The sequence below is a fragment of the Salmo trutta genome, chromosome 3, assembly GCF_901001165.1.
Source record: "Salmo trutta chromosome 3, fSalTru1.1, whole genome shotgun sequence".
Taxonomy (NCBI): Eukaryota; Metazoa; Chordata; class Actinopteri; order Salmoniformes; family Salmonidae; genus Salmo; species Salmo trutta.
Genome location: NC_042959.1, coordinates 31,689,328 through 31,968,928, shown reverse-complemented (window position 1 = coordinate 31,968,928; position 279,601 = coordinate 31,689,328). Strand labels below are relative to the sequence as shown.

At 42.7% G+C, this 279,601-nt stretch overlaps 6 protein-coding genes and 1 long non-coding RNA gene across 19 annotated transcripts; 2 read left to right on the top strand and 5 right to left on the bottom strand.

Moving 5' to 3' along the window:
- Nucleotides 1-4,201: 4,201 nt before the first annotated feature.
- Nucleotides 4,202-32,418, bottom strand: LOC115172947 (rho guanine nucleotide exchange factor 6). 2 transcript variants are annotated; one of them, XM_029730846.1, is made up of 22 exons: nt 32,101-32,418; nt 30,788-30,871; nt 28,382-28,466; nt 22,945-23,057; nt 22,568-22,772; nt 22,401-22,453; nt 22,160-22,254; nt 21,860-21,955; nt 21,443-21,565; nt 20,067-20,205; nt 18,174-18,233; nt 16,248-16,394; nt 14,867-14,953; nt 14,677-14,758; nt 13,662-13,777; nt 13,173-13,361; nt 12,036-12,056; nt 10,819-10,912; nt 9,917-10,003; nt 5,475-5,574; nt 5,003-5,057; nt 4,202-4,800 (listed from the first exon to the last, which is right to left on the bottom strand). In XM_029730846.1, exons 1-22 carry the CDS (start codon nt 32,263-32,265, stop codon nt 4,678-4,680), a joined length of 2,319 nt encoding a protein of 772 aa, XP_029586706.1. In that variant the 5' UTR covers nt 32,266-32,418; the 3' UTR covers nt 4,202-4,677. The 2 variants fall into 2 exon arrangements, with proteins under 2 accessions (XP_029586706.1, XP_029586716.1); XM_029730856.1 differs by lacking the exon at nt 12,036-12,056 and having other exon boundaries at nt 32,101-32,265.
- Nucleotides 32,419-39,418: 7,000 nt separating this feature from the next.
- LOC115172919 (RNA-binding motif protein, X chromosome) lies at nt 39,419-45,821 on the bottom strand. Of its 6 annotated transcripts, none has more exons than XM_029730801.1 (9): nt 45,801-45,821; nt 42,223-42,348; nt 41,781-41,887; nt 41,530-41,683; nt 41,220-41,366; nt 41,011-41,125; nt 40,754-40,885; nt 40,584-40,669; nt 39,419-40,029 (listed from the first exon to the last, which is right to left on the bottom strand). In XM_029730801.1, exons 2-9 carry the CDS (start codon nt 42,329-42,331, stop codon nt 39,716-39,718), a joined length of 1,164 nt encoding a protein of 387 aa, XP_029586661.1. In that variant the 5' UTR covers nt 42,332-42,348; nt 45,801-45,821; the 3' UTR covers nt 39,419-39,715. The 6 variants fall into 6 exon arrangements, with proteins under 6 accessions (XP_029586661.1, XP_029586653.1, XP_029586676.1 ...); XM_029730793.1 differs by lacking the exon at nt 45,801-45,821 and adding an exon at nt 42,986-43,086; XM_029730816.1 differs by lacking the exon at nt 45,801-45,821 and adding an exon at nt 42,986-43,086 and having other exon boundaries at nt 41,226-41,366.
- Nucleotides 45,140-63,451, top strand: LOC115172903 (transmembrane 9 superfamily member 2). 2 transcript variants are annotated; one of them, XM_029730755.1, is made up of 18 exons: nt 45,140-45,458; nt 47,561-47,628; nt 47,722-47,815; nt 49,014-49,141; nt 49,415-49,544; nt 49,822-49,949; nt 52,028-52,139; nt 52,286-52,365; nt 52,946-53,051; nt 53,206-53,253; nt 53,678-53,810; nt 53,993-54,112; nt 54,357-54,414; nt 54,615-54,774; nt 54,988-55,139; nt 55,283-55,394; nt 55,684-55,855; nt 62,437-63,451. In XM_029730755.1, exons 1-18 carry the CDS (start codon nt 45,324-45,326, stop codon nt 62,502-62,504), a joined length of 2,004 nt encoding a protein of 667 aa, XP_029586615.1. In that variant the 5' UTR covers nt 45,140-45,323; the 3' UTR covers nt 62,505-63,451. The 2 variants fall into 2 exon arrangements, with proteins under 2 accessions (XP_029586615.1, XP_029586624.1); XM_029730764.1 differs by lacking the exon at nt 53,206-53,253.
- A 206-nt stretch (nt 63,452-63,657) lies between these two features.
- On the bottom strand, nt 63,658-69,874 carry LOC115172911 (probable G-protein coupled receptor 101). Its single transcript, XM_029730779.1, has 2 exons — nt 69,367-69,874; nt 63,658-68,673 (listed from the first exon to the last, which is right to left on the bottom strand). Exon 2 carries the CDS (start codon nt 68,559-68,561, stop codon nt 67,218-67,220), a length of 1,344 nt encoding a protein of 447 aa, XP_029586639.1. The 5' UTR covers nt 68,562-68,673; nt 69,367-69,874; the 3' UTR covers nt 63,658-67,217.
- A 6,719-nt stretch (nt 69,875-76,593) lies between these two features.
- LOC115172874 (zinc finger protein ZIC 4) lies at nt 76,594-227,108 on the top strand. Of its 6 annotated transcripts, none has more exons than XM_029730710.1 (4): nt 76,594-76,779; nt 122,302-122,422; nt 181,833-182,570; nt 184,836-186,155. In XM_029730710.1, the coding sequence occupies exons 3-4, from the start codon at nt 181,910-181,912 to the stop codon at nt 185,474-185,476; spliced, it is 1,302 nt and encodes a 433-aa protein (XP_029586570.1). In that variant the 5' UTR covers nt 76,594-76,779; nt 122,302-122,422; nt 181,833-181,909; the 3' UTR covers nt 185,477-186,155. The 6 variants fall into 6 exon arrangements, with proteins under 6 accessions (XP_029586570.1, XP_029586560.1, XP_029586585.1 ...); XM_029730700.1 differs by lacking the exon at nt 76,594-76,779 and adding an exon at nt 101,636-101,785; XM_029730725.1 differs by lacking the exons at nt 76,594-76,779; nt 122,302-122,422; nt 184,836-186,155 and adding exons at nt 220,761-220,898; nt 226,029-227,108 and having other exon boundaries at nt 181,087-182,570.
- LOC115172896 (zinc finger protein ZIC 3) lies at nt 167,187-172,214 on the bottom strand. The gene is made up of 3 exons (XM_029730743.1): nt 170,905-172,214; nt 169,841-170,004; nt 167,187-169,470 (listed from the first exon to the last, which is right to left on the bottom strand). Exons 1-3 carry the CDS (start codon nt 171,893-171,895, stop codon nt 169,285-169,287), a joined length of 1,341 nt encoding a protein of 446 aa, XP_029586603.1. The 5' UTR covers nt 171,896-172,214; the 3' UTR covers nt 167,187-169,284.
- Nucleotides 227,109-231,102: 3,994 nt separating the features above from the next.
- On the bottom strand, nt 231,103-262,556 carry LOC115172866 (uncharacterized). Its single transcript, XR_003871509.1, has 5 exons — nt 262,381-262,556; nt 246,910-246,978; nt 233,678-233,815; nt 233,491-233,572; nt 231,103-231,534 (listed from the first exon to the last, which is right to left on the bottom strand). It is a non-coding gene; the product is annotated as an uncharacterized LOC115172866 (long non-coding RNA).
- Nucleotides 262,557-279,601: the final 17,045 nt, after the last annotated feature.

The following is a 279,601-nucleotide window of genomic DNA, read 5'->3' as shown; positions in this document are numbered from 1 at the left end:
GACGGTGGGGATGGTGTTCTTGGGGTCATAGGCAGCATTCCTCCTCCTCCAAACACGGTGAGTTGAGTTGATGCCAAAGAGTTCCATTTTGGTGTATGTATGTATGTATGCATGCATGCATGCATGTATGTATGGGATAAACTCTCCAAATACAGGTGAGAAATGTCCTCTGGTCTGATGAAATAAAAATAGAACTGTTTGGCCATAATGACCATCGTTATGTTTGGAAGAAAAAAGGGGGAGGCTTGCAAGCCGAAGAACACCATCCCAACTGTGAAGCACGGGGGTGGCAGCATCATGTTGTGGGGGTGCTTTGCTGCAGGAGGGTCTGGTGCACTTCACAAAATAGATGGCATTATGAGGTAGGAAAATTATGTGGATATATTGAAGCAACATTTCAAGACATCAGTCAGGAAGTTAAAGCTTGGTCGCAAATGGGTCTCCAAATGGACAATGACCCCAAGCATACTTCCAAAGTTGTGGCAAAATGGCTTAAGGACAACAAAGTCAAGGTATTGGAGTGGCCATCTCAAAGCCCTGACCTCAATCCTATAGAAAATTGGTGGGCAGAACTGAAAAAGCATGTGCGAGCCAGGAGGCCTACAATCCTGACTCAGTTACACCAGCTCTGTCAGGGGGAATGGGCCAAAATCTTATTGTGGAAAGCTTGTGGAAGCGTTTCACTCAAGTTAAACAATTTAAAGGCAATGCTACCAAATACTAATTGAGTGTATGTAAATTTCTGACCCACTTGGAATGTGAAATAAAATAAAAACTGAAATAAATTATTCTCTCTATTATTCTGACATTTCACATTCTTAAAATAAAGTGGTGATCCTAACTGACCTAAGACAGGGAATTTTTACTAGGATTAAATGTCAGGAATTGTGGAAAGACTGAGTTAAAAAATATTTGGCTTAGGTGTTTGTAAACTTCAACTGTATGCATGTCTGTATATGTATATGTATATGTATATGTATATGTATATATATATATATATACATACACACAGTTTTGAAAAAAAATAAAAAAGTTATCGGCAAACTTTAGGTGGCCAAATAAAAATCAGCCACTGGTCACCAGTTGATGATCCCTGTTGTAGTGGAATAGGCTTAACAATGGACTTTCACAACATGAATGAATACTGTTAATAAAACTATGGTTTGCGTTACATTTTTATTAAAAGAATGAGCATACTGAAAGCATAACATGAAAGTATGCAGCCGCTACAACAAAAAAAAAGACTTACAATAACTTCTAACAGTCATATTTTGCATAGAATAACTTTTTTTAAACAATACATGTGGAGCAGTCTGACAAGTCTGGATGAGCAGGATGGGATAGGTTATATCCCTCCAAGTGCTCACTTAGGCTTTCAGGCATTAAACATTATAAGACACTGTATGAAAACTATTCAATACAAATATTGATGTAATAATAATAATAATAATAAACAATAATAATCATCTTAGCAATAAAACATGAACAAATGATACTGAAGGACATTTGTGACAAAACATGCAGGTGACAGGTGACAAAACATGCAGAACTGAGCTGACATTGACAGTGGGACCTGAACACAACAGTGTTCCAGTATGCTGCTGTCCATCCTGACTAGAGAGAACACACTGCTGAGATGGGCCCATTTTGGTTAAGGGGCAAAGGAGGAGTCATCACTGCACAGTATTTCTTTATACATCCTGGGCCTACTTTGCCCAACTGACCGTTTCAGAGTGACACTGTAAAGCAGGGATCATCGACTAGATTCAGCCAGGGGCTGATTTTTTCTTGAGTGTCTGGTTGGGGGGGGCCTGAACTTACTTACAAATAATGTTTAGACTGCAAATTGACTGCAAGAAGCCCAAACAGATAATATTTGACCAAAACATAATTTAAAACCTTACATTTGTATACGATCACAGGTCTCTATTATACGTGAGAATACTTGGGAACAGATATCTAAAATATTTTATCAATTGGTGCTGATTTCATGGTGTTTTTACAGTCTTATATCCAACAATGAAAATTCGAATAATAAAAAATAAAAAAAATACTTGGGGGGCCAAAATAACTGTCAGTTGGGGAACCCTGCTGTAAAGTAAAACAGTCAAACTGAAGCAGTCACTTAATGGCAACTTTTTTACTGTTACTATTGCTCTGCAGTGCAGTAGGAGGTTGGCATCAGGTGTTACAGTGTATGCACTACATATAATCCTGGGATGAAGTGCTGTGATTGCAATGAATCATTTCTCACCTAAGGCCTTGACACAAGGCAGGGATTCCCAAACTCGGTCCTGGGGCTCCCCCTGGGTGCACGTTTTGTTTTTTTTGCCCCCTAGCACTACACAGCGGATTCAAATAATCAAATGGTTAAAAAAACTAAATGTGCACCAAGGGGGGGCCCTATGACAGATTTTGGGAAACCCTGCCATAAGGCACCAAAGTCCAAATCCACATTGAATTGTTATAATACCCTTACCTGTCCCCATGAACATCTAACCAGTGCCATCAGACGCATTGAAATGTGAAAACATGACATAAAAACCAACCTGGGAAATTTGCTAGAAAACCCATTTAATCCCTGTCACTTAATTTATCCCTTCATCGTAAAGAGGATCAGGAGGCACTTGATCACTTTCTCTCCTACACTACTCACACTGTCTCACTTTATACACTCTCCAACAACACAATCAAAGTAGGGACATCTTTCCGTCTGCCTGGATTAGCTCCAATATGGGAAGGAAGCATGATAATGACTATGAGACCAGACCGGTATTCCTAAAGCGTCTGAGAATAGAAGTGCTGGTCTAGGATCATTTTTTCCCCCTTTTAGATCATAATTAAATGTGATCATATGGACAGGAGGGGCTTGATTATAGATCAGCACTCCTACTCTATGATGCTTTGTGAATACGGGCCCAGAACACTGATGTTTAAATGTAATGAGACTTGGAAATTTCTACCAAACTCACAATGTGGGAAATAGCCTACTACATACAAATAAGAATGTTCCTGTAGTACCAAATTCTGAAAAATCAAACTGGGTTGTTTTGTCTTCCCCCAGTGGACAAAGGACAATGTCCAATAAATAAGATCACTTAAAAACTTTTTTTCCCCCTTAGCACCAGAACAAGGTTAACATTCTGTAGAGGTGGTTTCTGCAGTGCGGGTTGGATTGAATTCCAGCCCAGTTTAAAAAAAAGGCAGAAACCCATAACGACCACCCCAAGTGGGTTCCCAGTACCATATACATACACTTTTCTACACAATTAAATGTTTTAATGGAAAATAAATAAGCAATATATATTATTTAACCCCCGAACAAAGCACAGCTATGAATTATTAGTACATGTATTGAATTGTTATTTGTATTTTGTTTCGGTAAGAAAGTATGTGTGTATTCTATACACAATACACTTTTAAGAAATAAGGCACGAGGGGGTGGGGTGTATGGCCAATATACCACGGTTAATGGCTGTTCTTAGCACGACGCAATGCCTGGATACAGCCCTTAGCCTTGGTATATTGGCCATATACCACAAACCCCGAATGTGCCTTATTGCTATTATAAACTGCCTACCAATGTAATTAGAGCAGTAAAAATAAAACTCATACCCGTGATATTCGGTCTGATATACCACGGCTGTCAGCCAATCAGCACTTCAGGGCTCGGACCACCCAGTTTATAAATATCTATATCCCTGATAGCTTGGACTATATATTGATTAGCATGTCTAATGCGTAATACTATCTTAGAAACACTGTACATCCATGCAGATTGTAAGGTACACAGTCAAGGACCTTATTCGATAAAATGAATACCAGCTTGGAGCAGTTTTGAAATCCACTCTCCATGAGCTAGAAGACCGTTTTGATAGTCTATGGAAAGGTCTCGCCTATCTGAAATGAAAAGCTAAAGCCTACAAAATATCTTGGAGATGCAGAGTCTCACGTCTAGAATGTGCAATCGCAAAATGCCAATCGTGTTCACTAAAGCTCGATGCAAGCTTCTCTCTTTCCCCACAAGGCTGCGGGGGTGTCCTCAACACCAAACTAAACAAACAAACGACAAACAATGCTGTAACAGATGTAGAGTGGGACAGATGAGCCCTAGTTATGGTGGAGGGAGTCGCTCTCCCGCTGAAACAAGTGCATGCAAGAAAATACCCATTGTACCTAAAGGCTTCTCGCACCCATTAGATTTCCTATTGAAATGTAGACACAGCAGTCCAGAGTGGCAACGCAGCTGGTGACACTGCAGTACTAGTTATTTTTCCTTTGTCCAAAATGGTTCCATCAGAGTTGACCAATTACAGTGGCAGCAGAAGGGATGCAACCAATCAGAATGTTCGATTGTGGTTATTTCCCTCCCATTGGTCTCAGTTAGCTTTTCCGGGTGCTTGAGTAAGACCCATGGTCATGACTTTAAAATCCTCCAACAGGGTTGGATCAGGAAGACAGATAATGAATAGTTCAGCATGTGAGGCCAAATATCAGAACAGAGAGTTGTTCCAACCAGAGTCCAGCTAAATTAATCCAACCCTTCTGTGTTGTAGAGATGGAAGCATGGACACACTGCACACAGTCACACACTGCTCACTCACTCACACACGCACGCATACATACTCACACACACACATATGCGGTATAGGTAAATGGATAGGTGTGTGGTGTTGTTCAGTGGTCTCCATCCTCCCAGGCACAGTCGTTCTTCTGCTTGGCCAACTTCCTGACCACTCTCTCCAGCTCCTTACGAGACTTCTGCTCATCCTCCAGACATTGCTTGATCCACTTGCTCTCCTGGCGAGACACATACACAAATATCCATTGAACCTCAGCAAAGACGTGAAAACACACGCATTCACACACACCTACAAGCAGGAACCCACAATCACAAAACATGTACCTGCAGATAGACAAGCACGCACCCACAAACCACAACACCAACACTACTGAACAAAATGGCTTGTCAGAGTGAGTTTTAAATCAACAGTTATTTTACCTTCTTTAATTCATGGACCTCATCCTTTAAAGCGTACACCGCATCAACCAGACTCCTGCAAGTCAAGAAACAAAAGGTTATCAGAAAGCCGGACAATAGCATATTATTTTCATGTTACAATATGATAAAGGCTTTGGAATTTGAGTGTTCGAGGTAGTTGAACAACAATTCCACAAATATTAACGTCCCAATTTCATGCTTTTCAATGTTGACCACAATTTCTTGCTATTCAACGTTCAAGACAAAACCCCTGTTTCGCCAACACTTCAAGGTCATCACGTAAAGACATTAAATTCTCAATTTTAACTGAGAAATAAAATACTAGTGTCCTACAGTATCCTTGAAAAAGCTTCGGATTAGATGTTTTGAAACGACCGGCTGAACGATAACTAACTGCAGATCCATGTGCATACACAGTAATGGAATGGCCTAATAAGAAAGAGTCTATTCTCCTGAGTGATGGCAGTCTTACTTTTCCTCTATGATGGTCTGACCGTTGTTCTTCATCTCTTCCACCATCATCTTCTCTTCCTCCGGCAGCAGGACCTGAGGGACAGAATCTTTCCTCACCGCTGCACACACACACACACACACACACACACACACACGTATTACGCGAGCCTACCAGACTAGCTAAATGCCCTTTATGCTCGCTTCAAGGTAAGTTACTGCAACACTGAAGTATGCATGAGTGCACCAGCTGTTCTGGACGACTGTGTGATCATGCTCTACGTAGCCGATGTGAGCAAGACCTTTAAACAGGTCAACATTCACAAGGCCGCGGGGCCAGACGGATTACCAGGATGTGTAATCAGAGCATGCGCAGACCAACTGGGAAGTGTCTTCACTGACATTTTCAACCTCTCCCTGACCGAGCCTGTAATACCTACATGTTTCAAGCAGACCACCATAGTCCATGTGCCCAAGAAAGCGAAGGTAACCTGCCTAAATGACTACCGCCCCATAGCACTCACGTCGGTAGCCATGAAGTGCTTTGAAAGGCTGGTCATGGCTCACATTAACACCATCATCCCGGAAACCCTAGACCCACTCCAATTCGCATACCACCCCAACAGATCCACAGATGAAGCAATCTCAATCGCACTCCACACTGCCCTTTCCCACCTGGACAAAAGGAACACCAGGATTGAGGAGTAACTGATTACACAATCTGTTACATGTAAGGGATTACAAAAAAAACAGTAACCATTACGTTACCAGCAAAAAAGCTGTAATCAGATTACAGATACTTTTGAAAAACTAGAATACTTCGAGGATTACTTTGAAATTCAGAAAGGATGTTTGAAAAAAATCTTTGACACTTCTGTTTTCTCAATGACATTCCAATCAACATTGAAAAAAGGCACAAGTATAAGTTTGTTCCACCTGAGCGTGTCTGACCACAAGTCAGAGACCACTATGATGACACACCAAATGTGTTTGATGAATCAAACTCCTTATTGTTTTACCTCAGCATAACCCAAAAACTTTGGGTAATCTATACTTCCATATTTCCAAGTCCTATTCTTGAAGATCAAGGGATATAACATTTATTGGAATGACTGGAATTCTGATAGATCTTTACATTAAAAACCAAAGTCTAACTTAATCGTATTACTATATGTAGTAGAAGGCGATGGGTTAGAAGAAGCCTACATAACCAACCCATAAAGTAAAATTTAACATCCATATATAGCCAGCTATGTAAACTTTAACATTGTTTTATCCTGCAATAGATGTTGTTCAATTGGTAACATACATTGTCTTCTTCTAATGCCTCAAGGGGAAAGTAAAGTAACTGAACATAATCAGATTACGTTACTGAGTTTGGGTAATCCAAATGTTACTGATTACAATTTGACAGGTAACTAGTAACTGTAACTGATTACATTTAGAAAGTAACCTACCTAAACCTGAGGAACACCTATGTGAGAATGCTGTTCATTGACTACAGCTCAGTGTCCAACACCATAGTGCCCACAAAGCTCATCACTAAACTAAGGACGCTGGGACTAAACACCTCCCTCTGCAACTGGATCCTGGACTTCCATGATGGGCCGCCCCCAGGTGGCAAGGGTAGGCAACAACACATCTGCCACGCTGATCTTTAACACGGGGGCCCCTTAGGCGTGCGTGCTTAGTCCCCCCCTGTACTCCCTGTTCATCTATGACTGCGTGGCCATGCACAACTCCAACACCATCAGTAAGTTTGCTGACGACAACAGTTGTTGGCCTGATCACCGACAACGATAAGACAGCCTATAGGGAGGAGGTCAGAGACCTGGCAGTGTGGTGCCAGGACAACAACCTCTCCCTCAACACGAGCAAGACAAAGGAGCTGATCGTGGAACACAGGAAAAGGAGGGCTGAACACGCCCCCATTCACATCGACGGGGCTGTAGTGGAGCGGGTCCTGTAGTGTAGCAGGTCCTTGGTGTCCATATTACCAACAAACTATCACGGTCCAAACACATCAAGACAGTCGTGAAGAGGGCACGACAACGCCTTTTCTCCCTCAGGAGAGATTTGGCATGGGTCCCCAGATCCTCAAAAAATTATACAGCTGCACCATCGAGAGCATTCTGACTGGTTGTATCACCGCCTGGTATGGCAACTGCTCGGCATCCAACCGTAATGTGCTAGAGAGGGTAGTTCGTACGGCCCAATACATCACTGGGGCCAAGCTTCCTGCCATCCAGGACCTATAAACTATTGTCAAAGACTCCAGTCAACCAGGTCATAGACTTATCGCTGCTACTTTACGGCAAGCGATACCGGAGCACCAAGTCTATGTCCAAAAGGCTCCTTAATAGCTTCTACCCCCAAGCCATAATCAAATGGCCACCCAGATTATTTACATTAACACCCCCTCCCCTTTGTTTTTACACAGCTGCTGCTCACTGTTTATTATCTATGCATAGTCACTTTACCCCTACCTACATGTACAAATTACCTCGACTAACCTGTACCCCCGCACATTGACTCGATACCAGCACCCCCTGTACATAGCTTCGTTAATTTTATTGTGTTACTTTTTAAATTACATTTTTTTGCTTAAATGTATTTAGTAAATATTTTCTTAACCAACAATGCAGTTCAATAAATAAATAGAGTTAAGGGCTTGTAAGTCAGCATTTCACGGTAATGTCTACACCGGTTGTATTCGGCGCATGTGACAAATATATATACAGTTGAAGTCGGAAGTTTACATACACCTTAGCCAAATACATTTAAACTCAGTTTTTCACAAATCCTGACATTTAATCGAAGTAAAAATTCCCTGTCTTAGGTCAGTTAGGATCACCACTTTATTTTAAGAATGTGAAATGTCAGAATAACAGTAGAGAGAATGATTTATTTCAGCTTTTATTTCTTTCATCACATTCCCAGTGGGTCAGAAGTTTACATACACTCAATTAGTACTTGGTAGCACTGTCTTTAAATTGTTTAACTTGGGTCAAACGTTTCGGGTAGCCTTCCACAAGCTTCCCACAATAAGTTGGGTGAATTTTGTCCCATTCCTCCTGACAGAGCTGGTGTAACTGAGTCAGGTTTGTAGGCCTCCTTGCTCACACACGCTTTTTCAGTTCTGCCCACCAATTTTCTATAGGATTGAGGTCAGGGCTTTGTGATGTCCACTCCAATACCTTGACTTTGTTGTCCTTAAGCCATTTTGCCACAACTTTGGAAGTATGCTTGGGGTCATTGTCCATTTGGAAGACCCATTTGCGACCAAGCTTTAACTTCCTGACTGATGTCTTGAAATGTTGCTTCAATATATCCACATAATTGTCCCACCTATTTTGTGAAGTGCACCAGTTCCTCCTGCAGCAAAGCACCCCCACAACATGATGCTGCCACCCCCGTGCTTCACGGTTGGGTTGGTGTTCTTTGGCTTGCAAGCATCCCCCTTTTTCCTCCAAACATAACAATGGTCATTATGGCCAAAGACTTTATTTTTGTTTCATCAGACCAGAGGACATTTCTCCAATAAGTACGATTTTTGTCCCCATGTGCAGTTGCAAACCGTAGTCTGGCTTTTTTATGGTGGCTTTGGAGCAGTGGCTTCTTCCATTCTGAGCGGCCTTTCAGGTTATGTCGATATAGGACTCGTTTTACTGTGGATATAGATACTTTTGTACCCGTTTCCTCCAGCATCTTCACAAGGTCCTTTGCTGTTGTTCTGGGATTGATTTGTACTTCTCGCACCAAAGTACGTTCATCTCTAGGAGACAGAATGCATCTCCTTCCTGAGTGGTATGAAGGCTGCGTGGTCCCATGGTGTTTATACTTGCGTACTTTTTTGTACAGATGAATGTTTGTACCTTCATTCTTGGGAGCAATTTCCAAATGCCTGAACCAAACTTGTGGAGGTCTACAATTTCTTTTCTGAGGTCTTGGCTGATTTCTTTTGATTTTCCCATGATGTCAAGCCAAGAGACACTGAGTTTGAAGGTAGGCCTTGAAATACATCCACAGGTACACTTCCAATTGACTCAAATTATGTCAATTAGCCTATTAGAAGCTTCTAAAGCCATGACATCATTTTCTGGAATTTTCCAAGCTGTTTAAAGGCACAGTCAACATAGTGTATTTAAACTTCGGACCTACTGGAATTATGATACAGTGAATTATAAGTGAAATAATCTCTGTAAACAAATGTTCGAAAAATTACTTGTCATGCACAAAGTATATGTCCTAACCGACTTGCCAAAACTATAGTTTGTTAAACAAGAAATTTGTGGAGTGGTTGAAAAACTAGTTTTAATGACTCCAACCTAAGTGTATGTAAACTTCTGACTTCAGCTATAAATTTTTTTGATTGACAGGTTGAAAAAAGACATCAATCACACAGACACATACAAACGCGGTGGCGTGTGCTCGAACACACACACACAGTATCCTTCGTCTCACCTGTGTTGTTCTGATGCAGGCTGGCCCCTGTGCAGTAGGACTCGATCACCTTCAGAATCTGTGCATCCTCCTCCAGAGCAGCTGTACCTGTCAATCAAAGGCACGCAGGGGAAACAATGGGTCAGGTGCGTTCTGAACCACAACAACTGACTTTATATTCAAACCTTCAACATTCCACTGACAGTCAGGTCCAACAGATTTAGCTGCAGCATCGCTATGGGTTTATGCTACCAATGGTCCATTTCCCTCTCGTCGTTCCATGCAATTTAAAGTTACTGTCCAGTGTTTCCAGAGCAAAACCGTTTTCCTTCCAAGAAATGGCAATTAAGCATATTAAAAAGCAGCTTTTCTGTGTTGGAACGGTGTGGGCGTACCCCAACAACAGAATTGTGTGGGTGTATGCCGGTCATAAAAAATATATTAATGACAACAAGTAAACAGCTAATTGGCCAGCTCAGCCAACGACCCAACGTTACGTCATGTTAAACCAGGAAACAGAAAGCATTTTTGAAACAGTGTGTTTGAGATACAAGGTGGTGTCCCCCCCCCCCCTCTAATTTACACTTTGGCCACAAATACGAGTTTAGGACGAGTCAACAACATTATTTGGGAACGAGTTCAACTTTAAACACTAATAAGAAGAAGCTGGATGTGTTTGATGAGTAACTGACTTTCACTCTCATCTTGAGAAGGCGCACCGACTGCGAGTTACCATCAACCACGAGATACACGTTTGAGCTACTATGCAGAGAATGACATCGTGTTGATTCACAGAGCTAGAAATTGGTCATCGGTTAGGCGGCGGGTGGAATTTGTCACAGTGTGAATCTGTGCTTTCCTAGGTGGCAACACATTTGGACACTAGGAAATTATACATAATAGTGTGTAATGATCAAACCTACTTTTCCGCAGGAGGAACTCATCGTCGGAAGGTTTTCGGTCCGTTTTGCGTTTCGGGAGGAACTTCTTAATGGGCCTCGGACTTTTACCGGAGTCCTGTAGGAGTCGGGGAGAAGTGTTAGCAGGGTAGAGTACGCAGTGACAAACGTCGTCAAGCCAGGGGAAAAAGACCACGGTAACTGCAAGCATACAGTAACACACATTGCCACCATGGACAAAAACAAACAAGGTCGACAAAGTCTTACATATTGCATAAGCATGGGACGGTAACCAAAGAAACCTGGGTCGTGTTCAGTAGGACACGCAACATGAAAAGAAAATGTGTGTTTCTTATTGGACAAGTCTAAGTAATCACTCCCTCTTTCAGTCAGGTTTCTTCCATTTGGTGGCTAATGAACATGACCCTGGTGTCATTTTAAACAGTTTACTTTTAAAAACAAAAAAAATGGTCCTCTCTGAGTCATTAATTAACATGTGATTTCCAGCACAGGCGTCACACACTTGGAACAAACCGTGTGGCCTATGATGTCATCGCGGCAGCTAAAATGGATCCCCTTCATCCGTAACGAGCCAAAGATGAAGATCCTCATTGAAACGATGAATAGTTCAATGTAATCCTTTCATTTGTAAACAATTCTATTTTAAAACCTGGAAATTTGCTTTCTTGGCGTTATATTTAAATAATGGCATTTATTCATGCTTATTTCATCACATACCTGGCAAAGTGCAACAAGAAGCTGCCATATTGAAAATAAAGCATGCACCCAACAGTAAATAGCATGTACAGTAAATCAATGAATTTATGCATGTGTCCAGTTCAATACAGCCCCTAACAGACTTTAAAAAAACACGACTATATTGTTCACATTTTCAAATGAAAGCCTATGACAAATTCACCATGATTATTTTTTAAAAGCTAAGGGAATGAGTGTTTCTGCGTCAAATTCCACTTGTACAAGTATGGCTTTCTGTTACCTAGAAATCAGGCTTTGTTGTTACCTAGAAAACAGATAAGAGATCTCAGGTAGACCGTCTGCCAGAGGTTTTGGGTGACTACGGGGGATAAAAGACAGACAAGGCAGCAGAGAACACAGGAAACCAACAGCTTACAGCAGAGGAAGAGGAAAACAGAGCAATGTGTTGCCACTTCAGCACAAGGGCGCACACACACACACACATATCCACACAGTAAGAGAGAGATAGATAGATCTAGCCTTACCTTCAATATATAAGACATTCTCTATAGAAGCCAGTTTGGAGAGAGAGAGAGGGAGAGAGAGAGAGAGGTGCATAAGAATTTTCTTTGAGAATTTTGATAGAAGTAGATGAAGTGAACATTTCAGTACCCCCCCCATCCTGTAGTGTGAAGAAAACAGATGAAAATATAACAGGGTAGAGGAGAAAGTTAAAGGGGAGATGGATGCATTCTCCAAAAGGGTTGAGGAGGACACCCAGTTATTAGCTGCTTTAACCCCGGGGGCAGAGAGCATGGTGGGTAATTTTCAGTGATGAACTGTCGCACTCAAGCGCACCACACATAACCAATTTTTGGTTATTGCATGTATGTAACGTCTTTTGTCCGTTTTTTTTTTTTATGGATGTCAGGACTCGCAAAACTATAACCATTTTTAAAAAGGACTATTCTGGCTAAATAAATGGAAATGGAATGAACTAGAGAGAACTTTAACACCTGATCATTCTAGCTCACCCTCATCTCACAATGACCACAGTTGTATCCGGTGTAGCCGACCACCAGGTCAAACACCACTCAAAGACAAGTCTTTACCAGAACTAATGTGGTTACCGTGTGGCTGGGTCCCGTGTGGCTCAGTTGGTAGAGCATGGTGTTTGCAACGCCAGGGTTGTGGGTTTGATTCCCACGGGTGACCAGTACGGAGAATATTTTTTTTAATGAAATGTATGCATTCACTACTGTAAGTCGCTCTGGATAAGAGCGTCTGCTAAATGACTAAAATGTAAACGCTACTTAACACGAATACACTCCCCACTACACAGTCATCCTATAGCTTCCAGGAGCTACTCATCCGCTAAGCGCTCTGTCCACACAAACAAAGCTATATCCCAGAGGGTTTTTCCATAGTCCTATTAGAGTCAAGTTACTGTGAGACATAAAGCAGTGTTCTGTACCCCAGCTCCTGAAGAAACCTAGTGTATGCAGGCGTTTGTCCTAGCCCAGCACAACATCCCGATTCAAGTAACCAACTATTCATCCAGACCTCGATAAGAACAATCTGGAGGGTTAGTGCTGGGCTAGAGAGCTGCACACACTGCAGCTCTCCAGAATCAAGAGTGAAGAACCCAGAGATAAATGGACTATAAATCTGGGTTGGCCTACCTCCTTGTAGCCCAGTGCAGCAGAGGGCTTGAGGGGCGGGGCAGGACGCAGGCAGCTCAGGGACCAGGGTTTGGTGGTCTTGGGGGGCTCCAGTGGTCCCCGGTTGGCCTGGCTGGGGGTGCTGAAGATGGGCAGGTGGGACTGGTGCGTGGGAGTCCCCACCATACTGACCGGTTTCCCCCCCTCGTTCTATATCATCCATACACAGAGATAAGCCACAGTCAGGAAGAGGGGATGTGTGAGGTTCAATGGAAGTTTAATGCAAGTGCCAGCCATGTGTGAAGTGCAGTGGTAGTTCATAGTTCAGTGCAATGCGAGTTCTAGCTACGTGTGGACTGATGTGCATGTTGTCACACCACTGGCCATGTCTAAAGGGAAATACACCATTTTGTTTAGTGTACATTGTGTACACACAACAGCACTTCCTGTATCTTTGAAACAATAAATAATGCAGTGTGCTCTCCTTGCGTGTGTGAGTCATGCATTTACCCTGATTATGGTGCCCACAGGGCTTCCGCCTTTGGTGTAGGCATTGAGATGGTCCAGCCAGTCCTGCAGTTCCTGGGGGTTACTGCAGAACACTGTGACACGATCAAACATGCTCCCTGCAACACACACACACACACACACACACACACACACACACACACACACACACGTTGCTGGGAAGTTCCAGGCTAAACTACCTAAAGTTAGGTACGGGTAACACTTTGTTAGCGAGATGTTTCGTTAAAGCCCACAAGTCTGACATGAATCATAAACGCCCACCACGGCACAGTGTCGTGGCTGGATGACAAACTGGATCATGGTGTCATGGTTACAAAAAAAAGTAAGCCTCAGTACAAAACCACTGGCAACTCTGGAAAAATACGAGGTCAAATCATGACGTCAGCGATCTTCAGGTCGGAAAGTCGGAGCTCTTAGAAAGAGGCCCGAGTCCCAGAGTTGGAATTCCGAGTTGGATGACCGTTCAAATCAAATTTTCCCCCAGTCTGAGCTTGTTTATTTCAGAGTTCCCAGTTGTTTTGAACTCGGCATATATCATATCATGCGTCAAGTGGCAAGTAAATAAGACAACTCTGATGAGTGGTCCTCCCAGCAGTCTTGTCATGTTAAATGATAGCATTACATAAACACTATGATTCATAGTTCACATAACTCACTTAGTATCGTTTCCTTTCCCCCTCAGTGAATGTCATAAGTCTTAAAATCGTTTAACCAGACATTAAATCAAGGTTTACACAGCCATAGTTTGTACTGAAGGGACTGGAATAAGAATGACTGCCAAAGCAGCTTGATGTTATTTTTATCAAAGGAATGCTTAAATGAGGCGCAAACGACCATTAACAGCCTACAACCCACTGATGTAATAGGAATATGATAATGGACCCGTGACCTCAAATCTACTCAACAGGACCTGTGTGTTATGATACGGCCCTTTCAATAATTGTGCCGCAGAGTATTCCGGTCTTTCTCCATCTCCTCTGAGATGAATTTACTGTACCTGTGATATCAAAGGCATAGTGGCCGTTCTCTGTGTCGTCTGTCTGTCTGGAGACCGTGGAGCCCGTCAGTGGCAGCCTTCCCTGTTGGGAAAGAGAGAGGAGGAGGAGAGGGGGTGACACACTGCCACAGATACTCGGGAAACACTTGGGACACATTCAGAGGGCGCACATCTGGTGCTTGTAGGTTACCTGGTATATGAAGCCGCTCATCCGCGGACTAGCAGACAGCATGACCAGCACACTGGGAAACATCATGAGATAGCGCTCCTCTTTCTCCTATGGAGAACACACATTTAACACAGATACGGCATGAAAGAATCAGACATGGCTGTGTGTCAAATACACACACTGACACCCACAGACAGAGATGAGTGTCTGAGAACTCTGGCAACGGGACGTGAAAATCAGTTGCGTCGATGATATTTGGGGAGAAATATCGTAGTTTGAATCCACAAATCATAATATTTCAGCTAACTTAAAGATGCACTTTGCAGAAAATGCTCTGCCATTTCCCGGTTGCTAAAATTCTAAATCATTCGCCAAATTTCAGTTTGTGTGACAGAGAAAGCGAATATACCGTAGAAAATCATTGTACCATCTAAACCGCTGTGAAATAAAGTATTTTTTTCACACAATCAAAAATATTGTATTTTCAGCTGTTTGAAGCTAGTTTACAAAACCGAAAGTAAGACGCAAAAACTAAACATAAAAAAAAGGGAAGCATAGAAAAAGCGCACATAGAACAGATCTAGCACTTCTTATAATTGCCTTCAATGAGAATGAAAGATTTGTAACTCACATTTCTATGTGAATATTGTCAGGTCGCCCAAAAAGTTACATATTGCAGCTTTAAAAAAGGTAAAGAAAACAGGTTATCTGTTTGAAAGATGTTAGATAGATGTTGGTTGGTGCTTCAATAAGACCAAAACAAAGCCAGACATTTGTTCCCCTCAGCCCTCAGATCCTCATATTCGACCCCCTACACAGAAACCACACTACAGGGGGGGATGACTTTTCACTCTACAGTCTGTGGTTTCTGATTCATAATGAATTCAAATATTTGAATAACATTGGCTTAATGTGGGAGAGGCGGTGGCGATCACAATATAGCACTCTTCTCCAGAACGTGTTGGACGGAAACAAACTTATCTGCTCCGAATAAAGTCGTCAGGTGCCGAAATATTACAATTCTGAAAGGGGAAATAAGTCCTTGGATCGATTCTAAGCCTGTGAGTGAACAAACAAGCAACAATTTTACTTCCTGTTTGTCAAGCATAAAAAGTACCTGGTCCACCTCACGTTTCCCGTTATTTGCTTTGCCCAAGCACACATTCAATGCTGCTCAAAACATTAATATCCATTCAACCACATGGCTGTGAAAGGAGCCATTGGAGTCGTTCATTTGAACTTTGACCTTCTCGGAGGTTGCCTGTAGCGCTCCGTCTGGATAGTTACCGTTACACACAGATCTATGATCAGCTTACCGCCCCCAATCCTAAAACCGATCTTAGTTCAGCATATCTTAGTTCTTAGTTCAGCATATAAAGACACCTGTATCTGTTGCTCTCACCTCATTGGTCCCGTTCTGCATGTGCACCTGGGACATGTAGGCCACGTGACCCAGAGACTTCATGCCGTCTCCCTCCCAGCCTCTCACTGGCTCTGACAGGATCTGTAGTTCCAGGTTCTTACGCTTCCGCAGGTCCTGACACTGGGTCTGAAATGAGAGAGAGAGGTGTGGCTTCCCTGTGGCTCAGTTGGTAGAGCATGGTGTTTGCAACGCCAGCATGGTGTGTGCAACGCCAGGGTTGTGGGTTCGATTCCCACGGGGGGCCAGTACCAATTTTTTTTTTACAAAAAAGTTTTTTTTTTTAAATGCATGAAATGAAATGTATGCATTCACTACTGTAAGTCGCTCTGGATAAGAGCGTCTGTAAATGACTAAAATGTAAATGTAATGTGCCAATTAATGTATAGTGCATATGAGACACTGTTAGTGTGTGGTGGAAACAGACAGACAATAAGATAGCCATTTTAAGCCTGGGTTAGTAAGCATTTGCACTAGTGCAAAGCTAGTAACTCTGTAATATAAAATGTCCATGATACGGCATTACTGCAACAGGTATAACTGTGCCTCACGCAAAGGCGAGTTACAGAGAACAGTTTACGCGACCAGAAGGGGGATTCCCCCTCTCACAAAGACAAAATGACAAAGCAACATCCACCAAGTTCTGACTCAGACATAAAGAGCAGGAGCGTATGCAAATAGGCCTGGCGGACCCAAAAGAACAAGTTAACCTTTGGGAAGCACAAACACACGCCCCAGCACACCTCACACACAGACACCTCAAGGGACTACAGTACTCTCAGCCACAGTGGAAACTGCCTCTCAAACTATTTCTCCAACAGACACCTTGTATAGACTCTCATCTAACACTCGTCTTCAAAATCTGTGCTGCTATTTCAGTAACAACCCACCTTAGGAAAAAACTTTTCACTGAGGACATATTACACAGGAAGCAATATATTTTCTTCATTAAAACCGCCGAGATGGGCGCATCATAAGCACCCCCTATTTGACCTTTTTTTATGCAAGGCTGTCTCGTGTGATGCTCCTCCCCCTCAGTTTGGCAACATAAGAACTTGATCCAAAAAACATTGACCCATCTTCAGATAAGCATTTTTAATTTCATGCACTGAAAATGTGCTTTCATGAAGACACCGAGCGCGGTTATATGCACACAATAATGCGATTATTGTGGATAGTAAGGTTAATATAATAGTTTGTTTAAAACGTTTACATGCTTTGCAAGAAGAACGATTTCCATAATATTCCTGTTTACACGGACACATCTGAAATCAGGCTACACGATGGGACTTTTGAGAAATGCAGAAAATCGGCAGGCAATCAATCAAAATAAAACCTGCCACAGTGACCATGTTATTTTGGCGAAAGCTTTTTGATTCGGAGTTCCAGACATTCTACATTTGTATGTGAAAACTATTTCTAAGATGCATATTTTCAGTTTTTCTGAACTCGCTTCACTCGCGCGTTAGAGGAAGGCTCTGCGCTACTGGTCCTGGCACATGCACAGATCAAATACACCGCTGGAATGCTGATGAAGCTGTTTACATGTCCTCATCATTCAAAAGACTGCAACAACCAACAAATAAATTGTATTTTAATCGGCGTATGCTTACTTCGATTTTGACCTTACGCCGATTAGGATAAACACCTTACCGTGTTAACATGACTATTTCATAATTTGCCTACAGCCATAATCAGTTTAATATTCAATTATTATTGTATATGTATATGTACTCACTGATCATTTTCAGTGACTTGTCTCTCTCCCTCTCTCTCTGTAGTGTGTTAGTAATATAGAATAGATGATGCTACTATAGACTAGTAAGATTCTACAATGCGCGTGGATCATCTCTATGGACCATGCCAACATTAACATTGCACGAGGAACCACAGGGGATCTGTACCTACCACCAAGCTCTTAAAGGCCACCGTTGCCTTCAAGATGTCACTGTAGTCCGGGTGGGCCTCCTGCAAGACAGTCAACAACAACAAAAACTGTTAAATAACTTAGATTTTATACACAACACCTTATAAAAAAAGGCAGGGGTGAAAGTAAGCCGGTACGGAGTCAATGGAAAAGAATAAGGGGGTTACATAGTGGTTCGACGAGAACACTTCCATTTTGCCAAGGCGGAGACGAGTGGCCGAGACAGAGATGTGCGCAGACAGCAGTGGACGCATCCATCGTGTAGTCTAATGACCATCGCAGGATGTAATTACAATACACGTTTATGTGTTTTGTAACAGAAGGCCCTTTCCATTCATCAAATGGCGGGCGCACAGTGCAATGTTTCGGATGCTGGAATTATTTTGTGAGTGGACGAACGTGCACGGGTAGCCTACAGGAGAACCTTTTTCAAGTGATTGTTCGACAAGCAGATGAAGACATCATGGCTGGTTGTGTTAATGCCACATTAAAATGTAATACATGCCAAAAGTTATGACAATTCATTACTACCGTAATTTCCGGACTATTAAGCGCACCTGAATATAAGCCGCACCCACTGAATTTGAAAAAAAATATTATTTTTAACATAAATAAGCCGCACATGTCTATAAGCCGCAGGTGCCTACCGGTACATTGAAACAAATGAACTTCACACAGGCTTTAATGAAACATGGCTTGTAACAAAAATAAATAGGCTTTAACAAAACACGGCTTGTAACAAAAATAAATAGGCTTTAATGAAACACGGCTTGTAACAAAAATAAAAAATTAGCAGTAAACAGTAGCCTACCAAGAAAGTCATTGGTCACTATCTTCCTGCTCCTGTGCACTGAAACCACTGAAGTCATCTCCTTCGGTGTCGGAGTTGAATAGCCTCAGAATTGCTTCAGCCGATATTGGATCGTTTTCATTGTCGCTCTCGTCACTTTCATCCGGAGGCAAATCCCCCGCTGAGCCCTCTTCAACATGCAGCAGTCCAGCCTTTCGAAACCCGTTGATGATAGTGGATTTTTTGACAATGCTTCACGCTGTCAAGACCCACTGGCAGACTTGACCATAAGTTGCTCTTCTCATGCGGCCCGTTTTAGTGAAGGATTTCTCCCCACTTGTCATCCAAGCCTCCCGCTGAACACGGAGCGCCACCTTAAATGCACGACTTACACTGATGTCGAGTGGCTGCAAATACTTAGTTGTACCCCCAGGAATCAGGGTGACAAAATGACTACCGTAATCAGAATGATGGGAAGTTTGAGAGCGCTCGATTTAATCTAAACAGTAAACAAAAAAGATGTTTGACCTTAACCTGTTCGGCAATTTCATTGGTCTAATGAAAGCTTCATGCCGCCCAAAAAAACTGAGCACGTCACAGAATGTTTTTTTGGAGAAAAAAATTTGAAAGCGGGAAAAATCCATATATTAGCCGCGTCATTGTTTAAGCCGCGACGTTCAAAGCCTGGGAAAAAAGTTGCGGCTTATAGTCCGGAAATTACGGTAAGCCTACTAGGCCCACAGAGATCATATGAAATAAATAGGGATTCTATATGTAATTCTATGATTACACCTAAGCTATTACACACACACAGGGAGTACCGTACCAGTTAAGAAATTAAATGTACTTTCACCCCTGAATAAAGGTGGATGTAAAAAAATAAATTAAAAGAAATCCAACTACATTAAGACGTTTGGGAGGGATATCAAAACATGGTATATCAATGGTATTTGAGCATTGAAGAGGAGTGCCATCTGGGACAGTGGAGGTGAGTTAAATGTCAGTTGCATATGGTTCCATAGATGGGCCTATAGAGAGTTAAGCAACTGCCCTCCATGTTGGCTCTAGATGAGGCCTACTGTACCTCCACGTGTCTCTCCAGCTCCTGCAGCAGGACGGGGTACTTGTCCAGCCTCATGAAGGGTTTACTCAGGCTGGTGGTCAGGGTCAGGATGCCCGGCGTACTGGCCCCCTGGCTCTCCATAAACGTACCCAGCTCCTCACTACAACACACACACACACAGTTATACTGCTGGCTGACGATGTAAAGAGATAAAGGGAAAAGATTCTACCAAGATTTTTTTTAAAAGACATTGATTTTGGAGTGAACAATCAATTAAGTCAATGTTGAATTTGTTTGATAGTGAAAGGACAAAACTTAAAACAGATCCCACAGTATGAAAGATGCTAATTAGTTTAGTGTGAAATCGAAAGTGCCTCATCTGCCTCAAACAACAACCACAACTATAGATATCCTGTGTGCAGCTTCCTGTACGTGTGTGTTCTTTTCTCTGCAGTGCATCTTTTCACATTAACAACTGTGCAGCAAGAGACAAGGGAGGGAAATAAACAATAGTTGCAAAATAGCATACATGATTAAATTTGCTAAACTAACATAATAATTACACAACCGCTTGATTCATTTCTTGGTTTGAATTACCCCTACCGTGTGTGAAGGACAGCAGACGAACCATTAAGAGGTGCTCAGAGGCTCCGGGCTGATTGTAGTGAATGACACAGTGAGGATATGACGAGGGTTGGCTACACACTGAAGGTCACTCACTCATAGTTACAACTGATAAGTGAGAAACCCCTCTGTCGCGCCCAATGATGTATATAAACCCTGGATTTGTGACGATATGCATTGGCCATTGAGAGGCATTGAAGCCACTGGTCGGCCATTTTGGCACTCCCAAGTAGGAGGAGTCCTCCATAGGAATGAATGAAATTCTACAGTATTTCAATTAAAATGTTTCAAGGACAAATACAAGTATTTTTTGTTGTTGTAGCGAGCACAAAAAAAAAATACTTTCAAAGGAAAATGTTAATAGATATATATTTTTATTTTATTTTTATGTTTAGCTCAGATAATATAATTTAACACTATGCATTAAAGAGTCTGTAATAGAAAAACAAATGCAGATATTAATAAATGCATCTCCATAGCTTCCAAAATCTTTTTTACAACGCCGGAGGAGTACCAAGATGGCAGCGAGGTGAATTCAACACAAGCCCCCTGTCAGTCATCCAGGGTTTATACACATCATTGGTTACACCTCTACATTTACAGAGAGAAAGTATGACACCTAGTGGGTGACAGAGAAACTCCAACTAATCCCAAAGTTATCCACAAAAACATGCCATTTTACTTGCATTATTATACTGACTGTTAAATGCAATGAAATATGAATCAAATTTAGATTCATGTCATGCAGAACTGAGATGCCCATAAGGCCTGACCTGTGGTCAGTGAGTACGCAGACAGCCGAGGGGTGACTGGAGCAGTAGGACAGGTACAGCATCCTGATCTGACCAATCAGGTTGAGGTAGCAGGCAGCCACTCGCTGCTGGCTCTCTGGAACCCTGCAACACGCACAGAGAGAAGTGGGTGAGTTAGTTGGTAGGACAACAGTTGGGTTGTTCCTGTATCTTTGGTTTCAGATATCGCTCACTAGAGGGTGCACGTCGTCCGAGGCCATCCAATCTAGATCTACATCGCGACAAATCTATTTCTCTCCAGAATATCTGATAGAAACAGTCCGGCATGTAAAAAGTCTAGTGGCAGATTTGACGTGGGGTTAGGGTAATGTGATTTGATTCAGTTGCCTCAAATTAGCAGTGCCTCCACCACAGCCATTAACACTCTCACACACTTACTTGGTACACTCCTCCAGAGCCAGAACCAGGCCCTGCTGGAAGGTGAGGATCTCCTCCAGGTTAGCGCCCAGAATGCCACTGTCTGTAATGCTCAGCCTGGACACCACATAACAGAGAACATAGAATTATAATGAGTAGAATGAATATACTCATAAAAAAAAAAGTTTTAAAACAAGGTGCATGGGTCATTCTAAGAGAGATTCACAATGACACAAAGTTCTTTAGCAATTGGTATCTTAAGATGAATTAAAACATCTGAATGAATCCTCCATGTCCCCCATCCTTGTTCTTGGAGCTTACTTGTCGCTTGCCAGTAGGGGTCGTAGGTAAGAGCTCAAGACTGTCTGCAGCTCCTTGACAAACTCCCGCTCGTGCTCCTGGATGTCTTGCACCACCTGAGAAAGATCATTGAAATAAGCCACATCCCATTAGAAACAGGCATGGTGTTACAGCCTATACAGTTCCCCTAAGCAAAGCTGTCGTGGGTCAGCGCATACGGAGCTGTAGAAAAGGGAGATCCAATGGGAGAGGGCCCACTCACCACACTGTAGTAGTTCTTGGTAAGTTGAGTGGCTTTAGGAGACACAGGCTTATCTGCAGGACATAAAGGAATTAGAACCAGAGTTTTGGAGCGGCAAGTGACATGCAAAATGATCTAGTCTAAATCCATTCCAGGTAATACATAAACTATTTCCCAACCCTACCCACCGCAGGGCTTGACCTCGCGGACATAGTTGCTGGGGAACCATCCCGTCTTGCCGTTGAGCGAGCCCTCCCACCAGCCGCCCTCCTCCTGGCGCGACACACCGATCAGGTCTCCCTTGTTGAAGGACAGCTCATCCTCGTTGTTCTGCTTGAATTGGAAGCGCGCCTTCACCAGCAGCAGCCCGCCCCCGCCGTTCTCCGACATCTCCTGGTTGGATAGAACGGTTGTCAGTTTACTGAGTGGTAAACAACCGCAGCCGTTAAGACCAGTGTCGGGGTCCATTCCATTTCAATGCAGCCAATTCAGGACATAAACAGACATTCTTGAGATGGGATTGACATGAACTCGGTGTGCTGTGCATGTGTTTGTGTGACCCTACCACTGGTTTGGATTGTCTGCGCAGGGACTTGGATGAGGATAGTGTGTGGGAAGAGGCAGACTGACTAGGGGCGGATGAGCCGGACTGGGGACATGACCTCTCAGTGCCACAGTCTGTGGAGCAAAAACACAGACCGAGACTTTTGAATATTTCATTATTGATCCACAAAAAAAAAGACACATTGCGAGTGCAAGGACTCAAATAACTTAGGAGGTTATATAGATGTTTGTCAGTCAGTCGTGAATACAACAACTTACATCATTCTTATAATCATGTACAAAAATCCCTGTCACATTTATACAATTACACATTACTCATAAGAGATGACACAAATATCTGTCTCTCTCATACACGTCTGTGTTGCTTCAGTAGTTAGGTTAAACAGCATTGGGCTGTGTACTGCACAGTGCTAGCAGCTTGTTGATGAGAAGGTGTTTGAGAGCAGGCTGTTGGCTCTGGAGCGCTTGACAGAATCACCTCAACTCTGCTAGCTAGCATTGATCCCTGGCCAGCTCAGAGCAGCCATCTAACACAGACAAGCCGAGAGACCTTGTTGTACATTATCAATGACCAACATCAAAGAGGGCAAAGGCCTAATGATTCATACCGCTAATGTGCTTACACTCGTATTTATTGGATGGTGAAGCTAAAACATTTAATTCGGTTCTAGAACATTTTGGATTAGTTGCGTTTTATATGAAGCGACAGTACAGAATGTCACATTTTATTTGAGGGTATTTTCATACATACAGTACCAGTCAAAGGTTTGGACACACCTACTCAATCAAGGGTTTTTCTTTATTGTTACCATTTTCTACATTGTAGAATAATAGTGAAGACAACAAAACTATGAAATAACATACGGAATCATGTAGTACCCCCCAAAAAAGTGTTAAACAAATCTAAATATATTTTATATTTGAGATTCTTTAAAGTAGCCACCCTTTGCCTTGATGAGAGCTTTGCACACCCTTGGCATTCTCTCAACCAGCTTGATGAGGTACCTGGAATGCATTTCAATTAACAGGTGTGCCTTGCTAAAAGTTAATTTGTGGAATTTATTTTCTTCTTCGTGTGCTTGTGCCAATCACTTGTGTTGTGACAAGGTAGGGGTGGTATACAGAAGATAGCCCTATTTGGTAAAAGACCAAGTCCATATTATGGCAAGAACAGCTCAAATAAGCAAAGAGAAACGACAGTCCATCATTACTTTAAGACAAGCAGGTCAGTCAATGCAAAAAAATTCAAGAACTTTGAAAGCTTCTTCAAGTGCTGTAGCAAAAACCATCAAGCGCTATGACGAAACTGGCTCTCATGAGAACTGTCACAGGAAAGGAAGACCCAGAGTTACCTCTGCTGCAGAGGATAAGTTCATTAGAGTTAACGGCACCTCAGATTGCAGCCCAAATAAATGCTTCACAGAGTTCAAGTAACAAACGCATCAATATCAACTGTTCAGAGGAGACTGCATGAATCAGGCCTTCATGGTCAAATTGCTGCAAAGAAACCACTACTAAAGGACACAAACAAGAAGAAGAGACTTGCTTGGGCCAAGAAACACAAGCAATGGACAATAGACTGGCAGAAATCTGTCCTTTGGTCTGATGAGTCCAAATTTGAAATTTTTGGTTCCAATCGGCATGTCTTTGTGAGACTCAGAGTAGGTGAACGGATTATCTCTCTGCATGTGTGGTTCCCACCGAGAAGCATGGAGTAGGTGTGATGGTGTGGGGGTGCTTTGCTGGTGACACTAAGTGATTTATTTAGAATTCAAAGCACACTTAACTAACATGGCTACCACAGCATTCTGCAGCAATACGCCATCCCATCTGGTTTGCGTTTAGTAGGACTATCAGTTGCACTGAACCCAAGAGAAGTGACACAATTTCCCTAGTTAAAAGAAATTCATGTTATCAGGGAATTTTAACTAAATATGCAGGTTTAAAAATATATACATGTGTATTGATTTTAAGAAAGGCATTGATGTTTATGGTTAGGTACATTGGTGCAACGACAGTGCTTTTTTCGCGAAAGCGCTTGTTAAATCATCACCCGTTTGGCGAAGTAGGCTGTGATTCGGTGATAAATTAACAGGCACCGCATTGATTATATGCAATGCAGGACAAGCTATATAAACTAGTAATATCATCAACCATGTGTAGTTAACTAGTGATTATGTTAAGATTGATTGTTTTTCATAAGATAAGTTTAATGCTAGCTAGCAACTTATCTTGGCTCCTTGCTGCACTCACGTAACAGGTAGTCAGCCTGCCACGCAGTCTCTTCGTGGAGTGCAATGTAATGTAATCAGCCATAATCGGTGTCCAAAAATGCCGATTACCGATTGTTATGAAAACTTGAAGTCGGCCCTAATTAATCGGCCATTCCGATTAATCGGTCGACCTCTACTCAGTATATGTGGGAACTCATTCAAGACTGTTGGAAAAGCATTCCAGGTGACTACCTCATGAAGCTGGTTGAGAAAATGCAAAGCTGTCATCAAGGCAAAGGGTGGCTACTTTGAAGAATCTCAAATAAAATATATTTTGATTTGTTTAGCACTTTTTTGGTTACTAAATGATACCATATGTGTTATTTCATCATTTCGATGTCGTCACTATTATTCTACAATGTAGAGAAATAGTAAAAATAAACTTCACTGGTACTGTATCTGTTTTACTGTTTAGAAATGAAAGCACTTTATGCATCTAGTACCTCCATTTGAAGGCATCATAATTACTTGAACAAATTCACTTATAGTGTATTAAAGTAGTCAAAAGTTTCATATTTAGTCCCCTGTTCCTAGCACACAATAACTACATCAAGCTTGTGACTCTACAAACTTGTTGGATGCATTTGCAGTTTGTTTTGGTTGCGTTTCAGATTTTGTTGTGCCCAATAGAAATGAATGGTAAATAATGTATTGTAGGTTGATTTGGACAATAACAAAATCGTCTTCAAAGAGCTGACTAACAAACTCTCCTTAGCATTCTCAGACAGGAGGAAAGCCTTGTAGGACTACCAGACTAATACTGGAAAACACCTGGCAGCCATCATGTGAGAGGATTCCCTTGAAGGTGATGTGATGCATCAGCTCCTTATGATTCACATAGAGATAAAACAAACAGCCATCCAGCCACAGCAGTACCAACAGACCTGGGCATGTCTCTGCCACAGCCACACTCTTTCCCAATGCAAGCTGCTAAAACTAAGCCAAATATGGACCCATAGCCATCCTTTACAACTGAGCCAACACAGTATTAGATCAATACTTGTATCGGTGTCGGGAAGTGACAGCGAATCCTCTTTTAAGGAGCTAACGCATGACTTTACATGATACATGTGCATCCTTGTTGGCTGGTGCGGAGTCTAAATCCACTTTCCAAGGAGGGACAGTGTCCCGGAGTAACACCTTTGTCTAATCTCCTTTCATTAAAGGAATGGATCATCGCTAAGCTATTCAGACATGTTTTGATAGAGAGCCAACCAACTGGAAGACAGGATTAGCTAGATATCCTCTTAGTTATACAGACTGAGACCATTGTAATGAGGATTGATAAAGAGAGATTGGCAGAGGCGGTATCTCTGACACTGTTCAGTGAGTCATGTTATTTACCATATTGCTACAGTCTGGAAATTACTCTGGAGGAAAAGACACCAGTATCATGTCTTTATTCAACCTTTTAGACCTGAGAAAAACAAATCCACGGGAGACCTGGCCATGTATGCTACAAGAAAGACACATCCAGATATCAAATTACAAAAAGTGCCTCTGGGGTTCTGAGTTCCTCTTTAACAATTAGGCTTACGTACTGTATATCCATGTTAGTTCAGCCAACAATTTCTAGGGCACTGCCAAGAGTCAAAGCCAATCTTGACCTCACTCCCATTGCCCATCACTTTGCAGCTGCTGATGGGCCAAAAGAGCAAAAACGACAGGCCAGGATAGTAGAAGTGGTTGTGTTTCTCTTAGGGCTGTGGGGGGGTTATCACGGATTCCACATGTTTCTGCACGTGCAGCGAGACGCCCAAACAAGCCCTGTAGTCAGCAGCTCCCTCCTTGTGGCCTGGCCACCACTGCTTCTTGCAGCTGCACTGTCAGATCGTGCACACAAGCACACAGAGACGAGAGAGAGAGAGAGAGAGAGAGAGAGAGAGAGAGAGAGACAGAGAGAGGACACTCAGTGCCGAGGCCTGCCAGAAAATCACGGGCAGCAGAGACACAGAGATGCCTCTTCTTGATCACGTTAAAGCGCGTGTGACTAATTCAGCCCAAATCAACTGCACTAGATGTTTTGAAGATTGGCAAATAGCTTCTGGCCCTCAGACTCCATTAGATGATTTGCATATCAAACTGATCACATCATTGAGAGGAGAGAGGGCAGAGCGAGAGCTTTTGGTCCAGTTTTCCTGCTGTGGCCTGTACTATCCATGCTCTCTGATGAGGACTGGCGCTAAGACAACTTCAAACTGATAACGAGACTGCAGATACAGTGAACTGATGGCTTTGAAGACATTGAAAGCTTTTAGACTTAGCCGCAAAAGCTTCGCACTAGCAAAAAGACAAACACTGGTTTGATTGGTGTGACAGTATCGGGTTGCCATTTAGCACGTGCACATCTTAGAGCCTAGCTGCACCGTTGCTTTGACTTAAAATACAATTTCCTCATATTGACAATGAGACACTGTACCCGCCAAGTAAATTCCACTCATACCACTGAACTTGCCGCAACGAATAAAGCCTTATTCAAGCTCAGCCAGGTGTCTTTCGAATGCAATGTGACAGAAAAGAGCCAGGCGTTTTCAGTAGGACATGAGAGCCAAAGCCACGGTAGTCATCATAGTAAATATGGTACTCCGCAGGAGGCCCATAGAAACAGCGAGACACAGCCATGCTAGCTGCCTGTGAACAAGACACCGTTCATGATTCACAAGGCCTTCTGGGACCAATCCAGGCAACAAAACAAAAACAAACAAAATGACACACAAGCATATTTACACCCTCACAGACACGGCAGTGCGCGTTATAAACGACAACGCTACACGTGGTCATTAGGAGTCTCAGTAGTGCAGAGCACACGCTAACAAGTAGCTGTAAAATGATTCACTCCACTTGGCTCCTCTTTTAGAGAGGGCAGATTAGTCATGTGGCATACATGTGTATTATCTTTAGTGGCATACACATCAATGATTACAATATTACATTGCATGATAATGAAGGCGAGTAAATATTATTTCAGTCTCGACCTTAAAAAAAAACATTATGGTCTTATTCAGTAGGTTGCAACGTTTACAACCTTGATGATAGAAGTATAAGCTAGTTGTATAGAGTGAGAGTCATGTCCGTTTTACACAGTGCATTTCGATCTGAACGTTTTGTAGCTTTGCATCCTCCTGAATAAGGCCCAGAGCAGATCAATACAGTCATCAGACTGACCTTGGGTGGCAAAGTTGACTCCCAGCAGAGTGGTCAGCACTTTGTTAAAGTTCTCCCCAGTGTACAGGCACTCCGGTTCAAATCCCTGGCAGGAGAGGAGAAAAGACACAAAGAAGACACTTTCAATTCAAAAGCAAAATGCCTAGCTGCTCATATGACTGACTAAAAACAGCAGAGGAAGAGAAATAGGTCAAAAATCATTAGCAGCAGAGAGGCTTTTCACTGATAACAAAGAAGTAGGAGATGCTGACTTGCTAACTATCACACTGAGAAGCCCGACTGCAGCCCAGCAACAACACACAATGGGATACGACTTGCACACAACAAGACAGAGGCATGTTGAATGTGAACCATATTTTTCGTGGCATAGCGGTTTTGGTAACGAAACAGACGGTTCCCTCCTCATTTGCCATTCGATGCACACTGAGCACTCGCTCGCTCTCGGCCTCCCGGCCTCACAGACAGCCAGCTATCCATTTTCCTCTAGCAGCTATAGTTTCACATTTTAAATAAAACATCTTAGATGTGGAGTTTGGGTAGCAGGGCATGAGGAATCTGTTGACTATCTAGCCCTTCAGAGTCAAAGCTACTGTGACTCAGGGGTAGTGCATAAGCCACGCTTCAGCTTTGGTAAGGCTATCACGACACATTTGGCTCTCTTGTTAACCATGTCAAGATGAAAGACTCCTGGGGCAGCTTGTAATATTGACATGTGTCAATCTGTTGCTTGTTCATTTTTTGACAACATCCACAGAGAACTGAAGCATGGATCAAAAACAACGCAGTTACATGAAAGCTAAACAATCTGACATCTGAGGCTAAAATATGACATATGAAACTCACTTGTCCGTCTTTGTCAAAGAGCCTTGAGCAGGGGCTGGGCAGTATGTGACTCACATATGTTATAACTGTATATTAATGTAGATGTCTATGAAAAAAATACTGCAGGCTCAGGCTCTATAAATTCAACTATACTGTAGTCGACTAGAACTGGTCAAGTTAGCCCTCTATCCGTTGCTGCTGCTGCTTCCCCTTTCTGCATCTCTGCGCAGAAGGAAAAGTTGTGAGAGTGACTGCTCTCTTTCTCTAGTCACATGACAGCCCCACGTGCCTATTTTGTCTGTGGTTAAGAAAAAGAGAGAGGGTTTCAGCATCACATCACTGACCAGAGCATGGGAAGGGCCGAACTGCAATGGTCCGGAAAAAAAAAGTCAAGATGACATTTTACTGGGCCTCTCCAAATCCTTACGGCCGTGAGCTACTGCACTGCCGCAAAGGCTCTAATTATGGAGGAGAAGTGGGATCGCTGCATGAAAGCAGAAGGGACCTCCCAAAACAAAAAACAGGCCAGCCAGCGTTTCTCTTCCTCAACCACTTGACTTGCAGCAGCGAGCCTGGCTGATTCAATTACTCTTTTTTTAACAAACCAACTTATGTGGTTCAAGACCAGAAAGGACTATTTATAAAAGGTTGGGGAGTGAGAGGCACGACTGTCCAGCACGGCAGTCACTATACTGCATAGGGAAGGCAAGGACTTCCATCACCCTCTTATTATCTGCATCACCACTCACTGTGCTGGAAATATGTTAGGCCTGAGGGAGAGACTAGTTTAGTGCGGATTCTGCTGAATATGCTACATGCAGACATAAATGTCAATGTAACTTCTTATTGTGGCTGAAGGGGGGGATCATTTTCACTTGAAAGGTAGAGAGTACAGCTAGATTTCCAATTTCTGTTTAATTGCATTGCTGCCCAATGCACACTGCTCAAACAGTGGACAGTGGAGCCTTATTCAAGACAGAAGCAGTCTCAGTTGAGACCCATCAACAAGCCGCTGTCTGTCTGCGTGCTCTGTGGGAGTGACTGAAAGCATGCCTACTTAAGAGGGTAGCCCATTCCACAAGGCAATCAAGAGACATGTGACAAAAACATTCTATATGCAGAAGAAAACAACCTGTGCTGAAATAACAGCAAACCAGTTCTAGGCAAGTTAAGACTAACCTGTGTTGAATATATTGCCACAGTCATGCAGTATTATTTTCTAACCATGGCTTCACATTTCTCAGCTATGACACCAGTCCTCAAATAAGTTTGTAGTTAACTATTTGCTGGAGCCTAGAAACAAGAATTCGGCAACCAACTCAAGTCAAAATGTCCAACAACAACAAACACATGAACATATAAGGACTCTTGGAAGATTAGTCCAAATGGGTACTAAAAGAGATCCAAATAAAATAAAATCAAACATAAGATGTGTTAGAAAAGCATTTCGCTACACCCCCAATAACGTCTGCGAAATATGTGTATGCGACCATTAAAACGTGATATGATATAAGAAAGCAAAACATTGCAACATAAAATAGATTAAACAACCACCACAAACAAAAGATCTTTGAAATGACTTGCCTCTACTTTCAAGGATGTGCATCCTCTCAAAAACTCCTTGATATTGGCGATGCAGTCGGGTTCGTTTCTCGGATCCTGACAGTACTAAAACCAGACATGAAACAAATATATAATGACATAGCATACCTTGGAGATAAAGATAACGGGTTAATTTAGTTTAATGATAGGCGTTGACGCAAATGACAACTCAAGATGGGAAAAGAAACAAAGTAACAATCCACTGTATCCTTTAGAATGTTGGTATATCTTACAGTTTACAAAGCAACTGTGGATTCTTCCTACGACTGTCTCATTCATGTATACATAAACCCACCAGGTCATAAACCCACCTCTCGCTCAAGGGGGCAGTCGCATCAGGAAGCGAGCCTTTGAGGAGGAAGTGACGTGCAGATGACCTCTCGCTTCTCCGCTGCGTTGCGTCTTATTTTTTTTGTCCAGTCAGTGACAGTCATCAGTTTTAAATTGGATTCAATTAATATAGAAGAGTGCCTACAGCCGATGTATGCTAAATGAATCATGTATGTTTTCCTTTGTTTTACGGACTGCATTCAGTTGGCCTGTACAAAATACAGTGAATGTCTGGTGCCCCAAATAAATCAACCTGCTAAAAGTGCAACGCTGCATATCGATATGCGTGCATGTTGATTGTTTGTCATTCTGTCTCGGAGCCTACTTTTTGTATCACAAAATGCACGTGGAACTACTATACATTAATAAGACCACAATTACGAAAAGTGATATCTTCTAAAAGTTTAACTTGTAGCCATCATATCGTTCTAAAATTGTACCCTAGATATTCTTTCAACAATAGATGCAAATGCATCTAGCACAGGTGAGAAAAAGCATTGGATAGCAGAATGTGCAACAGTTTGAATATATATGGATATTTGGTTACATAATGTGTTTTGGAACGTTATAGTTACTTTTAAGACTAAACCAAAGAACAATAACAACTCTTTCCGAGTCGTTAGTGAACTTCAGAATGCGGAACACTTTTTTCACTTCACAGGAAGTCAGCAAGTTATCCTATACAAATTTAACAATATTTTACATTATTGATAAATGGCTCATCGTAAAGTTGCATGTGGCACATTCATTTATTCCAAATGTTTTAACTAAGACATGTTACATTACATGTCTCGAATGGAGATGTGCAATTTGATCAAACTACCCCTCCCTTCCTCTCCAGAGACGCTGCCAGTGTTTTTTCCCCCTTGCAGTTGAAAAGCGTTATGGCTTTGTAAATGACTTTTTCCGTTATCACTTACTGTTATGTTGCACTTATAACAGTGCAGTTACAATGCTGCGCTTACCTTTGGAACCGAGCCGGGCACGAGCCGCTCCATAAGTTTGCACAGGACGACCCCATCTTTCAGAGATGTTTTCAGAAATTCCTCTGGGTCAGCTATGTTCTTCTTGGGTGAATTAAGCACCCCTAATGATATCAGCCACGTAACCGTCTGCTCCTCTGGGTTCATAGCTCCAATTAACCCTCCTTATTATGCATCCCCAACGAATGCGCGAAGTTACAGAACTCTGTATCAAAATGTTGTTACCCACATCCGTATCACACTTCTGCTTGTAAAAACTCCGTTAGCACTAGTATGGGGGTAGCCCTACTGGTTAATAACAAGCACTGTACAAAGACATATAGCCATTAACCCTTGTGTGGCGTTCGGGTGTAAGGGACCCATTTTCAATGTTTTCCTTTAAAAAAAATGATACAAATAAATAAAAAAATCTACTTTTTTAAAACTTATTGGCCTTGGCTCATTTTCTGTGAAAAACATGTAAAAGAACACATTTTCATTTATATTATGTACAGTACCAGTCAAAAGTTTGGACACACCTACTCAATCAAGGGGTTTTCTTTATTTTTGTATACTAATTTCTACATTGTAGAATAATAGTGAAGACATCAAAACTATGAAATGACACATGTAGTAACCAAAAAAGTGTTTTGTATTTTATATTTGAGATTCTTCAAAGTAGCCACCCTTTGCCTTGATGACAGCTTTGCACACTCTTGGCATTCTTTCAACCAGATTCATGAGGTAGTCACCTGGAATGCATTTCAATTAACAGGTGTGCCTTGTTAAAAGTTTATTTTTGGAATTTCTTTCCCTCTTAACACGTTTGAGCCAATCAGTTGTGTTGTGACAAGGTGTGTGTGTGTGTGTGGGGGGGGAGGGGGTTAATCTGGAAAATGTCTAGAACTTTGAAAGTTTCTTCATGTTCAGTTGCACAAACCATATCTATATATGCGTGAATCAGGCCTTCATGGTCGAATTGCTGCAAAGAAACCACCACTAAAGGACACCAACAAGAAGAAGAGACTTGCTTGGGCCAAGAAACACGAGCAATGGACATTAGACCAGTGGAAATCTGTTCTTTGGTTTGATGAGTCCAAATTTCTGATTTTTGGTTCCAACCGCCGTGTCTTTGTGAGACGCAGAGCAGGTGAACGGATGATCTCTGCATGTGTGGTTCCCACCGTGAAGCATGGAGTAGGAGGTATGATGGTGTTTTGCTCGTGACGCTGTCTATGATTTATTTTGAATTCAAGGCACACTTAACCAGCATGGCTACCACATCATTCTGCAGCGATAGACCATCCCATCTGGTTTGCGCTTAGTGAGACTATCACTTGTTTTTCCACAGGACAATGACCCAACACACCTCCAGGCTGTGTAAGGGCTATTTGACCAAGAAGGACAGTGTTGGAGTGCTGCATCAAATTAAATGGCCTCCACAATCACCCGACCTCAACCCAATTGAAATGGTTTGGAATGAGTTGGACCGCAGAGTGAAGGAAAAGCAGCCGACAAGTGCTCAGCAAATGTGGGAACTCCTTCAAGACTGTTGGAAAAGCATGCCAAGTGAAGCTGGTTGAGATAATGTCAAGAGTGTGCAAAACTGTCATCAAGGCAAAGGGTAGCTACTTTGAAGAATTTCAAATATAAAATATATTTTGATTGAACACTTTTTTCGTTACTACATGATTCCATATATGTTATTTAATAGTTTAAGTCTTCACTATTATTCTACAATGTAGAAAATAGTAAAAAAATTAAGAAAAACCCTTGAATGAGTAGGTGTGTCCAAACTTTTGACTGGTACTGTATGTGCTGTTTGGGTCCTGCTGTTTCAACATAGCACCAAGAACCTCCCTGTTTCCCTGTTTTCTTGCACTCTTTACCCTTTATATTGTGTGAAACTACATAATGTCTTGTGGGAACCTGCACAATGTTATTACAATACATTATTTTGATACATCAGTATTTTCTCACACTCTACTCCAGCCAGGTGCAAATTGGGGGAGGGACACAACAAATAAATAGCTTTGCATGTGTGGCTCCTTACCACAATCAATCAATATGACAAAAATAATCTCTGCTCAGAGGGCCTTAGAAATCATTTTTGCAGAGAGAGAAGCTAGTGTAAGAGCGTCTTCCACTTTGGAAGATGAATTTTCCAAATATTATCATGTCTCTGTCAATTCTGAGTCTGACAGTGAGTTGGAAGAAGAGGATAAGATTGACCCTCAGCCAGCCACAGGACCAGCACGTCAGCAACCAGCTCATCAGCAACCTGCAGGAGGAGAAATATGGATGTCAAATTTTTGTTGGGATTGAATGGTCTTCTTACCCAAGGAATGAGCCACCTCGCCATGGCTGCCAATGTGATAAGGATGCAACCAGGGCCGACGTGGATGGCGGTTACTCATGTGCAGGACATAGTCTTCTTTTGAACTGTTCATCCCAGACACCATCCAGAAAATCATTCTGGACTGCACTAATTTGGAGGGTATTTTTGGAGATGGACCAAACTCATTTACATGTATACTTTGGTGTTCTTATCCTTGCTGGTGTTTTCAGATCCAATGGGGAGTCCATAGAATCCCTGTAGCATACAGAAACTGGCAGAGAACTTCTGTGTAACAATGTCTCTGGAAATCTTCCAAAATCCTTCCAGTATTATCCGCTTCGATAACCGAGACACCAGACCAGCTCAGCAGCAGAGACAAGCTAGCCGCAATCAGGTCAGTGTGGGACAAATGGGTGGACCGCCTTTCCGTTTTCCAGCCCTGGGCCCAACGTTACTGATGACGAGCAGCTTATGCCATTTAGGGGCCGCTGCCCCTTCAGGCAGTACATACCGTCTAAACCCGCAAAATATGGAATCAAGATCTGGGCTGCCTGTGATGCTGCTTCACCATATGCGTGGAACTTACAAGTGTATACGAGGAAGCCAGAAGAAGCCCCTGAGAAGAACCAAGGGATGCCGGTTGTCCTAGACAAGACACAGGGATTCCGTGGTCACAATATCACATGCAATAACTTTCTTTGGACAAGCTCATCAAGACAAAGCTGACAACGGTAGGAACAGTATGAAAAAAAACAAGCCAGAGCTCCCACCTCAGCTGTTGAATACACGGAACAGACCAATAAATTCCTCTAAGTTTGTGTTCATGGCCAACACATCCCTAGTCTCCTAAGTACCAAAGAAAGGCAAACATGTGGTACTCATGAGAACACTGCATAGGGATGGAAGAATCTGTGGCCAGGAACATCAAAAAATGAATTATAATGGATTACAATGCCACAAAAGGAGGGGTGGACAATTTAGACAAGCTCGTGCCCGGCTACAGCTGTAAAATAACCCTACACTGGCCACGTGTGATATTCTTCAACATCTTGGCGTACAACCAGGGGCGGAAATCCCGGGGGGGACACGACCCCCCCATCCTGGGAAAAATATGATTTGTCCCCCCAAGATATCACTGAAACATAACTATGTAATTTAAATAATATTAATAATACGCAATGAAAGCAATTGTGCTGATTATAGACACTTAATAGCGCGTTTTTAAGTTTCAAAAGATTGCGACCCCCCCACCCTTTTCCTCACAATGGTTTGATCCACTGGCAAGGTAACAGAGGGGTCGTGTCTATTGTCTGAAAGGCACTCAATGAACGTAACTGACGTGAGGTTAATCCAGTCAATTGCGCACACACACTAGCTGAATATGCAGAGCTAGCGCTCAAATATTAACTATTAAGCTAGCTAGTACCTATTCCATTTATGTGGCCTCGTCAAAGATGGAATCTTTGCTATCGTCAATTTATTCCGAGATCAGCATGCAGATGATGTAAGTTAGTGCTTCAAAGTCCCTGTGATAAGGTTAGCGATAAAGTGAAGTCCAAACTGAACAGAACTACACTCTCTTCTACCATTGTCTTAAATATATTTAATGGTCTCGTTGCAAAAGCTAAATTGTCGCAAGGGAACTTTTATTTATTTATTTAATTTAACCTGGGTAGCAAAGATTATAGCAAACACCACTGAAACGGAATTGGTGCTCGCTTGCTTTGCAAAATCAGCTATTGTGGAAGCCAGCCAATATGAAACAAACTATTAAAATTACAAAAGGTTGCAGCATATGTTGTGTAAATGGTGAACTCATACAGCTGTCAACTCGTCATTTTAATCCATTTCACATAGCTACCTTTTAGATCAAAGCTCAAATAGAATGATAAAAGATAAGATGATAGAAGCCCATCTCCTACTGTAAATAACCTACACACTGTGTGTGTGTGTAGCCAGCCAGCCAGGTATAAAAATGGCAGAAAAATAAAAGACGGACACGAGAGTATTTTTCAGTGCACCAAAACGCAAAGTAAGAACCCTAGTAGCCTAATATCTCAAAGACTAGTTGATAAAATGTTCATAAGAAAGAAATGAAATTCTAATGGAAATGTTTCACAATGATGTCATTAGGCAGAGCAGGCAACAGATGGCACACAGACAGCAGAGTTGGGGACAGATATACAGGGACAGACTGGCAGAGACGGAGTCTCAGGTAAGTTTGTTGAGTCTTTGTTTGGCAACATTATGAAAGGTTCTAAAAATGTTTGACTTGTAAAATAGGAACATAATTGGAAAATGCCATGGATACCCCCACTCTCAACTTAAACTGGTGACTGAACTAAGATTTGTTAAAGGCAATGGTATTGCTGCTGTATTGTGTAGTTTTGGGTACCGGTAGTTAGGAGTACGGCAAACACCTTATTTCTTTGGTTCCTCAATATACATGTACCATATTACAATGTAGGCTATGTGTTACAGCACTACTTTTGGTGTCCCCCCCAGGAATTGCTCTTGAGAAAATTTCATGTAATTGTCCCCCCCAAAGTTGATATCAGATTTTCGCCCCTGCGTACAACGCATTTGTCATCTGGATGGCGTAGCACCCAGATTGGAGCAGAGGGACGCTCCAGAAGAGATGGCTCTTTCTCAAGGAGCTGGGCAAGGCATGGGTAAGACCTCAAATCCAGAGAAGGCAACATATCCCAAGGTCCCCAGGTTCGGCAGCCATCATGAGCATTCAGGATGCTGGTGCCACCATCTGCCCAACAACTCCAATCCCAGACGTGTGAGTGATATTGCATGTGTGTGCCTGACTCTCCTACCATGGCCTGCTATAACTATATGTTATAACTAGAGCACCAAGAAGCGGCCCTGCGATGTGTGTGGACTCAAGGACAGGAAGACCCAGTACACATGCATCATGTGCAAGAAATACATTTGCAACACACACACAGTTAAATTGTCCCTCTTTGTATGTAGACCGGCTTTAATTATTTATGTTCAGTGGGGCTCATTTATCGTTCCCATAAAATACTGTATGTAAAATGGGTCCTTCCAATTTGTTCAGTTCAAAGCAACAAACATCAATAGTAAATACTTAATTTATATTTGTTCAAGATAAACATGATTTATTCCACCAATGTCTCGATTATAAATAGATTTTTGGTTTGAAAAATCACAAAAAACAAATAGCGGTTTTATTGATAAATGTGATCTAGCAGAGGTAAATGTCAATTAAACATGTATGCTGTCTATATTACTTGTAATTGATAAGTCAACATCTAAGTATATTGTTATGGCTATATTGTTTTAAACTAATAATGTGGGTCCATCAGACCTGTACACACCTGGGAGACACTGGAGAATTCTGAGCTATGGTTGTGTGCTCATGTGCTTCCAATTCCACTGCAATAACATCAGGAAACATTCCATAATCTAGATTTCTGTAAGAGATGCCTACCACAAATGTGGCTCAGCAAAACAAACGGAATATGCCTTCCAATTCTAGTGTACCATCTTAATGAAGTTGCTTAACTCCAGCAATGAATGGTTATTGTGCTTTTGGGAAAGGTATAATTCTTAACTGTCGCTGTCCCAAATGTTTTTATTTTATTTTTGAAACCAGGCATTAGAATGACCTTCCTTTTGAGTCTCATTTCTCTGCCTGGCTTGTGTCCAATGATGTTGGTTGTTTCCATGCAGGCACCTGCCACTCTTAGTTGTAATTGGGAGCGGTGCCAGCTCAGGTACCTGAAACAGTTAAGAAAAGATACATAGTCTATCACAAAGTTAACAAGGGACATGTAGCTGTCCACAGGTGTTTTTCAAATGCGTTTTAGTTATTAAAACGCTGTTCTTTTGATCACTGAATTGGTGCTGGACATACCTGTTCGGTTCTCTGTGCGATGATCCAACATCAACATGGTCAAACAGGAAGGCTTGAATCAGCAACAGTTCCAGAAGACTGCTCCATTAGAGCTCATCCTGAAACAAGAAAATATAAATTAATGTCCTGCCATCTCTTTGATTTTGTATTACAGAAAGTTGATAACCCAACCCGCCAGTTTCCCTTGAAAATAAGTCAATGGTCCGATTTGATTTTCTCGCTCCCATTCACTTTCCAGTTTGGTTGTTAGGACGTGGCTGGCCTTCCGAGTTGTCTCCATTTGTGAGAGTCGGCATGCTTGTGACAAGATGAGCTTTGACTACACCTCTTACTAAAAATAGAAAGTTAAATCCATGGTACACAAAAACAAAGATAGCTTATGAATATCGCACCTTAGTAAAATAAAAAATAAACTAATTTGCCATACTTTTAAGTTGAAGAAAAAAAAAGTTATTGTCTCCGGCAAAGGTGATCTCCTCTTGCGATTCTGCACATTGTTGACAAGTTACCTGTTGACCCTTAACCTAGGTTTAGTGGCAAAGTCATAATTTATCAAGCGAAATATAACTCCTTAAGTTGCTGATTTCAATTTGGTTGACGAATAAGACAATTTAAATTGAACGCCATTGTTTCATTTCCTGGGGCACCCAGTAGCTCGCACACCAACCATTTGGGCAGACTAATTTACGGGCATGAAATTAATTTCACAGACGAGAAACAAAAAGGTTTGCTTTGCTTACCAGCTGTTGACACTATCAGTCGTGTTGAAAAGACTCTTGCGTTTGGTTGTTGGGGTCTTTCTTTGGTTAGGTCGTTGCAAGCCACCATTGTTTGGCTCTATGGTGAAGGATCCATATCCACAGAGAAATCTACACCGATGAAGAGTTTGGAAAGTGACATTTGCTTTGTCCTCAGACAACCGGTTGGTCGACTGAAAGTACAGGACTGTTAAGTGTTATCTACAAGCTTCACAGTTAACTGCATCTCAACTGATCTCTAGTGGACAGAACTTGTAGATGTGCGCTGGGATATGGGTGTACATTCATGTCAGTTTCTGGTCTCTTTCTGAACATCCATTAGCGTTGCGAAAGGTCTTTGGTTAAAAACTTTATTAGTGTATGAAAGCCATATCCAAGACTATAGCAGGACATAACAGCACTAAATGTACAAAAACTAAACACTCATCACTTGGCAATGGTATCACATGGGCCCGGGAAATATAAAACAAGTAATTTTAACACTTAAAACGAAAAATAAATTGACAGGCTGAGGATAAACAGCTCAAAACCTAAGCTTGTCCACGGAATTTGACACCCCTAGTTTTTCCCCTCACTATACAAGTAGTGAATGCATTGTGTAACGATCGCTCTGATGTCATATCCAAGTCCATCTCAGTATCTGCTGCGGGCAATTCCTCTATCGACTCTGCTGCCTCCGCGGCCACCACGGGGCGCCCCGCGACTTGAGCCACTGTACGCTTCACGGGGGTAGCCTCTCTCGATTGGGGGTGCTGGCCCCCGCTCCTGCTTGCCCATTCGCTCACCACGGCTAGGAGGGTATGGTTCACTCCGACTGCTGGGGTAACTTTCACGACTGCCATAGCCATCCCGGGAACTGCTTCCATAGTCGTCATAACGACTGCTTCCGCCACTGCCATTGTAGGATGGTTGGGGGCCCCTTGAGGGTGGGGCGCTGCGCGAGTTACCTGCAGGGTCAATGGGTCAGGTAATTGGCAAGTTTCACTTCACACACTTTGCTGAATTGTTATGAGCCAATCTTTTCCGTGAGTATTTCTTAATGACAATCAATAGCAACTATATGTTTAAATTTCCAATATGCTAGGGATCTGAACAAAAATTTACACTGAACATTTAGATGCTTTGGCAGATTATTTATCCAAGCTTGGGGGAACATAAAATACGCAATGAAACCCCTTTCAGCATGCCATGTTTTGTTGAGTAGCTGTTTTTTTCCTTTTAGAATTCCAGTTGTTTGAGTCGCACATTGGTCACACGTTTTCAGTGAGGTCTTGATGGTTTTGTGAGGGTCGTTTTACCCCCCAAAAACAGACTTATGTGCATGATTCCTTGAGGGATTACTTTGTGACACTGTCGAACGAACAACGACTGGTCAAGAAGCTTTGTTGGGCGTTTCCATCGACTCGTGATGCATATACGATCACAAAATCCCAGGGCCACATTGAGCAGGTTGCGAGACTAGAGCAACTTGTTGCCATTACACTTAAGTGGTCAATCTTACCGTAACCATCGTAGGGCTCTCGATAAGAGGCTCCACTAGGGCGCTCCATATAGCTTTTGGGTTCCCGGCCTCCACCATAACCATCACTGGTGAAAGAAATGGTGTAACATTACTTCACATTGATGCCAACGGAAACCTACCCAATCTTTAGATTCACAAGTCAACTATACCTGTAGCCCCTTGACATTGACCCATATTCATCGCGGGAACTGGATTGGGGATAATCCCTTGGCGGATAGTCCCGGGGTGTTGGTGCGTAGTCCCTGGTATCCCTGGAACTCACATATTCCCGGCTAGAATAGCTGTCAAATGGGAAAACATGTCACATGTGTAAACAAGCAATGTGACATTTCTAAAGAAGTTTTATTCAGAATGTGTAACCAACCACAAATGGGTAGTGAGTGATTTGTTGCACGGGAACACCCACCTGTCCTTTGTGCTGTAATATTCATCTCTTGGTGATGGGTAATCATCCCTTCTGGACATTGAGTCTCTGCGGGGAGGGGGTGGGCCATAGGGGTCCCTGTCCCTAGACATGGAAGCTAAAGAAAACAAGATGCCATGTAATCATCATAAGTCTTTGTGGCACTACATGCTTAGTCAGTCCTCATAGCGATAAAGTCGAGAGGTCCTCACACTTACGTCTGCCCATCGGAGAAGGAGCATGTCTCTTGGGTGGGGGGCCTCCATTACGAATCGGAGGTCCCCTTTTCAGTGGTGGGGGACCTCTGGACGAAATCCCTTTGAAAAAGGGTTCTACAATCCCTACGTTATCATAGTAGTCTTTCGGCAGACAAGAAATGCAAATATTAATGGCAAGCTCAGAACTCACAAAACAAATCCAGTTTCATAGCCTACATACTTAATCCAATTTAGGTGGCTTTACAATAAGACTTTGCATAAATGCCCAATACCACAACCCCTGTGAGTACTTCTGTAAAGGTACCTCTGGATGGTGGACCCCTCATTGGTGCTCCTCTAGATCCTCTAGGACCTCTAGGGGGGCCGCGGCCACGCATGGGGGGTGGGCCGCGTCTGCCTGCTGACTCAAACTGAGGTTTTGTTGCTTGTTCAACCTTAATTGGCTTACCATCAAGTGACTGAGAAGTAAATAGATTAAAGTTAATATTAGAAATGTATACAATCTACATAAATTAGGGTAATTTGAGGGGAAAAAAACAAAGCACAACTGTTTACCTTCCCATTCATTTCACGCGCAGCATCCTTTGCATCAGCCGGACTCTCAAAGGTCACAAAAGCAAAACCTCTTGATTTGTTCGTTTCACGGTCTTTCATCAACAGAACTGGAAATGAAAAAGTATCTACTTAGTGCTCACACAGGAACTGAACTAGGTTACAAAATATTCATCTGAACTGATACTCAGAACTTTTTAGAGGTATTGTGCGTTTTTCGAGCCCATTGCTGATCAAAACCATTTGGTTATTAACTTACTTGCTCACACTTTACTTAACCATAAGTTTATTCACTAAAATAATCAAGACATTGCAGCTTGGTAAAATGTACTCCTGAATCTGTCCTCCTACAATAGCAAGAGTATTGGTCTTCACTGGGACATAACTATTACCATGCATGGGCAATCCATTTAGAATGATTAAGTTAACCAACGTATTTTTTTACCTTCTACTATTCTGCCATATTTGCTGAAATACTTCTCAAGGGCCTTCTCGTTAGTTTCAGTGTCCAGGCCACCAATGAAGAGCTTCCCTGGTCGGTCAGCCTCTGCCATATTTGGGTCGGTTTAAGCTATTAAGAGAATAGTCGTTATTTCATGGAGACACCAGATCGACGTTTGTGAAACAAATTAGCATGTTTGGACTAGGGCATATTTCAGAAAACAACTTGTCCTGACCTCGGTTTCAAAACATGCAGTTAGCCATCCTGGCTAGCATAATATTACATTCAGATATACGCGGTGGCTATCTGTTGGAAGTATGCCACATTTACCAACAACGGCATTGTACACTAGAAATGTACGTTTTAACAGCACAAAATGGCGTCGAAAGGGGAATGAATGACAAGCTAACTAGCATTTCCAAACATTTGTGGCTACTCCTTCCAGTTATGATAGCTTCCAAACAAGCAAGCCACGTTACAAACTAGCTAGTTAGTTTACAATAAAATAACCACGTGGGGGCCATTGTCAGTTCATGTGCATTATTAGTAAATTAACAAGAAAATAAAAAGAGGACGAAACTGTGGATTCATTCAACAAAGCTCAAAATGGCGACTGGTTGGCTAGCTGTTGGTCGATAAAACAAACGTGCGTGTATAAATGTATCGTTCAACGGATTTTTATAAAACATTAAAGTGTGTTGGCTGTTTAATATCTGCAAAACAAACAAGCCATTGTGCACAAATGTGAGCAGTGTCTAACACCTACCTTTGAAGATTTCACGACACGCTCGAAGCTTCCTACAGGAAAATACGAAACGACGAAGGTTAACGTATACTGATCACGTGGTATCACGCATCCGGAAATAGCTGCCAACCTTTTTATTTATTTGTTAAATTTATTCAAACATTTTCACAATCAAATGAGCACCTTTTACGTACAAAAAAACACTTGCTCCAATTAACAGACCGAGCAACTAGAAAAATCACGAATAAATAATACAAAATAAAGTTAAACAAAGAAGTAAACAAAACAAAGACAAAGTTTTCTAATCAAGGATGAAATTAAATTGTATTTGTCACATGCGCCGAATACAACAGATGTAGACCTTACAGTGAAATGCTTACTTAAGCCCTTACCAACAATGCTTTAATACGTTTAAGAAAAAAAATTGTTAAGTAAAAAATAGATGACTAAAAAATAGAAAATAAAAGAAACAAATAATGAAACAGCAGCAGTAAAATAACAACCGCGAGGCTATATATATACAGAGTCAATGTGCGGGAGCACCGGTTAGTTGAGGTAAGTGAGGTAATTATGTGCATGTAGGTAGAGTTAAAGTGACTATGCGTATCGTATAAACAGGGAGTAGCAGCAGCGTAAAAGAGGGGTCTGGGTAGCCCTTTGATTAGCTGCTCATGAGTTTTATGGCTTGGGGTTAGAGCTGTTAAGATGGCTTGGGGACCTCGACTTGGCACTCTGTCACCGCTTTCCGTGCGGTAGCATCAGAGTACACAAGTTATTGTAAAGACATAGGGCTTGTTTAGAATTAACTAATTTCAAAGACTTCATGTACAATGTAACCTCATTCAAAAAGACTACAAACTGAGGGGTAGATTTTAAGAAACAACATTTGTGTTTGAAATATGTTTCCATAATAATACAATTATTGTAAATAAATGCACAATTTCTACCCTACATTAGGAAACCAAATCTGGCATTGTTATAAATTAAAGTGGGTTTAATAAGATTATTATATGTAAACCATATTGAAATGCATCCCAACAGGTTTTAGTGAGTTGACATGTGAAGAAAACATGTTCTGATGTTTTTCGTGTGGCTCAGCAACGCCAGAATTGTGGGCTCGAGTCCCACAGGGGTCTACTACAGAGAAGAAGAAAAAAGTATGACATGTATGCGCTCACTACTGCAAATCACTCTGGATTAGAATGTCTGCTGAATGACGACAATGTAGAATAGCGGAGTTAAAAAAAGACAGTGGTTAAATATGTGTCTTAAGAAATCATTACATGGGTAAATGTCATTCACTGTTTTGAGATGAACAGAATTTATTTAGCTTTAGGTGATAGAGGAAAAGAAAGGTATCTGGTTCTTATTATGACTATATAAATCCTAGTGAAATCTTGTCATATATATTTCCGTTTCAAAGTTGAAGAGAATCACTCAGAAGTAAGAGTAGTTCTTAAGAATTTGCTATTGCATTTTATCTAAGAATTGACATCCATCTAATTTGTGGAATTGCCTTAACTTCACGCCACTTCGATAAAGTTCAGACCGGAAGTGATTTTCGTAGCAGGTTAGGATAGCATTTTCGATAACCCCCTAGCCCTTCAACTTCAATGTGGTAGGGACGCCCCAAGGACCCCAGATAGTAAGGATCCAGAAACAACCATGGCCTGCTGTTTTTTTATGTGCATGTCATGTTTTCCTAATCTGATGGGATATTCAGCATACTTTCTAAATTAGACAAACAAATATAGAACATTGAAAGCATGGAGAAGAATAATTTAGGTAGTTTGATACATTTCAAATTACATGATGTTACCGAGAAGACCAATGATGTATAAAATAACAGAGAAGACAAGAGCCTGGAAGAACATGCACTGAGGCCTGAGTGTCATCAGCAGGATGCAGGCATGCTACATGTGAAGAAAGTGGACTGTGTTGCTTTTACAGCAATGATGGTAAACAGCACAGCTACATGGATTAATGACTCGGGCGGTCCCACCCTCTCAGGTCCAACCCTGTACATTTTCTCTTCCCTGTAGTGGAATTAACTTTTCTAGTGATTTTTTTTATTCACCGCCGTCCAGTTGGTGACGATAATACACATTTTGCGTGTAGTTCGCCAATAAAACCAAAGAAGAAGAGTCTGAAAGACCGACCAATCAAACGTATCGCCCCTCCCTCTTCCTCACGACAATCACACAAACGACGTGTTGGACGCTAACTAGCTAGCTATCTAGACTCAACTAGCCGCCTTCGTAGTGGCTGACAAGTTGGCTAGCTAACGTTACTTCTCCTTGCAGAATTAAAAACGGAACTACACACCGGGTGAATATAAATTTGCAACAAAACCGGGACAATGAAGACGCGGATAGACATGGATTTTGTACTTGTGTTCACGTTAGTTGCCTTCAGTACTTGTTCAGGATTCTACCTTCCGGGTTTAGCCCCAGTGAGCTTTTGTGAAGAAGGCAAAGGAGGTGATGATTGTCAGGTAAATTAACACGGATGGTGGTGTTCTTTTAAATATGAATGTTTTCAGATTTAAGTTTATAAATGTTCCATTTGTACTTTTATTTCCTTCCTACTGGCTAGCCTGCTAGGTGGTTAGTTAGTTGCTAACGTTAGCTACATGCTAACTAGTCAAGTGACACCAGGAGTAAGTTATTATTGTAACTAACGTTAGCTGGGAATTCTCAACTCCACGATAAAATGGAGTTAAGTGGTGATGAGTTGGAAATACTACGGATTGCAGTAGCCCCAAAAATAACGCATTTGCACAGGACAAACATAGTTAGGTACAACAAGGTATGCATTAAAGAATTAACATTTTTACCGTCTCGATGTAAGTTAGTCGGAGGTACACTCGGCCAAAACGTATCTATTATTATTGCTGGTCACAAGCTAAACTATCAAAACGTTAGCGTAACAAGTGGGGGTACGTGCTCAGCCCCTTCTGTACTCCCTGTTCACCCATGACTGCGTGGCCACGCACGTCGCCAACTCGATCATCAAGTTTGCGGATGACACGGTGCTAGGCCTGATTACCACCACCAGAGTGGTGCAAGGACAATAACCTCTCCCTAAACATCAACCAAATGAAGGTGCTGATAGTGGACTGCAGTAGACAGCAAAGAGAGCACGCACCCATGGAGAGGGTCAAACGCCTCAAGTTCCTCAGCGTGCACATCACTTACAACCTGAAATGTTCCCTTCACACAGACAGCGTGGTGAAGGTGCAACAGCTCCTCTTCAACCTCAGAAGGCTGAAGAAATATGGCTTGGCCCTTAAGACCCTCATGAACTTCTACAGATGCACCATTGAGGGCATCCTGTCGGACTGTATCACCGCCTGGCATGGCAATTGCACCGCCCACAACTGCAGGGCTCTCCAGAGGGTGGTGCGGTCACACATCACCGGGGGCACACTGCCTGCCCTTTAGGACATCTACAGCACCCCGTGTCACAGGAAGGTCAAGAAGATCATCAAGGACCTCAGCCATCCGAGCCACGGCCTGTTCATCCTGCTACCATCTAGGAGGCGGAGACGGTACAGTTGCATCAAAGCTGGGACCGAGAGACTGAGAAACAGCTTCAATCTCCAGGCCATCAGACGGTCACCACTAGCCGGCCTCAGCCCAGTAGCCTGCCCTGAACCTCAGTCACTGTTCTAGCCGGCTAACACCCGGTACTCTACCCTGCTGCCCTATGTGCATAGTAATAACACTGGTCACTTTAATAGTTTTTACATGCCGGTTTAACCACTTTATATGTATATACTGTATTCTAGTCATGGCTCATCCTATATAACTACTGCTGTACACGCCTTTTCTATTAATATATCTTTACACAACATTTGTGTGTGTGTGTGTGTATATATATATATGTATGTATGTATGTATGTATGTATGTATGTATGTATGTATGTATGTATGTATGTATAAATAAATAAATAAATAAATAAATAAAATAAAAAATCCGGTCCCTGACGTTACGCGTTCTGACATTTTGTTGTTTTTATGGATTGTGTTTTTATTGCTAGGTATTACTGCCCCGTTGGAGCTAGAAACACAAGCATTTCACTTCACCTGCAGTAACATCTGTGTACGCGACCAATATACTTTGATTTCATTATTTGAAGTGGGCTATACGATATTTGACTATGTCCCAATTATTGTTCACTAGTTCAAGAACTAGACTTGATTTTTAGTTTGCCAAGATCATTAACTTGTTAGCTAGCAGCTTATGCCCCATGGCTGACTGCTCAGTGGCTGGCTAGCTAGCTAGAAAAACATGAGTCATGCAATGCTTTTCTTTTCATAAGGTTGACGAACAAGTCTGTTCAGATTGGTAATCTGTGCCTGGTTGTAAGTAAGTTACGCTATAGCTAACTAGCAGAGTTTGTAGCTACAATAATGATTGGAAAACATATTATAATTTCTTTAAGTAGAAATGTTAGGCCCCTGTGTGTGTAATAATACAGATTGAAATGGCTAGAAACAATACCAATACTGACAACCCAATAATTATGCATGTTTTCCCTTGTCATTGTTCTGTCGCGTGCCTATATACAAAACCCTCTCTCCTTCCTTACAGACTCTCATCCAGCTATTTGTGAATCGCTTGGACTCAGTGGAATCAGTTCTACCCTATGAATATGATGTGTAAGTAGTTGCTCTGACTGGCACGTACATCTTTACTTTATCTTACTTATGTTGGATCATTGTGCATTCATTGTCATCTCTTTTTTTTCACAGCTTTGATTTCTGCAAAGATGATAACGAGAGGAGACCGTCTGAGAACCTGGGCCAGGTGCTATTTGGCGAGAGAATTGAGACGTCGCCATACAAGGTGGAACTCAATCCTCATATATCTTCATTGGGGGGGGGGGGGTAGTAGATCACCTTTAAATATTGCAGATATATTTTGTGTTCTATTAATTGTTTGAATAATTTCTAATCCCCGCTTGATTTGAAGTCAACTAAAAGCACCTCCCGAGTGGCGCAGCGGTCTAAGGCACTGCATCGCTGTGCTTGAGGCTTCACTACATACCTGGGTTCGATCCTGAGCTGTGTCACAGCCGGCTGTGACTGGGAGACGCATGAGGCAGTGCACAATTGCCCCAGCGCCGTACGGGTTAGGGGAGGGTTTAGCCGACCGGGATTTCATTTCCCATCGCTCTCTGTCAACTCCTTGTGGAGGGCCGGGTGCCTGCAAGCTGCCTCTGTCACATTAGTGCGGTTGGCTTCTGGGTTATTTGAGCAGTGTGTCAAGAAGCAGTGCGGCTTGGCAGGGTCGTGCTTCGGAGGACGCATGGCTCTCAACCTTCGCTTCTCCCGAGTCCGTAGGGGAGTTGCAGCAATGGGGAGAAAATGTGGTTAAAATAATACTTACAGCAATACTGCTACTTGGAGCTATTTTCGCTCACATGTATGGTACGTGTAGTTAACTAATTAGGCTACACATATATTCCTAATTTCCTCTTTCTGCAATTGCTGGATTTTCACCCACAAGCAGCCAATCAACCATTTCGTTCTAATCTTATCTCCGTTGTGCCGATGTCCACAGATTAACCCATCTTTCCCAGTATTATACCATTTTGCTATTTCCTTTTGCAATACAAAGGATGTATTGCAAAATGGTATAATACTTTGACAGTGAGGTCATAGGAGGGCCTTGAACCTCCCTATTTGTAACATTCCTGCTGATAGTGCCCTAAAAATAAACAATTTACCCAAGAGGATAATGATATTTCCCATCATTGATTTGTGGTTTTTCAGATCCCCTAACAATGCAGTTTGCAGGTCCATCTGCAAACAGCGACTCTCCCTTGCAGGTTTCATTCATAGTCTGATCTACCACTGGGCTTTATTTACCCTAAAGGTCCTCTGGGCTCAGCTTTCAGGTATTGGATTGCATTGTTTTGTTGCTAAATCACTCCTGGAAAGACCGGCTATTCACGCTATCTTGTCTGTCCTGTTCTTCCTGTTATACCCAGTAGGTCTTACAGTTTTCTTTCTTCTTTTTTTTCTTCTCAATTTTCCCTCAGTTCTCATTCAAAAAAGATGTGAAATGCCAGGAATTGTGCACCAAAGTCTATGTGAAGGGCAAACCCGAGGATAAGAACATGCTGGACTTCCTCAAGAGAGGAATGCAGTTGAACTACCAGCACCATTGGTGAGCTAATCTTTCTCATGAATAGGTTGAGATAATTGTACGTAATTTTACAGAAACCGTTCCACTTACCCCCCCCCAAGCATAGTAGGGCCTCTTAGCATGACACTAATCCTATACAACGGGTTAACACTGTTGTTTTTGCGCAGCTTTTGGTTAGACAGAGATGGATGAACAGGAGACAGATTTGTTTCAACTAAAAAAATCACAAAGTGATTTTCCCCCAGTGTATTTAGAGTATTTTAATTGGATTTAACAAAATGTGTGTGTTTTCAGGATTGTTGACAACATGCCAGTCACCTGGTGCTATGATGTGGAAGACGGTCAGAAATACTGCAATCCTGGATTCCCCATTGGCTGCCTCGTCACTATCGATGGCCGGGCTAAAGATGCCTGTGTCATCAATGTGAGCCATACTGTTACGTTGTCTCACATACAGGATCGTTGCCCAATATCTATCTGACAACGCCAGAGATTTGAAGCTATGGCAATTGTAGTTCAAGCCAGGCTGTGTTGTGTTTATAGTAATATAATAACACCATCATACGTTTGGACCTTGACTGAGACATGCTGTTTTTTTTGAATAGCTCTAATGATAACCTGTTTTGTACGTGGTTGTGTTTAGTATAACTATGCACTATGGAATCTGGGGGATAATTGACTGGCATCTTTATCGCTTTCAGTCGGAGTTCAACAAGAAGAATACGTTTTACGTCTTCAACCACGTGGCCATCAAAATCACCTACCACAATGGGGAGGGGGAGGGGTGGAGAGGAGCTCGTCTGGTGGCTGCCACACTGGAGCCCAAGAGGTAAGAACTTCAGAAAGACTCAGACAGAGGAAATCAGGTGTGTGTGTGTAAGCAGATGTATTCATTTGTCAATAGCAGCTCTTGAACATATTGTCTCCGACGCTTCCGTAGGTGTCTATGAATGTGCACTGCCTATCCTCATTGAAAAACTGTTTGCCACACGTTTGTTCTATTTGATCGTTGATCAGTGTCATTTCCACATTTCACAAGAGGAGGCCGAAACACCAACTTGTATTTAAAAAAATATATTTTTAATTTCTCTGCTATATCTGGCAGACGTAAATACGCCATGCATCATTAGGTAAATTAATTGGCAGTTCTATTGTTATGGCGTGATTTCCAAATGTCCAAACCTAATTATACAATCCATTAAACCATATTTATGAATGTTTGATTGAATTAACAGTTTTAGCGATCGCCTGTAAACACAAGCAGTTTCACATGAAGCACTGAAAGCACCCTCCTTTTCTAATACTTTTTAAAGTTTTTTGTGTTATAGCTGGTTATAAATACAACGCATTAGGTTACAACAGTGCCGGACCCAAATCATTGGAATGCCCCCACCCCACAGCCCAGTTAGAAATTTATACCAGTCCGAATGGTGGTCCCACCAGTGTGAAGAGAGGGGAAAAAAAGGGTCAGGGCCAGGGGGCTGGACTCTTAAATATATGGTATTCATGATTCGGCTATGCATACTGTAGGCCTGTCGTATGGACTGGAATTATGTGCCTCTTTCAAACCATGAAGCTGGGAGAGAACACACAACAATGATGGTTCCTTGATTTGCGTAGGACATGGATTTTAATAGGCTAAGTATAGTAACCGTACTAAAATAGATGAATGCTGCTGTCAACTGAGCCACAAAATTCACATGCAAATATTGGCCTCTAAAAAGGAAACCGCTATCATGTGCAGTGCGCATTAGAATGACGTTTTCCGCTTGGCCTACTTGCATTATGGAACATTTGCGCGTATTGCCATGTGTGCATTGCTGCGCTTAGCCTATAATGGGAAGAAAAAAATAATGTATCAACATTTTAACAAGCACAATGTTTTGATCTGTTCCATCAGTCTTGTCGTTTTTAAACGTTTGGGATTTGCAGTGGTTGTATGAACTTTGGATCTATCATCCCAGAACTGTCCTAGAGTCTGTTTTTGACATTAAAAAAATTGTGAAGCCCTTATTTTCGAGCCCTGGCTAAGCATACTTGTCATAAAAGCAACTGCGATGTTGCATATCTCAGAACAACAGAACACTTTTATATAGGCCTAAGGAAAACATTTTACAGATGTTGTAAGCCTATTCAAATTATTTAAAATAAAATATGCAGTATAACAACTTGGATATGGCACCAATCTGTCAAGTATGCCAGGTTATAACAGTAGGCTATAACCACTTGATCAATCGATTTAAATTGGTATTTCAGGAAAATGGACTGGTGCCCACAAAGGTAGGACATCTAGGCCATTTAAATATCAACCTTGAACAAGATGATGTATTTTAATGGAATTGATAGACCGTGTGCAACAATTTTTTTTAAAGCGACGATATTCGAATGATAGGCCGTTTTTAAAACGCTGAAGCTGCAATAAAAAAAACTATATATTATTTAGTCTACATTATAAAAAAATAGGTGACCCCCGGAACTACCTGCTGTAGAACTACCATAATATGCAGTGACCGATGGAGATTAATATACATTTATCATTCAGATATATTAGGCCTATTACTGTAACATATAAAGGCTATGCTACAGAAAATGTACCTGTCACTGAGCTGATAAGATGATTTCATGCTTTATGAACTACGCTCCATCCATACTGAGATGTGCTGTTTTTCCCCCACGTGGGATTAAGGATATGCTTTGGGAACACCCGTGCGCTCTGGTGATTTGGTTCGTGATTTTCTAGTGTCAACGTAGGGCAAACTGACGAGAATATCAGATTCTTCAGGAGAATTCCAACCTACGGCCTCAAACACACACCCGACATGCTCTGAATTTAATTCAAATATAAGCGACTGCACTTAACTCTTCCGCTTGCCCAGGTATAAGTGGATTTTTATGTTTGTTTGACAGTATCAAAAATGTTGATGCTGAAAAACCGACATGTGAAGGCCTTCCTATGGAGGTTCCTGCAGAGTTTGACAGTGACTTGAAGATCACATACACCTACTCTGTCACCTTCGAGGTATGTTAGACCAATAGAACGATTAACCACAAATGATTTGTTTTGCACATATAAGTACACCATTTTTGAATTTGTGTGGTCCTCAGCATAGTTCATAGAAGCATTGAAGTATTCTCTTTTGCGAATAATACTTTCTTCATTCACAGGAAAACAATGACATCAAGTGGGCCTCCAGATGGGATTACATTTTGGTCTCAATGCCTCACACCAACATCCAGTGGTTCAGGTCCGTTAGGTCTCAAGACAGCCCTCATAAGACTTTTTATTATCATGTTTAATTGGGCAAGTCAGTTAAGAACACATTTTTATTTTACAATGACGGCCAAATCTTACAGTAGAGAAAATGTCTAACAGGCCTTCTCTGAGAAAGCCCTTATATCCTAATAGGCAGACCCATGTTCTGTAAACACCAGCCCGAGAAGCTTGTAGGAAGTCAAAACAAAAGGTAGTGCTGCTACAAAGTCAGTGTTTCACAAAATACAATAATAATCAGTAAGTCCTCTGTCCTTGTACCTCCAGTCTGACGTCAGTCACTATCAATAGATATCGGTTTAATCCATAACATACAGCATCAAGTTTAGTGACCATCAACCCACATCTTAAATGTCACAAACAGAACACTGGAACTCATGTGTCTAACAGAAACTCCAAATATGCTAAACATTGTGTTGATCGCTCTAAATGTGATAGGAACTTTAGTCATGTTAAATATTCCCATTCCAGTGCTGTTATGCAGTAGATTAGAATATGGTGCTCCTCCGCTGCTGTTAGTCATGTTTATGGTGTATGTCTTATGTTCTTTCCAGCATCATGAACTCTCTGGTCATCGTGCTCTTCCTGTCTGGCATGGTGGCTATGATAATGCTGAGGACCCTGCACAAGGACATCGCCAGGTATAACCAGGTGGACCAGGTAAACCAGATTATTCTATTGTACGCAAATGAATCCATCGAGAGTGAATGGGTGAGACGGACATAGCAGAGGATTTGTCTGCCAAACGTTCATGTGTGTTCTGTTTCTTACCGACCCACAAGAATGAAACCCTTGTAACATTTCACATTCACAGGGAGACTTGATAAAGGTTCCATCAACACAAGGAAAATCCATATCCTATGTAAGCTTATCGAAAGCCATTTGAGCACAAACTGGGGATTGGTGGTGTGATTTCTGGGAGCCGTCTCTTGAGGCGTCATAAAACTTAAATATTTTAAAATATGGTGTAGTGCAGGCTATCATTTTACAGCTGCCAAGTCATTTGAGTAAAAAAAAAAAAAAGATTCCATCAATGTTTGTCTGCTTTTCGGCTAAGCTGAGAGTTCATGTCTACACCATATTTTACAGCCATTGGCTAATGTGGTAACGTCATGTGTCTTAATGTTTTTTTTTTTTGCTGCACTGGCATGTGTTAGACAAGCTGGAAGATAGGCTAATGACTCACTCTTGGTGATTTGGCTGATCTGTAACAAAGCAATTTAAATGTGCATAACTTTGACCGTTCTCTTGGTTCTGATTGGTTGTGATTCACTCTAACCCAATAGGAGGATGCCCAGGAGGAGTCTGGGTGGAAGCAGGTGCACGGGGATGTGTTCCGGCCTCCCAGGAAGGGCATGCTTCTTTCTGTGTTCCTCGGCCAGGGAACCCAGATCTTCATCATGACCTTCATCACCCTCTGTAAGTAACTCTTCCTCAGATACTTTAATAAGCAATGTAAACTCGCAATGCATTACAGCGTCTTCAGAATAGTTTTTATTTCGTGTACTAGTTATTACCGTCTCTTATTTTACTTGAGTAATAGTGGTAGTACAACTGTAGTATGGGTATTCTGTGTAGTGATGTAGGTTTGCCTCCTCTAGTCCTGGCCTGCCTGGGGTTCCTGTCTCCAGCTAACCGAGGGGCTCTGATGACCTGTTCTGTGGTGCTGTGGGTTCTGCTCGGGACCCCTGCAGGATACGTGTCCGCCCGCCTCTACAAGAGTAAGCCTCGTTTACAGACACACACACACATCAGCGTACCACACGTGAATGAACAAAATGAGATTAGAGTTTTAGAAAGGTACGATATAAATGGAGAGCCAGATCGTTGTCACTTCAGGACCATGACATTCCATCCAACCATTCAGTTAGATATGTATTTGTGTTCTGCCTGAACAGTCTCTCTAATCTGTATGCCCTGTTTACAGCTTATAATTTGAACCCTTATTTTCCTGTGTGTCCTCAGCTTTCGGTGGTGAGAAATGGAAGACCAATGTCCTGTTGACAGCACTGTTGTGTCCAGGGTAGGTCGGCTGTTCTCATTTAAAAAAAAAAAAGTCATTTAACTAGGCAAGTCATTTAAGAACAAATTCTTATTTACAATGACGCCTCATACTGTAGCATCCAAAGCCGCATTCATTTGACACACTCTCCTCCTTAACAGGGAGATGTGTACAGAGGCTTCACATCTCTCCTTTCTTTCTTTCTCTCGCTCCCCCTCCAGGATTGTATTTGCAGACTTCTTCCTGATGAACTTGATCCTGTGGGTGGAGGGATCGTCGGCTGCCATCCCCTTCGGCACGCTAGTAGCGATCTTAGCTCTGTGGTTTGGCATCTCCGTGCCCCTCACCTTCGTCGGCGCCTACTTCGGCTTCAAGAAACCTGTGAGTCCAAAATCAGAGCCCCCCCCCTCTGTCCATGTAATCTCAATTACAAAACGGATCCTAGACCAGCAGTCCTACTTTAAGATGGATTATTACTACGGACCCTGATATTTTGTCCACGTTAATACCCAGACTTTTATTTTTTTGTTATATTGCGTACAACTTTCCATGTCTTGGTGAGTTATCACCCCTCTGTCTTGCTCCATTTTACAGGCCATTGAGCAGCCAGTGAGAACCAACCAGATCCCCAGACAGATCCCAGAACAGTCCTTCTTCACCAAGCCTGTCCCCGGCATCGTCATGGGGGGCATCCTGCCCTTCGGCTGCATCTTCATCCAGCTCTTCTTCATCCTCAACAGCATCTGGTAGGGGGGGGGGGGGGGGGGGGGGGAACAGTAATACAATTGTGTGTCTGTCATCTGTCCGACCATCTGTCGGTGTCTTATCTTTCTGGTTGATGATTGATGTAATAAAGTTAACATGTATATTTTTTTATCTTCTGTTCCAGGTCTCACCAGATGTACTACATGTTTGGTTTCCTCTTCCTGGTCTTCATCATCCTCCTCATCACCTGCTCTGAGGCCACCATCCTGCTGTGCTACTTCCACTTGTGTGCAGAGGTGAGAGGAAACTACTGTTCACGGGTCTTTCTCTCAGTGTAATGGCCTACTGAAACGTTTAGGTGTAAAGTTACTCAAATGTGGATTGTGGTGTACTACGAAGGAACATTACAAACATTTTCCAGGGTAGAGTTTCCTGGGACTTCCCAGTGGGCGAAATGGGTGGAAATGACATCACAATGACTTAATTTCGACTGCTGGCTTACTACTTACGTAATGATAATGTATTCGACTGTTTACAGTCAGACTGTCACTGTCTGTAGCCTAACCTAAGCCCTGTTTCCTGTAGGACTACCACTGGTGGTGGCGCTCCTTCCTGACCAGCGGCTTCACGGCCGTCTACCTGTTTGTCTACGCCGTCCACTACTTCTTCTCCAAGCTGCAGATCGTAGGAGCCGCCAGCACCATCCTCTACTTTGGCTACACCTCCATCATGGTGCTCATCTTCTTCCTCTTCACAGGTGAGTGGACTGGGAACACTGCGTAAGCCAGGTTTTGATCGTGATACTAAAACAGGTTGGCGTCACCTCAATATAACATTTACCTTGTGTAATTTGCAAAGACCCGTCCTATTGTTTGTCCACGGATTATGGTTAAGAGGCATTAACTTGCCCATCCTTCAACACCAAGTGCTTAGGTGTCAGAGTGCTGCTGCTTGGAGTTTTATGAATGACAGTCCTCTGTAGTAGCTATCTGTGTGTTCACAGAATTCAATAGTAATCGGCGTGTTCTCTGTCCTGGTACCTCCAGTCTGGCATCATTCACTATCAACAGATGAGAACAGTCCATCCAACAGTCAGCTCCAAGTTTAGTGACCATCAACCTGCATCTTGAGGGGTCACAAACAGAACACTGAAAAACACGTGTATAACAGAAAGGGTAAAATTTATAAACATGCTAAATGTGTTAATTACTCTAAACTGAATATGAACTTTATTGATCTTACGTTTCTGCATGAGGAATGGGAATTGGTTAGTTTCAGAAGAATCCCTGTAGGTTAACGTCAGAGGGACAGCTCGGCCCATTCCTGTACACATTTACTAGGATGCGGGAACTCGTATCCTGTTCCATTAACGGCATAAACCTAGGAAGGCACTAGTGTTGAGCCACTTTTGTTCGCTCAACACGCCCCCCCCCCCTCCCCCGTGACAGGTGTCACACTTCTGGTTTTACTGGCAGTACAGCTCAGTGGAGGCTCCTCAGAGGAAGAAGGAGGGAACATCCTCAGTGAATTTCAGAAACATTTTAAAATATGAGACATTAAAGTTATCCTTTTTAGAGAACTATACTAAACTTTCAGCATGAACTGACATGTTGTCCACCCAATCAAAGGATCAGAGAATGAATCTAGTACTGAAAGCATAAGCTACAGCTAGCATGTGGTGATTTAGTTGACAGTTTTTAACATTCATTTCTTAAATGGAGGAGCTAGCTATATATTTTTTTTCTTCAGTTACTTAGCTAATGAATGCAGCTTGTTTAGCCTACTCAAAGAGGGATGCTATCTATGTTAGCTAGCTGGCTATGGCTATCAAACACTGGAACTCTTCCAAGTCATGGTAAGCTTTTGGTTTTATTAATTTATTGCCACTGGGGCCCCTTGGTGTAACTGCTCTAGTAGTTATGTTGACTATGACATTGGCTAATATGGTGAAAACAATGTAGGCTGTGTGTAGAGGCTAGCAGTTATGATATGAAGGTTTGGCTTTGAAGTTGTTTTTTGCCTGGTCAGACAGCTGATGTGTTGTGTCCACCATTGTTCCTGTGCCCAAGAAAGCATAGGTAACATAACTAAATTTAGCATTCACTTCTGTCATCATGAAGTGCTTTGAGAGACTAGTCAAGGCTAATATCAACTCTACCTTACCTGACACCCTAGACCCACTTCAATTTGCTTACCACCACCCAATAGATCCACAGACGATGCAATCGCCATCGCACTGCACTCCGCCCTATCCCATCTGGACAAGAGGAATACCTATGTAAGAATGCTGTTCATTGACTATAGCTCAGCATTCAACACGGTAGTACCCTCCAAGCTCATCATTAAGCTCGGGGCCCAGGGTCTGAACCTCGCCCTGTGCAACTGGGTCCTGGACTTTCTGACGGGCCATCCCCAAGTGGTGAAGGTAGGAAACAACACCGCCGCTTCGCTGATCCTCAACACGGGGGCCCCACAAGGGTGCATGCTCAGCCCCCTCCTGTACTCCCTTTTCACCCCTGACAGAGTGGCCACGCACGCATCCAACTCAATCATCAAGTTTGCAGACGACTCAACAGTAGTAGGCCTGATTACCAATAATGACGAGACAGCCTCCAGGGAGGAGGTGAGGGCCATGGGAGAGTGGTGGCAGGAAAATAACCTCTCGCTCAACGTCAACAGAACAAAGGAGCTGATCATGGATTTCAGAAAACAGCAGAGGGAGCACCCCCTATCCACATCAACGGGACCGCAGTGGAGAAGGTGGAAAGCTTCAAGTTCCTCGACGTACACATCACTGACGATCTGAAATGGTCCACCCACACAGACAGTGCAACAGCATTTCTTCAACCTCAAGAGGCTGAAGAAATTTGGCTTGGCCCCTTAAACCCTCAAACTTTTACAGATGCACAATTGAGAGCATCCTGTCGGGCTGTATCACCACCTGGTATGGCAACTGCACCGCCCGCAACCGCAGGGCTCTCCAGAGGGTGGTGCGGTCTGCCCAACGCATCACCGGGGGCAAACTACCTGCTCTCCAGGACACCTACAGCACCCAATGTCACAGGAAGGCCAAAAAGATCATCAAGGACATCAACCACCCGAGCCACGGCCTGTTCACCCCGCTATCGTCCAGAAGGCGAGGTCAGTACAGGTGCATCAAAGCTGGGACTGAAGCTGTTTTTCAGCCTCTATCTCAAGGCCTTCAGACTGTTAAATAGCCATCGCTAGTCAGCTTCCACCCGGTTTACGTAACCCTGCACCTCAGAGGCTGCTGCCCTATATACGTAGACTTGGAATCACTGGCCACTTTAGTAATGTAATATATATTTCTTAATTCCATTATTTTACTTTTAGATGTGTGTATTGTTGTGAACTGTTAAATACTACTGCACTGTTGGCGCTAGGAACACAAGCATTTCGCTACACCCGCAATAACATCTGCTGAATATGTGTATGTGATCAATACGATTTGATTTGTGCACTGAAGTCCACAAATGATGGGAAAAGGTGACAGGAGGAGAGCGCGTAGATGTGGGAAGGAATTATACCACGATCAAAGGGATCATGCTGTTTGTATGTGGCTGCTATGAAAGTGAACTGTGATCAGGGGTGTATTAAATACGCCGATTCTGTTAAACATTTATTAAATGGAAGCAAACTGAATGAGACGGGGATAATCATACCTGAATTTGTGCAATAGAAACTCTCTTGTTTGCAACTGTTAGACAAATTATTACACCAGAGATCAGCTAGATGCAGGCAATAATGTGCAAGGCGGTATTGTCACTGTAACCTTGATTACTAAACATTTTTTTCTATCGACCTGTGCACCGACGTTGTAAACTTTCATTCATAGGCTAGGTTGTAACAACCTCATGATGGGTATAGGGAAAATTAGAGTATCATGTAGTAGCCTAAGTCTATCAATGCTACATTGAACTGGGTGAATGGAATATGAATGATAGTCATCCAATATGCTGTAATAGAAATGAGGCCGTGGTACAGCTACACTGTGTTAAATGTAAACTTTTTAGACTTTTACTGCAGATGGCAACGTCTTAAAGATGTCTTTGTTGATGCTGGAGTGGATCCTTCAAACACACAAAATAAAGGCAATTTTTTATGCTTGATCATAATGTTAAAGGAATAGTGTGCAGTTAGCTTGTAGTATAAATGTGGTCATTTATACTGCAGAGAAACAGACCAGTGTTATGAATCGGTTATATTTAGTGACTTTGCCTCTTCCTGGTTCCTGTGCCAAGTCTGGCACTGAGCAGCTCATTCATATGCTGAGAGAAGGGAGGTGACATGACAAGGCTGCCCTCTGTCAGGTCTAGAAAGGCCAGACTGACTGTTCTACACAGTAAACCCCTCTCACTCAACTGTATGGGGGGAAAAAACTGGTCAGAGGAGCTGTGGCGTAACAGCACTCAGCCTTGCTCTCTGGCCACCTCTCCATGTTCCTGCTCATGCATTATACAGTGCATTCGGAAAGTATTCAGTTCCCTTGACTTTTTCCCCCTCATCACACTACCCCATAATGACAAAGCAAAAACAGGTTTTTAGAAATGTTTGCAAATGTATTAAAAATAAAAGAACAAATCCAATTTATTTAAGTATTCAGACCCTACTCTGAATTACCTTAGGCAGCGATTACAGCCTCGTCGTCTTGGGTTTGAAGCTTGGCACATCTGTATTTGGGGAGTTTCTCCCATTCTTCTCTGCAGATCCTCTCAAGCTCTGTCAGGTTGGATGGGGAGCGTCGCTGCACAGCTATTTTCAGGTCTCTCCAGAGATGTTCGATCAGGTTCAAGTGACTTGTCCCGAAGCCACTCCTGCGTTGTCTTGGCTGTATGCTTAGGGTCGTTGGAATGTGAACCTTTGCCCCAGTCTGAGGTCCTGAGCGCTCTGGAGCAGGTTTTCGTCAACGATCTCTCAGTACTTTAATCCGTTCATTTTTCCCTCAATCCTGACTAGTCTCCCAGTCCATGCCGCTGAAAAACATCCCCACAGCATGATGCTGCCACCACCATGCTTCACCGTAGGGATGGTGCCAGGTTTCCTCCAGATGTGACGCTTGGCATTCAGGCCATAGAGTTCAATCTTGGTTTCATCAGACCAGAGAATCTTGTTTCTCATGGTCTGAGAGTCCTTTAGGTGCCTTTTTGGCAAACTCCAATCGGGCTGTCATGTGGCTTTTTAATGAGGAGTGGCTTCTGTCTGGCCACTCTACCATAAAGGCCTGATTTGGTGGAGTGCTGCAGAGATGGTTGTCCATCTGGAATGTCTCTGAATGTCCTTGAGTTGCCCAGACTTGAACCCGATCTAACATCTCTGGAGAGACCTGAAAATTGCTGTGCAGCGACACTCCCCATCCAATTTTTGTAAATGTGATAATATATATATTTTTTTATATATAGATTTGTAATATTTTCTAAAAACCCTGTTTTTGCTTTGTTATTATGGGGTATTTTGTGTAGATTGGGGTGGGGGGGGGGGAGAAACAATTTAATCAATTTAAGAATAAGGCTGTAACAAAATGTGGAAAAATTAAAGGGGTCTGAATACTTTCCGAACGCACTGTATGTGTACGTACAGTGTTCATAAGACCTGATTCAATACATGTTAGCCAAGATCAACAGGCCCTCCCCTGGTCTCCTCAGTGAGACATTTGACTAGACTTTAGCTATTATCAGCACTGTTAAAATGGAGCACACGTCTCTTTTTTTTTTTAGGTCATCAGCAAACAAGTAACAGACGTATTAAGAACTGCTGCTTGTAGTACTTGGTCTGTGGTTAACCATCCTAAAAGTATTCGTTGTAGAGATGGCGACTTTCGTCTCCTAGAAAACCAATGTGAGGCAGCGCCCAATTTACCAGTTGCCATGGATTCTATTAGATGCACCAGCATCCCTGACTACGGCTGTTATGGCAACTTCCCCGCACTGGCACTCAAAATATATAGCTGTGTACCATGAGGAGGGCAATGTGGGCGTTTACTTCGTATCCAAACACAACAATGCTGTGATGAACAGAGCTGTCTCCCTCTGTCCTTTACTGTGGTGTGGAACAGTTAGAAATGGACAAAGGGTTGACATGGTAACGGCGCTCTTTGGCGCCTTCTGGCCTTGTCTTACACACCCACACACACAATACGTGACATAGGACACCATGTAAGGAAAGCCGATACAAAACTACTACTGAAGCCATTCGTTTTTTTTTTTTTTCCATAGTTGGCCTGTGGTTTTATGATGACATCCTCATAGGAACTTGACATTTTAAGGCCAAATGAGTAGCCTGTATTGCTGGAGCAGTGTCAGACCCTATCTTAAGACTGGGATAATCAGTATTGGAAAGGGCTGGCAGAAGATCATCGCTACCGAAAATAAATCCAATAAAAAGATCTTCATTCTCCCGGTCGCTCAGGCTCTTCATCTGAATAATCCTAATCTGCCCTATTTCTAATTGCCTTTTTAAGAAAAGACGTTTCTTATTTCTTTCCTTTTCACTTCCTCTAAACTTTGATCAAAACTAAAGTCGGGAGTTTCTTGTACGTCCCCCATTGAGCCGTCAGATACAGGCTTTGAATTTGACGAATTCTTCATCTCCTGGGATTTTGCCCAATTAACATTTTATCTACTGAGTTCTCTCCAGAGAGGAGCTCAAACAAACGGAGCTATCTCTTGATTTCTTTCTGCCAAACGGAATGCCGGTTGGTGTCTACTGCCTTGGCAGACTTGTGGCTTCATCTTCTTTTTTTCCAGCCACCTCTTTCAATCGGAATTGATCAGCCTTTTAAAAGGAGGATAATTTGGTGGCGCTGAGTGGGCTAGCGAGCCGGGCGGCTATAAGATGTGACACCAGGGTTATTTTGGGAGCGTATGCTCCTGAAGTGCCACGCCCTGAGCTCTTTCATTAGTTTTGTGTTTTTATTCATTCGTTTCTGGTCCCCTCCTCCCCGCGCTGCACGGGGCCCGCGTCTCACTGCTAAAATCATCCCTGTGTAGATGAAACCGCATCCCGTTCTAAAGCCACACGCACCTTACCTCTCTGCCTTACCCAGGTGTTTTCAATAAGCTGATGTGGGTTCTTGCAAGATTACAAATTCACAATGTTTTTCAAGTTCAGTGTCCTAACGTGACCCTTTTCTTGCGAGGGCAGCTGTGCAAATATGTAGTAGGTATGAGATGTGTACAATGCGTCGGACATGGGTAATGTGCAATGTATGTATTATGTTGCGTGTAATATACACTGTGTAATTTGTATACAGCAGTACTGTGTATCTAAAGACAATTTTCCCCTGTGGAAATTCATCCCTGTCCTATCCTTTCTTCTCAGGTACCATTGGCTTCTTTGCCTGCTTCTGGTTTGTAAATAAAATCTACAGTGTGGTCAAGGTGGACTAAAGGAAGGAGGCCCGGACTCCCGGCTCTCCCAGTGCAACGCTTTTACAGTGGACCGTTATGAGGAAAGGAAGCCCCTTTGAATACACTCTGACTTGAAACCATCACATATCTCAGAAAAGACCTGAAGAGGACCTTCCTTTGTTTAAGCTCGGGAAACTTGATATGTTGCCGTCATTGTTTTTGCTTTTACCGTCTGCCTAAGATTAAGTGACGTTTGATTTGACTTGCACCGTGATCCTCCAGGTTAGTTCCAAATATCTAATTGAACGGGCGACTACATAGTGGGTGGTGAAGGATGAGCCGAAATGCTTTTATTTTCCGTTTCTAATGTAAATCAAATGCGTACTTCATTTTGCTTTTATATTCTCAGAACCCCAAACGTCTATTTACGTGTTTGTTTTTCACCTACTCTGCTGTAATGAGAATATATAAATGTTGATACTTTAAAAATGTGACCTATATGGAACAGTCCTTTTTAAAAAGAAAAGTTGTTGAATGTTTGTTGGTTTTATATCTGTTTGGACAGGTGAAGATGGGGGCTATAGAATCCTAACCATTAATGGCCTGTATTATATTTACTGTATAAATGACCATGCCATGTTAGAATCTGTTCTCTTATTTTTATGGCTATATTTTGGTTTATATGAAAATAAGAGTAAATAGCAACCGTGGTAATGAAGCACGTGGTAGATTCATTTGCTATAACAGTAAGCCCAAGCTTATGACTCATCGACATTATATATATATATTTTTTGGTTTGTAATGTCTCACACGGCACAGGAGAAAGCAAGTTGGTAGTTGACGCAAATGCATTGCAGTATTACAGTAACTTACTGTAACTAATATGTCTAAAACTACTGCCGCTTTTTCTTTTTAGCAGTGTGGAGTCATCACCTAAGGTGATAATGTTTTTACAAATAATAAATACATTTGATTCATTGGAAAGAGCTACTGCATTTTCACTTTCTCTATACTCTCAGATGGAACTTGGTGACTTCATTTCTAACATTTTCCCACCTTTTTAAAGAGGCAACCTGGGATTGGTGCATACATTTTTTTTTTTTTGACTTGAATGATATACAGCTATTGATTCTGGAAGAATATAACACTTTACCAAAACAAGTGACTGGGTTGCCTCTTGTTTTTCAAATTCCGGATTGCCCCTTTTTAAAGGAAAATCATCACTCTTACTGACATTGCATTGAAAGAGTTCTGTTCAGCGTTGTTGAAACTCGCATTTTTATTAATTTTTATAAATGAAACACATCCTCGGACCATGTTGAAAATTATGAACAATAAAAAAAGCACAATAGAAATCCTCACATCTCTAGTTTTTAAAATAAGGACTGCATATAAAACATGTTATTTACTTTAGTTTCACTATGACATATTCAACAGGAAACGTATCACACAGTACTTTTTACAATAGTGTCTATTGTCAACTATCTCTCCAAGTCAACTACCTTTTAAACAAAATAGCTGAAAAATGTAGATTCTCAGCACTCAAGTCTATTTCACTCATAGGTAACACTTCACTCAAGACCATGGTCAGAGTCTGATCTCTACATATACTGTACATTCATCATGGCTTTGAGCAATGCGTTTCCGAATCGATATGCACACATTTCTATGAGTTATGTACATTTTACTGTATTGAATATTTTAACCAATATTTTGAGGTCTCAACATGAATAAAATCCCTAGTAATGGTTTACAGTACATTGCAACCTGTTTCATATTGACGGATACTTAATGTACTATGCTCTGATAAAGATAAAGTAACACCAATACTAATATGGTATACTAATACTATCTACGCTTTACAGAAGCTGCAAAGTGGACAAATATGGAGTCAGTGGAGCCCTACCATGACGCATGGCCGCATTCAGGCAAGATGGGGATTTTGTTCGAGCTCTCAGCCGGCCTCCTTTGAACCTCTGAGATGAGAGAGCCGAACTGGCTAAGGCAAACATGAACAGTGTACCTCTCAGAAGGCTGCCTAGAGCAGTTCACTTGGTAGTGGAGGGGAACAGTCAATGAGACACTGCACAGCTCAGTAACAAGAGGTGCTTTGAAAGGGAACCAGACGGTACAGGGGCAGAGAGAGTGGTGTTCACAGGCTCAAGAGGCTTCAAGGACATGCATGGGCACTCCACAGTCCCCATACACACTCCACAGTCCCCATACACCCTGAGTTTATTGGCAACACTGGCAGGCTGCTTAATCTTACTGAGTAATGGGGCACAGAGATAATCTTACTGAGTAATGGGGCACAGGGATAATCTTACTGAGTAATGGGGCACAGAGATAATCTTACTGAGTAATGTGGCACAGGGATAATCTTACTGAGTAATGGGGCACAGGGATAATCTTACTGAGTAATGGGGCACAGGGATAATCTTACTGAGTAATGGGGCACAGGGATAATCTTACTGAGTAATGGGGCACAGAGATAATCTTACTGAGTAATGGGGCACAGGGATAATCTTACTGAGTAATGGGGCACAGAGATAATCTTACTGAGTAATGGGGCACAGGGATAATCTTACTGAGTAATGGGGCACAGAGATAATCTTACTGAGTAATGGGGCACAGGGATAATCTTACTGAGTAATGGGGCACAGAGATAATCTTACTGAGTAATGGGGCACAGGGATAATCTTACTGAGTAATGGGGCACAGAGATAATCTTACTGAGTAATGGGGCACAGGGATAATCTTACTGAGTAATGGGGCACAGGGATAATCTTACTGAGTAATGGGGCACAGGGATAATCTTACTGAGTAATGGGGCACAGGGATAATCTTACTGAGTAATGGGGCACAGAGATAATCTTACTGAGTAATGGGGCACAGGGATAATCTTACTGAGTAATGGGGCACAGAGATAATCTTACTGAGTAATGGGGCACAGGGATAATCTTACTGAGTAATGGGGCACAGAGATAATCTTACTGAGTAATGGGGCACAGAGATAATCTTACTGAGTAATGGGGCACAGGGATAATCTTACTGAGTAATGGGGCACAGGGATAATCTTACTGAGTAATGGGGCACAGGGATAATCTTACTGAGTAATGGGGCACAGAGATAATCTTACTGAGTAATGGGGCACAGGGATAATCTTACTGAGTAATGGGGCACAGAGATAATCTTACTGAGTAATGGGGCACAGGGATAATCTTACTGAGTAATGGGGCACAGAGATAATCTTACTGAGTAATGGGGCACAGAGATAATCTTACTGAGTAATGGGGCACAGGGATAATCTTACTGAGTAATGGGGCACAGGGATAATCTTACTGAGTAATGGGGCACAGAGATAATCTTACTGAGTAATGGGGCACAGAGATAATCTTACTGAGTAATAGGGCACAGGGATAATCTTACTGAGTAATGAGGCACAGAGATAATCTTACTGCTGAGTAATGGGGCACAAAGATAAATGTGTATAGTAGATGAGATTCTGGAAATGCAGAAGGACAGCTGTGCATATGATAGGTAGCTAGTTGTGATAACTCTGGTGCTAAACTAGTGAACCAGATTCATGAATTACATGAATCACTGGTCATTTTGGTCCCTCTCGGCCATCTCTTCCTTGACATCATGTGTTATATTATACAGTACAGTTACAACATTATTGCACTACAGGCAGGGTGAGTAGTAATACTCCTCACAGGAGACAAACATAACAAGCTGTCACCATGAGGAGTTTGTGTTCTGTAACAACGGTTAGAACAGTCAAATACATTTGCGGCAGGTTTTTTCAAGTTGATATGATAATACTGATCTGTTTCGTGGATGTTAGACAGAGATTTCTCTCTGAGGGTAGAAAACACTCAAATTTAAGCGTCAACCATAACTGAACAATAGGAGAACTGACAATGGCTTTTCAAGGAAAACACTGCAGGACAGGTCTCATTGTGACGTGTAATGGAAACGGCAGATATAGGAGACATTTTCTTAAGATCGACAACATTTTTATAAATTCAACAGGGGTGGAGTTTTCTTTTGTCAAACTTTCTTTATTGCAACAAATGATGATAGAAACGGTGTTTTTTGAAAAAATGTATTGCCGAACAATTTTGAAGTTACGTGGGGCACGTGATGTCAACACGTACTATGAAGCTCCACTCCACATTTTAATTATAAATGCCTACTGCCTGCTAAATCAATGTTTTAACTATAAAAATGATGTTTCTTTGCAGGATCCTTGTCCTGACTTTCAAGAATGGCTGAATTGCTTCACATAGAGTTTCTGGTTGGCTGGATTCAAGTTTCACCACCCAATTATTCTTGGCAGTCGACAATTTATTAATGCGCAATTTGCCTAAACGGGCAATGGAAACACTTCAACCACTTAATTTTTATTCGACACTATAGGTTTTTCCGAAAACGTGTTTCATTAGGTGTGACGTCATTACGTAAAGCTATTTTTATCGACATAAGTTTGTCCTAAATGGAAACTCACTGTAGCAGGTAATAGTCGAATCTATTATCTATGCGAACTTTCTAAACGTCAAAAAAAAAAAAAATTACTGGACAAGTTCATGGAAACATAGCTATTGTCAGAATGGAAAACCCTGTAGACCAGAAGGAAAATCTGCTCAAGTTTAGCCATGCTGAATAACCATGTCTTCACTGGAGGGGAAAACTGCCACACGAAAACCAGTTCAACCCATCTCCCAGGCTGTTTCGCTGTAGACTTGTCTACTAGGTAGTGGTGTGGACAGTCAGCTCTCTCTCAGAGCTCAGGCTGGTGGAGGTGGTGTCTTTGCGACTGTCCCTGGACCTCCTATCCATGGTGGAGGAGGTAGCCTCCGTGGTGGTGCCCTCCTCCCAGGTGCGGAGGGGGCAGACGCGGGCAGCCAGGCTGGGCAGATGGGGCTGCGTGGATCGTCCGTCGGTCACGGTGAAGCAGCTGTCCTGTGCGGAGGTGTGGCAGAGAAGGCCCTGCCTGCAGAGCGGACCACACAGTAGGGCCAGGAACTCCTTCCTCACGCTGCGGTGCATGTAGCCGTAGATGTAGGGGTGGAGGCAGCACTGCAAAAAGAAGAGGACCAGGGCTAAGGAGGCCAGCCATGGAGGCACAGCAGCACTGGAGCGAATGGACATCGTGTTGAGAACACTGTAAGGTCCCATGCTCAGGATGTACGAGGCCATGATGACAAACACCACCCGGGCTGCCTTGCAGTGGTAGTGGAAACGTCTGTGCCTGCCCCGGATGGGGTACCCCCCGGCCGAGAAGGAGTCCAAGGGTGGGGGTGGCTGTTGGGGCTGGCGCTGGGGGCTGCCGGTGCAGGGGGCCTGGGGGTCCGGAGGCTGGTTAGGCTGGGACTTAGAGTGGGTCTGGATGGGGTGCACCAGGGCGTTCTGCCTCCTCGCTGCCCTGAACACCATCCAGTAACAGCCCAGCATGATGAGCACAGGCAGCCAGAAGGAGAACGTGGCAACCAGGGCTGAGTAGGACAGGCTAGAGGACCACACCACAGAACACACGTTATGCCTGCGGTCGAAGTCTATGGCCCCCCAGCCGTAGAGGGGTGGCGTGCTCTGGAGCAGGCTGAGCACCCAGGTGCAGGCAATGAGGTTGGTGCCCAGATGAGGGGTCATACGGGTGGGGTAGGACAGTGGGTGGATGATAGCCAGATAACGGTCCACCGACACCACGATGATGGTGTTGACCCCGGCAAAGGCAAACAGGTGCATGAGCACCACCAGGGCCTGGCAGAGGCGGGCATCCAGGGGCCACACGCCGGGCATGGTGGCAGCGATGGCGAAGGGCATGACCAGCACAGTCTGGAGCAGGTCTGCCAGGAGGAGGTTGAGCACGAAGCGGTTGGCCACGTGGAGGAGCTGAGGCTTCCTCTGGAACACCAACAACACCACCACGTTACCAAACAGAGACACACACACGATGGCTGAGATCAGCACCATCTTCACCACGCTGTTGGCCAACGACGGCCAGTCTGTGGGGCCAGGAGGACCAGAGGAACCAGGGTCCCAGGGCACGGTGCTGGAGTTACTGCCCACACTGGGCGCCTCGGAAGAGGGCATGCTGAAGCTGGCGGGGTGGGGGAGACAGCATGTGTGGCTGTAGCTCCGACAGGGTCAACAGTTTCCACCCGACGTCTCACAGGTCCTTTTAATCTGTCAGTCGAATTTCCATCTTGAAGGAGAGGATGACAGAGAAGAGAAAAGCACAAGCTCAAAACGGGGGTTTGTCTGCTTTCAGACATCATAACATGTCACACTCTAATTCTAAAGGATTACACTGTTGAGGCGGATTCATTTCAATCTGAATTCATTCATTTAGCTGCAAGACCATTGCACACATACAGTGGCTTGTGAAAGTATTCACCCCCCTTGGCATTTTTCCTATTTTGTTGCCTTACAACCTGGAATTAAAATTGATTTTTTTGGGGGGTTTGTATCATTTGTTTTATGGCAAGTGTTCATAGTAACAGCTGCATTAGACACGTAAAGAGATTATCACAATGAGTTTGTCCATGCATTTCATTATCTGTCAACAGAAGCCTGTGCCAATTCGAGACCCAATCACCAGACACATTAGGCTACTGTTCTCACAGACCAAAATCCACAATTTCACGAGACACAGTATTTTAACATACCCCACTTTAAATGCAAATAAATATATATTTTAAACATAGGAGAATTGAAATGAAGAAGGAAAAGGATTCCAACAACCCCCTCCGAATTTCCATTGTTCATCCTTGCTCACTGACGTTCCCATACAATCAATTGTAGACATACAATTTTGTATCTTCTGTGTCATTTGTATCTTCTCCTCTTCATTGTTTCCAAACAGCAACAAATGTATCACTGAGAATATACGTTTTACCTTGAAATGGCCATCTTTACTTTGTTATGTGGCGGGTTCTGTTGAGATGCTGAAGGCTGCGGTGTTTTGGTCGGCGATGATGCTCCGTTCTCCTCAGCACCAGATCGCTGGTTCCCCCATTGATACCGTTCGATTGTCATTGCTTCGCCGCGCTCCCATTTTAGTCAGTCACCGCTGTATCGTCAATGTCAGCAGCCTCCCCACGGCTTGTCATCACTCACTCAGCGGGGGCATCTTATTTTCACAAGCATATAACCTCCACTGCTCTTTACTGTCAATTGTCATGACAGATCAAACATAACGGACTAGAAATACTGCGCTTACCCATTGATAGTGGGTTAGCCCTATCCACAGTCGATTCGAGCTTGTCATAAAACAACGACACCTGCCTTGTGAGACTGATAGCTGCTCATCTGTAATCAGCAACATTAGCCCCTTTTCTCTTTGGGCAAAATGCAAAGGCTTTTTGGTTAACCCTCGCATGGTTAACTTCCATTCATATTTCAATCCTGATTTAGATCAATGTACACTACATTACCAAAAGTATGTGGACACCTGCTCATCAAACCTCTCATTCCAAAATCATGGGAATTAATATGGAGTTGGTTATCCCTTTGCTGCTATAACAGCCTCCACTCTTCTGGGAAGGCTTTCCAATACATGTTGAAAAATTGCTGCAGGGACTGGCTTCCATTCAGCCACAAGAGCATTAGTTAGGCCTGGCACGCAGTCGCCGTTCCAATTCATCTCAAAGATGTTCAAGAGGGTGTTGAGGTCAGGGCTCTGTGCAGGCCAGTCAAGTTCTTCCACACTGATCTCGACAAACCATTTCTGTATGGACCTCGCTTTGTGCACGGGGGCATTGTCACACTAAAACAGGAAAGGGCCTTCCACAAACTGTTGCCACAAAGCTAGAAGCACAAAATCGTCTAGAATATCATTGTATGCTGTAGCGTTAAGATTTCCCTTCACTGGAACTAAGGGGCCTAGCCCGAACCATGAAAACCAGCCCCAGACCATTACGGCACTACCAAACGGCGCTATGCATTGAGGCAGGTAGCGTTCCCCTGGCAACCGCCAAACCCAGAATCATACATCAGACTGCCAGATGGTGAATTGTGATTCATCACTCCAGAGAACACATTCCTACTGCTCCAGAGTCCAATGGCAGCAAGCTTTACACCACTCCAGATGACGCTTGGCATTGCGCATGGTGATCTTAGGCTTGTGTGCGGCTGCTCGGCCATGGAAACTCATTTCATGAAGCTCCTGACGAACAGTTGTTGTGCTGACGTTGCTTCCAGAGGCAGTTTGGAACTTGGTAGTGAGTGTTGCAACCGAGGACAGACGATTTTTATGCGTTACGCGCTTCAGCACTCGCTGGTCCAGTTATGTGAGCTTGTGTGGCCTACCACTTCGCAGCTGAGCTGTTGTTGCTCCTAGGTGTTTCCTCTTCACAATAACAGCTCTAGCAGGGCAGACATTTTACAAACTGACTTGTTGAAAAGGTGGCATCCTATGACGGTGCCACGTTGAAAATCACTGAGCTCTTCAGAAAAGCCATTCTACTGCCAATGTTTGTCTATGGAGATTGCATGGTGGTGTGCTCGAGTTTATACACCTGTCAGCAACGGGTGTGGCTGAAATAGCCAAATCCACTAATTTGAATGGGTGTCCACATACTTTTGTGTATATAGTGTATCATCAAATGGGATTTTCCATTGTTTCGCATTATCAAATCAAATGTTATTTGTCACATGTGCTGTATACAACAAACAGGTGTAGACTTTACCATGAAATGCTTACTTAGGAGCCATTTCCCAATAAAATCAATGGAAAAAAAATTAACTCTAAATGTATATTTGTGACCAAACTAGACCAAAGTAATTTACTGGAGTAAAGGCCTACACCTCAGAAATATCCACAGGTGCATTTTGTATGGATGGTAGGCGCACACTTGAATCCATGTTGAATCATTTGAATCATTGTGAAATGATTCGATAGTAAAATCCCAAAGCTATATATATAGCTACATGACAATGTGTGGAGTTTCATGTGTAGGCCTTCTATCCCAGTTTGTTTTATTGGATCTTCAGGAGCTGGCACAGCAACTGGACACAACCTGCAGTGAGTGACAAAGAGCTTTTCCTGATCCTGACCACATGATCTGAGACTGACCAGTAAGAACTCTGGGTGTTTGGTTCTATAAACCAGGCTATAACAGGGTCTGGATTTGTTTCTTGGTCAGATCATATGATCAGGAAATATGTAAAACCATGTATGGAATAATTCATCATTAATATAAATAGACCAATCGTCTTGCAGAAGAAGAACGAGGTTTGTTTTGACTTGAAACAATCCTAGATTGAATGTGTTAATTACATCATCATCCGGAAGTCTTTGCAGTTGAAAGCGTGGAGAAACAAAAGCATCTAGGATACTCTGCCCAATCCAATTAAACTGTAGCATCCGCAGCCTCGTCCTATTCATCATCTGTATTGAAGCCTCTTGTTACCAGTCTGCAGAATCTAAGGCATCAAAAAGTCCTTTGAAGTGCTGAATAAGCACTCCCTGTTAGATTTGACTGCATATTAAATGCTTGGTGGCTCTAGGAAGACGTTCCTCTTCTTCCTCCTTATTGCACCATGGCCCCTGGTTCAAAGGGAGCCCCGCGGGCCCAGCAGCCTGCAGTGCCCTGTGGGATTACACTCTGTTCCTGTGGCTCTGTCAGGGACACCCTCAGGGGCCACACACACACTGGGCAGGAAGGGCCCTCTTGTCTCTGGAGCCCCCAAGTCAATACTACCCAGGTGTGAGGCCCCTATAACTCCCGCTGTCTCTCTTTCTCTCTCACACACGGGCTGTTAACTAGTGCTCATTATAACCTTTGGCAGAGATGAGACGGATCAAAAGAGAAAGTCACAGTGTTGAAAAGAACCACAGAGAGGAGAGAGATGAAACATATTTAGTCCCCAGACTGTTGATCTGGAAGAACTAACGTTCCCAATGATCAGCAATGGAAATTGATTTCTTGATGAGTTCAAATCAAGTTGTAATATGAACCGGTCTGATGAGGTAGAGCTATATTTGGGAGAGACATTGCACTTTGCGTTTGGGCACTCATGATACTTCAGACCAGGCTCAGCTGCTACTGCCTTTGGAGGTGTAAAGTACAAATAGGTGAGTGGGAAAAAAATGAACTTCTATGTGTGACGTGGCTAAAGGTCTGTGTTAGCTCTCTGAGGGGCTTTTTCCCAACACCCAGGTAAGCAGGCCAAGGTCACAGAGCCCTGTTCTTTTGTCAGATGAAGATTGAGCCATCAAATGTTATGTGTCGTAGTGGCTTGTCAAACATTACAACAATGTGAGTGGGTAGTATGTGAGGAAATCTCTTATTACAGTTGTAAATGAGGAAGATTTTAAATGCACCATTTATTTAGTGACGCCATTGGTTTTCAACTGTCATAACAGAGTGGTTTTATACCGCCATCTAGTGTTGAAATTAAGACTTTTAATCTGATTTTTTTTTTGGGGGGGGCTGGAAGGGCCTCACTGATTCATAGTTATCGTAATTATTTCACCATACATCACTACATTCATCTTAATTGAATGGATTCATGCAAATAATTACAAAAATCAAAAGATTTCATATAACCATGAATATTAACTTAGCACTTACCAAAAATGTATGCAGAGTGAAGTGTGCGGCAATGTTAAGCAACACCTTAGCCCACGTCATTCTGTTTCTAAACCACTGATATCCAAATCTTCATGATTAGCATTCCCTTCACATTGCCCATCCACATGCTTAATACATCAAACTACATTACATTATTCAACAATTGCCTCAAATCTACTGCTGCGCTGCCTCATCATAAATGTATTAGGCATATTAAGTATTATATAGCCTAGCTTAGAGAGCTCTTTGATGTACATGCATAAAACATATATGTAAAGTTACATTTTACATTGACAATTCATTAGGGCAACTAGAAATTAAATTGCTAAAAGGCAATTCAGACACTGCTCTTGTAACTGAGCCAAAATGAAAAAGTTATATGGATGAACTTACTGAGTTAAAACACTCTGGTAGCAGCTGAGTCAAATGTATTTAGAGACTACCAAGTCTACCTTCCAATACATTTTTTGCTTTATTCTTCTTGGAAAATTCCATAACTTCTGTTCATTAGGGGTCAGGGAATGTTCACACACACACGCACACGCACACGCACACGCACACACACTTTAATAGGAGGATCCAGGTGAAACAAAAAGGAGAGCAGTCATTGGTAAAGTCAATCAAACATCCATCCGGTTTATTACGAGTCTAGCTGGCCCTTTCTGAGCAGGCCTTTTATATCCTAATCAGACAGCACCAACTGTTCTGTAAACACCAGCCTCTTGGAGACAGGCCCTTTATATCCTAATCAGACAGCACCAACTGTTCTGTAAACACCAGCCTCTTGGAGACAGGCCCTTTATATCCTAATCAGACAGCACCAGCTGTTCTATAAACACCAGCCTCTTGGAGACAGGCCCTTTATATCCTAATCAGACAGCACCAACTGTTCTGTAAACACCAGCCTCTTGGAGACAGGCCCTTTATATCCTAATCAGACAGCACCAACTGTTCTATAAACACCAGCCTCTTGGAGACAGGCCCTTTATATCCTAATCAGACAGCACCAACTGTTCTGTAAACACCAGCCTCTTGGAGACAGGCCCTTTATATAATAATCAGACAGCACCAACTGTTCTATAAACACCAGCCTCTTGGAGACAGGCCCTTAATATCCTAATCAGACAGCACCAACTGTTCTGTAAACACCAGCCTCTTGGAGACAGGCCCTTTATATCCTAATCAGACAGCACCAACTGTTCTATAAACACCAGCCTCTTGGAGACAGGCCCTTTATATCCTAATCAGACAGCACCAACTCTTCTGTAAACACCAGCCTCTTGGAGACAGGCCCTTTATATCCTAATCAGACAGCACCAACTGTTCTGTAAACACCAGCCTCTTGGAGACAGGCCCTTTATATCCTAATCAGACAGCACCAACTGTTCTGTAAACACCAGCCTCTTGGAGACAGGCCCTTTATATCCTAATCAGACAGCACCAACTGTTCTGTAAACACCAGCCGGAGAGGCTGGTAGGATTTCAAAACAAAACGGCAGTGACTTTGTCAGCTGCTACAGAATCCCACAACGTTCACAGAATGTCATCAATACCATACAACAGTGAATAATCAGTGTGTTCTCGGTCCTTGTACCTCCAGTCTCACCTCAAACACTATCAATAGATATGAGAATAACATTTAGCTTGAATCTAGTGACCAACAACCCGCAACTTGATTGTCACGAACAGAACATTGGAAATGGTGTTTTACTGAAACTCCAAATATGCTCAATATTGTGCTGATCACTCTAAACTAAATATGAACTTTACAAATGACTCCATTACACACACACACGCACACACGCACGCACGCACACACACACACACACACACACACACACACACACACACACACACACATCCAGCATGTCCCCTATTACTGTGGTTGTGAGGGGCAGTGGCTAAAGAGAGCTGTATCCATAAACAAACAGATAAACAGGAGGTTCACAGAGCGAGCGTCACACCACTGCCCCTGAAAAGGACCCATTCACTTCTTCTGCTCACCACAATGCCGTTTGTCTCCAGAGCCCAAACAGTTTAGAAGTAATTACTTGTGTTTTCCCCAGAAGGTGATTACTTCGCCACACTTGGCAGCCATTGTCACCGGCCATGCTTCACATTCACGCAAGTGGGCCCGGCCCACAAAGGAGAGAAGTGCCCGATTGATGACAGCCCTCAGTGGCCAAGGGAGAATTTAAAAGTACTTGTATGGGGCTCTTTCAGGAGATTAACTTGCTATAAGGGCTACCTGCCATGGACACATTCGCCGTATTCATGGAGGAAGCACAAAGAGTTTTTTAGAGGGGCCACAGCTGCATGAAAGTGAATGGGATAATGGTCACAAAAGGCAACAAACCTCAAGTGTAGAAAAATAAAGTGTCCTCTCAGATGGGAGGCCTCCATTCACGGACAGACGATTCCTCCCATTGACCATTGAGGATCTGCCCGCTCCACCACCAAAGGCCCCAAGCTAATTAATTTTAGACAAGCAGTGTTGTGGGGAAGGGCTCCAAAGAGAGGGCACCACTCTGGAGCAAAGTGCTCTTTAATTAAATCTTTCTATCTGACAGAGTTCCCCTGGAAATGGACGTCACAGACCAACACACCAGTATAACGAGGAGTCTCCTGGCTGGGCCCCTGGCCCCCCGCCTTGAGCAAGAAGCACACAAGAAACACACACAGAGACTTTGCAAGAACACAGATATATACTGCTGTCTGTGTGAGTCTTTCATAAATACCAACACACACAAACAGCGCACTGAAGGATACGCGTTACACTTTATGCTTCCTGACTTCAGGAAGTCTCTTAGACTACGAGCGGCAACAAATTGAGGATAGAGGGAAAAGTCTGTTTTTCCCCCGTACTCTGCATCTAGAGACCCAGGGTTGAGCTTTGAACTGCCGGTGCTAATAAGATGGGTCGGGGACTGTGGCCACATGGGTCAGATTCAGGCTCCTGCCTTTTCACATTCTGTGTATGCATGAGCAAGAGAAAGAAAGAGAGGGAGAAAGAAGGAAAGAGAGAGAAGAGAAGAAGGAAAAAAAGAAGAAGCGTGAAACAGAGAAATATAAAGGAGAGACAGAGAAACAATCCATGTGTGTCCAAACGCATTGCGTAAATGTGAAATTGCTCATGCAATTATTTCCGGGTTATAGATGAGAAAGGGGGGATTGATCTTCTTATATAAAACAGACATGGACTACCACATACAGAGAGGCCGAGGGAGGGCCAGGCTTCTTTGCTCGTGCTCATGCAGTGGAAAGGCACTGACAGGTGTGCCTTTGTATGTGCATGTGTGTTCATGCGGCGTGTATGTGTGAGAGAGAGAGCGGTGTGTGTGTGTGTGTGTGTGTTGTGTAAGCGTGGGCATGGGCGGATGTGTGTCCCCAGTTAAGCTTCTCTAAGTTGTGTGTTTAATGCCTCTCCCTGGCTACCTCCTCATTCCCCTCATCATGGTTTGGAAATGAGGGGCCATCTTCTCACACTCTGTTGGACTCCAGTCTTAACAGACCAGACGGCCAACACCGGCCAGCAGTTCAGCTCATAGGGACATAGGGGATGCAGTGGATAGAGCAGACAGACAGACACCGGTTCAATGCTAATAGATGGAAAGAAAGGCCTTGGTGCATGAATATCGAGAACTTTTCCAAATGGTCCACTGGCAGTTCATCTAAGACCCGTGGAAGTCTTCAAACGCAAAACCTCAAAACCAAGCGGATATTTTGGAGACCTGGTAAGAATACTTTTAAAAACAATCAGTAGAAACTCTGGATTTAAGTATAACATTACTGTACTTAAAAATACATATAATTTGATTGAATTCATTGACTTAAGCTATATCCTAAAAAAGACAGATTTGCTAAAGTGTATAAGTCATATGTACTAGCAATGTTATGATAGCGCCAGGCTCACCACATAGCACCCCTGGTGTGTACAGAGACATCATGTGTCAGGTCGTCCCAGTCTGACAGTAATAATGCATCACTGTCGGGGTGAGTGGCACTTCCAGGTCAAAGGTCACCAACTCCTCATGTTTACTGCCTGAGTGTAGCAAGCCTCTTTACACCAGGGATTAGTCCAGCGGGTGCATCTGTGTCTCTCTTGCTGTTGTATTGTAGTGTCATTTTTCACGTCTACAAACGTCTATGTAATAGGAAAAAGGGAGTACCGTGTATTGAATCCGATTACCCTGCTATGTGTATGAGAGCTGGTAGAAACGGGTGTACTGTAGTATTTGGCCACTAGATGTCAGAGTGTGCCTTGTTAACAGAGCTCTGCTCCCGGCGCTGCTCGAGGGAAGCTTGCAGAGTAGTACATGTGGTGTGACAGCTTCCCCAGGAAGCTAGGGTGACATTTGCCTCACTTAATGACACAAGCTAATTAATCATTAGCGATCCCAGAGGTATTCCTGTTAGAGAGGCTTTGTCGTGCCTGGCCCTGGCAGGGGGTCCCCAGCCCCAACATGTTGTATGCATATGTTTAACTGCCGCAGCCCACACTAAAACGTCTTAATATTCTGCCTTAGACTGGATTGCAGTTTGCTGTTTTTCCCTATTCCTTCCGCTTGAAACAAGTACAAGGGTAAAAGCCCTTTTAAGATACGTGTAACTGTGTTCCTTAATCTTGTGCGCGCAACCTTATGGAGGGCCGTGCAGTAGGCTTCATTGTGTAGGACTAGTGCCCAGCTCTATGTGTATCTAGAGAAGGGCCAGGGAGAGAGGGAAGAGAGACGTTATCAATGGTTGATTGGGCGGACAAGGGGAAGGAGGTTTTTGGATTTCCTGCATCAATGGTTTTAACCCCATCGCTTTGTCTTTATCAAGCAAAAATAAGCACATTCGCAGACAGATCAATTCAGGCCAAGAGTAGCAGAAGATAGACTAATCCAGTCTACCTTGCATTCATTGCCGTTGTGCTGTGCTTTGTTGTTGTGCTCGATGAAGTAGCGCCTGAGTATTTCTCCTCTCAAAGTGTTGAAATGCAAGGTAGACTGATGGTCAAAACTCATGGATGAAAGTGTGGAGAACTTTTTTCTTTTTTTTATCTCAAAACAAACAGGCGGTTTATCCTATTGGGGCTTGTCTTCCTGTTCTGTTAAGCCGAGTGATGAGGGGGATAGGATGGACTGTTTTTGACTGTGTATGTACATGAACTGTGGTAGCAGGGTCATTGGGTTATGGCTAATTGTCTCTCATGGGGTAAACCCCTCTCTCACTCATATTTGAATTGCACCAATATGTGAGAACAGATTTTTATGAAATACTGAAGAAGTGGAAGCTACCCCCCCCTGGATGTGTTCTCCCCTTATGCATCATTACTGCCCCCCCCCACTGTGTCCCTGACTGGGTCTGGGAAAGAACCAGTCTGGCTATTATGTACCGGGGGCTCCAAGTGACCCACCCTGATGCCCCCTCCACCCCTGCACCCCGGCTGCCCGACAGAGAAGGGCATGGGGTCGCATGGGAGCATCGGGGGGAACTTGGAGACGAGTGGTTGAGCAGGGTTGGTTGGTAGGGGGGCTGAGTTCGTTTTGGAGATGAGGGGTGAGTGAGATGCGTTACCCTTGGGATAGGCTGACCCCTGACCCCTAAGACCTGCTAGCCAACCCTAATGCTTTGTACTGTGACCTCAGTGGATCAGGGCTGGGTGTTTTTGATGATATACAGCTCTGAAGCCGGGAGGAAATATTCCTCTGGACATGTGCTGTAGCAGTGGGGCTACGAGCTACGAACCCACCCACTGAGTTTGACACTGCTCTGATCTACCAGTTTCTACTGGACTCTGTGTTCCTCTCTGACCAATAGCCAACTTGGATAACGGAAGCTCAAAATGTACGCCGTACATATCGTTCTTTATACTTCTAGTGTAATGTCGTCCTCATTCTTAGCCACCTTTATTAACGGGTGGCCGATGCTATTATGAAACACGACGTGGGCGTTCTCTTCTGTCTCGTTCCACCGCGGCAGTGACGGCCCACTGTGCTTCTGTGTATCAGCTCTGCTCCTCCATCTTGTTTCCCGCGTGGGTCAGCGCGGCAGGTTGCGACTCCCCCATTGAAAGTGACGTTAGTACGGTGATACAGAGGGATGAATTATTCTGTTTCATAGGGCCACTGTACGGCTCATTGATATGCAAAGGAGAGCCTGGCAGGGCTTTACTGCCCTGGGCCCTGCCAGGTATCCATTTAATATCACTTGGAAATACACAGGATCCTTCATTTCTACTCTAATCAAGGGGGATGATTTCACTCCAAACAGAGCCATTGTAATTCCACCGGCCTATAGAGGAGGAAGGTACCGCCGAGTTCTTTCCCATGGCTGAGTAGGAGTTGTAAACCTGAGATGGGATCTGAGGTACTAAGGGCAGGATCCTCTAAGGCTAGGCCCTGGCCCTTCTACATAATCCCCCCCACCTATTAGGCTACAAGCTGCCAAACTCTTTCCCGAGAAGTAACACCTAGGGTGCCCGGTCACAATAGAACGGCACGCATCTTAACATCATTATTTCACCATAGCATTAGAGATAAGGGTCAAAGGGGACAGTATCCTGTCAGAGATTTGGCTCTTGACCCATCAAGTGTGTGGACTGGACACCTTCCGAGTGGGAGTTACCATGTCTCCAGTAGACCTGTGGAGAGACAATAGGCGAACAGCGTAGGACCGTAGTGCTCTAAAGTCAGGTCGGGGCGAGGAAGACGAAGTCGGCGCCATTTTTGTTTGTGCGCAAAGTGCTCATCATCTCTGTCTTTTCGGAGACAGACAGGGGCGTGTCTGTCCTGTGGGAACCCCATCTGCAGGCCCATGGTGGTGATGGTGGAACCTCCCCTTCCTCCACACCCATCAGCGTTCACCCCCAATTACACACAAATAGATAGACTACCACAAAGGCACAGCATGCGCAAACTTACCTGCCCCCCCCCCAACCCCACGCCAATTGTTTGTGCCCAGGAACATATTTAAAGATGCACGCTTCCACACCCTTATATCTCCGCAGGAGGCCACAGGAAACAGATGAAGATGCAGGCAGGTTGATCAGGACCTAGTGCGGCCTACATGTCCCTGAGTGACGTGTCGCAACGTTGCACCGCCAAACCACTGCCATTATCAACAATGAATCGACATCATTTTCTGTAGAAAGCCCAATTTGGACTTGAAAGAGGCTGCCATGGAAGCCGATCGCTCAGATAGGAGAGGGAGGGGAATCACTTGTCGCCCGGCGGAGCTTCCACCCCTCCTGTCGTGACGGAGGCAGCCATTCACACCGAGCATCTATCAAGCTGCATGAAATTGCTTTTTTGCGTCAGCAAGTGGTGGATTTGTAACAAGGCCTTAAGGATAGCTTATTTACTCAGTTGTTTATGGCGAATCAAAGTGAGCCAAACTTTTCTCATCTTTTTCTTCTCACTTGGCGTCGAAGCCTCTTAGCCGCGGCCCTTTCATGGTGTCAGGGGCGGGGCCAAGGCGTTGCATGTGATTCCCTATCTCCGGGAACCCCGCAATTACATCTGGCACAACTCTGCATGAACTAGCGCTTTATAGTCCTTTGTGCATCTCAGCTTTGAAGCGCCGGGTCCCTCTATAAGTTGCCTTTTTGTCCGTCCCCCCCCCCCCCAATCGTCCTACACTCCGCACCCAACCCCCAACCAACCCCCGCTAGAGACAGAAGACAGAATGCGATGTGTCGTCTTCCTCCCCAACACAAAGCCCCAGTGCATTGGACACACCTTGGACAGCACAAAGGATGAAAAGCGCGGCGAGGTTTGGACACGCAGGACCACGCTGCCAGGCCCGATAAAGACGCTTCAAAAGTCGAGCCGTGAGCAGCGGCCCTCCTCTGCCGCTCCTTCTCTTTCTTCCCAGGGTCCCGGAGTGACAGAAAAAGAAAGAAAAGAGAAAGAGAGGGAATGAAAGAGAAAAATATAATATTTTTGTTTTCCGCTTATTGTATTTGTGACAGTGCGTTCGAGGTCTGTGCATATAAATAGCAATGTGTTGCCGAGGAGACTAGACAGACAGAGAGTAGGGTAAATGTGTACATAAGCGTATAGATTAGTGTGTGTACGCTTGTTTTGAGGAAGAGTAAAGGATTATCCAAAAACATCCCCAGCTTTGAGGCTGGCGACCTATTAATGAACTCTGGAACCCCATCAACAATCTCCCTCTCTCATCTCTCTTCTCACAGAGACAGACTACCCACAGCTTGACAGTATCCTTCCAAAACACCGTTACTGAAAAAACAGGCTTCTGGCAAACAGCTGTGGCAAATCTTTGGCCAAATAGGTTATATTTTCACACGCAAATGTGTTTTGTGGCAAACTGTTGCTGCAAATTTGCAAACTTCTGGCAAACAATTCTGGGAAACTTGTGGCGATCATTCTACTGTTTGCTTTAAATTTGCTGCAAACTCATTACGAATACGCAAATTAGATCCGTTTTTTTGGTTACTTTGTGTATTAACAACATTGAAATGTCATATCTACATAAACCAAATCACATATGAACTTGCTCCTCACAGAGAAAACTAAACTAAACATACTAAATGTACTAAATATACTAAACAACATGCATTCAATGTCTTAACAGATACAAATAATAAATAAATCCAATACAACTTGAAATCATCAGCATGCTAAATATTTCCCTAAATATAAATGGTTTATTTAATATTTTTATGTAGCTACATTTACATGAGAGAATTGCCTGCCATCCAGGACATCTACAGCATCCGGTGTCACAGGAAGGCCAAGAAGATATGTGTGTGGCTCAGTTGGTAGAGCATGGTGTTTGCAACGCCAGGGTTGTGGGTTCGATTCCTATGGGGGACCAGTATGGAAAAAAATATTAATAAATGTATGAAATGTATGCACTCACTACTGTAAGTCGCTCTGGATAAGAGCGTCTGCTAAATGACTAAAATGTAAAATGACCTCAGCCACCCGAGCCACTGCCTGTTCACCCCGCTAGAAGGTGGAGACAGTACAGGTGCAAACAGCTTTGCTTGGACCAAGAGACTGAGTAAGCAGCTTTTATCTCCAGACTGTTAAACAGTCACCACTAGCCGGCCTTGTATGAGCCTTAGTCACTGTTCTAGCCGGCTACCAGCCGGTACTCTACCCTGCACCTTAGAGACTGCTGCCCTATGTACATAGTCATTGAACACTGGTCACGTTAATGTTTACATACTGTTTCACCCACTTTATATGTATATACTGCATTCAATATAACACATTATATACTGCATCCAATATAACACATTATTTTTTGTTGTTGTTATGGATTATGTGTGTATCATTTTTACTATTGCAGTGTTGGAGCTAGAAACCAAAGTATTTCGCTGCACCTGCCATAACATTTGCAAATCTGTGTACACAACCAATAAACTTTGATTTGATTTTAGGATTAGGTTTGAAGGGGCAACTACAGAATTTACACGTGCCAAGTGATAACTGAACAATGAGCTTTCAACCAATGGATGTTAAAAAGAGAACGAACAAAACTGAAATAATGAAAACAAAAACAAAATCAAACCCAGTTCAGAACTGCTGTCTTTGGAGACAGCGGACCTGTGGAAGTCCTTCGTCCAAAGCTTGTTGAATGCATGAACTGAAACAATCAGAAAACACAAAACAAAATCAACATTAGGATACTGAAAACAATCACTGAAAACATTTTCTATTTTGGCATCTTAAAAGGTAGACTCAGAAGCCAATGGATGGGTTTGGTTTTGGAAAAACAGGGTCAGCTGTTACAAAGTTGCCTTGATGTTGTTTTCCTTCTCCCTGAAACTGGCGTTCTATATGTTTTACAGCAAGGAAACATTGTTTCTGCCTTGTATAAAAGCTGTATAAACAAAACATGTAGCTAGCATAAACTGGGACTTAGGCCGACCAAATCTACCTTTAAATATGTGACCTACTGTTCCTAGAGATCCACAGTACACAAATGTTTTTCTCCAGCCAAGCCTCAACACAACTGATTCAAACTATTGAACCAATTAGGATCTTCAATCTAGACTGGGGACTTCATCCCTAAGAGACAGTTGTCTACTAGTTGTCTCTTCTTCCTGACTCAGGTGTATAAGGCTTGGATGGTAGAAAAGCGACATAAAATTGAGTTATGCCTAATATGGCAATCGATATTATTTTTCCAAAATGAATTAGTGTTCATTTACATCTCAAAGTCATGCATGCAAGAAACACTGACCTGGTGCACACATATTTCTCTGTCCTCAGCTTGATTGAAGGCCTCAATCTGTATTTTTTTACTTGTAACTGATTGCTTATGAAAGAGAGAAGGTGTAACACATGGTCAAGATGAGCTAGGTACTAGTTTAAAGCAATTGTTACAAAGAATTCACGTATAGGCTACATTTATGAGAATACTACATGCATTTGCTTATCTACCTTATTAAGCTTGAAGACGATTTATCGCTTAAAAAAGTGTAATGAGTGAGTGCACCACAAACATCGTTCCAGGGTATTTATTGATGCATCCTCCTTCCAATACATCCTCTTCAAACACCATGGTTAGGTGCTTTTGCTTTGAGGTCAAGACAGTTCATACTGTTGCCACAGATAGAACAATGAGCTAGATATTTCACCGGATGTAAAAATGTGAAGCATCCGGTTGGCATTTCCACTCACTACCAAATATGGTGATGAAAGGAAGCCCTGTGGCCGTTAGTGGGAGAAGATAGATTTTGGTCAACATTCTGCTAATTTTATCAATACAGTTTTCTGTTTTCAAAATTAGAATCTGTCACTAACAGAGTGAACAAATTTTTGTAGACTAAAAAATGGCATTCTTTAGGAGTGCAAGGGCGAATTGAGGTATTGCACACACACACACACGTCATAGAGTAGGCGTTCCCTAACGGAAATATGCAAATACATGCTAGAACGTGCCAATAGGATCTCGCTAGCTCGTGCTTGGCTCTGACAACACCCTTGCTTGTTCTGCCCACTATGGTTAATTTTCTCCCATTGGAAATGACAGGCTGTGGCCTACCTTGGGTTAGTTATAAAAATCTTTGCTGTTGCTACCATGTTGTGCTAACTAGCTAACACGTAACTGAACAGTGAAGCTAACATATTGACATGAATATTATTGGTATTAGCTAAAAGACAGCAAAGTATTCACCTAAAAATATACATGTTTAGGCAAATCATTAGTTAGCTAGCTAGCTATCACATCAATTGTGCAAAATATGATAGCTAATGTTAGCCAGCTAACTAAGCGCTAGCCACTAGCTGACAGACTGAAACTGATACAGCAACAAAATATGTTTCACTCTTTCCCATAAAACATGACATTGCTAACCAGTCATCAATTATCTAACACAATTTTAAAGTTGATTAGGAAGTTTCATTAATAAGCTAGACACTCACTTGACAACTTCGGTAGGTAGCTAGATAACTTTGTTTCCATTTTCCAACAGATTTTTCTTCTCCCCTTGACTGGTCATCTACGGTTACTGGTCTTGGAACTCATGTGTTCACCAAAAACAACTTCTGTTTGTCACTACTAGTGGCAATAAATATTGTTGCCACAGATTAAAATAGAATCTTGAGGGAATTGTTTGCCAGAAAAAAACCTCTGGCGAACTTGCCACTATTGTTGCCAAAGGTTTTCCACAGATACATCACTAGTGGCAAACATTTGCAAACTTCTGGCACTATTTTGTGGCACACTATAGATGGGTTAGCTGACAACATCACGAAAACGGTGTGCACGCTTCCATGGGTGATTCTGGATGGCCAAATAGCTATCAACCATTACAAAAAGCTGCCATGTGGGGAATTGAAGGTGGCTCATTTCAGCCAATTTCATCTTGATACCATTCTTGATACCATGTCTTGTTTTGAGGTGTTTTGACTGATATCATGTCTATCCTAATATGGCTAAAATTCACTAGCTAGCTAACCAACAACTGTACCGATGTATTTGAGACAAAAAGTGCTCATTGTGCCAATTTATTTATCTGTTTTCAATAAACATTGGAGACAAAATACATTTACATTTAAGTCATTTAGCAGACGCTCTTATCCAGAGTGACTTACAAATTGGTGCATTCACCCTATGATATCCAGATACAGTTTACATGTTGTCAACAATCTAAGCCAACCCTGTCTGTTTTGCCCCATAGTTGCGCACGTGTTGGTTTTGTTCCTAAACAACCAACCCGTCTATTTAGTTTGCTGCAAATTTGCCACAAACCTGCAGGAAGTTTGCCGCAACAAATAGTTTTTTGTAAGGGCAATCAAACTCCTTCGGCTGAAATTGCCGGTCAGTGGTTTACAAGAGATAGGGGGATGAGTTTTGTGTGACAGTCACTGACAATTGGGGCCTTGATTTATAGGCATATTTTTTTTTGTTCGATTACATTTTGTATCACTCAATTCATAAATAGGAACAATACATGGATCAGAAACACAATTAGTACATCACTCCCTCCCTCTTCCCCTCTCTCTTCTTCTTTCTGTATCTTCCTCATTCTCCAACCCCCACCGGGGGTCGTCCAAAATGGAGACGAAAAAGAGCAGAGTTTTTCCCCGGTAGTAGCCCCCCCCTCCATCCCCCGCACCTCTCCTCTCTCCCCAACCAAAACAGATGGCGTTTTATGCTGAGCACAATAAGGACTATTCAGCATAAGCCGGGCGAGCCCTCCCCACCTGCGCTCGGCTCCCAATCACAACCTAATGAACACATTGGAAGCAGTCTGCTCCAAATTACGCCCAGTAGGCTACAGGCCCACAGGTAACCCCCCTGCCCCATCTCCTAGTCCTCCCTCTCCCCCCTCGCCGGTCTCCCTGAACACCCACCCCAAACCTCTGCCCCGTGCGGCACCCAGCCCCTACACACTGGTGCTTAATCAAATCAAGATTTCTTTATCTCCCCGTCAGCATTCCAACACAACACTGGGAGCTGGAAAGTGTGGAGTGCAGCGACAAGCGTATATGTTACATGTGGGGAGATGCAGACTGACAGGCTCTTGTGTTTATGTGTTCATACAGAACTGAAGGGACTCTAGCTTTCATACCAGGTTTAGGGTGTTAGGATGTTTCTTCGTTGTGGTAGAGAGTTATATGTATAGTTTATGTTACTATCTATAATAAATTCTGTTTTATTTGAGTTGCTCTCTCACCTGTGCACAAACTCCTATACACACACCCCTGAGTGGGCATCTGAGGCCTTTACTAAGGACTAGGATGTGAGATTGGGAGATAACAACATCAGGCATATCCATTTCCCCTATTTGCCTGTTTTCTTTACTTCTGAGGACATCACTAATGGGTTGCAGTAGGCTCTTTAGCACATTCAACTGCATGTACAGTTACTGTACTTGTGTTTGTGTGCGCAGTATCTGTGAGCAAAGGGAGGGGGTAGTTATATATTCTCAGTGCTCGACAACAGAAGTGTGCTGTGGACCAAAAAACCCTGACATACCGAAACACCCTCCAACAGCCCCAAAAGTCCCCTGTGACAAAAGGGTGAGTTCAGGGCACCCACAATTCCCTTCCTCACCTTGTCCCATCAATCGCCCCTGGTTCTCAGGGACCTCGGGCCAACAACCACCCCCATCCGCCCCCGTGTCTGTCCATCACAGGGCCTGACAGGTCCCCATGTCCCCCTGGCCAAATCTACACCTCAATCGGCCCGGGGCTGGTGGACCAAGCCTGGTCAAAGCCTGGTCCTTCTGCCGCATGTCAAAAAGCAGCCAGGAGCCACAGAGGAAGTGCAAATATCCTCTCTCCATCCTAATGGCCTTGCTTCAGATGGATGCGCCCATGACAATAGGACCCCGTGCCTGTGGTTTTTGTCAGCGGGCAACAGAGGCCACCTCAATGACTCTGCATAATTATGCATGTAGCCAGAGGACCATTGACATGTTAAAAAGCAACCGACAGTTGCTATGATAATTGATTTGGGCCCATTCCGAAACAGAGGGCCTTCTTGTCTTAACATGTCTTAAGGGCCACTTTGAGGGGCATCCGGCAGGATTTAGAATAAGATTCAGGAGGGTATCTTTTCTCTGCCTGCTCATCCTTTAACATAGGGTCGTATATATATCTCTCCAGTAAGAGAGCTTTGATGGAGTTGTTATTGAGGAGATGTGCTGTGGGTTTTTGGTGACACCTCTTGTAGATTGACAAGCAGCTTGTAGGTAGTTTTACGCCAGTGGAGGGAAATGGGCTTGAGGTAGATGAGACTGTAGTAGACTATTCAGAAACATTTCCAAAACCTTTTATTATCATCCGATCTCTATGAAACCAGACCTTTTCCAGAAGACAGTCAGAGAGAGGTTTGACGTTTGAACTCATCACCCCCAACAAGACCATAGACAAGCAGCCTGCCTCCACCGCTGGGCTGTCTGAGTAATATCACACCTGCCATCAGGGACCACTGTGACTTGTTTAACCAAACATCCGCATCAATGGCATTCCTCTGGATCCTGCAGGCCTTTTGATTGGGATGTTTGGTTACATCACGGGACGTCTCTGCTCCCACTACTCCCTCTCTGCTCCTTCTGCTTCCATAGTGTCTCAATGAGACTGGTCACTTCTTGTGTCCAGCTGCACTGTGTTTGGTCAGTAATGTAAAACCAGGAAGCCTTTGAAACCTAATGAAAGCCTCTTCGGGAGGAGGTTGGAGGTTCATCATTATTAGGAGACTCAAAGGGTATCCCCCCTGACTTCCTGGGGCAGGTCACTGACATCCTGGTCTCTTCTCTACAGCTGGAGGTTGTGCTGAGTGTGTTTAAGAGAGTGTGTGTGTCAGTGAGTGTGTGTCAGTTCTAGTGTGTATGTCGGTTAGATTGTGTGTCAGTTCTAGTCTGTGTGTCGGTTAGATTGTGTGTCAGTTCTAGTCTGTGTGTCGGTTAGATTGTGTGTCAGTTCTAGTGTGTATGTCGGTTAGATTGTGTGTCACAGAGTATCAGCGAGTGTGTCTCAGTTTTAGTGTTTGCTGGTTAAAGTGTGTGTCATCAGAGCGTATGTCGGTTAAGAGTGTGTCTGAGTTTAAAGTGCGTCGGACTCGGTTGCGGTAGGTGTCATTAGGGCGGCAGGCAGCCTAGTGGGTTAAGAGCGTCGGGCCAGTAACTGAATGGTCACTGGTTCGAATCCTCAAGCTGACTAGGTGACAAATCTGTCCATGTGCACTTGAGCAAGGCACTTAACCTCAATTACTACTGTAAGTCGCTCTGGATAAGAGTGTCTGCTAAATGACTAAAATGTGAATGATTAGAGTGTGTGCGTTAGCGAAAAGTTAAGAGAATGTGTCAGTGATGTCTGTCATCAGTATACCCATCCGTGGCCTACTGAGCTCCCCTCTCCTACACGGGCTCATTCAAACCAGCCCGAACACGAGGTGTGTGCTCTGTCACATGAATGTTTATATTTCCTTTAGAACTGTGCCAAGCAGCAGACAGACGAGAGGAAGGATTACATAGACCACTCTAGCAGAGCGTTTACGCAGTGTTTGCACGTATAATTACGATGCTGTTGTATGTGTCATAAAAATCGTGGGGGGGGGTCGGTGTTGCAGGAAATGTAGCAGGAGCCAATGTAGCCATTTTCACTATGAACAGTGGGAAATTAAATCTTGTCGAAACCTCACAATGTTGTCTTGACATCATTTAAACGTTTATGGATTTTCCTATGTGTGGTGAGATGGTTGTGTAAAAGCTGTAAGTGGTTCACCTGGTGTTCGTATGGGGAAGAAAGGTTGCAATGTATGCACAATGCAGATTACCTTCAGGGAGGTCTAGCTTCCAGTGCTAATTCATGAGAACCATCTTGTGTGACTACCTACCGTAAAATAAACCTAGCTACTAACGAGTCCTTATCTGATGGAAATTACCTGTTTAAGAGTCAATATTTCATCCATTCATCAAACTGTATTTCTATAACTGTTTTGGAAGAGGTTTTGTTTTACTATAACCTGTTCATCAAATGTTCTGTCCTTTAACAATAGACTATTTAGACAATGACTGACTTATCAGCAGTACTTCCTAGGAGAGAACAGCCGAGTGGCCTATCTGTCTGTCTAACTATCTGTCTGTCTAACTATCTGTCTGTCTAACTATCTGTCTGACTAACTATCTGTCTGTCTAACTATCTGTCTGTCTAACTATCTGTCTGACAATCTGTCTGACTAACTATCTGTCTGTCTAACTATCTGTCTGATTAACTGTCTGACTAACTATCTGTCTGACTAACTATCTGTCTGTCTAACTATCTGTCTGACGATCTGCCTGACTAACTATCTGTCTGACTAACTATCTGTCTGACTAACTATCTGTCTATCTGTCTGTCTAACTATCTGTCTGACTAACTATCTGTCTGACTAACTATCTGTCTGTCTAACTATCTGTCTGACAATCTGCCTGACTAACTATCTGTCTGACTAACTATCTGTCTGACTAACTATCTGTCTATCTGTCTGTCTAACTATCTGGCTATCTGTCTGTCTGTCTAACTATCTGTCTGTCTAACTATTTGTCTGACTAACTATCTGTCTGACTAACTATCTGTCTGACTAACTATCTGTCTGTCTAACTATCTGTCTGACTAACTATCTGTCTGTCTAACTATCTGTCTGACTAACTATCAGTCTGACTAACTATCTGTCTGACTAACTATCTGTCTGTCTAACTATCTGTCTGACAATCTGCCTGACTAACTATCTGTCTGACTAACTATCTGTCTATCTGTCTGTCTAACTATCTGTCTATCTGTCTGTCTGTCTAACTATCTGTCTGTCTAACTATCTGTCTGACTAACTATCTGTCTGACTAACTATCTGTCTGACTAACTATCTGTCTGTCTAACTACCTGTCTGTCTAACTATCTGTCTGACTAACTATCTGTCTAACTGTCTGTCTAACTATCTGTCTATCTGTCTGTCTGTCTAACTATCTGTCTGTCTAACTATCTGTCTGACTAACTATCTGTCTGACTAACTATCTGTCTGTCTAACTATCTGTCTGACAATCTGCCTGACTAACTATCTGTCTGACTAACTATCTGTCTATCTGTCTGTCTAACTATCTGTCTATCTGTCTGTCTGTCTAACTATCTGTCTGTCTAACTATCTGTCTGACTAACTATCTGTCTGACTAACTATCTGTCTGTCTAACTATCTGTCTGACAATCTGCCTGACTAACTATCTGTCTGACTAACTATCTGTCTATCTGTCTGTCTAACTATCTGTCTATCTGTCTGTCTGTCTAACTATCTGTCTGTCTAACTATCTGTCTGACTAACTATCTGTCTGACTAACTATCTGTCTGTCTAACTACCTGTCTGTCTAACTATCTGTCTGACTAACTATCTGTCTAACTATGTCTGTCTAACTAACTATCTGTCTGACTAACTATCTGTCTGTCTAACTATCTGTCTGACAATCTGCCTGACTAACTATCTGTCTGACTAACTATCTGTCTGACTAACTATCTGTCTATCTGTCTGTCTAACTATCTGTCTATCTGTCTGTCTGTCTGACTAACTATCTGTCTGACTAACTATCTGTCTGACTAACTATCTGTCTATCTGTCTGTCTAACTATCTGTCTATCTGTCTGTCTGTCTAACTATCTGTCTGTCTAACTATCTGTCTGACTAACTATCTGTCTTTCTAACTATCTGTCTGTCTAACTATCTGTCTGACTATCTGTCTGATTATCTGTCTGACTAACTATCTGTCTGACTAACTATCTGTCTGACTATCTATCTGTCTGACTAACTAACTATCTGTCTGACTAACTATCTGTCTGTCTAACTATCTGTCTGTCTGACTAACTATCTGTCTGACTAACTATCTGTCTATCTGTCTGTCTAACTATCTGTCTGACTAACTATCTGTCTGTCTAACTATCTGTCTGACTAACTATCTGTCTGACTAACTATCTGTCTGACTAACTATCTGTCTGTCTGTCTAATTATCTGTCTGGCTAACTATCTGTCTGACGAACTATCTGTCTAACTATCTGTCTGACTAACTATCTGTCTAACTATCTGTCTGTCTAACTATCTGACTAACTATCTGTCTGACTAACTATCTGTCTGTCTAACTATCTGTCTGTCTGACTAACTATCTGTCTGTCTGTCTGTCTAACTATCTGTCTATCTGTCTGTCTGTCTGACTAACTATCTGTCTGACTAACTATCTGTCTGACTAACTATCTGTCTATCTGTCTGTCTAACTATCTGTCTATCTGTCTGTCTGTCTGACTAACTATCTGTCTAACTATCTGTCTGACTAACTATCTGTCTGACTAACTATCTGTCTGTCTAACTATCTGTCTGACTAACTATCTGTCTGACTAACTATCTGTCTGACTAACTATCTATCTGTCTGACTAACTATCTGTCTGTCTAACTATCTGTCTGACTAACTATCTGTCTGTCTAACTATCTGTCTGACTAACTATCTGTCTGTCTAACTATCTATCTGTCTGACTAACTATCTGTCTGACTAACTATCTGTCTGACTAACTATCTATCTGTCTGACTAACTATCTGTCTGTCTAACTATCTGTCTGACTAACTATCTGTCTGTCTAACTATCTGTCTGACTAACTATCTGTCTGTCTAACTATCTATCTGTCTGACTAACTATCTGTCTGTCTAACTATCCGTCTGACTAACTATCTGTCTGACTAACTATCTGTCTGTCTAACTATCTGTCTGACTAACTATATGTCTATCTGTCTGTCTATCTGTCTGTCTAACTATCTGTCTGACTAACTATATGTCTGTCTAACTATATATCTGTCTGTCTAACTATCTGTCTGACTAACTATCTGTCTGACAATCTGTCTTTCTAACTATCTGTCTGTCTAACTATCTGTCTGACTATCTGTCTGATTATCTGTCTGACTAACTGTCTGTCTGACTAACTATCTGTCTGACTAACTATCTGACTAACTATCTGTCTGTCTATCTGTCTGACTAACTATCTGTCTATCTGTCTGTCTAACTATCTGTCTGTCTAACTATCTGTCTGACTAACTATCTGTCTGACTAACTATCTGTCTGTCTAACTATCTGTCTGACTAACTATCTGTCTATCTGTCTGTCTAACTATCTGTCTGACTAACTATCTGTCTGACTAACTATCTGTCTGACTAACTATCTGTATGTCTAACTATCTGTCTAACTATCTATCTGTCTGTCTAACTATCTGACTAACTATCTATCTATCTGTCTGTCTAACTATCTGTCTGACTAACTATCTGTCTGTCTAACTATCTGACTAACTATCTGTCTGACTAACTATCTGTCTGTCTAACTATCTGTCTGACTATCTGTCTGACTAACTATCTGTCTGACTAACTATCTGTCTGACTAACTATCTATCTGTCTGACTAACTATCTGTCTGTCTAACTATCTGTCTGACTAACTATCTGTCTGTCTAACTATCTGTCTGACTAACTATCTGTCTGACTAACTATCTGTCTGTCTGACTATCTATCTGTCTGACTAACTATCTGTCTGACTAACTATCTGTCTGACTAACTATCTATCTGTCTGACTAACTATCTGTCTGTCTAACTATCTGTCTGACTAACTATCTGTCTGTCTAACTATCTGTCTGACTAACTATCTGTCTGTCTAACTATCTATCTGTCTGTCTAACTATCTGTCTGACTAACTATCTGTCTGTCTAACTATCTGTCTGACTAACTATCTGTCTGACTAACTATCTGTCTGACTAACTATCTGTCTGTCTAACTATCTGTCTGACTAACTATATGTCTATCTGTCTGTCTAACTATCTGTCTGTCTAACTATCTGTCTGACTAACTATCTGTCTGTCTAACTATCTATCTGTCTGTCTAACTATCTGTCTGACTAACTATCTGTCTGACAATCTGTCTTTCTAACTATCTGTCTGTCTAACTATCTGTCTGACTATCTGTCTGATTATCTGTCTGACTAACTATCTGTCTGACTAACTATCTGTCTGTCTATCTGTCTGACTAACTATCTGTCTAACTATCTGTCTGTCTAACTATCTGTCTGTCTAACTATCTGTCTGTCTAACTATCTGTCTGACTAACTATCTGTCTATCTGTCTGTCTAACTATCTGTCTGACTAACTATCTGTCTGTCTAACTATCTGTCTGACTAACTATCTGTCTGTCTAACTATCTGTCTAACTATCTATCTGTCTGTCTAACTATCTGTCTAACTATCTATCTGTCTGTCTAACTATCTGTCTGACTAACTATCTGTCTGACTAACTATCTGTCTGACTAACTATCTGTCTGTCTGTCTAACTATCTGTCTGTCTAACTATCTGTCTGTCTGTCTAACTAGCTGTCTGTCTAACTATCTGTCTGACTAACTATCTGTCTAACTATCTGTCTGTCTGACTAACTATCTGTCTGTCTAATTATCTGTCTGTCTATCTATCTGTCTGACTAACTATCTGTCTAACTATCTGTCTGACTAACTATCTGTCTGACTAACTATCTGTCTGTCTAACTATCTGTCTGACTAACTATCTGTCTGTCTGTCTATCTGTCTATCTGTCTGTCTAACTATCTGTCTGACTAACTATCTGTCTGTCTAACTATCTGTCTGACTAACTATATGTCTATCTGTCTGTCTAACTATCTGTCTGACTAACTATCTGTCTAACTATCTGTCTGTCTAACTAACTATCTGTCTGACTATCTGTCTGTCTAACTATCTGTCTGACTATCTGTCTGTCTAACTATCTGTCTGACTATCTGTCTGATTATCTGTCTGACTAACTATCTGTCTGACTAACTATCTGTCTGACTATCTATCTATCTGTCTGACTAACTATCTGTCTGACTAACTATCTGTCTGACTAACTATCTGACTAACTATCTGTCTATCTGTCTGTCTAACTATCTGTCTGTCTAACTATCTGTCTGACTAACTATCTGTCTCACTAACTATCTGTCTGTCTAACTATCTGTCTGACTAACTATCTGTCTAACTATCTATCTGTCTGTCTAACTATCTGTCTAACTATCTATCTGTCTGTCTAACTATCTGTCTGACTAACTATCTGTCTGACTAACTATCTGTCTGTCTGTCTAACTATCTGTCTGTCTAACTACCTGTCTGACTAACTATCTGTCTAACTATCTGTCTGTTTGACTAACTATCTGTCTGTCTAATTATCTGTCTGTCTAACTATCTGTCTGACTAACTATCTGTCTAACTATCTGTCTGACTAACTATCTGTCTGACTAACTATCTGTCTGACTAACTATCTGTCTGTCTAACTATCTGACTGACTAACTATCTGTCTGACTAACTATCTGTATGTCTGTCTATCTGTCTGACTAACTATCTGTCTATCTGTCTGTCTAACTATCTGTCTGACTAACTATCTGTCTGTCTAACTATCTGTCTGACTAACTATCTGTCTGACTAACTATCTGTCTGTCTGTCTAACTATCTGTCTGACTAACTATCTGTCTGACTAACTATCTGTCTGTCTGTCTAACTATCTGTCTGTCTAACTATCTGTCTGACTAACTATCTATCTGACTAACTATCTGTCTGTCTGTCTAACTATCTGTCTGACTAACTATCTGTCTGACTAACTATCTGTCTGTCTGTCTAACTATCTGTCTGTCTAACTATATGTCTGTCTGTCTAACTATCTGTCTGTCTAACTATCTGTCTGACTAACTATCTGTCTGACTATTTATCTGTCTAACTATCTGTCTAACTATCTGTCTGTCTGTCTGTCTGTCTGTCTGTCTGTCTGTCTGTCTGTCTAACTATCTGTCTGACTAACTAACTGTCTGTCTGTCTGTCTGTCTGTCTGTCTGTCTGTCTGTCTGTCTGTCTGTCTGTCTGTCTGTCTGTCTGTCTGTCTGTCTGACTGACTGACTGACTGACTGACTATCTGTCTGACTAACTATCTGTCTATCTCTCTGTCTGACTAACTATCTGTCTAACTATCTGTCTATCTGTCTGTCTGTCTGTCTAACTATCTGTCTGACTAACTATCTGTCTGACTAACTATCTGTCTAAATATCTAACTATACATCCATCCATCCCATGGTACACTTTTGACAAAGCCACACTGACCCAGATATCACAGAGAGAGAGAGAGAGAGAGAGAGAAGAGAGAGAGAGAGAGAGAGAGGAGAGAGAGAGAGAGAGAGAGGAGAGAGAGAGAGAGAGAGAGAGAGAGAGAGAGAGAGAGAGAGAGAGAGAGAGCCTGCGTGTGAGTGTCATTAGTACTACTCTGTTAACAGCCTCTATGTAGAGAATTAACTCACAGACATTCATTGGTTTCTGATTGACCACCCGTTTTTTTTGGATGTCCCCCACTTCACCATTTTAGGTCAATCAGCATTGTATTTGGGACGAACTTGATTTAACATCTGAGAGACCGCGAAGGATACCAAATGTTACAAGATATTGTTGCTCAGATAAGTCAGCTATGCCAGTGACATCCCTGGTCCTTACGGAGCCCCCCTTTTATCTATGGAGATGAGAGTGGGGTGCCCTGGGCGGTGGTGGCCACCCCTCCTGTCACCTTCGTCCCACCGGGTGGCAGCCTGATGCCTATGTTTCTATGCTAATGGATATGCCTGGTGGTCTCAGCACTCTCCTTTATCTTATCGCTCTCTCTCTTTATCTTATCTCTTTCCTCCGCCTCTGTCCTCTGCCTCAGTCACAGGAGGCTGCTGAGGGGAGGACGGCTCATAATAATGTCTGGAACGGAGTCAATGGAATGGCATCAAACACATGGAAACCATGTGTTTGATGAGTTCGATACCATTCCATTCATTCCGTTCCAGCCGTTACTGAGAGCCCGTCCTCCCCAATTAAGGTGCCACCAACCCCCTGTGGCCTCAGTGCATACCTGGCATGCCTTATGCTCTGTCTGCTCTAGCCCTCTCACCTGACTCTCTGTCTCTCACCTTCACGTGCTGCCATCACACTAGCTCTGTGAATGCCTTGCATATTTTCTCTGTAATTCTGGCACACATTTATTTCCGATTTTCTGTGAATCTCTAAATCTGTGGTTAAAACTGTACCATGGTTTGAATGTCTATGGCCAGCAGCCACAGATAGTGCTAAACATGGCCCGATCATTAAAACCCTAATTCAGAGATATCTATTTACACTCTTTCTATAGATGAAGAGATGGCCTTGTTGCTACGGATCACCACCGGTTAACTCTATCCCCAGAGCCTGATTGTGTGAGTGTGAATTAACCCAAACCCAGCAGAGGAATTAAAGGGATAAAAAGTTGTTGTGACCCCAACATTATTTCAGTCCAGAATGGGACCGATCAGACAGTATAAATCCATGCAGACTTAACCCCCCCCCCCCCCGACACCCCGCTCTCCCCCTTAGCCTCTTTGTCTCCATTGAGCCCTACCTCCCCAGGGTGATTATTTCTTATCATGTACTTATTTGTTTAATCCACCCCTCCCCCTACAGCACTTGGCGGGCCCACTCCCCATACACTGGCTGTCTGGTGGTAGGAGCCCCTCTCTCTCCCCCTCCTCGTCCTTATACAGTCCCCATCCTGTCCCCAGCCCTAGCCTCAGCCTTAGTCCCAGGCCGAACCACAGCCCCAGCCCTAATCCCAGCCTTAACCCCAACAATAGAACCAACCATAGCCCCAGCCCTAACCCTAGCCTTAACCCCAACAATAGCCCCAACCACAGCCCCAGCCCTAACCCTAGCCTTAACCCCAACAATAGCCCCAACCACAGCCCCAGCCCTAACCCTAGCCTTAACCCCAACAATAGCCCCAACCACAGCCCCAGCCCTAACCCTAGCCTTAACCCCAACAATAGCCCCAACCACAGCCCCAGCCCTAACCCTAGCCTTAACCCCAACAATAGCCCCAACCATAGCCCCAGCCCTAACCCTAGCCTTAACCCCAACAATAGCCCCAACCACAGCCCCAGCCCTAACCCTAGCCCCAGCGACAATAGGTGGATGTTCACTCCGCAGCCTCTGAACCCCATCGGGGGGGATTCCTTCTCCCCCTCTCCACCCCCAGTACCCCATATTCATGCGTGCAGCCACCACTAGTGAGCCTGTATGCACACCATAAATAATGGATGCATTAGCATGCATGAATATCTTTTTAGAAGGGGGGGATGCCTTAATTCATTATTAATCCCCTCAGAGGAAAACGGGGCTGTAGCAGCCTGGACTTGGCTGGGCTAGGCCCCTACTAAACCCTGATTTAGGGTCTCTGTCTATGGCTCGTCTGTACACTATCATACTCCCCCACCCCTCCCGAAATCACTGTCCCTCCCCACCCAGATCAAGTCCCCCTCCACCCCCCTTCATCAAGCCTCCTCAATCTTTCTCAAAACACATCTGGAAGGGGGGGATAATCTGCTATCATTTTTGAGGGGGGCGAGGGGCTGATCCTGGGGGGGCACAGTGGGGTGACCACTCCCTGACAGTATCAAGGCTGGAGCTCTGACGGTCAACGGTTGTATTTCTTTGTATTTGTATTTAAACAAAACAGGTATGGTCCATTACGTCCCTTAAATAACGTCCCTTGGCGGAGGCAAACCAAACCATGTCTCTGTATTTTCTGGTTGTGGTTTTTTTTTGAAGGTTGAACAGCCACAGAGCTATTGACTTTGAAGTTGCCATTAGCACCATTTGGCGGGGGGCGGGGGGCGGGGTAGGATCGTGGGGGGGGGGGGGGGGGGTTAGGAGGAGAGGAGGGGGAGGGGGGCGGATGACAAATACAATTCTGATCGCAGAGCGTAAAGTAATTTATGGTGGGGGGTTGTCGAGGGGTTATGTGGTTTCGTGTTATTTTTAGAACTGGAACAGTGGGCATTGAGGAAAGCTGTTGCAATTTCATCAAGCACATTGTAAATCCAGGGTTGAGTATTTAGTTGGTTTAGTGCTGTAAAGAGCATGTGTTACAGGAAGATAAAGATGCTCTACGCTGGCAATTTACAAATGTGTTTGTACAGGATGTTTGCATGCGTGTGGGTTGTGTGTGTGTGTGTGTGTGGGGGGGGGGGGGTTGCATGGTTCGGTGCTACTGGCTCTAGTCTAGACGTGTGTGTGTGTGTCAGAGTGTGTGTGTGTGTACGTGCTACACCCCGTCCCTCTCTCCCACCACTAGGTCGCACTGCCTGCCTCACAGCATTCGCTCCTGCCTGACTCCAGCCTCCTGGCTCACAGCAGCCAATCACCGCCCTCAAAAGCATTGCCACGCTGCAGCCTCCACCAGTCACAAATCCCTACAGAACGCACACAGACACACATGCAGTGCCTAGTGAACGTCTACACACCACTTTGCTGCCTTAAAATGAAATCTACAGATCTACACAACCTACTCCACATTTTAAACGTTAAAGAAAATGATGGAACATTTTCCAAATGAATAAAATAAAATGAAGATGTCTTGATTGCGTGTCTTCACACCCCAGAGTTAAACTTGGTGGAAGAACCTTTGGCACCGATTACAGCTTTGAATCGTTTTGAATACGATTCTACAAACGTTGCACGACTCTTAGGGCAACATATATCCACTGAGTTTGTCAAAATTGCTCAAGCTATATACATTTGGTTGGGAGTCATTGATGGACAGCAATATTCAAATCTTGCCTCTGATTTCAAGAACGTTTAATTCAGGACTGAGACTGGACCACCCAGGAACACTTAACACCTATTGGAAAGCCATTCTGGTGTGTCTTTGGCTTTAAAATGTGTGTAACTGTCCTGCTCAAAAATTTAACTATCCCAGGGTTTTCCTCTAGATTTTTATCTGGGCTTTGCTCTTTTCATATTTATTTTGATCCTGACAAACTCCCCATTCCCTGTTGGTGACAAGCATACACATAACATAATGCTGCCACCACAATATTTGAAAACACAGAGAGTTTCACTTTGTATTGTGTTGTATTAGACTTGACCCAAACCTAGCATTCTTAATTTAGGCCAAAAAGTTTATTTATTTGCCGTGTTATCTTGCAGTATAACTTAGCGGCCTTGTTGCAAACAGAATGGATGATTTGAAGTCGTTTATTTGAACACAGGCTTCCTTCTTTTTTTGACTTTGTCATACAGGCTAGTAATGTGGAGTGAATGCAATGTTGTTGATCCTCTGTATTTTCAAGCATTGTGATGGCAACATCATGTTATGGGTATTCTTGTCACTGGCAGGGACTGGGGAGTTTGTCATGATCAAAATAAATATGAAAGGAGCAAAGCCCAAGTAAGAAGTTAGAGGGAAACCCGCCGTAGCCTTCCTAACCCTGGGATAGAGTTTTATTTTACAGCGGGACAGTTCTATACATTTTAATGCCAAAGACACACGAGAATGGCTTTCCAATAGGTGTTGAGTGTTCCTGAATGATCCCGTCTCAGTCCGGACTTTAATCTGCTTGAAACTTTAGAGACAAGGTTGAAATATTGCTGTCCATCAATGTCTCCCAACCAAATGTATTGATCTTAAGCAATTTTGATAAAAAAACCATTGATATGTTGCCCTAAGAGTGTAAGGTTGGTAGACTCTTACTCAAAATGATTCACAGATTTAATGGCTGCCAAAGGCACTCCCACCAATCGTTAACTCTGCGGTGTGAAGATATACGCAATCAATACATCTTCATTTCTTTATTCGTTTGGAAATGTTTCTATTTTTTTCTTTAACTTTCAAAATGGGGAGTAGGTTGTGTACATCGGTAGGGGGGAAAAAAATGTTAAAATTAGATAGAATTTTGTGGCAGCTTAATGTGACGACTGTGTAAAGGGTTTGTTGACTTTCACTAGAGACTCTACTTACACACACAGATGCACACACACGGGATATTTGCTTGCTTTAGTCACATAGATATTAATGTACATAATCCTGTTTGCTTGAACCACCATGTAACATAAATATAACTGACCCAGATAATAATGTCAAACTTGATCCATGGCTTCATTCCTGCTTGTGTTTCTAACAATCCTTTTCTTTGTCCTTGCAAAAATATTTGGCATAGGTTCCCAGTAGCAGAGATAAAAGTCAAATATTTGCCAGGTATTCGCCAGATAAAAGTTAAATTTTTTCCTCTCTGTCTGTCAAGATATTAATACAGAAAAAGACACATAAGAATATGTATCATTTAGGGTAGGAGAATGTTAACAGATGTAAACCAACTGTAAAAGTAACAGAAGCCAGTTGAAACCAAATTAACCGGAGAGTTCTTATCATAAAAAGGCAAGTTTATTTTTTGCTTATTACTGTATTATACCAAGCTTTATCTTCTATACTCACCAAGGTTGTAGTGAGCCCCAGTTGTAAGCTGTGCTGTTGTCTGTTGGCTGGGGTACAACGGGACAGCGGGCGTAGGGGGCTGTTTTGTGACACACAGAGACAGAGAGAGAGAGAGAGAGAGACAGAGAGACAGAGAGACAGAGAGACAGAGAGAGAGAGAGAGAGAGAGAGAGAGAGAGCCTAGGTTCTGGAATGTTCCCAGCCAAATGTTTGGGTCCTGGGTCTCCATGCTACAGCGCAGGGCCAGTGGGCCTGGTGGCAGGCGGCTGCAGGTACCACACTGTGCAGCTGAACTCCAGTCAACCCCACCGAATACCTCTGCCTGGGCAGGAAATGGAAATATTGTGCAGTATTGGCATGCCAATGGCCAATCTATCACAGGGCCGGCAAGGGGACGGCCCATAAGGGGAGGCGCTCGGTAGATCAGAGATGGGCCGCTGGGATAGGGTTCAAAGGTAAACAGGAGAAACTTGAGCTAAAGAAAGAGGATCTGGCTCCTTGCAGGGGGCCGTGCCCAAACCAACCACCGTCACCCAGACCTGGCTCACCCCTGCCACCCAACAGGGGCTCCCCTCTACCCCCCTAAAAGTGTCCATTCTCCTGTTTCTACAAGCCAGCCCTGTCTCCAACATGTTAGCTATGAAAAATGGCTCTTTTTAAAGGCATACTTCGGCTGAGAGGGTCTAAGTTCTAAAACCGTGTTGCTCTAGTCTGTTGAAGGCTGAATTCAAGTGTGCCTCTTAACAATTATCACACTGTGTAACACTTTGCAACTCTACAAGGGTGAAATAGGTCAGGGATTTGTAAGGGAATTTAATTAGACACTATGGACAAGACTTGGTCTGTATGATGTAACAAGTGTCTCTTTTTCTCCATCAACTGCTGCTTTCCGTTTCTCAGTAAACTATTCCTTTAAAGCCACCCAGCTGCTCACTAGCCTATATTCTCTGGATAAAAACTGTACGTTAAAACAGTATCTGACGATGCAGCAGCACATATTGCATAATAGCTTACGCCTCAACGTAAATGCGCACACCGTACCAGGAAATGAAAAGTCGACTGCGGATCTGCAAGGGATAGGATGGTAGTGGATCAGATGATTATATAAAAGTATAATGTGCCCGTGTCACCAACGGATGATCGAGATGGTATGTCCAGTATCACTTTAAATGTTCACAACTCTCAGGGTGGCGTATTGTTCCGCCTGCCGCTTATTTCCTGCTTGACCTTGTGAACTCGTCCGTGTGACCCGGAAAAATCACTACCAATTCTCATCTTTTATTTTGATATGCCTGGGCTTGTTATGTATTACCCAGACAGGATGTGACATCACCGGGTCCAAACGGCAGGACGGGCTGTCTAGGATGTCCAGAACCCGTGCTGCTGGAGGATGCTTCCACGCAGCGGGGTCCAGACAAGTGATGCTCGCTGGAGGATGCAGGAGTGAACCAGGCAGGCGAGACAGAGGCACAGGAGACTGAGTGAGTCGCGTGCTGACTGAGCGCTTTTTAAAACCGGTCTACTTTCATCCACGCACAAGTTCAGATGCTATGCCACACTTTCCCCCTCTGTCACACGCCTGTGATGCAGTAAACGAGAGGTTTTATGGAGACAGATAACGTACATGGACGCCGCACTCTTTTGAGCCACGGACAGGGCTGTAATGTAAAGGGCGACAATATATGTACTGTAATTAGATCGAAAGGGAACATTGTCTATGTAACGACCTCAGCTTGAATGGCAGGTGCAATCGGCAGAGAATAGAGGGGGGGAGACGAGACTCAGAACAGCTGAACAGCGTACCTAACTGTTCCGATTGTGCTATAAATGTTATCGCGCATGTTGGAACGATATTATGTGTTTTAAAAACGGAAATGTTTTCATATACGAGATTGTCTTGAAACCCTAAGGTTTGCCAGATGCATTTACGAACTAGTGATAGGAAAATAAACACCCCGTGTTGGGATGAGTTGGTGCATCTCCTCCTCCGCGGGACAGCAGGACGCTCTGAGCCCGAATCTTTCGTGCGTCTCGGCTCAAATTACTGCAGTCAGTCACGTGGTGTTTGTTATTGTCCGCCCTCTTTTATCTGAGGGAGGCTTCTGTAGTGTGTGCGGGGGGAGCTGTTTATTTCATAACACTATAGTGGAATATTCGGATGCACTGCTGCACAAATCTATTAGGACACGAATTTGATTGGATATTGAAGTGACATGCAGATCATATTCATACATTTTCTCCAAATAGGCCTAAATATTTCATAATTTGAAAGTATTTTGATTATTTACACGAATGTACCACTGGGCACAGACGTCAATTCAGCATCTTGAATTGAAATGAAATGACGCGGAAACAACGTTCATTCAACCAGTGTGTGCCCAGTGGGTAGGCTATCCTATAAGAATTCCCTCATGATTTGCATGCATGGTATGGTATCCATTATTTAATTGAATACCTGGTATTTTATGGAGTATTTTAACTAGGCTACTGATGCTGTGCGAATGGAGTAAACATTTCCATAACTGTACAATAATGCGCATTGCCTCCTGCGTACCACTGTATATGAATGTAGCCTATGTGTGTGATGCGTTCGTGCAGCGACCTATGGGATTAAGAGTGTGTATGACTCAAGCTGCTGTTGCCTGCTCGTCTGGAGTGACAGCTCTATTGTTCATGGCTTGCGTGTAGACAGGGTGCTTAATCTCCAAGTCGACTGTGGCAACTCGTGGCTCAGTTTGCCTATGTAGCTAGGAGCCCAGGCTGCCTGCTATGGAGTAGAGTGGGGGGGGGGGGGGCAGCCGGGCCAGGCCGGGCTAAGAGAGGCTAAGGGTAGCAGTAGTAACTAAGCGCCTGGCCCTAGCATGGCCTACGGGCCCAGCAGTAATTAGCCAGGCAGGGCCAGCGAGCAGGGCCATATATTCAGGCTGCTGAAAGGTCCCGGGGGGGGGTCTATTGCCGGCCGACAGGTGCAAGAGGGAGGTAGGCGTCAGGAGCCAGGGGAATCGAAACTAGAGATGGGGCGAAGAGGGTAGCGTCTGCGTCCCTGGGGTCAGATAGCTCCACATACCCTCCCCCCCTCCCCCGTCCCTTGGGGGTCCGAAGCGAAAGCAAGTTCAAGAGCTTCTTCCTGCCCCAGCCACTGGGGGGGGGGGGGGGGGGGGGGGGTCAGGAGGATGTGTTATTGTGTGTTATAATCATCATCTGTCTTACTATATCTAGCTCAGTCGGGGGGGGGAATCAGGGTAGATCCACCATGTATTCATTCATAGCATTCCATTACTCCCCCAAAAAAATGCTCCAGTCCTAAGGATTACAATCATTTGACATGATTTCACACATGCGATGATCTCACACTTTGTTCCTCCAGTTCCATACATGATCAGGTTATTTTGTTCTTTGTTATAATCCCCATTGAGTCCATAACTTGAAGTTTGATGGTGAAGTTGAAAGGATTATTAAGGCTACTCGTCTTGCTGGGAAAAAAAGGTACTGTATTGTTGCTGTGCCGTTTTTTTTTCCTTCTCCCTGGCTGTTCTGCTTGAACTCCCTAATCCTGGTTACAGCCATTACAAATCCTGCTGTCTTGACGTGAGACTCCAGACAGGAGACTGGCTCTGTAACTTGGTTTCATTTAGCATTCCTTAGGGGTTTATGGGCAGGTGTTTAAAATTACGGGCAGGATATTTATTGGGAACTTTAAAGGCATTTTCTTGCTTACCTCTCAATTAGACAAACACACACGCTTTACACAAGTCGCGCGCATACTCACACACGTGCATGAGCGCACACGCACATGCACACACAAACACACACATAAGCACTTTTATTTTTTACTGTCTCTCAAGTAAAGAGATACAAATCCCCTGGCCCGCTGTCCCTCTCTTCTTCTCTCTCTTCTCTTCTCTCTCTCTCTCTCTCTCTCTCTCTCTCTCTCTCTCCAGTCCCCCTATTAGGCCAGGTCAGTATGTGATGTGGGTGGAAGGCAGGAAGGGATCTGTGACCTGTAATTATGGGGGCTTAGCAGGAGCAGTGGCTCTTTGGCGCTTGGCTCAAATCAAGGTGCAGCCTGGAGTCTGGGGAGGCTGGGCGGCCACTGCCCCTCTGCAGCCCTCCATTCAGCAGCCTGGCTTGATTGCTGGCAGCTGGGTGAGCCATGTCAAGTGGCAGCCTGGGAAATGTGAAATCCCCTGATAAAGTGCAGAGCCCCTAAAAAGCCATGAAGCTCTTGTAATGAGGAAAGTGATGGGGTTTGGGTGTGCTGAGCACGCAGGCAGCAGGGACTCACCACGCATGTGTGTCTGTGTGTGTGTGCCTACGCATGCGTGGGTGTGTGTGAGAGAGAGAGGAAGTCAGAGTGTGTGTTCTTACTTAAACTTCCCTTTGCTCCCTGTGGAGCATAAGGCCGCTACAAGTCCATACCATGTGTGTTTGTGTACGGGTGTGTTTGTGTGCGTGTGTGTTTGTGTGCGTGTGGAGGAGGAGAAAGAGAGTGGAAGTCAGAGTGCACACGCTTGACTCCTCTAATCCTGGATTTGGAAGGATCCACACATTTCCAACAATGTAAATCCGGTAGTTAGGTCAGCACCGCCACTGAGGTAGAGCTCAAATCTTCTCGGCTCACCCTCCAAGCCATGGAGACATAATCATACTACACTAAATACCGGTTATGCCTCTCACGCACTACCATGCCCCTTTCCTTTCTAAACGACGTTAATACCCATGTATACCCTAGTTTCAAGACCCACATTACAGTAAATACGCTAAATACAATAAGTAAATTCCTTCCTGAGAATAGTGGTAAAATTCCTGATATTAATGCCGGCGTTCCGCTTTAGAATGATTCCAGAGCTGCTGTAGCAGTTAAACGCATTCCTGGTTTTATGGAGGTCATTATTCCTGTTTCTTAATCACCACCTCAGCTTTTATAACCTCCCTCAGCCTCAGTGTGTGGCTGGAGGGAAGGAACCACATGTGGGCACAAACCAGGAAACACAGGCCCACAAGAATAGGCCCTCTCTCCCCGCCTCCCGGATCAAACAGTCTGGGCTTTGTGAGCTCAGTGGGCTGAACACAATAGGCAAATGGCACAGCGAGAAGTGCTCTGCCGCATTTGATTGATGCCTATGAGAAGGTAAAGGGTACATTATTTTATATGATCCTGCTGGGGGTTGTCAAAGAGAGATTGCGAGGGTATTATCGATGGATTTATGTGTAGAGAGCTGAATTCCCCACATACTGAAGGCTTCACAAGTCACCTTACTGAACATGTACCCTGGTCGTATTAGTTACATCTACAGGCTAATAATATACACTACATGTCACATATAAGCGGTGAACATATGATTGGCCGTTAAGATGTAAGCGTAGGATGGAGTGATGGTGACCGGACTGTAGTTTGATGGATGAGTGGAAGGAAAGAGAGCAGCAGCTCCACAGCGACAATGGCAGACTTGTGGTAGGCCGGCTCCATGCATCACCCTCTGCTGAGCGGATGTTGGTGGGAGCGGTGACGGACGTGGTGATTCCTCCATAAATCCCAGCTAGCCAGACTCCAACAGTCTATTTAAAGAGCATTAGCCTGGCCCTGGTTGAATAGGATCTATAATGTGCGAAGAGGCTTGTCTGCTCTGACCTGGTAGTAGGGGCTGATAGGGGCTCTTCTAGCAAACAGCTCTGCACTCTTAGCGACTAAATAAACCTTGCAGCCGGTTCGATGGGCGTCATGGGCGACATACGCTGTCAGGGGCCGACGTGCTTGACGCCATAATTCACCGGGCAACAGCCGTACTTGACGTTGAGGAGTGGGAATGTGGAGGTAGCGGGGGCCAGTGTTTGTAGGGGAGAGGGGTAGAGATACACCCCTCTGCTTGTTTACCCTGCTCATGAGGGTCCCCTGCCTGCTGCCAGGGCAATTATCACCTTGGAGGAATGTGGGACCTGCGTGTTAAATTCCCCTTGACCCCCCTGTGGGAGGAGGTAAGGGTGTTGGACCCGTGTCGGGGGAGTGGGGTGGCTGGGTGGGAGAGGAGGACCAGGGATGGTGGTCCAGATCCAGGGGGGGATTCCTAGATCTGTTAGTGCTTCTCTCCATCCTCCAGCTCCACATCAGCCCTCCAACCGACAAGGCAAACAGGATTTGCATCCATGGTGTATTTGCAATGCAAATGGTTTCCCTCCCTCCTCATTTGATTTGGAGATTCATCCCAGGGCAGGCCTCACACCTTGTACATAGACAGGACCAGGGTTTAGAGTGTACACAAGACCCAGACAAGAGAAAAGTCGAGAAGACATCTTGTTTAGTTGCCTCAGGTACCTAACTACCAGACTGATGCGTTTGCTTGCTCTCCTCAGATATTAGTTAGCTAATTTTATGAAAAGTTGTATTTTTATTTATTTATTTTTATTTCACCTTTATTTAACAAGGTAGGGTAGTTGAGAACAAGTTCTCATTTACAATTGCGACCTGGCCAAGATAAAGCAAAGCAGTGCTACACAAGCAACAACACAGAGTTACACATGGAATAACAAACATACAGTCAATAATACAATACAAAAAGTCTATATACAGTGTGTGCAAATGAGGTAGGATAAGGGAGGTAAGGCAATAAATAGGCCATAGTGGCAAAATAATTACAATATAGCAATTAAACACTGGAGTGATAAATGTGCAGAAGATGAGTCTGCAAGTAGAGATACTGGGGTGAAAAGGAGCAAAATAAATAACAGTATGGGATGAGGTAGTTGGATGGGGTATTTACAGATGGGCTATGTACAGGTGCAGTGATCTGTGAGCTGCTCTGACAGCTGGTGCTTAAAGCTAGTGAGGGAGATATGAGTCTCCAGCTTCAGTGATTTTTGCAGTTTGTTCCAGTCATTGGCAGCAGAGACCTGGAAGGAAAGGCGGCCAAAGGAGGAATTGGCTTTGGGGGTGACCATTGAAATATACCTGCTGGAGCGCGTGCAACGGGTGGGTTCTGCTATGGTGACCAGTGAGCTGAGGTAAGGCGGGGCTTTACCTAGCAAAGACTTATAGATGACCTGGAGCCAGTGGGTTTGGCGACCAATATGAAGCGAGGGCCAGCCAAGGGCCAGCCAACGAGAGTATTCAGGTCGCAGTGGTGGGTAGTATATGGGGCTTTGGTGACAGAACGGATGGCACTCTCACTGAGAGAATGCCAAGATTGTGCAAAGCTGTCATTAAGGCAAATGGTGGCTACTTTGAAGAATCTGAAATATAAAATATATTTTGATTTGTTTAAAAAGATTCTTGGTTACTACATGATTCCATATTTGTTATTTCATAGTTTTGATGTCTTCACTGTTATTCTACAACGTAGAAAATAGTAAAAATAAAGAAAAACCCTGGAATGAGTAGGTGTGTCCAAACGTTTGACTGGTACTGTATGTTTGGGGGTAGTCTAACGGTGAGTGGGCATTCCCCCTTTCTCTTTTTATTGGATTTTTTTCCAGCTCCTGTAAAAAGTTTGGACGTGTATAAAACCCTCCATAGTCTGTTGTTGTAGGTCTAATATTATGTGCCCACAGGGAGCAATTATGGTACCTGTAACTGTATTTAGACGTTTAAAACAAGTTTATTTGTATTTTATTAGACTTTGATTGGAATTATTCACATTTGTTTTAGGTCTTATCAATAGTGAATTTAATCTTGCTTATTGACAGTGTTTTGCATGTCCATGGCTCAGACATAATGCATTTTATAGACATAGTAGGCCTTTTTCAGTGTGAATGCTGTGTTTAACAATATCTTTTCATATTGAAGCCATTAAATTACTCAGAACAATGTGGATTGCAAACATGTTCAACAAAGTCACCTGATATGAAAATGGGGTCGCGGGAGAATATCGTCTTTGTCTCTCAAAATCATTGTAATGTGGTTAACCTTAAAAATATGAATGAAAATGATTCAAATCTAAAAGTTATAATTCAACCAGAGAGCGCCCTTAGATTGTGGGAAAAGACGCACTTGACCGCTGCACTTGAATCATTTCCATGGTGAATGACTAAACCCTCTATGTTATGAAACCACACACTATTACAGACTGATATTACCGGCCACAATTGAAATGGTGAAAACAATGTGTGGGGAGGCAGAACCTCACATCAGTACCTTTGTCAGATAACACTGTGAAACAAAGAATTTATGTGATAGCTCTAACTGAACGACTCAAAAATCCCCCACCTTATGCTCTCTAAATAGTTGTTAGCTGAAGGCAGAGATGCTCATGCATTGACTTTTGTTTGCTACATGTTGGGGGATGCTATTCACGATGACATATTGTTCTGCCTCTCGATTCCCGAGCATGAAACGACACAGGGGATGTTCAGTGTGCTGTGTGGCTATTTTGACAAAAAATGGATTATATGGGATTGAATGATGGGCTTTTGCACAGATGGGGCTCAATCTATCACGGGACGGCAGGCAGGCCCCTGCACTCTCGTTGTGAATGTGTCTCCCTCTGTCATATAAACGCATTGTATGATACACCCACTGAGCTATAATGGATACACCGAGAGCAACTGGAGGCAGAAGAGCTGATCACAGAATTCGGAGATATGCAGCAGGTAACTTTGATTGTAAACCACACTACATGACCAAAGGTATGTGGACACCTGCTCGTCAAACATCTCATTCCAAAATCATGGGCATTAATATGGAGTTGGTTTTCCCTTTGCTGCTATAACAGCCTCCACTCTTCTAGGAAGGCTTTCCATTAGATGTTGGAACATTGCTGTGGGGACTTGCTTCCATTCAGCAACAAGAGCATTAGTGAGGTCGGGCACTGATGTTGGGCGATTAGGCCTGGCTCACAGTCACCGTTCCAATTCATCCTGAAGGTGTTCAATGGGGTTGTGAGGTCAGGGCTCTGTGCAGGCCAGTCAAGTTCTTCCACACCGATGTCGACAAACCATTTCTCTATGGACCTCGCTTTGTGCACGGGGGCATTGTCATGCTGAAACAAGAAAGGGCCTTTCCCAAACTGTTGCCACAAAGTTGGAAGCACAGAATCGTCTAGAATATCATTGTATGCTGTAGCGTTAAGATTTCCCTTCACTGGAACTAAGGGGCCTAGCCCGAACCATGAAAAACAGCTCCAGACCAATATTCCTCCTCCACCACACTTTACAGTTGGCACTATGCATTGGGGCAGGAAGCGTTCTACTGGTATCCAATGGTGAATTGTGATTTATCACTCCATTGTCCAATGGCGGCGAGCTTTACGCCACTTCAGCCGAAGCTTGGCATTGCGCATGGTGATCTTAGGCTTGTGTGCGGCTGCTCGGCCATGGAAACCCATTTCATGAAGCTCCCAACGAACAGTTCTTGTGCTGATGTTGCTTCCAGAGGCAGTTTGGAACTCAGTAGTGAATGTTGCAACCGAGGACAGATGATTTTTATGCACTACACGCTTCAGCACTCGGTGGTCCTGTTCTGTCCTGTTCTTTTGTGGCCTACCACTTTGCAGCTGAGCCGTTGTTGCTCCTAGACATTTCCACTTCACAATAACAGCACATACAGTTGACTGGGGAACCTCTAGCAGGCCAGAAATTTGATGAACTGACTTGTTGGAAAGGTGGCATCCTATGACGGCAGGTAGCCTAGTGGTTAGAGCGTTGGACTAGTAACCGAAAGGTTTCAAGATCGAATCCCCGAGCTGACAAGGTAAAAATCTGGCATTCTGCTGCTGAACAAGGCAGTTAACCTGTTAACCTGTTCTTAGACCGTCATTGAAATTAAGAATTTGTTCTTTTAACTGACTTGCCTAGTAAAATAAATGACCTTACCACGTTGAAAGTCACTGAGTTCTTCAGTAAGGCCATTCTACTGTCAATGTTTGTCTATGGAGATTGCATGGCTGTGTGCTTGGTTTCATACACCTGTCAGCAATGGGTGTGGCAGAACTAGCCAAATCCATCAATTTGAAGGGGTGTCCACATACTTTTCTATATATAGTGTATGTGGCGATATGGGATCAGAGCATGACAATGATCTATTTCACACCAAGGCTTAGTGGTTATTGAGAGGGAGTGTTGGAAAGATTTTTCGAATTGAGAGAGGATCTGTTGTCATTCGCAATTAATGTCAAAAACAGACTTTGTTGACTTTGTGTGTAGTGAAAATAAAATGTATCTCCTTGCCTATGAACAGTGCATTCGGAAAGTATTCAGTCCCCCTCCCTTTGTCCATATTTTGTTACGTTACAGCCTTATTCTAAAATTGATTAAATAAAACATTTCCCTCATCAATCTACAGACAATACTCTTTAATGACAAAGCGAAAACAGGTTTTTGGAAATGTTTGCAAATGCATAAAAGAAAAAAAAAAAAAACATATTTACATAAGTATTCAGACCCTTTGCTATGAGACTCGAAATTGAGCTCAGGTGCATCCTGTTTCCATTGATCATCCTTGAGATGATACTACAACTTGATTGAGTCCACCTGTGGTAAATTCAATTGATTGGATATGATTTGGAAAGGCACACACCTGTCTATATAAAGTCCCACAATTGTCAGTGCATGTCAGAGCAAAAACCAAGCCATGAGATCGAAGGAATTGTCCGTAAAGCTCTGAAACAGATCTGGGGAAGGGTAAAAAAATGTTTTTGTAGCATTGAAGTTCCCCAAGAACACAGTGGAACCACCAAGGCTCTTCCTAGAGCTGGCTTCCCGGCCAAACTGAGTAATCGGGGGAGAGGTGCTTTGGTCAGGGAGGCGACCAAGAACCCAATGGTCATTCTGACAGAGCTCCAGAGTTCCTCTGTGGAGATGAGAGAACCATCCAGAAGGACAACCATCTCTGCAGCGCTCCTCCAATCAGGCCTTTATGGTAGTGGCCAGACGAAAGCCACTCCTCAGTAAAAGGCACATGACAGCCCGCTTGGAGGTTGCCAAAAAGCACCTAAAGGACTCTCAGACCATGAGAAACAAGATTATCTGGTCTGATGAAACCAAGATTAATCTCTTTGACCTGAATGCCATGAGTCACGTCTGGAGGAAACCAGGCACCATCCCTACGGTGAAGCAGGTGGTGGCAGCATGTGGGGATGTTTTCAGCAGCATGGACTGGGAGACTAGTCAGGATCGATGGAAAGATGAACGGAGCAAAGTACAGAGAGACCTTGATGAGAACTTGCTCCAGAGCATTCATGACCTCAGACTGGGGGTGAAGGTTCACCTTCCAACAGGACAACGACCCTAAGCACACAGCCAAGACAACGTAGAAGTGGCTTCGGGACAAGTCTCTGAATGTCCTTGAGCGGCCCAGCCAGAGCCTGGACTTGGACCTGATCGAACATCTCTGGAGAGACCTGAAAATAGCTGTGCAGCGACGCTCCCCATCCAACCTGACTGAGCTTGAGAGTATCTGCAGTGAGGAATGGGAGAAACTCCCAAAATACAGTTGTGCCAAGCCTGTAGCATCATACCCAAGAAGACTAGAGACTTTAATTGCTGCCAAAGGTGCTTCAACAAAGTACTGAGTAAAGGGTCTGAATACTTATGTAAATGTGATATTTTATTTTTAATACATTTCCAAAAATATTGGGTATTGTGTGTAGATTGATGAGGTTAAAAAACAATTTAATCAATATTAGAATAAGGCTGTAATGTAACAAAATGTGGAAAAAGTCAAGGGATCTGAATACTTTACGAATTCACTGTAACAGACAGCATGCAGGGAAAATACCAAAATATTCTACAGATGAGTGACTGAATCAGCGAAATCTATTTAACTGTTATCCTGGCTCAGTTGACATGCCGGTAAGTGAAATCTAACAGCTGATCGAGCCGTCATGTGACCGAATGCTGCAGACAACGCATTCACGGGTCACTATGGAGGAGTTTTGATTCCTGACTCAAAGGGAATACTGTGCCGTCTCCCTCCGAGCATTAAAACTCATGGAACACTGATTCAGTGCTGTCGTTTGCGTTGAAAAACAAATATCAATCCAGGTTGGATGTGGCAGGAAAGATGAGGTGCGCACTGTCAAGCACGCCCCCACTTTGAGAAGCTCTGACGCTACATGCATCATGGACACCTATCTCATTATTGGTGGTGAGATAAGAAAAAATATGTCAGTCTAATTACTGTCCTAGCCCCACATAAAAAAATATATGATAGTGAGTTGAGAATACTGTTAGAATGTTTTGCAATTGACTGCCATAGCCCCAATTAAAAAAGTAAACATTGGCTGTGGGGTCTAGCCTCGACACACCTGCAACTTGTTTATTAATCAAAACCCAGCCCTTTCGTGCCACCACCAGCTACTGTACCCACAATTCTGTTTGTGAAGGTAGCAAAAATCTTACTGACACCCTCCAACCGTGTGCTACCAGGGTTAACCAGAGTGCTACCAGGGTTAAGATTTCAATTTTTATATTCTCTTCGACAGCTATTAAGTGGTCTGCTCAAGATGCTGTGCAGCTAAAAAATAAGGTACAATTATGAGAAAAACATTTCTTTCAAGTCATGATGATAGACAGTGTTGACCGATAGCTAGGTTAGCTTGTTGCTCAGTTTGAGGCCAGTGAAAGTGGTCATACTAAAGTCTCTCTCCTCATCTAACCTCAGTTCTCCTCTAGACCAGCCACAGCGCTCCGCTGTGCTGTGTCCTGAGCACTCTGTGTTAAGCTGGCTCATTCATTAACTCTGCTATGTGGGCAGCCACCCTTGAACACGAAGCCTAAACACATTGTGACAAACCAGAGTATCCCCGCAGTGTCATCAGATCACCTCGCCACTTTCAATTAGTGCCAGTCCAACACCACCTCTCCTTTAAGACCACAGAGGGTCCTCACATAGTAGACCTGGTCTCCGCCCACCGACCTGTCCCTGTGCAGTAGGGTGAAGTTAACTCTAGGCACTGATCTAAGGTCACTTTTGTGTGTCTCTCTCTAATGGTTAAGGTTAGGATTTGGGCATAGTAAGCTGATCCTACTACCAGAAGCTGTCCCGGAGACCCTCTGTTTTCATTATTTATTTACAGGCAGGCAGCCAACACCCGCCCTGTCTTATGAGGACCCCAGTCCATAAACATAGGAGTGACAGTCGAGTATGGGACCTTCCTGGATTCAGTCAAGCCCCCCTACCCCACCTACTCACCAGGAGGTGAACTTCGCCATTGTCATGGAAACGCACTTTCCCCCTTCCCTAAGGCCCCTCCCACCGTTGTGGCTCTTTCTGCTCTCCCCAAACTGCACAGTAATGGCCGTGGGCTGAGGGGCTTTTTAGTAGCTCTGCATGTAGTGTACAGTACAGTACAGTACCCTATAGTGGCTCACTAACCAGGAATAAATTAGTCCCAAGGACGTTATATAATGAATGATTTCTTTATGTGCTTTCTGCCTTTAAAATCAGGTCAGATGTGGATTTGATTAAATCTGTTTACTGTATATTCAGTTTTGCTACCCTTTGCATGTTTTTCTTTTGGTTTAGAATAGCAGAAGTTACAGTAGCAAAATGATTCTGGTTATTTTGCTGTAGTTGAAGATTAATAGAAGCAAACATACTACTTCTAAAGTGAACTCCTCATACTGATCTCTAACTGGTCTGTTTGACTGGAGAGATCGGCTTCGCACACTTCTGTCTGCCTGTGTGTGCACACTGCACACTCACTAGACTAGAGCACTCATCCAGACTCACACACACCCATTCACACGAGCTCACACATGACTACACACACACACTCACAACACACCCAGGCAGTCTGACCAGCCACACTCGCATGCACACTCACGAGAGAATAATAGAGCGAGAGGGATTGCATGGAAGATGACTAACAGGGAAATGTTAAGGTTACTTGCATAACCCCAGTTCTCTGATGTAAGGATTGAGATACGGAAGTTTACATAAACTTAGGTTTGAGTCATTAAAACTCGTTTTTCAACCACTCCACAAATTTCTTGTTAACAAACTATAGTTTTGGCAAGTCGGTTAGGACATCTACTTTGTGCATGACACAAGTAATTTTTCCAGCAATTGTTTACAGACAGATTATTTCACTTATAATTCACTGTATCACAATTCCAGTGGGTCAGAAGTTTACATACACTAAGTTGACTGTGCCTTTAAACAGCTTGGAAAATTCCAGAAAATTATGTCATGGATTTAGAAGCTTCTGATAGGCTAATTGACATAATTTGAGTCAATTGGAGGTGTACCTATGGATGTATTTCAAGGCCTACCTTCAATCTCAGTGCTTCTTTGCTTGACATTACGGGAAAATCAAAAGAAATCAGCCAAGACCTCCAAAAAAAAGTGTAGACCTCCACAAGTCTGGTTCATTCTTTGAGCAATTTCCAAATGCCTGAAGGTATCACATTCATCTGTACAAACAATAGTACGCAAGTGTAAACACTATGAGGCAATGCAGCCTTAATACCGCTCAGGAAGGAGACTCGTTCTGTCTCCTAGAGATGAACGTACTTTGGTGCGAAAAGTGCAAATCAATCCCAGAACAACAGCAAAGGACCTTGTGAAGATAATGGAGGAAACAGGTACAAAAGTATCTTTATCCACAGTAAAACGAGTCCTATATCGATATAACCTGAAAGGCCACTCAGCAAGGAAGAAGCCACTGCTCCAAAACCGCCATAAAAAAGCCAGACTACGGTTTGCAACTGCACATGGGGACAAAGATCGTACTTTTTGGAGAAATGTCCTCTGGTCTGATGAAACAAAAATAAAACTGTTTGGCCATAATGACCATCGTTATGTTTGGAGGAAAAAGGGGGAGGCATGCAAGCCGAAGAACATCATCCCAACCGTGAAGCACAGGGGTGGCAGCATCATGTTGTGTTAGTGCTTTGCTGCAGGAGGGACTGGTGTACTTCACAAAATAGATGGCATCATGAGGCAGGAGAATTATGTGGATATATTGAAGCAACATCTCAAGACATCAGTCAGGAAGTTAAAGCTTGGTTGCAAATGGGTCTTCTAAATGGAAAATGACCCCAAGCATACTTCCAAAGTTGTGGCAAAATGGCTTGAAAACAACAAAGTCAAGGTATTGGAGTGGCCATCACAAAGCCCTGACCTCAATCCTATAGAAAAGTTGTGGGCAGAACTGAAAAAGCGTGTGCAAGCAACCTGACTCCGTTACACCAGCTCTGTCAGGAGGAATGGGCCAAAATTCACCCACCTTATTGTGGGAAGCTTGTGGAAGGCTACCTGAAACGTTTGAGCCAAGTTAAACAATTTAAAGGCAATGCTACCAAATACTAATTGAGTGTATGTAAACTTCTGACCCACTGGGAATGTGATGAAAGAAATAAAAGCTGAAATAAATCATTCTCTCTACTATTATTCTAACATTTCACATTCTTAAAATAAAGTGATGATCCTAACTGACCAAAGACAGGGAATTTTTACTAGGATTAAATGTCAGGAATTGTGAAAAACTGAGTTTTTAAATGTATTTGGCTAAGGGGTATGTAAACTTTTGACTTCAACTGTATGTCACATGTGGGGGTCCGCTAGGACCTCCTGCTCTCTCTGAAGTACCTATCAAAAGTGTCTGTTGGAGACAGACAGGTAGAGTGACAAATGAGGTGAGACCATCAATTCCATAAAAGGAGCCACTCTCCCGCCATCTGGTTATCAGATATCAGAGAACTGGGTTTACACAAGTTACCTTAAAGTCTCTTTAAATGTTTTGTTTCGATATCTCACATGTGGGGATGTGGACAACTCATATAAAGAGAAATTGGCATGCTCAGGTCAAATGTTTCTAGTGACAACAGGTATTTGGGTACCGGGTTCAAAAGGCAAATACGTAAAGAAAGGATAAACCTGCACTCACTGAAATATTCTTTAAGTTTTAATGTATTTTGTTTAGCAGCAGAGGTCAGAACAAACGGATGCATTTCAGTGGCAGCCTTCGTTAGCGTTTCATATCAGCCAACTCCCATTTTGCAAATGCTCTTCGAAGCCAGGCAAGTCCCAACATCAGTCCCAGCATTAGTCCTGAGACTAAGTATGCACCGAAAGGTGCAGAGACAACCCAACGGGGAAAAGCCTCATAACAAAGTGAGGGGAAGCTCAATACAAGGCGCATACAAGCTCAGTATAATGAGATATGCCCCAAAAACAATGCCCAAAAGATATACTCCTCTGTAGTAGAATGCCCGGTCAGGCCCCTCCGAAGGCTGTCACCGTCGCCATTATAAATCAGTATAATGGTTCCCAGGATCCAGCAGGATATCTTCGAAGAGAGAAGGGTCCACCATTTTCCGAGGGTGGTTGCCCAATGAGCGAAGAGCATGACACCCTTGCCCGAGCTCTCCTATAATCCAAGTAGATGAGGACCGCACGTATTGGACAAGGACGGGGACACCTTTCTAGGGAAGGCGACAGGCGAAATGCCATAGGTTCCAATTTACGGGTTAAAGTCGACCCAGGCCAAGGATGAGGTTAGGTACATTAACCTGAAAAACCCCCTGGGCGTACCACGGTGCAAACCATGGCTGGTAGAGCACAGTCCACTTAGGAACTCCAAGGGCAGTAGTAAAGTGAAAGATGGAGGAATCTCCACGCTTTTCAGCGGCTAGTAGATGCTGCGAAAGGATCTTAAGAACAATAGACATGTCCCAGGATGAGCTAACGGCTTAGAGACTGGGTGTAAGCGACGTGCCCCCCTTAGAGATGACACAACAATTATGGTAAACTGTATAGTTGTTGGGGCCTTGGCAGACCGAGAAAGAGGCTAAAGGACCTTAACAGCGATGAACCTTCTGTCCGTACAAAAGATCCTGTAAGGAGCATGGGACCACGGAAAACAGAGTGTAGGAAGGAACTGTATAGTCACATCACTTCTCCACTGTAAAACAGAGAGCATGCATTGGGGTTGGCACACTTTTCCAAGAGTGTATAAGCCCTGTATGATGACTGACTGCCGACTGGAGAATCACTGGTCATCGAGGGGCTCTAAGATGAAGAGGGAAACCATACGGCATTACCCAATTTTCCTGGGACTGTCAGATCTTCCACCCCAAACGCCGTGGTCACAATGTTTTGGGATGGGAGCTCCCCGGGCCTTCATAGGATCGTTGCTTCTAACAGGCTTTAGCAAGTCAGTCTGGATAGATGCCGGAATTGGGCTCTCTCGGGACATAGCAGCCAGCGACACGATGTAAAACATCAGGCAAAAGGCCATAGGCATGGGGAAAAAGGGCCACAGTGGATGGCGAAAGACCAATTGCTGTCCTGCTCTGTGTGTTGGTGAGATCGGAGGGATGGCTGACATGCTGACTTCTGCCACTGGCTGAAAACCTGAGAAGGCACCGGGGGGAGAGCCTGAGGGAGGGAGGCACGTGGGTGGAACAAAAAGTCTGACTCCTCCATTTTCTCATGTGAGCTCGGTCACAAAAGTGAGCTGCTGCACAGAGAATAGGGTTTTGTCTTAACCCAGCGCTGCCTTCCCACTGCTGCGAATCTCGGAGGGGGGAAGGAGGAGCAGCCATTAAAACCATAGAGAGAGGTTAGGGGAGAGAGCCGTAGGCCCTGCACACTGTCCTCCTCAGCCGCAAGGACCGCGCCCTAGGTTGGCCCTACTTACCTCCCTTAGTGTAAGACTGCTTCCCTACAGGTTTGGCCTGGTTCAGGGGCCTAGCCTGAGTTTTGTCAGACTGCTGCGTCGCCGGGATCTTCAGTCCACCAAGGCCAGCTTGTTGCCCCCTCCCAGCTGTGAGGCTGGGGCAGGATGTAGAAACCAACGGGCTGCCACGGGGCCCGGATCTGCGGGGAAGGGAAGTTGAAGGCTTCGCCTTGTTTTTTGCGCATGTGACACTTCTTTTGTCGAGTTGCCATTTACTATTTGAAAATAACACCCAGTGAAAAATGGGTGATTTCATAAGCAAACTGAAGCTTGTTTCCCCTCGTAATAGTAGACAGCCCTTAGGGAGTAACTGCGCATACACCTCAATTTTTCGCAATGAGAAAGCGCTGTCCACAAGCCTGATGACTCGCGCTCTCCAGAGGTAGTGTGGTGGCACCCCCAGGTGGCGTCAAAGAGAGATACTTTTCTCGAAATAACACGGCCCTGTGACCCTGTTACGAGCTAGCTCATTAGATGCCTCATGGCTAATAGCTAGGTGAAGTGAGCACTGTGTATGAACGCAATTGCCGTGTGTCTAGTGTAGGCGTTAGCTAGCTAGCAACCATCTCGTGAGGCTAAGGGTAAGCTATAGCTAACACAGTGATAACCAAACGGAACAGAGTGGGTGTGTTGTTCAAATTCAGGCTGAAAATCCCCCAACGGTAATGCTGTGAGGCTAAACCGGTCAGTCTAGTCAACACAAACGAGTGAACATACAAACGATTGTATTAAACGAGAGATGGGAACTAGCAATACTACGATCTGGGCAGGTGGAGAACTGGTTTCCGAGTTATCTAGCCATGCTAATGCAACCATATGTGCAGGTAGGAATGCTAGTGTGGTTAGCTTGCTTTCCAGAGAGCTAGCCACTGTAAGCTAGCTAGTAGAAGCCTCACCGCTTTGCTAGCTTCGGTGAGCATAGTAATGCGTAAGCTAGCTAGCAGCTACTTTGTGGCTAAGGTATGCTGTAGCTAGCTTAGTGCTAGCCGAAGGGAACCGCGTGGGGGCAGTTCAACTTTGGGTAGGTATTCTTCCACAACCGCAGAGCCGGTGGGCTACCCAGTTGGCCTAGTTGACACGAATAAACGTAGGTTAAACTAGACAAGAGAAGGGCGCTAGCAATGTTACTGTGTTGCAGGTAGTAATGCTTGTTTGGTTAGCTTACCTGAGGTGTTAGCTAGCTAGCAGCTACCTTGTGGTGAAGGTGTGCCATGGCTAGCTCAGTGATGGCTGAAGGAAACTGCATGGGGGCAGAGTTAGCCTTCGATGGAGTGCTCCCGCGAATGACGGAGCCGTGAGGCTGAGATGGTTGGTCTAGTTAACACAAATTGTGAACGTAGGTTAAACTAGACGAGAGAAGGGAGCTAGCAATGTTGTAGGTAGGGTGTGCTAGTGAGTTTATCTCTCAGTGAGCAATTAGCCTGGCCATGGCAAAGGAAAAGTCATGGCTCCTAGTTGCGTATAAGACACATGCTAAGGAGAGATACTTTGGTGTGCTGTATTTATTTGTGTTGCTAGATAGGCTATTTATTACAACAGTAAGGAGTGTTTTCCTGTTAGGAGGCAGGGTCCCTCTCTTCCTTCGTTCCCCCTCTCCATCCATCCCTCCTTCAGAATGTCTATGTGGTGTGTCGTCTCTGGTCCGCTGCCCAGGCACAAAGGGAAGACCAGGCCTGACCCATTCATTGTGCTGCTCTTAAAGGAAACCACCAGTCAATGTAGGCTCAATGAGGCGTCGCCGTTTTGTAAGGTCTGATAAAGTGCGGACTAAACCGTCTGGGATCTGGGCTGGTCCACCCGGTGTTGTGTCCTCCATTATGAAGGGGAGCAGTTGTGTGTGTTGTGAATGTAGGTCTGTGTAATGCTTGGTTAGTGCTGAATACAGGGGGGGGGACTAGGGAGGGCCTGGGCGTTGGGGCCATTGAGGACTGGTTTAAGATGTCACCCCAGTGTTTGGAGCTGCTGTCCGCTGTCGTTAATTGTGACGAGGGATGATTGGGCGGCTCCTTAAGACTGGAGGACTGGAGGAGGAGAGGGACGTTTTTTCTGGAGTTTATTGAGGGACCGGATTGGTGTCTTTTGTGTTGAAGATTTTCAGATAATGTCAAGATAAGAGGAATGTCAAGATAATCAGAATCTTGAGGGTGTGTAGAATCTCCCAGGGACTGTTTTGTCCTCTTTTTTTGAGTTACTTCCACGTGCAAAATGTTGCAGTATTAAGAAGGCATAACTTTGCAATCCGAATTTTCCCTGCCGTTAAAGGAAAATGACCAGTTACGCCTAGTTTTCCGCGTTTTTCAAGTGACACTTCAAAAGATGCTTCCTGGCCCAACTTAGCATTTCCCAGACACCTCTTGGGATAAGATGGAACAAATGGGACGATGATCCGGAGATCAAATTCATTAAGCTAAGCATGGCCAGTGAGAAAGAGACAAAGAGGGAGGGTCTTGGGAGTGCCGTGGCCCTTGTCTAAAGTGGTTAGGGGCCCCGTGTAGGCGTTGGGGTCTCCAGAGGCTGCTTGGGTAATTATCAGCCCGGGCTGCACGTGTGGGAGGACGAGTGTGTGTAGTCTGGCTGGCTGGCTAGTACTGAATGTTTGCATTCTCACAGCACCATGTCAATGGACTGCCCAAAGCGAAGTGAGGAGGGCTCTCCTGTAAACTGGATCCTATATCCTCCTATGTATGTACCTACCCCCCTCCTAATACCGCCCTCTTCCCTATACCCTAAACAGGGAGAGAGGGGGATTCTGAGGAGGAGAGGAGACATCTTTGACATGTCTACTGGGGCCCGTCAGGACAAAAGACCATTTCCTGCTCCTCCATGTGGAAAATGTCTGGGAGAGGAGGAGGAGGGAGGAGGAGACAATTAGTGAGATTTGCTAATCACCAGAGCAACACTCATTTAATTGACATGTGAAATGTTGTTTAATCTAACAAGTCGATAGGCAATATGACAATGGGCTGGCAATCAGAACAGGAAAGCCAGGGGACTTCGACAGCTGATTGCTGAGGGAAATGTCTTTGTCTTTAGAGCTGGTGTGTGTGTGTGTGTGTGTGTGTGTGTGTGTGTGTGTGTGTGTGTGTGTGTGTGTGTGTGTGTTTGGCGGGGGGCGGGGGGCGGGGGGAGACCCAGGGGGATTAAACACCATTATGCCTTTAACCCTTTTAGACAAATAAACACAGAGCAGCACACTCTCAGCTTTAGTAAGAGAGTTGTTTGTGTGTTTGTGTATGCGCCTGTTTCCCCCTCCGCTAAACCATTGAAAACCATCTATTTGTCATTGTATTAACACAATAAAGATGACCCTGACAATTCCAGACAAGAAAAGGAGTACTCCAGGAACAAACAAAAAACACAAATGAAAAAAAGTAAGCCCCCTTCGCTTTGACAGATATCAATAAGTATTTATGTTATAGAAAAAGCAGCCGCACCATATTGTAAAGCCTTAGTCTGGAGTGAAAGCATGGAGTGGTGGCTTAGAGACCCAGACAATCCAATAATTTTATTTACCAGTCATTCATTCAAAAAATACATTGAACAGGTTCTATACAAACTCAGTACACTAAAATACCAACCCCTAACACTGGAATAATCCATAATGCTAATAAACAGTTATTTCATCAATAAAGATGATGTCACTCTATAATAAATCATTCCCAATAGTTTTCATATCAATGGCCTCAACATAGAACTTTCTAACTGGGCGTGGGTGTACATGCTGGATAACTTGTGGACATGGCCGGCGCATGCTTTCCTAATAAGTCCCCAAGCAATCCAAGGTGGTGAGTAGGTCGGCGATACAATGTAACTTAACTTCTAAATAAAAAAGATGAAACGTTGTTCTCACGTCTGATCTTGTGCTTACCGTGGGACATTTTTTTGCTATGGGAATATGCTTGTACACCAGTGGAGGCGGCTGAGGGGAGGACGGCTCATAATAATGGCTGGAACGTAGCGAATGGAATGGCATCAAACACCTGGAAACCATGTGTTTGATGTACTTGATACCTTTCCACCTATTCCGCTCCAGCCATTACCACGAGCCCGTCCTCCCCAATTAAGGTGTCACCAACCTCCTGTGTTGTACACACTAGCAAGGTGTACAAACATTTGCAATATGTGTTTGGCACCAAATGAGGGGATAGAAATGGAGTGAAATGTCCGACATGACAAAAAACAATCAGAAAAAAGGGGAAAGTACTTATTCACACTCAGCCATGACCTTTCTTCACAAATTTAAAGGAGAGAGTACTGTTAACAGAATACATGAAAAACCTATGGTGCCAATATACGTAAGGAAGTAAGGAGAGGTATATTTGTTTAGAAATAAAACTAATGCAGGTATTATGTGTTAAGTATATGCTTTGTTTCTATTTCAGAAAATCTCTATTTCCTCTACTTCCTGGTTTGAGTATGACCCCTCACCTGGCTTGTGACCCTTCAACTGGATATCACTCCTAAGAGTTGGCTCTGGGGCAGACTACTCCTGTTGAACCACAGGTAAGTCCCCACTCATACATCAGCCTCATCTTAGAAGTGTGTGTCCATGTTTGTGTACGTGTACATCTATGTGTGTTATATTGGAGCAGGGCAATCCTCCATCTATCCCACGTATAATCAAACTGCCATTGTCAGAGGTGACCTCCTAGTACTCAAACCTAGAATCTGAGATCAAAGTGGATGTATTCCAGTCTGAGTATTACAGAGTGTAAGTCTGCCTTTCTATTTTATCCATCTCTGTGATCTGGGCCAAGAGAGGTTTGTGAGCTGCGGATGATTCATCAGCTGGCTGCTCCTCTTCTAATCTCCAGAGTCACGCTCACTCACTCTCTCTCACACACACTGGCATAGTAACCCCGTCTCTCTCCGTGCCTCCTCCTCTCTCTGTCTGTCTCGCGTGCTGCCGAGGCACTATCTACTACCAGAGTTCAGATGTTGCTCTATTTGTACCAGAGAACGCCATCCCACCCCCTGCCACACACACAGACACACACACACAGACACACAGACACACAGACACACACACACACACACACACACACACACACACACACACACACACACACACACACACACACACACACACACACACACACACACACACACACACACACACACTCTTCCCTGCCATGCATGCCACACCCCGGCCAGACAGACAGCTTGGCTCCTGGCCAATAATCACAGCTGGATCGGATGCTTTAAATGTGTGTGTGTGGCGATGGGGGGTTGGGATGGGGCCGTGTCTGGCGCACCGGATTGGTCCACTAGTACGGGTTGGGCCAGGGAGGACTGGGATTGGATAGAAGGTAGCGTGCAGGATTAACTGCGCTGTCTAGCATGGCCTCCCCGAGCGCTGCCTGACAGTTCTGCATATTGGATGGGTTACAGCTTATGAGCCGTGTGTGTGTGTGCGTGCGTGCGTCTGCGAGTGTGTGTGTGTGTGTCTGTGCAGCTTATCTGTGCGAGATAACTCCATCCTCTATGAGCAAATCTGCACGGTGTTGATTCCCTGACGTGATCACGGAATGCATTTGCCTGGCCCAGACGAATCGTTACATTTTTAATGGCGGTTCCGAGTTGGAATCACCAATCGATTCAATGGCTTCAGCACATTAGATTTGTGTCACTGTCCAGTGGTATCACAGCTGCAATACAAACAATGATTAGCAATATTATTGATGAGAGCAGGGTTCTAGGGTAGGCTAAAGAGGAACTTGTGATTATGTTTTGCCATTAAGATGATAGAAGGTGCTGACAATGAAATCCGTTTGCATGTTCTTCATGTTTACTAGAGGCAGGATAAAACACTACATAAGAGGTTTGGTTCAATTTCCCCCAATCGTCCGTTATTATGACTATAATAACACTGGTGCTTGATGCAGCTACCTTTATCAGAGTGCAGCAGGAGTGTGTGTGTGTGTGTGTGTGTGTGTGTCTCTAATGTATGGACACTTACCTGTGTGTATGGTGGTGGCCCGATTTACCCCCCTCCACCCCCCTTGCCCTTGCCTATCCTTCCCCCTCTGACTCTCACCTCAGCCTCCCTCCTGGCCACTTTGCCCTGACAGCAGGCTGCCGAGGTACAGTCAGAGTGCTGCTGAACCTGGAATAGGTGGCGTGCTGGTTTCCATGACAGAGCCATGGGGTAATCACAGTTACAGCACTGTGATTACAGCTGTCACCGCCATCCACTGTAATTGATGCAAGTGCAGGGCTGCGCCGCCACAAGAGAGGGCTTAACCTACATGCAACACGCTATGACACACACACACACACACAAGCAAAGAGGCACGCAGGTAGCCTACACACACCACACCAGACCTGTCCTGCCAAAACACACACACACACAGTAGCACCAGAGCGGACCCCGAAGGCCGTCTTCATCCCGCCTGCCTGAAGGACAAAAAAATTCCCTGCCTGGCTGGCATCGCAATCTTTAGCACTTAGGACAACCATCTGGCTCAGCAACTCTCCCTCCTTCCCTCCTTCCCTCCTTCCCTCCTTTCTCTCTCTCTCTCTCTCTCTCTCTCTCTCTCTCTCTCTCTCTCTCTCTCTCTCTCTCTCTCTCTCTCTCTCTCTCTCTCTCTCTCTCTCTCTCTCATACTCGCCACTTAGTTTTAATGTGTGTCAGCAGTCAGCAGCGTTACGGTCTTAGCCATGATGCTAACGTGGCTCCCTGTCTCTTGGCCTCTGCTGGTTGGTGGGTGCTGGTAGTGCTGTGTGTGTTCACAGATGGCAGAGGGAGGGTGTGTGTGTGTGTGTGGTGATGGAGAGCGCTTTCGGAAGCCCCAGACAGCTCGGGCAATTTCTCTCAGGCAAGGTGGTCCGTCTGCGGGCATCTGGACTGGCTCAGCCCCCCATCGCTGCTTCTCCATGAGAGCGCCACTTCTTGACACTATTGCCAAGATGGTGTACAGTGAACACCGTAGCAGCTCTCTCTCTCTTCGAAAACAATGACTACTTCCTTACCCTCGGTTGTGTTTTTCAACACCCAATTCAGTGTTTTGTTCTGATAGATGATTAGGAGGAAGTGACCACTAAATGGTTTTATAAATGAAAGGAACCAGAGCAATGTTGAGCTATGGTAAAAGCACAGTCATGTCCACAAGCTATTGTATGTGTTTGATATCAACTTTGATATGAGTTGAACTTTAGGCTTGTAGAATAACTTTGAAGATGATTAGAACTAAACAGACAACTTTGTTTTCGAAGCCAGTCTGAACGGTTGCTTGGTTCTCTTTGTTGGTTGGTTATTGATCTGAGACTGGAGATCGGCTATGATTGGCTAGAGCCCTTTAGAAGGATCTGTGGTATTTAATGCTGTATGGTTGTCAGGGTTATGGAGGTCAATATAAAGAAGCTCTGCCATGCCATATACTGTAAACTCATACATATTTTCCAGAATTTCCACCCCCATGTCTCTCTTATCTCTGGCTATGTTTTTGTTCTTGTGGTTTCCCACCACCATTAATATGAGATTGTACACTCTTAGAAAAAAGTTTCTGTATAGAACTTTAAAGGGTTCTTCGGCTGACCCCAAAGAAGAACCCTTTGAATAACCATTTTTGGTTTCAAGTAGAACCCTTTTGGGTCCCATGTAGAAACCTCTGTAGAAAGGGTTCTACATGGGACCCAAAAGGGTTGTCTTATGGGGACAGGCGAAGAACCCTTTTGGAAGAGTGTAGACAGTTATATGAGAATTCATCATGTCTGCTACAAACTTCCAAACGTAGGAAAAAACCTATCAGAAAGAGTATTGATGGTCTTCTGTTTTAGTGACGGGTAGAAGGACATGGATTTTGACATGGGCACTGATGAGAACAATAAAGTTGTGTGTGAATCGTCCTTCGTTGTGCCTTACACACACACACACACACACACACACACACACACACACACACACACACACACACACACACACACACACACACACATTTGTTTTACTATCCTTGTGGGGACCAAAACAATTGATTCCCATTCAAAATCCTATTTTCCCTAACCCTAACCCAAACCCTAACCTAAACCATAACCCTAAACTTAACCCCAACACTAAACCTAACCCTAAAATGTTGACCACACTGTGCGCGAGCGTTGCAAAATAAATGTACACACACAGTTGAAGTCGGAAGTTTACATACATCTTAGCCAAATACATTTAAACTCAGTTTTTCACAATTCCTGAAATTTAATAATAGTAAAAATTCCCTGTCTTGGGTCAGTTAGGATCACCACTTTATTTTAATGATGTGAAATGTCAGAATAATAGCAGAGAGAATGATTTATTTCAGCTTTTATTTCTTTCATCACATTCCCAGTGGTTCAGAAGTTTACATACACTCAATTAGTATTTGCTAGCATTGCCTTTAAATTGTTTAACTTGGGTCAAATGTTTCGGGTAGCCTTCCACAAGCTTCCCACAATAAGTTGGGTGAATTTTGGCCCATTCCTCCTGACAGAGCTGGTGTAACTGAGTTAGGTTTGTAAGCCTCCTTGCTCGCACACGCTTTTTCAGTTCTGCCCACAAATTTTCTATAGGATTGAGGTCAGGGCTTTGTGATGGCCACTCCAATACATTGACTTTGTTGTCCTTAAGCCATTTTGCCACAATTTTGGAAGAACTCTTGGGGTCATTGTCCCTTTGGAAGACCCATTTGCAACCAAGCTTTAACTTCCTGACTGATGGCTTGAGATGTTGCTTCAATATATCCACATAATTCTCCTGCCTCATGATGCGATCTATTTTGTGAAGTACACCAGTCCCTCCTGCAGCAAAGCACCAACACAACATGATGCTGCCACCCCTGTGCTTCACGGTTGGGATGGTGTTCTTCGGCTTGCAAGCCTCCCCCTTTTTCCTCCAAACGTAATGATGGTCATTATGGCCAAACAGTTCTATTTTTGTTTCATCAGACCAGAGGACATTTCCCCAAAAAGTACGATCTTTGTCCCCATGTGCAGTTGCAAACCATAGTCTGGCTTTTTTATGGCGATTTTGGAGCAGTGGCTTCTTCCTTGCTGAGCGGCCTTTCAGGTTATGTCGATATAGGACTTGTTTTACTGTGGATATAGAAACTTTTGTACCTGTTTCCTCCAGCATCTTCACACGGTCCTTTGCTGTTGTTCTGGGATTGATTTGCACTTTTAGCATCAAAGTACGTTCATCTCTAGGAGACATAACACGTCTTCTTCCTGAGCGGTATGACGGCTGCGTGGTCTCATGGTGTTTATACTTGCGTACTATTGTTTGTACAGATGAACATGGTACCTTCAGGCGTTTGGAAATTGCTCCCGAGGATGAACCAGACTTGTGGAGGTCTACACTTTTTTTTCGGTGGTCTTGGCTGATTCCTTTTGATTTTCCCATGATGTCAAGCAAAGAGGCATTGAGTTTGAAGGTAGGCCTTGAAATACATCCACAGGTACACCTCCAATTGACTCAAATTATGTCAATTAGCCTATCAGAAGCTTCTAAAGCCATGACATCATTTTCTGGAATTTTCAAAGCTGTTTAAAGGCACAATCAACTTAGTGTATGTAAACTTCTGACCCACTGGAATTGTAATACAGTGAATTATAAGTGAAATAATCTGTCTGTAAACAATTGTTGGAAAAATTACTTATGTCATGCACAAAGTAGATGTCCTAACCGACTTGCCAAAACTATAGTTTGTTAACAAGAAACTTGTGGAGTGGTTGAAAAACAAGTTTTATGACTCAACTTCCGACTTCAACTGTACATGTTATTCAATCATTGCACCCACACTGCTCGCACACATCAGCGAGAGTCTGCGTGGCCAGGCGCTAAAGTAGAAATTCGTTCTATTTGTGAATCTTAACACGCTGCAAGTCCGGCCTTTCCCATCTCCTCATTGCTTTTTAGGAGCATATGCCAACTTGCCATCTCCTCATTGGTTTTTAGGAACATATACCCACATGGGTGATTGAAAGATGAACTTAGGTCCACATTCCAGTCAGTTGTAGTAATGCTGGAAAGTTGGTTGCCAGCCTGCCATATAAAGTCCAATGAAGAAAAAGAAGCCTGAAGGAAGGAGGAGAGATGACGAGAAAGTAATTTGGTTTACCGTTTTATGTGTGGATTAATTGTTGGAGTAGAGGACCTTGTCCATTTCAGGTCAAATTAACAACCCAATGTTTATATCCCAGGACAAATTAGCTAGCAACAGCAAGCTAGCTAGCTAAATTGCCATAAATGTTTAATGCTTTTTGACCTGTCCCCAAATTAATATAATCGGTTCAGAGTTTGTTTTGATATTTCAACCTGCGTGTCCTGATCGCCTCGGGCGTGCGGTTTGGTCAGCATGTAACTCCTAACCTTAAACCTTACCCTAATTGTAACCCTATCCCTAAACCTAACCCATAAACCTAAAAAAAACGTTTTCCTTGTGGGGACCGGCAATATGTCTCCACTTGTCAAAATTGTCCTTGTTTTACTATCCTTGTGAGGACTTCTGGTCCCCACAAGGATAGTAAAACCAAACCACACACACACGGAGAGAGACTTGAAGTATCCCTTGGACTACTCCAGTGAGTGGTAGTGATTTGGCCAGTGGGCACACAGGGTTGGCAGCAGACCCAGCTGTTTGGGTTCTGTGACAGGCATGACACAGTTTTTAGAGAACCATGAAGTCCAAACTCCACAGAGTTGACAAACACATCTGTTCCAGAGCATCATATGGAGCTTGTTGCGGAGGTGTTGGTAAGTTCTGTTTATATTAGTGGGAGGCTGACATACCAAACCACTTAAGTTCCTACTGTGCTTCAGGCCTCAATAAACTATTTAGGAAAAGAGGCTGTTGCCATGGTTATCAGCCATTTTCGAATCAGTGTATTTAGGCCATTCAGCCTTATTTATTCCTATTAAACCCATGCCTTCTGTAGGAACCAACTGTTACAGAACACGGACCAATTGTTCTCCAAACAGAATGCTCATTAATTTCCCCCTTTTTTGTAACCTGTTGGACAAAAATCATTACAACCAGCGATCTCGGGCTCCCTGTTTTTTTGCAAAGTTAAGGCTTTGGGGTGATTCCTCACGAAACCAGGACAAAAAATTACCGTGATTTGGGGGATTTTCACAACATTTAATCCATAGAAAGGTCACTTGGAGGAAGAACTGTTGACACACTGTATATTTGACATTTGTATCTAAAAGCAGAATTGAGAATTAATTCATCAAAGTTGGCATATTTATGACATTTTGGACTTACCCAGGCCTCCTTTAAGACTAATGTTATTTTGGTTCTCCGTAATGGTGTTTTTTTTGTTGTCCTGATTTCGTGAGGAATCACCCTTTGATGAAGGTCGACCAGATCTCTATCGTAATAACCTAACAATATTTGTGTTGTTTTGCAGTTAAAAACACGTTAGTCACACTTTCTTGATCTTCCTTGAAAATGTGACTTCTAAAAACACACCTTAATAGCATCTCCAGGCTAAGATAAGAAAAAAGTCAGATAAGAAGCTTTTATGTCAAAATGAGCTGAACTTTGCTCCCAAACCGTGCTCGCTCTCTCCCTCCCTCTCCCTCCCTCTCCCTCCCTCCATTTCTTTGATGATATTATTAAGACCAAACTCTTTTAGATCACTCCTAGACTGCGGTGGAGCTGCAACCAAAACATATTACCTACCAGACATTCAGTTTACAGTGTAGCAGGGGACACACACTTTGACAGTGCTGTTGTTGTTGGTGGTGGAATGGGCTGAAGTGGTCTGTAGACTAACTAGTGTTTCATTGTCCTGTAACCTGTTTATTTAGGCCCTTTGCACCTCGCTTAACAGGAAGCCATCTTCCTCGGTTGGATTACAGCTAATAAAATATCTAGACGTGTAGAGTCAACACACACAGGTGTGATACGGCCCTCTCTTCCCCCCAGCACCAAGGTCCGCTCCTCCTTCCCCTAGCTCAAACTAGAAGGCTCTGTACTACAGATCTAGGATCAGATTACACTACCTCAGATCATAACACAAACCATCAGAGGATGATACAACATCTGAGCTGGGATCAGGGGTGACCTTATACCTACTCCCTTCTCCCTATGCTGGTGCCTTTCCCAGTATGCTGTCAGCCAGCAGGACACAAGGCAACGTGTGACTGTTTGAAGAATGTAAAGATAATCATTGGGCAATTAATTGGCACCAAAAGGGCACCGTTAGTGAAGTGCAAACGGGTGATTGGGGAGCTGGGGATAAAGGGCGGAGACTGAGGGCCTGGGGTGTAGCGTGGGGGCTCTAAAATAACAAACTTGAAATTGAAATGCGATGCGTTACCATACCTGGTCTTATATGATAATGTGTGTCATTATGCCTGAGGAACGGATTGAGATATAAAGTGCATGTGGTCTCACAGGAGTGTTTATTTTCATAACAGTATTTACTCGGCAGATGCCTAGATAGAGAGAGAGCAGCTGCAGCAGTTGCTGTATTCTTATGTAAATTGTAGTGCCAGCTGTTGTGTTCCACTGACTACGCAAAGTTTTAGAGATCAAAAGGATCCTTTACAGGATTTTTTGTTGTTGCGTGTGTGTGTCTACTATTCTACTAACTTTGCTCAACTTGGAGGACAGATATAGATAGTACTGTATGATTATGTTGTGGGACTGCATCCCAAGGCTGAATTGAGTAGTTTTGAGTTAGTCTCTAAAAAAGAGAGAGAGGTGACAGAAAAGGGGGCAGGTAAGATAAATCTGCTTTCCCTAGCAACAGGCAGCTGCCACTCCTTGATCATGTGCCTCCCAGGAAGTGACTGATATTTTTGTTGTTGTTGTTTTTTTTGTTGTTTTTTTTTACATATTCTTGATTCAAGAGCACATCTAAGTTGAATCGCAGCGAGCCCCCGTCTCTCTGGCTGACAGCAGGTTACTATGATCATCAAGAGGTAGCAATGGGAATACGTTCCTCGAACAACAAAGAGAGAAGGAGTTTATCGAGCCCCCCCAAGCCCCTCCGTCAGAGTGAAGCTCATCTAGAACCCATCCCTCATCATGGGATCTGAGACAACACACACTCTCACTCTCTCTGCTTTTCACTGCTCCAAGGAGAGTAGCTGTTTTCTTAGCTGTAAGTGTGTGTGTGTGTGTGTGTGTGTGTGTGTGTGTGTGTGTGTGTGTGTGTGTGTGTGTGCGTGTGAATGTCTGTGTGTTACTGTGTGCTACTATCTCTCTCCAGAATCACAAGCAGACTGGAGTGCCTCTTCCCACTATGGCCCTATATCTGTTGGCTGGGGTTGGGACCTATCAAGGAGAACATGCTAATTTAACTTCTGCCACCTCCACTGACAGCTCCATTTAACTGACTCTCTCCCTTTAAGTTGGACACCATTAGCACTAAAGCATGAACACTGTAGGAAATATTATTTCCACATGAATAACACAGGATCTGTAACAATGCATTGAAGCACAGTCATTGGGGAGCTAAGACAATAATCCACAGAGCGACAGGAGAGACAGACAATCAGTCAGGTTGGCAGGATGCAAAAATGCACACAGATGGGTAGACAGACGGATAGATAAATAGACAGACAAACGAAGAATGGAGAGACTGGCAGGTAGAGTGGCAGAGAGAAAGAGGCAGGCAGGAACACACACACACGTGCCCCCGCACCCCCTCACTCATCCACACACGCCCACACCCACAGGCAGGGGGGGGGGGGGGGGGGGCTAACAGGGTTTGCCAAGCACTGTGTCAGTTTCAAGGGTTCAGGGCCGGCTGGGCATGCTGGTGCCTTTGCCTCCTGCACTAGTTGAGTGATCCCAGTGACCCTCAGGTCCCTGCAGAGGTCCCTGCATGGGGACATGTCATCAGGAGGAGGGTTATTAGCTTACCGCCCTTAGCACAAAGTGACACCAGGCCTCTGGGCCATGTCCACGGTATGGGAGGGAAATGCTTGTAGCAGGCCGTCAGGAAGCACTGCCTCTAAAATATGACAGATGTTTTGTCAAAGACAACGGTTGCTGTGGTTGCACAGTCAATTCAGTAAGATTGAGCAATAGTTTAAAAACTCCCAGAATTTATGCAAATACTTCTTCTTTCAATTGTGTTTTTGATTAGACTCATAATTTATACATATTAATATATGCCAGACAGTCTTTTTGATTAGACTCATAATTTATACAAATTAATATATGCCAGACAGTCAAGTGTTTTTGTGTTAACAAAATGGAAATCTTAATTTTTGTGTCGCTAACAATAAGTCATGGCACATTGCTAGGCAACATAATGACACAGAGCAGCGGGATGTCAAAAATCAACCCTTTGGCTAGAATTAGTGACTAATCAGATTGCAGAAAGTGTCACGACTAGGGTTGCAAAGCTACTGGTAATTTATCAAAGTTCCAGTCATTTAGGAAATGTATTGTTGGATAACTATAAAAAATATATATATATAATGAATGTTTTTATTTATTTATACAGTTGAAGTTGGAAGTTTACATACCCCTTAGCCAAATACATTTAAACTCAGTTTTTCACAATTCCTGACATTTAATCCTAGTAAAAATTCCCTGTCTTAGGTCAGTTAGGATCACCACTTTATTTTGAGAATGTGAAATGTCAGAATAATAGTACAGAGAATGATTGACTCAAATGATGTCAATTAGCCTATCAGAAGCTTCTAAAGCCATGACACAATTTTCTGGAATTTCCCAAGCTGTTTAAAGGCACAGTCAACTTAGTGTATGTAAACTTCTGACCCACTGGAATTGTGATACAGTGAATTATAAGTGAAATAATCTGTCTGTAAACAATTGTTGGAGAAATGACTTGTCATGCACAAAGTAGATGTCCTAACCGACTTGCCAAAACTTTAGTTTGTTAACAAGAAACTTGTGGAGTGGTTGAAAAACGAGTTTTAATGACTCCAACCTAAGTGTATGTAAACTTTCGACTTCAGCTGTATTACCAAATTATTTCCTATATTTGATAACTACAGACACCTGTGATAATCTGGCGTACTCAAACGGGCCACTTGATGTCTTGTGATTGATTAAATCCTTGAAAGATTCTGGTTTACTGGTAAACTTAGAAAGTTTGCAACCCTAATCTTGCAAAAATTTCAATTTACATAGTATGTACATAAGCTTTTCTATTTACATTAGCAACAGAATGTCATGTGCTGAGAGAGTGTTCATGGGCTTTGCGACTCAACAATATGCGCCGCAGCTCAAATTTACCGTAAATATCCCAGTAGCCACTACACAGGTAGTGTGCTTTTAACAATCTATTCAACTATGCAAGCAATTTTTCTTCTTAACCAAATTACCCTCTTGAATAATGCAACCAAACCACAATACGCTCTTGAATAATGCAACAATTCACAAGCATGTGCAGAGATATCATAACCGCCATCGATAAGAGACAATACATCGACCTGGCCAAGGCTTTCGACTCTGTCAATCACCACATTCTTATCGGCAGACTCAACAGCCTTGGTTTCTCAAATGACTGCCTCGCCTGGTTCACCAACTACTTCTCAGACAGAGTTCAGTGTGTCAAATCGGAGGGCCTATTGTCCGGACCTCTGGCAGTCTCTATGGGGATGCCACAGGGTTCAAACCTTGGGCCTACTCTTTTCCCTGTATACATCAATGATGTCGCTCTTGCTGCTGGTGATTCTCTAATCCACCTCTACGCAGACGACACCATTCTGTATACTTCTGGCCCTTCTTTGGACACTGTGTTAATTAACCTCCAGACGAGCTTCAATGCCATACAACTCTCCTTCCGTGGCTTCCAACTTCTCTTAAATGCAAGTAAAACTAAATGCATGCTCTTCAACCGATCGCTGCCCACACATGCCCGCCCGTCCAGCATCAATACTCTGGACGGTTCTGACTTAGAATATGTGGACAACTACAAATACCTAGGTTTCTGGTTAGACTGTAAACTCTCCTTTCAGACTCACATTAAGCATCTCCAATCCAAAATTAAATCTAGAATCGGCTTCCTATTTCGCAACAAAGCATCCTTCACTCATGCTGCCAAACATACCCTCTTAAACTGACTATCCTACCGATCCTTGGCTTCGGTGATGTCATTTACAAAATAGCCTCCAACACTCTACTCAGCAAATTGGATGCAGTCTATCACAGTGCCATCCATTCTGTCCCCAAAGCCCCATATACTACCCACCACTGTGAACTGTATGCTCTCATTGGCTGGCCCTCGCTTCATATTGGTCGCGAAACCCACTAGCTCCAGGTCATCTATAAGTCTTTGCTAGGTAAAGCACCGCATTATCTCAGCTCACTGGTCACCATAGCAGCACCCACCCGTAGCACGCGCTCCAGCAGGTATATTTCGCTGGTCACCCCCAAAGCCAATTCCTCCTTTGGCCGCCTTTCCCTTTAGTTCTCTGCTGCCAATGACTGGAACGAACTGCAAAAATCACTGAAGCTGGAGACTCATATCTCCCTCACTAACTTTAAGCACCAGCTGTCAGAGCAGCTCACAGATCACTGCACCTGTACATAGCCCATCTGTAAATACCCCATCCAACTACCTCATCCCCATACTGTTATTTATTTTATTTATTTTGCTCCTTTGCACTCCAGTATCTCTACTTGCTCACTCATCTTCTGAACATCTATCACTCCAGTGTTTAATTGCTATATTGTAATTATTTCGCCACTATGGCCTATTTATTGCCTTTCCTCCCTTACCCTAGCTCAGTTGCAAACACTGTATATAGACTTTTTCTATTGTATTATTGACTGTATGTTTGTTTATTCCATGTGTAACTCTGTGTTGTTGTTTGTGTCGCACTGCTTTCCTTTATCTTGGCCAGGTCGCAGTTGTAAATGAGAACTTGTTCTCAACTAGCCTTCCTGGTTAAATAAAGGTGAAATAAATAATTACAAATAAAAATTAAAGGGTTTATTTTCTCGTCCGTACACTCATTACATTTTAGCTGCAAGACAAAAGCTACTGCTAGCTAGCTAGCTATAGCTAACAACATATGCTTCATCAAGTAACGTTAGCCTATGAAAAGTGAATCATTACTTCTCTAATACAAATATACAAGTACAGTAGGCCTATATTACAACTTTAGCATATCAAAGTTAACAAACCAGGCTTAATTTTGATCAATTTCATGCAAATCATAATGTAGTAAAATAAAATTGCGACTGAAAACGTGGGTAATTCACTTGGGAGTTGATCAGCTTCTTGCTGGCCAAATGTACAGTGGCTCAGTGCAGCCTAGCACTCAGCAAAAACTGTATTTTTTTTAAGCTACAGCAACAATTTCAGAATGTAACAGGCTGTAAAACTCAATAAAACAAGTAAAAAATATAAGGAATACATTTCATCTGTTTCATAAACCTTTTCCCAAAAAAATGTATTGGCCTTACCCAAAATTGCATTCTAATGGTGCAGCCTTCTTATTGGTTTACAGAAGACAGACCTGGCTCTTGTTGTCAAATTGACTAGGACCAGCCAATCTCTTGTTGTCGATTCAACAAACGACCAGTCAATTTGACAACAAGAGATTTGCTGGCCCCAGTCAATTTGACAACAAGAGATTTGCTGGCCCTAGTCAATTTGACAACAAGAGATTTGCTGGCACCAGTTAATTTGACAAGAGACGGTTCATTGTTGAATTGTTACATGTAGTACCTTTAAGATTTTTTACTGTACAAGCATATTGCTTGAAGAGATGATTCTGTTTACATCCAACTGCTCGGAGGGGTCTTTAAAGGTGGCGGAGGAGACGGGAGAAATTCGCAAGTTGACACTACATTAATAGGTCTAGCCGCGGGTATTCTTTCAAAACCTCTTGAGAATCTATCATAGTGTAAAAACGGTCTTAGTCAAAAGGTGACAATTGAGTCCCGTTCCCATTGGAACATGACATTGTACATGATGTGCTTTTACCGCATTTACCAAGCCACGTGCTAGTGGTGCACGGAAAGCAGACTGTTCCAAGACAGCACGTGCAATCAACAGCAGCCATGGTTACCGCTCTTGTTCAGTGATTGGCTTTGGCAATCCAATGCCGTGTATGTTTTTATGAGTCAAAAAATACCAAAAAACAGAATCACCAAAATGTACAGTATGTTACATGGACTTAGACTGCCCACTTCCACTTGAACAGAACCCTTCAACAGAGGACACAGAAGCAAATCTATTTAGTTTGGATGGATGTATAAATTCTGTTTTAACGCTTTTAAAAATCCTCAATGAAATCTATTGACTAACTTCCGTCCACAGCGGTCGGCAGACCAGCTCCAAAGTAGTTTTGAAGTGTCTGTGAAAAGACTCCCTTAATCCTTTTTATTTGCTCAGCTACCTCTGAAACCATTTGTCCACAGAGCTCCCCCTCCCCTCCTCTACTCTCCTACCCCCTCCCTCCCCTCCTCTACCCACAAGCCCATCCCAGAGCCCAGGGATTTAGTATGGAGGTGCAAGAGCCCACAGACGGTTAAAAAAGAGCCATCTGGCCGAGTGGTGGGGGTGTGGTGGGGGAGCCGTGCTGGGCAATCAAAATGACGGACAGCAGTGAAAAGTGTTTTGCAGGCTCCCACATACATGTGAAGTAGCCCGACTTGTGAGCTTTCACAGCTCCCCCTGGTCTTCAGGTAAACACTAGGCCTGGCATGATATGGCCTCACAGCCTCAATCTGTGTGTGTGTGTATATAGTGTTAGAACAACTGCTCACTTTATTTGTGTGAGTGTGTGTGTGTGTATAGTGTTAGAATGACTGCCCACTTTATTCGTGTGTGTGTGTGTGTGTGTGAGAGAGGGTGAGTGAGAAGAGGTAGGCGTCCGGCGATGAGCCAGGTTAGCAGGTGAAGTAACACCGCATCCATATTTCATAAAAAAACGTTTAAAAAACCTGCCATTCGACGACTTCTAAGCTCCAATGCAAAATGTGGCTCACAATCGTCGCTCTCCCCTCTCTGAACAAATATTATAATCCCATTCTCTTATGCTTCCATCTCTCCCCTCCAACCCCCGTCCCCCCCAGCGACGGCCCCTTTCTCCTCCCTGCTCTAACCCCTCCTAACGTAGGGAGCTGGGCTTCATTTTTCAATCTCCCTTTGGGGCTCTGTTGTCAGAGAGCAGCCCTTAGGAAGTCTTTATTTCTGCCAGGCAGGGCCTCTTGTGTTCCTCCACCATCCTCCCTCCGTTCTCATGGCTGTCCCCCCCACCTGCTGAGAGCCTGATCCCAGACAGGGCATCACTTAAGCAGGGGACAATTACCAACGCTCCCAGGCTTTGATCATCTGACCACATGGAAGCACAACAGCTGACCACATGTTTCAACAGACAAGAAGAAGGAGATGGAGAAAAGAGGAAGAGGTAGTATAGAGGAAAGAGGGGGGAGAAGGAGAAGAAGAAGAAGAAGAAGAAGAAGAAGAAGAAGAAGAAGAAGAAGAAGAAGAAGGAGAAGAAGAAGAAGGGGACAAAAGAGTTCCCTTTGAATTCATTCAGCCCCGTTCCAATCCAGGAGCTGTGCATAGAGAGATAGAGTTAGCTGTCTAGTATAATTGTTTAATTTGTGTTGTAAACAGTTTTGTTTTATGATCATGATTATGGATTTGGAGCCCAGCAACCTCTACTTATTACCGACAACGTCTTAAAACGTTTGGTTTCAATTTGCTTTTTTTTTTCTCTTTTGTGAGTGTGGCAGAGAAAGAGAGAGAAGTAATTTGAGCCTGCGCTTGTAAAAGTGAGTGCTAATTCTGATGCCATTGTCGGCCAAATTGTCACTAGCCCAGCTGGGCAGCTGGGCTGCTACTGCTCAGGATCTCTCCTCCAAGCCGCAGCCTCAGCCTCTGCCTGTTTAAGAAAGATTGAAAGGCCTCTGCTCCACAAAATCACCACGGCCCCATGTGGACCCACAGAGGTCACCCCGGTGAACCCCAGTGAACCAGCTCACAGTATGAAACGGGAACACTAGGCCTTTTCAAAGAGAGAAGGGCGAAAACACTCTTCTAACTTACACAGAGTTTATGTTGTTCCCTGACTGTAGAGGTTAGAGTGAAAGGTGGATGGATAAGTTAGATGTTGATTTTAGACCATAGCCAAGAATATGCAATGTGTAGTTGTAATAGCAATGGTATAGTGGTGAAAGTGAATGTTGACACTGGGAAGATCTGTATGAATTCAGAGGGGTGCCGTTTTGGACCAGATGATAATGCATTTTATCTCCTATAAACCACACCACACACAGAGCCCATGCTAACTTCCATAATCATGTAGCTAACATTTCCAGGCACTGTCAAATGGATCATGCGGCTTCATAGTGTTATCAGTAAATCTCTCATAGCAGTTGAATGTGTTGCGAAGTTGTGAGGATACAGTGTTTCATGATGGATCACCTGGGTCCGTCTGCCTGTGGCTGGGCCCCCAGTGGTGCACACTGGGATATGAGGTCTTAATTAGGGGGCTGGAGGAGGGTTGGTGTGTGTGTGTGTGTGTGTGTGGGGGGGGCTGTTTGCCAGGGATGGCCTCTTGGAGTGTCCCAATTGTGCAGGAGATCACTTTACCACATTAAGGGCGCCTGAAAAGAGCCTCTTCACCAGCACTTGGGTCCAGGCTGGAATAACAGGCTCTGTTTTGACTGGCTGACATCTCCTGGCACCTTTTATTGTGACCCAACGCTCTGCTCTGGTCTGCTCCGTCAAGCAACAACCTGCTCCTGCCTGTACACAGCCCAGGATGAGATATGCATGCGTACACACACATGGGCGCAAGCATGTATGTGCACACACAAGGACACACACACATGCACGCACAAATATAAATTAACTCAATTGTAATGATATCTTTTTATATATTTATATACCAGTGAACATTGAAATTAGATTAATCAGTTTGTGTCTGTGTGATGAGAAAATAATTTAAAATCTCTACATTTTGAAGTTGTTATAATTCAGAAATAATTTTCCTCTGCGCATACAAATTACTTTTTATTTATGTAATATCACAATAGAACTATTATTATTACTATAACAGTATAGATTCCCATTACCATTGCCATTATCTTCATTATATAATATCTAGTGTTGTTGAATTTGAAGTGCCTTAATTGAAAGAATTGTGTTTTACATTATTATGCTCATCTTAAATGAAATGATGCCTCATAAATCAATGTTGGATCGTAATTGGACTTAATTTGTTCTTTCATTTGTTTTATAAAGTAAGGTGGAATACATGAGAACTTTGGAGAAAAAAATCTGCAACAAGCAAACTTCTCCCTTGCAAAAACAATTGCGTACTATATTGGCTTATGTACAGGTTTAATTTGTATTGTTTCGAAAAAGACAGTTATACACTCTTAGAAAAAAAGGGTTCCAAAGGGGTTCTTCGGCTGTCGCCATAGGAGAACCCATTTGGGCTCCAGGTAGATCCCTTTCTGGTTCCAAGTATAACTTTTTGGGGTTCCATGTAGAACTCTCTGTGGAAAGGGTTCTACTTGGAACCAGAAAGGGTTCTTCAAAGGGTTCTCCTATGGGGACAACCAAAGAACCCTTTTAGGTTTTTTCTAAGAGTGTAGTCTCAACACACACATTCTTCCTCCAAGACATCATGTTATTTTCCCAAAGAGGAAGTAATTTTATTATGTAACATTTCTGGTACTGGTCATTTGTGTATCCTACCTAGTTCGTAATCATTTTATCCGGCTGTTAAAAATAATTAACAAGTCATGCTCTTTTGTCGTCCACCATTTTAAGTCCTCGGTCCAGCAATGAAAGGCTTTTCCATAAGCACGGTCACATAATAGTGTCAGAATCCATTTTAAAGTGCCGTAATTCAGGGGTTTACAAGGCCCATAAAACCCCAACATGCCCCGATAATGAGAAGCATGAATGGAAACTTGGAGTTCCTTGTGGCCCCTGAGGGAGAGAGCACATGAGAAAGAGAGAGACAGAGAGAGAGAGAGACAGACAGAGAGGAAGATAGGGATAAGGGTATGAGAGACACATGCACAAAGGGTGTTGCTAACAAAAGCAGACTAGGGGCTTCTTTAAACTACTTTACGACACAAGCTAGGTCCAGGAGAGATACTTGTGTAGTGTAAAGAAACAGAGCTAGATTCAAATCTCTCTTTAAGAGATGTCTCCCACAATACGTCCAGCAGTAGCGTTGCAGACATCTACACCACATACCCCTCTCTGAATTGTACCGTGTACTGTACTGTGTAAAGACAACAGCTCTCCAACACCACATGTCCCTGCAGGAATAACCTTAATACCAGTAGACAGCATTTTAGCTCTGTTAGCCAAATTGAAAATGAAAGGTTTTTTAAATATCCACACTTTTGTGAATCATTGCATGAATCAAGTGTGCAACACTATGTGCAATCTGGTTTAGATGAGAAGCTCCTGTGTAGTTTGAGTTGCTATCCTCATTTTGTTTGTCTATATTCGACTGTAGTTACGGCAAGATAATAGCTGTCCTCACTCATGAAGCAGGAATGTGGCTTTGGTCACATCACACCCAAGGCTAGGGTAAACAGAAAAGTTGAAAATCTTATGTTGAAGAGAGATAGATCTCGCTAGACTACCTTTTCTCATGTAAATCCACCCCTATGATAGTCTGGGCTCTCATAACGGCTTAGCAGCGATAACTAGAGTGAGAGGGAGGGAGCGAGAGATAGAGAGGGAAAGGCGTGAGAGAAAGAGAGAGAGAGGGAATGGGAGGAGAAGGGGAGATTGTATTAGATATTGTGTTATACACCAGGCAGCTGAAAGGACTGCTGTGATTGGGATTCGCTGTGATTGTAATCCACTGGGATTGGGATCCACTGTGATTGGTATCCAGGTTTACAGTGGAATGGGCAGGAATGAACAGCCCCATAGGGTTTGTCCAGTCTGAGTAATATCACATGGACTAGTGTCAAAGGTCACAGACAACTTAAGCGCATAACTCATCTTTAGTTTTCTCTGACAGGCTCTTTATGGCGTCCTGTGCTGTGCTGTGTGCGTGCGTGCGTGCGTGAGTGTGTGCGTGTGTGTGTGTGTGTGTGTGTGTGTGTGTGTGTGTGTGTGTGTGTGTGTGTGCGTGTGTGCGTGTGTGTCTTTTTCTAAAATGTTTTATGAGAGATGTGAGACCATTCCTCCAGACATGATCCTTCCAGAACCTTGAAATCCTTCAATTCAAACCACAAGTTTTCAATGGGTTTCAAATCCGGAGACTGAGATGGCCATTGCAAAATGTTAATTTTGTGGCCAATTAACCATTTCTTTGTGGATTTTGTTGTGTGTTTTAGGGTTATTGTCTTGGTGGAAGAGCCACTTGCGGCCAAGTTTCAGCCTTATGGCAGAGGCAACAAGGTTTTTGGCAAAAATATTCTGGTACTGGGTAAAGTTCATGATGCCGATGACCTTAACAAGGGCCTCAGGACCAGTGGAATCAAAATAGCCCCATAACATCAGAGATCCACCAGCATATTTTATGGTAGGGATGGAGTTATTTTCTGCCCGTGCATTCTCAGTTCGACACCTAACCCACATCTGGTGTGCGTGGCAAAGAGCTTTATTTTCATGTCATCTGACCAATGCACCAGTTCCAATCCAACTGCCAATGCTGTTTAGCGAACTTCATGCATTTACAATATGTCAAGCTACTTGAGACTCAGTGACACCAGTTAAAACCAAGACGAAACTGTCTGCCAGAGTCTCACCTTGGTTAAATGAACACACTCTTTCCTTAGAACTTAGAAAGGCTGAACATACATGGAAGGCCTGCTAACTTCAAGTATTCTGTGAGATAATGAGGGGATCTGATAAGAAATTACAATGTTGCTATTAAAGATGCAATAGCAAACTATTTCTCTACCCTGATCTCTGAGAACATCCACAACTTGAATATTCTGTTTTAGACAATTGAGCGTGTTGTTGGTGTAAACCCTAACAGCGACATGCTCGCATCCCATGATCTCTGCGAACAGTTTTTACGATTCTTTCCAGAAAACATGTAAAATATTCAATCCAAGATTGACGGTAGCCGACACTTTACCAGAATTTCTGATAAAGGAGACTGTCGTGGAAACACCTGAAGTCAATATTAAATGATTCATTCTTATCAGCAAGCTGGAGAGGTTCCAACAAACTTAAAGCACCTTGTAGGACCCGTCTTTCAGCAGCTCCCTTAACACTAATAATATCTCTTATTATCCACGTTTCAATCAGCTTAACACGTCCTCTCCACACTCACACAACTCTCACATCCACATTCACTTAGTACTATTCCCAAACACATGTAACCTTTATTTAACTAGGCAAGTCAGTGAAGAACAAATTCTTATTTGCAATGACGGCCTACACCGGCCAAACCCGGACGACGGTGGGCCAATTGTGCTCCGCCCTATGGGACTCCCAATCACGGCCGGTTGTCACACAATCTCCCTTATTACTCCATGTTAATCTTCAACGATACTCTTCTTGTTACTTCCTATGCACCAAATGCATCTTCCTGTACATATAAAATAAACCTTGTGCGATTACCTGTGGCTGCAGACCACGTAGACACTACAAATAAATGCCTACAGACAGCTGTTAGCGGGGCATGGTACCGTTACCTGCCCTCGCTCTTAGTCTTCTCTATTAGACTAGCTTTAGCCTTCTTCTACGTCATATGTATCTTCAAACGTAGTCTCTATAATCCGTATCTACAGTATCTACAGTCCCTAAGCATCTATAGCCCCTATAGCATCGATATTCCCTATAGTCTCACTCTGTAGCATCTATAGTCCCTACAGCATCGATATTCCCTATAGTCTCACTCTGTAGCATCTATAGTCCCTACAGCATCTATAGTCCCTATAGCATCGATATTCCCTATAGTCTCACTCTGTAGCATCTATAGTCCCTACAGCATCTATAGTCCCTACAGCATCTAGCGTCCCTCAGCATCTATGGTCTCAATAGTTTATGTAGTCACAAATGCTATAGTTGCTATAGGCTCTATAGTCTTGCCGCCTCCCATACATATAGAATAACACCTCGTGCTATTACTTAAGACTAGTTGTACCCTCCTTCATTTTTATGTTTAGTTTTATTGGTTTATATATATTTATTTTTTAAATTATACAAAATCATATGTTACATTGACTTACAGAAATTCAGAAGACATGTCCCTCAGAGGTTCACGGATCAGGTATCTTCCCCCAGGCAGCGCTCAGTTAAAGCCTGGTCTGGGCCGATCCACGTCGTCTTTGGTCAGACGGGAAATTCCCTTACGCTTCCCCACTACGGAATGCGGCACCGGTGTCTCCCTCGCAGACCTTCACTGGGATGCTCCACAGGTAGAATCACTGATCCTGTTCGTTGACGCCAAATTGTAGTGGAACTTACCTCCATGTACTTTATGCAATCTAAGTTTGACTGTGAGCTCTCCAGCTTGCTGATAATAAATAATAATTCTTTTAAGATTGACTTCAGGTGTCCCTGGTGGTAATTTCCACACAAGACACTTGAGGCAACTACTCTGAGACTGTCTACTGCTTCCTGTCTACTGCTTCCTTTGAGCAAATAGGAGTCCCTCCTTGATACTGTAGCTCACATGAAGACCTCCTCCTGCCCCTTGGACATGATCCCCACTAGACTACTTAAAGAGGTTATGCCTACTATTGGCCCCAACATTCTGTCTGTTGTAAATAGCTCCCTGACTTCGGTCTCCTTTCCAGCCAATTGTAAAACTGCTCTTGTCCAAACTCTCCTTAAAATTCCCAATCTAGACACCACTGAGCTATTATAGACCTCTCTAAACTTCCTTTTTTTTATCTAAGATTTTTGAAAAGGATGTTTTCAAGCAATTGGTGGCTTATTTGAGTATGAACAACTTGAACAATTACAGTCGGGCTTCCGCTCACTTCACAGCACGGAAACTGCTTTACAGAAAGTCAGAAAATGACCTTCTGTTTGCTGTCGACGCCATTGAATGCTCAATTCTAGTTCTTTTAGATGACACGCAGCTTTATTTACCAATCAGACCGAGTAACCAAGGTAACGTAGTTACCCTTCACACGTGTCTTGTTGACATCAAATGTTGGATGTCTGACCATTTTCTCCACCTCAATGGTAAGAAATCAGAGGTTGTTTTATTTTGGCCCCACCTTGCTAGAACCCAGATTGTACACAACCTTTGTCATCTGTCCACCAATGTGAAGCCTACTGCCAGAAACCTTGGTGTCTTCTTTGACCCTGACCTAAACCATGAGCTGCTTGTAAAGAAAGTTGTCCAGTCCTGCTTTTATCATGTAAGAAATATAGCTAAAGTCGTATTTTATTTCAGTCACTGATCTGGAGAAAGTTATATATGCTTTTATTTCCTCAAGCCTAGATTACTGTAACTCGTTGTACACGTCTGTCAGAAATCACTCCATTGTCTACAGTTAGTTCAAAATGCTGTAATTCGGCTTTTAACAGGCACCAGGAAATGTAACCATATCACACCTATGTTGCTCGGTTGGTAGAGAATGGTGCTTGCAACACCATAGTTGTGGGTTCGCTTCCCACAGGGGACCAGTTTGAAAAAGTCAGAAAATGTATGCACTCACTACTGTAAGTCGCTCTGGATAAGAGCATCTGCTAAATGACTAAAATGTCAAATTTGAGCTTCTCTACACTGGCTACCAGTAACTTTTAGAATACATTTACAAAATGTATTAATCACATTTAAGGCTTGGTTTAGCCCCATCATATCTATGATCTTTATTCTCCTTATGAGCCAGGACACAGCCTGAGATCCTCTGGCAAGGCACTGTTGACCATTCCAAAGTCTAGGTTGAAAACGAAAGGAGACCAGGCATTTGCCATTAGGGCCCCTAGACTTTGGAGTGGTCTGCCAGAGGAGATCAGACATGCAGATTCGGTGCCTCTTTTTATTCCTCCTGTCTGTTTCTTTGTAATACTTTTATTTTATTATGTGAAGAACCTTGCTACTTGTATTGAAAAGCAGTATACAAATAAAGTTATTATTATTATTATTAATTGACCCCAAAATCAACATTTTGCAATGGCCATATCAGTCTCCGGACTTGAAACTCATTGAAAATGTGTGGTTTGAATTGAAAAGGGCAGTCCATAAGCACAGACAAAGGATATCATGGATCTGGATGGAGGTGTACGCTGTCTGTCACACAGCTCACTGAAAATATTTGAGTCGTCTTTCCAGAATTCCTTCTGTTTTCGATGAAATAAATCCTGGATATAGTAATGTGATGGCAGGCCTGAAGTCAGTTAAGCTTCCTCGCTGAGTTCAAACTAGCTGGAGATCTTGTAACTCCACAGGCAGTCATGGAGCACATTAAAAATAACTGTCATTCTCTGGAACTGCTACAACTGCTACACTCTTAGAAAAAAAGGTGCTATCTACAACCTAAAGGGTTCTTCGGCTGTCCCCATAAGAGAACCCTTTGAAGAACCCTTTTTGGTTGCAGGTAGAACCCTTTTGGTTCCAGGTAGAACCCTTTTGGGTTCCATGTAGAATCCTCTGTGGAAAGGGTTCTACATGCAACCCAAAAGGGTTTTACCTGGAACCAAAAGGGTTCTTCGGCTGTCCCCATAAGAGAACCCTTTGAAGAACCCTTTTTGGTTGCAGGTAGAACCCTTTTGGTCCCAGGTAGAACCGTTTTGGGTTGCATGTAGAACCCTTTCTACAGAGGGTTCTACATGGAACCCAAAAGGGTTCTACCTGCAACCAAAAAAGGGTTCTCTTCTGGGGATAGTCGAAGAACCCTTTTGGAACGTCAACTGTCTAGTGAAAAGGCCATGATGTTACAACAACACTTCTGTGTGTTAGAAGGTTATGGTGTGGGTTATCCTCACTAAGTCATGTCAGTAAATCCTGTCACCAGCCTCTGACACTGCCATTGGGTCCAACACATTAGGTTGCCCTGCATCTGCATGCCTCTAGTGTTTGCGTGAGAGGTCTAGAGATTTACCTGCAGCAGGGTTACTATACTCAGTCCCTCTCCTGAACTCAGGGCCGGCCAGAGGCCATACCAGGAGACTTAGATAAAGTAGTAACTTCTCAACAAAGATTTGATAGTTTTATCAAAGTTAGGAAAAAGTTAGGAAGTTATGAAGTTCAAGACAGACGTATAGCAGGCAGCTGTTGGGTTCTTTGGCAGCCAGTGTAGTGTGTGTGTGAATTATGTCCATGTATAAAGCTGGGCTTGTGTACTCCTGGCAAAGAGCTTCAGGAAAGCTGGAAACGACTATAAATCACCTAGCACTCGGGTGAAGAATTCATATGAAATCTGGGATTGCAAGCAACATTTCTAATTATTACTGGAAATCATAAATGTTACTCTCATAAAGAAGCTTGGCCCAGAGTAGTGGAGCGCAGTGGTCCCTGGGTTCTGTATTCTGAGCTTTAAAGCAGAATGGTGCCGGGTTATAGGAGGTAGGATAAAGTTCGAATTTGGGAAAGGTAAGCTGATCCTAGATCTGTATCCAACGGAGTGAGCTGGAGAGGACTGGAGAGTGGAGTGAGGTGATGTAAGAGTGTATGCAGACTCTCTCTCTCTCTCTCTCTCTCTCTCTCTCTCTCTCTCTCTCTCTCTCTCTCTCTGTCCATCCCAACTCAGCACTAATAAACAGTGGACACAGCTGATGCCAGCCACTGAAAATGAATTATTCATTAACATGTCAAATCAATAATGACACAGGCTTCCCCAGCCCACTCTCCTCATGGCCTACTTATCACGTTGGGGAGAGGACAGATCATTTTGATGAAGACTCGTCAAATCCAGGAGGGTTTTAGTGGGAGTGTATTCTCACTACGAGAGATTCTCTAGAGGTTTCAAGAAAATACCCTTGGCTAGACCTTTGACTGTGATGCAAACTTGCGAACTTGTCGCGTCTCCTGTGTCACCTCCAGAGGTCGCAGGCGAGCATTTCTCAAGAGTCACCCCCTCACCGAGTCTTCGGATGTAAACAGAATTGTCTCATGTAGCCAAATGCTCCTACAGCAAAAATCTTAATAGTAGAGATTTTTTTTAAACAGCTAAATCTTAATAGCAGATACATTTTTTTGAAACAGCTAAAATGTTTAGAATTATTTTTATTGAGCTTCAAATGCCTTACCTGTTGCATGGTTGCTGTGGCTTTAAGAAAACAGCTGGCAAAAGTGCATCCGAGTGAGACAGTGTTGGCAGGCAAGACAACAAGAACTCCCTACACTGTGAATTAGCTAGCTAACATTTTCAGGCAGAATTTGCTTAGCCATATCCCATGTAGTGATTGTAAGGATTTGCATTATAGGATAAAAACGAATCCTGGTTTGTTTTGAGGTAATTAGCTATCTTAAATTGTAATATAATCTAGATGGCTTGTTTAGCTAACTAGCTAGCTAGCAATGTTAATCAATTATGTGATGCATAGCCTACATTATTTGTTTAGCTTGCTACCTAGCTCTGTATAATGCGCTCACTGAGGTATAATGGCACCGACAGAGATGTTCGCCTCACTTCGCGTTCTTAGGAAACGATGCAGTATTTTGTTTTTATATGTATTATTTCTTACACTGTTACCCCAGGAAATCTTAAGTCTTATTACATACAGCCGGGAAGAACTATTGGATATAAGAGCAACGTCAACTTACCAACATTACGACCAGGAATACGACTTTCCCGAAGTGGATCCTCTGTTTGGACCACCACCCAGGACAATGGATCGGATCCCAGAAGGCGACCCAAAACAACGGCGCCTCAGAAGGGGCAGACGGAGTGGTCTTCTGGTGAGGCTCCGTAGATGGGCACATCGCTCACCACTCCCGAGTATACTACTTGCCAATGTCCAGTCTCTTGACAACAAGGTAGATAAAATTCGAGCAAGGGTTGCCTTACAGAGAGACATCAGAGATTGTAACATTCTCTGTTTCACGGAAACATGGCTCACTCGGGATATGTTATCAGAGTCGGTACAGCCATCCGGTTTCTTCACGCATCGCGCCGACAGAAACAAACATCTCTCTGGTAAGAAGAAGGGTGGGGTGTATGTCTTATGATTAACAAGTCGTGGTGTGATCATAACAACATACAGGAACTCAAGTCCTTTTGTTCACCTGACCTAGAATTCCTTACAATCAAATGCCGACCGCATTATCTACCAAGAGAATTGTCTTTGATTATATTCACAGCCGTGTATATCCCCCCGAAAGCAGACACCTCGACGGCCCTGAAAGAACTTAATTGGACTCTATGTAAACTGGAAACCACATATCCTGAGGCTGCATTTATTGTAGCTGGGGATTTTAACAAAGCTAATTTGAAAACAAGGCTCCCTAAATTGTATCAGCATATCGAATGAGCGACCCGGGCTGGCAGCACTCTGGATCATTGCTACTCTAACTTCCGCAACGCATACAAAGCTCTCCCTCGCCTTCCTTTCGGCAAATCTGACCACGACTCCATTTTGTTGCTCCCAGCCTATAGACAGAAACTAAAACAGGAAACGCCCATGCTCAGGTCTGTTCAATGCTGGTCCGACCAATCTGATTCCATGCTTCAAGATTGCTTCGATCCCGTGGACTGGGATATGTTCCGGATAGCCTCAGACAACAACATTGATGTATATGCTGATTCGGTGAGCGAGTTTATTAGCAAGTGCATCGGTGATGTTGTACCCACAGTGACTATTAAAACCTTCCCCAACCAGAAACCATGGATCGATGGCAGCAATCACGCAAAACTAAAAGGGCGAACCACTGCTTTTAATCATGGCAGGGCGACCGGAAACATGAACGAATATAAACAGTGCAGCTATTCCCTCCGCAAGGCAATCAAACAAGCTAAGCGTCAGTATAGAGACAAAGTAGAGTTGCAATTTAACGGCTCAGACACGAGACGTATGTGGCAGGGTCTACAGTCAATCACAGATTACAAAACGAAATCCAGCTCCGTCGCGGACACCGATGTCTTGCTCCCAGACAAACTAAACAACTTCTTTGCTTGTTTTGAGGACAATACAGTGCCACTGACACGGCCCGCTACCGAAACCTGCGGGTTCTCCTTCACCGCAGCCAGCGTGAGTAAAACATTTAAACGTGTTAACCCTCGCAAGGCTGCCGGGCCAGACGGCATCCCTAGCCGCGTCCTCAGAGCATGCACAGACCAGTTGGCTGGTGTGTTCACGGACATATTCAATCAATCTCTATCCCAGTCTGCTGTTCCCACATGCTTCAAGAGGGCCACCATTGTTCCTGTTCCCAAGAAAGCTAAGGTAACTGAGCTAAACGACTATTGCCCAGTAGCAATCACTTCCGTCATCATGAAGTGCTTTGAGAGACTAGTCAAGGATCATATCACCTCCACCCTACCTGACACCCTAGACCCACTCCAATTTGCTTACCACCCCAATAGGTCCACAGATGACGCAATCGCAATCACACTGCACACTGCCCTAACTCTTCTGGACAAGAGGAATACCTATGTAAGAATGCTGTTCATCAATTACAGCTCAACATTTAACACCATAGTACCCTCCAAACTCGTCATTAAGCTCGAGACCCCGCCCTGTGCAACTGGGTCCTGGAATTTCTGATGGGCCACCCCCAGTGAGTGTAGGAAACAACATCTCCACCCTGCCGATCCTCAACACTGGGGCCCCACAAGGGTGCATTCTCAGCCCTCTCCTGTACTCCCTGTTCACCCATGACTGCGTGGCCATGCACGCCTCCAACTCAATCATCAAGTTTGCACACGACACTACAGTGGTAGGCTTGATTACCAACAATGACGAGACGGCCTACAGGGAGAGGGTGAGGGCCCTCGGAGTGTGGTGTCAGGAAAATAACCTCACACTCAACGTCAACAAAACAAAGGAGATGATCGTGGACTTCAGGAAACAGCAGCGGGAGCACCCCCCTATCCACATCGACGTGACAGTAGTGGAGAAGGTGGAAAGATTTAAGTTCCTCGGCGTACACATCACGGATGTGAAATGGTCCACCCACACAGACAGAGTGGTGAAGAAGGCGCAACAGCACCTCTTCAACCTCAGGAGGCTGAAGAAATTTGGCTTGTTAACTTTTACAGATGCACAATTGAGAGCATCTTGTCGGGCTGTATCACCGCCTGGTACGGCAACTGCTCCGCCCACAACCGTAAGGCTCTCCAGAGGGTAGTGAGGTCTGCACAACGCATCACCGGGAGCAAACTACCTGCCCTCCAGTACACCTACACCACCCGATGTCACAGGATGGCCAAAAGATCATCAAGGACAACAACCACCCGAGCCACTGGCTGTTCACCCCGCTCTCATCCAGAAGGCGAGATCAGTACAGGTGCATCAACAGCTTCTATCTCAAGGTCATCAGACTGTTAAACAGCCACCACTAACATTGAGTGGCTGCTGCCAAGATACTGACTCAAATCTCTAGCCACTTTAATAATAAAAAATTTGATGTAATAAATGTGTCACTAGTCACTTTAAACAATGCCACTTTATATAATGTTTACATACCCTACATTACTCATCTCATATGTATATACTGTACTCTATACCATCTACTGCATCTTGCCTATGCCGCACTGCCATCGCTCATCCAGATATTTATATGTACATATTCTTATTAATTCCTTTACACTTGTGTGTATAAGGTAGTTGTTGTGAAATTGTTAGATTACTTGTTAGATATTACTGCACGGTCGGAACTAGAAGCACAAGCATTTCACTACACTCGCATTAACATCTGCTAACCATGTGTATGTGACCAATAGAATTTGATTTGATTTGATTTGCATATGATAATGTATGATCATGTTTATGCAGTTCTGTATTTGAGAGCTGTAGCTAGATATTTGCATTTTTATAGGCTTGGTGGTAGCCTAGCTAGTCATTATGTTTGTTAGCTAGCTGTGTCTGACTCTTTCTGTAATTCGAGTTTGCAAATGGGAAAATAAACCCTGTTAAAATGTCCGCACATGCTTGTGTATTGGTGTTATCTGTTGCATGTTGTATTATTGAAGTGTGTGATGGTTTAGAGCGGAAGCTACTCTTATATCTAGAGTTCTTCTAAACCAGCTATTGTGAGATTTGCGGTACTAGATATGTGCAGGGAGAACAAAGCATCAGCAAAGCCACGGTAAGTGTAGCTAGGTAATATAAGGTGACCAGATTTAGCAAATGAAAATCTTGAAAATGTAATGCTGCGCCAGATTTAGTATTTTTTTATTATAATGAACTATACATTTTCACTATTGTCTTTTCATAACCTTTTATGAATGTTTTTTAAACATTAATTTATTTACAACACATACAACACGACACAGAAATGTATTACCCCTCCAACGTTTTCGTAATCTTGGCCTATTTAGTCATTTTAGAATCACCCAAGTTTGGTAGCCTATGCTGTTTGATGCAACACTTTCTGGACCTGGACATGGTTATTCATGCCGTGGTTACAATGTATCACTGATAAAATGTTCTCATAAAGTCCACGGCGAAGTCGCGGGGGCAAGCGAGTATTTTTACCATGTACTGTACCAGTCAAAAGTTTGGACACACCTACTCATTCAAGGGTTTTTCTTAATTTTTTACTTTTTCCCACATTGTAGAATAATAATGAAGACATCAAAACTATGAAATAACACATATAGAATCATGTAGTAACCAAAAAAGGGTTAAACAAATCTAAATGTATTTGAGATTCTTCTTGCCTTGATGACAGCTTTGCACACGCTTGACATTCTCTCAACCAGCTTCATGAGGTAGTTACCTGGAATGTTTTTCAATTGAACTGGCTAGCTGCAGTGCCTTCAGAAAGTATTCACATCCCATTGTCTTGAGTCAATAAGTATTTAACCCCTTTGTTATGGCAAGCCTAAATAAGTTCAGCAGTAAAAGGTTGCTTAACAAGTCAGGTAATAAGTTGCATGGACTCACTCTGTGTGCAATAATAGTGTTTAACCTTAAGAGTCTATTGACTCAACCGTGTAACATTAAAAAAAAAGTTTTTATTTGCATGGACTGCGTCTCAATCCACCGCATCCGCCTATGTCGGCCTTCCGCATCTGTGGTGGACATCCCGAAAATTGGTCTTCTCACGAAGACTTCGGTAGTGTCCGAACGGTTTGGCCTATAAACAATTATCTTTAAGGTCCCTTAGTCGAGCAGTACATTTCAAACACAGATTCAACCACAAGCATTTCACTGTAAGGTCTACACCTGTTGTATTCGGCGCATGTGACAAATACAATTTGATTTGAAAGACCAGGGTGGTTTTCCAATGCCTCGCAAAGAAGGGCACCTATTGGTAGATAGGTAAAAAAAAGAGAGAAAAAAAGTTGACATTGAATATCCCTTTGAGCATGGTGAAGTCATTAATTACACTTATGATGGTATGTCAATAAACCCGGTAACTACAAAGATACAGGCGTCCTTCATAACTTAGTTGCCAGAGAGGAAGGAAACCGCTCAGGGATTTCGTCATGAGGCCAATGGTGACTTTAAGACAGTTACAGAGTTTAATGGCTGTGATAGGAGAAAACTGAGGATGGATCATCAACATTGTACTTACTCCATAATACTAACCTAATTGACAGAGTGACAAGAAGGAAGCCTGTACAGAATAAAAATATTCCAAACATGCATCCTGTTTGCAAGAAGGCATTCAAGTAATAATGCTAAGAAATGTGGCATAGCAAGTAGTTTTATGTCCTGAATACAAAGTGTTATGTTTGGGGCAAATCCAATAAAACACATTAGTGAGTACCACTTTCCATATTTTCAAGCATAGTGGTGGCTGCATCATGTTATGTGCTTTTAATTGTTAAGGACTGGGGAGTTTTTCAGAATAAAAAAGAAATGGAATGGATCTAAGCACAGGCAAAATACTAGAGGAAAACCTTGTTCAGTCTGCTTTCCACCAGACACTTGGAGATTAATTCACTTTTTAGCAGGACAATAACCTAAAACACAAGGCCAAATCTACACTGGAGTTGCTTACCAAGAAGACAGTGAATGTTCCTGAGTGACCGAGTTGACTCAGGGGGTTAAATACTTATCTAATCAAGATATATTAGTGTTTTATTTTTCATAACTTTTTTACAAATGCTAGAATTTTTTCTTCCACTTTGACATTACAGCGCATTTTTACATTTCATCCAATTTAATCCCACTTTGTAACACAACAAAATGTGGAAAAAGTAAAGTGGTGTGAATAGGCCTATGTTTACAGTTGTGGCTGTTTCTGGGCTCCTGCTGAGGTAAATTGATTGTGGTTTTTAGCCGAGAAGCCGTGAAGATAAAGGTTGACTATTAGGATGGCAACAATAACAGAGTGAGAGGTGGAGGGAAAAGGGTGCCCATGATTAATTTGACACTTTTGTACAGGGTAAATGTTTGGAAATAGAAGCAGAGGCCTGGTTTGGTAGGTGTTGTTGCCATGGCATTAAGGGCATGGGCACGTTTGGATGGTTCAGTGGGCATTACCCACCCCCTGGCCCGAAACTTCTGTTCAGATGTCACTCACTGTCGCACCAGCCTGTAATTTTCCATCTACTGTAACAGTTTGGCACGTTCACCACTTTGAAAATAAATAATGTATTAAATAATTAGTATCTCCACAACAATCTATTTTGTTCTGTCAATCTTGCAGCACTCAAACATCATTATATGAGAGGGATGGATGGGGATAGAATGGTAAAGAAAGAGAGAGACATTTTTTTTAAGAATGCAAAATAAAAATAAAATCATTGGATTTTTACTTTGCCGCCTTCGATTACTTTTAATTGGGCCCAATTTTCTGTCAGAGTAGCAGTGGTGGGTGGATTTGTGTGTGTATGCATACATGTGTGTCTGTGTGGGACGTGGCTTATGTTTGATGGCTGAGTGCATGGTAAATGGCCAAGCGGTGGGTGCAGAGAGAGAGATAAGAAAGGCCGTCAGGCTGACACGGACAGCCATAATGAGCAGCTGATATTGGGAGCAATGTTGGGACGCAAGGAGGCATGGCCGTAACTACATATGAGGACACCAAGGTATTGACCTCTGTAATTTCTTATAATAAAGGAATACAAATATATATTTTGTACACAATAAAGAAAATAAATAATCTTAATATTGCTTCCAGCATTGATCAAAGCTCAGAACGCAACGCTTATATTTATCAAGGCACAAGGCGGGACCCAGATGCAGACACAGGAGGCAGATGAGAGTCCAATAGGTGCCGAAGGGCAGTCAGAATCAAGGTCAGGGCAGGCAGGATGATCAGGCAGGCAGGAAAGTAGTCCAGAGTCAGGCAGGGGTCAGAACCGGGAGGACTATTAAAAAGAGAATAGAAAAGGAGTGAGGGGGAAAACACCCTGGTTGACTTGACTAAACATACAAGATGAACTGGCACAGAGAGACAGGAAACACAGGGATAAATACACTGGGGAAAATAAGTGCCACCTGGAGGGGGTGGAGACAATCACAGGAACAGGTGAAACAGATCAGGGCGTGACAATATTCTTGATCTGACAGAGTTCTAATTGCGCTTGCCTCTTTGCGAACGAGTGGAATCATGAACAGTGGTTTGTTCGTTATGTTCACCTTCATCCCCCAGATTTGCCTCCCTGGATTTGCCTTTTTATCATCACATTCAACACTCTCACAAACTGATAAATCCTCCCTCTCGCGCCACAGGCCGAGTGAAATGAACTACCCCAGCTCGCAGTCAGCTCAAGTAGGCAACTAGAGACGCTGCTGACAGTGTGTTTGTGAGATGCCGGACAAAAGGCCATTTTAAAACCATCCCGCTACTCCTGCCATGTCAACCAGGCTTCAGAGCAAGTCGTATTATTCTGCACGTAACCCCGAAACACTCCATTTAGTATGATATGTTACCTTTGGTATGGTTATATAAGTGTGTATAACGCAAATGTCTTGCAACCCAAAGGTTGCGAGTTCGAATCTCATCACGGACAACTTTAACATTTTAGCAACTTTTCAACTACTTAGCATGTTAGCTAACCCTTCCCCAACCCTAATATTTACCCTTTTAGCTAACCTTTCACCTAACCCTAACCTTATCCCTTCCCCAACCCTAACCTTAACCCTTTAACTTAACTCCTAAACTTAACCCTATCCCGAACCCCTAGCTGACGTTAGTCGCCTCGCTAGAATTCATAACATGTCAAACGTTTAACGAATTTGTGACATTGTAAGTTTTGCAAATTCGTACCATATAATACAAATTATAATACGTAGCATATCATACGAAATGAGGGATGGACATCCACAAATGAATACATACCATACTAAATGGAGTGTCTCGGATTTACGTATAGAATAATACGAAATGCTCTGAGACAAGGTTGGCCATGTCTACAGACATGCCCCAAACAAACAAAAACTGAGAATGAGTGCACAACTGTTAAATAGTCGCTTATATAAATGTCAGTCAGGCTAGCTGCCGGCAGAGGTCAGTTGCAGTAATGTTGAAGGGCTCTGGCTAGTATTACTTAGCCAGCTAGGAGGATGAAGTAAGAAGCTAATGTTAAATGGAGCCTACCTCAGCAGCAGCAAAAAATAGGCTACTAAATTCTCAGATTAACTTTGATTTACAGAGAGTAGGCTACTGAGACAGACAGTGATGTGGCACTCAGTAGTTAGGCTGAGGCAGGCTGCAATGCATGCAGGAGGAAGCAGAGGAGACTGAGAGAGGAAGCAAAGAGAGAGGTTAGTACAGTGGTTCCAAAACTTTGGGTTAGGCCTCTGACAAAAGGTTCCCCCATCCGAACCTCACTAAAACTCAAACCCTGATTATGGCCCTGGAAATGGGTGGTGCAGGGAGGAATGATACAGGATCCGCCATGTTCCCCTCCAAACTGTTCCATGTAACATGAACCCCCACCCTCCAGCTCGTCACCATCCATACCTGCCCTTTCTTGGCCCGAAGGGGACAGAATGACAGAGGTACCATGGCGGGTTTCTTCAGTCTTCATTAATTACTGTATGTATTGTGTCATGTTTATATCGGAAGTAACAGTGTGGGACCCCCTCAGAGGTTAGCTGTAGTTCCCTCAGAATGGGGGGGTGGCAGGCTTTATAAAGGCTGCATGTCGGTTGTAGCTGCCTGTAGTTAGGTTGTGGCTGTGTTGGGTTGGTGGCATGAAGGAACTGACTGACTGCTCACAGGCAGAGGTGTCTTTATCATTGCCAGATGCAGGAAGCTTGTAAAAGATGCTTGTATCAGTCTGCAGCTTCTTACAAATTCTCTTCTACTGTGCCCTTACAGTATTTTGACTCGCACAATCAGATGAGATATCACTTCCAATCAGCTAGATTAACAACGCCGATGCATACCTGACATTGATGGCTTCAATTGTACTAAAGACCGCAATTCTTTCTGGGATACAGAAATACTAGTTGTCGCTTCGTGCTTGTCGTTTCTGTATCATTCTCTTCTTCACGGCTCTTGGCTGAGTTGGTATTTCTTTTCTTTAGGAAATTAATTGAGAATGTATCATTTTGTTACTTCCCCCGTTGAGCAAAGGTTTGGGCTTCTTTTTTTAATCGCTGGACCTCTACAAACTGATTGGAGCAGAAAAAATACGCCCAGTCCTCCCCTTCTGCCTGACCTCACAATTAATGGGCAGATATTTTTTTTTTGTTGAGGGGTCCCACTCTCAGGGGGCCAGCTGGAATTAGAAGTGGATTAATACATTTAAACAAGGCTAAACCGCTTGGGATGTCTGTCTGTCTACTATCCTCCCATACTTAGCCAAAAGTCTGTCTACAGCTGCCGCCAATGAGAACCTTCATCAAAACAATATTTAACCCGAATGTCTCACGATCAGTAACGTTGTTTTAACTCCAAAATGTTTCACTATCAAGATTTGATCTGCTTTGTAACTTTCGGAAAACCCAAAAGTGGGCCTCTCATTGGGTTAAAGAACTCTGCGACTTTAGTTTTTGGGGCGTAGTTTGGATGCATATCATATTTGTCTTGCAACATCTTTACACCAGAAAACATTCTCTATGATTCTGTATAGTTTATACAAACAATGGATTTGTTTCTGCACCAGAGGTTACGATCTCTGCTCTACGACCGTGTGGTTTGGATTAATCTAGTCCAGATCACAGTTGGACTCTTCAGCTCGTCTAGTTTTTTTCGTGGCTGACATTAAACTCTTTCCTAAAAAGGCAAATACATCTGATTGGGCCGTGAAACATGCCAATCAATCACGGGCGGTATTTTACCCTTCAACATGTTTCCAGCATCAAAAAGACCCCCCAAAACCCCATCTTACTCTGAACCATAAAGGCCTTTGATGTTGACTATAGAGACGATAGAGTCCAAGCTCTTAGGGAGTTGTGTTGGTAGGAGGAGCTGGTCCAGTGACTGGGGAGTCCAGACCACCAAAACAGTGACCTCCGCTCTGAGAGAGGTTACGTTCTGCACCAGAGGGAGTGTTAAGTGGAGAGTTGAGGGATTTGGTGGCACTTTGGTGTGTAATGATACCAGAAGGATCTGAAATAAGTGATACCACCTAGAATGAACTTGGGAATGGCCTAGGCCAACAAAACAAACGCTTCTGTTGATTTTTCTCTCAGAATGTAAACTTGGTTCCTCCTACGCCCAAGTGTATGTGTGTGTGTGTGTGTGTGTGTGCACTGACTGCACTCATATGCATACATGTTTGTGCGTGTGTGCATATGCCACATGCGTGTGTGTAGTGTGTGATTGAGTGTCTGCGTGCGTGTGTGTGTGTGCAGTGTGTGATTGAGTGTGTTAACTAGGTGGGATGGAGCGGAAACAGAGCAGCTCACAGTTATTAATTTGAATTCTTCTGTCTCTTCCTCCTGTGACACGTCAGGCTGCTGGTGGCTGATTGGTGGGGGGGGGGTAAAGGGGCTCAAATGATCAGCCCAGAATGCTGGGTCTGATACCCAATCATCACCCCCCCTCTCGCTCTCTTTCTCTTTCTTTCCACTACTCATATTGTTTCCCTCGAACATTGAGAACTAAGGGTAATCATCTCGTTAGTGAATCTTAATGAGAGAACAAAATGGACATATAGAATCACCAACACTGAGAAAGACTGACATAAAATGGGGGAAAACAATGTCAAAACTGACGAGAGTATAAATCTATAGTTTTTTCTTTTAATTTAGCCATTATAAAAATGTTCTGTGAATGTAGCAGGGACATTAGCCCCCTTCTGTGCTATTATGCCGGCTGTCTGGTGTTGCAATTTCACACTTCACTGACTCCAAAAACCAGTCTACAAGCGTCTGCATGCCCCAGATTTCACCTTATTTAGGTAATACACGAAAAATCATTATCTAGACAAGGTAAATTAAACGGAGTATTTGGCAGACACACTATCGGAAATTTGGACAGACACACAGACACTTATTAATGGCTAGGGAGCTTTTTTCCATATAACAGGGTTCCCCAACTGGTGGCCGGGGGCCCGAATTTGGCCTGCTGGTGATTTTATTTGGCCCCCCCAAGTATTTTTTTATTGTTAGACATAAAATACTGACAAGACACCAGCAAATCAGCTCCAAGTGATTTTAATTTTGGAAATCTGTTCAAAAGTATTCCCACACATAATAGAGAGATATATGTGATTGTATACAAATGTATGCAAGGTTTCAAATTATTATGTTTTAGTCAAATGGTTATATCTGTTTGGGCTTCTTGCGGTCAAATTGCAGTCTACAAATGATTTGAAAATTATGTTCTGGCCCCGTGACCGTCTGCTCAAGAAAAAATCTGACCCCAGTTTTATCGCAATGCAAGGTGAACCATAGGCTTGTGTTGTTTTCGCTGGTGTAAATTTGGATTATGTCATTCATTCAAGTACTGTACAAACAAATCATTGGATTTGTTTGATTTGGTTGTTGTAGAGATTCGTTTTGATTTTTCATAACCATGCTCTTAAATTCAACTGTCCTAATCTGGATAGGTGTGAATGTTTAGGACAGTAGGGCCTTGTAAGCCAAAGTAATGTCTTACAATATCACTTTTATGCCAACAGCAGTTTGCCCCCCCCTTCATCTCCGTCAATGTATTATTTCAAATGCATGAACGACAGCATATTACATGGAACAGACAGACGGGAGAGACGATACTCTATTGATATCAGGCAAAAATGAAAACAAACTGTGCAGATGGCATAATACTTAGGGTCATATGAATTTGGCTGAGATGGAATATGGTGCATTCTGTTTATGTTTTTGAGAAATGCATGAACAACAACCCTCGTTGCATCATTCCACTTATTTAGGTCTACTGAAACACTTAATAAGCCATAGCGTTATGACTATAAATAACACATAGGCTACGTGAGAGTTTCATGTGATATATGTATGATTTGTAGTAACGGGATTCATGGATCTTATCGTCAACATGTGGCCATGTTTCTGTCATATAAAATAAGTGCCCAAATTCTTGAAGCATAGCAACTTAAAATGTCTGGAGTTTTATTCAATTCGCTCGCAGCTGCACACTACCATGCGGCACATTAATAGTTTTTAACGGGAAATTGGCACAATTTTACCCATTGTGCATGATTGAAGTTTCCTTGACATTCATTTCGCCTGAGCCTTTCAAGGACATGTCAAGTGAATCGTTAATAACGCAAACCACTGGCTGCACAGTTTCTTTTCGTCAGAAACAGGCTGAATTAGGGAGACTATATCACATCTAAAACATTGACACATATAGTTTGACTTTAAACTTTCCTGCTGCTTTTATTGTAGCCTTCATTATTAAAAACATTTACGACCAATAATTTTGTTTTTAAATGATTTTGTTCCGGAAGAACAGTAAACCCCATTTGTTTGATTTATTATAGGCCTTTCCAGCTTTGATTGATATAGAGCTAATTAAGACAATAATAATACATTCCCTTCATTTAATGAGAATATATTTTAAACTCGATGTTGTTGTGATAAAATAACACCCCATAACGTATGTAAATAATAAAACCACAAAGGGGGAAAAAAACTAAAACAAACTTGAACCATTTCAGACTGTCAAATGGGCTATTATTGTTATGAGGTACTTTCAAGGCAAGAAGTGGAACATTTGGAGAGAGAAGCTTGGGTTTCAATTGGCGCACAGAGGTAAACTCCCTCCATCCCAAAATAAAAATATGTCAAAGTTCATCATACCGGTGTATGGATAGAATTTCTCAAATAGCATATGAAAATATTTGCAAATATTTATTTTTAACTGAGGGAATATAATTGACATATTTCAAAGGTGTCCGCTTATCTCATAATTAGTGAACAGGCAAGTGGGTAATAAGACATGCGAAATGTTGCCGATCACAAAGCAATTTTTAAGTACAAAATTGCACTTTCAGTCACACCTATTGAGTAGCCTAGGCTAGTAGGCTATCTGAATAAAACATAAACTTTATAATGTTGTTGGTTATTTTATCATAATGCTTCACAATCAAATGTATGATATATTCCAGGTTTACATTTAACCTCACACTTTTTAGCTGCACTACAACAACAAAAACACTCTCAATGTTTGTGACCAATAATCCAAGTGAGAGACACAATTTGCACTTTCAAATAAATAAGAAATGCTAAAACATGACACATAAATAATGGTTGTGCACTTTTGCAAAGCTGAAAACAAAATATTTCCTCTTTTGTCTCTCCTAGGCCTTGTCCAGAGGAGAATTGAAACAGGAAAAAGCAATTACGGGAGAGATTGTCCCACAGGCATTGAAAGACTATCAGCATGAGGGTTTGGATTGACTCAGGGACACCTATGGCCCTTGCATTATCCTGGCATGAGGTCGCTTTAGCAATAGTCTGGCAATTTCCGCCAGCACCTGGCTCCCCAGCCCCCACATCCCCCTCTCACCAGGCCCTACCTGTCCCCCCCCTCCCTCCCTCCCTCTCCAAGCCTAACACACACCTTTCTCATTGTGCTGCCATAGTGGCAACTAAGACGAAAACATGCAAGGACAATAGTGTCCAGTAGACATGGTAGACGTTATTAGCAATAGCACAGATGTTTTTCCATCATAGCGTGGGGGAAGTAGGCGGCTCCCAGGTGAAAATGGATGTTGAATACTGTGGGCTCGGTTGTAGCGAAGGGAACGTGTGAAGTCTGGAACGAGATGGGAACAGTGATAATTCACTAAGAAACAAAACCTACAGACAATGAAATAATAGCTGCTACTTCTTCACAGGGAAAATGTAACCCTGGCCTTATTGTTTGGGCCTAAGGCGCAGTGGGAGAATCAAATATGGAGATGTGGAGAGCAGAGAGTGGATTGGAGAGGAATGTTCCAGTGTTGTGTCAGCTGCAGACATGAGGAGCAGAATATCTCACTACCCTATCCATTGAACATATGTTTTGGCCCTGTCGTCTAGTGCAAGCATTAACACTTGTGTAAACTTACCCCTCCTTCTACTCCTCACCTACAGTCCTTATACAGGTGCTCTGTTGGCTGTAGAGGCCATGCACCCTAAGACCTCTCTCATCCCATGTTCTGACTCCCTGGGATGTGTGGAGCTGAGGCACTGTTTTCTCATTGAGGTATTTCCCTTCTTATTTACTGGTGCAAGGGGTCCGTTGCCCAGGGCAAGACTTTAGCCCCAACTGTGATCATATGATGTTGCCACTTTGTCTTGCTCTCTCTGGTCCACTGTCACCACCCATGACCACCCATGGCCCTGGAAGAGAAGAGGTGACCGAGCAGTCTGTCTGTTCACCTTTCCCTTCTCAATCAGCCACGACTCACAGTGTTGTCCCTTTTGGCTAGACCTCTCTCTCTCTCTCTCTCTCTCTCTCTCTGTGGCCTTAATGTATTTGCTTATGGTCATACGGTATGGTGTGTTACTTATGTTTTCCTGGACATTTAAAGTTCAAGTGGAACCTTTCTTGGTTGTGCAATAGCATTCTGTTATTTTGAACATTTCACTAACATAATATGGTATTATAGAGGGGGGAAATGAAATCCATGTGTATCATGAGTCTGAAAAGTTGACATTATCATAATGTCCCCTGATAAGAGTCTCGGTGGTCATACAATTAATTTGATTTTAAGGATATAATGAAAACACCCCTAAATTGATTATCCAAGTGTGATGTACAGTAATTGGACTCATAACTGATTTGTGTAGGTGAAATGGATAGCATTGTTTTCCCTATGACATTATATGAGTTATGGACACGTGTTTTTATTTTCTCACATTAAACATATAAACATATTACCGCCTTGGATGGAAACTGAAAACTGCACGAGAGCAGAAATGGGGGATAATTTGACCAAAGTCCGACATGATTCTTATATTTTGGATTTGTAGACATTTGACGTAGGCTACCCTGTGTTAGACACATTGGAGAGGTTTCACGATCTTAAAAGATGTTTGTTTTCATAGAAGACGCCATTTTATTGCATGTTGAACGAATAGCTCATCTGATAATGAATGATAACAGCAGACTGATGTAGTTCATCCTTTGTTCATCACTTGCCAGTGGGGTATTGGGGAGATAACTATCCAAGCCATCCCACAAATATTTTATGGTGATTAGATATGCCGCAACAACCAGAGTAAGCCTATATGACAAAATAAATTCATATCATAATAATTTGTTTGTGATGTGTTATGTGATAGAAATTGTACAGGGGGGATATGCAATGGAGCAGAGCAGACGCATCTATTGGATTAACCGGATGGAGATGCAGGGGGCAACTCTGTATGGAATGCGCAAAAACGATTGGGTATATAACGCGCAACTGTTATGCAACGATAGTTCCAGCTGTCTTCAAACAGTTTTGCTCTGATTGACAGCTCCATGACAAAATTGTAAATTGTATTAGATCTTCGATTTTTTTTTCTCACTTTCCTTGATATTCTGTGTCAACGTTTGGATAAATCTTCTGGATAAAGACTTGTGAAAAGGTTATTATGTTAGCACATTGATATAGGCCCATACATTTTTTTTTGTGCGAATTGAATTTGAGTTAACTCATTAGTCAGTTCGTGGAGAGTGAATTGATCTGCCTCGTCATGTTCGTAACCATTAAAACCCCGCGGGAAATTGTGGATCATGTGGCGAGCCACATTGCGTAACTGGAGCGGTGGTGGGCGCGCTTAGTAGGCATGTTGACAGCTCTGCTACACATTTTCAGTGCCCACATTGTTAAACTCTTATCTTCCCATTCAAACATCCTCTAACTCGCGTGAAAGTTACTTTGGGCCGTTAGCAGTATTTTCAGGTCTTAATGGAAAGACTTTGGAACCCCCCTCTTCTAATTCACCTTTTCAAATGAGAGACATTAACACGCATTGTCCTAGATATTCATTTTGAAAGGCTAAGGTAGGCGGGAGGGCAGCGATCTGCTGTTACCCATTCCCCCGGGCGAGACACTGCCACAGTGGGGTGTCCTCGCGGCCCAATAACAAAAGACTGGGCGGCTTTCAGGTGCAAACTTTGTTGAAGCAAGCGTTGGCCCATGTGGGTAGAGACAACAACTGAAAACTATAATGTTACAACCTGAGGTAAACTAAATCAAATACGCGAGATTAATTGAAGAAAACATGGCAAGGTCCGACACATGCGTATAAACATATGGTTGGGAGAGTGATGAGAAGCGGGTATGGATGGCATTTTCAACAGGGCACAATGGTTAGGACTACCAATAGCTTTTTGTATACCATCTTCAATAATCAGGTGTAATTACCCTTGTCTATTTGAAATCATATGAGAGTCCAGACAGAAAGTTGGTCTCTCTCTCTCCAGAGACTTCTTTAAGTGATGAGTTAAAGGGCACGGGGGTAATTCGTCTTGGAGTTGTTTTCGGGAATGGCAAGTATAAAAAATATGTAAATTCCCAATTTAGCACCTCTGAAAAGTGTTGGAAATATATCTGTCAAAAGACAAATGGACTTCGCTATAGCTGAACATCTGCTTTGCAGGGTAGAGCGTTTGCTTCAACTTCCACTCTGGGGATATTAGCGGCGACTCCCAGGCCTGCGCTGATGAGGAATTCATCAAGACTCTGACACCCTCCCAGATGTTAGGGGATTCAATCAAATCAAATCTAATCAAGACTGTCTTGTTGGACGCCTAATTGATATTCTTACGTTTTGCGCCCGTTTTGCAATGGAAACATTATTTTGGGGCGTAATTGGCGGGGGGAGGCGGGGATCCCAATATTGAATTAATGACACTATGATGACACCATGAGCTGGAAACTTGAGGAGCAGACAGTGTTAATAGGCTATTGAGTTGATATCTTTGTGTGCCATTGTATCGTGTTCTTTCCAGTAGGCCTAACATGAGAGACCAGAGAGGGTCAACAGAAAGTTTGACAAGGTTTTCGTTCATCTGTTTTTATAGGAAGCTGGTCAGGCTAAATTAGCTGGAAATGTGCAAAGAAAATATTATCTGCATAAACTTCCAGCATTTATGTGTCTGATTGTAAATGTGTGTGTATGTGCGTGTGAAAGTAGGCCTACTGTTGGTGTGCTGAATAGTTTATGAATGATTTCAAGCGACAGAGTTGTTTTCAAATAATACCTGTACAGATTGAATTAATGATTTGTAACTTGTATAAATAGTTTCCCATTAGCAAAGGCACAGACTTAACATTGCAAATGAAATGTTTTCCGATAACTTGCTAAATAAATTGGAAATGTAAATATTTCTAAATAGTCAATTTAGGAATCATTGAAGTAAATAACAATGCCATTGTACCACCTCGTTACCATCACAAAAGCCATGTAACACGTCCGAGAAAAAAAGAAAAGGCACACATCCTGGATTAGTTCTCAGTGAATACCTATGCATAATCAACAGGCCTCGATCTGCAGGTGAAATAAGCATCAGTAATTGATAAGCAGGTTATAATGATGGTCGTGCAAATCGATGGTGATCGGCCATAGCTAGGTAATACTCTGATGACTGTTAGTCTGTATGCAAATGCTAATGATATTATTAAGTGTTACTTTGATTGTTGCAATGCGTGGCATTTAACGCGAATACTAAATCCATCTGAGGTTATAAGGAGCTAATTACACATATGCTAATAGTGTCCCAACGTAGCATTGTTTTCACTGATTTGAGAACTTTAAGAAACTTTAAATGAAAATTATTTTTTTAAATGGCAGGCTTTTCAAGGCTCTAACACTACATTTTGTTGTATTATTGTAAAGGCGCATTTGTTTTTTTTCTTCATGCACAACAGCATCACTCAATAAAAAACGTAGTAGGCCTAATAAATTATTTACAACTAAGTAGCCATTTACATGTTCTGACGAATCTGATTATTATTGTATTTTTATTTATTTCAGAACAAAAACAGATGTTGGACCTTGATTGTCTTGTGCAGAAGTTTAGAAAGAGACCAGTTCAAGATTTGGCCCAACTGCATATAGGCCTAGATATTTTGACCACTTGAACTTTATTGTATCACTGAGAACCCAACACCATTATGATTAAAATAATTTTCATAATATTAAACAGCCGTGCTGTGCCTTCCAAATTCCACATACCTCTATGGCACTGCGTGCCAGAACCAAACTCTGATACACGTTCACTCAGCATGCCTTGCGCGAGATCTTTTAGCCAGCGAGTTTATTAAGATCACAAACTCGGTTGCGTGACAAAAAGCGTTTGCAACCTGCTTGTATCGGTTTATCCTCTTATAGACGGTGCTTCCGCGTTTAGCCAGCACATGCTATGAGATTGAGATTGGTGGAGGAAGGGTAAGGGGTGGGTTGGTTTAGTTTTCAATGAATAATATCGTAACAGTTTATGCAGACGTTTGCCAGTTTGTTGTTTCCCCATTATGGCCAGAATAGTTCTTCAAAATGACTAGGCTACTCCCAATATAATGTGAGCTCATCTGTGACTGTGAGCGCTAGAGTCGTGGAGAGATGGTGTGCGCCGCCCGGTGCCAAAGCTGTTCTATAGTTCCAAATATATCCCCGTCCATATGTCGAGATGAATGAACGCTTCATATTATTGCTATCCGCATACATAGAGCCTACTACTGTATTCACAAACAACACTGTCAGACAAACGCTTCACATCTCCTACCACGTGACTGCCAGTGCTTTCTAATCCCATTGAGAATCCTCATAAAGGAGCCTTTCATGTTTTTCTTTTGGTTACACCCCGTTTTCTCATCATCTCAAAACACGATTATGTTTGGAGTTATCGGGTTCTATTCGGTTATATTTGCCTGCATAAGGTGTGAGTTAGCCTATTCTTCCGTTATGCCATCATCGTCGTCATAAATGCGTGGTTCAGCTTTCGTGAGCGTTCTGTTTCACAGAGCTACTTGCAGGGAAAGCCTGTCCCATTTTTTGACGTCATGGGGTCCGCTAGAAAGAACTTGAACTGCACGGGTAAGGGAAAAACATGTCCCTGTGAAATACAAAAGTGCGCTTGCGCAAGAGGGGGGAAAACGGAATTTGAATAAATTGTTAAATCTGTTTATATTTGAAGATGGGGGTTGGGCAGGCCCCGAATTGGGGGTAGATTCTGTGGGGGTTGGGCCCAAAATACTGCTCACTAAATACGTCTTATAGCAAACAACATTAATTTACAATTATAGCCTACAATCATCACAAGTTAAATCATGATTCAAACACAATAGGCCTCCCGCATTATTACTGAAGATGAAAATGCAGACGTTAGCCTACCAGTTGGTAAACAAATCTTGTTTCAAGGGTTTTTGGTTAATGCAAATACAGTTGTTTAGCATGCTTACTTATTTTCATTCATTTGAGTTTGATAGCCTATATGATTTAATATTTGCGAAGTAGCCAACATACAATTAATCTTTCATGAGACTCCTCAGCTTATAAACTACTACAACGTTTTTCAAACTATTTCTCGCTGTAGTGGGCCATACATACATTGTCAACGGTCAGCAGCACTCAGCAAATGCATGCTTAAACCGACTGATATGGTGCTCAGTGGTTACATTTGGCAGCCTGACTAGCATGCTGTATGACGATACTTTCGCGCCAGCTTATGTCCTCATTTGACTCACTCTCTTGGTTTACTTTTTAGTAGTTGTTAGTTTGATAGTTCTCACGTTGTGATCCCATTTAAGTGGCACTTTCATTCCCACAGGCGAATGTTTCCCCCAATCGCACCTCCTTTTTAAAAAGCACCAAGAAGGCTACAGTCGATAACTTTTCCTGTCCTTCTCTCGCCCCAGAAACAAGATGCTAAGATGGCGCCTTCCTCAGTGTCAAGTTCAAGTAAAGTGCCGAGTCTCACAGACTCGAAGACAAATAAAATGTATATATGATCTTAGCAGAGAGTAATACAACAATGACAAAGAATGTTAAACGTCGCAGTCTGTTACTTTTTCATTTATTTTATTTCAGTCAAAATGTATGTTCACATTTCTTCATAAATAGTTGGTAAAACAAACAAACCAACAAACAATAGCCTACTTTAAAAAGTATAAGGAACCTTTGCCTCTTTCCGCTAAATAACAAATAGGCTCGCTGTTGTATCATCGTTTGCCTCGATTGTGGCACAGTGACACAGTTCATCAGTAAAACATTTTGCTTTTCAGGAATAACTTGGAGCGTGACCCATTTCTCCCAGAAAGTGTTACAACATCACATTCTAGCTGCGTTTATACATCAAAAAATTTGCTTTGACAGGACATGGGGCATACGGGTTGTGGGAATAAGAAAAAAAGTTTTTCTTTTAAATTGATGTATAGAAAATAGTATATAAAACATATATTCCTTAAATTATTTAAATAAACGTATTTTATTTATCACTGTCACTTACGAGGTACTGTTTTTACATTTTGTAGTGCTGGTGGTCTGAAATCGTTCTCATAAGCACAATATATTTTGTGGTATGCATAAGATTCAATTCTTGAAAATAGGTTACAATGCAATGCTGTAACTCTTTGTGCCACTGAACATATTTTCCCCAACCCACATATATCTATTAGTGTTCCCAGACTAAATTTTGTTCACACAAAAATGTTTTCTCGACAGCTTATTCACACAAAACAAGCAAATGTGTAATCAAACTTCTCTATATGCAACACCACAGTACTTATAACAAATAACACGCTTAGTTTCACAGAAGAATTACATTTAAAACAATGCAAGCTGACAGACAAAAACACTTTTATTTTGAAGATACTGTGTTGTGACAGTTCCATTGTTGCCGATGCACACATTTTAACATAGGCCTACTTGCACAAAGACCTTTTTGGAACTATGAAGGACTGCCATACTGGCTCATATGTTTGGGTATTTGACCCGAATTTGAAATACTCTAAATACTGTCACCTTGGTTTGGAATTCATGAATGAACTAGCTATAACGTCTGTAAATGCGACGGGTGCAATAGCTGATGGATCGTTCGAATGTGTACTGACATTATGCTACAATTGAGCTCTATTCTCTGATTCTATCGAAGTAAAATACACAAAAAAAAGTGAATTTGACCATAGGGATATGGACAGAACCGTTTTATATAGTTTGCCAACTCACTTGATAACAATTCAGATTTACAGAATTGATTATTCACATGTCAATGGCCTCACAAGCTAAACAATAAGTGATGGAAAAATGGGCATCATATAGACAAATTCATCATATTTATATAGATGATATCTTGGATCCAAATAAGACACATTTATTGCTTAAAAAAAGATACAATCGCAATATTGGCGCTTTAGAGTTGATCACTTTGTTGAATGTTAAGTTGGTTATGACCCAAATCTGTACAGTCTTGTTAGAAAACATTTCCATAAATATCTTTAAGTTTCAGAACTTATACCCATAATTAAATTACAAATTGATAAATATGGCAGCATGGATATGTATTTACAACGTTATTAACAAAAGGCAACGTTATATTCAACGGTAACAATCGTAACCTAATACCACATTTCTCCACCTGAAAACAGACATTGACAACAGATTCGACCCCATCAAACAAGGAAATACATTCACGAGTATATATTTATTTATGATTTATTTTTTGTTCAAGTTCAAGACAAAGACTTTGGCACGTTTCTTAAGACTGTCTGAAGTTTTAACAATCAATTGAAAGGCGACTGTAGTGTGTCACCATTATATAAAACACCGTGAAATATTATTCCTTTTTCTTTATTTTTAAATACAATTTTGAGAAAATACATAAAATGAAAAATAAAAGAATCATTTGAAATCTGTAAACTAAAAAAGGGAGAAAAAAAACTTTTATTTATTCTTAGAAAGTATTATTTCATTATTTATGATTTATTTGTTTTCTTCGAACTCGGAATAAAAGTCAAACCCCAATCCTGAGAAAGGATGAGGCCTGCTACTGCTGGCTTGCTCTCATCTCCTCGTGTTGTTCCAATCCAATTTTGTGTGTTTAAGTTTTTAAGGTTTTTAAGGTTTCCTTAATCTTGATCCACATTGAGAGCATGGTTATGACTTCAAACATACCATTCATTAAAGTTGGGTGGCAGTCCTGCATCGCTGTGCCCCGACGTGTTTTGCACGGCTGACGGTGGTGTTTTTGTTGGGTCTTCAGTGTTCGCTGATACCAGAACTGGTGGTGTGGACGACTCATATCCAGAACTTGCTGCTGGAGATGACTCAGAACCTTGAGACTCGTGTACCTGTAATAATAATACAATAAAACAAGAGGAGTTGCTATGATATATGCGTATGTCTATAGGCCCTATAGCATGAAGAATAACGTTGAATATGTTGCACACACTCAATACGAGTCAACTCAGCTTAAGTAAATACACCTTACCCTTTGATCTATCAAATTGCTAATGCATTGCTGCGCTATTTCCTTCTCTAACTTATCCTACAAGTAGTAGCCTAATGTTTGGGAAATAAATATGCTATTCTATTACATTCCAAACCAGTGAGACAGCAGAGAAAACGTGATGCTGTTTGGGCGCTGATCCTTTGATTAGCCCTTGGTCAAGGGAGAGTATTGTGTTTGTGTGTTTAAGGTGAAATGAACACGTTAATTACCTTCATGTGTTTCCTGAGAGAGCTGGGGTGCGTGTAGGACTTGTCGCACACTTTGCAGATGTAAGGCTTATCCGAAGTGTGCACGTGCATGTGCTTTTTCCTGTCACTGCTGTTGGCGAAGCGTCTGTCGCAGCCGTCGAATTCACACTTGAACGGCTTCTCACCTGCAAGATGGAATAAGCACAATTCATTAACCCCTATACACAGTGGATTGATAAGCCTACCATCCCGACATAGGCCTGCCTATGCAAGATATAATAGGGATGCTGGCTTGATTCACCATCGATGAAGTCTGCCCTGTGAATAACAATAGTGCACTGTGAATAGCAACAGCATGCATGATATGTTCAATACAGGCCTAGATTTGTTAGGCTACACATCGACGTGCACAAATAGTGACCAGTGAATGCTCTTATGTTTGATGTAGTATATAGACTTTGATATTTCTGTTGTGTGCTTTGTCGTAGTGTGTTTAAATAGGCGACAATGTTACAACCCCACTGCTGCACTGATTTGAATAGGATGGAGTAGCACATAGCCTAGCCTAGTAAACAAGGACTAACGGGCCAGACTCACAAAACCCCACTGAGGGGTGTCCGTCTAAATGTGGGCCTAGTTAAGCTAATTCTCTCACACTTTAGTTTGGGGGAAGTATGTGTCTGTCTCTCCCTTAATACACACAATGTAACTTGATCAACACCTTCGATAGCGTGCAGAATAGCTTCTCCAATCGAGAAATATGTCCACACAATACAACATCAACATATGCACGTTTGATATTGAGATGTGAATTAGGTTATCCCGAGCGTTCAACAAATGCAATATTCAGTGCGTAAAATCACATTTTATTTTCGTTCCAACATATTTCTTAGCCCAGCCTAAAATACAAACCAAATTGCGGCCTTCACTCGTTCTTGCATTACTCTATAAAATGCAACAACCTCTCAACAATATTCGCCTCGGTCTATTATTTTCCCCATGCACAATGAAAACAACAGGCCTATGGATAGGCAACTGTAAACGTGTGGCTGTTGTTTGTCAGCAAACTTGACGATAGTAATTACCTGTGTGTGTTCGTTTGTGAATTTTCAAATTTTCCGACCTGGCGAAAATTTTCCCACAACCAGGGAATGGGCAGGGGAATGGTTTCTCTCCAGTGTGCACTCGAATGTGGTTCACAAGTTTGTACTTGGCCTTAAACGATTTCCCCTCTCTCGGGCAATCCTCCCAGAAGCAAATGTGGTTACTTTGCTCGGGGCCGCCAACGTGTTCCATGGAGACATGCGTCACCATCTCGTGCATTGTGCTGAAAGTCCTTTCGCAAGTCTTTTTGGGTCGGTTCATCTGGTTCTCATCTATCCATTTACAGGACATTTCTTGCTTTATGGGTTGCCTCATGTATCTAAAGAAGGCCCCAGGACCGTGGTGTGTCGGCACATTCATCCCCATATTCATCCCCATTGGATGGTTGTAGTTGTGGAGCTGAGCGCCGTAGGGGTCCGTCCGAGGGCTGGAGACCGGACGGTACGGATCGGGTCTTCCAAAAATGTCCCCGCGTAAACCAAGATGCATTTGACTGTTGACTACATGTCCGCTTGGCGAAGTGTGGCTCACGCCCTGGTCGTGGAGCCCTGAAAACAACAGATGTCCAGGGTTATCGGAGATTCCAGGAGGTCCATGCAGGCTCCCAGCAGAAGCGGCAAAGATCCCATGCTGGGCACTCGATGCAGCAGACTCTCCAACGCCACGGTTTCTGAATAGAAAGTCCCGGGTTGAATTGAAAGGTCCCCCGCCGTACGAACCCACCTGTCCGCTGTGATGGTGTCCCAGGGCAGCAGCATATCCACTGGCTTGCGGGGTAAAAGCTGAAGTCTGGCTGGAGGTTATATCGTGAGCCACTGGGCTGAGTTTGAAAGCTGCGGAGTGGGATGAATCAGCGAAGGGATTGAGTCCCAAACCGGGGTCTCTGTTCCCTATCTCATGGTGCCGCGGTGTTCCGAAACCCCCCACTCCTAGCGATGGGAACTGCGGACCGCTGTCAAGGAGCATAGTCATTGGGCTCAAATGAACTTAGAAAACGAAATAAAAGAAAAAATGAACTGAAACCCCAGGTTAGTGGAGCTCACTCTAACCGCGGATAACGGGAACCCGATTTCAGTGCGTTGAAACGTAGAATAAGATTTGTTTTACTGTAAAAACACCAAAACAACGAAAAAAACAATCCTTCGCTTACAGAGCGAGGAGAAAAACTCCCGTAACTGGGATCCGTGAGAAAGAGGATCAAACTTCCCCCCCTTTCCAGACGAATGATGTCCTTGGACTGATAAAGTCAATCACTCACTCCCTGCACATAAATGAACTCGGGAGGCAGTGCTACGACGCCCAATGAGAGCCCAGCTACCCATTTGGCACGTGACGCCAAAGAAGAGAGTTAATTGGCTAGATGTCTGTTGATTGGCACGGTTTGCTATTGAAAATGGCAGTTCGTCTCAATGGTTTAATTTGATTGGTTAGTGCAGGCATTATTTTTCAGGTAAGGCATCGGAGCACTCTCGCTTCAATAGCATGAGCCTTATTTATTTTCGGTCTTATAACGCAGAAACTGTTGCAGAAGTTGGATAAACACCATTATAAGCAGTAAATATTAAACCAGAGGCCAATAGTCATTGCAAATGTTTGTTGTAGATAGGTCTGTAGGCAATGAAATGAAACAAAGTTACTGAAAATGGGGTTCTCGCAACATTAGGAAAAAGTATACCCTTATCCAAACTTCAGATAATGACCAAGGCCTTTCTTTTTTATTAATGTCGTAGAATTCAGGCATACCACAAGCATGCTGTTTAACCAACAAACACAATTCAGCTTCTATGCAAAAACATAACACTTTATTTGGTGCATTTTGGTGGGAACATCATTTTGTAAACGTTTGGTTATAGCCTGCCTGCATGTCTGAATAGTTTATTTTTTAAATACACGTGTAACACGAAATAATTCATGTTTACTCCATCTATCTATCTATCTTTTTATCTGAGCATTTTGTCTCTTATTAACTGAGAACATGAAAGTAGTTGGCAGAGATCCGAAATGTGGCTTTCTTGAAGCCGCTTGAGAAAGGAGGGGGTCGGTTTTTTGCAAAGCTCTATTGGGTGTAAGACGCAGGAATAAAAGACAGAAAGAAAGATGGCAGTAATTGTAATATCCCGAGATTTTTTGCTTATCCAAAAAATCGTGCCATTGAGCGAGTTTCACAGGGTTGCCGCTGACTCGCTGCAGGACACATAAAATCTGATCAAGTTCAGAGACGCGTTGAGTGCTTCAAGCGGCGCTTTATAACTCCAATCCTTTCACATCCCTTACCCCTCAATCTGTCCCAGGAAGGAGCTCACATTCTTTATTTTAGACATCTGAAAAAAGAAAAAGAGAAAAATCTTCAAATCAGTCCTTCAGTCTGCTTTCGCCCTCCACCCCGCAATCATTCCCACAACATATTCCTCTTCGAGAAAAAGTATTTTAAATTGTAAGGTGAGTTTTCTTATTTATGCAATATTTAAATTGTTAAGTTTAATTTTCTTTTGAAGGAAAGCAACCGTGGAGAATTGTACGGATGCTGTGGGGGTGTGTGAATCTGTGCTTTCGTTGAAAGTCAGCTCGGGACACTTGTTTATGATATTCAGAACTTTTGTTGTTTCTTGTGGTAACTTTTTTAAGCTACATGTTCTTCATTTACTCCTATCAGTCATGTTGTTTCATCAAAGTTAAACGTGTGTGCTTCTTCTAGAGCAGATAGATCTCAGCTGCGTTCCTAAACTCAACAACAATTTTTTTTTACGGAAAATGGCATGATTCCCTCTCTATCGTGCGCTCTCTCCCTCCCTCCCTCCCTCCCTCCCTCCCTCCCTCCCTCCATCCCTCCCCACTCTCTCTCTCTCTCTCTCTCTCTCTCTCTCCCTCTCTCACACACACATACATACATACACGCCACACACACACAAACCCTCTTTTACTCTCTCATCACTCTCTTCTCTCTCTCTCTCTCTCTCTCTCTCTCTCTCACACACACACACACACACACACACACACACACACACACACACACACACACACACACACACACACACACACACACACACACACACAGTGTGAGAGAGGGAGCACATGAGTTAAATGTGAATAGCCTTGAAGCTTTAGAACATGAGATTTATGGAGACCTTTCTGATCTTTCACAAGTGACAGGCAGTTAAGTTTTCTTAACTTTTCCTCTTCGATATTTTATTGACTTGTTGAAACGAAAGGACTCTGTAAGGTTATTATATGTGGTATGTTCACAGTGAGGGTGTTACTATAAAATGATTAACGATGAGAAGCACGTGCACACTTGTCTCTGCAACGGAACACACAATTCAATTCTATTAGCAACCAACTTTTCTGCAGTATTAGGAGTCTTGGAGTTTAGACTATGGCAAGAGAGGTTCGCCGACCTTTGCCCTCCTAAGGCCTCGTGTGTTGTTACAGGTTACTGTCTTCACCAAATAATCAAAAGCAACTGTTGCTCGCCGAGGAGAGCCAAACACAGAATGTGATGCAAAAAAAAACACCTACAGGTACGCCTACACTCGAATGTTCTTGAATTTCAGACGAGTACATTGATTCAGATGCGAGCATTATCTACAACTTTCCACAGCACCACATCAAACGTTCGTTTATTTATATTACATTTACTCATTAGAAAATACTATAGCCTAGTTGAGTGTCCAACAACACCTTTCATGACCTATCTGGTTGTAACATAAACAAGAAAAACAAAGCTAAGTAAGTTATCCAATTTTGCGATGTTGATGTAACAAACTGAAGATCACATACTGGACTTACTATCACGATATTTAAAAAAATATATAAATAACAATCCAATCACTTCCGATGCTCCTTTTAGAATGATCAAAGCGTTGGTCTCTCAGACGTCACCAAGATTATACAATATAATGAATTGTTTTGGTATACACAAATATTTCGAGAATTGTTGAATAAGACTGCAAAGGTAACCTACCACTTTTGCCTATCTACAAATGAAATCAGGAGGATCATTTTTAAGAATACCTAAAGTTGTTTCTGTTGCAATTATAACGGAGTAGGTCCTGATACTGAAAACTAGGCCTGTGTATTTTGCCCTAGATATATTGTTTCTCAACACTGTCGGTCTGTATTGCCAGTATAGGCTTAACATTTTCATTTGGATGAACGTATTAACGTCTTGTTTTTTGTTGTTGTTGACTAAATGTATCCTCGTCTCCTCGTTTGCATTGATGGTGCAGCCAAACACTCCTTTTTTACATTGAGAAACTGTCATGCATGGAGTTCTTTTGCTTTCGTTTGATTGCTTGCGTAAAAACTGATATGCTATCTTTTCATGATTGTACACGATACTTTTTCAACGATCAACCGCAGACAGTGGATTGTCCCAATCTGAATTGTAAATAACTTATGCCTATTTATTGCTTGCTATGCCTTACTGAAGTGTTATATTTGCCAAGGTATTTCATGTAGTTTTAGCGAGGAAATAATTTTTGGTAGATGGTTGCGAGCTCATATTTCTCCTGAGCATGCGCACGAGCTTATCAGAAACACTATTCTGGTAGTGTAATATTTATAAAGAATATTGCTTAGCTATACAAATCGCTCTCTGAGTTGATAATGAACACCATTGCCTTGATAATGAACAATTCATTAGTCTTGCGATTCAAAGTTCCTGCAGAAAATATACCTATATTATCAAATTTACCTGGACTCATGTGCAATTTATATTGATGTTTACGACACAAACTGTGAGATAGGCCTAATGCATTTTTCTTTTCAACATTATTAATGAAAACTATACTGGACATGGTAAACAAATGATTTGATAGCTCACATTTGAAATATTTGACAAACTATTCAAATTCCAGGTTAATGTAGATGTCTGTGTGCAATGCCTGTCCATTATTAGCATGGCTGGGCCTCTCTCAGAGGTGTAGCGGTGCCTGAGCTGTAGCCGCGCGTGCAGTAGCCCACGACAAGTTTATTTGAGGAAACTTTCCTGCTCAACAGTTAACCCAATAGTCACCAAACAAAAATATTGTATTTCATTCACCATCAATGTTAACAAATTCAAACCTAATCGAATATATACATATATGTGTGTGCGTGTGCACATTTGTAAAACTACTGAATCTCTTGCTGAATTGAATCACAGGATAAAGATGATTTATTGCATGATCAGCAGTAATTGAGTTAGTATTTTATTATCTACATTAAGAAGTTCAAATGAAATGGGTAAATGGTGTTTAATACACTAGTACTAATGGGCTACTGATATGTCGGGTTGATGTATTGTTTTTTTTGTAATGGATTGCAATATTTGTAGGATTTTTAGGTGCACTGATGTTTCAACCACTCTTGTTTTAGGTATGCACGTGGGTATGAATTAGCTGTTGCAAGTTTTGACACAGGGTGTTATTGGAAAATATTGTCGAAAATATTCTTTGTGAATAGATTTTTGCTCAGCTTCTGGGAAAGGCTTATCTTTTCACCTCTAAAATCAGCAGAGCGTAAAACCAAGAGAGAGGGTCATATTTCACTTGTCAAAGTTGAACTGATCCCTATATCTTTTCTTAAGAACAGATTGGACAATACACAATGCCGATATCCCATGGGACTATTAAGAAATGGCTATACACGTCCATGCACTCACATTCATATTTATAACACCTTAACCTAAGGTCCATTTTGGGATTCTGTCTGTAGTTTATGGTTAGAAAGAAATGAGAAACTTTGTAGCTTTTGTATGCTTTGTGTAAGTTGTTTACTGTTCCATCTGGGACAAATTATATCACCTGACCACTGTTTGTCCATGTTAAAGACACAAGTACCCCTTCTGCTACTCAGAGGCAGCCAAGGTCATAAAGGTCATGTACGATACGGAGGAGGAATACAGTACAAATCTGCCGGATCTCTCCCTGCATTGGCCATTGTGTGGGATGGAGTGCTTCAATTGTTTCCTGCAATTTTTGGGGGGGACTAGTTTTGAAGTTACATAGATGCACTCTTCACTCAAAGATACACCCTTTTTGTATTAATCAGTCATCCTCTTTCAGGGTTCGTAGCCCGTCCACTGCTAATGACATGTTCTACTCAGCTGTTAATACTGGGAAAGGCACGTTTCAAACATGATAGTTGAAGAAGTACACTCTTTGGTGTCCGTGGTCAGTTCATGGGTTGGAACAAGTGAGTCTACTACAAGTTTAAGATATGCACCATTGACTCTCTGTTGGCTTTTTAATTACGTCTTTGATATGGTTTATCAATATGACTAATTGACTCCTCGCTGCGATGTATTGGAACATCTGTCTGCAAATGGCTTCACCCCAAACCTCTTAATTCATCTAAATTTCATAAAGTCATGACAAGAGTGGGGTGCCAGTGAATAGTCTCATCCATTATCACATTATTCACACACACACACACACACACACACACACACACACACACACACACACACACACACACACACACACACACACACACACACACACACACACACACAGACAGATTAACACACAGACACACACACACACAGGCAGATTAACACACAGACACACACATGAATACACTCACACAGGCACAAACACAGATACACACACACACGAATGCACATGGAGACACACACAGACATACACAGACACAGACACATGAATACGGATACGCACGCAGATACACACACACACACACACACACACACACACACACACACACACACATAAACACAGGGTTACACACACATGCGGATACACGGATACACTCTACCATTTATCAGATAGTCAAAATGGTCTAAATCACCAAAAAAGGATGACCTATGAACTGATATTGCTAGGTTCTTTTTCATGTGCTTCTTTTCCACCTCGGCTGGTTTTAAATGGGTGCATATCAAATACATGAAGTCCCCGATGACTCCTGTGCATTTTTTCTCTCTATTACAGTGTAACAAAGGGCCTGAGCATAGTTGTTTGTCACTTATTTGGGTATGATTCCTGTTAATTTATCGTATAGGACTAGGTAATAACAGGTCATGAACAGTGCCGTGCAATTTACTGTGTGCTGAACAGAGGGCCCTTTCTAACATGGGCAATGGGTGCCATTTTAAACTGCATTCGATCATCGCAGACACATTGACAAAGCTAAATAGAGCTAAGTCTAGGTAAAATCCATTAGGTTATTGCACTGATATTCAACTACTGTCATAATATTGTCCTCATAATATATACTTCTAGATGAACAACCATTTACAGCATTTTTGTGTTCTTTGAAGCCGAGTGCATTTGGATTCTGCTGTGGCTATAGGCTACAACTCAGGCCTCAGGTTCTGCCATTCTATGGCTGTGTATTTTGAATGTGAAAGTGTGACATTTGATTGTGATCGTCTTTCATGTAGGCCTGTTAGCCTGACGTATCATTCTACAATGAATGCAATCAATATTATTAGTCTGACACTACTTGTTTGTGTTGATTAGTCACAACTTAGCTGCAAAAACTGTATGTCTTGAGTTAGCAGTCAAAGCTATTACACATGCATACTGTACAGTTTTGCGTTTCTGGGTACTATATAGCTCTTCATTTTCAAGAAAAACGACTAACATCCTACGGTGATCAACATTCCAACTGCCCCATAACAAGTGCACATGATCTGTAGGCTACCACTGTACTACATTTAATCACACTAATACATATTGTACTGTGCAGTATGTTTCAGTTTATTGATGACAAAGGCATTCATGTGGATTGTGTATTTGTATAGTGTATTAGGGGAAACATGAATATCCCGCTTTAAGCAAGTCTGCAGAATTGTCTACTACATAAGCTGGAATGACTCACTTCATTTTGACAGTAGCCTATATCACTTCTCTGCAATGTGTTATTTATTTATTTTAGTGTCTATACCCATTTTGCTTCTATTTTTATGCATAAATGTTCTTCTTCTTCTTCTTCACAAAACACCAGACATAAACCACCAAGCACCACCAATGTTATTTTGGCTTTAAATAGGCTAGCTACATATTTTGATTGATAAGTTTACCTGAAATGTTCAAGCACACAATGTAAAGATGTCTGGTTGTTTATGCGTATGTTGCATGTAGCTATTATTATAAGGAAGTCACGCGATATGCAATGTCAATATTCAATAAATAGACAGCGGATCTGAGAGATTGTGGGCCTCAACGAAAAGTGATGCAGAGACAGGTGACAATGGGGCGTAATTGATCATAAAAGTTCGTTTTTACCAGATTTGTTGATCTACTTTTTGTTTTTACAATTTATTTCGGAACGAAGACATACCCTAAAACCTCGGAACTCCGTTGTAGACTATTTCATAGGCTACGTATTACTATGCTAGTAACTAAAGCGTGAAGTTTTTCCAAATTTTTGTTCGGAAATGCGCCAGGTTAAAGGCCGACTAACATGAGCATGCATTACAATAATTACCGAGTTTGACCAATGGTGTTTGTCTATGTTACGGCACTTTATGTCAAGTGGGCCTCTCACTCCTTTTGTCTGGGCCTAGTCCCTTGAGTGTGACGTCAGAACAACAATGTTGAAACTGGACTTTGAAAGTTAGAGGACAATACAGTCTTGAGAAATAATAGTTGACTAATTAAATCTACATTCAATGTGCACCTCTGCATCCAAACTAATCACAAAACGGCTTAAAGGAAAATAGAGGCCTACTATAACCAAACGAAGACGCATGGACTATTAATTTGGGAACATTGGTTTATTGGCCTGTATAATTTACAACTTAAACCCACTAAATACAACTCTAATCCGTTGGCAGGATAAATGACTGTTTGAAATGTGTTTGCCAGGCAGATGAGTTGTTGCAGCATCGCTGCATGGCCTGAGTTGCATCGCTGCAGCCTTTGGAGAGATACTTTTCACAATAGTCATATTCTTAACTGTTCTTTTTTTTTTTTTTTTTACAAGTGACAGATTGGACTTGTTTTGAACTCCTACAAAATAAATGTACATCACATATTGTTCCCATGATGGTAGCCTACATGCATAAGACATGACAGAGTGCATGCCCTTAAGGCGCTAGGATAGCCTATATGAATTGCTATGACAGTTACAGTTTGACTTAGTTGTGTATATAGATATGAAGAAGGTTGACTTTGCTAAACATGCTCGTTAAATCAGGTGCTGTAGCATGACGTGAGATAAAATCCAATCGGCTTGTCAGAGATGTCAGCGAAATTGAGAAGTAGACTGGCAAGAATGGAAGAAAATGAGCGGTTTATGGAAAGCCATTGGATAATCAATGTATGCCTATTCGAATATCAATAAATACATTTGACGTTTTTACTCTCCAAAATAGTTAGTAAAAATCCGTATGCGTATTGTCTGTTTGTTTTGATAGTGTTGTTGCCATTTTACCTTGAGGCTATAAGCTTGTACCCCACCATTCATGTACCCATGTTTTAAAGTTGCTTAATTATTTAGTTTAGTTAAATATAGTTGTTGTTGTACGCCAAATGTATTGATATGTGATTGATTTTGGTCTTTTTAGGGTATAGGGCTACCCTCCTCTGTTTTTGTCTGCAGCCTTACCCCACTTGGTCAGGACTTCGAAAAACGGAATCGTAAAGGCACAGTGCAGTCAAAAACGTGATTTTTCTGTGTTTTATATATATTTCCACACTATGAGTTTGGAATAATACTGTGAAATTGGGAAAATTATGATAATGCCTTTTTAGTGTAAGAGATGTTTGAAAAGACCGCCTGAAATTTCAGCCTGTTTTGGTGGGATGGAGTTTTGGCCTGTCTGGTGACATCATCAGGTGGTAAATTAGTTAATAGACCAATAAGAAAGAGAGTTCCAAACCTCTCTGCCAATAACAGCTAGTTTTATCCTCCCCACTAAGACCACTCCCAGACAGTCCTAGTAAAATTTTTGCTTTAGAAATTGCTCTATGCTAAGATGCTATTTTTGTAAAACATTTTACCATTTTAAATTAAAACAAACACAGTAAGGTACTTAATTGTTACCCAGAAATTATTTGATTTTGAAATAAAACGGGTGCATTGGACCTTTAACATAGAATGTATTTTTCTAACCTATTCCTTCCAGTAAAATAAACATGGTATTAAATTAAAAGTTCTGACATTTGATACTTTAACATTGCATTTCAATATCGTAATTGTGTAGTCTATTAGACTTCCACACAAAAATGTCCAGCATTCGAAGACATTAATGACATTTACGTTAGACATTTACAAATAGGCGGTTGTAATGTGGCGCCTAGAGTCAAAGAGACACCAATATTTGGCAGTGTAGCCTATACCGCGGCACATTTCAAAGCTTTTTCTATGAGATATTTGAAAACGGAGTCGTGCAGTGAACGCCTGCGTGTCCCTTTTAAAACAAACCCAGCGCCTGTCAATCATACCACATTCCAACCAATCCCAAAGCGCCTTTTTTTAAAGCAGATTTGCCTGCTGTGCTTTTATATTGCACCATGGCCTGTTTCGAAGCATTTTTACTACCACGGTTATTGCCACAAATCAAGAGGGCAAAGTGAACGGCATGGGAGTCACACCAACTTTAACGAACTTGAGTCTGGTTCTTGCTCCTGCGAAGTTCACGGCCAAGAATTTCACATACAGATGATAAACAGCAAAGAAAATGGAAACAATATTTCTAGGTAAATCTTGAGCACAGAATTGGTTGATTTTGCAAACTCACAACAAAACATGACAACTCTGTCGAGGTTTAGTGGCTGCCTTCTTTCTTGCGTCAACCCCGGGGAGAGCAATACTGAACCCAGCGTGGTGCTGCCACCTTTGGCAGGGGAGCACATAGGGCACCCCACTGGCAGTTCCTTAAAGCTCTGCCCCTCGCACAATTTGCGAGACTATCCCGAGACGAGGTACAGTGCATATGTTGACCATTCGGTTCCCCATTTTGCAGACTCTGGATACCCCAGCCACCGGTTAGAGCACAGCCCTAGGGGCATCATCATTGGAGCCAATCGTTCTGGAGCCGGCATGCCACCCGTCACTGATCAACTGGCATCAAGAAGTAACCAACATGGCGGGATTGGAAGGTACCGTGACCTGCCTAGCTATAGAGATAGCAGAAGCCACGCTTTTTTCACCGCTTATCACGAGCAGGCCCATGGCTCCTCCGACGCGACTCGAGACCTCTCTGGTCAAGTGATGTTGGGTCTACCTGGGGACATCCTCACCCGGACGCACCCTTACGGCCAGAGCATCAGCGGCCCCAGGGGAAACAGCCAACAACTTGTCTCTCAGTTCCTGGGTCTCTACAAACCGCTGAACATGGCAATTCAACGTGGTGACGCTTTCCTGAGGTGCTCCAAACAGAACCTGAAGCACGAGCTGGTGTGTAAGTGGAGTGACAGCCAAGAGGGGGCTGGGAAGCAGCCCTGCGCCAGAACTTTCGGGACTATGTATGAACTTGTCACCCATGTGACAGTGGAACATGTCGGAGGACCAGAGCACTCTCAATACGTGTGTCACTGGGAGAATTGTCCGAGGGACAGAAAGCCTTTCAAAGCGAAATACAAGTTGGTGAATCATGTCAGAGTCCACACAGGGGAAAAGCCATTTCCCTGCCCTTTCCACGGCTGTGAAAAAGTTTTTGCAAGATCAGAGAACCTCAAGATTCACAAGAGGACCCACACAGGTATGTAACTATTAGTGTCAATAATAATAATAACAATAATAGTAATACTATTAATAGTAATTAGCTAACATAAAAGTTAGCAATATACATAAAAAACAATGATTAATTAAACTTGCCAAAACCTTGTATCTTTTTTGGGGACTAAATTTACCCTCAGAGAAAATGTTGATAACCTAATTTAAACCATATTCGAAATGTTTATATTTTTATCAAATTATATTATTATATAAATAGTTAGATTGTGAGAGTTAGATTGTGTAATAAAACTCAAGCTTATCTCCGTAAGTATAATGGCACTATAGTATCATTTTATAGTGCACAAAAATATTAGAAAAAGCTAGTTAAAACAATTCTTTGAACAAACTTTTGATTGTTTTGAATGACAGTATACGTCACTGTCTGCCATGCTAGATTTTTTTATGATTAAAATGTACATAGCCTATTATGATGATGATTATTATTATTATTATTATATTTTTGTCTGTGGATGTCATTATTTATGTTTTTGGTGGTGCTGTTGTTCTGGGTGGTAGTTTCTGTAATATTGTGATGACTTTATAGCCTGTCGTGATTGTTGTGGGGGGGTTACTTGTACAGGAGAGAAGCATGAGCTAGTGCTAATAGCGGGACAGAAGACCTGTAGTACTACAGCTACAAACTAGCAGTTTTCAGGCCCAGTTGTGTGGGTGCTTCTCCCACTCATTCACTCAAATAAATAAATAAATGCCGGGACACCGGAGAGTTGTGACGTAGCTTTTACGCTTCGCTCAGTTGCAGCCCAGTAGGGACGACTCCTCTCTGCGCGGGCGCAGGAACAACGCTGGAAGCGCTGTAGTAGAAGAACACAACAGCCAAGTAGGTTATGAGGTATAGACAACACAGTGCCTTTGTAGCCTGATCTCTGCTAAGTTTCACAGAGATCAACAGGATTTAAATGTTGACATTTAGCTAGTCGATAATTGAACACTGTTTATGTTGATCTTTTTTTTTTAAATATACATATATATATATATAAAAGAGTCAAATGCTTCCCTAAAGATAAATGTAATTTGGACTGAAATAAATTAAGAATTATGTCGTTGGTGGCCAGAGTTGTCTAAATCAACGCAATGAGAAAAATCATCAGTGGCAAACTTTTATGGTATGAACCCTTAAATATTATACATGCCAAAAGCCACGTTATAGCAAACACTGATGTTAAAATGTACGTGCCAAAATGTATTTCGAATGAATGATTATTATGGCGTCCATTTAATTGAATAGTACGTGCAGATGCATGTATGGAAACAGTAACATATCACATTTGTAATAAATGTTCGTCTAGAAATAGTGAACAATATTATTTTAGAAATAAATTCTGGTTTGGTGGGGCTTTTTGAGATGAGAAAACACATGCTGTTTCAACATATTTTGCCATGTAGGCTTAATCGAAATTTGAAGACTAGGCCTATACACACTCATTCCTCTGTAGCAATATGACTTGTGATCTTCTGCCTTTTTAACTGGATATAAGACAGAATTGTTCAAACATAGTTTTAGCACATTAATAGGACTTGGGGAGATAGATGATGGGCCTATTTACTGCGGCCTTGACCTCACTGTTGGGATTTACGATATGAATAGAGTTTCACGGGTAGTGTAAACTTCTATGGGAATTATATTTTCCACTTGTTGCCATGTTGATTATCTTCATGATTATCATCATCATCATATCTCGACAGGTTAACTTTTCGACAGAAGTGTCAATTGAGATTTTTTTTAATTTTTTTTTTTTGGGGGGGGGCGTTTTTCGTGTAGATCTTATAATATAACCCACCATTTCCATTGAATGTTCATTACACTTTGTGCAATTTTACACGTTATCCGGGGTTCAGCCCTACAGTCGAAGTTATGGGTTAGGTTAAGATTAGACCTAAGGTTATGTAAGACAACACAATTGTGTTCAAACACGCACAATTGTAATGTAGGTATTCACGTGAATGGTTATTGCACATTGGCATTGCACAGGGAAAAAAGGCACCCAAAATTAAAATCGACATGACTTCAAATATGAACATTTTAGGAAAGTTTTGTAATTAGGCCTATAGCCTACACACCACTTGCTCATAAACATAAAATGTTGATTATTTCGATCGTCACTGTCTTGTTTATGTGCAAATGTATAACAATATAATGTAAGTTTAGATGAGTTTACAAACCCAGAGGTTGACAACACATTAGGCACCATATCGTAACAAGCGGTCATTTCTCTCTCTGCACGTTTAGGTGAAAAACCTTTTAAGTGTGAGTTCGAGGGCTGCAATCGGAGGTTTGCTAACAGCAGCGACAGAAAGAAGCATTCTCACGTGCACTCCAGTGATAAACCCTACATGTGCAAGGTCAGGGGGTGTGAGAAGTGTTACACCCACCCAAGTTCCCTCCGGAAGCACATGAAGCTCCACTGCAAGGACTACAGCGAGAAACGCAGCGATGGGCGCGAAGGGAACGGGGAGCACCTTGCAGAGGCCAGGTCACCCGAAGTAACGGATCAAGGCGAAACGGCCTCGTCCACCATCGTGACGCGCGCTCAGCCCCTCACCTCCTCCCAACAGTCTCTATCCCCCGAGGTTCGAAATGAGTCAAGTCTGAGGACACGTTTCCATCACACATTCGACAACAGTTTGGACTACTCCTCACATAGGTCAGATGGCCTCTTGGATCCATTGTTGATCCAGAGGAGCGGTTACAGACCTGAGCCCACCCAATACCCATGCAACCAAGCAGGCCACAGTTTCGCCCAGAGCTCCAGGACATTTAACACTGCCTCACCCTTTCAGAAAAGTATTGTCAACGGGTGGTATACGTGCCACAGTGGCGTGGACTCTTTCTCACCAAAGCAGTGTAATAACGACATATCATCCATTTGAGTCAGTCATGTCGCCTGAGTGACGTTGGCCTACAAAACGTGGGACTATTTTTGTTATGACATCTGCTATTCTTGGATTATATATTATTGATTGTATTTTGTTGATGTCGTAGGCTATAAAGACATGTGCCATGTTGAAGTCATTATGTGTCGTAGTTTTGAAAACGTGCTAATATATATATATATATACAGCGTTGCAGAATGCGTGACGGCAAGCTTTAACTGTTCTGTGACGCACAAACTCCAGAGTCTATGTGCGTCTATGTGTGGTGGGCCTTGAGTTGTGTCACGTGTCAGAAACGTGCCTGTTTTAACACATGTGTAGGCTACAGTGACGTGTGTGTGTCCCCTCGCCCCCCCCCCTTGGAGAATTAGAATAGGACATCATTAATACAAATGCTGCCTTTCATTTGAATGATGTTTGCTATAGGATAAAGAAACTAAATGGATTTAACGGGATTGTCTATGTGTAAATGGCCTATATGTGAATATAGTAGCAAAAGTGTTATAAAAGGAACTATACATGTATTATTGCTTGGAAGGCTAAACCAGCATATGTAAAGGACAGGGTATTCATGGAATGTAACTGTATTGTATTGTGGGAATGCATAGAAAGTGCATTACTCATGTCGTGTTTAATGTAAGGCAGAACTTGGAAATAAAATCTGAATTAAAACCTATTATTTCTCGTCCAGTTCAATTTTGAGCCCAAATAACAAGTGGACCAATTTATGCGTTCCCATGATTTGTAATTCAAATGTAATGTAATTCAAACACATATTGACTATAAGATCTACTACACTCACTTGTTAAATATAATGTTAAACATCAGATGAAAGGACGGTGCATTAGGCCAATACAGCTTTCAGCTGTTTTGCTTTCTTCCAAGAAGGATGAGTATGAGTGGAGAAGCCTATACTATGATCCCCTCTCCCCCTGCACCCCCCTCCTCTTCAGAATACACTTGCATTCTTTGTTTCTGTATGGATATTTTATGCATTTTTGTGTAAAATACGTTTTTTTTCGGGATCAGTTGAGAACACAATCCACGGCCTCCTTGATAAGAATTAAAATGTTTAATTAAAATTCTACTGTACATACTGTAACATTAATTATGCATTCAATATTTCATTAAAGTGTCTCCATTCTCTTTGATCAGACCGTGTGTGATTAAACCCAATGTATTTTCAAAGAAAATGTGCTTGTGGCACGGTGACGCAGACTCAACGCCCTTTGTTTATTTGTGCTAGATATCCGTGCATTCACTTTCAGCTTTCTTGGAATTGAATTGGCGTTTTATGAAATCCATTGCGTTATGTATAGGCCTACGCTGAATTCTGAGAATCTTGGGTCGACTAAAATAGCCAACCATGAGCTGCACAATGTGTTATACACATGCCCACACTGTAAATGAATTTGTAAAATCTTATTAGGAGTGCACACGTATGAAGACATTCAATCAAAATTCAAACCAAATACTTGCGCTCTTGACAGTTGACAGGTTTTATTTGATAAGCCGCAACCGACGTCAAATACGTGCGTATTTGCTACAGTCATAGCTTTGCCTTCAGTAAAGTTTGTCTGGCCCCTTTTGCAAGTCCGTTTATCACTCTAGTTTTACATCAAGCTCTCCATCTCTGCGTGCGCACCATGCAAAAGCACAACACACATTTTCAAGGTTGTAGGCCTATAGGTGAATGTTATCCATTCTTTGTGATTACCTACATTTTACTGTTAATTCCTCATATTTTCTAATCATTTGACCTCGAAATAAAATGGGATCCGTTTTTTCGAGACTCTTAAATACAGTTTGATGTCTTTACAGTGTGGGTGTTTCTCTGGGGTTGCGTCTGGTAAATATCTTATATCGGCTATCTGTGTCAAACTTTGAAATGTGAGATTATTAGACCAGTTTGCTCATGTTTTGAAATATAATATATATTTATTTGAATTTTTGTAGCAAAACTATTGGCCCCAGACCTTTGGAACCATAGGTGAAATTCAATCAAAAGTGCACTACAGGAGAATAGCATTATTTCTGTACTGGGAAAATACATGGTGTTGATAACAATTACTGTTTACTATATGCAGTTGACTTGTAAAGCAAAGTTTAATGTACTTTATCTTTCTGCCCCATGGTTTTGACCCCTGTATGCAATTGATACCCAGTTTTAAGTGCACAGATCTGCACCATTGTTTCTCTGTGGGAGTTTGCTATGCAGTTTTGGCTGAATTCCAGTCTTGGAGGTAGCCATTCAGATGTTTAATCTGACTCATATCACAGTGTACTTGCATTGGTTTTAAATCAGTTTGTGAACAATTCATTCCTTGATGTTTAGAGCGAGCCAGCCCTAGATATCCCAGATATAGATTGTTCTATTAATTGTTTCAATTGTTGTTACAATATACCAATTTGTTCTCTTTTTGTATAGCCATGTGCGTGTGTGCCTATGGCTGCATTTAGACAGGCAGCCCAATTCTGAACTTTCGCCCAATTATTAGCAAAAGAGCTGATCTGATTGGTCAAAATACCAATCAGTGGAAAAATATCAGATTTGGCTGCCTGTATAAACACAGAGTATGTTATTCCAGTATTAATAAGTCATCCATTCACCATTCATCTGATAATGTTTCAGTAACACAAACAGATCCTAGTACAGATTTTACATTAACACAGGCATATCCTATAAGATATGTCAGTAACACAGACAGATCTAAGTACAGATATTACACTAACACAGACATATCCTAGTACAGATATTACAGTAACACAGACACATCCTACTAGTACATCACAACGTCCTACTGCCGTCCATCCCATAAATCGCCTGTCTGTCTGCTGTGTCTGAACACAGGGCCACTAATGATCCGTAGTATATTACTGTTAAAACTACCCATTTCATCCCTAGATAGTTATTACTATAATATAACTCATTCATAGTTTACATACCCAATTCCCACTGTCGAAGATGGAGCCTCCGGCGCAAATCATTTCAGTCTACTTAAAAGGGAGAGTCGCTGGAAAAGCGGTGACCACAGAATTCAGCACAGCTAACTAGGCCGCATATTTGTGACAGGCTGAAAACGATGCACGCGATAAGTGTCCGTGTCCACTTGTCTGACTGGAGGAAAGGGTTCAGTCTACAGTAGCCATACCACTTGATGGTGATCACACTTACAATGATGACCTCGTTGCTGCTTCATTCACAACATCATCTAATCATACTACCTAACGATCTAGCGTTTGCGCGTATGGATGTCTTTTACTGTTATGTGCAGTGAAAGACATGTGCAGACAGTTTATGATTAAAGGAGACCATTTTGGTGTACCACACTATGCGCTTCTCTTTCATTCAAAAGATAAGAAAGTATGCCATTCCATACTTTTACGTCACACACTGTTCAGTTTCTTGGAATACGCTCGTCTATGTATAAGGGGACAGCAGCGATTTAGATAAGTCGTCAACACGGATATGTTCGAGTGTGGTTAGTCGGGACAGTGTCTGACGATTATGGGAACATAGAACTGTGCTACATGATTGTTTTGTCAATCATTTTGTGTCTCCCATGCATACTATCCTTTACCTCTGATGTGCAAATCTGGACTACATTATGATTGTGTTACTCTGAAAGTTTGATAGACCAGAAGTGTTTTCGTTATTGTCACAGCGGATATCTTCATTGATTTATCTAAAAGTAATGTTTCTCTGATGAAAGTGAACTAATATGGTGGCACATATCTTTTTCCCAAGGCAAACTAAAACAAGTTCATTGTTGATTTTCTTCCTCCCACAATGCTCCTGTAACGATGATGTCATGGCCTACAGCGATGTCATGGTAACAGCTCAGACCGACTGACTGTCTGCTTTATGTTCTTCGTTACAGGATATTGAGGCCCATCACCTGCAGCCTCTCGATATCAATGGACATGGCTGCACAAGCTGTGTGTCCTATTATGTATTTGGCCGAGTTCTCCACCATCTAAACCATTCTTTCCTTGCCTGCTTTTGCTCCAGCACCCATCGCCGACAACGCCAGCTCAGCTCACACAGTCTATTTTCCTCACGAGGTGGCACTTTTTAGGATGCTGCAAAAGGTGATAAGCGTGTTAGGGCTTTCATGTAAACTGAAGTATGCTGTATTAGTGTATGTCATACACGATATTCATGAGGACGTCTCTTTAGACAAGGCAGGATGTTTTGATGGTGTATTTTGCAAACCCCACTGAGTTAGACCGCAGTTGGGTTTTTGCCCTCCCTGTCAGCCCAGGGAAATAAATAATGAGCATGTCAGAGACTCAAGCCATCTGTCTAAGAAGTCATCCACCAATCTCACCACAAGGATCCCCTTACTAATAAGCTGGCTAGTTTGAATCGCTTAACTTGAGACTGTTTGCTTTTCGAGAGAGTAGACATTTGGTTGGGGACGCTATGATGTTTTTTTATGTTGCCCTCTTTCAGAAAACTCTCGTAATAAAAAAGTACTGTAATATTCAACGTGAGATGATCAAATTGTCAGAGCCTCAGATTGGAAAGGAGTAGAAGGCTCTCAACCAACGTGAGATGAGGTGCAATCCAAAAATAATATGAGCGTTAGAATGGACCGAGAGTCGCGTCTTATTCCTTCCAGAACCTCATAAGATCTGTTAAATCTGGTTCCCTGGGTTAAATGCGGAAGACACATTTTGTTTGAATGCATTCAGTGATGCAACTGACTAGGTATCCCCCTTTCATTTCCCTTTCCTTTCATTTAGATGAACCTTATCAACAGCTGGTGTGTGTCATGCTTGCTTCATGAGTCAGCAGCCACTTGGCAAAGACGCCAGAACAACGTCGAGTTTGATTGATGTTTGATTGAGTTGTCAATAAATGTGAATTCAATTGTCAAGCAAACCTTTAAACCATATTGTTTAAGACCTGGGTTAAATTTATTCAAAAACGAGTTATGTTGATGACTTTATTTGATCAATTGAATCAAAAAAGTTGCATCGATGCAACATGATAACATTGATATGTTCTTGGTGAAATAATGAGGAAACAATGTTACCCAGAGGGCATCGGTCGTAACTAAACACAGTATTTTTGTATTTCTTCATGTTATTAAGGTTTTGAAGAGACATCCTACCAGGCAAAAGAATTGGTCAACTTAATATTATTCCTGCGTTATTTAAACATACGTATCAACATGATTGAATTTTCAGAAAGTCATCAACGTGCATAGTAATGATAATTTATCCAAGATTTTGACCAGAAATCAACCACATGATTTGGAAGTTCAATTCACCTTTGTTGGCTACGCAATCAAATATCAATCAAAATCGAATGTTTGTCTGGTTGGACACTGCCAATATTAATTCTGGGATTAGGGTCCGTCTGAGACGTGTGTTGCAGGTTACTAAGGTTATTTCATATATCCTCCTCCATCAAAATGATCCTATCCAAACCTCAACTATTATCCTTCTGAAGGTTATTTATCCTCCATTACCTCATGACTATGATTTATTCCTCCCAAGATGGTAAATTTGCTTTCAGAAAAACATTTTTTGGGGAAGGCAGTAATTCCATTGTGCACATAATTGCCCAAGAAAATGTCTCTCTTTGCTTGGGGAAATCAATTTCTCAATTTGATCTGTTATGCAAGCGCAGTGATGGTGTACATAGGAAGGCCAGAGCTGAACACCCTGAAATTAGATTTTCTTTTCCCTAATAGGCACAATTCTTCGGTGCAGAAAGCCTTTACAGATCCCCCTCTATATTCTTTTCCCTGACAAAGCAATGGCAATATTCCATAACCACGCAGCCCTGCCACACCCCTGCCCCTCCCCCTCTCCCTGCTAATCACTGGTACTGCATGATGGGACCCTATATTCCTAGTTTGCTGTTTATTGTCCGCCATCTTTATTTGGCTTCTCTGCCTAGCAACAAGAGTTAGCCGCCCCTTTTTTTTGGCTGTACATGTAACACTCGAATTCACGTGAATATGTCTGTTTCAACTTGGAGTCCGTCGAATCACCGTCGCACTTAGCCTATCTGCTGTGCCGGTCTCTGTTATGACATACAGGGCCAGATTCCCACCAATGTGTCAGAGGGTGAGACGCGTTTTCACACCAGGTCTTTGGGCGAGATGCATGATAGCCGACCGCCGTGTAAGACATCTTGCGTAACCTGCATTCGCTGTGTGGCACCCGTATAAGCCCACTGCTATGGTATAGCCACCTCGCTAGGCCGGCCAGTGTGGGGCTGCGTCAGCATGGCGAGAGGGGTAAGGCCGACCAAGTGTGATTTTAATTGGATCCCAGGCTTTTTCCATCTTCCCCAGGTCAAGCCAGTAGTGTTGAGGCTCCCTAACTCCGTTTCTTTTCATTCATCCTTGCCCACCCCCTTCTTTTTCCACACCTCCTTTCATTTCTCTCTCCCTCATCTGTCTCTCTCCCTCTGCTCTTGGCTATCCTAACCCTCCATGACTTCTTCACACTGGCCCCCTAATCTCTGCATACTCGCCAATGTGGCCCTGTGGTAGCTATGGTGCCCTCCACCATATTCCCCCACCATATATGAAGCTCCACTTATCTATGCCCCCATTCGTGTTTTCATCTGGTCCTTGGCTCTCGCCACGTGAAACTGCAACCCTTTACATGGTAAACTGGAAGCAGCTGCGCCTCTTGTCTTCTTTCTTTCGGTGTCGTGTTCATCTCATTTTCATTATCTCTCCAAACGGAGCACGTGGGGTTCAGAGGGGCTTGGCACAGACGCAACTCTGATGCTAACAGTGTGTAATGAGAGTGATGGTGAAGACAAACACAACATTGATTATAAAGGTTAGGTTGTACAGTATGTAATCAGGCTATCAGAGAAATCAAGCACAGGTGTCAGAGGAGGACGTCACTCATGGAGAGTCTCACTGAGTCGTGGGACACACAAGGTCCTCTGTTTCAGGTCCTCTATGTGCCTGTTGACAACTTGACATGAACAAGCGTTCAAAAGAACCGCGCCATCAGTGGCAGGACTCTTATGTAAGACAACGCAATGATTACAACTGAGCATATAAAAGCTTAATTTTTCATATTTCTTGCTTTTTACGGACAGCGAAATGGCGAATCAGAAATCAGAAATCCCCATGAGCTCTGATCTGGTGACTTGGTCAGACTGATCCCTTGGATTTCTCTCTCATCTTCATCTGCAGTGCAGTTTTCTGGTGTCAGTGGTGGTGCCAGACCCCTGTGTAGCTCAGCTGGTACCAGGCTTATTAAAACAGCCCTCTATTCACACTTCGCAATTGGGGCTCCGCTTTCAACTTAAGCCCAAGCCCCCCAACATACAGAGCTCACAGACTTTTTTGTCACAGACTTTTCCCCAAAAAGGCTATCGACATATGCATCTGGGAGGAGAGAAAGACCGCGCCCATCTTTGTATCTGATGCATTTTTGTCTTGTGATGCATTCCAATTTACCCCTCTGAATGGCTCTCATAAATATTTTTTCTCCCCTCTGTTTTCATTCATTATCCATGCCTTACATAAGAGATATTTCTGATAGTTTTCTGATGAGCCGGTCTTTGGGCAGCCATGAAGATTTTAAAGGTCTTTATCCAGCCAATCAGCTCAGGAGTTTTCCCATGCAGCTGACAATGGTTATGTCATGGCAGGAAGCAACAGCAAGTCAACGGGAGACCCTCTGAGAGGAGGCTCACTGTATTGGTTGGGGGGTCCCATGTGTTCCGAAGGGGAGCCAATGAATCCTTTGTGTCCATCTTTCAAAATCCACGTCTCTAAGGTTTTCTTTGGCGCTGTTTGAAGATGGGCAACTTCTAGCAAGCCCAAGACCCACGAGGGGCAATACCATCCTTTCAGGGGGATGAACATAGCTTTTGCCCCTTGCCTATGATCTCCCATCCAGATCCTTGTTATCAGAGATCAACTATGATGCTTGACTTAATGTCCTCCACTTGTTGGCAAGGGCAATTGGCAGCTTTCATGTATGTGAAAGCCAGATGAATATGCTTAAAACAGCACATTGGAGCAGAAATCTTTGCCTATTTCTGTGTCTGTGCACGTCATCGTGGCTGGTTATTAGCTTAGACATGATTTTTTATGTCGTTGCTTAATGACTTACATTACACTGAATGCATTTTGAGCACTTGTTAAAGAATGTTAAAGAGAATTTGATCATAATCTAAAGAGAAGAATCCCTTAGATTTGACAATTACAACACCAGGAGACCTTAAGTGCCTGTTGTCTTTGCTGTCTCAACTCCATCACATTTAATTAGTAACAATTTGCGGTTGTTGTGAGATATAGCATTTTAATACCTTTTGTATGAATCCTCAAATCTCCATCTTTTGAGGATGAGCTTAAATAAGGGATCACATTGATTGTGGTCCAGGGTATTTCAAAGCTGCGTGTAATCGCGGGTGTTTAATTTTATCTGTAGCAGGTTGCGTCGCGAGGGGGCTGTGTAATCAACCCTGTGAATTCGACATCTGAAGGAAGCATGGCGTTTCTGATCACATCCCCATTGAAGTCCATCCATTTGCTGTTGATGCTCTCGAGCTCTCCTTGGCACCTGGCAGCTAAATGAATATGTACTTGACATGACGCTGTATGGCGTTTTTCACAAATGTCATACAGTAGGTACACATGCAAAAGCCCTGAGGGGCCACGGTTCAAGAGTCAGTAAGTGAGCATGTGCGTGGCGATCTCGCTGTTAACCTCTCCGCATTACAAGAGCTCCAGGGCCAGACTCTACATTGATGGATGGAGGTTGGGGGATGGGGGGGGATGAAGGGGAAACCAGAACCAAGGAATTCCCCTTGGGCCATTTCAATTACAGTTAGAGCAAGCTTCTGGAACTGTGATGATATGTTGCTTTAAGGCTGTGACATTAATGGAGAGGACAAATGGGATTTTGTGTGGTGCTGACCCTACAGTGTAGGCCCGAGACGGAGAGATTCAGAGGTGAAGCCAAGGATGCACTGTTAATAGGTTTTAGACCAACCTCAGAGGCGCTTTGGTTGTTTTATCTGTCTTCACCAAAAATAACATGCTAAATCATGCGTGCGTACAGCAAATCGCTGAGGGCCGGAACTAGCAATGTCGTCTCGTGCCATTTTGGCACCTCTGAAGTTTGGGAGATATTGATAGCCTTTGCATATCTGTACCCACAGGGCAGGGAGCATGAGGGGGCATGGGAGAGGGTAAGCAGTCAACAGTCTCCCTTTGAGGAAGCCAGGTAGTGGATTTAGAAGGGAGAAAGGGAAAGTAGTGGACTGTCCCTTCATCTTTTTGATGATCAATAAGGTACTGTAACCTTTTATCGGACATGTGCCGTGATATGGTAATGTTATCTACAGTGCCCGCGTCTACTCTCTAGCACATTCCACCTGAAAACGACTCCTTTTCCCATGAGGTGACACACCTTCAAGTAACGTGTCCCTATTTGTGGGTTGATCACAATGCGACTTTTAAAGCTGCAAAGTTTTCCCATATCCTCCAAAACCAATGACTTTGAAAAAGACCAAGGCAGATATTACGGTATTCTATCTCGACTCCTTTGGAATAATCCTGTTTTAGATGATATTGATTGGGTGGGGGATCAAAAATCCATTCCCCCATGGAAGAACAGAGTGTATTTTATAGAGTTCCTTTAGCCTGTTATTAGAGGGGGATATAGCTGTGGTAATTAGCACTCATCCCCAGCTCCATGCCCATATCTGTACATTACCATAAACCTGCATTACTGCTGTTGTGAATGTCACAGATGTTATTCTCCCAGTTATGTAAGTGACAGAATTACTCAATGGCCCTGTGTGTCTGGGAGGGGTTTCAAAATATGAATTCAGTCTAAAAAAAGAAAACCTATTTGCTCATGAAAGTTCAGTGCATGATGTGCCTTTGTAAATTCCCTGTTGGCTTGACCTATACTGTCACATCCTGACCAGTAAAGGAGTCATTTGTCATTGTAGTATGGTCAGGGCGTGGCAGGCAGGGGGTGTTTGTTTTGTGTGTGTTTTTTTTTTTTGGTTCCAGGGGATATTGGTTCTAGTTTTCTATTTCTATGTTTCCTGTATAGTCTGAGAACCTTACAGAACTGTTGATTGTCGGTTTATTATTTTTGTTTAAGTGTTCACTTTATTACGATAATAAAAGAAGATGAGCACTATACCCGCTGCGCTTTAGTCCTCTTTCATCGACACTTATGACAGAACCACCCACCTTAAGAAGACCAAGCAGCGGGGTAAGGAGCAGGAGAGGAGGTATCTCGAGTCATGGACGTGGGAGGAGATCCTCGATGGAAAGGGTCCATGGAGCCAGGCTGGGGAGTACCAGCGCCCGAAGGAGGAGCTGGAGGAAGCGAAGAGGGAACGACGGAGGTATGAGGCGTTGTATCCTCCTATTCAGGAGGTGAAGAGGCAGCCCCAATTGTTTTGGGGGGGGGGCATAAGGGTCAGGGGGGAACCCTGACCTAACTTCCCGGGCTATACGGAGGGAGCCATGGAGGAAACCAGAGCCGGTCGAGGAGTGAAGAGCGGATGACGACGCTGGATTCCGGAGAAAGGGACTGGTGGAAAGCGCACGATGGAGCAGACGCACAGAGGGAGGAGCTAGGCACTATGGAGCCCGGTGCGGTTGATACAGGCTCCTCAACGGTGTCATGCGACAACTAGCCGGCAGCCAGGAAGAAGTGCGCCGGCTCAGCATATCTGGCCTCCAGTGCGGCTCCTCGGCCCTGGGCCTCCAGTGACGGTCTGCAGCCAAGAGCCTTCAGCGGTGGTCTGCAGCCCAGAGTCTTCAGAACGGGAGATACGCCCAGAGCCACCTCCGTAGTGGGAGGATTGACGAAGGGGGGTGTAGCACAGGAACCGTCGTTGACGGTGGCCACCCTCCCTTCCCTCCCTTTAGGTTTGGGGTTGGTTTTGTGGGTTTTTTTGTTTTGAGGTGCAGTCGGGGTCTGCACCTTTGGGGGGGCGTCCTGACCAGTAAAGGGGTCATTTGTCATTGTAGTATGGTCAGGGCGTGGCAGGGGGTGTTTGTTTTGTGTGTTTTGGGGTTTTTTGGTTCCAGGGGATTTTGGTTCTAGTTTTCTATTTCTATGTTTCCTGTATAGTCTGAGAACCTTACGGAACTGTTGATTGTCGGTTTGTTATTTTTGTGTGTTCACTTTATTACGATAATAAAAGAAGATGAGCACTATACTCGCTGCGCTTTGGTCCCCTTTCATCGACACTTATGACATATACAGTATCAGGTCACGGCTGCATCCCATTGTGATTAGCTACCAAGTTTCATGAAGTGAAGTTTAGTGATCAGTAACCTTAATGATCACATGGGGTTGGGGTTGTTTGGTATGTAATTGTCTTTTCAAGAAAATATACAGAACTGAAGTTGTTAAGTAACACTCCATGAGTTCAATACTAAAAACATACAAATAAATGAGGGTCTGTTAGGGCCTACAGAAAGCTGTCCCAACAGCGGAGCTTTCCTTTCAGCACCATGGAGGGAATCCTTACCACCGCTACACCTGGTTATCAGCGGAGCTTCGTCTGGCAGCGAAACAGTTCATTCAGCCTCATTTACTAACTTTTTAAAACCTTAGCTGATATTGCTGACTTGCTTAAACAAATGTGGTTTCTACTGACTCCTTGTGGATTTGTGTAAGTCGATAAGAACCTCATTGTCCTTCAATAATAATGAACGCCAACATGGAATTATATGGGTCTATTACTGAACTTTCTGTTGAGAACAAATATTTGAATGGGAAGAGACTGTCAACATGGTTACAGACCCAACAACATTATATAGTATCCCCTCCTCATGAAGAAAAGCACATGAGCTAATTTATGCTGCAGCATACAAGACATTTTTGGACTCACCATTGTTGTGCTGTGCTGTGCTCACTTGAACAGGAAGGTGGCGTGGCGGTCCTTCCTGTGGGCAAATTTTGGTCATCAAACGTGCTTTCAAGACAACTGGGAACTCTGAAAAAAACAAGGTCGAATCACAACGTCAGTGATCTTCAGGTCGGAGCTCTAGAAAGAGGCCTGAATTCCCAGCTTACAATTCCAAGTTGGATGACCATTCAAAATGTATTTTCCCAGTCGGAGCTCGTTATTTTCCAGAGTTCCCAGTTGTCTTGAACTCACTGAAGTCTGAGATTTCCCAGTTCCGAGTTTCCAGTTGTTTTGAACGAGGCAGAAGTCATGCTGCATTGACAGCATGGCCAATGTATTCAACCTTTGGCCCACGGTGTGTTGCAAGTGAATGTTTTTTCTTTTAAGCTTGGAAAAGAGACCGTTTCAGACAGATGTTTTAAATCCTTAAACCCAGACTTGGACCACACACCATCTCCAGCGAATAGCAGTCAGGGGAAGCAAAATAGTAATTGCTTTGCATTGCTTGCAGTTAGCCACTAATTCCTTCCAAACCACTCATTGTTGAATTTGCGATTTCTGACTTGTGTAATGTTTATATCCAAGGGCCGATGAGCTCCGATACCTTTTATCTATAATTCATCTTCATGTGACAAGGATTTTAAATGATTTGCCAGTAGATTGCCAACTGTCGATGATGACTGCCTGTATATTCCGCTGGCTGCCCCTCCACCACAGAAAGCACTGAGCTAGGCTGAAACACCTGCATTTTGGAGCTGCCTTACTCAAGAAAGAGACCATGTTTTTATGCGGCTTTATTAACTCTATAATTATTTTTTACATTGTTTGCAAACTGATATGTGACATCAATTAATGCCAAAAATAACATGCAAAAAAAACATTTTTTCTTCTTATTTTTTAGATAAACAGGTGATGCTCAAAACAGGTGGGGCTCAGCCCCACCTGCCCTGAATGACGGGTCGCCACTGGTTAAATGTAATTTCATTGAAATGATGTGGAAACAATGTTGATTCAACCAGTGTGCGCCCAGTGGGATGATCTGCACATCTTCTATGAAGAAAAATTATATCAATCAGTGAATAGGCAAACACAGTAATACATCTGTGTAGCAGCGTGGGCCATTGTTTATACACACATACGAGTATGACGCCAGAGGCAAAGTGAAGTCACTGACATAATTATGTTTACACTTTGTATTATTCAGAGATGTAATGCAACTGGCATTGGGGTTTGGATTGTGTTTTACATTCTGTATTTCCGTCGTGTGCCAGGCTTGTGTGGTCACCAAACATACAGTAGTACCCATTGAGGTAGTGGAAGGTTTCAATATCACACTACTGTAATTCACCAGTTATAAAACAGTGCATTCTGATCATTCCACCCCCTTTTTTGGGGGGGCTACCCTTTGAACATTTCATGTCACTGGCACTACTGTTTACAAAGCCTATTTAGACGAGTAAGGGTTGGAAATAATTAGTCCTCCATGCGTGTGCGGACATATTCCCTTTCAATCAGTTTAAAAACCAACTTGGTTAATTCATCTTCTGTGCCGTTACTCTTCCCAAATCATTTCCTTAATAGCTGCTGCATTCCTTAGATCTGTAGTCAGCAGTGCATATTTTCCCTTTGTTTCCCTCCTCCATTCTGTTTTTGTGTTCCTTTCCTTTTCCACAGAATTCCCATTGACCCATATGTTTGATCTGATATTTAAAGTACATCATATGAAATTCCAAGTCAAGATGGAACAATGGAGGCACTATTATTAGTTGCATTTGAGGTATATCCTTCTATAACCGGTGAGAGGGTTGTGTGCTGTGTTTTCCTGTATTCCCTGAGTGAAAAAATGAGCATCTCATTTGGGCCTGGTTGAGAGCTGTGGTTACTTCATGGAACTGGGTTATTTCATCACTAGAAGACCTGGGGAGTTGAGCTGAATGTGGTGACTGACTGTAGGTTTTCCACATACGTAGCAGCTTGAGGTAGAGTAGAGGAATTTCAGGGAGGCATTTTTGAAAAAATCCCACATGACAAAGTGCGATGGCACCTAGCCTGATGATTTTTGTATAAGATCCCTGCACTAATGTCAACATCCCATTGATCCTCAACACTGTTTTAACACCCGCCTCACACCCACCTAAATGGAGATAAATGGAAAGAGTTATCAGTTAGCGGTTAGCTTTGTCACCACATCCTCTGACGTCTCCTGCATAGCTGTCAATTAGGCCCTATTCCCACTACGGAAGATGAAAGACAGTTTGAGGAGTGTCGTGGCGAAGGAGATTTCGATTTTTCAATTCACATTATTCACATTATTGTGTTTTTCCATATATAGACACCCCCTATGTTTGAATAAAATGAACTATATGTAGGCTACTGACCTTGTCTGATGCTTTAAGCACTACGATTAAAAATGAAGACACACAAATTACTAAAGAGAGAGCCAGAGATCAATGTAGCCTAACCAGAAGAAAGAAAAATGTTCCCCACCCTCCTCCTCCCGCTGCCCTATCGCAGATTCTGACATTAAGCTCCTGAAGTTGTCGGTAATAGACTCCACCAGCCATCCGCAACCTTTTCCATTAGGAGTGCCAAGTTATCCTACCATTTCTTCTGATCTGGGTGCCAGTTATGATTTTCATATGCACATTTTGAATAAACTGACAACTCGTAAATGGAATGAAATAAATCAAAACTATTCTCACAGCCTATTTTGTGCTCTGCAAACAATGTGTCCACTCCTACGATGACAACGGTAAGACTGTAATAATAATATGTTGAACGCATTAGCAGAAATTACCATAACCAAACACACATTGTAGATGATAAATGGTGGGAATTAACGATAAATGTACTGCTGGGGATACTGGTGTGCCAACCCCACAGCCTCCGCAATGGATTGATCTACTCAGACAAGCGTCCCATAATTTTCTCACGTGCCTTAAAAAATCTCATCCGACCAACAGCCTATCAACCAAACAATCGACCAGTGGTCTAAATGGGGTCAGCCCTACTAGCCACTAGCCAGTAAGCACAAACTTTTTAACAATCTGAGCAACTTTTCTTCTAAAACATATTACAATATTGAATAATGCAACCAAACCATATTACACTAATGAATAATGCAACAATCCACAAGAATTATTAGCATTATTTTCTCATCGTACACATTAAATTACATAGCTGACACATGCTAGCTTACTAACAACATCCTTCATGATCAAGTAATGTTAGCAAATCAATAATGAAAGTTTACTACTCCCATAAGAATATAAAAGTACAGTAGCATTATCATACAGTGTCATTCATATTATAATATCGGCTACACAGCTAGGAAACTTTAGCTAGAAAGCTAGCTAGCTAGCTAGCTAAACAAAATCATTTCTGTATCCTCACATAAACTTGCTGGCTGTAGCTGAATGCTGACGTTTAGCTGAAACATAGCTAGAGAGGAGCTCTTAGGCTTGCACTAGCTACCATATTAAACTAACCTTAGAACAAACCAGGTTTTATTTTCATCAATATCATGGAAGTCATTATATGAGGTAAAAGCAAACTTCTACTGAAAACGTTGATCATTCCCTGGGGATTTGCTTCTTGCCTGGACCTAGGTGGCTCAGTGCAGTCAAGCAACAACAATAAAAATACACTTGAGATTTAAAGCTCACATGATCATTTCAGAATGCAACAGGCTATTACTACAATTTCAGGTAAAAATTCAATAAAACAAGTCTTAAAAATAAAGAAAATGTCCGGACATTTCAACTGTTTTAAAAGCATTGCTATACTATTACCATTTTTACTGTAAAAGCCGATTCATGGTCAGTCCTGGGTTTGCAGTGGCCGTACAGCATTTATGGCGATACGGCCTTCATAGAAGTTAGAGCATTCATACTTCTTGCGCTTCGGGTAACAGAGTAGAGTGGAGAGTGTCATATGCAGTAGTGGTGCGTGGGTAAAATCACAGAGGAAGCCAAGCCAGGGAAAAAAAGCCATATGTAATATGTGTTGTGATAATTGTGGTGTTTGCTCTGTAACCTGTTAGTTCATATGCCTTGACAACGTCACAAACTCAGCAAAAAAAAGAAACGTCCTCTCACTGTCAACTGCGTTTATCTTCAGCAAACTTAATATATGTAAATATTCGTATGAACATAACAAGATTCAACAACTGAGACATAAACTGAACAAGTTCCACAGACATGTAACAAACAGAAGTGGAATAATGTGTCCCTGAACAAAGTGGGGGTCAAAATCAAAAGTAACAGTCAGTGTCTGGTGTGGCCATCAGCTGCATTAAGTACTGCAGTGCATCTCCTCCTCATGGACTGCACCAGATTTGCCAGTTCTTGCTGTGAGATGTTACCCCACTCTTCCACCAAGGCACCTGCAAGTTCCCGGACATTTCTGGGGGAATGGCCCAAGTCCTAGCCCTCACCCTCCGTTTCAACAGGTCCCAGACGTGCTCAATGGGATTGTGATCCGGGCTCTTCGCTGGCCATGGCAGAACACTGACATTCCTGTCTTGCAGGAAATCAAGCACAGAACGAGCAGTATGGCTGGTGGCATTGTCATGCTGGAGGGTCATGTGAGGATGAGCCTGCAGGAAGGGTACCACATGAGGTAGGAGGACGTCTTCCCTGTAACGCACAGCGCTGAGATTGCCTGCAATGACAACAAGCTCAAACCGATGATGCTGTGACACACCGCCCCAGACCATGACGGACCCTGCACCTCCAAATCAATCCCGCTCCAAAGTACAGGCCTCGGTGTAACACTCATTCCTTCGACGATAAACGCGAATCCGACCATCACTCCTGGTGAGACGAAACCACGACTCGTCAGTGAAGAGCACTTTTTGCCAGTCCTGTCTGGTCCAGCGACGGTGGGTTTGTGCCCGTAGGCAATGTTGTTGCCGGTGATGTTTGGTGAGGACCTGCCTTACAACAGGCCTACAAGCCCTCAGTCCAGCCTCTCTCAGCCTATTGCGGACAGTCTTAGCACTGATGGAGCGATTGTGCGTTCCTGGTGTAACTCGGGCAGTTGTTGTTGCCATCCTGTACCTGTCCCGCAGGTGTGATGTTCGGATGTACCGCTCCTGTGCAGGTGTTGTTACACGTGGTCTGCCACTGTGAGGACGTTCAGCTGTCCGTCCTTTCTCCCTGTAGCGCTGTCTTAGGCGTCTCACAGTACGGACATTGCAATTTATTACCATGGCCACATCTGCAGTCCTCATGCCTCCTTGCAGCATGCCTAAGGCACATTCACGCAGATGAGCAGGGACCCTGGGCATCTTTCTTTTGGTGTTTTTCAGAGGTAGTAGAAAGGCCTCTTTAGTGTCCTAAATTTTCATAACTGTGACCTTAATTGCCTACCATCTGTAAGCTGTTAGTGTCTTAACGACCATTCCACAGGTGCATGTTCATTAATTGTTTATGGTTCATTGAACAAGCATGGGAAACAGTGTTTAAACCCTTTACAATGAAGATCTGTGAAGTTATTTGGATTTTTACGAATTATCTTTGAAAGACAGGGTCCTGAAAAGGGGACGTTTCTTTTTTTGCTGAGGTTATACAGGCCTAAGGCCGAGACAATAAGAAGACACAGTGGGCAGAATAAATTCAACCACACCTTTGTTTCATCACAAAACCGGAGAGCAAGTCCACAAAACATATTGCATGTAAACAAACAGTTTTATGACCTAAAGCATGGTCAAGCGAGTTAATGTTTCATGACACTGAACCACTGAGAATTACCTCAAGGCGCAAAGAAAACAGGAGCTGCCTCCACTATTCCAGCACCATTTCAACTTCAACATTTCAACATCATCTAATCACCTATGCTTAGTCTAATACAGTGACAACTAAAAGATACCAACAAATATTTAGTCCAATCAACGTAAGATAAATATGTGGCTGTCCATGTTACTTATTTATGTGTGCGTGTGTGTGTGTGTGTGTGTGTGTGTGTGTGTGTGTGTGTGTGTGTGTGTGTGTGTGTGTGTGTGTGTGTGTGTGTGTGCGTGCAAGTAGAAAAAACATGTTGACTCACCCTACTTTTTAATTGGATTTGATTTACTTGTAGAGAAACTCCAATGCCATCCTCCTCTTTTATGTTGCGTAAACGGTCTATGACTCTGTCACATACTACACACTTTTGTTTTTTGTTGTCCTAGGCTACCTGGCTAAAATGCTTCCTTTCATGGGCAACGATGCACCAGGCCAGCTAGTTAACGCTAGCCTACTACATCTAGCTACACATTGAACTTCCATCCTGTCAGGCCAGGTGCGCAATGTATGAATTTATGGTTGGATCAGAATCTGCGTTATTGTCATTGGCCAGTACAGAGAATTAAGTTAAACCACAATTCCAAATCCCTATCTCCATCCATGGCTAATTTAGGAAAGGACCGATTTTAGCTAGCTAGCTAGCCACCAGAGGACAACAACGAAACGAGATGCAACAATTACATCTTTTTTTCTGTCGTTGACATTTGGCTTCAGTTGTAATGTTATTGGTGTGAAACCAAATCCAAACTTGCTTCACTTGACACTTTTTTTTTTGTGCGCCAGGACCATTCACAGCTGAGCTCACTCAGTTTAGCTCAACGCTGATTGGCTATTATTTCATACTAGCCAAATGCTCGTTGACTTCACTTGCATTAAATGCTTACGGGCGCCAACAGTGTCATACTCTTTTTGACCAGACAGCATCAGATAGACGGGCTACACATTCTGAGACAGAGGGGGGCGCTGTTTTGTTCACTCGGATGCTTTCTCTGGTGAGATACGTTCAGCCTCTTGCGAATTGAAGGACATTTATGAAACACAGAGAGACTAAATAAATAATTTGTTATGTTTTTTTCTTTTTTCTTGGTAATTTCTTGCCATCCACTGGTCATACGCATCCAATAAATTGATCTACACAACTGAAATTGCACCACTCGTAGTGATTCAGGGCTAATGTCTATAGCCAGCCAGCTAATTACCAGCAACTGGCTAAACAAAAAGACAAATCTTACCTCTTCTGAGATGTTGGAGTCATTTTCCTGGTGCTTGACGTAGGAGCTCAGCCAAGATAGCATGAGGTCAAAAGGCAGAACCGTTTTCCCACCTGTATTTCCACTGCATTTCCACAGCTTTAAGAGCTTGTTCCGCAACTGCCTCCACTTATTGTGGTAAGCTTCCCCATCCATAGATGGACTCGACCAAAACAATGTAAATGCCATGAAAACGTGTCAGAGAAAGATCCCGAATCTCCTCATTGCCCCCCCAGCAAAATTAGCCTAGTGTACATATAGGCTATTGTGTATATGTGTATATCACACTATGTCAAATAAAAATTGGAGTATAATGTTTGTATGGGTGTCAACCTGAATACATGTTCATGTCGTCGTCATCGATTAACTGCATTACAGTTAAAAAACGACTTTGACTACAACCACCGATTTTTATATGCTAACTATGCTGCCAGCTTATACAAGCGAGAGTTAGCATTTAGCAGTCACTTCTTCTAAACCTGAAAAGGGACAACTTCTAAATGTTATGCCGTGAAAACAGCCAAATAAATCCACACCTGACTTTAGTAACCACATTGTGGGCCTGTTACAAAACATCAATCATGATGGACTTGACAACTATCCACTTCGTTGAATGTGCACCAATCCAGCATCCTTCTATCCCCCACAGTTTGCGTTCCTTTGACCTCTTTACCACATCTATCCCCAATACCTCCCATATCTCTTTCCAGGACTTCTCTCCGCAGCATCACAGAGCCAGAGCCACGTACAGAGCCTCCGTACCGTATTGCTGGATCAAGCATAATGCCTCATGTCCACCAGATGCATCAAACTCTTTGCGTTCCGGCGGAAGTCATTCATTGTCAATGGAGCAGCCCACAATCCTACGTTGGGGGTGCCGCACTAGGCTGCGTTCTGCGTTCTGTGTACCGCATGCGTTCAATACTTTCAACTCCTGCGTTGCTTTACTGTGCGGTGGTACAAACGGAAGTACACACACAGACTCCAACTAGCTAGCTTTTAGCTAGTTGAAAAGCGAAGAACATGTGCGTCAAGTACAGAAAATACAGGCAAGACATCCAGCAAAATAAAAAGCATATGCATGTGGTGGACATCAGGCATTAATCACGTTTAAGAGTGTTGGCTCAACAAGACAATTCTGTTTACACTGCCCTGCTTAGAGGGGTGCAACTGTCAGGCAAGTGTTGTGCACTACCTGCTGAGGTATCGGTCGAAACGTGACAGGTTTGCAAGTTTACATTGTGTTATATGTGTGTAGCCGAGGGTATTTTTGCGAAAAGCCTATTAAGTGTTATGACCCTCAAAGTCCTCGGAGCAGCCCAAGAGGAATCCTATTCAGTACAGTGGGAGGAAGATCTAAATCATCAGGGTAAATAGCATAAAGCATCCCTCAGTGAAATAATTAATATGCAATGCTCACATTTTTGTGCTGATTACAAGGCTATGGCACGTGATGAGTTATCAAAACAAGAAATAAACTACTTGGATTAGAATTCTGCCTTTAATTGGATAGATGAAAGAAGCAATTAGTTGCACTTGAGTCAAGAATGTGTCCTTTTTTCAAGTCAACTCTTCCTTCTTTAATGGGAATGGGGGAAATTGTATGTTATAGCTATGCTTTGATTTCTTTGTGCATTAAGTTCAAACATAATTGTATTTATTTCTGAGGGTGTCACTGTCTTTTGATCTTAAATATTTTTTCTCCAAGTTCCTGGCATAGACATAGTATGTGTCTCTATGTCTATAGCTCCATAGAGAGGTTATGCTGGTTTCATAGAAGACTGGAGCTGAAGAGAGGGTCAGCTGTGTGTGACCTCACCACAGGTAGGACAGACTTCAACTAAATGTAGAGAGTCATGATAGGTTCACTCTCCCATATATAGTGTCTGAAACTGAAGAGGCCGCTTTGTTATTACACTGTAATACTGCATAGAAGCCAATAGCCAATACCAGCATGGTTTCCGTATGTTCCAAAACCAATAATATTTCATCTTGATGTCAAAAGGTTTTATTTTACCCTAAGCTTTCAACGGAAAATGTATGTATTCATTCTGACTATATTCAATGCCACATCAGTGATATGGGATATATGGATCAGTCATTTTGGATTACCCCCCCCCCCCTCCCCCCCATCTTTTTACTGAAAGGCTGCTCATTTGCACATTATTTCAGTTTTTCATCTGTGTGATCGTCCCACTTGAAACAAAACATACCCTTTTGCCTATATGGCAAAGCACCTGATGCTTTTAATCTCACCCTTTCTAATGACTTTGCTTCTCTGCGAATCATCTTTGAATACTTAATGAATGCCCTATAAAGCAAATATAAGTTGTTGTTCATTTAAATTGGTATTGATTTGAACCATAAAATGTTTTCATTTTTGGGGAGAAATCCTATTCGTGGAGCGATAGTACAGTGTAGACGGGATGCAATGTCTTACCGTGGTGTTGGATCAACAGACTCCCCATCAGTGGCGGTCGGTGCTGTTTAAGATGAGGGAGGACAATTCTTTTTTTAATGAGAATTGCCTTATTTCTGTTACAGCATATCGGATGACACATTCATATTCCATTTACCCAGCTCAATGATAGGTTTAGGCTACATGATACTCCAATTTCCCCTATGCCCATCATGAAGTTGCTACAACCTAGCCTATGAATGCAAGTTTACAATGTGGTACACAATACCACCTTGTACGCTTTTGCTTGCTCCTAGCTTATCTAGGGTGTAGTCATTAGTCCATCAGTTGCAAATGAGAGTTTCTATTGGACAAATTCAGGTACGTTTATTTCCGTTTTGTTCCGTTTGCTTCCGTTGAAGAAAAGTTTTTCACTTTCATAGCAGCCAATGCTCGTTGTATAATTCCTTCTCGCATGTACACGCTCACCTCCTCTCATTTTTTCCCTTCTCTTGTGGACTTCAGTTCACAACACATGACCTGTCTGTGACCAGGCAAAAAAAAAAGTTCCACGCCAAACCTTCATATCATAACCGCTAACCTCTACACACAGCCCACATAGCTGTCAACATATTAGCTAACGTCATAGTCAACATAGCTAATAGAAGTAACGCGTTAGTAAACCCGCTACAATCATGCAGTACAGTGTACAATCAGCAAGCAGGTCAGCAGTTACACCGGCAGGCCCCCCGACAATAAATAAATTAAACCAAATGCTTACCTTGACTTGGAAGAGTTCCAGTGTTGGATAGCCATAGCCAGCTAGCTAACATAGCATCCCTCTCTGTTTGAGCCGGGTGTTTGAGTATGCTAAACTAGCAAGCTGCATTTGCTTGCTAAGTAAGTGAAAAATAAGGAAATAAGTGAAATACAAGGAAATATAGCTATTTCTCGGTCTCTCTCTCTCTCTCTTGCTTCTCCTTCATTTTTTAAGAAATGTATTTGTTCAAAACTGTTCAAAACTGTTCAACTATTGTCTTTCCCTCTCTTCGAGTCAACTACTTACCAAATTTTATGCACTGCAGTGCTAGCTAGCTGTACCTTATGGTTTCAGTACTAAATTAATTATAGGATCCTTTGATTGGGTGGGCAACATGTCAGTTCATGCTGCAAAAGCACTGATAGAAAGGCCTCCGGAAGTTGTCATAATTACTGTGTATGTCTATGGAAGGGGGTGAGAACCATGAGCCTCCTAGGTTTTGTATTGAAGTCAATGTACCCAGAGGAGGATGGAAACTAACTGTCCGTTTACACCGTGGTGCTACCCTACAGAGTAGAGGTCGACCGATTATGATTTTTCAACGCTGATACCGATAATTGGAGGGCCAAAAAACCCGATACCGATTAATCAGCCGATTATTTTTTTTTTTTTTTTGTAATAATGACAATTACAACAATACTGAATGAACACTTATTTTAACTTAATATAATACATAAATACTATCAATTTAGCCTCAAATAAATAATGAAACATGTTCAATTTGGTTTAAATAATGCAAAAACAAAGTGTTGGAGAAGAAAGTAAAAGTGCAATATGTGCCATGTAAAAAAGCTAACGTTTAAGTTCTTTGCTCAGAACATGAGAATATATGAAAGGCTGGTGGTTCCTTTTAACATGAGTCTTCAATATTCCCAGGTAAGAAGTTTTAGATTGTAGTTATTATAGGAATTATAGGACTATTTCTCTCTATACGACTTGTATTTCATATACCTTTGACTATTGGATGTTCTTATAGGCACTTTAGTATTGCCAGTGTAACAGTATAGCCTCCGTCCCTCTCCTCGCTCCTACCTGGGCTCAAACCAGGAACACATCGACAACAGCCACCCTCGAAGCAGCGTTACCCATGTAGAGCAAGGGGAACAACCACTCCCAAGTCTCTGAATGAGTGACGTTTGAAACGCTAATAGTGCGCACCCGCTAACTAGCTAGCCATTTCACATCGGTTACACCAGCCTAATCTCGGGGGTTGAAGTCATAAACAGCGCAATGCTTGAAGAATTGCGAAGAGCTGCTGGCAAACGCACAAAGGTACTGTTTGAATGAATGCTTACGAGCCTGCTGCTGCCTACCATCGCTCAGTCAGACTGCTCTATCAAATATCAAATCATAGACTTAATTATAACATAATAACACACAGAAATATGAGCCTTTGGTCATTAATATGGTCGAATCCGGAAACGATCATTTCGAAAACGAAACGTTTATTATTTCAGTGAAATACGGAACCGTTCCGTATTTTATCTAACGGGTGGCATCCCTAAGTCTAAATATTCCTGTTAAATTGCACAACCTTCAATGTTATGTCATAATTATGTACAATTCTGGCAAATTAATTACGGCCTTTGTTAGGAATAAATGGACTTCACACAATTCGCAATGAGCCAGGTGGCCCAAACTGCTGTATATACCCTGACTGCTTGCACGGAACGCAAGAGAAGTGACACAAATTCATGTTAGCAGGCAATATTAACTAAATATGCAGGTTTAAAAATATATACTTGTGTATTGATTTTAAAGAAAGGCATTGATGTTTATGGTTAGGTACATTGGTGCAACGACAGTGCTTTTTTTGCAAATGCGCTTGTTAAATCATCACCCGTTTGTCGAAGTAGGCTGTGATTCAATGAGAAATTAACAGGCACCGCATCAATTATATGCAACGCAGGACACGCTAGATAAACTAGTAATATCATCAACCATGTGTAGTTAACTAGTGATTATGTTAAAATTGATAGTTTTTTATAAGATAAGTTTAATGCTAGCTAGCAACTTACCTTGGCTTCTTGACGCCCTCGTGTAACAGGTAGTCAGCCTGCCATGCAGGCTCCTCGTGGAGTGCAATGTAAGGCAGGTAGATAGAGTGTTGGACTAGTAACCGGAAGGTTGCAAAAATGAATCCCCGAGGTGACAAGGTAAAAATCTGTTGTTCTGCCCCTGAACAAGGCAGTTAACCCCCGTTCCTAGGCCGTCATTGAAAATAAGAATGTGTTCTTAATCTGACTTGCCAAGTTAAATAAAGGTGTAAAAAAATAATTTAAAAAAAATCGGCAAATCGGTGGCCAAAAATACCGATTACATATTGTTATGAAAACTTGAAATCGGCCCTAATTAATCGGCTATTCCGATTAATCGGTCGACCTCTACTACAGAGTGCTGTTGAGGCTACTGCTGACCTTCATAGCAAAACAGTGTGTTTAATCAATTATTTGGTAACGTGACTATATTTAATATAGTTTTATCTAAAATTGATAACTTTTTAAATGTTTCACTATTTTTCTTTTTATGAAATTCACTGAAAAGGATGGTCCACCCCTTCCTCCTCTGAAGAGGCTCCACTGTTCCCCATTCATCAAACATACTAGCTAGCTAGCACCCCAGACATATCATCCAAGGCTACAGATGACCACATGAATGATTTATATCTTACTACCTACCCCCTTGTCCTGTTTCCAGAAAGCTGGGTGAATTGGCAAAGGCTCTAACCCATTTAGGTACAGAAAGTACCAGGTTGTGGAGGGGGACTGGATGGTTGGTTGGATAGCTCTGTTGTTGCACAGCCCTTACTCATCAATCAGAAATCAAAGCTTTGACAGTTGCCAACATTAAAGGACTGCTCCTGGTGTGTCCTGTGCCAGGGAGTTATCACAGATCATGAAGAGAGAGGATGGATGGAGACTCCTGGGCCAAAACCAAGACAGGATTCGCTGAATAGATTTTCCTAGTAATATAGGCCTTTATCAAAGACGCAGGGGTGTTGGTGAGATGCTATAAAGTAATAGGCTATGCTTCTTACATTGACATATGCTATTGTAGTTGTAATATGCTTTCAATGTTACCCAGAGTTTATGGATGGGATTGATACTTATGCTGAATGCTATAAGGTGCTATAAGGGGCGGCAGGTAGCCTAGTGGTTAGAACGTTAGACCAGTAACCGAAAGCTAGATTGAATCCCCAAGCTGACAAGGTAAAAATCTGTCATTCTGCCCCTGAACAAGGCAGTTAACCCACTGTTCTTAGGCCGTCATTGTAAATAAGAATTTGTTCTTAACTGACTTGCCTAGTTAAATAAAAACATTTAAAAAGGTTGAAAAGCAATTCTACAGAGAGACAGAGTCAAAGTCAATAGAGCTCACCAGCTTGTAGTCCTAAAAAACATACATGAGCTGGAATTTTCTACCTCTGGTTCTTGGCCATTCCTATTGGGGAAATGAATGGGGAAAAGAATGGGGTTTTGGGATATACCCAGAAGATAAGGTTAGGAGATCTTATACGTTTCGTTCAGTGAGATAATATCAATCAGTTAGTATGACCTTTATGAATTATGAATCATTTGTGCCCCAAATAAGTCAGTTGCTAACGAATCGCTAAACTGTCAGAGAAATAGAACTACATTAGTCGCAAAATGTTTCATGTCACTACGCCGAACACTCAAACTAGTCTGTGCTACACTAGTCCGCCAAAAAGCTAGTTAGCTTAGTTCGATTTTTGCTTACCCTGCTCGAACTAAAACGCAAGGATGGTATATTGTTTTGGTCCAGGCTGAAACCATGTCTCTTCAGCGGTAAGGTGCTTGTTTTATCAGTTCTCAAATGATGTTATCCAGACTTTGGGTCAGCCTTAGCCCTTGATCACGACTCTCAGTTCCGTTACATTACACGGAAGAGTCATTGGACGAAGGCGTCTTCTGTACGGGGGAGTTTTAAGAGCCCCAACACTTGGTCTGAACATTAACACGAGTCTCTTGCGGTACGGTTTTGGAAGTAAAGGACATTATCTTTCAGATCAGCGAGAAATAATTGTCAAAAAACTAAAGGTTACATTGATACACACCTTTATAGGGTTAGGGTTCCCACACTGCCATATCTCCATGTTACAGCGGGTGTTTACAGAAGACAGACGGAAGACAGAGGGACCACCAGTGCTGATTAGCTAATCTAGCAAGTGCTGAACACCAGTGTGTCAGTGTGTCATGGAAGAAGGCCGTCAGAAACTTGTTGTTACTGAAAAATACTGCCAACTACAACTGTGATAAAGCCGGTTAAAACAGTATACAGTAAGTGTATATTTTGCATTTGTGAAATAATTTTGATGTGATATTAAGGCAAAGGGCTTTATGTTTCTAGAACCATATCGCAATTGAGAATCGATTCATGTCTAGATGGAGTATTTGGCTGTTTTGGCTGCCAGAGCCAGTATACCTCCGAAAGAGCATACATGGTCCTTGGACCTTAATGAGTAATGGTAGGCTCCTTAAGAGTACATATTGGGCTAGGTCCACCTGATAAGGTTGGCTAAGCCTGTTAGCTAGATGTCAAATGCATTGGACATGAGGTGTAGTTTTATTTTTTACATGTTAGCAGCACATCGTTAGCTTTTTACTTGTTTTGATTACATAAATGCTTCACAATTCACAAAAAGGGATGTTAGCTGATGAAGATTATCTCATAGAACAAAACGTATAATATCTCATAAGCCTGTGTTTACCACAGACCTTATATTCAGCGTTTATCCAAAAACCCTCCAAATACCCCATTAATTTCCCCATAGGCTTTGGCCAACTAAACAGTAGTAAAGTACTTAAGTAAAAATACTTTAAAGTACTACTTAAGTAGTTTTTTGAGGTATCTGTACTTTACTTTACTATTTCAATGTTTTTTTTCAACTTGTACTTTTACTTCACTACATTCCTAAAGATAATGAATGTACTTTTTACTCCATACATTTTCCCTGACACCCAAAAGAACTCATTACATTTTGAATGTTTAGCAGGACATGAAAATGGTCCAATTCATGCACTTATCAAGAGAACATCCTTTCCTGGTTATCCCTAATGCATTTGATCTGGCAGACACACCAAACGCAAATGCTTAGTTTGTAAATTGTCTGAGTTTTGGAGTCAGTGGTGGAAAAAGTACCCAACTGTCAAGATTCCTTCATAGAAAATTACTCAAGTAAAATTGAAAGTCACCCAGTAAAATACTACTTGAGTAAAAGTCTAAAGGTATTTGGTTTTAAATATACTTAGATATCAAAATTAAATGTAATTTCTCAAATATACTAAAGTATCAAAGTGAAAGTAAAAGTGTAAATAATTTCAAATTCCTTATAGATAACCAGATAGCACAATTTGTATTTATTTTATGTTTACCTGTAGCCAGGGGCACTCTCCAATTTTTTTTCAAACGAAGCATTCGTGTTTAGTAAGTCCGCCAGATCAGAGGTAGTAGGGATGACCAGGGATGTTCTCTTGATAAGTGCGTGAATTGGACCGTCTTCCTGTCCTGCTAAGCATTTAGAATGTAACGAGTACTTTTGGGTGTCAGGGAAAATGTATAGAGTAAAAGGTTCATTATTTTCTTTAGGAATGTAGTGAAGTAAAAGTAAAAGTTGTCCAAAATATAAATAGTAAAGTACAGATATCCCCCAAAAACGGCTTACTTTAAAGTATGTTTTACTTAAGTACCTCACACCACTGGTTGGAATGTGCCCCTGGCTATCCATAAATAAAAAACAAGAAAATCGTGCCTTCTGGTTTGCTTAATATAAGGAATGATTTATACTTTTACTTTTGATAAGTATATTTTAGCAATTACATTTACTTTTGATAATATTAAATAGGCTTATATTTAAAAACCAAATACTTTTGTACTTTTACTCAAGTAGTATTTTACTGGGTGACTCACTTTTACTTGAGTCATTTTCTATTAAGGTATCTTTACTTTTACTCAAGTATGACAATATGGTACTTTTCCACCACTGCAACTAAACATGGTGGAGTTAGCTTCCGTTAGTGCCTACAAAAAGACGCCATTACTATTGCTCTATTTGAGCTCAGTTGTGTGTATTCTCTTTACTTTGACAGAATGCAATATGTGGAAAAATTGGTCACACAAGCATGTGTAACAGTATGTGTAACTCTTGAATAGGGATATTCAGAACATTTAACAAAGAGGGACTAACTTTTTAAGCCCATATTGGCTGTGGTCAGTTGTTCATATTGTGTTGTTGCCATCCACTGTTTCATTAAACTATTAACTACATTTTTTGTTTATTTACAGGTTTGATTATTGTATTTTGCCATGTCAAACAAGATGGGGCATATGCTGCGTTCAAATCATCTGGGAACTGGGGAAATCTCCAACATTCCAAGTCGATATGACCGTTCAAAACGATTTTTTTCCCAGTCAGAGCTCGTTTTTTTCCCGAGTTCCCAGTTGTCTTGAAAACACTGAAGTCCGAAGTGGAGTTCTGAGTTCCCAGTTCTTATTAACGTGGAAAAAAACGTTCTTCATTATTTCGCATTTTATTTTTCACTTATCCACATTTTTTGTTTTGTATGACGGGGCAGTTTTGGATTTCTTTACAACTTTTGAAATCGACTCCAAACGGCGTGGGGTAGGGTACCATTTAAATTATGCTGCCATCCTACACCTTTTGTATTATTTAGGTCATGTGTCTTTATTCTTTGGCGGAGATTATGATGACGTCTGAGCGTTCAAGCATTTTAGTCTGGAGTTGGACATGTTTATGGACTTCTGGGGCATTGTGATAAGTATTATATTTATTTAATACAAATGTCGTTCGAACAGAGGAAAAAATAAACAGACTGACTAAACATACAATTATTCTTTTGGTTTGTGGAACCCCTGTGTAAGGACACAAAAGGGGGGACGTTCACCGCGGAAAGTAAATTCTTTTGAAGTGGAACTAATCATCTGAGGGATGGTTCTCGTTGTCCTAACAACGCAGCTGAATTGGAATGAGCCTCCCTTTTTGTTGAAGATATGTTTTCTTTCTTTCATTCAAAACTGATGATGATAGTAGTTTCACGCCCTGTCCACCCACATTGTCAGTCCAAACTTTTTTTGCAGATAAGTCTTTACTTGGAGACGCCGAACACACGGCGGGTGACTCTTGGACTGTGACGTAAGCCTCGCCCTTCTGTCTCCAAGTCTACGCTTTATAATACCGTTATAATGAAAAGGGAATCTCACACCAAATCCTCCTCAATAACACTTATTTGAAAGACTGTGAAAAGATCAACACTCTTAGGCTACTCTTAAACATATTTTTTATCTCCTTGATGATTATGCACTGATAACTTTCCCATTTTTATATAATCGATTTTTGGAGTCTTAAAATCATATTCGGCCTATTTTGTTTATTTTGTGTTCATCGTAACTCAACGGCTTTTCTGTTCCTCAGTTCGCCAGAACAGTTATGCACAGCATCCAATAGTCTAGGCCTTCACGAATTTGACTTTATTGTTTGGCAATTTGAATAGCAGCTGCTCTAAAATTACAGACAGATATGACAGACAGAAAGATGAAAGGCTGTATAGGCGTATGGCTAGACCAACACATAGGCATGATATATATGAAACCCCATTTGTTTAGCCTAAAGTTGGTTAACCCAATAAACTAGTATGTAATAGAAAACAATTGTCAAGTGGAATTGATGATTGATAGGCCTATTGATTGATGACAATGACAAGTCTTTGGTATTATAATGAGTTGTAACTGTTGGTTCTACGTCGATGGTCTCCATATACACCCTCCGGGGCTTGTAAAAGGTAACTTTGGCCCCCTGACCCCGCGCTAGGAATTCCATCCTCTCACCGTTACTAAATCTTTCTCCTTCACAGGCTATACCTTTGCTTCACAACGTTATAAACTGTTTGCCTTTTATGCAAGGCCTAGTAACCGAGGCATTTTATTGTCACCACGGGGGACCGGGGTTCAAGCAACAGCCGTTCTGACAAGAGAGGTGAACTGTTATTCGCCAGGGGCGAGAGGAAGGATAACTCTTACTGACTTGATGAAACTTTCAACAGTTTAGGCCTACTTTTCTGTTTAGCCTAATATTGTGACTAACGAAAAAGACAGCCTGTTGCGGTTCGTTTTCAGAATAATTGTCTCATGGTCATTATTTTGCTTATTAAAAACTCTTACAGTGCAGCATTTGTATTATTTGCGTCATTCTATCTATGCATTTGCCAAAGGGCCACTACTAGTCCCACCTGTGTGCTTTTAGGCCTATAATACATTATCAGGTTTGAATTGATCATATAGCTTATGGTCTAGCACAATAACTAAACCTTAGCCTTTTAAGTTACTTATGTATATTTCATATTTTTATTAAGTAGCAATTGCCTATTAATACTGGATCGCCATTTTTGCATGATCAGGCTTGTTCTCATTTTAGTAGGGTGCCTTTAGAATAGGCCAAGACGTCTTGTGCTCCGGGTCGCCGGATTGCCTGGGCAAGAAAAGGTTGAAGACCCCTGCTGTACAGCATTTTTTTGTCCCCTTATTGCGTAAAACTGGGCTAATGGTGTTTAATCCAACATATGAATCCTTTTAGACAGGGAAATTATGACGTTAGACAAGCAAAACAATTTGTGGATAAATAGGATTAATATCCTTGTTTCAGAGTTTATATCGATTTCTTTTTTTTTACATGCAACCAAACACATAAAAACAGAAATTGTGCTGTCCTCATCAACAAATTGAATACATTCTATTTCCTGAGAGTGCAAATCCCAAATCTGTTTAGCACGTTAGCCTACTTTTTCGTTTTACTCTGCTGATGTTCATGTATTTTTGGCAGGACATTCAGACTGCTGATGCACGCTTTGAAAACAGCTCCGGTACAGTACGTTCTCTGAGTGATGTCACACAGGGGTGGGTCCCTCTGTGCAGCGACTGGAGAGTCCTGACGTCTCTCTCTCCGTTGAGGAAAAAGGGCTGGGAGATAAAGTGAGCGGGATGCGACGTAAACGAAGTGGAGGTAGAATCTGGTCTGCTGCGCTCTGTACTGTAGTCTGGTAAAATTTTACCAGCTGCGTTATTATTGGATCACCAAATCGAGCGACAGTGTCCATAAATCGGGCTTAGTCAGAGAGCACGCACCGGATGCGCATGTGGCATTATGGTTAGACAGAATACACCTCTGAATACACCACCCTAAGCTAATACTAGAGTAGCTTAATTCATATAAAATGTCATTAGAACAAAAAATAATAATAAATAGGCTACATTTACTTACACAGCAAACACTTGTTTAAATGTAGACTACTTGAGTGTAGTTACGATGCTGCAGATGTTTTACAAACGTGAATGGACGTATAGCCCAGGTCAGGGATGACTATTCCACCCTATAAGGCATTTTTCCACGCTAAGTAGCTACATAACGAGTTTCACGACTGGTAGCGTGATGTTTGTCTGGAATTTCCAACAATCCTTTGGCGTGCAACTATTTCTGTCATCTTTGCACGCCATGCGGTATCTGGTTGTCATTGTCACCACGGCAGACTGGGAGCCGGGAGAGGACGCCAATGCCGTGCCAGTTGGCTCGAGTTGGTGAAAACAACAGGCAGACGCAGCACGATTCTAATCTCAATCGTTCCAGACATGAAGGTCACTCTCATGGCGATCGCAGTTTTACTTGTTTCATTAAGTATAACGTAGATCCCACCGCCTTAATATATCAATTGAGCTCATTTCGTCTTTTTTAATTACACATTTACCACACGAGGAGGTTTTGCCCTTGGACCAGAGGCCACTGTAATTACGTCTATAAGAATTGTAAGAATTATAGAATTGTCTATAAGGTTGGGTGAGTAGACTACGCTACCATAAACACCTATTTTTAAAGACATTTGAGAAGAGTTAGAAAGCCAATAGAGGTTAAACAAGTTTATATGGGACATGCCACTGCTACAACACCATAGTTTTACGTTTTTTGTTTGCGCATTACGCACAAGATATACCCATTACGCACAAGATATACCCATTACGCACAAGGTATACCCATTACGCACAAGGTATACATTTCCTAATTGGAAGAATAGAAAGGAAGCAGATTTCTTGGTCCTTCAGACATGGCTACAGGTAAAGTAAGTCAGCCAGTTGGGTTAAGCGGCTCCAAACGATGTTATGTAATTGAAGATTTAAGAGGCATGGCTTACTTGGACTATTTATTCATCATTGATCTGGTCAACATACACACTGAACACACCGTTACTCTCTCGTTAAACAAACAGACACATTGCATACCTACCAAGGACAGTATTGTAAATATCAAGGGGACACCTGTTATTTCTGGCTCAGCAGGTTTGGACTTTAGTTGAGTGTCAACCTAATAATGGCTAATGAGCACCCGGTGACACATGTGTAGGCACCCAAACTATCATGGGGCCCATTAAACCATAACAATGTTATAATTAGCATTGTGGCTAAGGTTAACTTCAGCCCTGTAAATATCAAACTGGATGTGGGCCTGATTGGTCCACTGTTTGTGGGCAAGGGTGTGTGTGTGTGTGAGGGGAGGGGGGGGGGGGGGTTTCGAGCATTGGACTAACCAAACGAATATATCCATTATGTTAATTCTCCATAACAATATCAAAAGATATAACATAAGGTGTGATTCTCACTTCTCTTTATATCATACTGTTTTTAGGCCTACTACAGAAAAGAACAGTGATGTACCCTTCCAAGTGTGTTATAAACATGCAACCCTGTCACTATTAAACTACCTTGCTTTGCCAACAGCGAAAATCAAGCAAATCGTCAATTTAGTCCATGACCAACACACAGAGACATCATTATTTCTTGGTCTTTTATTTTTGTCCTGTAAATTACAAGCCTAAGCCTGGAATACACAGCAGTCTTAAAAATGTATATTGGAAATGTTTTTGATCTTGTACCCCACTGCAAACACTTTCAGCTGTCTGCAGGTCTCCTAGCAACAGCAAACAAAGGCAGGGCCCATTTCAAGTTTCCCGCGGAGAGGCCAGTCCAGCGGAGCCTTTGATCTTGACAGGGAAAATAGCTGAGTGGGCACTACTGGCATTTGTCTTTCATTTACTCCACCCCCCCCCCCCCCACCCCCAAAAAAGCTTTCTGGAACAGCCAAAATCTTCATCTGTCTGTCCCCAACCAATCCCCCCCCCCCCCGATAATCAACCATGGCAAAGCAGCTCATTGAAACATTACAGTGTTCGGTTGAAGTTCTTCGCTTTTTGTTTTGGTGCATAGTTACTGTTTTGAGTTGCTAGAATTTAGTAGACTAGTCATTTGTGGTTTCTCTGTGCAGAGAGAATGAGCGAACACACAAAGTGAGTATTTGGTCCATTGTTTTCACCTCCTCTTTAAAGTCGACCTTATAGAGAATGTCGAGGCCTCTATCCCAGGATTGTGACTTACAATTATTTTCTAATCACATAATGTGTGTGTTTTCCTCCCCTACACAAGCGCATAAAGCTTTTTGTGTTTCAATGGAGCTGTGGCTATTTTCTCTGCTATGAAACTCCGGATGCTTGCAGCTCTCCAGACAAACATTGGAGCTGCTGTGGATTTTCAGGGTCTCCTATTTGGAATTCAGCTATGTCCATAAAGTGGGCCGCACATTGAGCACATTATTTGAAGTTGATGCTCCTTTCGTAGTACATCCTGAGGAGCAAAATATAAATAGCCCACTCCTGCTGTATGTATGAACATTATGGGGGGGGGTAATAACTTTGGGCTATGTAATGTTTTCTTACTCCAGTGCCCATTGCTTTCATCCAAAACAGCTCAGGAGATTAAACAAATTAAAGTGTTTCTCATTGTTTTGGTGTAATTTACTGTAATTGATGTTTCCATCTAGTTGCAGAGGCCTTGCTAGAGCAATTGTTTGTGTTTGTAGGAGGACACGGAGCCCAGTGGGGTGTATTGACTCAGGCTGTTGACTAATACTGCGCTAATGCCACGTTTTAGGCTAACACTGACCCAATTGTTTATGGGTGACCAAACAGTACCCAGGCTCTACACTGAGATCATGCTTTCATCTTCGTGGTGTACAGCTCTCTATGTATTTGCATAGTATTTAGCAACTCAACGCAATGTGCTACACTGTATCTAGAGTCATTTCAGTGAGCGAGTGCGCCCATGCGGTACGTTTATGCGTAGGCTAACACATTTGTTTTATGTGTGCAAGCCGTAAACTTTATATAATACACATTCATTACTATTCATTAGCATTTAAATGGAGTAGTACCCTTCTAAAGGCATGTCGTGCTAGACCTCCATAGTCATTAACTCATTATATATACTGTATGGTATGTATATTTACACGGAAGCAGAGACCATCTCAATCTGTCGTTCCTCCATGCATGAAATGTACAGTTACAGTACACTTGGAATGAGTCCATGTGTATTGTGTTTGTGCCATATACAACGTACAATATCACAGTTAGACTATATGACATCTTTGGAGTGTTGAAAAACAGGTATGGTGCAGAAGGAGTGTGGGTGTGGTAGCATTTGTCACTGCTCTCTTTAGGGGTTCAAAAGTAGCTTTGAAAATGTCTGTCTTTTTGTCTTGATGTCACACATTTTATTTTCGTACCGCATAAATCTGTTCAGGGACCCCAACATTTTTCCATCCGTCAAGGGTGTCATTTAGAAAAAATGTGCAACTGAATTGCCACCCCCAGTCCTTCTGTATGTTAAATGGCTTGCTGTCTCCAAGAGACAAGGTGGGAGTCTGTTGTATGTTGTGGTGCACCGGCCGCCCTGTCCCATCTTAAAACACGACCCGTCGCCCTAAATACACCCATCCCATGGCCAACTCATCCTGACACACACACACACACACACGCACACTGTCCACCTCCAAGGTGTCCTCCTGCTCGCCACCTCTTTGACATTGCGACAGACAAACTTGTCCCGCCGCCGTTCGTTTCCAGGGAGACGCCTGAAAAGCTGGAGCTAACGGAGTCTGGCAGAATTGCCCCCGAAGTGATTGAGATGTTAACCTTCAGTGCTGTATCTCCTTCCCTTCTCCCCCCCTCCCTCCTCCCTCCTCCTCCCCCCAATTCCCCCCTCTTCTCCGGTCCCTCCATCTCTTTTCCTCAGCAGGCTGTCTCTCCTCCGACAGACTGCGCTGTGAGAGAGCCAAGCCATTAGACACTCCCAGTGCTGATAATGAAGGCACAAGAGGTGGTCCAAAGCAGCGTGATGCGGTGGAGGAGAGAAGAGCAGGAGCGGAGAAGGAAGGTAGATTAGGATAATTACCTGGCGTTGGTGGTAAAGAGAGAGAGAGAGAGAGAGAGAGAGAGAGAGAGAGAGAGAGAAAGATGTCTTACTTCCAGCCGTCTCCATTTGCAAAATGAGTATTACCGCAATAGTGCCAATTGCAGGATTGAGGATTCATGGTTTATGGGGCGGAAAAAGAGAAATTGTAACATCAACTGAGACATTTTTATTCCCAGGGAATGTCAATATAATGTGCTGTGTGATCTGATAATAGGAACAAAATAAATAAAAGGTTTCCCAAATGTTGTTGTTGTTGTGTTGTTTGTAGTGAGTATTGATCATGTGGTATGTAAGTAGGCCTATGCATCACCAGCTATGCCAGCATGTACATATCTGTTGTTTATACAGCCTTGGCGCGGGTCTCCTACACCAGTAAGCACTAAATATCCTCAGTCACTAAGGCTTTGAAGAGCCTATGAGGTCAGGTTTTAAATTATGGTCTGCACCCACGCCACGCTTTCTCCACTCTCACAAATCCATTCGCCACACAATGCATTTCAAATGAAAGCAGCGTCACCATAACGCGCCTTAGGAGACATTAAGCTATAGTATGTTACTTTCATGTATGATAGCATGGCCCCTGTACGCTTTGATGTGCTCACTTTTTAATGCTTTATTAATAATAACACACTGGCTACTACTGACACCGTGCATGGCTGCTGTTCCCTCCCACACACTTTCTTTCCATCCCTCCATCCTCCTTCCATCCCTCCATCCTCCTTCCATCCCTCCCTGGGTCTTGTTGTCTTTGGGTCAGACTGCTGGTGTGCTTGTGATTAGAGAGAATGATATGGGCCCGGAGATGAAGAGGGCCAGGAGAACCAATCAGAGAGCGCTGGGTGTAAGGCGCTGCTCTCCTATTGGCTGCTGTTGGAATCAGACACATCTTCATTTCTTCTTCCATCCAGCCTGCTTTCACATCCAAGCCCCAGGGAAGTGGGAGGATTATAGTCCCTGTCTTTTGGGTGTGTGTGTGTGTGTGTGTGTGCACGTGAATGTCTGTGTGTGTGTGTGTGTGTAGTAAACGTCTTATAGACATAGAAGGTACAGAGTTTAGACACTGATAACACTAACCCTCCTCCAAGCCTGGCCCAGATACAGACACAGTGTTGGAAGTGCTGGCAGATTTTGAGGTACTGTCTTCTTCCAGCGACTCCAGCAGGACATCAGCTCATTATGAATGAGAGACCAGTAACACTACTATTTGAATGTATTATTTATTTATCCTTTATTTAACCAGATAAGTTCAATTCAGATTTACATCTCTTGGATGTGTAATGGTGCTCACATTTGAAACGTTGATTTCTCACTGGCTTGCTCTCACTCCTATTTTTTCCTGTCGTTATTTTGTACAACAGTCAATTAAAATGAAGATTTAACATATTCATTTAGATTTGACAGAGATTTTTCCTAATTCATTGTCATGTCCTGACCAGTAATAGGGGTTATTTGTTATTGTAGTTTGGTCAGGACGTGGCAGGGGGTATTTGTTTTATGTGGTTCGGGGGTTATGTGTATGTAGAGGGGTGTTTTATTTACGTGTTCCGGGGTTTTGGTGTATGTTCTTGTTTTGGTATTCTAGGTTTTTCTAGTTTGTATATTTCTTTGTTGGTCTGTGTGGCTCTCGATCAGGAACAGCTGTACATCGTTGTTCCTGTTTGAGAGTCATATATAGGGAGCTTGTTTTCACCTGGTTGATTGTGGGTAGTTGTATTTGCACTGCTGTTGTTTAGCCTGCAAATCTGTTAGCTGTCGTTCTTTGTTTATTGTTTTTCCGTGTTCGCTATAATAAATATAATTATGAGCACGCAACCCGCTGCGCCTTGGTCTCTACATTACGACACCCGTGACATTCATTGACTGGCTGATCTTGTTACTACACATCTGACATTGGTGAGGCATTCTGCTCATTCTATGTTTTCTGTTGTAACCTAGTTGTGTACCTAACACTGGTTGTCAGTCATTCAACATTTACTTTTTTCACGGTGATGTCACTTTGCGGTATTTTACCTTGCATTACTTTCAGTAATTTTTAGCATTCACCCCATTTCAATCAAAAACGTCTCCAGTCAAAGAATCCATGCATCCCCTTACAAAAGAAACGTGAAATCTGCAGTTTCACATGTGAAAATAGCTTTTTCACGTGTAATGGCTGTTTTCATATGTTGAGCTTAAACGTCACATGTGAAACCACATTTAGAGTTCACATGTTAAAACCTGTTGTGGATAGGGGGCAGTATTTTCACGTCCGGATGAAAAAAACGTACCCGATTTAAACTGGTTACTACTCTTGCCCAGAAATGAGAATATGCATATTATTAGTAGATTTGGATAGAAAACACTCTGAAGTTTATAAAACTGTTTGAATGGTGTCTGTGAGTATAACAGAACTCATATGGCAGGCAAAAACCTGAGAAGTTTCCAAGCAGGAAGTGGCCTGTCTGTAAATTTGTAGTTCTTCTTTTTGTTCTCTATCGAAACTACAGTATCTGAGCTGTTACGAAGCACTTTCTAAGGCGTCCATTGGCTCTCTAAAGCCTTCAGAAAGCGGATTGAGGCATCTCCTGTCTCTGGGCAGAGTATACTAGCACAGTTTGTCAGTGGTCTGCCTAGTGACAAAGAGATTGGAGATGCGCGGTCCCGCGACCATGCTATTTTTTCTTTTCTCTCTTTGAATGAATACACTATTGTCCGGTTGGAATATTATCGCTATTTTACGAGAAAAATACCACAAAAATTGATTTTAAACAGCGTTTGACATGCTTCTAAGTACGGTAAAGGAACATTTTGAATTTTTTTGTGGTTACCCTTTGGATAGTGACCTGAACGCACGAACAAAACAGAGGTATTTGGACATAACTATGGATTATTTGGAACAAAACCAACATTTGTTGTTGAAGTAGCAGTCCTGGGAGTGCACTCTGACGAAGATCAGCAAAGGTAATACAATTTTTCTAATAGTAATTTTGAGTTTAGCGAGCCCCGAACTTGGCGGGTGACAAAATAGCTAGCCGTGATGGCTGAGCTATGTACTCAGAATATTGCAAAATGTGCTTTCGCCGAAAAGCTCTTTTAAAATCTGACATAGCGATTGCATAAAGGAGTTCTGTATCTATAATTCTTAAAATAATTGTTATGTATTTTGTCAACGTTTATGATGAGTAATTGTTGTGTTCTGAACATCACATGCTAATGTAAAAAGCTGTTTTTGGATATAAATATGAACTTGATTGAACAAAACATGCATGTATTGTATAACATAATGTCCTAGGAGTGTCATCTGATGAAGATCATCAAAGGTTAGTGCTTCATTTAGCTGTGTTTTCGGTTTATGTGACATATATGCTTGCTTGGAAAATGGCTGTGATTATTTTTGGCTGTGTACTCTCCTAACATAATCTAATGTTTTGCTTTAGCTGTAAAGCCTTTTGAAATCAGACAATGTGGTTAGATTAACGAGAGTCTTGTCTTTAAAATGTTGTAAAATAGTCATATGTTTGAAAAATTGAAATTATTGCATTTTTTAGGTTTTTGTATTTCGCGCTACGCTCTACCATTTGTGATTTTTCTCAACAAACCGCCTGTCACACTTTCGCATCTGCGGTAAAGGTGACAGAGCTAGACTGGTGTTTGTCAGACCATCTGTAGCGTCCGAACACGATGGCATTCTCCATTTTGATCTACGACCCCCACAAGCTTCTTGGGACTCGTCTGAAGTTGGTACAGCCGATCTGCCAACTTCTGTTTGTTGCATCCGAATAGTTTGGGCTACACGAACATGTACAGTACCATTCAAAAGTTTGGACACACCTACTCATTCAAGGGTTTTTCTTTATTTTGACTATTTTCTACATTGTAGAATAATAGTGAAGACATCAAAACTATGAAATAACACACATGGAATCATGTAGTAACCAAAAAGTGTTAAACAAATATTATATTTGAGATTCTTCAAAGTAGCCACCCTTTGCCTTGATGACAGCTTTGCACGCTCTTGGCATTCTCTCAACCAGCTTCATGAGGTAGTCACCTGGAATGCATTTCAATGAACAGGTGTGCCTTGTTAAAAGTTAATTTGTGGAATTTCTTTCTGTCACGTCCTGGCCAGTATAAGGGTTAATTAGTATTGTAGTTTGGTCAGGACGTGGCAGAGGGTATTTGTTTTATGTGGTTCAGGGTGGTGTGTTTGTTAAAAGGGTGTTTGAATAAGTATTCCGGGGTTTTTGGGCACTGTTTGGTTTTCATGTATTTCTATGTTTAGTCTAGTGTGTGTGGTTCTATGTTGAGTTAATTGTGGTTGGACTTCCAATTGAAGGCAGCTGTTTGGTGTTGCCTTTGATTGGAAGTCCTATATTAGTTGGGTGTGTTTGTCTTGTATTTTGTGGGAGATTGTTCTGTGTTTAGCCTTGTGCCTTGCCAGACTGTTGGTTGTTCGTTCATTTTCTTGTTTTGTTATTTTGGTATTCATTTTGGAAGTTAAATAAACGTCAAGATGAGCCTGCACATACCTGCTGCGTTTTGGTCCTCCTTAACCAACGACAACCGTGACAGAATCTCCCACCACCAAAGGACCAAGCAGGTGTCCTTTAGTAGTGGTTTCTTTGCAGTAATTTGACCATGAAGGCCTGATTCACTCAGTCTCCTCTGAACAGTTGATATTGAGATGTGTCTGTTACTTTTATTTGGGCTGCAATTTATGAGGCTGGTAACTCTAATGAATTTATCCTCTGCAGCAGAGGTAACTCTGGGTCTTCCTTTCCTGTGGTGGTCCTCATGAGAACCAGTTTCATCATAGCGCTTGATGGTTTTTGAGACTGCACTTGAAGAAACTTTCAAACTTCTTGACATTTTCCGTATTGACTGACCTTCATGTCTTAAAGTAATGATGGACTGTCGTTTCTCTTTGTTTATCTGAGCTGTTCTTGCCATAATATGGACTTGGTCTTTTACCAAATAGGGAAGCATACAATGTAGAAAATTGTAAAAATAAAGAAAAACCCTTGAATGAGTCGGTGTCTCCAAACTTTTGACTGGTACTGTGTATACATTATATATATATATATATATTAATCTGTTCCCTTTTGCTTTCAGTGTTAGACCAGCACCCTGTCTACAACATCACAGCCAGTCAACACTGGGGCTGTGACTACTGGCATGACTGGGACCAGTGTGGGCCCAGACTCCTCTCCTCCATACCCAGACCGTAGCAGCTGATCCCCATCCCCACCAGGGGCACCTGGCTCCCCTCCCTCCTCTGGCTGGATCAATGACTAGAGCCATCCCATCCCAGGGACCAGGGGTCAGCATCAAAAGCCCCCTGCCCACATCCTTGCCACCTGGTGCTCTCTTTAGGATGAGGGGGTACACTTCCACCCCTCCACCCTCCTCCTGAACAGACCAGGCTGTTTGGACATGGAGCCAGAACAGGGCCTTCGTGTGATCTCCCGCGCCCCCTCCTCAGCTGCCCCCCACAGGGAGAGGGCCAGGGGTCAACCCCATCAGACCACCACACGGCTCACAGAGCCATTTGATGAGGGGATCTGTTTTGGATTTCATAATGCCCGCTGAATCATGATCCTTAGCCCTCCTCAACTTGGTTATGATGTGTTAAATGTGTCATCTGTTTGTCAAAAGCTTCATGTTGGAAACATTTTTGTTTTCAGGGATTTATGGATGTGAAGTTGACCTGATCAATTAAGGCTTGTAGATTACTGTTTTCCTGATTTGAACATACAGTACATATACAACATTACTCACTTGACTTCATTACTGGTTCAAATGAACATATCGACAACATACTGTTATTTATGATACTGTTTATTAGGTCATTAAGTAATTGGGGCATATATGACACCATATTGACAGTTATGATAATTAATCTGACATGTTTCTGACTAATCACAACAGACTTCCATTTCACTAACTCCTACATAATAGTGTACGATGTGTCACTACCTCACAGTCCTACCAATGAAAAACTGGACATGCAATATAAAAAAAATGCGGCCACTCTTGAAGGACAATAGAAGTTAAATATACGAGAATATGTTATTAAAATGAATACCTTTTTGACATTGTTGCCTTCATTCCAGTGTTAGACTTTACTGACTGACTTTACTGACTCGTGGAAGTGTTTTATGGTCATTAAACTTTGATACAACATACCCAGTATGAAGACTCAGTTTCTCTGTGATACAGAGCCTGTATGTCGTTCAGGCTGTCAGTACATCATGAATACATATTAATGAACCCAGATTTCTAAATCTGTTTATTGAGCTTCTTCTTCCATTTCCTCCCTCCATTCTTTCCTCTAGTGCGTTAGCAGATCCCAGTATGTCCCCTAGTCTTGTGACAAGGGATGAAAAGGAGAGAAAAAAAGGTCTAATGAGTTTGGCAAAAGGAGGACGGAGGGGGGAGACAGATGGCATGAAGTCTGCGTGGCTCTGGCGTGGCTCGCCTGGTGCTAAAATCCTCCTCTCTCACATTCCAACAAATCCTAGCAGGAGGTTGGGGAGTCTGCCACACCACTCAGTGGATCCACGGGGTTCTCTCTGCACCCCTTTCCTCGCTCCCCTGCACCCTCGTAAGTCCCTGACCAAGGGTGTCAGCCTCCCCCATACCATATCCCCACATGTATACATATATTAACATGTTTATACAGTATATATAGTATGATGGGCCATTTTATTGGCCTGCTAAGATAATAAACACAGGAGGGTGTGAGACAGAGAGGCAGGCGCTGATTGTTAGTATGGAATTGGGCGTGTGGGATCAAATTGGGAGTGGACCTATCCCTCCACTCTAGTGTCAAATCTCATTGAGTAAACATAGGACCAAAGCATGGAGGCAAAGACTGTAATCCATTTATATGAGAGGAAGAAAACCTAAGTAGCTTTTCAATTAGTTTCGCCACCCCTAGCTCCTGATAAGGAGGAAACGCTGGCGAGTTGAGCCTGTCACAGGCCAGACATGCCCCGCTCAGATTGCCCCATATTCTCCTCAGTCGGTCCGTCGGTGGGGCTTATGGCCTAATGTACAGTAAGTGTAACTGCATGGTAATCACACACAGACAGTATGCCCCACCACTGGCCCGCGGTGACCGCATGACGTCTTCATGTGTTTCCACTTCTAAATTGTTTTGGATTGCATTTGAATTTTAGGAATGTGCATTGAGGAGCACCATATAAAAGTACATCAGCGATATGATAATCATGTGTATAATGTATATTACGGACTATCTCTCTCACTATTCTCTCTCTCTTTATTCTCTCTCTCTCTTTCGTCTCTCTGTCTGTCTCTCTGTGTATAATTGACTGTATAGTGCACACTCAATCTCAAACACACTTTTTTCTGTCTCTCTGCACGTATATATTGTGTATAATGTACTGTGCAGTGTACACTATCAATCTTAATCTCACTATCTCGCTCTCTCTCTCTCCCTCTCCTCTCTCTCTCTCTCTCTCTCTCTCTCCCTCTCCCCTCTCTCTCTCTCTCTCTCCCTCTCTCGCTCTCTCTCTCCCTCTCTCTCTCCCTCTCCTCTCTCTCTCTTTCTCTCTCTCCCTCTCTCTCTCTCTCCCTCTCCCTCTCTTTCTGCACTTTGCCTTCTGCTCGTGCTATTGAGTGGCTCTTCTGGGAATGGAGGACGCTGTGAAAAGGTCACAGGAGGTTTGAGTATCAAATTACTGTTAATGATAATGATAATAAAAAGAGAAATCTGCTCCAAATCTATCTCTGAGCTTTTTTCCCCTCCGTATGGAATGTGATTTATGTGCGGTTGGTCTTATGTATTGCTTTGCATGATTGTAAGGAGGTGTGTAATTCATTACAATGCAAAAACTGTTGTTCATTTGTTGTTCTATGCTAATGTGTATCGAGCTGTATGTCATTCATGTGTCTCGGAGGCTACTATGGTGAACGACACAGTAGTGAGCCATCTGGGTTGTACAGAGCATCACACTACAAAATGACATCTCAACATCTCAATCCCAAAGCTTTACACAAACATTTAAATCCCCAACACTGCATTTCAAGTTACAACCACAGAAAATGCTAATATTTTACACAGCCCTAAACTTGGCTTATGTCTTCACTGAAACTGTAATTACACTACATTATATAATTATAATAATCACTTGCTCTCGGTCTTTCGTCAGATTCTTAATTACACTATACTGATACAGATGTAGGATCATCATTTGAGCCAGTTTGCTACAGCAGGAAAATAATCCTGCAGCAAGAGGAAATGTGAATTATTATGTGAATTAGAATTCATTTTTCATAAAGGAAAATCAAGTCTGAAATGTAAAAGTGAAAATTATAACCTTCAGAAGCCTTTTTAAACCTCAAAATGTAAATGTATTGCATTGCAGGAACTTTCTCCTGCAACAGGGTGTTTAAATTAAGATCCTACACCTGTTAAGCTGATTCCATTTGACCACAAAGCCATAATACATAAATCTGCAGTGACTTTCCCTCCCTCCCTACAGCACAGAGACTGAGAGGTTGGCTGTCCTTCCTTGGTGGCAGGGCAGAGTGGCATCTTGACATTACCATCCCCAGGCCCGCTGGCACAGCTGTCACCCACAGGATGGGAGACTGGCAGGGTCGATGGCCGCATGGCGTGCCTGTTGGCTGCCGCCCTCCGTCCCCCTCTGTCCCCTCCATCCCATCTCTCAGTGAAAGGGCAAGATGGCCTCCGCCAGTCTCTCAGTGCATTGATCAGAGGCCAGACCTCCATTAGCTAAAGGTCATCGGGTTCACTGTGCTCTGTGCCGTCCCTACAGCTCCCCATGACCATGGTGGTGGGAGGATGTCCGTTACTTGCCCTACCTCCATTCCAACCGAGACTAGCATGCTAGCAGATATCCATAGACTTCCAGTCATTGTGCTAACGCTAGTTAGCGTTGGCTCGTCAAACTACCTCTAACTTCCTTTATACTGGACATAAAAATGGTCTCCATAAGTTCATCTGACTCAGGGGAAGTAGATAAAGGGCTTCATTGCCAAAATTCTGAAGTATCCCTTCAAATATCAAAAAGTAAATGTAATTACTAAAATATACATAAGTATCATAATTTCACATTGTTTATATTAATCAAACCAGATGGCACTATTTTCTTGTTTTTTATATTTACGGATAGCCAAGGGCACACTCCAACACTCAGACTTCATTTACAAATGCAATATTTGTGTTTAGTGAGTCTGCCAGATCAGAGGCAGTAGGGATGACCAGGGATGTTCTCTTGATAAGTGTGTGAATTGGACCATTTTCCTGTCCTGCTAAGCATTCGAAATATAACGAGTACTTTTGGGTGTCAGGAAATGTTGTAAATTACTATTGTAGCTGGAAACGGCAGGTTTTTAATGGAGCAACCGTCACTCCCTAGAAGGCCCGCATCCTGGAGTCGCCTCTTCACTGTTGACGTTGAGACTGGTGTTTTGCAGGTACTATTTAATGAACCTGCCAGTTGAGGACTTGTGAGGTGTCTGTTTCTCAAACTAGACACTCTAATGTACTTGTCCTCTTGCTCAGTTGTGCACCGGGGCCTCCCACTCCTCTTTCCATTCTGTTTAGAGCCAGTTTGCGCTGTTCTGTGAAGGGAGTAGTACACAGCGTTGTATGAGATCTTCAGTTTCTTGGCAATTTTTCGCATGGAAAACCTTAATTTCTCAGAACAAGAGTTTCAGAAGAAAGTAATTTATTTCTGGCCATTTTGAGCCTGTAATCGAACCCACAAATACTGATGCTCCAGATACTCAACTAGACTAAAGAAGGGCCATTTTATTGCTTCTTTAATCAGTACAGCAGTTTTCAGCTGTGCTATCATAATTGCAAAAGGGTTTTCTAATGATCAATTAGCCTTTTAAAATGAAAAATTTGGATTAGCTAACACAATGTGCCATTAGAACACAGGAGTGATGGTTGCTGATAATGGGCCTCTGTACACCTATGTAGATATTCCATAAAAAAAATCTGCTGTTTCCAGCTACAATAGTCATTTACAACATTAACAATGTCTACACTGTATTTATGGTCAGTTTGATGTTATTTTACTGGACAAAAAATGTGCTTTTCTTTCAAAAACAAGGACATTTCTAAGTGACCCCAAACTTTTGAACGGTAGGGTAAATAGTAAAGTACAGATACCCCAAAAAACGACATAAGTAGCACTTTAAAGTATTTTTTACTTAAGTACTTTACATCACTGTTAATTATCCCCTACTCTGTTTGATCACCCACAATATGCTACACCATTGTACCTCTTCCAGATATTATTACTGTGTCCACCTAAAATCAAAGACTCCTTCATTCTAATTCTCTCCCTCCAGTAGAATGGCACAATAAAGGAGGTGCCTCACCTACTACAGAAGATCACAGCAGCACAATTACATCAAATTGCTAGGCCAGACCCGTGGTTTCACATTGCGCTGATCATCGCTGAATCACAGTTGGCCTTATATGGTTCATCCAGCCTGTGAATGAATGGGGGATAATTGTGGTGCTAAATAGTGTGAAGGCTGAGCCTGCCACCGGGTGGGATCCATTTCCTGTGTTGTCAGGGGCACCAGTGATGGAGAGGGCTGTGTCTGCCTGCGTCTGTTGCACACACAGAAAGGCAGATGAACTTATTTGCATACACACACTCACAGTCACACAAGGATACAAACATGCTCACACAAACACACACACACACACACACACAGATATACACACTCCACACACACACAGATATACACACTCCACACACACACTCATACACACATACACAGATATACACACTCCACACACACACACACACACACACACACACACACACACACAGAGATATACACACTCATACACACACAGATATACACACTCCACACACACACACACACACACAGATATACACACTCCACACACACAGATGTACACACTCCACACACACACAGATGTACACACTCCACACACACAGATGTACACACTCCACACACACAGATGTACACACTCCACACACACACACACACACACACACACACTCCACACACACACAGATATACACACTCCACACACACACGGATATACACACTGCACACACACACGGATGTACACACTCCACACACACACAGATATACACACTGATGTACACTTTCCACACACACAGATGTACACACTCCACACACACACACACACACACACACACACACCACACACACCCACACACACACACACACACACACACACAGATATACACACTCCACACACACACAGATATACACACTCCACACACACAGAAGATGATTGTCTCTTGCTTCTGTCAGGTTGTGATTTTTTTCCTCCAGCCATGGAGACCTCATCCTGGGAAATTGAGCAATTTCTGATTGAAAACAGTGCCGGTAATTAGAGCACTCACTATTTGTAACCACTTGGCATTACATTAGTATGCAAAGCTGGCAGTCAGCTAATCTGAGGGAAAACGTTTGTTTCCTTAATTGCCCTCTTAGGACAAAAGTGAAGGGGGGGTAGAGTAAAATTTGAACATTTGAACGTGCTTCTGCTAGAATGGAGCCTGGTGTGTTCAGGGGACGTGGCTCCTCCAACACGGTTTTTAACTTCCCTAATGGACAGACAACACATAGGCATACACACATGCACAGTCACACATACACTGGCACACACATGGGCATTCATACACAAGCACAGACACACACACGGTCATACACACTTGGGTACAGATGCATATAAATGATTAACAGTGATTTGGCATATGAACTACGCAACGTGACAACGGACAATGAAATAATCTTCCTATTTTATTCTGTGTAAGAGGGCATATCAATCCACCTGGTCTGTGTCAGGCCAGTCGTTCCTCTCCATCCTACCTGCCTCCTCACCTTGGCTTCACTTACATTAGGGCGACGTTACCTCACACTGCCGAAGGGTCACCCTCTCTTCTCGCCCTCATCATCTTCAGCGGCTTTTGTTTCATTTGACCTATTCAGTGCTAGCTCTTTCTAACAGGGTAGGAATATTCCCCTTCTCTACTGCACTATCTTTAATATGATATTATAGTCCCCTCCACCCTAATAACTTCATCCCTGCAGGCACCTTTGCCATTTAATTGGCCCTATATTAATGTAACTAAATATGTATGTAATTACCATGTAAAAAGTTAGTAAGTACATGCAGTTATGCACCACTTGTCACTTTAAATGTGAAGTTTTTGCTTGTACCGATTTTGTAATGTTAAGTACTATGCCGAAGCCTACAATCACCTGTCTGGTGCAATGTAATTTACCGTAGTTCCTCCCCTGTAGTTAGTCTGAAATGATGCCACTGTAACGTAAAGTGCTGCTATCGCTGCCACCGTATCTTTCTGATGTCACACAAATCCTTCTCGACCAGATGTCCTATTCTAAGATGAGTCTCTACTCTGATCTCAGTTGTAATTGTACAGCCTGTCCTCTCTCCCCCCCTGGTCACTGTCCAACCTTGGGCTCGAGAGACTGTTACAGAGGGGATGGAGAGAGACAACTAAGAGGACACTCGTCTAAAAGTAGAAGGATGGCTTACCTTTAGACGAGTGTCCTCTTAGTTGTCTCTCTCCAGTTTACGCCATCCCCTCTGTAACAATCTCTCTAGCCCATTTGTTGACCTGAGAAGGATATGTATTGATTGAAATTCCATTATAATTATTTTGCCTAGTACCGCCATGCGTATGATGTGCATTTGACAGCAAACAGTTTGGCAATCTCCCTACCTTTATATGGATGGAGAATTATATGATTTTTCTGTGATTGCAGACCTGTAGGATCCACAGCCTGGCAAGCTTCATGGTCAGATGTTCTGTTGGCTCGTCCTACACATAAAATGCAGCCCAATTAAATCTGTCGGCAGCCTGGAAAAGACACAACAATGACAGCTTTGGTTTAGAATCATACAAGAACGTCAGGTCATGCTTTCAGATGGAAATAATATTGAGGCTTATTCCTAAAACTGGATTCATATGGTTTATATGGTGCATGTTTTCTGGGTTTTTGTGGTGTATGCTATTTACCCGTTTGGCAAAAAAATGTAAAATATGGTAAATGAATATTGGCAGTGAGTTTTATGAATGACCTCTATATGATGATCATGTATCCATCCAGGATACATTCTTGATTAATACATATTTACTGCATCACAGCAGCAGGAAGCATGTGTCTTGTGAATCATATAGCAACTCAAATCTGACATTGTCCTTTATGAACGTTTTCATCATTGCAGCTGATTTGAAAACATTGTTTTCAAGTGTATAGATGTTCAAGTTATGCCTGCATTCCTTAGTGAAAGTAAAGCCTGCATTACTTAGTCAAATGCCCGACAGGCACCGAGACAAAAATAAATGAAATACTCAAAATACTTTGTAAAATATGCATCAACATAATTTAATAAAATCATTGAAAATGTTTCATGAATATAAACACTGGGTTCTGGTGGTCACTTATAGCAATGCATTCTGGTTTAGGATTACACCATAGATCAATATTTCTTTACAATTTAGACTATAAGAAAACACAAATTCAGTCAATAAGGAGGGGTAACACATTTCAGTCTACCAAGTTGGATTGACAGGTAAGAGACAGGTTCACAAAGAATAACTTTTTCTGGTAATAGGCCTACATGTTAACATTACACAGCCTACACATTATGAAAGTCAAGATCTGATACGTTTTTTGTTGTTGTCATTTTTCTAATACATTTGTATTTCATTCCTGCGTTAAACCGCATGCTGAGACATTACTTCGAAAATGAGGTCAGTTATGTCCATATAAATGATATTTTTTTGGAAAAACACTACTAATCCGTTCAGTTTAAAAAAACATGGACTATCTTCTCTACATGTATGAACTTTTTCACACCTGAAGTCAAGTCTTCATAGGTCACAGGTGCGTAGGAGAGGCAATAACTGCTGTGAAATGTGATTGACTCCCGTACGTCTAGACGCAAAACAAACAACCAGTGAAAAGTTTCTGTCACATTTCGTCAAGGCAAGACGTTCTGCTCTAAAACTATTCCATTATCTTATTGTTTTCTATCTTTTTAATTTCGCACCTTGCTACTGTGGACCATGTTTACGCTTCGAGGACAATTTCGAACCACTTTGCAAATTCAGACGATTTCCGTGCCTTTTGACTTAGAAAAAAAATCATACTTTTATAAAACTAAAATTCCTAACTGGTCGTTTTTATTTTGACATGACAAAATTTGACATAGTGTTTTGAAAAGGAGTGAATGAGAAATAAACTTTTCCATGTAATTTTTTTTTTTACATCAATCGAGAGGTAAACAAAACGAGCTGTTCAGTTAATCACTGTTTAAATCACTCAAAATCACTAATAACTTATACAATGCCGAACGCCCTATAATTTCAATAGAACATTCAACACATTAAAAAAATTAAAGCATTCAAATAAACATGTTAGATTAATGTTATCAAGTGGTAATTTTGTTGTCATTATATCATCTTATATACGTTTTTTTAGCTGGTTTCAAATCATCCATGTAAAATGATAAGAAATGAAGTAATGTAATTTATTAGGCATACTTCCACTAATTGTGATGTCTTATCTCAAATTAATTTCTCAGTGCCTTGCTGGCTTTCAATCATTTTCTGCCACACTCTTTCAGACCTCAATTATACAAGTAAGTGGGGACTGAAACACAGATCTATATTTCTGGAAAATGGATTCAATTGTGATCATAAGAATGTGAAGCTACATTTATTATATAACCCATTGTAAAACAAACACAACATGCAGGTTATTGTAAATTAGAGACATTTCAGGATATTAAACAGTCCAACACGTGAGACACAATGAATCAATAATTATTTTCCAATATTTTCCATTTATAACAAGGCATGTACAACCTGTGTACATGTATAGGCATATGATATGATAAGGTATGTTCAGGGTCTAGGTCAGGTGCAAGAAGCTTTACAACTAAAAAGCTAACTTGACCTTTTGCACAATTTCAGAACACATTTCTGACACACTTAAATAATTTAGCCAGTCCCTATAGCTTAACATATCATATATATATATTAGATTATATATTTTATTTATATTCAGTGGCGCCCTGAGACTTATTTCGTGTTGTGTCTTTTCAACAACAACAAAAATGATACTCTTTAAAGGTAATTAAGGCACGCATATTTGAGAAATGTTCTGTAACAAAATCGAATAACTTCTCGGCCTCTGAAATGTGTAACATTCACATTTAGTGAGCCATCAATCAAACAAATACATGTTTGTCGAGTATTAGCTTTATGCTAAGGCATCAACAAAACTGTAATAAGTCTAAGAAGTCATTAGGCTTTATGCCTACGAAGTTAACATAGTTTAAAACGTTGACTATAGGCTAATATTCAATAAAAGTTAGTCCAGGAGAAATAGGAAAACGAACACAAAATAAGGGTCACCAAGGAAACATTTATTCTCATAACCCTCTTCTTGATGAACGAATATTGAACTAATTTCGGAACAATTTGCCGTACTCAACTTTGCAATGCATGAGGTCCTAGTACTATTTATTATTCGATCCCCCTTCTATTTAATATTGACTTTGTTATCGCATTGTAGCCTTATAACAATTGTTAAGCAGTTGTTGCATTGCTCAATATAATTATAGACATTGCTTCTATGGCTTACTGTAGCCTAAATAGTATTCGTGTGAACAATTAAATAATTGCTTTGTAATTGAAATGATAGAAAATAAGGTAAAGCCATTTCAGGGCACAAACCCGGAAATTACCTTAATATAAAGTCATTTCAATGTCGGGGTGGCAACCAAAATGTATGTATCCTACTCTCACCGAAGCTTCAAAGGTGAAGTCAGAAGTCACATTTGTATCCTTCACATCACAATCCAGCCTTTTCCAGACACCGAAAACAACTCATATTCAACAATATCAGGTACTTTTTGACGACCTATTTCCGGTAAAAAAATATTCGTGCAGTGATATGGATGTAACGCTTCCTTAACTTTGTCAGTTAAGGCCAAATGGCTTTGGGGGAGGTTTGAATCAGTCCCTGTGTGTACATTGAGGTCCAGTGTTCTGGCAACAAAAGGGGGCTAATCCACGTAATTTACACAATGCATAGCGCCGTGTTTACATGGGATAGAGGAGGGCCTCATCTTTTTCTACCGGACATAAATGCTGAAGTGGTGCATCGCCTTCTAGTGAAAAGGGGCCTTCTCGGGGCGATATGTGGAGGACACTTCAGGAGCCTTGAATAAATCCCATTGTAACTTTCTTTTGGTTTGGCTAAAGTGTCCTAAAGAGAGCTTCACCCCCGAGGGACGAGCAATGTCCGCCAAAACACACCTGTGAATATAGTTAGCAGGCTAGGCTATCGCCTATTCAATGGTGTCTATTAAACATTTCACAGTCAGAGAATCACACCGTTTTGCAATTTCGAGATTAATAGACACAATATTTGGTAAAATATGTAACTATAGCCTAATGTTACTTTTTGCGACACAGCGTGTTATGGACAAGACATGTTTTGGATATTTTAATCGTGTGGAGTGCGCTAACTATTTTGACTCATCACATACGCTGCTGCTACTGTTTTATCTATCCTGTTGCCTAGTCACTTTATCCCTACCTCTATGTATGTATCTAACTAAATTACCTCGTACCCCTGCACATCGACTCGGTACTTACCCTGTGTATATAGCCACGTTATCATTACTCATTGTGTATTTATTCCTAGCGTTTTATTTGATTTGCTTATTTCTCTATTTTTCTCTCTGCATTGTTTGGAAGGGCCAATAAGTAAACATTTCACTGTTAGTCTAAACCTGTTGTTTAAGAAGCATGTGACAAATACCATTTTATATCAGTCTCTATGATTTCCGAAGTGGGTGAAAACTTTTGGCTACTGTGAATTAGCAGCATATGCCAATTTTTCACTGAACACGTTAGTTGGATAAATTGTCATAGGCCGTCAAATAATTTAAATTACACAAACTCAACGATCTGAACTATTACAGGATTTGTTGACAAGTTACGTTCAGCACTCACACCCACAAGTCTTCTAACTGCGGTTGCTCCCTCATGAATATACAGCCTACATTATTTTCCCAGTCCGGACCATGCATTAGTGGGTTATTAATTACTTCAATCTGGATTTTGGTATGTCAAACCATAACCTGAATGCGCATTCTCACAATGTTTTCTTAATTCAGTGTTTACTTTTCTTGAATGAAGATATCCGTTTTAGAAATCGTTGGGCTACATGAAATTAGGCTTCCGACTATTGTTATGGGTCGGCTATATTACTGCCAATCTAAGAAATAAAATAAGAAAGACAAATAAAGAATCAAAGTTAGTCCTAAATAGGCAAGTATAATACATGTTGAATTGCATGGAAAACTATTTGTCATACGAGGAAAATTGTCTACATTATCTAACAGGACAGACAATATGTCTGCTAATATCTCTAAATGTGGCATTATTTTATTAGGCCTACAATCTGTGGTCAACAGGTGTAAAAGGCACAATATCCGCTGCTAATGCATAACTTTTATGACACCTGCCACACATCACTGTATGATAACATTTATAATCAAAATGTAAACACAATTTGAAGACATTGTTGTTTTACGTTTGGCGTATTGTCATAGTCTCTAAACTAATGCATGCACTTTATTCACCTCAAATGTATTTTTTACATAGGCCATTGATGACAAACATTATCGGCTGTATTACAACATGGCCTACAAAGTAACGAAACAGTGACTTTTAACTTCTCTGTTCCTTGACCAGTGTAAATATAGCTGCATATAACCGCCATGTGAGGTAATTGAAGCAATGCTGATGGCCTAGTGCATGGCTCTGTCTGTTGGCCTATCTAAGTTTAGCCTATAACCTACATAGGCTACACACGTACTATTATATCAGTCAATTGTTGTATAATCCCCAATTTGGGTTACAAAAGTTAAACGTCTTCCTGTTGCAATATATTAAAGCATTCTTCAAATAGATTAATTGCTAAATTCATATAACATAACTACATCTATCTCACCCCCCTCTAAAAAGCAACAACATAATTGTCATTTAGCCTAAGTTAAAACGTGATATTGTAATATACCATCACAAATAGGCTAATGTTTAAACCGGTGTTGCAAGAAATAGGATATGAAATGGTGGAGGACTGACACAAGAAATATGGTATGAAATGGTGGAGGACTGACATTGTACGGAATGGGAAATATATAACGATTTAACACACATGACCAAGGCAAAAACCCGTCCCTTTCCAATTTGAAAGAATAGCCGACTACATTTTTTTTCTTACCCTCAATCACATATGGACAAAAAGTGGTCCCAAGCCCTTATTTAGCCAAGAATCATTCGTTTAATTATTTACATTAATAAGATAAATTCCCAAGTTATTTGACTCACAGCCATTTTTAAATACTCTTCACCCCAATTTCAGATGTCTGTTTTTGGGGTTCCCATAATTCCGTTTTTCATGAAGGGTGGATAATTATTTTGGCACTGTCAGGTAAATTCCTGCGGTATATTGAAGTATTCTTCTTTAATCCCCGCTAATGCCAATTCTCATTGTGCGAAGGTCTGAAGGGCAGACGTCACGTGGTGCTCAGGTTGCATCTCAGGTGAGCCTTGCGTTGCAGGGGGGCGCGAGGGATTTGTTCGTGCCTTTACTGGCATATAACATGATTACCAGATCTTTATTAATCAAGCCTTTTCTTCCTGAAATTGTAAATCCAGTTAAGATGCACGTTATCTAATGAGTGATGAGAGAATAGCAACTTGTGACGGTATATCAAATAGGCCAACTAGCCCAGATTCTTGCCATTTCAATTAATGAATAAATAATCAGTATTATGGAATTAGGTTTTCTTCGCAAGAATGCTCTAATTTCGTCCTTGTGACAGGGGAACGGATAAGCTTACATGACTAGCATTGGGAATACCATGGCATCTTTGTTATTTAGAGTTTGATATTTTATGTTTTATCAGAATGTGACACTTTTGGGGCATAACAGTGAATTCATACCTGATTAGTGATTACAACATTAAAGGTCCAGTCCAGTGAAAATTATGTGTTTTCTGTGTTTTGTATCATATTGTACAACAGCTGATGAAAGTAACACTCTAAAAGTGTGAAACATTATGATCAATGTTATTTCCTGATCAGCAGGTTTGCATGGGAGCTTCAGCTTTCCATAGTGACATCACCAAATCAAGTGAAATCAAATCAAAATGTTATTTGTCAAATACACCATGTGGTAAATTGGTTAATATACCAATAACAAAGAGTTCCAAACCTCTCTGCCAATAACAGCTCGTTTTCAGTTTTCCCTCCCCACTCAGACCACTCCCAGACAGTCCTAGCAAAATTCTTCCTTGCTAAAAATCAATTTTGCCCATTTTAATGTAAATCTATCACCACAGTAAGGTACTTAATTGTTACCCAGAAACAAGGGCACAACTTTCACAGGAGACAAGGGATAGGAAATTGCATTTTTGTCCCTCCAGTTTTATCATTGGAATGTGATACAAAATGAGGCAACAGTTTGCTCTAGGACCATGTCGGACAACTATGAGCAGTCGGGTAGGATGTTTGGAGTGTTTATCCAACCGGATACATTTTTTAAATAAAAAATAAGTTATGTCCCCCCCACTTCTGAAACCAAAAGTGGCGCCCCTGCCCAGAAATGATTTGACATTGATATAAAAACGGCTGCATTGGACCTGTAACTGCATGACATAGATTTTAGAGATGCTTGGAAAAATAATAATGTTACTGTAGAATCTGTCTCCCAACATAATTTGTTGTCTGATCTTGGAAGTGGTGGATGTTGCCACATCACAAGAGGTTGGTGGCACCTTCAATGGGGAGGACGGGCTTGTGGTAATGGCTGGAGCGGAATAGGTGGAATGGTATCGAACACATGGTTTCCACATGGTTTCCATTCCATATGTCAATTCCGGACATTATTATGAGCCGTCCTCCCCTCAGCAGCCTCCTGTGTGCCACATAGCATTGTAAACAGAATGTTAAGGTGAGATAATAGTCTAATGTTAAATAGAGCAGTTGCTCTTAGTTGCAGAAAACATTAACAAAAGTTAGTGACTTCTGTGTGTTTGTGTGTGAGTGTGTGCTTGGCACCCCCTGAATGTACTTTCTGAGCATCCTTCATTTGTCGTCAGTAGAAAATGAGAGTCAATCTCTGCTCTGGCAGTTCCTGTGTCACTCTTTGCAGGATAGGCTGGGAGAGAACAGTTGACGCAGATTGCATGCTAAAACCAGGTCTCTGGAGACCCTGACATCAAAGCGGACCAAACCTCACATTGAGAGCACTTTAAGCCAGGCACGACTGTGACAACAGAACAACCCAATATGTGAATGTCACTTTTGTCAAACCTAACCGAACACTGACAGAAAGACTATAGAACCATTTTATAGCAGAAGGTTGAGGAACAGAAACACAGAGAGCTGTACTCACAGTCCTACTTCCTGTTGGGACCTCAGAGATTGATTAGATTGCCAGGGGAGATGGGTGACTGACACATTTTGTCGAAATCGTGTTGATGAGAGTGGCTAGTGTCGCGCAAACAGTGTTCAGAGTTTGTTTCTACTCCTCAAGCGTCCACATTGACAAGGCATAGGCATAGTCTGAAAGTGTAACATCTTCTACAGACCCGTCAACTGACAAGGACACAGCTTGAGCTTCAAACCGATCAATTCCCAAGCCAACGACAAGACTTTGCTCTGATAGCAGCGCTTTATTTTGTAAAAACTCCTGTCTAGTTTGTCTAAGTTGTCATGTTTTTTTTGTTTTTTTTGCATAGCAAGTCCCATCTCCCTCCTGGGTCCTGGTAGCTAGTGTGGAGAAACTAAACCTATGATAAAACATCAGGTTTTAGCTAATCTTGGGTTTAAACTCTGAAGTTAAAGTTTTGACCTTTCCAGATGTCCAGTTGGGGGTAGTCAAGGAAGTAGCTTTATACTCAAGCCTTGTTTCTCTTGTCCTAAGTAGTATGCCGATTCAACAGGTCTAATACTTGAGCTTGTCTTCGGACACCATTTCCAAGGCGATATCTGATACCCAAAGCACTTTCCTCTTCAAAGTAGTCTCCTGTTGTGCTTTGTGACCACAATAGTGTCAATCTCGTATGTTCAAAGCCCCATCCCTGCGTCAGCTTTGAGTTGCTGTCTGTACATCTCTCTTGAAAATACATTTGAGACTTTGAAGGCTGGCCTGAAAACACGAGTGAAATTACAAGACATTTGAACAACATATATTGATACAGATTCCAGTTGCGTACGCATCAAAACTAATGTTAAGATTCAAATTTAGAGTAAAGCAGTAAAAACAAAACTCAAATGTCAAAATCATTTTTAGATGTTTCTTTAGTGTAGGGGTATTGATTGAAATGCATTTGAAATATGAATAATGTAAAGCTTTACACCAGAGCTCTCTAGGGCCACAGTAGCCTAGCCTACAGCTGCACTACAATCTCTGCATCAGAGGAAATATCCATTGAAATGCAACTGTTTTATTGAGCAAAGTGATGGATATGCCATCAGATGTTAGGCAATTTTTGTGATCAAGATATTTATTGATTTGCATCAATATCATTATGTGATTCATCTCATTAAAGACACAACTGATTAATATGAAGTACACGGCTATTGGGTTTCTGGATAAATGAAAAGCCCCGCAAATTTCTATCAGACAGATCTGACCAAGACAGAAGCAAGCGGAAAAGCTGCAGATCAACGAATGGCATGTGATTGGGAACGTTCGACTGACAATGATCAGATGAAAAGAGCGGCGATCTCAATAAACTTGTCATTCAGCCTTTCAAGGTTCAATCATATCTGAGGTGTTTTGCATAACTATGAGCCCCACGTTTCCTAATCCTCAAAGGATCTCGGTGCTACTTGGCTTTGCACTGTAGTCATTCAAGGTCGCAACCCGGCAGGAAATATGGGCTGCCATAGCAACACAAAGATGGCTTCAGAAGGCTTAGCATAATTCTTCCCTAATAGAAAAATAACAGCGCCAAATCCCGTCCTTAGTGAACTGGTTTATTCGATGGAGGCAGACTCCCACCTGTGAAGCACATAGTCACCACACCAATGTGCAAAGACCACTAGGAGCTGAAAAAAGGTCCGTCTTTGAAAAGGGGAGTGGGGATTGGGGGGCCTCGGACCAAGCCACATTTTTTCTCTTCGCTGCAGCTGAAAACAACCCACAGTATTTCTCGGACTAGCTTGAGCTTTTTAGGGCTGGAAATATAAGCTGCCAAATGAATCGTAGTCTCTAAATAATACTTATCTTTTAAGAGTTTATATCTCTCTCTCTCTCTCTCTCTCTCTCTCTCTCTCTCTCTCTCTCTCTCTGTGAAAACTAGTGGAGAAAGAAGTCTGCTCACATTGGCAGCACATCTTGAGGTGTTTTATTTTCGTTTTGAGAATGATTGTACACAGCCCACATCACATGAAACTATATTAAAAGATGAAAAGAAATGAGATATATTTGAAAACTTTTTTTCACAAATGTATTTTATCCCGAGAGTGTTTCAGTTGCGTTCTTGAGAAGGAGGACATACATGGACTACCACGAGTCCCCATAGATTCTCATGCCTTCAATCAGAATTACAGTGAGCTCATTAAACACACTCAAACAAACAGAATAAGCAGGAAACCAACCGTCCAGAGGAAGGAATGTACCTTTGCACTCTAGTTGCAGTGATTGGGAGCTGCAGTGTGCTTAAGAGATGTTTTTGTATTCTTGTGCACCTATGTCACTGTGTGTGTGTGTGTGTGTGTGTGTGTGTGTGTGTGTGTGTGTGTGTGTGTGTGTGTGTGAGAATCTGTTTAGACTGTGTATGTGGCAGGGAGGAAAGGAAGGGTGCACTGTGGAATAGACTTAGTCAGGTTAGGCATTCGCATGATCTCTATCTGCCTTGTAACCCTCTCCCTCCCTTTCTGACTGTGTCAGCGGTGATCACAAAATATCTGCACCCGTCTCTCTCCCCTCCCCCCAACCCTCTTTGTTGCAAGATACCAAGGAGATGGATTCTTGTCAGTGTGTGAATCGCATCAAGATGATGGGAGCTGGCGAGAGCATAAATTACCGCCACACTTGAGAGTGCGAGACATGTAAGTATCAGCCACCACAGCAGTGAAATGTACTCTGCTTATAGAACCACTCATGAGTATGAGAGATCCAGCAATATTGCAGCCACAGTGATCGAGCCAAATATCTAAGCCTTTATGAAATCATTACTGTCAAGGCCTGGGTGTGAGAATCAAATCCTAGCAGCCAAACATGGTTTTCAAAGAAGGGTCCTATGGTATGGTGCTGTTTTGTTTCTGTCTCATACAGATGCTAACAGATAAGGGATGTAGTAGTTGGATATGCATCTCACTCTGCTAGTGCTTGGCAACCTGAGTCAGCCACTTTTAGCCTCAGTAGATATGTGTGTTCACTGGGCTCCCCAGTTGGAGCCCCTCTTCTCACTGTCTGTCTGGGGTAGTTACACTGCTAACTCACTGTCTGTCTGTCTGGGGTAGTTACACTGCTAACTCACTGTCTGTCTGTCTGTCTGTCTGTCTGTCTGTCTGTCTGTCTGTCTGTCTGTCTGTCTGTCTGTCTGTCTGTCTGTCTGTCTGTCTGTCTGTCTGTCTGTCTGTCTGTCTGTCTGTCTGTCTGTCTGTCTGTCTGTGGCGTATGCCTGCTACTTGTCTTATTATGGGGTGTTTAAAGGATATTTCAGCCTGCCTGAATAAGGAGCACCACCTCATTCCCCGGCTATGGGTAATCTTCTTTCATTGTGAGGGATGCTTTTCTATTCGGTGGTGCTGTGTTCAATAGCATCTCAGGTAGTCATAGTGACACCACAGCACTGAATGGAGAATCAGAGGAAGATAATCATTATATTATAGTGCGCTTTCAGCCTCCTCGCAGGAAATAGCCGGGAATGCTTTTGGGCTTGCTAGCTGTTGCCTAATGCTTATATCAATAGCAAAATCACTGAGTGCTCAATCAGTTCAATGAGTAATATCTTCATTGCAGCCAAAGAGAGTTATCTCATATTTTTCTACTCTTATCTTAACATCAGTATTCCTGGTTGCGATTAACCTTAAAGGTGGCTTATTAGTACTTAAGGGGAGTTTTTGTTATGCAAATGGGCATGCAGCCTTCTTTGCTTTTTTTATCGACACATCTTTCAGCTGTTGGGCACATATGCAAAATTCATACATTTATAATTCTTATTTTTTTGAAGTCCTACTTTTGTCCTTTGTGTCGTGGATTCTTTGTGCATCATAGGCATAGATTACCATTAAAAACTATTACATGCTATTTTCTGTGCTACCAGAGTCTCCACCTTTATTGCCGTTTCCCATAGAGCCCTCTTCATGAACCCCTCTCTGCATTCTTGACATTCACCCCTTATTGTGGGATGATTTGGCTTTGTGTCGTCACTTTGAATGGGGATGACAGTCATAATGGTCATGGAGTCCTCCTGGCCTGTACAGTAGGCGCTCAATGACCGTCTGAGAAGCAGAGGAGACACTGGTGTAATTAAATCAGCACTGTATGCACAATTGACCAACGATAGGCCGTACTCCCCCGCTGTTCCCTGAAGGGAATCCCACTGAATCTCTCTTAAAGCCTCCTGTTTCAGAGTAATACACCCGGCAACTTTCCACATCAAAGCACTGCACTGGGCCCCTTCTCAAGGACTCACGTCTCCAGGAAAGAATGGCCTCGGCTGAGATACGGACACCGCTGGTCTAATTTGCCTCGCCTGCACCCCCTTCCCCGGTTTGGGCCCTATCCGAGGCTGAAGCGGCTATCTGACGAGATCACACAGAGAGGTGCGGGAACTTAAAGGCGAGGAGTTACTGCGCATCCTACCAGGAGCTTCCAAAGGGTTCTATTAAAACGGGTTCAATATGCCGGTCACAGCTTTCAAAGTGCTGCACACCCTCTAGCCCCAGCAAACTCAAAGGGCATCGGTGCACGCTCAGTAAGGGGAATCTGGCCCCCATTAATTTAATGAGTCCAGGGCATTCGTATGCCAAAGCCAACTGTGAAGTCTCTCTTTTTTCATCTCTGGTGGAGTTTTTAAGGAGCAATCCGCCAACTTGGGAGTGAAAAAGGAGAGCAGGGAGAGAGAGAGGTGTGTGCTTATAATCTGAGATCAGTTTCCAGCTGTCAGTCCTCAGAGTGCAATTTCCAACAGTTAGGATCTCTTTGCCCGAGCCGAAAACACAGACGAGCAACGCAGATTGGAACGTTTACTGTCATCAGGAGAAAGCTCTCCCCACTTTTTGCCTTTTATTCAGACCCCTTATGTTTCTACAGAGTGATAAAAGAGCAACTACAACGATATAATGGGCAAATGGTGGTTAATTGGATACATATTTGCATAATTTTACACTGGCTGGGCTGGAAGCGCTCTCTGGTCACTGAGCTAGAGATGTGAGCGTCCGCCATTTTGTCTCTCACTAACCAAAACAAAGCGGGACTATGTTAGGGAGCGACTCCTCTCAGCAACACTGTGTAGCTCAGCATTCCTCTCCTTGACAGAGCAACACCTAAATGAGAGGGGTTAGACAGCTAAGTCCTGCATGGCGGGTAGGTTGACGTGCTTCTGACAGTCACCTGTAAGAGATTAGGGAGACAGTGGAGTGGTGAAGTGTGCCGGGGTCCTTCAACCAGGAAGCAGCAGCTGCTGGAGCTAATTAAAGGAAAAGTAACACAGCCCTTCTCAGACCCACTTCAAACACTTCTCTACATGCCAGCCTGGAGTCCCATCTCTGGGGTGTCGGGCCGTCAGGGGTCCTCCGTGACCTGCTGCAGGCGCATGCTGGGCCCCGGGTCTGACCTGAGGACCGGGGGGTGAGCCTGAGAGGATGAGGGGCACTGTGGGGTGCACCTGGGCCTGACTTACCTGGGACTGGATGTCTGCATGCTGGAGTGTGGCATGTGGCTGTATGGGCGTCGGTAAGGGGACATTGACCTGCACAGCAAAGAGAGAGAGGGGGCATAGGTGAAAGGTCGGGAGCAGAGGGGAGGCTTAGGAAAAACACACATCAGGCACATTGATTAAACATAATCAGAGGGACAAATGCGCTGGAACAGAGGCAGAAACAGATGCCGTTTAGATGTTCTAAAGAAACTTAAGCCTGACCTAAACATGTTGTCTTTGTAAGGATTTTGCTTAACGTAAACCTTGCCTTAATGAATAAGATACAGATACAATCTACAATGACAACGTTCAGCCTTTATCGGCTGACACTAGATCATTTTGAAAGGATGCCGTTTGCCCAAATCAAAGATGGCAGTACAGTATTCCTATCCTTCCAGTCAGAACTACTGACGAATGCTGTCTTGGAAAGCAAGTCAGGTATGAACACAGAAATGTGCTGCTCTGCCAGAACTCCAAACCCATTGAGGCAAAGTATAATACTGCAAGACACGCAACTCAATATGAAAGTAGGGATCTTTGAATCTCTCTTCTGTTTCCTTTGAATCTGTCTATCAATCACTCAGTGCTTTTGAGGGAAACGTAATGGAATCAAAGCTGTTGTGCAATCATCCATCATCCATCACACGTTATGTTGCAGTGAAAATATGAATCAAAGTCAGTGGGATAAGTCAGAACTCTCGTAGAGCAAAGAGAATAATTCTGACACCTCACACAACCTCCCACCACAACTCTTTAGAGATGTAGAAAATCAAGTTGTTCTTTTAACCCAGATTCAGTCTTTTCTTGCAGCACACATTCTTTCTTTGCAGTTTTCTCTTGTCACACATATGCATTATGAGCTTTAAGAAATCATAGTGTTACACTGTTGTTACACTCTTATGCCACAGCGTTGTGTACTTGGCCTACTCGTTTCCGATTGGCTTGAAGGGCATTCTTTATTTCTCTAATGAGCGGTAATAACCAACGGTGTTGTCAAACATTCTTACATGTTCTATGTTTGAGCTGCCTTTGAAAGCAAAAATCTAATTGAAAACATTATTGGCATTGTTGAATTCGATTTTCATAATAGCAAGCCAATATTTAGGAAGACGGATGGTTTGGTTAGCTAAGCTAGCAAGTCTGTTTGTTTGGTTACCAAGGCAACTACTGTAGCTATACTCTGGGTCCATATTCACAGTAATAACAAGGAATTCCCCTTGACCAAACCCACAAATTGGTGAAAACAAACATTATTTTTTATTGACCCCCCATTGTAAAAGAGCCAATTTCCTCATTGATTTTTAGTTATATAGAAATAACAAAACATGCCAAAAATCCGCTGTGTTGTTCAATGTACAGTACCAATCAAAAGTTTGGACACACCTAGTCATTCAAGGGGGTTTCTTTATTCTTACTATTTTCTACATTGTAAAATAATAGTGAAGACATCAAAACTATGAAATAACATATATGGAATCATGTAGTAATCAAAAAAGTGTTAAACAAATCAAAATATATTTTATATTTGAGATTCTTCAAAGTAGCCACCCTTTGCCTTGATGACTTTGCACACTCTTGGCATTCTCTCAACCAGCTTCATGAGGAATGCTTTTCCAACAGTCTTGAAGGAGTTCCCACATATGCTGAGCACTTGTTGGCTGCTTTTCCTTCACTCTGGGGTCCAACTCATCCCAAACCATCTCAACTGGGCTGAGGTCGGGTGATTCTGGAGGTCAGGTCATCTGATGCAGCACTCCATCACTCTCCTTCTTGGTCAGGCCCTTACACAGCCTGGATGTGTGTTTTGGGTAATTGTCCTGTTGAAAAATAAATGATAGTCTCACTAAGCACACACCAGATGGAATGGCATATCGCTGCATGATGCTGTGGTAGCCATGCTGGTTAAGTGTGCCTTTAATTCAAAATAAGTCACAGACAGTGTCCCCAGCAAAGCACCCCCACACCATCACACCTCCTCCTCCGTGCTTCACGGTGGGAACCACACATGTTGTCACGCCCTGACCTGAGAGAGAGGGTTTGTTTCTCTATGTGGTTAGGTCAAGGTGTGGGGTGGGCATTCTGTGTGTTGCATTTCTTTGTGTTGGGCCGAGTATGGTTCCTAACCAGAGGCAGCTGTCTATCGTTGTCTCTGATTAGGAACCATACTTAGGCAGCCTGTTTTTCCTTTGGGTTTTGTGGGTAGTTGTTTTCTGTTTTGTTCCTTATAACCTGACAGAACTGTTGACGGTCGTTTTTGTTGTTTTGATATAGTGTTTCATTAAAGTAAAATATGAGCACTTCACACGACGCGCCTTGGTCCCCTTTGTACGACCCTCGTTACAGAACTACCCACCATGACTGGTTCAAGCGGCATGCCCAGGCAGAGATGGACACCTGGTCACACATGGAATGGATGGAGAGGAGAAACTGGACTTGGGGGCAAATCATTGACAGATATCAGAGCCTACCGGGGAGGAACGAGAGGCAGCCCCAAATTGTTTTTTGGGGGGGCACACGGGTAGTTTGGCTGGGCCAGGGGTGAGCCCTGAGCCAACTCCCTGTGCTTATTGTGGTGAGCATGTGCCTGCCTCTCGCACTCTCTCTCCGGTACGCCTCCATAATCCAGTATGTCCAGTGCCTGCTCCTCGCACTCTCCCTGCAGTGCGCCTCCAGAATCCAGGAAGTCCTGTGCCTGCTTCCCACACTCTCCCTCCAGTTCGCCTCAAGAGCCCAGTAAGGCCGGTGCCTGCTTTGAGCACTCGGTCCTCAGTGTGTCTCCCCAGTCCGGTGAGACCGGTTCCAGCTCCTCGTAAGAAGCCTCCATTGATGATCAATGGTCCGAAGCCTCCAGTGATGATCCATGGCCCGGAGCCTGTAGTGATAATCCATGGCACGAAGCCTCCAGTGATGATCCATGGCCCGGAGCCTGTAGGGATGATCCATGGCACGAAGCCTCCAGTGATAATCCATGGCCCGGAGCCTGTAGTGATAATCTATGGCACGAAGCCACCAGTGATGATCCATGGCACGAAGCCTCCAGTGATAATCCATGGCCCGGAGCCTCCAGTGATGATCCATGGCACATAGCCTCCAGTGATGACCCATGGCACAGAACCAGTAGTGATGATCCATGGCACGGAGCCTGCAGCGAAGGTCCCCAGTCCGCCCCTCAGCCCGGAGCCTCCAGCGACGCCCCTCAGCCCGGAGCCTCCAGCGACGCTCTCCAGCCCGGAGCCTCCAGTGACGCTCTCCAGCCCAGAGCCTCCAGTGACGCTCTCCAGCCCGGAGCCTCCAGCGACGCTCTCCAGCCCGGAGCCTCCAGCGAAGGTCTGCAGCCCCGAGTCTTCAGCGACGGTCTGCAACCCCGAGTCTTCAGCGACGGTCTGCAACCCCGAGTCTTCAGCGACGGTCTGCAGCCCCGAGTCTTCAGCGACGGTCTGCAGCCCCGAGTCTTCAGCGACGGTCTGCAGCCCAGAGTCTTCAGCGGCGGCCTGCAGACCAGAGCCTTCAGCGGCGGTCAGCAGTTCAGAGCCCCCGGCGCTGATCCACGGTCGGGTTCCTCCTTTCCTTTGGGTTTTGTGGGTAGTTGTTTTCTGTTTTGTTCTTTGTAACCTGACAGAACTGTTGATGGTCGTTTTTGTTGTTTTGATATAGTGTTTCATTAAAGTAAAATATGAGCACTTCACACGACGCGCCTTGGTCCCCTTTGTACGACCCTCGTTACACATGTGGAGATATTCCATTCACCTACTCTGCGTCTCACAAAGATACAGCGGTTGGAACCAAAAATCTCACATTTGGACTCATCAGACCAAAGGACAGATTTCCACCGGTCTAATGTCCATTGCTCGTGTTTCTTGGCCCAAGCAATTCTCTTCTTCTTATTGGTGTCCTTTAGGAGTGATTTCTTTGCAATTCGACCATGAAGGCCTGATTCATGCAGTCTCCTCTGAACAGTTGATGTTGAGATGTGTCTGTTACTTGAACTCTGTGAAGCATTTATTTGGGCTTCAATCTGAGGTGCAGTTAACGCTAATGAATTTATCTTCTGCAGCAGAGGTAACTCTGGGTCTTCCTTTCCTGTGGCGGTCCCAATGAGAGCCAGTTTCATCGTAGCGCTTGATGGTTTTTGCGACTGCACTTGAAGAAACTTTAAAAGTTCTTGAAATATTCCGGATTGACTGACCTTCATGTCTTAAAGTAATGATGGACTGTCGTTTCTCTTTGCTTATTTGAGCTGTTCTTGCCATAATATGGACTTGGTCTGTTACCAAATATGGATATCTTCTGTATACCACCCTTGTCACAAGATTTGCTCAAACGCATTAAGAAGGAAAGAAATTTCACAAATTAAGTTTTAAGAAGGCACATCTGTTAATTGAAATGTATTCCAGGTGACTACCTCATGAAGCTTGTTGACAGAATGCCAAGATTGTGTATAGCTATGTGTGGGAAACATTTAATCACAGGTAAGATATTTAACTTGTTTAGTATAGTCTGTTTGCAACTCCACTCACTATATAGTCTGTTTGTGTTGTTGGTCTTGGCTAGCAAAATGTTCAGGTCGGTAGCTAGCTAGCACTCAATCACGTGGCTGCTAGCACCGTCATGAAAAGGGGCATGAGGGAATCCTTACAATATTAAATTTTTCCAAGTATTGAGAAAGCTCAGGAGTTGAAAATGAATCTTTAGACATGTTGTACTTTTCTTAAATGTAGTTTTGTAATTGACTAAAACAAGCAGACAACAATAAAATTGCTGTGAGACGATGGGGTAACCTAGGTAACCATAGATTGTTTTCCCCACAGGCGGGCAAAGTTCCATCTAATACCGACTGGGACTATCTAATAAACTTGATAGCTACTTCATTGGATGTTTAGCACAGTTCTACATTTCTAGCGGCAAATGTGTTAAATTATAGATGTGGGATAAGTGGGATAATCAACTCGGGGCTCCATGCGTTTTTGGAAAAGAATAAAACTCTGCAGAAGGTCAGTGGCCCACACCTTAAACGTTGTGCATTATTTCCAGAGAACGCATAGCTCCTCGTTGATTATCCCTTACTTAATACAAGCCTATTGCATCATTACCATATTTTTGAATAATAGTGACTTGATTCTGTTTGCATCAGGTGTTATAGATGAGAACCATTACAACAAACCAAAACTCTCAAATATATTCTGTCCCTTGATGTAAATAAATATTTCTGCTAAGCGATAAATGTACATTTCCTTCAGATTTACAATACTTTCCCTGTCAATGCTATATTATTTTGTGTGGCGAAAGAAGGTGAATTGACTGCACGATAGGGGTAAAGGGCGAAATAACATAGCTGGCAATCTCCGCCATTGATTCGTAACAGAAAACTAGGCTAGGAGGAGCGTGACAGAATGGCGTGGGCGGCATCTCTCAGCAGTGTCTGTGAAGTGGACGGCTCTGGGCCCTTTACCGAGGCACTGTGACACCCAGGGCTTTCCCTGCTGCGTCCTACCGGCAGGTGTCTGCAGCATGGAGACATGGTGTCTCTCCCTGGGGAGTCCCATACACCACACCACAGCCGCACGTGGGCCACCTGAAACAGGCATCCGCCTCCACCAGCCACACGGCAACCAAACCAGAACCCCACAGGCAGACACGCAGGCAAGCAGGCATGTCTTTCTGTCTATCTATCCGCATGTCAGTCAGATCCAAGAATGACATTCACCAAGCTGCCTCCATCTTGGGAGGCGATCACACAACATAGCTTATACAGGTGCACGCAGTCAGTGTTCCTTTTCATCATTGTGCCAACGTGGTAGAAAAAAAGTGTTCCTTTTTTATGTTGCACAATGACAGCGAGAATAATTCAAGTCAGCTTATGTGGTGTGGTGGATATTCTTGTGGGCCTGCCGAGTGCTAGAAGGCCTGAACCAAACGGTAGAAAGCCCCTTGACTGGATTTCAGGCCCTAATAGTATTCTGCCACTGTGCAGCCAGGTTTTTCTGTTGTGTAAAATAGAGCGAAGGCAACTTTCCACTTCACGTCTTTATGGCTTCATGCTCCGAGCGGCTGGCTTTGTGGAATCGTGTGCTGTGCTCTTTCAGCGGGCCGTCGTGTGGTCTCAATCTCTTTACACGATTCACTGCCAGCCTCCTCTCCTTTCTACCAGGCCTCCCCAAACTGTGTAATCAGCAGATGTCTTTATAGAGGAGCCCACTGCCGTGTGCTGCACACCCTGCCTGCTTTGCCAATTTCATTTTGGTGATTTCTTTCCCCTTTCTCTCACATGATTATTCTTTCAGGCCCAGCAGCAATGTCGATTTGGTTCTTAATGTTCCCTGAAGTCACGAAGTACTGCTTCCCTCAGCACCGTCGCCCCACAGAGCCAAAGGATATAGCTAGTCCTGAGTGAGCCTAGGTTATCACAAAGCTATCAGCCACTACTGCTTCAACGTAATACCCCATTCAACAGCACTCTTTGACCTTGACAAGACAAACCAATAACGATGGAGTTATATTTTCATTGGTCATGCTCACGGTGATGTATCTCAATTCATAATCGTTGACTTAACAGCTATATGGAAAGAGGTGTAATCTGATGTTACCAGTGGAAGGACAACGCAGACCATTTCTTATTAGGTAATTGAGACTGTTTTACTAAAACAAGGACACTGTGTTATATAAAACACATCAAATGCAATTCTGAAATTGAAGGAAAAAAAATCTACATCCAATTTTTTCTAAACGGTTAATTAATAGGCACAGACCTATTTAAAAAATGTAGAATTATGTCCGATGGGTCTTCATTATGTTCTGCCAAAATAATTTGATGACACCAATTTCGAATTGGCTCGTCATTAAAGACAAAATTACAATAACAGCGGATTTGTCAGAAATGTAGAAAATGTAACTGCGGGAACACCTACATTTGCGGTGTTTATTACACAGTAAAACCATGTTGTTTTGCTTTTAATTTATACATAAACACTATGCAAATCATACACTCTGCTCATGTAATGGGGAATGGTCTCCTCTTGTTTTGGTTGTGGTTACCATATGGTTTTGGTTACCATTCGGTTTGACCTTGGTTCTGTGTAGGAGACCAGTACGTAAGACAGCATCTCCGTGAGGTCTGGCTTTGACCACAGGAGACCGTACACAGCCGGGCACCACCTGGGCACCACCTGGGCACCATCAGGGCATCAACATGGCATGTGTTCTGTCTGCCACCATCATCTGTATAACTGGGTGAAAGTGGGAAAGTCACAGGCCTGCTAGTGTTGGGTAGAATGAAATGAGCTGTCAAATTACCAATATTCCCAGTCTGTTTGGTAAATTGGGCCATAAGATGTAAGGGAGAGGGATGTCTCAACAGGGATACAGTCAATGACATTTATTGTTCCAAATTAATATTTAGTTAGCAATCACTCCAGGAAATATTTCCCCCCCAAAAAATCCATTATAAATTGAAATGCTGTCACTCACATGGTTATTCAGTGCCTAATTACGTTTTACAACCAATGATAATATTTCTGTCAATTGCACCCTAATACGGCACCTGACCTTTTTGGCAATCCTGTTAACGACAACTTCAACAAGTCGCTTTTTATTAATCGCATGATTTGATGTAATGACTGAAAGCATGATGTGGCTGTGTTTGTGTGTGTATTGGGTGGTTGTGTAAATGTGTTATTATATCTTTCTAGCCTGGGGTTTACTGAAACCAAACAAGCATCAAAACCTTGTATGTTTCTGTCGTCAAACCCCTGGGCACCGCATACCCAGAGTTTCTAGCACAACTATAGAGAGGGGGAGAAAAAAAACGTTGCTATTGAAATGACCTGAAACAGCAAACCACATTGTTCTCAGGAGACTCTCAGCACAGATACTTTCAAAAGAAACATGAAATGCATAAATGCAATCAAACGCATTACAATGACGAAAGGGAAGCAGCCTAACCATTTGCATTGAAAACTGGATAGGTGGTTGGTTATAGCATTCTAAACGAGAAAGTATCTGTGCTCATTACAGGCGTGATTTAATGCTACCACAACACCTTGGTTAATACATGTTGCTTTGTGTTGTGTTGCACAAGCTAAATTGCTGACTGCTTCCTGGCTAGGCTACGTAGCTCCAAATGCAGCACAGACTTTCCTACAGTAGGCTATGACATTGGGATGGTGCGCTGAGGTCAAAGCGGTCAGTCTTTCTCTCTGTTGTTGCGCCTGCCTGTGGATAGGAGGGGTGCAGGGGGTATCTCTTTAATATCGATGCTCCAGGCTCCCAAAAGCTCATCCAATGTTAATGTTGCATTAACTTGCAGAGCCACTGAAACGTACTTCTAACCCTGCCCCCCTCATCAGCCATGTTTGTTTTTGCTCGCGTTGCGTTATCAAAAGGCTAACTGATTTACAGCGCCTCCTGCTGCTGCCCGGGAGGAAACTTTCCCGCCTGGAATTAGGAATTCAGCCCTCAGATTAAAAGGTAATCACAACAGTCTGTCGCAGCATGTTTCAAATTTTGATTATTTAGTGTTTTATTATTTAGCAAAATAGGCTGTGGTACGCTCTTCCCATGATATCTCAGAAATAATTTAATGTTTCGTCATTTTTGCCATGGCCAACTTTTGAAAGTATTTTAGAGATTGTTGGAGCAGGGATGGGTCAGTGCCTTGTTTGTTTGCGGCCAAATTTGTTTTTGTATTTTCTGCCCCCCTCTTTTTCAAAGACTCTATAGTCAATTGAGTGCAAGGTGTGAGTAAGAATGCACACACTTCCATTGTCAAAGAGTGATCAAAGACTCATTTAAGGCATTTTAGTAAGTGAGCATGGTTTTACATGGTTTCAGGGCAGAACAGAGCACTCTGCAATCATTAATTAGTTATAAGGGGACTATGGTGGTGATAGTGGGCCGACTAAATGCCTGCCTAGAATAGGGGTCCTTCAGAGTACTGCTAGCGTTCCTCTTGCTCTGGGTCAGGCTGTGGGTCTGCCCCCAAGCTGCCTGTCAACATGAACTGAGGAATGGGTCTGAGGAGGGGCACAGGGGAGGGGTAGTGGTGACTCCTGGGGCTGCCGCTGCCGGGAGGTACCCATGCCAGCCGTGCGTAAAGATGAATAAAGACGACACACTGGCAGGACCCCGTCACCCCGGCAACAAGATGTCACCATAAACAAGCTGCAGGATGTTGGCAGGCACTTCCTGGTTATATAATGGCGACCCATTTTTTCCGAAAGGAAGATTATGGGCCCTGCTCAGGGGACATGGGCAAATTAAAATGGCAGGCGAAAAACGTAAAGTTATATAACCCTTCTTTTGTTGTCCTTGAACGAAGATCGACTAAAAATACCACACACTCCCTGTATTTACCCCCCATGCACTGTCTGACGTCAACTGCCGTCATCTCTACTCCCCGTTTCACACAACAAATGGTGCTATTAACCCTGTAGCACAGGTGTTAAGACTGTTTACATTGATCCAAGCAGTTACGTGTTCGTGAAAACATGCCCCTTACAGTACTCCAAGGTTATTGAATAGCCTGGCTTTGTCAGCTGCACCTGCCCCTTTCCATTCTCCTCTCTGAGGTGTGGAAGTGGAACCAAGTAAACAGGTCACCAGTCACATGTGGCTCTGACAAATATACAGAATGACAGGAAACAGACACTAAAACAAATATTGAAGTATAGTGACGCTATTGTGGGGCCATATGCTTATGGCGTTAAAATGGCTGAACAGGCAATACCACAGGCACCATGTTCAACTACACATTTACTGTGAGAAAACCACCCACAAAAAAAACACAATAAGAAGACGCCAGTACGTTATTAAAGCTATTAATACTAATATGCACATTTTTAACATTTTAGTAATTTAGCAGATGCTCTTATCCAGAGCAACTTAGAGTTCATATATTTTCATACTGGTCCCTCGTGGGAATCGAACACACGACCTTGGCTTTGCAAGCGCAATGCTCCATCAACTAGGCTAACAACTGAGCAACACCTATGCTCAGTTGGGTTTGAATCTCGCGCTTGATTACCTGTCTTGTACGGGACAGTCAGACAGCGGTGTCCTTCAGTAGGCGCTGTCATTTTAGCTCCATGTTTCTCCTTCTGTGTTACAGTGAGTACTACTATGACAGACAAAATGACCTCAGTAAGTATACTCTTTATAGTTATTAATACGTAAATTTGCTAAACGAGGTAGAAAACTGTCGGTCATCCTTTCGCTGACCATACCAAATGTACATGCCATTTGGCACTGGCTCACATTGAAAACCAAATGGAATACGTAGTAACTGCAAAACATCTTATGGAAAAAATTTCGGCACAGCATTTTTATTTTTTATTGCCGCACCTGCTAATGCATCAGAGCTTTAGCTTTTTGAAGCGTTTTCCTTGAATTATTTTTATGGGACATTACATTAGAAAGCAAAATAAATATTTTTCAAAGGATTGCTTTAAATTTTATTTGTTTACTACCTGCGACCACATTGTTGCATTTTATGTATATACATGAGTTTGAATTTACTGAGAAACAATAATAAATATTTGTCAATATGTTGTTTCTGATTTGAGTCACATTACATGATTTCCATGAATGTGTTTATTGATATTTTATCATTGATATATTATGAAATACATGTTCTCTCTATTTGATTCATCTGATTGTGTATTGCTATCGATCAGGGTAAAATCAAGAGGTATCAGATATTAGTTTCACAAAACAAGCATTTCGCTACACCCGCAATAACATCTTCTAAATATGTGTATGTGACCAATAAAATGTGATATTGAAATGAATCCCACACAAATAACAAACAGTCTCCCACAAAGAATAACCTCTTATCTCACTAAGATTTTTTTTCTTGTCTCAAAACTCAAATTACCAAAAAATAGAAGGGTGAATGGCCTTCAAGAGGGCCGAAGTCTCTACCAAAGTGTTTTAACTGTACACAGACTACATATATATCATACCTCCTCTTCACAGTTATATAGTAAGAATACACTCACTAAAATGTATAATTGAGAGCATTATACTGTAATTATTAAGTTCACCAAAGCACATCAGTAATAATGAAGCCGCATAACAAAATTAAACGAATCGCTGCATCCCCCAAAATAATTTTACACAAATGTTTAGTTCATTGTACTTTTTAAATTATTTTGAATTCACATACACTTATTGACTAACTTGAATACTGATACAATGGGTTTATACGATACAGTAAAAATACATATGCAAGTATGAAAACACCAGTTTGGACTAATTGTATATATATATATATATTTATTTCTCTGAAATCAATTTGATATTATTATACTTGAAACAGAATACAATCCAAGTTGTTATGTAAATTTATCCAACTTCTGAAGAATGTGTAAAAATGTACGTCTGCACATGTCTTCAACAGACACAACACCCTCAATCGTCACTGTATTGTGGCTGCTGCTAGGTTTGAAAGGGTAAAAATACACAGCCATTGCTCACCAATGAATATCCAGTTTTATTTGCTAACAATCTATAAAAGGTTCCTGCGAGCAATGAGCCTGCGTTTAAACCAATTATTGCACAAAATGCTAGAAGCTGAAGAAACAGGAAAGAAAGAGCCTTATCCAGCACACAGATAAACTCATCTGGCCTTACTGTCAAAGAGAGCCCTAATGAGTTTTCATGAGACGACCAACACACAGACAGACACACTTTTCAACTTCTTTGCTTCTAGGCAACTCATTAGCCTGTTGGTTAAGGTACACACAAACATGGTTTTTAAAGAATGAAACAGAATCATCCTTAATGAATACGTTTTGTGACAATAACTCTGATTCCACTTTAGAATCGTGTCCCTAATACCTCTGGTAGTTAGGCAGGTGCAGTATAGCACCAGCCTATTAGCTATAGACATTTGAAAAGTAAGTGCATAGTAAAGACCAGCTATGAAACAGACTTATTACAATGAGCAATGCAATAGGAAATGTTTATTATTCTAAACATGCATAGCTTTTGATTGGTGAGAGCTTTCTGTACATCACACAATGCATGCAGATGCAATGCTAAGATAAACGTCATCCAGCATTGTTTGAAAGTTTTATAGCTTATGTCAGACAATTTCTCTGAAAGACTGAAACATCAATAAAGACGCAATTGTTACGCACTTTGCCTTTGTTTCTTTGTTTGCATTTTATATTACCATCTGTCTGTGAGTTTTCTTTTAATTATTTCAATTGTTTTCTGTTTGTAAAAGTTTATAGGCGGCATCAAAAGAACGAGAAATTCATTAGCTATTTCAAGTTGGGATCTAATTGAGAGAAGTTTATTTTATTTCCAGTGAGGCAGATTATTTCTTCAAGGGAAAAAGGCCATAAATGGATGACTCTTGAGTCATAATCCAATGACATTTAATGATATGAGAGAATCAACTAAGTCTGAGACTTGATCAAAACTGTCAGCCATGTCAGATGTTTCTCTCTGTGAGATTGAAATGTGAAACATCTCAGAGTTTTGTGAAATGAAAGCACACCATCTGTCTTTCATACGTTCATCTGTGGAGGGGACATTAAACTCTCTCATCAGTGTTTCTCCCACACTCGTCACGACTCTTTACAGAGGCCCTCCAAGTAACAATGACACACATCTTCATTCCCTTATCAATCTTTTGTGTCGTTCTCAGGTTTCGATTTTTAGTAGAGGGCTCGTCGTTTTTCACAAGTTGAAGCAGACACTCGTTAACATCATAATCAAGGCGAAGGGTATTATATCGGTCCGTTCAATTTATTTGGTGCTATTTCAATGATACCGGGCAATATTCGATATATTACAATATAATATATTTTGGGAAAATTCAAAGTGTCGTAAGTGTTATACTTGAACATGGATGATAAACACAACAGTAATATCCTATGTCTTTAGGTAAAACCTACCACCTAACATCCAGTTTTTGGTGGCTAGGATGAAAAATGTGGACTTCTCTTTCGCTATTATATTTCAAGGTATTCATTCAGAAATGTTTCCTTAATACTCTTCATAGCCTACTGTACCACGTGGCACACCATAGAGGAAACCGCAAATCCTCACTATGCATGAGTTTCCCTCTCCTTAGTAGCTATAGCCCTCGGAATCTAAAAGGAGTTACAGAAAGTTAGCTACCTTATCCTTTTCATTCTCAATTACAAAGAAAAATGACTCTCACATGATTTCCCAAAGTTAACCTATCTCGTGGGGAGAAAAAAGGGTAAAGAATTTGGAAAGCTTTTCTAGTTTCATACTATGAAAGCTTTCAAGTACAAAGGCTCAAAGAGACTTTCATATGAAGCTGTCATATTTTACAAATACATAGGATTTAATGAAAGGAGGGACTTTTTGGAAGAGTGCCTCCATATTCCTATTTCCCAAGTAAGGTTGCTATGCTAACATTTTTGCTAGCATACATTGGCTATCGACGTACAGATACCAGTACTCACAATACAATTTTCTGAAGATGTATTTCAGTAAACCTCCACTCTAGGCTTTTTCACCTTCCACCTTCATTTGAAAATGTTGAAATTATGATCAATCTCAAGACATAAGCGTGAATATAGAAATATTGTTTGATATCGTAATCAACTGAAATGGGGTGCGGAAATGATTCAGTCCGCCCTTCGCAACGTATTGTAACCATCACCGTCGCGAAGAGATACTCCTCTTTAAGGATGAATGGAGCTTATTACTTGTGCAGAAGGTAGATGCTGTACATCAGCAAATTGTTTTTAGTGAGGACTAAACGAGTAAGTTATCTAAACTGTGGGTGGGGTAAATGTTAAAAAAAAATAACATACTGTATGGGCTCAGCTTTTGAGATTTTTATTTTGGGGGGGAAACATAGGATCCACGTATCTACAATTTAATACCCTGTTAGACTCTCAATTCCTAAAAGTCTATTACACAGACAACAGGAAAACAACATTCAGCATATATACACTCCATCTTCTTCCTGCTCTTTTAGCTGCTTAGCACCATGGCGACCATTTTGTAAGCATTCAACTGTATACACTCGGCTGACTATGGTCCTGCCTTTCTCCCTTTAAATGATGATCATCAACTATATTCGTAATAGCAAATACATAGAAGTATTTCTATTATAGTATGTTTTTGAGGCATTCGCCCCGATATACGGGGAGTGGGTAGAGTAGACTATGTAACGTATGTGCACAATGGCACAAATGCCTCCCCGCAACGTTTCCATTTCCTGCTTAGAATGTTCCAGACGGTATTGAGTAATAGCCTGCCACATGGCTGTCACACAACCACACGCGCGCGCGCACACACACACACACACACACACACACACACACACACACACACACACACACACACACACACACACACACACACACACACACACACACACACACACACACACACACACACACACACACACACACACACACACACACACACACACACACACACACACACACACACACACACACACACACACACAACATGGGATGAGCTGATCTCCTCCTCTGAGTTGACTCAACCACCCGCTGCCACCACCGCCCCACCCCGACAACATACACACCAAACCACGGGATGTATAGACCAAGCTGTCCAGAGGTGACCTTGGGTTTGTTTACTTCAATGGAGATCAACTGAGCTGTGAAAGACTGGACCAAGGCCCTTCCCTAGCAGCTCATTTATCAACAGTTGTAGAATATTACCAAACTCTATGTGCCTACGGTAGTTCCGCTGTCAGGTTCTCTAGGTAAGTAGGGCCGTTGGTAGTGAGGTACCCACATTGTTCTTCCTCAGACAGTTGCTCCAAGCATAGATTTTGTAGCTATGGAAATAAAACATTTTGGTAAATGTACTCTTACGTCGTTAACGGCTCCCAACCCTTTGAAAATGTGTAATTTACATATCCATGATCAATTAGTTATAGGTCTTCCAATTAGCCCCTATTTTTCAACATCCCCAGGATATTTTCTTGGAAATCAATACATTTTTTATACACTTTTTTCCATGGTAACAGTTGGACCAATGTATCATGAGAATAAGAGAATATCTGTTCCATCTATTTTTGTGTCTATTTTATGAAGCTGCCTCTGAAATATAAATAGGCCTCTGGACGAAGCAGGTTAATATACAGAATACATTCACGATGCTACATTAAATATGTCTGCCTTGATAATTAACACGCCAGCTTTCAATGTATTGTGCAATCAGGACACGCCACCAACACTGCAATGCTACAACGAGACAGCCAACCGGCAGCCGACAGTCTTCACACCCATCTAGCCCTCTGAACCATCCAATGAAGCCAGGTTGTCACCAAGTAATATGGATGTTACGGCCCTCCCTCTGTCCATAGCAGCCTAGCCCAGACCAGTTGTGTAGCCCTGGACATTCAGACACTAGTCAGAATACAACAGGTCCTCATAGAGACACTGACCGCTGTCCCCAGACCTGCATTAACACCCAGAGAGGGTAACTCACCTCGGTGCTGCGGCCATCTACACTGCTACGGTCTGTGGCTACCAGAGCCAGACCGGGCCGGTGTCGGTAATGTCCAGTGTGTCCAAGATGTGTGAGACCAGGATAAGGTGTCTGTGATGGACTAGAGGCCCAGTACTGGGTATTAGATGGTTAGAGAGAGCCCTCCATTGCTCCCCTGACCACCTCGCTAACCACTAAAGAAAGCCCAAATCCCTTTCAGGTTGTTAGTCTGACACTGGACTGTCCCATACATCTAAGCAGGCCAGCCCGGCACCGCATGGCACCGGCGGGGAACGCCATGGGAGTGGCGGCCGGGGCGGCTCTCTGGTGAGGTTTTTGGGGAAGGATTATGGATTGAGACGTACAACTGAGAGGCTAGAGTTACACTTTTCATTCCCACTTCGAGGGGGTCTTGGCTGCCTGGAAGCCAGTCAGATTTGTGGAGACTTTCTTCCCCCCCAAAATGATCTTCATTCCACATTGGGCTAGTCTGGGTTTATCTGATGATAATTGTTTTTGATATGGAAAATGCTTGAAAATGATTTGGCCAAATGTGATGGGAAATACCGGCAACAATTGTATTTTTCTTCACCAAAGGAAGAAGGCGAAGAAAAGGAGAATAAAGGAGAGAGAGAAAAGTCCTCATTCACCAAAAGACCAGAGTAAAGAGAGAGCAGTATGCCCCCTTCTGGCTCTTTTCTTCTCTCTCCTCTTTTCTACTTTTCCCCCGGCGTCTGGAGATGTGAGGAAATATCTTTTGATCAGCTCTGACAGAGCCTGGGCTGCGTGAAGAGAAGCTAGCAGGACTATGCCAACCCATGCAAGGGACAAAAAAATGTCACTAATAAGAGAGTAATAAGCTAACGAGTGCTGGGTATCCGTCTGATAAACACTCTGGGCTACTGTTTGTGCCAGCACACTTTGTGTCCCACTCTGACAGACTTTGGATTCTCTGCCAGGACAGTGCGTTTCACCTGGCCCGTCCCACATGCTCTGCTGCTCGCAGTCATGCTGCAATAGGACGTAATCCTATTGCAATAGGACTTCGGTGACACTGTATTACTATTATGATGAATTCTTTTAGAGTCTGTCAAATCCTAACTTGATAGAGGACATTCTAAGATAGCCATATCTTTTGTTTGACATTTCTCATACTACACATGAATGAGCAGATGAAGGAGAAGGACTTTTTGGACAATGTGATTGTGTCCCACCTACAGCCCACACAGACTCCACAGAGACCATTCCCACTACGACTGACTGGTCCCATTGTGAGAGTGGGTCTTTAGGCTGGTCAGATATTTCAAAGGACTTCTGTCTCCACAGGGTGGATTCAACTGCAGCTCTGTGGCACATGGAGGTACCTTTGAGAGCTCCTTATAGTGCTGCATCCCATTTCACCCCAAATAAACACATCAGCTCAAACAGGACGGGGGGACAGGGGGGCAGCAGAGCAGCACCAGTGTTTTGGCTGGCTGGTGCCACCCTCTCCCCTACTCCAAGGCTTTCCCCAGGAGCTCTCTCCAAACTCAGCCAAGCCCACAGTGCTGTAGGGCAGCCCATGCAGGCATGAACAGGTGCTCTCCTTGAAGAGGCTGCTGGGGCTCGGGCCAGGTCTGGGGCTGCTGGGGCTGGGAGTGCCAGTGCTGGTGAGGCCTGGGCAGCTAGGCCAGGCAGGCTTGGGATACGGTATGGGGCAGTGTGATGCGGTGGTGAGTCTCAGGCTCAGCGCTGGTAATTATGGCGGAGAGAAGCCGATTAGGTAGCGCTGAGCAGCCCAGCGAGGGGGACGGGCCCACACCCAGCAGGGAGGGGAGTCCTGCCACGGGAGGGACCAATCAAGTGTGAAGTAGAGTGCAGACCCTGGGCCCCGATTCAGTGGGAAAAGGCTTGGCCACTGGTTCAGAGCGCCGCAACTTTCACGGATTAGTAGAGACACTATTCTGGAGTCTGAAAGGGGAACACAGCACGGCGGCGGCATCAATACACACACCCACACACACACACACACACACACACACACACACACACACACACACACACACACACACACACACACACACACACACACACACACACACACAGAGAGAGAGACATACACACACAGAGACACACACACAGAGACACACACACACACACACAGAGACACACACACAAAACCCTACCAAAACAGCTGGGAGGAGGGCTGCAGTCGTCGCCATGTCCCCATGGCAACAGCATTTCACCGATTTGGGTCCAAATGAAGACACTTTGGGCAGGAATTGGGATATTTATTCCCCCAGTTTAATGGAACTGTTTTAACAACTCTCCCTCTCTTGGAGAAAGTGCTTCCTCTTCACTGAGTAAATTAGTTCCATTTGGAGACGTAGGGAGGATCCAACAACCATCTTGTAATTTGGTGAATTGCTGGATACCTACACTCTGAATGACTTATTTAATAAATCTCTGAGACAGAATTTAACACCTTGGAAAAGCATTAGTACTACCTTTGGTGTGTTTTAGTATTCAATTGAGACAAATTACTCACTTTCCAAGAGCTTTTCTCAGAATTTCCGTAAGGAAAAATATTATGGAGGTAAGATTTTAGGTATGGTTTACTAAAGTAAGCTCTGTCCCTAATGTTCAATGATGCCGACAGGTAACGTCATTTAGGAGAATCTGCAGACAATGAGACAATGCTCTATTCCTTGCCCTTACTGTTGAATATTTATATTTCCCATAAATTGGGAAAATGCTACAGAACTGAATGTTTGTTTGTAACAATATAGCCAGTTGATAATGGGTAGAGGGAGAATTCAGACAAATAGCTTTTCATCAAAATACTATACCCATGGAACCATATCTACAGCTCTGGGCCTAAATCTGTTTAGATTAAAGAGGAAGTTAAATGGATATTGGTGTGAAATAGCCCGCTTTTAGGAGCTGACATTTTTTGTATCGAATTGACAAAATAATACGAAACCACACAAATGATACCACACAAATGATACGTTACCATTTAGCATGCTATGAATCGAGTCGTTTTTTCTATAGATCGGCAGGACAGAACGGCAGCGCCAGGGAAGCTCAGGGGAGGGAGTGTGTGTCTCTTTGTTAACAACAGCTGGTGAGTGATGTTTAATATTAACGAAGTCTCGAGGTTCTGCTCACCTGAGTTAGAATATCTCATGTTAAGCTGCAGAACATACTATTTACCGAGAGAGTTTTCATCTATATTTTTCGTAGCTGTCTATTTACCACACAAACCGATGCTGGCATTAAGACCACGCTCAACGAACTGTAAAAATGCTCACCCAGAGGCGGCGCTCCTAGTGGCCGGTGATTTTAATGCAGGAAAACTGAAATTATCTAATTTCTACCAGCATGTGACCTGTGCAACTAGAGGTGAAAAAACTTAAGGTAACCTTTATTTCACACACAGAGACTCATACAAAGCACTCCCTCGCTCTCCATTTGACAAATCTGACCATAACTCTATCCTCCTGATTTCAGCTTACAAGCAAAAATACTCATGAATTGAATTGGATGCTAAACTACAGGACCGTATTCCTAGCACAGACTGGAATATGTTCCAGGATTCATCCAATGGCATTGAGGAATTTATCACATCAGTCACCGGCTTCATTAATAAGTGAATTGACGACATCGTCCCCACACTGACCATATGAACATATCCCAACCAGAAGCCATGAATTACATCCGCACTGAACTGAAGGCTAGAGCTGCTGCTTTCAAGGAGCGGGAATCTAGTCCGGACACTTATGAGAAATCCCGCTACGCCCTCCGATGAACCAACAAACAGACAAAGCATCAATACAGGACCAGGATCGAATCCTACTACACTGGCTCTGACGCTCGTCAGATGTGGCAGGCCTTGCAAACTGTCACGGATTACAAAGGGAAACCCAGCCGTGAGCTGTCCAGTGACGCAAGCCTGCCAGGTGAGCTAAATACCTTCTATGCTCGCTTCGAGGAAAGCAACACTGAACCATGCATGAGAGCACCAGCTGTTCCGGAAAGACTGTGATCACGCCCTCCGTAGCCGATGTGAGTAAGACCTTTAAATAGATATGCGTACTCAGGATGCGTACTCAGGATGTGCTCACCAACCTCTCCCTGACCCAGTCTGTAATACCTACATGCTTCAAGCAGACCACCATAGTCCCTGTGCCCAAGAAGGCCAAGGTAACATGTCTAAATTACTATTTCCCCCTTAGCACTCACATCCCAGACCCACATCCCAGCTTGCCCTCCAAGCTCATCACTAAGCTAAGGACCCTGGCATTAAACACCTCCCTCTGCAACTGGACCCTGGACTTCCTGACGGGCCGCCCCCATGTGGTAAGAGTAGGCAAAAACACATCAGCCACGCTCATCCTAAACACGAGCGCCCCTCAGGGGCACGCCCCCATCCACATTGAGTCTGGCACCAAAAGGCACCAAAAGGCTCCTGAACAGCTTCTAGCCCCAAGCCATAAGACTGCTGAACAGTCAATAAAATGGCTACCTGGACTATTTGCGCTGACTCCCATTTTTTTGCACTGACATTCTTGCACTAGCACACTCACTGGACTCTATCCACACACTCACACATACAGTGCATTCTGAAAGTATTCAGTCCCCTTTACTTTTTCCACATTTTGTTACGTTACAATCTTATTCTAAAATTGACACCAGTCTCAACATCAACCGTGAAGAGGCAACTCTGAGATGCTGGCCTTCTAGGCAGAGTGCAAAGAAAAAGTCATATCTCAGACTGGCCAATAAAAAGAAAATATTAAGATGGGCAAAAGAACACAGACACTGGACAGAGGAACTCTGCCTAGAAGGCCAGCATCCCGGAGTCGCCTCTTCACTGTTGACGTTGAAACTGGTGTTTTGCGGGTACTATTTAATGAAGCTGCCATTTGAGGACTTGTGAGGCATGTGTTTCTCAAACTAGACACTCTAATGTACTTGTCCTCTTCCTCAGTTGTGCACCGGGGCCTCCCACTCCTCTTTCCATTCTGGTTAGAGACAGTTTGCGGTGTTCTGTGAAGGGAGTAGTACACAGCGTTACGAGATCTTCAGTTTCTTGGCAATTTCTCTCATGGAATAGCTTTCATTTCTCAGAACAAGAATAGACTGACAAGTTTCAGAAAAAAGTTATTTGTTTCTGGCCATTTTGAGCCTGCAATCAAACCCACAAATGCTGATGCTCCAGATACTCGGATTAGCTAACACAACGTGCCATTAGAACACAGGAGTGATGATTTCTGATAATGGGCCTCTGTACACCTATGTAGAAATTCCATAAAAAATCTGCCGTTTCCAGCTACAATAGTCATTTACAACATTAACAATGTCTACACTATATTTCTGATCAATTTGATGTTATTTGAATGGACAAAAAATGTGTTTTTCTTTCAAAAACAAGGACATTTCTAAGTGAGCCCAAACTTTTGAATGGTAGTGTAGCCTCATTATTGTTATTTTATTGTGTTACTATTTTTTTTTTCTTATTCGCTAATTATTCACTAATTATTAATATTAAATGTTTTCTTACTTTTTAACTCTGCATTGTTGGGAAAGGGCTCATAAGTAAGCATTTCACGGTAAAGTCTACACCTGTTATATTGTGATAAATGCAATATTATTTAATTTGCTACCATGCCTTAAATGCTGTTTATCCTAACTTAGTTTCCCGTAGTGTGTTACTACAAACATATTGAAATCTGATATAATTTAGATCACAGGCAGATATTTCATAACCACACACTCTTTTTGTTGTTTTTCTTTGTTTAGAGACGAGACATCCTTGAAGCTCAATTTTTTTGTTTGTATGAATGTTTTACCTAGTGAATCTTGCAGTTTTGTTCTCATTTTGGAAAGAAAGGAAACAAGTAAACGATGACGGCAATGTCTTTTTTCCTGGGGTGGGGCGGGGAGACTCAGGTTCTATTCTATTCTGTTGAATCCTCCCCAGACAGCCTCGGTGTGTGATTTAGCATTCTTTGAGATGAGGAGTTGCCTGCATCCAGGTACCTACCCTGTCTCCCCTCTCTCCCCTCGCTCTGGGTCCTATCATCCAGTGGAGCTCTCTCTCTCTCTCTCTCTTCCCCATTCTCTCTTTCTCCGCCTCGCTCTCTCTCTCTCTCTCTCTCTCTCGCGCTCTGTGCATCGCTCATCACGTTTGGACTTTGAAGTCCCAGCTTGCTCTTCCTCTTTTTTGTCTCTGTGGTGCTTTGATGCACTTACGTTCTGTGAATAGTTCCTGTAATGCCGAGATCCTGTTGGCTTACTCTCCCTTCTCTGGTAGTGCAGAAACACTCCCTTGCCTTTGAAACAATGTCCATAAATGACAATTTGCCAAGTGTCATTTTCCTTGTTTACAGCAATGTCTCCCATGTTCCTCTCTTGTGTTTCACGTTTAATTGCACCAATAATGTTGGCGGGCCTAACCAACACGGCACATGCAGTTTGTTGCTGGTAAAGGGGTACGGAAACTATAAAAAATATTTTCCAGGCTTTGCGAGTTTTATGTGTGTAATTTGTGTGGCTATATCCCACTGTGTTACCACCAACTATGAGAACAGAATGAATTTGTGCTGTAGCCTGTGACACAGAGAGGGAGACACAAAGAATGAGCGAGAGAGACAGGGGAGGTGTGAGAGAAAGAGAGAGAGTGAGGGAGACTAACATCTGTACAGGAAATCAGCCCTAAGTGATCCTAAAGAGCCTGTGTTTTCTCTTTCCTACACAAACAGCTTAATTTATTGCATGTCTGCTGAAGTCAACAGCCCTTTAGTATCCCACAATTATTTCCCATATGCTTCATATATGACCACAGAGGGAGAGAGTAGGAGAGAGATGGGAAAACAGATCTTCTAGGCTGGTAAAGGGAATGTGTACTAAGCCCTTAACACACATATTAAGTAAGCAAATTGTAATACTATCTTGATTTCTTGACCGTCTTTCTTCCTCTTCCATAGATGTATATATGGGTAATTCCCCCGCTCACTGTGGGTCTACCTGTGGGTTGGCTATCAAATATTAAACATTCTCATTCACATTGTTTACTATCATAAGGATCAGCTCTATCAGAAGTCCTTGATAGTACATAGAAAACATATCTCTCCTTGGCTACGTCTCACACTGAGCTCCCTGTGAAGGCTCGGATCGAACTCCACCTCTCTCCACTTCTCCTGCAGGACCGGTTTGTTCTTTTCAGAACCAATGTGCTGTGATGAGCCTGGCCGGGTGCGCTGTGGAGAGTCGTGGGAGGTAAGAAATGAGAGGGATTTGAGTCAGTCTACTCCTTCTGGGCCACAGAGGTCAAGCTAGTGGTGGAACAGAGAAGGTGTTGGCCTGTACCTGTGCCCTCATAGCGACCTATTAGGAGTCAAGGGGTCTGTATGTGTGCCAACTGTGCTGATGTGAGACATTGTCGCAGGCGTCTGATTCACGGGTCCTTGACCTTCGGTAGCACCAGGGGATATGGACAGGGAGCCCCCCCGCTGCTGGGATGCTGATGTGGAGTGTGTGTGTGTGAGTGAGGTGGGGTTGGGGTGTTGTAGGCAGGAGGGGCGCAAAGGGAGTGGGGTTCCAAGAGAGCCGATCGATCCCACAGCTGCAGGTGGCCAGGCAGGAGAACAGCCCTCGGCACTGCTGAACCTGCCCTGACTACCAAACACACAGTAGCACACACACAGAGGAGCGCACACACAAATAAGGGCATTTCCATGTAAAAGGACCCATGATTACCAGCGTGAAGTTCGTAGGTGCATATCAAATTGGGTGTCAGATGAAAGTTAAGAGTCTATATTTTTGGGAAATGGAGGCATAGATACATTTTTCAACCATTTTCCATCTTAAAAATGTGGCATAAGTAAAGGCTAAACAGATGGAAAAGGGGTCTTAGAAAATATCCACCGGAAAAAAGTCTTCAAAGGTATCAGAAATACACAGAGTGTACAAAACATTAGGAACACCTTCCTAATATTGCGTTGCTTCCCTTTTTGCCCTTAGAACAGACTCGATTCATTGGGGCATGGACTCTACTAGGTGGCGAAAGTGTTTCACAGGGATGCTGGCCCATGTTGACTCCAACAATTCCCACAGTTGTGTCAAGTGGGCTGGATGTCCTTTGGGTGGTGGACCATTCTTGATACACACGGGAAACTGAAAAACCCAGCAGCGTTGCAGTTCTTGACACACTCAAACCGGTGCACCTGGCACCTTCTACCATACCCAGTTCAAAGTCTTGCCCGTTCCCCCTCTGAATGGCACACGTGGGTCTTTCTATAAATAAAGGGGCCAATGTGTGACATCAGGGTCAACATATCAAATGGTTTGATATACATTTAAATAGGATTTTCTTGCATCTTGACATGTGTAGTTAGAGGAATAAACGTCTAAGTAGGCACAATGAGACCATAACTCCACCTAGCAACAACAAAACATCTACATGTCATTCAGAATGTCACAAGAAACATGGACACCGCATGTTCCTTTTTCATGCCTAGTTGCCAGGTCTTTTTGTGCGTTAGTCAACTTCCCCCCTTCTCTTCTCTTTAGTCAAACATTCCTGAAGAATTAAAAAGATAAACAACAGCATTTCAATATGTTTTAATAGATTAAATAATAATATAATACAATACGAAATACAATGGGTTCTGTCAACAATGTCATTGACAATAATAAGAACAAATAATGAAGTCATTATAATCAGTAAACTCTTCAAGCATCGAGTGTGTGCGTGAGTCTGTATCTGAAACCTAGCCTCTCCTAGCCTCTCCTTGAAAGTGCATTGTAGCCTGAGGGGTGGAACCTTCACTCCTCTCCTCCAATGTGTTTTGAGAGCGAGGTGAGGAATGGGGGAAACAAGAGGAGAATCTCAATTGCATTTCCTTGATTCCTCATGTCCTCTTCTCTCTTCACCTCTTTCTCAAAACCCATTGGATAAGAAGGTGAGGGGGAAGGACCGCTGACCTTCTCATCCAATGGATTTTGAGAAGGAGACGAGGAGGGAGCACACGACGAATCAAGGAAATGCCATTGATATTCTCCCAAGGATGGAGGAAGCAAATATTTGACAACTATGAAAGCCCCAATGCAGTTTTTGTAGTGTTATGTTTAAATCATCATAAAAAGATCATTAAAAAACAGGTAAATCAAGTTTTTAACTGCACTGCCCCTTTAACATTTGTAGACAGTGCCAGACTGACTGACTGACTGCGCTACCAAAATACCCATGGTCTGTCCAGAAACAACCCCTACTGTCCAGAGTCTAGATACGAGTGGAGATCTGACATGGTGAGAGCTCCACCTTACCCTCTGAATGGCTTGGTAGAATTTTGGCTGTATTGCTTACACCTGTCCAATCCTCTTAGATCTCCACAAGTGTCTAGGAGTAGGGGCTAGGGGCTAGGGGTTGCTTTTGGACAGGACCCCACTGCCCTCCGGGTGTGTGGTGGACCTACAGCACAACTCGAGGCATTGGTTGGATGTTTCATTCCATTGCTATACATTCATGGATTTTCACAGGTGTAAGCTGGACATACACATGGCACCCTATCAGGCTGATCAGACAGTTCTAGGTAGTTGAAGACCTGCTCTAAACAGTGAAAGGATATATTTACAATGTATTTGGAAAGTATTCAGACCCCTTCCCTTTATCCACATTTTGTTACATTACAGCCTTATTCTATAATGGATTAAATAAAAAAAAGGTCCTCATCAATCTACACACTACCCCATAATGACTAAGCGAAAACAGGTTTTTAGAAATTTTTGCGATGAGATTCTAAATAGAGCTCAGGTGCATCCTGTTTCCATTGATCATCCTTGAGATGTTTCTACAACTTGATTGGAGTCTACTTGTGGTAAATTCAATCGATTGTACATGATTTGGAAAGGCACACACCTGTCTATATAAGGTCCCACAGTTGACAGTGCATGTCAGAGCAAAAACCAAGCCATGAGGTCGAAGGAATTGTCCATAGAGCTCCGAGACAGGATTGTGTTGAGGCACAGATCTGGGGAAGGGTACCAAAATATTTCTGTAGCATTGAAGGTCCCCAAGATCACAGTGGCCTCCATCATTCTTAAATGGAAGAAATTTGGAACCCCCAAAGACTCTTTGTAGAGCTGGCTGGCCGCCCGGCCAAACTGAGCAATTGGAGGAGAAGGGCCTTGGTCAGGGAGGTGAACAAGAACCCAATGGTCACTCTGACAGAGCTCCAGAGTTCCTCTGTGGAGATGAGAGAAACTTCCAGAAGGACAACCATCTCTGCAGCACTCCACCAATCAGGCCTTTATGGCAGTGGCCAGACAGAAGCCACTCCTCAGGAAAAAGGCACATGACAGCCAATTTGGAGTTAACAAAAGGCCCCTAAATGACTCTCAGACCATGAGAAACAAGTTTCTCTGGTCTGATGAAACCAAGATTGAATTCTTTGGCCTGAATGCCAAGCTTCACGTCTGGAGAAAACCTGGCATCTTCCCTACGGTGAAGCATGGTGGTGGCGGCATCCTGCTGTGGGGATGTTTTTCAGCGGCAGCGACTGAGAGACTAGTCAGGATCAAGAGAAAGATGAACGGATCAAAGTACAGAGAGATCTTTGATGAAAATCTGCTCCAGAGCGCTCAGGACCTCAGACTGGGGCAAAGGTTCACCTTCCATCCGCGCTCTATATCCATCTACTAATTCGGTCAACCCGATATCTTAAAAATACATGTTATATATGACATATCCTTCCCAGGGCTCTATATGCATCTACTAATTTGGTCAACCCGCTATCTTGAAAATACATGTTATATATGACATATCATAATCATACAAAGATGGGGGATTTTGTTGAGAACTGGCCATAATCCATCATGTCATTTTGTTGCTTGTTAACATCAGACCTCAGAGCTCCAGTATCTCTTCATCACCTCTGTGAAGATGTTTCCTTGCAGGTCACCCAGTTGGTCCTAGCAACATACAGTACAATACAGAGCATGCATGGCAAATGTCCGATTGATCAGATATGTCACATAAATCTCCAATACATGGAACAACATCATTACCACAGCTTGCTTCCACCCCCACGTACATACAGTGGTGTGTATTCATGGATGCCTAGGGAAGCCAGGCTTCCCCCAAAAATTGACAAATATATATATATATATATGTTTCGTCTCTCTGTGTTTCATGATTTTCCTTCAATACGCAAGAGGCTGAATGTATCTCACCGGAGAAAGCATCTGAGCGAGTGAAACAGTGCACCTCTGTCTCTGTATGGACATCTATCTGATGCTGTCTGGTCAAAAAGAGTATGACATTGTTGCCGCCCAAAGTATTGAATTCAAGAGAATTAGCGAGCATTTGGCCTCCCTTCATATAAAAAGTATAAAATAGTAGCCAATCAGCGTTGAGCTAAACTGCGTAAATGGTAAACTGTAAATGGTCCTGGCGCTCCCCAAAAAGCTTTCAAGGGAAGCCAGTTTTGGATTTGGCTTCACTCCAATCACATCACATCGAGAGCCTATTCCCCCTCAGGAGACTGAAAAGATTTGGCATGGGTCCTCAGATCCTCAAAAGGTTCTACAGCTGCACCATCGAAAGCATCCTGACTGGTTGCATCACTGCCTGGTATGGCAACTGCTCAGCCTCCGACTGCAAGGCACTACAGAGGGTAGTGCATACGTATTGACAGAAACAACTTGAATTGTTGCATCTTGTTGCGTTGTTGTTCTCCGGTGGCTAGCTAGCTAGCTAAAATGGGCCCTTTCCTAAATTAGCCATGGATGGAGATTTTTTTTTTTATTATTATTTTTTTAAATCTTTATTTTAACAGGGAAAACAGACTGAGACCTGGATCTCTTTTACGGCTGTGCCCTGTGTAAACATGTTGACATATACAGTTTTAGGCATACAGACAAGAACATTTCAAACATACAAAACAAAGACACAATTCAACAGAAAGATAGGGATTTGGACTTGGTTTTACTTAATTCTCCGTACTGGCCAATGATTATAACAGCAATTCTGATACAACAAAAAACTCATACATTGTGCCCCTGGCCTGAGAGGATGGAAGTTCAATATATAGCTAGATGTAGAAGGCTAATGTTAACTGAAAGGAAGTTAGGTTATGAGCAAGCATTTTAGCCAGGTAGCATAGGACAACAAAAAATAAAAGCATGTACTGTATGACAGAGTCATAGACCGTTTCGTCAACATGAAAGAGAGGAGGATGGCATTGGCATTTTTCTACAATAAGTGTGAGTCAACATGTTTTTCTACTTGCACACACACACACACACACACACACACACACACACACACACACACACACACACACACACACACACACACACACACACACACACACAGGTTTTGCTCGCCTGAGGTAGAGTATCTCATGATAAGCTGTAGACCACACTATTTACCAAGAGAGTTTTCATCTGTATTGTTCGTAGCTGTCTATATACCACCACAAACCGGTGCTGGCACTAAGACTACACTCAATGAGCTGTATACGGCCATAAGCAAACAGGAAAACGCTCATCCAGATGCGGTGCTCCTAGTGGCCGGGGACTTTAATGCAGAGAAACTCAAACCCGTTTTACATAATTTCTTCCACCATGTTAAATGTGCAACCAGAGTGAGAAAAAAACTCTAGACCACCTTTACTTCACACACAGAGACGGATACAAAGCTCTCCCTCGCCCTCCATTTGGCAAATCTGACAATAATTCTATCCTCCTGATTCCTGCTTACAAGTAAAAACTAAAGCAGGAAGCACCAGTGACTTGGTCAATAAGAAAGTAGTCAGATTAAGCAGATGCTAAGCTACAGGACTGTTTTGCTAGCACAGACTGGAATATGTTCCGGGATTCACCGCATCAGCCACTGCCTTCATCAATAAGTGCATCGATGATGTCATCCCCACAGTGACCGTACATACATACCCCAACCAGAAGCCATGGATTACAGGCAACATCCACACTGAGCTATAGGGTAGAGCTGCCGCTTTCAAGGAGTGGGACTCTAAACCATCAAACAGGCAAAGCGTCAATACAGGACTAAGATTGAATCGTACTACACCGACTTTGACGCTCATCGGATGTGGCAGGGCTTGCAAACTATTATAGACTACAAAGGGAAGCACAGCCGCGAGCTGCCCAGTGACACGAGGCCACCAGACGAGCTAAATTACTTCAATGCTCGCTTCGAGGCAAGTAACACTGAAGCATGCATGAGAACATCAGCTGCTCCAGATGACTGTGTGATCACGCTCTCCGTAGAAAATGTGAGTAAGACCTCAACATTCACAAGGCCGCAGGGCCAGACGGATTACCAGGACGTGTACTCCAAGCATGCGCTGACCAACTGGCAAGTGTCAGTTTTAAACATGTTTCAAGCAGACCACCATAGTCCCTGTACCCAATAACACTAAGGTTACCTGCCTAAATGACTACCGACGCGTAGCACTCAGGTCAATAGCCATGAAGTGCTTTGAAAGGCTGGTCATGGCTCACATCAACACCATTATCCCAGAAACCCTAGACCCACTCCAATTTGCATACCACCCCAATAGATCCACAGATGATGCAATCTCTACTGCACTCAACACTGCCCTTTCCCACCTGGACAAAAGGAACACCTATGTGAGAATGCTATTCATTGACTACAGCTCAGAATTCAACAACATAATGCCCTCAAAGCTCATTACTAAGCTAAGGACCCTGGGACTAAACACCCTCCTCTGCAACTGGATCCTGGACTTCCTGACTGGCCGTCCCCCAGGTGGTAAGGGTACATTTACATTTATGTCATTTAGCAGATGCTCTTATCCAGAGCGACTTACAAATTGGTGCATTCACCTTATGATATCCAGTGGATCAACCACTTTACAATAGTACATCTATATATTTTGGGGGGTGGGTGGGTGGGTTAGAAGGATTACTTTATCCTATCCCAGGTACTCCTTAAAGAAGTGGGGTTCAGGTGTCTCCGGAAGGTGGTGATTGACTCCGCTGTCCTGGCGTTGTGAGGGAGCTTGTTCCACCATTGGGGTGCCAGAGCAGCGAACAGTTTTGACTGGGCTGAGCGGGAACTGTGCTTCCGCAGAGGTAGGGGGGCCAGCAGGCCAGAGGTGGATGAACGCAGTGCTCTTGTTTGGGTGTAGGGACTGATCAGAGCCTGAAGGTACGGAGAGGCCGTTCCCCTCACAGCTCCGTAGGCAAGCACCATGGTCTTGTAACAGATGCGAGCTTCAACTGGAAGCCAGTGGAGTGTGCAGAGGAGCGGGGTGACATGAGAGAACTTGGGAAGGTTGAACACCAGATGGGCTGCGGCGTTCTGGATGAGTTGTAGGGGTTTAATGGCACAGGCAGCGAGCCCAGCCAACAGAGAGTTGCAGTAATCTAGAGGGGAGATGACAAGTGCCTGGATTAGGACCTGCGCCGCTTCCTGTGTGAGGCAGGGTCGTACTCTGCGAATGTTGTAGAGCATGAACCTACAGGAACGGGTCACCGCCTTGATGTTAGCGGAGAACGACAGGGTGTTGTCCAGGGTCACGCCAAGGCTCTTAGCACTCTGGGAGGAGGACACAATGGAGTTGTCAACCGTGATGGCGAAATCATGGAATGGGCAGTCCTTCCCCGGGAGGAAGAGCAGCTCCGTCTTGCCGAGGTTCAGCTTGAGGTGGTGATCCGTCATCCACACTGATATGTCTGCCAGACATGCAGAGATGCGATTCGCCACCTGATTCGCCACCTGGTTATCAGGGTAGGTAACAACACATCCGCCATTCTGATCCTCAACACTGGGACCCCTCAGGGGTGTGTGCACAGTCCCCTCCTCTACTCCCTGTTCACTCATGACTGCATGGCCAGGCACGACTCCAACACCCACATCAAGTTTTCTGATGACACAACAGTGGTGGGCCTGATCCCCAACAACGATGAGACAGCCTATAGGGAGGATGTCAGAGACCTGGCCATGAGGTGCCAGGACAACAACCTCTCCCTCAACGTGATTAAGACAAAGGAGATGATTGTGGACTACAGGAAAAGGAGGACCGAGCACGCCCCCATTCTCATCAACAGGGCTGTAGTGGAGCAGGTTAAGAGCTTCAAGTTCCTTGGTGTCCACATCACCAACAAACTATCATGGTCCAAACACACCAAGACAGTCGTGAAGAGGGCACGACAAAGGCTATTCCCCCTCAGGAGACTGAAAAGATTTGGCATGGGTCCTCAGATCCACAAAAGGTTCTACAGCTGCACCATCGAAAGTACATCACTGGGACCAAGCTTTCTGCCATCCCGGACCTCTATATGAGGCGGTGTCAAAAGAAGGCCCTAAAATTGTCAAAGACTCCAGCCACCCTAATCATGGACTGTTCTCTCTGCTACCGCACAGCAAGCGGAACCGGAGTGCCAAGTCTATGTCCAAAAGGCTTCTTAACAGCTTCTGCCCCCAAGCCATAAGACTCCTGAACAGCTAAACAAATGGCTACCCAGACCCCTCTTTTACGCTGCTGCTACTCTCTGTTTATTATCTATGCATAGTCACTTTAACTACTTACATGTACATATTACCTCAATTACCTCGACTAACCGGTTCCCCCGCACATTGACTCTGTACCGGTACCCCTGTATATAGCCTCGCTGCTGTTATTTTACTGTTGCTGCTTAATTATTTGTTTCTTTCATTTTCAATTTTTTACTTATCTATTTTTTACTTAACACTTTTTTTCTTAAAACTTCTGAAAGCATTGTTGGTTAAAGGCTTGTAAGTAAGCATTTCACTGTAAGATCTGACTTGTGGTAGCTCTCCATGGTTCTAAATCAATAGATGTTTAGAGGCCCGAAAATGTCAGTAACATTAACTTGCTTGACCGTGCTGTAGGTCATATAACTGTTTGTTACATGCAGAATGCCTCTTCACCCGACAGCGATTGCTCTCTGGTTTTGTGATGAAACAAAGGTGTGGTTGAATTTATTCTGCCACTCTGTCTTCTTATTGTCTCTGCCTTAGGCCTATATATCACGGTGGCGAGGCATATGAACTAACAGGCTATAGAGCAAACAATGCAATTATCACAACACATAGGTTGTAATATGGCAATTCTTTGGGGCTTGGCTTCCCCGGTGATTTTACCCACGCACCACTACCGCGTATGTATCATATGCCCAAATGAGCTGATGACTGAATGAATCATCATCTCTGCAACTCATTGTTCATAAAGCAATAGGTTAAGCCTGGATGTTTAAATCAGAGTACATTTCCTAAAATACTTTTACGCCTGTTAGACGAAAGACTTTCTCGGGAACAAGTCTTTTAGTTTGTCAGGGCAGAAACTAAATTTGAATGTTTTGCAGAGTTATTTTTTTTTCGGATTCTCCTTTTCCAAATTTGAGATTTCTGCTGTGCAAGGTTTGGCAGGTACGTAAACAGAGCAGGTTACCTGAAAATGAGAGAACGATTGTTTGGAAGGCCTTGTGGGATTAGAACTGTCTGGACACACTGCTGAATGCTGTACTTCCAATAGCAGATCAATACTACTTCAATATCAACTACACCCAGCCACAGCCTCGCTCCACCCACTACCAAGACCAAACAACATGAAATGAAATATCATTTGATGTTTTTTAGGACAACTGATTGAAGTGTGCCTTGGGCTTAGAATAGTATCTGGTACTGGTAGGACGGGAAAAATTAAATAGGTCACCAGTTGCTTAACGACTTATGATTATGTACAGTATATATAGTATAATATAGTTTAAAACATTTGTTGGTGGAACTGTGGGGAAAGTTTATGGCTAGTGATACTGATCTGAATTCAGACTTATTGCCATACTATTTCTATATACAGTATATAACTGACTTATTTCGGGGGCTCTAGTGCTGGGCCTGTGCACTTAAGGCCAGGAGTGGAGGCGAGGTCTGGACAGCAGCATGGGGCAATTTTACTGCTGCTCCAAAATGAAACAAACAGGCTTTATTTGCCCTTTCCTACTGAGACGCAGGGAAATTATTATCCACAAAGTGCAGCAATAAAGAATTGATTTTCCAGCCATGATGAATCCAGCATGTTACAGCTGAGGCTACCATTCTGACTCAGGCCCTGACTGTTTTATGGGGGCTGATGGGAGAGGAGAGAAAGAGGAAGGGGAAATTGGATCCTGCGAGAAATCCTGGCCACTCACTGGATACTTGATGAAAGCCATATCCTCAGAAATT

What these genes read in the sequence shown, in the direction of transcription:
- LOC115172947 (XM_029730846.1), bottom strand. Translation starts at nt 32,265, where the DNA reads ATGAACCCAGAGGAGCAGACGGTTACGTGGCTGATATCATTAGGGGTG. An exon ending in CCCCTACTGGCAAGCGACAA is followed by an intron (nt 21,956 to 22,159) that starts GTAAGCTCCAAG and finishes TGTGGTGTCCAG; the next exon opens with GCTGAGCATTACAGACAGTG. An exon ending in AGCTGGAGAGACACGTGGAG is followed by an intron (nt 18,234 to 20,066) that starts GTACAGTAGGCC and finishes ACTGTCTTGCAG; the next exon opens with GAGGCCCACCCGGACTACAG.
- LOC115172919 (XM_029730801.1), bottom strand. Translation starts at nt 42,331, where the DNA reads ATGGCAGAGGCTGACCGACCAGGGAAGCTCTTCATTGGTGGCCTGGAC. An exon ending in GAGGGGTCCACCATCCAGAG is followed by an intron (nt 41,367 to 41,529) that starts GTACCTTTACAG and finishes GTCTGCCGAAAG; the next exon opens with ACTACTATGATAACGTAGGG. An exon ending in TCAATGTCAAGGGGCTACAG is followed by an intron (nt 40,670 to 40,753) that starts GTATAGTTGACT and finishes TTCTTTCACCAG; the next exon opens with TGATGGTTATGGTGGAGGCC.
- LOC115172903 (XM_029730755.1), top strand. Translation starts at nt 45,324, where the DNA reads ATGAAGACGCGGATAGACATGGATTTTGTACTTGTGTTCACGTTAGTT. An exon ending in TTGAACTACCAGCACCATTG is followed by an intron (nt 49,142 to 49,414) that starts GTGAGCTAATCT and finishes GTGTGTTTTCAG; the next exon opens with GATTGTTGACAACATGCCAG. An exon ending in CCTACTCTGTCACCTTCGAG is followed by an intron (nt 52,140 to 52,285) that starts GTATGTTAGACC and finishes CTTCATTCACAG; the next exon opens with GAAAACAATGACATCAAGTG.
- LOC115172911 (XM_029730779.1), bottom strand. Translation starts at nt 68,561, where the DNA reads ATGCCCTCTTCCGAGGCGCCCAGTGTGGGCAGTAACTCCAGCACCGTG.
- LOC115172896 (XM_029730743.1), bottom strand. Translation starts at nt 171,895, where the DNA reads ATGACTATGCTCCTTGACAGCGGTCCGCAGTTCCCATCGCTAGGAGTG. An exon ending in TCACAAACGAACACACACAG is followed by an intron (nt 170,005 to 170,904) that starts GTAATTACTATC and finishes TCCATCTTGCAG; the next exon opens with GTGAGAAGCCGTTCAAGTGT. An exon ending in CTCTCAGGAAACACATGAAG is followed by an intron (nt 169,471 to 169,840) that starts GTAATTAACGTG and finishes TTATTATTACAG; the next exon opens with GTACACGAGTCTCAAGGTTC.
- LOC115172874 (XM_029730689.1), top strand. Translation starts at nt 181,616, where the DNA reads ATGACAACTCTGTCGAGGTTTAGTGGCTGCCTTCTTTCTTGCGTCAAC. An exon ending in TCACAAGAGGACCCACACAG is followed by an intron (nt 182,571 to 184,835) that starts GTATGTAACTAT and finishes CTGCACGTTTAG; the next exon opens with GTGAAAAACCTTTTAAGTGT.